The sequence below is a fragment of the Pholcus phalangioides genome, unplaced genomic scaffold, assembly GCF_987345545.1.
Source record: "Pholcus phalangioides strain wild (caught in Gottingen) unplaced genomic scaffold, Ppha-v1.0 ptg000013l_1, whole genome shotgun sequence".
Taxonomy (NCBI): Eukaryota; Metazoa; Arthropoda; class Arachnida; order Araneae; family Pholcidae; genus Pholcus; species Pholcus phalangioides.
This window is the reverse complement of record NW_028301606.1, coordinates 19,327,552-19,615,909: the sequence shown is the minus strand read 5'-3', so window position 1 is coordinate 19,615,909 and position 288,358 is coordinate 19,327,552. Positions and strand designations below refer to the sequence as shown.

The 288,358-nt window shown below is 36.4% G+C and overlaps 3 protein-coding genes and 1 non-coding gene across 7 annotated transcripts; 1 reads left to right on the top strand and 3 right to left on the bottom strand.

Annotated features, from left to right (window-relative positions):
* Positions 1-32,033: 32,033 nt before the first annotated feature.
* On the bottom strand, positions 32,034-48,374 carry LOC149078737 (uncharacterized). 2 transcript variants are annotated; one of them, XM_089240839.1, is made up of 2 exons: positions 43,301-43,581; positions 32,034-35,115 (listed from the first exon to the last, which is right to left on the bottom strand). In XM_089240839.1, the coding sequence occupies exons 1-2, from the start codon at positions 43,346-43,348 to the stop codon at positions 34,072-34,074; spliced, it is 1,092 nt and encodes a 363-aa protein (XP_089096965.1). In that variant the 5' UTR covers positions 43,349-43,581; the 3' UTR covers positions 32,034-34,071. The 2 variants fall into 2 exon arrangements, with proteins under 2 accessions (XP_089096965.1, XP_089096964.1); XM_089240838.1 differs by lacking the exon at positions 43,301-43,581 and adding an exon at positions 48,107-48,374 and having other exon boundaries at positions 32,035-35,115.
* A 30,777-nt stretch (positions 48,375-79,151) lies between these two features.
* On the top strand, positions 79,152-164,684 carry LOC149078735 (3-hydroxyanthranilate 3,4-dioxygenase-like). 3 transcript variants are annotated; one of them, XM_089240836.1, is made up of 10 exons: positions 79,152-79,254; positions 85,249-85,373; positions 116,671-116,752; positions 127,140-127,223; positions 133,439-133,545; positions 144,887-145,020; positions 148,295-148,446; positions 156,237-156,305; positions 158,437-158,519; positions 164,534-164,684. In XM_089240836.1, exons 3-10 carry the CDS (start codon positions 116,735-116,737, stop codon positions 164,601-164,603), a joined length of 717 nt encoding a protein of 238 aa, XP_089096962.1. In that variant the 5' UTR covers positions 79,152-79,254; positions 85,249-85,373; positions 116,671-116,734; the 3' UTR covers positions 164,604-164,684. The 3 variants fall into 3 exon arrangements, with proteins under 3 accessions (XP_089096962.1, XP_089096963.1, XP_089096961.1); XM_089240837.1 differs by lacking the exon at positions 85,249-85,373 and having other exon boundaries at positions 79,158-79,254; XM_089240835.1 differs by lacking the exons at positions 79,152-79,254; positions 85,249-85,373 and adding an exon at positions 93,998-94,326.
* Positions 126,695-126,766, bottom strand: TRNAA-AGC (transfer RNA alanine (anticodon AGC)). Its single transcript has one exon. It is a non-coding gene; the product is annotated as a tRNA-Ala (tRNA).
* A 12,484-nt stretch (positions 164,685-177,168) lies between the features above and the next one.
* LOC149078734 (melanopsin-like) lies at positions 177,169-267,336 on the bottom strand. The gene is made up of 4 exons (XM_089240456.1): positions 267,128-267,336; positions 202,263-202,594; positions 190,544-190,783; positions 177,169-177,345 (listed from the first exon to the last, which is right to left on the bottom strand). Exons 1-4 carry the CDS (start codon positions 267,273-267,275, stop codon positions 177,169-177,171), a joined length of 897 nt encoding a protein of 298 aa, XP_089096582.1. The 5' UTR covers positions 267,276-267,336.
* Positions 267,337-288,358: the final 21,022 nt, after the last annotated feature.

The window sequence follows — 288,358 nt, the reverse complement described above, 5'->3', positions numbered from 1 at the left end:
TATTTAAATATCGTACTTTGGTGTCTAACACTGCGTTCTAATTCTCGTTCCATCTGCAACGAAAGTGTTCTCAATACACAATGGGGGACGAGAGAAGTCCTGGAGACATTTAAAAAATTAATAACTAATCAACCAATTGACGTAAAAAGATGCGGTTTGCACTAAAATATTTATCATGGTCATGGCTTTCATCCAGCGGCTGAGCTCCTAGGTATATCTACTCATCTCTATATTTGTCGAGCCCCTGCAAGATTTTTCACTGTCCCATCTATAGTGAGTTCATAGCGTAAAAAATGTTGGAGTCGTCCCGGGACCCTGGGTTGTAGTACTGTCAAATTCACCATTGTGGGAACCATCATCATTTCCTCTCTAGAGGTTTTTTTGGTAAAATTACAAAAAAAAGTACAAATTTCACTCACAGGTGGCACTGGAAGACAAAAATCTCGGCATAACGCATAAAGTGTATCATAGACAGTGCGAAAATTAATGCATGTGACAATACAATTTGCGTTACGTAAAATTACCATATTTCCACATTAGCATACTTTCACCAGTTTGAAAGTAGCCCGAGCGACAAAGTGAGGGCACTCATATTGAAATGCAATAGTTTTATGTAATGGAAATCCACAAAAACATTAACTATGCACTGTTTATGTTGCATTTTATTTGTTGTGCCGAGTTTTTTAGTTTACAGTGCCACTTCTGAGTTAAATTTGAACTTTTTTTTTTAATTTATCAAAAAAAAACTCTATGATATGTATTTTGGTATAAATCGGACCTTTTATGTTAGTTGGTTGATTTACTACAAATTTTTAAAATGTGTCCAGGACTCTTCTCGCCCACTCTGTATTTTTCTAGTCCTTTTAGGGGATTTAGATTTCAACTTCTTGTAGTGCAAAGATGATTTTTGCGTAGCTTAAAATAGAGAAGCAAGTCTAGTTTCCTGGAATAAGTTCCAAATGGTAAGGGATTGATTGCATTTATTTGCAGCACGCTTGCCCTAATGCGTCATATACCCAAGAGCCCCTACTGGTCACATATACCCACAAATCCCTTATTTTAGACTCTCCCTTAATTTTTAATCTGTGTGCAATTCCCACAGTCGCGCGATCACTCCAAAAAATAAAATTAATCAGTAAATTTATCAAATTAATTCAAAAAAGGGGCCCACGGGGCTGGGCCATAGAAATGTATGCTAAAAAGAGCTCCTTAAGTCGAAAGTTTGAGAACTGATGGTTTAGTTAGATTATGGTGTTTCAATTAACGCTTACCATTCGTTTAGCAAATCTCGACGGAACCAAGAACTCTTTGCGACCAAGCCATAGCAACACCAGTTTTAGTAGAGTCTACTAAAGCTGGTGCTGGACATAGCCACTCTCTATGGCTTCCACAAGGGTGGAACTAACAGGGCCCCAATCCCAGGAGCCCGCGGGGGCACGGGACGATTCTTCTTATTATTTTTTAACACTAAATTGACTATTAAGGAGCCCATAAGAAGTCTGGCCGTGGGGGAAGGGGGGATACCAAAGATCCCAGCCTAGGGACGCTACTTCAGGATATGGAAGCCATGCCAGTCGTGATATTTTCATTATATCCTCTATGTGCTCTGAGACCATCCTGCGATTTTTCAGCCACGTAATTTAGGCCCCTCCCCTCCCGGTGTCTACGGGCCACCTTCTCAAAGAAACTGCAATATTTTATCATTTGACTTCATATGACCGATCTGTAAGCTTTATCCAGCTGCAACAACACCCGTCTCGAGCTATTTTAGCAATTCATTTATGAAAATCCCGTCATGCATCATACCTAAACACGCAAAATATAGAGAATCATTTAAATTTCTTCTGTTTTTCCCACTCTTTTATTTTAATAACGAAAAGAAGAGATTATGTAGGAAAATGTGTGCTTCTTAATTTAGTGCAATCGCGAAATTCTCCGTTAATTCGGTTCAAAATTAGTCCGAGACCAACCATCACCCCCTAATACTAGCACAATGATAAGTCAACGTTGTTAGTTACACACAATATACATCGCCGGAAAATAATGAGAGACAAACATTAAATAATATTTATATATACGTTAAAAAAAGAAACGAAGTCGCTCTGCTTTGTGTTTTGAATGGAGAATCACGGTGAAGGCAGTTCTTTCGCCACAAGAACACACGAAAAATTGCGTACGACATGAGCCAACAAACTCCATTCAGTCTCGTGGCACGAGCAACTTACACACGTGCGATGGATTTATTTCGTGTATGTGTTTTGGCAGTCTTGCCACATTTCGGAGATGAAACAACTAAAAAATAAACTTCAGAATGTAAAACAATAGTCTGTTTGTGCATCGTTTTTGATATGCATATGCACTATTACCTCTCTCCATATTTTCCATAAATAATCTAAGGAGTAAGACTCGAGAAAGGAATGGCTAGTAGCTATATATATGCATATATATTCTCATCTTGTGTATAGTAACAGATTCCGGACAGTGGCACTGACGGGAAAAGATAGGTGCGAAGGGTGCGACCGCAAAATTTTAGGATGTTAAAATAAATTGTTATTGAGTCAAAAGAAAAGCCATGGCTTGAAATTCTAATAATTCGTAACTGTGTGACGATGATTTTATCAAGGGCGTACCGAGAAGGGGGGGGGGACTTGGGGGTCTGGTTCCCCCCCCCCCAAATGTGAGAAAATGACAGGAAAAAGGGAAAAAGCTGGCCAAATCTATTGTTCTATCACTTTGGTGCTCACTATTGTTTTATCCCCCCCCGAACGAAATTTCTGGCTACGCCCCTGGATTTTATTGTCCACACAAGTGCCACTAAATTTAATTTCCCCTCATATCTTCCACTATTTACATTTGTTACGGTAAATGCGATAGATATCGGTTATTATCTATAACCGTCGGTCATTATATGCATATTCACCAATCGTATTGGTGAGTTTGACAAATTCTACTGCATTCATTACTTTTACTGGAAATTATGCATAATTTCCGATTGAAGTTGATGAGTATCAACCGCGCGCTTATCAGTTTCTCCAGTACGTGATGTATGCGCTACTCATATTTTGCCATAAAAATGAAATTAAGTGAAAATAAATGTTATGAGGATTAAAACCCGTTCAAATTATTATCGATCTGGTAATGATGCTTTTCTTCAAATTTATCAACATTTGTAAACATAATCACCATCACCGATCGAATCGATGATTCTAGACTGAGGTTTAAGCAAAAAATGTCCGGTAAATTTAAGCAATTCATATCATATTTATCAACTCGTACTCTGGGAGATTATACATAATCACTAGTAAATGTCATAAATTCACAAAATTTATTTAACTTACCAAAATGGTCGGTGATTATGTTTACTATAATATATTCATTCAAAATACATATTTAAAATTTTAATCATTTCAATGAAGAAATATAATCAATATAAAAAACTCAATTTAATTTCTTGTTATAATTTTCAATTAGAGTAACAGAAACTTCAGTCAGTTTCAAATAATTTCGTTCAATAATAACACAGTGAAACCTCACTACAACGGTACACGATATAACGATAAATCCCTCCACAATGATATTTTTCAAGTCTTGTTTGGACATGCCTCTAGTCACTAGTGGAAATGCCTATAGTCTAATGATTACACTAGAGCAGCCGTTCTCAACCGGTGCTCCGCGGTGCACTAAGGGCTCCGTGTGAACTCCCAGGGGCTCCGCGGCCACTCGAGGGAAACCCAGTAAATTTGAAAAAAATAATAATAATTACAAATATTTTTAAATAATAAAAATAAGTCAGTAACTTTGATGAATAAATAGAAAATAGGGGGCTCCGCCACAGAAATTATATACCAGAAAGGGCTCCGTGGGTCAAAATAAGTTGAGAACCGCTGCACTAGAGTGTAATTATTAGATTATAGGCATTTGCAAACAAGAGTTGTAAGAATATCTTTGTAGAGGGATTATCGTTACATCGAGGGGCAACAGTTTTATATTAGTCACTAATGTAAAATTGCTGTTGCTCGATATGACGATAATTCCTATACAACGATATTTTTTCTGGCCCACAGAGTATCGTTATATAGAGGTTTCACTGTATTAATAATTTAAAAAAAAAGAAAACGAGGAACTTATTCACTATAAACAGGGCCGCAACTAGGGGGAGCATTCGGGTCTCATGCCCCGGGCGCTGAACTATAGGGGGCGCAAATTTTATTCTCAAAACTCTTCTTCAACATTACAAGGGGGCGCCAAAATGAGCACTTGCCCTGGGTAACCAAACATCTAGTTGCGGCCCTGACTATAGTATCCTAATTAGAAAATGACGTATCAACCATCCACAATTAAGCTCAATAAATTCCAATTTTTAATTGACCCGAATACTGAAGTCTGAATGAATTCCACCATAAACACATATTTTTACTTGGAACTGTCCACATAACTTCCACTTTTAAGCACCATAACCAAACCTAACACAGAAGAAGCGACGCATTAATTAGTGTTATAACTAGAACACCAATTCAAATATTAAAAATAAACTTTCTCGAACGGAGCAATAATTTAATTAAGTCTCGTAATATTCACATCCGGGTTTATTCTCACCACTAATAAACGTATTAAGATTCATTTTCGCCTTCAATGAGCGTTAGTTGGAAATGAAGATTTAGTGAAGTAAAGAAGAAATAGGCGGGTCAAACCGCATGACCTAAAACAGTTCAGTCACCTCTTCTATTTTTCCTACTGAATACATACTAAAATATATTATTACTAGTACCTGCTAGTGTATGCGTAAAGCTCGTGTAAGCTCTTTTTCCAACCGAGACAGATAGATAAAATAAAATGAAAAAGAACTTTCCATCCCCCCCACATGCTGTTTCGTTTCAATTTGCATAACCTTATTTCAGATCGTATATCCATCTACTGTTGCAGCTGCTTCTGCATTCAAATTTATTTTTCGAAATTTTTCTTTCAATTGCTTCTTGGTCCGCTTTCCTAAGTCTCTTATAGCGGAGTGATATCGTACATATATATAAATAATAATAATAATAATAATAATAATTCTTGTACCCATTGGCCCTCTTCCTGAATAATCCCGTATTGAATAAGAGGTAAAAGAGAGTTCTTCTTTCACTGACGTAATTTACGGTGACATTAATGACCAGCTAACTCCGTTGCGTATATCCGTATGTGTATAAAATATACTCTGTACTATACGCGTAAATCATACTACGTATAAAAAAATATATTATATATATTCTTTTTTTATGGTAATTAATCCCATGAAGATTATGGAGTAATGCCTTTTATAAGTAACTTGTAATGAGTACGGATATTTTTTTTTAAATGAGATGTTTTTAATGATTTATTAAAATTAACTGACGATTTATTTAATTGAAAGTACTTGGAATAACGGTAGCTTTTATTATTATTATTATTTCAAAATATGTATGATAATTAGATCACGTTTGATCACTAATTATTTTATTAACGATTACGTAAAATATATCCTATGTATCTTTTTCTTATGGATGAAAACTCTATGTGGAAGTCTCTTGTCGAAGAAGTCTAGAAAAAACACAACCAATAAGCCTGCTGAAATGTAACCGATGCCTCTTGCTGGTTGCATTTTTCAAGTTTTATAAATGAACTTTTCTAAAACTTTTATAGTGTGATTCCGGCCTTATACAAAATATCGAAGCATTTTCCCAAGAGTGATTTTAGCGATAATGGCTAGAGGAGGTTTTTCAGCAACAACGTCGGAGAAATCTGTTTGGAGCAATAACGGTTTACAGACGAAGCTCAAGCAACAGCGACATCACCTACGAGCATCGGTTCTTCAGAGAAATATGAATATCTCAACGCAACAATATAAATCATCGAAGAATATACAGTGAAACCTCGTTACGACGATACCCGATATAACAACAAATCCACCTACAACGATATTTTTCCAAATCTTGTTTGGAAACTATACCATATAGACATAGAATAGTCCTATTATTCTTACTCTATGGTGTATACCAGAGGTCTTAAAAATTTTTCTAGTCGCGCACAGCCTGTACCCATCATCAAAAGAAGAACATCCTTATGGCAACTTTGGCAATACGTATGCATGAAATCAGGAGATTTTAATCCTGGAATACAATTTGTACAAAGTATTTAATTGGAAAGTTTGTCAAGTGGTCGCGAGCACAAAATTAGACACGCTGCATCGAGCACTCTCCTCGCTTCAGGAAGCACCATGGATCTCGCAAGTAACAGGTTGAAGATGTCTCGTCTATAATGTTAAACTGTTGCCTCTCGAAACATATAATGATAATCCCTCTTTAACGATATTTCTTCTTGGCATGCAAAGTATCTCTGTAACGAGGTTTTCCTGTATCTCAACACAAAAAAAGAGACAAAAAAACTGAACGAACGTATTTTCTTAATTAATTTCGTAATTAACTTCAATAACTAATTTTTAACATCTATGACATAAGATAACTATATTTTACTTTGTAAAAAAAAATAGTAAAATTTAAAAAAAAAGTAGTAATCAATTTTCAAAAAATACAAATTTTTGCAGAGTGGGCAGTGTATGTAATCCACTACAAACTGTAATAAACCATGCTCTATAACATTTTCCCGTGTTCCAAAAAATAATAATAATTTATATATTATTTTGGTGTTCGATAATAATCCTTTAGAAACAAACAAACAAAAAAAAAATTCTATTCGGATGATGCAATAAGGAGAATCCACCATTACACGCTTTGCATGAGTACGTACTTGTTGCTCATACATACCCTTCCATAGCCGCCAAGCTGGCTGGCCACGTAATAAGTTTGCGTGTCTATTTTTTTATCTTATTTCTTGAAAGATTTCGCAACGATTGCATTTGAGAGAGAGAGAGAGAGAGTCACCTGTTCAAGGACATACATATTGCGGAACCACACACAAAAAAGAAACGCTATTATTTGTTGTGTAGGGGGAGATAAAATTACGTCTAGTTTTTCGTGGAAATCGTCATTTCTCTTCTCACAGGGAACGTTCGGTTTTTTTTTTTCCTACAGGAATGGAGGAGAGTTTCGTTTCCACAGGCTACAGATTTCACATGAGGATTGAGATATAAAAAATAAAATAGTTGCCGCGAGACTTTTTTTGTATTTATTTACTTTTTGGCATAACTTCGATATGATCGAAGTGTTCAAAATTTTCAATGGGATGGATAGAATGGACCATGAACTTTTAGTACACCGCCAATCGACTGCTTTTACAAGGGGACGCCAGTATCGATTGGTAAGGGACAATGCGAGGATATGGTGTCGCTGGGGATTTTTCTCTAATAGGGTTGTCAATAAATGGAATAGCTTACCCCCGGAGGTAGTAAATTGTAACACAATTGACACGTTTAAAAAGAAGTATGATAAACATGTTGGGGTAAATCGAGAAGCTGTTCATACTTAGAATAAGACAACCATAAGTATTCTTTATGGGCATTATATAATATTTTATCATGTGTATATATTGTTTATAATGTTTCTAATGACATTTTTAATTGGGTTGATTTATTTTTGAAATATATGGCATCCATATTTGTTATGGGCATCTTTTTCTCAGCCACCTCGTTGGGCATTTTGCCTGTTGTGGTGTTGTATTTGTATTTGTATTTGTATTAGGGTTTATGGAGGCTATCCTTAGGTGCTGCTTGCTCTCCACACAATATTCGGTTACTTTTCGGTTAAACTTTTATTACAGCAATACCTCTGCTAACGGAAGCCTCAGTTTACGGATTTTTCAGCTTTTTTTCGGTGTTTTACTGCTTCGGCTAACGAACATTTTCGCTGATAAGGATGCGCATGGCTATAATGAAGCGGCCGCGTCGTGAGTTGAATTTTAGCGCCAAAAATTATACACCAAGAGCTACGGTCACCCGAGCCCGATTAACTTTGAATATTTTTTTCCACATGTATCTATCTCTCTCTCTGAAAGTTTTTGAACCATTTCATGCATAATGAAAGATTCAACTAATAGAAAATGCATTGATAAAAAAAAAGAGCCTTTGGCTTTAGTTCTCTAGTTCTTTCAGTACAAGGCTCTTAGCATGAAATTGAACAGTCTTGAAATTGTAGGAGCATATCTTTTCCATCTGCATGTATCAGACACAGAAATGAGCTACTGACCAAATCACAAATGGATGGGTACACCTACGAACTTGACTGTGTTGTGTCAACACCAGCTGTAACAGATAAAGCTAGTGTGTCGTGTACTTGGTGTAAAATAATAATTATTATTTCAATAATACAGTCGAATCCCGTTTTAACGAATACCGTTATAGCGAAAATCTCGTTTTAACGAACAGTTTTTTAATCCCCCAAATAAGTTTACATGGGAACGATGCTAGGTAACCTGGAATTCCTTTATAACGAAATTTCGTTTTAACGAAGTGATTCCTCCGGTCTCTTGGCGTTCGTTATAACAGGATTCGACTGTATCATCTTATTATAAATTATTATTTATCCAGTTCTGAAGCAGCTGATTTTAGATTTTAGCCTTCGGTGAGTTTTGTCTTTTTTATAGTGCTCCTTAATGTTTTGAAAAGCGTATCTTTAAATTTTGGACTTTTCCTTGAACGAATTAAACGATTTTCCATAGAAACCTACGGGAAATAGTGTTTCGGCTAAAGAACGTAATTCCGGAACGAATAATCTCTGTTTGCCGAGGTATCACTGTATTTATTCGTACACTGCTTTTCAATGGTTAAGCACGATACGAATTTACAATAGTGATTTTCATGATTTTTTATTGGGTGGAGCTTGAATGAGAGAGAGGGAAAGAGTGGCGAATCACTGCAGACATCGAGTGATGAGTCCACTGTTGATTAGCTACGTAAAAATTATGCGATTCGGGCGATGTTTAAAATATCTGATAGCGTCATGGGGTATGGTGGTTTGAAAATTGTTAAATTTGTTTCCAGAGTGCTTGTATTGGATCAGAGGTGGATTAGCTTTGTCAAGAATTTGAGAGTTGCCCTAAGGTTGTGATGTTGAAAGTAAATAATGCATCGCTAAATTTGCCAATAATTTTGCTATTGCTTATGCACAAAAGCAGGGGTGGCTGTTGGGTGCGATCAGTGCTGCCGCACAGGGAGCTACTATAGGAGGGGTGCGAAATTTCTCTGAGTTGAAAGAACAGAAAAAGATTTGTCGATCAGAAAATCGCGATCGGGGGCGCCGATAATAGGTCAGGTAGAGATTTTTTTTCTCTAGTTGCCACTGCAGAAAAGCAATTCCAAACATTTGCCAAACGCAATCAACAAGTGACAGTATCGTCTGTTGCATTCATGGCTACCATGGCAAAAGAAAAGTCGATATACGCCAGTACTGTGAGCAAAAATAAAAATTTACATGTATAATTGCTATGTCCCTTGGACCCCCTTCGCCAAAGTGTTTTTTGTGTGGCCAAGGGCCTAATTTGTACTTATTTTCAGAATAATTTGTATTTGTATTTGTATTTGTATAATAATGTTCATGTATATAAATATTCGGGGCCTGAGTATTTTCTCACATTTTTAGACCACCTGAGTATTTTGGTATGTTATTATATATGAATATTTTTCAAACTTTAAAATCTGATATGTAATTCATTTTGCTCGGATATTATGTTAATTATATATATACAGTGTATTTTTTCTATATAAAATCGGTACTACTGCATGAAACTGCAATCAAATTGTTCCCCGCTTAATCGGATATTGTTTGCCGGAATCCTTGATATCCGTTTAAGCGGGGCCGTGACTACATTCTCTCATCCAAACTGACGGTTCCCTAAAAGTCACTTCGAGAACCCCTATTTAAAAAACCGTCGAAGTGAGTGATTCATTTTTGAATGAAAGATTGTGATTGAAGCGATTGTTCTGTGAGGTATTTTTCTATCTGAAAGATTCTAAGATACCATCTCATTCTCAACGAATATCCAGAATTAAGAAAATATGGCTATTAATTCAGACTGAATCACGGTAAATTTCTATTTCTATTTTTCGATATCACTCAGGTTACCAGAAACTTTAAAAGAACCGGTTTTCGATACCGAATGGATAATTATTCCCAGACTTCTCTATTAATTATCAAAAGGGGCAAGACCGATAAATAACTTAATTCAATGATCTCACACGCTAGAAAAACACCAAAAAAAAAAAAGGTCATGGTGATAATGTTTTGTCTGACACAGGCAGCCATTTTCGAAGGACAACTTATTTAAGCATGTGCCGTTCTTTTTTATAATATACACATAAATAATACCACGATAACCGACGGAATAATAACATCGCATAACATATCAATAGCGCTCGCCGGATATACTTATCTCTCTTCTAGGGTCGAATGCCCTTATTGTCTTATCTAATGCCTCGGTATGACGCATATAATAAACAAGACAAGAATAATAATAATTATTTTTTTCTCTCTCTCTCTTTCAGACTATCTCCGTATCACTTGTGGATGCCATCACCATAGAGGACAAGACTGCTGAAGGGCGATAAGACATAAGAGAGTCAGAGAGAGAGAGAGAGATTATCTCTTCTCTCTTCTGGTACACGATTGAAAAATAAAAATGTGGCGTGAGATATTAAAAAAAGAGAAGCAAAAAAATGAAATTATCTCCCCACACGTGTATTGCCGAGATTATCTGTGTCATTTTTTTTCTCCTCCAGAGAAAAAAAAAATTAGATGATAACAATTATCGCCAATAATATCGCCATTTGTAGATAATCCGGTAATATCGTTCGATGTACAGTATGATGATTTGTGTTAGAATATAATTATAGGGTACCACACAATAAAGATTTTGAGGGATTGGTCATTTTTCGAAATCTAAATTGTGGAATTTGCAGACGCGTAAAATTTAGCGTTAAATTGGACTATATTAGATCTTGTCCCATGGCCCTACAAGTGTGGGACTGACCGGGCTTTAGCTCGGAAGCCTGGGATGATTTTTGTAATTTTTTCCACACAAAATATTCACTATAGAAGGACTTGGAATCTGGTCCGAGGTTCGAGTCCCAATTACTCTTTGGAGCCCCTTTCGCCCGTTTTACAGTACTTGTGTACTTATTCGAGGAGCAGTCATTCAGCATTCAAAAAATTCTACTTAATTTAAAAATGTACGAAAATGCTTGTGAAAACTTATATAAAAATAAATGTCCACTAAATATAATTGAGTTAAAATGCATATTTGATGAAATAAATGATTTCCAAATAAAAAAAAACTGGAAAATAATGAAAAAGAAAATTTCAGAATTAGCGTAAGAAGAAAATTCCAGAATAAATGAGAGAAGAAAATTTAAGAATTAATAGAAAAAGAAAATGTAAGAATTAATTAAAAGTAAGAATTAATGAAAGAAGAAAATTTCAGTATTTTAGTGAAAGAAGGGAACATCAGAAATAATGAAAGTAGAAAATGTCACAATTAGTAAAAAGAGTGTGTCAGAATTAAAGAAAATTAGGATAAAAAAATAAATTAATGAAAGAAGAAATTTAAGAATTAATAAAAGAAGAAAATGTAAAAATTTTAAGGAAAAATAAGAATTAAAGGAAAAAATAAAATAAGTGAAAGAAGAAAATTCCAGAATTAATGAGGGAAGAAAATTCCAGAATTAATGAGGGAAGAAAATTCCAGAATTAATGAAGGAAGAAAATTCCAGAATTAATGAAGGAAGAAAATTCCAGAATTAATTAAAGAAGAAAATTAAAGAATTAATTAAAGAAGAAAATGTATGAAGTAAGGGAAAATAAGAATTAATGAAGGTGGAAAATCCCACAATTAGGAAAAAGTATGTGTCAGAATTAGAGAAAATTAGGAGGGAAAAATGAATTAATGAAAGAAGAAAATTGCAGAATTAATAAAAGAAGAAAATGTATGAATTAAGGAAAAATAGAAATTAATGGAAGTAGAAAATGTCAGCATTTTAGTGAAAGAAGAAAATGCCGCAATTAGTAAAAAGAATGTGTCAGAATTGAAGAAAATCCGGAGTTGATGAAAATGTCTGGTCTCATGAGAAAATCTGGTAACAATTTTCGTGAATAAGTAAATACCGTATTTTAACTTGTATAAGGAACCCCTTTTGTCAGAGATTGGGTTCCAAAAATAGGAAGGGTTTCTTATATACAGGATAGTATTATACAGAACTGGAGAAATCGCAAAAAAATCTATGCGCCAAAACAATTTTTTAGGCGCAAAAAAATTTTTGGACCGAAGGAAAAAGGTTCAAAATAGTGCTTCTTTCGACTTTTTCAGAGCATAGTGACCCTCTTTCACGTTGGCAGATACGCTGTCTAAAGTCCAAACATTTTTTGCTGCTCTCTGCCTGCAATTTAGTAACTACACAAAGAAAATTTAGTCGCCAATACTTATTTTAGCAATTAAGTGGTCATGAGGAACCAGGTTCAAGCGCCACTGACAGCATGACGGTGGTGACCGGCTGAACACCGATTTTCTGTGGTTTTCAAACTTCAATGCTAGGTTGCCATGGCACTTGGGATTTTTCCAGCCCTGGTATTATACATATATATTTTCAACTTTCTTCCGAATTTCAAGCCCAAAAAAACACAGGGGGGCTCCTTATACACGTTAAAATACAGTATTTAAATTATAGGCAGGCTATCATTTTTAGTAAAGTAGGGATCCTCAAAAAACGTTACTTTGTCTAAAGAGGACAGTGATGCTCTTGGAACGTCAGTATATGGCATATGAACAATAAACTTCTTAGACCATAGTTTTCCAAACCTTTTGTTTCATCGCCCCCCTTCTTCAGATTCTTTTTTCTCTCATCGCCCCTAACTCAAGCGAACCCATAGGATTCTGTGTTATACTTAAAGCTTCTATCACCCCCCTGGACCATTTCATCGCCCATCATGGCAGGGGACGATATTGCCCGCTTTGGGCAGTGCCTTAACTAGGATTTTTGCCTCCACCACAACTTTAAAATTCGATAATTTTTGGTGTTCTTTGTTTCCACCTAAAACTAAAAACTGCCATCCCTAAATTTTGCCAAACGGGGCAATCCCCTTCCTGACTCCCTCTAGTTACGGAACTGCTTTGGGATACAATGTCTCAGACTTATTAACAAAAACACATGTACAGACAGGAACCCACTTAAGTCAAAATATTGATCTGTGTATCAGTCAGGATATCTAGCGATTGCTCCTTCACCATGCTGTGAGTTCATCATGAATCCATGGCCGGGACCTGAAGTAATTTTTTCACAGCCCCGATAATAAATTTATTGCGTAATAATTTGGATTTTAGCCGTGCCACCAGACTGGAGCCGAATCAAATTCTCCTATGTGGAAAAGGGGGATGATGGGGCGACACAGCATCACAGTTTCAATCGTTCTGAGTAGAGAATCGGGTCCGAACCACTAAATTCGAGACGTTCGCAAGTGCCACTGTCCTCATCACCTTGAAGAAAACGCAGCCAGGCAAAAAGAATAATCGCCAAAGATAATATTTCGCGCGTGTTTATTAATAATTCACTACAACCCCTGATGATGGAGTTACATCTCAAGGACAAGAACTACATCAAAGATGGTGGAGAAGAAACACACAAAAAAATTTGAACCGAAAGGGAGAGACACCAGAGAAACCAGTTTTCACTTTTTTTTTTGCACTGTATTTTTATGTATTATTTTTTCACGTGTAATTCTTTTCATATACAAGAGATTTCCTACCGGAAAAACAACAGTCACTAATGCTATTTTTCTTTTTCTCTACCATTATACACAGTATGTAATGTATTTTTCCTTACGTGTTGATCCAAGAAAAGAGAACGAGGAAGGTTATCTCCATGTTATGAATGTGTGTGTGTGTGTCTTTATTATTTAGTTTTAAGCCATTCACCTTGCACAACTTCCTTAAAAGAGCATTTTTTTTTCGTCCTCCATATAAGTGTCTAGATAGATAAATAGTGTATACCGTATAACGCTTAAAATTACCGAACGAAAATCGTAAAAAAGTGAAGATAATTACATTATCTTCTATTGCGGTCTAACGCCCAGTCATTATGAATATATTTTGCTTTTCCTCTTAAGAACCGTAACGATATATGCTATAAATATGCATATACTGTTATTATTGTATGTATGATGTGATAAATATGAATGTCAAGAAGAAATTACGGGTTTTTACTTTTTATGTAGATTTCGGTGATTGTGACCTCTAAATTAGATTTCTCTACTGATTGCGCTGTAAGAATTCCAGAAAATGTTGTTGTGTGTGTGCAGTTAATTGAAGTCCCAACGAGTCCGGGCCAGAATTTAACTTGGGCCTATCCCAATCGTTGGACATTTTAGTTCATTCTGAAATTTATTTTTTTGTAATTATTATTTGTTTATCTATACAAATACAAATACAAATACAAATACAAATACTATTTTACTTCGTTTTTTGAATCATCGTTTTACAATTAGACTCTCTTTCGAGAATTTAAAAAAAAAAACAAACACTTTAATGATTTAAGGCTTGCCATATTGCTAAAGTGAAGGCGAGTAGTTTCAACTTTATTTCGGCCTCCATGTAAGTGGGTAGGTTCCATAATCAGGGGTTTTCACGTTATTTCTAGTCGCGAACACTGCCAGTATCCGTCATCAAGAGAAGAACACCTTTGTGACAAATTAGACATGCGTATGACGGAAATCAATGTGATTTTAATCTTTTAATGCAATTTGGACAAGGTGTTTAATTAGGACGTTGATCATGTGCTCGTGAGCATGATATCGGGCACCAGCATTGAGCACTCCGGATGCTTCAAAGAGCACCATGGCGCTCGCAAGCAATGGATTGAAGATGCCTTTTCTAGTGTATATCTGGACTGGACAAATGCTGTATATATGCCCGACGTGGGCATATATAAATACAGTGAAACCTCCCTACAACGATACTTGATATAACGATAAATCCCTCTACAACAATATTTTTTCAAATCTTGTTTGGAATTGCTACAAGTTTGATGTTAAACTTCTATTGGAACAAGATACTTTTTACAACGATAAATCTCTGCCTAACGATATTTTCTAGAGATTTTAAAACCGTTACAACGATATTTTTTTAAATCTCGCTTAAAATCATTTTTCAATAATTTTTTAACTTTTCATTCTTCCGAGGGCATCTCATAACATCGGTATTTTGCACCGTATGATGACCAAAAGTGTTGTTGAAGATGTTGGTGAAGCTACTATCTATGTAAGATACATAAGTTTTGCACCGTAAACTACTTTTCAGGGTGAAACTGAATTTCATCAATCACAATTTTTCGCTGCGAATAAAATGCAGTACATTTTCAAGTGATTCTTAAAACGGTGATTCAGGAAAGCCGCCACGACAGCATAAATTTGGTAGGACGTGATGGTAATGTTGCCTCTCGATATAATGGAAATTCCTCTTCAACGATACAACGATATTTTTTCTTGCTTCACAGAGTGCATCGAGGTTTCACTGTATATTTTCATCTATTTTCACGGGCCCAAAATTTAGCAGCTTTCAAAACTGCAACTGAACTGTTCTGAAAAACGGGAAATTTTTATTCCAGGTAAATATTATACAAATACAAATACAAATACAAATACAACGCCACAACAGGCAAAATGCCCAACGAGGTGGCTGATAAAAAGATGCCCATAAAAATATGGTTGTCATATGTTTCAAAAATACAGCAACCCAATTAAAAATGCAATTAACACAAATTACAAACAATATATACACATGATAAAATATTATACAATGCCCATAAAGAATACTTATGGTTGTCTTATTCTAAGAATGGATAGCTTCTCGATTTACCCCAACATGTTTATCGTACTTCTTTTTAAACGTGTCAATTATGTTACAATTTACTACCTCCGGGGGTAAGATATTCCATTTATTAACAAACCTATTAGAGAAAAATTCCCTGCGACACCATAACCTTGCATTGTCCCTCACCAATCGATACTGGTGTCCCCTTGTAAAAGCAGTCGATTGGCGGTGTACTAAAAGTTCATGGTCCATCCTATCCATCCCATTGAAAATTTTGAACACTTCGATCATATCTCCTCGACACCTGCGTTCATCCAATGTAAACATATTCAAAAAATGAAGTCTTTCTTCATAACTCGAGCCCTGTGTGCCAATAAGGACACGCGTAGCTCTTCTCTGCACCCCTTCAACCAAGTCTATGTCCCTCTGTAGGTATGGTCTCCAAAACCTTACAGCATACTCCATTCCAGGACGAACTAAGCCTCGAAAAAGCGGAAGAATGACTTTAGGAGAACGCGAAGAGACCTTTCTGAAAATGAGACCAAGCATTCTATTCGCTTTTTTGACAACCGCTGAACAATGTTCAGAAAACTTAAGTCGCTCGTCAATGAGAATTCCCAAATCGGTGACTCTAGTTGCATCCGGGATAGTGACACCATTCAACTCGTAATAGAACCGTGGGTTGTTCGAACCAAAATGAGCGACCATGCACTTATCTACGCTAAACGTCATGCTCCATTCATTTGCCCATGCTGCAATCTTGTTTAAGTTGGTCTGGAGCAACTCCCTATCGCTTTCATTTCCGATTACCCCCATTAGCTTCACATCATCTGCGAATTTGCTAGTAATTCCATCGATACCCTGATCGAGTTTGTCGATAAAAAGTGAAAAAAGTATGGGGCCAAGGACACTTCCCTGAGGAACTCCACTTGTGACGTCTGTCCAACCAGAGAATTCCCCGTTCACCATAACTCGTTGCGACCTATCTCTTAACCACGATTCTATCCAATTCAGCAAGTTGCCCCCTATTCCAATCTCGTGTAAACGCTTCAAGAGTTTGCCATGTTGGACCCGATCGAATGCCTTCTGGAAATCAAGGTAAACAACGTCGACATTTTTGCTCTTACCCAAAGCCTTAGTCACGTAATCGTAGAAGCAAAGGAGGTTAGTTACACATGACTTCCCCTTCCTGAACCCATGCTGATTATCCGACAATACATTATTCTCGTCTATCCACTTCACAAACTGCCTTTTGATGATAATTTCCAAAATTTTCGAGAGGGAGCTCGTCAAACTCACTGGACGATAATTAGACACCACTTCTCTACTACCCTTCTTAAATATCGGAACAACGTTAGCCAGTTTCCAATCTCTCGGGACGATACCCTCAGCAACACTACTCCTATATATCTGTGCGACTGGCCCCAACAATTCATTAGCACCTTCCCTGAGAACCCTGGGATAGATATCATCTGGTCCTGGTGCTTTGCTTGCACATACATTTCTTAGAAGATTTAGGACCTCCACGTCTTCCACTTGAATATCGTTGAGCGTTTTATTACCCCATGCAACACCCGTATATCGAATATCATTATCTCCATTAAAAACCGACGCGAAAAGTCATTGAAAGCACTACACATGCCTACATTGCTCTCTACTTTTGAGCCTCCTATCGAGAGGGGGCCAACTGCCCCCTTACATCCATTATTGACGTATCGAAAAAATGATTTTGGGTCAGAGCCAATGTTATCTGCCAACCTAGATTCAACTTGCTTTTTACTATCCCTTATCGCTTTCTTCAACAGTCTTCTTTTATCAGTAAACAATGATAGGTCACCTCGTCCACTTTTATACTCTCTGAATGCTCTTTTCTTTTCAAGATAAAGGTTCCGCACGCTATCCGTGAACCATAGAGGGTGTGATGTACAAACACGCTTTTTTCGAACAAAGGGTATGACGTCGTGCAAAACAGAGGACAGCTCGTACTAAATTCTTCCCATTGACTTACCACCCCGTGCATGATTCCAACCGGTCTTTGAAAACTTCCGCTAACCTTCTTCGCAAAACATCAAAGTTAGTTCTCCGAAATCCTAATAATATTGAATATCAGATATTCCCGGAATAAGAGACGTCTTAGTTTGCATAAAAACGTAAAAATATATTTTTTGGCCATACAATATGTTTATATATATATAAACATATTATATGGCCCTATACACAGTGGCGGATTAAAGTCGGTCGAGGCCCCGGATGCAAAAGAAAATATTGAACCCCTTAGATTAGAAAATAATGTAAAGTTTGGGGTTTTCGGGGCCCTTTAGGAGTCGGGGCACTGTTCGTACGTCCGGTGTGCCCGCTGTTAAATCCGCCTCTGGCCCTATAACAAACAAAATGTCCGGGGAATGGGATGAAATTCTGCGATTAATACAAAAAATGTAGAAAATGTCACATTTCACTGCATCAAAATATCCATCACAAAAATATAGTGTCTCTGATGCCCCATCTATCAAATAAAAACTGAAATATCTGTCAGAATATTTTTAAGCAAAGTCAGTTGTTAGTGTTAAACCGGTACGCGGCATAAAACGGAACAGAATGTGCTATAATACGACATTTAATTTGTTTTTATGCGGCATAAATTTGATGCACCAAAATACCGGTTAATATGATTTTAATGTTCGTTGCACAAATCATGTTTTTCTAAACAATAAGAAATATAAACCGGTATGGAGCATAAAAATAAATATAAATAAATAAATATTAATATCACATGTTCATTTTCATATTTAGGTGCATAAAACCAACATTCATTTTATTTTCATAATTATAACAGATAGTTTTGATTTCATTCAATAGGTGACAGCAGAGGTCCTAGCTTAAATCGGTTTCTCATATTTATAATAGCAAAGTATAAAAACATGAAATAAGTCAGAAAGTTAAGAAATTTTCCTCCAATTTCTTTTCTTTTTTTTAAACTGATTCCCAAATTATAATCTCTCGTTTATGCAACCACGTATCAGGTCTGCAAACATTCGGGTCCATTAACGGGATTTTTAAAATATTCCTGTTGATTGGGTTTAACCATCGAGCGCTCTTGGGTGAGCGCTCATGATGCCATCATAATTTCCGAACTGACGATTCACTTTGAAAATTCCTGACCTAGCATTTTTAGTTTGTCATTGGCACAAGTTTGTGTCCATCATGTAATAGTTCTAATGTGCCGAAAATTTTCGGTCTGCAACGACCTGGGCCGTTTCAAGTGATCTGTGAATGTACCGCGGGTTGCTTTACGTGTTCTAGAACTTTGCCGTGGGTCACTCAAGTAATCTGTAGACAAGCCGCAGATCACTTAGCGATTTGGGAATGTGTAAACAAAAAACGGGTCATTTAAGTCATGTGGAAATGTGCCATGGGCCACTAGAGTGAACCAGAACTGTTCCTCGAGTGATGTGGAACTGCAAAAAGCGCCGTTCAAGTGCCACACGTCACTTAAGTGATCAGTAAATGCACCGCGGGCCACTTGAGTGACGTTCAACTGCACCACGGGCCGCTTAAGTGCTCTGAAACTGTATCAGTGATAACTCTGTATATCGCTGGTCATTCATGTGATCTGTTAATGTGCCGCTTAGTTCATTTTTACAAAATTAGGTTTGATGTCACGGGCCACTTCAGATGACTCCGAGGACCACATTTGGCCCGTGGGCCATAGTATATTGCCATACTCACCTTCACCAGATTGTTTTTCAATTCCGATTTTCGCTGTGTTGCGAAATGCTTCTTGCGGTTTTCTCCGCAGACCACCTATTGAAAAGTTATCATTAAGACTGACAGAACAATAGGGTTCTTTTTCGACATTTGTCACTCTTTATGGCCCTCAACGTTTTGTTACCAGATGCGATTAAAGGGGCACAGTGAAATGCGTATCCATTATTCGTATTTTCAAATATTTATAGCCATTCTATGACTTCCTTTTAAAATCTTACCCTCTCCTATATACAGTACTGTTTCACTAAAGCACATAACAATAATAATAGAAGGCGCTCTCATTTCGTGTTTCTTCCATAACATTACCGCACCCTCAGACCCTATTCATCATAATATTTTTTTTTTCCACTGCCTCCAACACCCCCGAAAATGTATTGAGGGGAAATTTACCAGTGAATAATATAGAATGGCTGCTTTTTGGTAAGGTTGTGACTCATCCCAAGAAGAAGACATAGGAGTCTAGCTAGGGTCGTAAAGAAGGGGGGGACCCTAGGAAAAAAAAGCCCACTCCACTCCCAGATATGCTTTCACCCCGTCTTTTCGTGAGCGACCTTCTTCTCCCCATTTCTTTTTCCCAAAAATCCTTCATTTGTATGTGTATGGGGCATGAGAGAGAGAGATTTTCAAACTGCCAAAACGTGCGTGGGGCAGGGAAAAAAAAAAAAACTAACTAAAAACGAGAGGGTCTCTTGATTTGTGCACATGCGTGTGATGCACCCTGTATGAGAAAGTTAGGGAGGGTGGTAAGAATTGTCGACGTTCAGCCATTCAAGACCTGACCTTTAACCTGCGTGAGTGTGTCGAAGTTCAAGATGTGTGTCTTCTGTACGGGGGGGAATAAAAATGAAAATTGCCAACCACTTATATACAAAACACGTTGTACTATAGCTATACTATGTACAGCAAAAAAAAATATATATATACATTTTTTTAAAGGGATTGTCAGTCAGTTGTTGACTGTATGTTGTACCACAAGAAATCATTGAATGAGATGCCCGGACACGAATGGAACCGAGTTCTGGGATCAGGGGGAAAAAAATATTAGCACGGGGGAATTCCTAAACTTTTTCCTTTCTTTGGGAATGAGATAATAAAATATCTTAATTATTAAAAGTCTTGAATAAAAGATACAAATATATGGATGTTACGGATTATATGGAACACGCCGTTTTTATTTCCTTCTTATTCCATTTAAAACAGTCATCTTCAACCCGTTGCTCGCGAAAACCTCTGGAGCATCCGGAGTGCTCGGTGCGCGTGTCCGATTACTTAAGCTCGCGAGTACTTAATTGTTGGTCAATGTTCCAATTTAACCGCCTTGTGTGCAAAGTGCATTCAAGTATTGAAATCATCCTAATTTCATGCATCAGTATGCTAAACTAGCTATAAAGGGTGCTGTTCTTTTGATGATGGGTACAAGCAGTGATCGCGACTAGGAAAAGGTTGAAGATCTGTGATTTAAAAAGACCGAAATCTGAAACATATTTTTTTTATGAAATTGGGATTCTTGTTTTTGCATCGATATTGTATGATATTTAAAAATAAGTATCCCGTCCAAGAAAAAAGCCAACATATTTACAAAAAAAGGATATTTATGTGTTCGTGTGAGTGTTGGGGGGTGGGGTGAAGCAGGGCCGTCATTTCAACTTTTTCCGGGGGGGGGGGCAAAGAGCATGTACTAAAGGTACGCATGTATATATATATATATATATACCATTTGTAGTGTATTTTCAGAAGCTAAATGACGGGCCTGGGCTGAAGGGAGTAATATGAAATCATCGGATAATATGCACTACGAAGGGAGGGTTTCAAAACGAAGATAACTGACTGGAATTTATCAAAAACAAGATTCAATGAGTTTATAAGGAAAACAAAAAATTCATAGTTTGTTTTTACAGTTGATGGTAGTGGTCGTGGTGTCATAATCTATTTACACGTATTGTCATAGTTCAAATTCACACACGAAACATTCCTTCTCTGCCCCCAGAACAGTCAACGTGCGCCCACAGAGAACAGGATACACGTTTTCTTCTACCTTCCTAAACATTCCGTCTTAAGGAGATATTTATTCTAGCCAAATTCAGATGATACTTGCATTACCTATTCCATATAATCCGACACACCATCTTTGAAATAATACCATCCCATCTAACCGTAATCGATAGCTAAAAAAATGAGCGCAACACAATAAAATGCGAGATAAAACTATGAACAAATTAAAAAATTGTGAACAAATTCCTGTTGCGTCGTTTCCAACTTTGTGGGTACTTGTCTTGAGCATTAAGAAGGAAATTTCGATTTCTGAATCAATTCTGTGTTTGCTCGAACCCGTGTCATAAATTAGCGTGGGTTCTGGAGCACCCACAGCACCCGTGGCTCCGACGCCACTGCTCAGTTCCAAATTATATTAGACGCTCTTATAATAATTGGTAAACACTTTTAGAAAACTGCTTGGTACTGGTTCGCAGACCCAATGCTTTAAATCACAATTTCCAAAAATCTTTAAATCAACTTTCTCTTCTACACTGGGAAAAAAACTTCGCATGGCCTTCCCCTCCCCCAATTTCTCGAGCGATCGAGTGTAAATCTACAGATGCTATAGCCCCGCAGAAAGCGGTGGAATAGATTACATATCGCCCAATCTGGGGAAGAGATAAACCGATTGAGAAACAAAGCGGGCGAGTAAATTGTAAATAAAACATTTGAAATCCAATAATTAAAAAATATCGACTTCTATATTTTTTGCTTCGAAAGTGTCAATAATAACATATTTATCTCAAAATACTCTGCTATTTTCAAAAATCATATTACACATGGGGGGGGGAGGGGAAATGGCATAATGGTAAACGAATCAATCCTCACTGCCCAGCAAATCAACGACCTCAAACAGCAGTATCAAAATATAAAAACCCGTAACTATTCATACAATTTTTACTTCAATTAAACGATATTGTGTGTGTGTGTAATCAAGTTTTAACGAACATTATGGTGAACGGCACCAGCCGAACCAAACAAACAAAAAAAAAAGCCGGTCGGCATCGAGGTTATCGAGTCATTTCTTATTCCTCCAACCAAACCCAATGACTTCTTCAACACGTGTACATAAAATAAAGCATCGAAAACGAAAGAAAAAAGAAAAGTGCCTAACAATTTCATTAAATCTCATTTCCACTAGATGGCAATGAGATATTCCGATGAATAAGAACGAGAAACCTTGGAGAAAAAACAAACACTGTATTTTTTTTAAATTCCCATTTCATATATATACGAGACTGAATTAATTCAATACACGTTAAAACATATTTCGGTTTAACGCAGGAAAACAAAAAACTAAAATTGGAACCGAAAAATTCCTTCCGGTTTCCTGTGGCGAGTGGATTAACAAATAAGTAGAAGTCGGGAGAAAAAAAGAGAAAGGGCCTTTTGAAATGAATGGATGGATACTCTATGAACAGGAAGGACGTAGGACTTTGAATTGAAGGGCTAAAGACAGCCCGAAAAAAAACGAATAGAAAAGAAAGAATAAGCCACAGCAATTATACAATTTATCAAAACGGAACAGAACAGGAAGGAAGAGGAAAGCAACACAGAGATATAGAGCCCAGCCATTTAATACGGCATAAAGTCGCTATAGAGAGAGAATTGGAGAAAAAAAACGAGTGGACGCTGGCGCGAAATCCACTGATGATAATAGTAATTGAAAGGGAGGAGGAGGAGGGGGAAAAAAAGAAAGGATTATAAGAAAGAAATGATGATGATGATGATAATAATAATACTGTGTACTTATAGTAGTGATATTATAAGTTTTGAGGCGCGACGAGTTTAGTTCTAGTTCCGAGTCGATTCTCCAGAGCGTGTCTTTTGTGGAATCAGTCGTGTCGTTTGTTGGATGAGAGAAAAAATATCACTGTGTGTGTGTGTGTTTATAATGTGTATTTCTTATACTGTGTGTTTCTTCCTATTTTGTTGTTGTTTGAGGCGATGATAATATGGCGGATCTTTTGAGACACAAGCGGAACTTATGGGCAGAAATTATACGTCGACACGGACGTATCTGGGTTTTGATTCCGGTAGAGAAGTATTTCTTTTTAGTATTCAGGCTCTCTCTCTCCCCCCCCTCCCACATCCTTCAGCAGGGCCTCTAGGCTGGGGATCTTTAGTGAGCCTCAAGTGAGATTTTTCAATCGCTTCTCTACAGTGAATTTATAGTGTAAAAAAACAAAAAGGGAGACCGTAATAATTATATATGTCCCCAGGCTGACAGCCCCATTGTTGTGAAGACTATGGTGGTGTTCATGTATCGTTGGAATCGGTGCTCGTAGAAACAGTATTCGATTTAGTACCCGAGAGGTATTGATCAACGCTACGTTAAATACCCACTCGAGTTGAATTCAATGATTGGCATGTATCAATGTTGGTTTGAGTTTCAGCAGTGTCGTGTAGTTGAAGGGTCGCGCTATAGGGACTCGTGACTCGGAGTAGGTCAGCGGTTCTTAACTGGTGCTCCGCGGTGCCCTTGGGGCTCCTTGTGCACTCTCCGGGCGCTCCAGGAAAATTAAAAAAAAATAATTATAAATATTATAAAATAGTAAAAATATGAATCTGTAACTTTGATGAATAATTAAAAAATTGGCCTACGGGGCTCCGCCATAGAATTTTTTACTTAAAAGGGGCTCCGCGAGTCAAAGAAGGTTGAGAACCGCTGGTGTAGGGTATTGCGCGATGGATTGTGGTAGGTTGACGCCTGTTTCAATGAGAGAGATGACAGATCTAATAAATGGTGGTCAGAGCATGATTTACGACGTTTTTCTTGCTACATAGTTTATTATTGGTCAAATTTCATGTCGGAACACGCAATGAAGACTGAGATAAAATATCTACCAAATAATAATATACAAGATATACAGAAAACTGGATGATGTGAAGATATTTATTATTTGAGATGTTGATTTTTTTTTAAGAAAGGAAAAAACTCATCTCTGCCTCTACCGGGAGTCGAACCAGGGTCCCCCGACTGCCGGACGAGCGCTCTGACCACACTGCAGAGATGTGTTTTCTCCACAAAATTTGAATGCAAATTCAGAATTTATGGGAGAAATAATTCCAGAATTAATAAGAGAAATAATTCCAGAATGAATGAAAATTCAGAATTGATGAAAATTCCGTAATCAAATAGTTGAACCTCAGATACCTTGTTTACCACATTACACTTGTGTGAGATTATATCTGTATTTTTTCACTTCTATTAAAGTGTGGGGTCCGGTATGACGGTACCTGTCACCCCAGGGGTCGTCATTTCAACTTTTTCCAGGGGGGCAAAGCACATGTACTCAATGTATGTATATATATATATATATACCATTTTTGGTGTATTTTCAAAAGCCAGGGGAGGGCAACGGTCTCCCCTGCCCCCCTAAATGATGGGCCTGCCTGTCACCCACCCTAACGGGCGGCTCAGCACATGATGTATTTAAAGCCAAAAACAAAGAAATAAGATTGAAAACATAGCAAGCGACTATGACATAAAGGTCCTTGGTTCCTTAGATGCTTGATGAAGGCATCTTGTAAAACTACAAATTACAAAAACACTGCTTAATTATAGTCTTGAATATATTCAACGACTATGTTAATAATTATCAAAAATAAAAAATAAATATATATATAATTTTTTTATTTTTGTGTTCTTGAATAAGATGTAATTATTATCGCGTTTTTAAACCGAGTGTAACGTTTCCGTTAACGTTTTAAAATTAATATGTATAAGTGTTACTCTCTCATCGCAACCCGGACCTTCACCTTGAAAAGGGCCTCCCCGAGTCCCCCCTCCCCCCCCCTAATTTTTTTTTCTCTCCTAAATACTTTCTAGGTTAATAGTCGTTTCTGGATTAACGCGTAATAAATAATTCAGGCTTTTCTCTTGTTAATCCAAAAAAGAAGTAGAAGAAGAAGCGGTAAATTTATTCGGATTATCTAATGATGGATAGATACTTGTTCGGCCTTGCAAACTGCCTTCCCTACCTTGGGCTAAACCTCCATTTATACAGGTTTCGATACGCATAGCGGCGATTAATTCTTTTGTTTTTCATGGCCACGTGGAGCGGCGTTTTTTTTTCTGTCTTTGCCGTGATCGAGACAGACAGTCCAATTATTACTATTACAAGTATGTATATTCTCGCTTTCGAGCTTGGGCGTTCCGAGCAATGTTATACTTGGTGTCATACAGGGTGGTGTTCACAATTTGAGAATGACAGATACCATTAGTCGTCTCGTCTCTCTTTATTTGTTTTTTATATTTCAGCCATCCACGTTGGAAAAGATGTATGAAAAAGATAAGAGAGTGAAAGAGATGAAGCTAACAGGTTATGCAAATTACCGGCTGAGAGGGAGAAGTGAGGAGGGAAAGAGACAGAATAATAATGATATATATAAAAAAAATAGAAAATTAGAACCTCGCTTTCCTTGCGGATTGAGGGCTCGGGGTTACTAAGTAAAAGAACAACCAAGGCGTGCTTGCATGCAGTCTTCTTGAATGCATTTATGAAAATTAAAAAAAATAATAATAATAGTAATAATAATAAAAGACACGCAAAAGGATTCCGCCAAGCTTGGCGAAATTTTGGAATTCTATATGCAAAAAAATAACTTAAACATTTTCGCGGTTTGATCTGTCTGGATTGTGATAGAGCGGCAGCGGCGTATTTACCGAGGTAGGGGGGGGCCTCGTGTGGCTGGATATAGCCCAGGGTAGCAAGTTCGGAGAGGCGGAAAATTTTGAGTAATGAGAGGGCAGGAAAAGTAGTAGAATGGTGGAAAAGGTGCGAAATGTCTTTTTTTTTTGCTCATCGGTGGTAAAACCATAAATCTGCCTCTGCTAGACAGCGAGGGACTAGGTCAATGAGTGACCAAATGAGTTGCCTATAGAATTTGCAAGTATGTAAGTGACCAAACGAGTGACCTACAGAGCAAAGGACCAGGGCAAAAGAGAGTTTATGACCAAAATAGTGTGCAAGCATGTGAGTGACCAAAAAAAAAACTGACCAGGCCCGTCATTCGGGGGGGGGGGGGCTGGGCTTTTGAAAATACACTAAAAATGGTATATATATTGAGTACATGTGCTTCGCCCCCCCCGGAAAAAGTTGAAATGACGGCCCTGACAATGACCAAAGTAGCGTGGGATCAGGTCTGTGTGTTAGAGATCGTAAGAGTGATCTAGAGCTAGCAGGATATCGAAAAACTCAGGGGAAATATTAAAATATTTCTTTGTTTTCTTTCTTTCAAACCAAGCACAAGTCTGGTCAATCGGCATGGGCATTTTACTACCGATTGAGTTGCGCCAGAAGCCTGTGTATGTGTACCTAACAGCCCGAGTGTGTGCAGTGTTGTGCGTGAATTTTTAGTGTTGTCATATGTATATGTATTACAAATTCTGAGTTTTTGTGATGTTTGAATATTTGTACTGTTATAGGCCTGTTGCTATCTGTTGGTGAGACTTTTTAACAGGGAGATCGGCTCGCATTCGCTCCTCGAAGAAGCCAAGCACAGAAAGAGTTTGCAGGGTTTCCAGCAATATCTCTGCTTGATCATTTTCCTGAGAAAAACTCGAAAATTTTCCTGAGCGCATGCCATATCAGCTTTGACCACGCACTTGTCCCCAAGGCTAATTGCCCTCCTGCTCTCCAGATTTTTTTCACCAACTTTTATGAAACATTTGCATATATTCCTGCCTTTTGCCAAATATTTGGAATTTTCTCTGACTTTCGAGGTGGCTCGGGAAACGGCACTAAAAATTCAAAAATGTATCAAATCAAAGAATGTAAAATGATGGTAACAGAAATATGAGCCGTAGACAGGATACGAAGCTTTTCAGAGAGAGAGCACCGAATTTGGCCTACCATAAGCACTTCTTTTCATTTTACCGATATTAGAAAAAGAAAAAAAAATCGATTTGCTAGTTCTGCAGTCCGTAGAAACCAATGGAAAGTTTTGAAGTATCAACATATTAAAGAGAAAGATGCAAATTACTACGGTAAAACAGTTTTTACTAATAAAAATCAAAGTTAAATGGAGCTCGTTTAACTAAAATATCGACTTTGCATATCTCAAAATTCATCCTACTCATTGTTCGATTTTTGAAAAATAACTCTGGGAACATTCTCAAAAATTGAAATGTTTAATTCACTAAAATATGGCTTTGAATGTTGGTGGTTGTCTGGCGTCGATTTTCTTTCTTACAATCGCCAAAAGAGAGATTTCACCTTGATATAGCCAGACCTCAAAACTGAAATTATTATTATTTTTCCTTCATCTTCCAAGCAACAGCAACAAGGAGGAAAAAGTTGTTTTGTGCTGCTGCTGGAGGCCCCCTTGTCGCCAGGCGGGGATCCAGCAAAAATCAGTAATTCCGCTCACTGAAAAAAAGAAAAGAAAACACAAGTTCTTGAAGAAAACAGGTCTCCCAAGGGGAAGGCAAAAAGAAAAATAAAGAAATGAAAGGAAAAAAAAAACACACAAGAAGAAGAAGAGAAGACTTTCTGGCAAAGAGAAGTCAGTGGTAAACGAGAAGAGCAACAGCAACAAGCGGCTCTTTTTCCTCTGGGATACGAACCAAGCCAGCAGAAGAAAACCTGCCTGTATCTTGAAGGTTGATTAAAACAGATGGACCGGAACAGAAAAAAACGAAAATGGATGAATATGCATTTTGACAAGAGAATTTTTTTTTATTTACTTTTCCCCCCCGTAATGGGCAAACGCCATATCCTATGACCGTCCCCAATTTTCACTTAATTTTTCTCGCAAACCCTGTCAACTAAATTTCCTCGGATATCTATCTTTACTAGTGGGGAGAAAAATTTCTCTTTCGAATAAATACTGAAATGGATACTTCTTAGAATAGAAAGTTAGAACCCCCCCCCCCCCCCCACGTTAAATAGTGGTAACAATCTGTGTGAAATTCGAAACAAAATCACTCATAACCGAATTTACAATCTTAGGATTACAATAGCTCATGTTAGGATTATGATAGCCCAAAGGTTACACATCTTAACCTCATTTTAGCCGCTATCCAAAATCAACTTCGCAACCCATGGGCTTATTTCGAATGCGAATTTGTGCTTATTAAATATTTCTCAGTAATGAAATATGTGTTTGGTTTTATAATATTTTTGAAACCGGTTAGTGACTTCTCAACATTTGGACTATAGGGACCTGGGCCATTGCCCTAAATCAAACAGGGGCATCGAATTATTGAAAACTAAGGAATTCTGGATTTTTTTCCCCCCATAAATTCTTATAAAAGAATTCCTAGAATAAAATTCTTGAAAATAATTTCTAGAATTATTCTAGAAATTCTTTGAAGATTGTAGTATTCTATTCTTTTATATTCTACAGAATTATTTCTCACATTAATAACCAATTTCCACTTTTTTAAAATTAATTCTGGCATTATTTTCATCAGTTCTTGTATTATTAACATTAATTGTCACATTATCTGCCACTTATTCTGGAATTTCTTTCATTAATTTCAAATTCTCGACAATCCTGAATTCTAATTAATTTTCGTTTGGGATGTTCATAATTTTGTGTAGATATTTTTCAGCATTCCTGTTCATTCTATAATAATGTTATGAATCCATTCTTGAATGCGGACTTCATTTCCAAAAATATATGGAATCTTGGGTCGAGAGAGCCCCCAAATAATATCTGGGTCTCTGCCCAAACCACCGATTTCGTTAAGATCTCCCTCCCCCAAGAAAACCAGTGGCGCAGCAACAAATAGATATTTATCCGGATTGTATACAGATTTGTAATGACCCATCTCAGAAGTCTCTGCGACCCAAGTTTGGGACGTGACCAGTGCTCGTCAATACGCGTCAAAATTCAACTTTATTCCTCGAAATTTCGTTGCGGAGTGCAAAACACTCCTTCTCAAATTTCAGGTAATTTTTTTTAACAGGCTTATTCCTTAAAAATACCCCTCTTTTTTTCACAAAACTACCCTTTAAATTTTTGGAGAGGAGCGAAATTACACTTCAAAATCATTTCTTGGTGTAACACTGGCCGCGAACCATCCACAGGTTAAGAACCCCCCCTTCCCTGTAATGGTCCATAGCATGCGAGGACGATTTTTAAACCTTGATTTTGATGATTGTAACGAGCTCAATCTATTATTGAGATAATGCATGTTGGAGGAGGCGATGAAAAATTGCAAGCGTGTGTGTACAAGCGATAGTTAATATACATAGCTAGCTTTTATAATGATAATAGTGGCAAAGAAAATAGAGAGAGAGAGACACTTGTCGGATCTCGCAGTACCTCTATCTAAATTCCTCTCTGTATGACGGCCAACAGCTGCAGAAGAATTTTCATCCACAGCTGGATTCACAGTCGTTACTTTGGCGTTCAGCACGTACAATTTCTCCTCCTTTTCGTTGTGATAATAATATTTGTTGCTCTACATTTTTATGTCTTTGATTGTAGAAGAGACGGTTCTTCTCTTCGTGGAAAAAAAATAGTTTAATATCGCTCTAGTTTTGGAATTTTCTGCTAAAAGTGTCTGCCATAAAAACGACCTCAAAAATCCATTAGTTCGAGTCGTAAGCACCGAAAATATCCATCAGCACCCATATGACCATTCTAAAACATTCCAATACAAATCTACATGATGTGAAACCTTGAATTAAGTGTTGAATTGATCAGTCATTGGCAAGAATGAAATATGACATAATAGAGCAAGTCCTCCTAAACCGGTGTTCCATTGTATCAAAAGCGATGGAATGTTTCATGTTGCGATAAAAGTACATATATTGGATTTATGTTTGGTTAGGTTCCGTGGAACAGTCCCGTAATCATCAAAGGCTCCACCTGCACCAACACCTTGGAAGTTTGTAATAGACCTACGAATGATTCAGTGAGAACAGTGGTGCAGGAAGGAAACAAGTTGAAGATGACAGTTGCATAAGATTTTCTATTCCACCCCCAACAAGAAATTTGTCTTCATCACAATTAAATTATGTCTTTCAATGCACTGTGCAGCCAAGGTGGTTCTACGCACAAATGATATCAGAAAGAAATTTAAAATAATTTTCTTTCGCGTTCTAGTCTATTTACTGTGATGTTTGGATGGTGAAAAAATGGTAAATTACCATCGTGTAAAATTATGGTTTTACCGTATTCCCCGCATTAGCCAGAATGGCGTAAAACTTGAAGGACACTAGCTTTCTGAATGAGGTTTAATAAGGGGAGCACACTATGCATTTAGAAAATTCAATGGATCTTTAGAATAAAGATAAAATAATTTTCTAGAATCTGTGACTCGAATTTTTCCAGGTATCCCAGAAAATGGAGTCTTTCCGGCATACTAGTTTCCTTCAATGTTTCACGGCAAGTAAATTATCACGGTAAGATTAACGTTTAACCCAGTGGTTCTCATTGTCACACGTGACTCCCTTGCCCAACTCGTGGTTAATTTGAGGCTCCCCGGAATAGTTTGGTAGACATTTTTGCCATATAAAACCACCATTTAGAAAAGCATAAATAGGCACACTAATAAATATCTCCAGCTTGCCGTGACGCACACTTTGAGAAACCTTGGCTTAACATGATAAATCTAAATAGAAAGTAAGAACATTTATAACTTGGAAAAATTTCCATTACTTCATATTTCCTTCTAAGATATTAATTCCGGAGTAAACTAATATATGCTAAACATACAATAATTGACACAATAAAATAATTCAAATTTTTTTCATCAATAAGTTATTTTTATTTTTTTCTTCACTAACGTATACTTTTTCGAACAAATTTTTTTTTTGCTCTGCACATTCTATAATAACACAGCCATTCAATAATGTCATTTACAGAGAAAAGGATATGACTTCATAGCAAAAATATATATATTATTAATATTATAATTATCATCATCAATTATAATATATATCTTCAGTGTTGTGCGACAGATAAAGAGATAAGATAATAGCGATTAAAACATAAAAACGGGAATGTAGAGATTTCTTATATTTTAGTATTTTTCCAACATTATACAGCAAAAAAAAAAAAACGTTTTGGTCCCGATTTTGCTTTATAACATTATCCGAAAGGCACGTATGGCAAAAAATTTGTAAATTTTAAATTCCATGTTGAAATTTATTTCAGAGAAAAAAAAATGGTTTTTTTTCCGTATGCCTGCCACCAACAACAAAAAAAAAATCCACACACACGCCCATAATCACAAGATAAACCGATTGATTTTCTTAATAAGGGGAAAAGAAAATGATAATAAATATGAAACCGATTACAGAATACTCGTCTTTTCTTCGACAACGAAACATTCCACCATTAACATTACAAACACTCTCATTCACACATAACACTTTCATAATCTTGGTAGCGAACAAGCATTCGAAATAAAATAAAAAAATTGGTGACATCCCGAAATAACTGAGATCAAAATTTTATTTCAATCATTGAGAATTTTTCATTAGATAATCCTTCTTCTTTTTTTTTTTATCACGACTCCATGACACAGCACCCTCCTTCGATATAATATATATATATAAGTATGTGATCTCTTTGTTCCTCGATTATCTTAATATGTATTTACATAAATTTACAAATGAAAGGAGGGGCAGAAAAAAAAATACACATCTTCTTCTCGATCACAGAAATTTCCATAATATTCAATCATGAGAATGCAAAAGCTGCCGAAAAGGGCAAGATGGCAGAGATAAAAGCGTTTTAATTCAAGAGAAAATTTTTTCATTTTATTAATAATATAATGTTTCCGAATAAATACATATATATTTTTTTCAGGTATGTCTTTATATTTCAATCATTTCGGGATGCAACTGTGCGTTAATTAATATCAAGTGGTATCCATTCCAAATAAAAAACAAAATGGCATCTTTCTCTTTTTAAAAAAAAAATCTTTTTCCATAATAAAACATAATATTTTTCCTCGCATAGAGAAACATTATTATAATTTTTCTTCCTTCGATGTTAACAAGAATGTATTGCAAAAAAAAAGAGAGGAAAAACATACACGAAAAAAAAAAACATTTATATAATATCTGTACATTTTTTCTGATAACATTGGGATTTTCTTATTCCTTTTTCACTTTTTCCTAAATAGAATTATATTCTTTTTCTCAAGGCACTTTTTTTTTCACTTAAATTTGTTTTTATTCCGAAAAAGAAACAAATATAAATCACATAATAAGGCCCTTTTCCACCATATCCAAAAGAAAAATCTCTTTTAAACACACAAACTTAAGCCTTTTTTTTTTTTTTCTGAAACACAGGAAAACATCAGCAATGCCTTTCACAAAACTCTCCATTACAGGGGAATAATAATAATAATTAAATGCAAAAATTCGTAACGACAAAAACTACAAAAATGAACAGAAATATTTAAATATAATATGAAATTAAAATCTAAGGGCAAAAAAAAAAAAAGTAAAAATAAATAAGTTAATATTTAAATACAAATGATATAATGTATAGCGAGCTGATTTTTTTTCTTCTTTTTATTCCCCATAAAATAAAACACGTCTCTAAATATAAAATTTTTCCCCACTTTCGTTTTTTTCCCCCGACATATAAATTTCAGCTCCTGCACATTTTGACTAACATAGAAAAGAAATGAATTCGTACGATATTATAAAATATATTACAAATGAAAATAATCTTCAGGGAGAAATATTTAAAAATAAAAAGGCACATCCAGACATACACATTGCTGTTAGAGTAGTAATAATAATAATAATCATAGTTAGCAGCTAATATCTAGAAAAACGAGGAAACCCCCCAATATTACAAAGTTAGAAAGATATATATCACCAAAAAAAAAGCAGATAAAAACATAACCAATAAATATAAACGGGACAGTAGTTAGTATGAAATAAATAATTATAATTAAACCAAATGGTTTCCAGAGAACAAAAAAAAGCAGTAAGAGACATGTAATATAATCACATTGAGATCATTTGCACAAAAACATACTTCAATTTTTCTCGCTGTAACATGAGCAGAGGGGAAATTTAGCGACTGACCTTAAGATAACTTTTTCAAAAAAAACCCCCAGAAATTAATTCGATTACAATCAATATCAAACGACATTTTACAAATACTTAGTATTCGAAATAAAGTCATTCAAGATTAACAAAAAACCATGAGTAAAATAACCACATGCAATGCATACATCGATATTATATATGCGAAACAAAAAGAAGCCCAAAAAAAAACATAGTAGTTATACAAAATACTCATAATAAGCAAGAGAAGATGGAGAAATGTCCAATAACAGGGATTATTATTAACTGGTTCGTAGTCATAATGAAAAAAAAAAAAAAACTAACTAAAGTTGAGCACAAACATGATTTCAAGCTATTTGATTGGACACGAAATAAGGTTTTAACAATTTTAGTTTCATCGATTAGCACAGCGTATACTTGTATTTGGCCTTTATAAACTGACGAAAAAGTACATAACGGACCCCGGGGTGACAAAAAGAGAAAAAAAAGGACTTGGTCTCGAAGGCGACTAAATTCAATTGTCCTGCTTCCCGAACAGACTGAATACCTGGAAAGGCACACCGAATGCATTATCCATCGAGGGCGAGCCGCTGACTGGGACTGGGGGAGTGAACAAATCCAGGTTGGGACTTCCGCAGAGACTGGCCGGGTCCAGATCCAGATCCGGGGGAGCGGAGGAGTTGGTGGTCACCGGTGACCCAAAGACAGAGGACAGGAGCCTCTCCTGGAAGATGCTCGGGGTGTCGTAGTAATCCGGGTTGAACTCGTGCGTCGTGTATTCCATGAAGCTCCTCTGCTGCTGGAGGTTCACGGGGCTCGTCGTGGGGCTGACCGGCTGGAACTCGGGCCCGGGGAAAGTGAAAGCCGTCGGGGAAGGGAACTGGAACAGGTCGTCCGTGGACTTCATGAGGGTCGGGCTGCCGCTGTGACTGGAAGGTGGCGACAGGTCTCCGGCCGATCCCAGGCTGGAGCTAGAGAGGGCTTTCGGCCTGCTGGAAGGAAGACTGCTGCTGCTGCTGTTGGTACTGCCGCTGCCGTTTGTCATGGCCGTCAGGGAAGTGAGCAAGGTCGCCTTTGTCTGGTCGCTGTTGTGGATGAAGTGGCAGCGCGGACCGTACGGGCACAGCCCCGTCGTGTGGAAGGAACGGCAGAGTTCTGTCTTGTACTTTGGGTGGCGGGCCAGGGTCCGCAGCTCCTTGACCCCGTGCGCGAACTGGCACTTGTCGCCGTACTTGCAGGTTCCGTTCTCCTCGTAGGGCCTGCACAGCTCGGTCTTGTAGCGGCTCGAGTTCGGCTGCTGGGACGAGGCGGGCCTCCTCTCGGACGAGGGCTCGCTCAGTGCCCTCTCCAGCTTCCTGCCGTCGTTGCCGTGGTGCCCGTGGTGTTGGTGACTGGCTTTGTGGGCGAATATTGCTTCGTGCGGTGGGCCGTCAGGTTTTGGAGGATGGGAACAACTGGTGGAGTTTCGTCGTTGCTGTTGACTCGTGCTGTTGATCACCGGCGACTTCCTGCCCTGCAGGGAATGTCCTTTGTGCGTTGTAGCTGGGTTCGTTGACGACTGCAAATACAAGACAAAAAAACCACAATCAAACAAACCGTGCGAAAACAATCAATTAATACAAATAATCAGTGAATAAGCACACACACAAAGAAAAACGAACAATTCTACTCGATAAACCCTTAAAACGGTGATTCTCAAAGTGTGTGTCGCAGCTGGTAGAAGCGTCGCGGTTACCTGCTGATATTAATATTAGTGTGTTCCTGTCCGGGCTTTCAGGGACAGGTTCAAGTATTTCGCGGCCCGTTAAAACATGGGTTTCCTGATTCCCTCAGTGTCCATGAACACCCTCGTGCACGCCATTACCATCCGAGAATGACAATCATCAAACTGGTATTTCATGGTCATAAAAAACCCATTCGATAATGCATTTGGACAATAGTGCCCACTGTGCAGAGAAAAAAATGCAAGTGTGCCTGCTCCATGGTCAGTTCTGGACATTTTTTAAGTGTAAGCGAATAATATTTTGGTTATAAAAAATCACCCCTCCCCTTTCAGCTGGCGCCTTCCGCGGTTGCGTAGTTCACAGGATTCAAGGTCCTGCCTTCGCCTGCCCCCAGGCACAAAGGTTGGGTTGGGGGCTGACAGGGCTGAATAATGGATTTTCTACACATTGCCGCAGCAACTAGATACTCTTTCAGCCGGACAAGCATGCATTATACCTCCGTCGTGTGATTTTGAATAATTTTAAAAGAAGGGATTAGCGTCTTTTGGTGCAGCACACGGGGTACCAGATCCACCTGCATGAACCCTTCTCTTGATTTGGGACAGTGTTTTCCAAAGTGGACAATATCGCCTTCTCGTGGGCGATGGAATGATCCGGGAGGGGGGGGGGGGGCAATAGAATCTACGGGGATCCTGTAGGAACATAAAGTTTGGGAAAAGGGTTCTGTCAAAACCCTAGGGCAGGAAGTTCGATTTCACAATTTTAAATGTCTTAGACAAAATTTTGAGCTATTGCCTATCTTAATTCTAAATCGAAGTCATAATGGGATCAAATCATTTTTATCCCCCCCCCCCCAGGTTTGCGGAACTTAAAGTTCAGTGGCCCAGTGCGGCTGTACCCTTCATACTAGCCACAGTCCGGCCATGCGAGCTATGGCACGCACCGTTCTTTGTTACATTGTTTACATTCTGGAAAGCCCCAGCTGACAAAAGTTTGAGAACCACAACCTTAATAAAACACAAGAAATCAACTAAAATCCCCCCATACATATACCATGAAAAAAAACCCCAGCATTAATGACCCAGAACACGGGCAAAGCGGATAAGAGTTCCACTTGTTCCAAGGGGGCATGAGACACAGAAAGTTATGAATATGCCCTTATGTGGAATTCTCATCCCAATTTGCCCCACTCCCCATCTTTCAGCAAGGTCACGAAAAATTCACTCCCCCCCCCCCTCTGAACCCACCCATCCTCAATACCGCCAGAATTCCTCTCGGGGATCCCCAAGACACCCCAAGAAAAAAAAAAAGAGAGAGAGAAAGAAAAACACCCCTCGGTTCAAGATCCCCGTAATTCGTAGTCCCCTCGGAAGGGGGAGAAATATCCTCCTTTTAAAAGGTCAACATGTTTGATGGTAGCATTGGTGGTGGTTGTTGTTGTGGGTATAATCATACAGGAACGGGCAAGAAGAGATGGTTCCATGCAGCAAGCAACAAGTGCATGACGCACGGAACTCGCTGATGCTTTTCCTCCCTCCCCATCATCCTCTCATTGAAGGCCATTTTCAGTTTTCTCCAAGGGCACCAGACCGTTATATCTATATTCCAGCAGGACTACTATTATCAAGATACTTGTATATTCAATGTATGTTGGTTAGAAAACTTCACGGAATTCCTGGATATCTACATCCCGTTGATTGTGTACAGCACGTGGTCATTTGGCATCAGCAAATAAATGGGTCCGCGGACATCGTTTCATTGGTAAAAGGGTACGCGGAACACAAAACATCGAGAACCCCTGTGCGCTAATCAATCTCGAGGGGGGGGGGGCCCTTCCCCCCCCCAGAATTGGGAGAAACACGAGCTCCGTGGGCAGGGCCGTAATTAAAGAAAAACAAAGAGATGTCCAAAATTATGTTGTTATAATTATTCAATCCCAAAAATTGGAGGGTTTCTTATAGGCCTACATGTAGTATCTTATAGCCTACATGTTGTAGCCTACAACATTACAGCTTTTAACAAATTACTTATAATGCCTCGAAACTCAACTATTTTAACGACCCTCTTACGATTTTCATCACATACTATATTTTGTTGTGTTTTCTGCGAAATATTTTGAATTTTCCCTGCTGGGAAACCTGTATACGTAAGATACTTATTTTGTCATGTCAGTTTGCAATTGCTTTCACAACTTGCAACACCGCACCGCAAAACACGCGAGAGATACTTGATGTAGAGCTGATTGTGATGTATCAGATAAAAGTGATGGGGGGGGTGGGTGGGGGGGAACGGTTATGGTGAATATAAAATTTATATATTTTGAATTTAAAATATATATATAAAAAAAACTTTTCTTGCCAAATTTTAAGCACAAAAAAATCAGGAGGTTCCTTATACACGTTAAAATACGGCAGGTCACGAGCACCGTTAATGCCAAGCATCAAGAATGACATTCATAGTGCCACTATGAAATGCCCAACCATACATACTCCTACTAAAGAACGTGAAATACACATCCATCTGAATATCACTAATACGACACAGCGCTGGGAAGTCTTTGGTACCTTCTGACAGACCTACGTGTATTGGGGTACGTGCGCACTGAAGAAAAGAATACCCACTTGTCTCATACCACAAATTTCAACGGCACAAAAAAAACAAAACTCGCCGAGTAGGAACTTTTATACATATCATATTTTATCACATAGTTATGCACCCCAAAGCCGATTATGCCGAAGTCTGCCAGTGCTATTGCAGAACAATCGGGAAGAATTTTAAGAAAAATGTAGAAAACACTATTATGGGAACTGCAGAACACATTTCCAGTCAGTCGAGGGCTCATTGCAGAACAATGCAAAACATTCTGCTTTGGGGGTTATGCATACCATAGCTAGAAATTTTCTATTAAGAGAAACGTCTGACCAATTGTGTTTTCACTGGATCACACACAAAGAAAGAAAAAGTTACTTTAAAGCCAAGCTGCCCATTTTCAAGTCAAAAACAAACTTGCTTAGTGACAAAAGAAAAGTCCACTGGGTTTGTAAAAATTTAGCAGAGCTCGATGCCCACAAATGCTTAATAAATAAATAGTCCTATTTGATGAGCTTGATTATATTCCTGATCTTCCCATCCCAGACAATGAATTATACCTTTTTTTATATAGTACCAGCTATAATACCCGGCGCTGCCGGGTTTTCTTCAGTTACTGGGAGTATTGAAAAAGTGACAAACCATTATGAAGGCATATAGCATGTCTGAAACGCATTGGTACAGAACCACGGTAACCAAAGTAAGCATTCCGAAAGTGATTGTTGAGGTCCAGGAACCATTGTTGCCCGACAGTTTTTCGTCCATTTCGGACATTTCTGCCCAACTCTGAAGAACTATTAAAGTAGACTATCGTTCAAGTCGGGTCCTGTTTGGTAAATATGTAAAATTTGGCGACGATAGATCTACAATTGTAGATTTGTATAGAGAACATACACACATACAATCAATTATACATATATATATAATAAATATATAAATAAATATAGATTAATTATTAGTTTTTTCTTTCGTGATACATTTTATAATGGGTGCCATATTTTGGTTACATTTGACATTCATATATTTTTATGTTTTTTTTAAGGCACCTCGTTGGCCATTCTGCCTGTTGTTGTGGCCTTTGTGTTTGTATGCGATTTTCAACACATACTGCATTTGCTTGTGTTTCCTGCGATTCGCATTTTCCCTGACAAAATTTTACATGTCCGTTATTTCCAGGTCGCTGGGAACCCTGTATAAGTAAGATACTTATTTTGTCAGTTTGGAATCGCTTGTCGGGGAAAGGGTGAGGGGAGCGGGTACGCGACCTTAATAATTGGGCACCTCCTAACTCCTAAACTACAGCATAGAGCAGAGAAGCCTAGCCGTTTGATATAGACCGTGGGCACGCGTATTTATTGAAAATACTAGGCTACACAGAGACGTCAAAGTTGATGCGACAAAAAAAAAAAAAAGAAGAAAAACTTGAATAATTAGGAACAACATTTCAGAACCATATCCATCGCACCACGAAACGCTTAAAGAAAAAGCAATTTACGTGAGTAAGAAAACCATCATCACATCACCGTTCATCCCTTCCCACCATTTTGGAGATACGACAAGGACCTTATTCATTTCTAGGACGTCGGCATCGAATCTAATCCTCCATCAGGAAATCGAAGCGGATCGATCCTCCGCATCCACGTGTCGGATTACTTAACCTACAAAAAGACCCGTAAAGATTTACACCTTTTGGAAGAGGAAGATTACACCTTCATTTATTTCTCCTCCGAGATCTGCACTCATTCCCCCCCCCCCCAACCTCCTAAAAATAAAAACAAGTGCCGTTCAGATAGAGGCCAAGGGATTTTCTGAAACACCCCCTCAGCTGACTCAATTTAAACACCATTCTCTCTGTACAGGTAACCCAGCAAAATCTGCTTGGCCATTTTCATGGACAAAACTCCCGAATTCAACTCCTCCCAAATGTTTGCCTAATTTCGCCCTTTCACAGAATATATCCCCCTTGACCTTTATCAAATATTTGCATATTTCCCCAGGTTTTTCAGGTAGCTGGGAGACTATAATAACTACGCACACAGTAAAGGTTCCGTTTAAAGACATGAAATTATTAAATTGTATTACAGTCAAATCCCGTTTTAACGAAAATCCCGTTTTAACGAACTTTTTTCTAATCCCCCAGATAAATTTACAGAAGAGCAATGCAAAAAATCTGGAATTCCTTTATAACGAAATTTCGTTATAGCGAAGTGATTTCACCGGTCTCTTGGAGTTCGTCATAACGGGATTCAAATGAATGATGGGGAGAGTGGCGGAAAAGTCCAATTAGCATTGTTTTTTCTTCAGCGAAAAAAAATTTGGCCTGCCCCTGAGAAAATTCAGTTGGGGCTTACAAAATAGTTGTGTGCGATCCATCTGGTTCTCTGACTTTAAGATCCAGTGGTTGACTCCCTTGACCAATTCATGGTGCAATTGCGGCTCCTCACAATAGTTTGGTAGATATTTTCGCCAGTGCCGTAACTAACCACTCCTGTGCAAGAATTTGCATTTAGGCCTCTTCTGGGGACTCCCTTCCAAGTAGGCCCTGTACGGGTGCAACTGTTGTATATACCTGCCTAGTTACGGTACTGATTTTCATTCATAAAATAACCACTTCGAAGAGTAATAGGTACACAAATCACAATATCAAGATTGGCGACATCCGCCAGGGGACAGCGACTGATCTAAACACGAACTTCCCACATTCGGAAAGAAAAGATCTCATTTTTTCTTGTGGATATGCGTCTGAAATGCGTTCAGCCTTGGCCGTCTATATACAGGGGCTTGCCCGGGGACTTATGAAGTGGGCAGGCTTCATATTAATGCGATTTGGTACTACTATGATTCATTGATATATTTCGAGCTTGGTAAGAACAAGAATTTAAGACTTCGGAAAATACGGTTCAGCCACCTTATATTTCGGATAAGGGAAGTAAAACAAGCGAATTTCTAGTATTTGGAGTTCCCGCTTATTCAGCCGTTACAGGGACATCTATTGGTTCAGCCATGGCTATCTGAATAACGCATGCGCACACCCGGGGCCCTAGAGTGCACGAAACAAACTGGTGCTGTGATTTAATATACAATTTCATTGAGAGGCAGACACTTCGAGCTATGTAAGGACCAAAGAAAATCATTTTTTCAGGGACCGTTTAGACGGCCGTGGGTTCAGGATCCTCTGTTTCGGATGAGAGAGATCTTCTACTCATGAAAAACTGCCCTGAGAAAAAACCACATACGTAAAAAATCTTGTCGGAACCGTTATGTGACCACTTAAAACCCGACGTTTTCCGGGACATATAAGTGGGGCCTATTTTGGACAATGGATTTTCAAGGCGCCCGAATTTCTTAGCTGCCTTTTGTATTTTAGAAACAGTCCACATGTCCCGTCCCCACTCTCCTTCCGTGCGCCTCTGTATAGACATTATAATTGTACAAGAATTTTTGCCCAGGGCCCGAATTAATGAGGAACCGGTCATGTCTACAAAACACAGAAGTCGTGGGTTTAGCCTCTTGTATTTCGGATTACGGAAGATTATACAAAATGTTTATACAGTTGATATTATCTTAAATTCCAGCCTCCTCCCCCCATAAAACACTGCATTGGGTAAACCGCACCATGTCTGAGAGAATCATGATGTGCCCCTTGACATCTAAAACCTCACTTTCCCGTGGACCTGCAACATAACCGAAAGGTTCAGCCTCGTAAATTTCAAGTCAGCGTTTAAATGAATATGATCACATTTCGCTGAGGGCCCAAGACTTCCCTGAGTAAACCGCATTTGTAAAAACCATATCTTAAACTATTAGATGAAAATCTGAAACTCGACTTTGCCCGTGGATTCAGCCTTCCTTATTTTAAAAGGTAAAGGATATTCTACACACAGCACAGTTTTAATATAGGCTTAATTTAAAATTGGATATGGTCAAACTTCTAAAGGGCCTTTTCACAGAAGACTACTAAGTACACGGCATGTGCAAACACCGGCCGTCTAAACCGTTAACGAGTTATGTAGAGAGCGCCAAATCTCTCTCAAAATTAACAATAATTCTTGTGGTCTACATCTCCCTTCATCTTCGGGATCACTAACGGCGTGATCACCATTACTGAACATCAGGGCCGTGGCTAGCCACTGTGCGTGCAAGAATTTGAATTTACACCCACCTTCCAATTGGGCCCTGTGCGGGTGCACCCGCCTATTTACGGCCCTGCTGAACATTATGGTTATTTCTATTTTTTGAACTTGAAAAACCCCAGAAAAAGTTCTCGATACACCCTTCACTGTGCATATTTCCACTTGACATCATTGTTTTTCTTACGTTATCACATAACAAAAAATTGGATACTTTATTGCATCTCGCAATCATTTGAAATCGCAATTGCTATCATTTTGGCAAAATCATCATTAAACTAATATAAATCACTACACACACATTACTCTTGATAATTCACTACACATTGAATTAGGGCCGTAACTAGGATTTTCGCCACCCCCACAACTTTAAAATTTCGATAACGGTGTTCTTTGTTCCCACATAAAATTGCAGATTCCTGAATTTTGTCGCCCTCTAGTTACGGCCTGCATTACACTAACTATTCACGAATAACACATAATTCTAGTTGTTTTAAAAACACTTCTCTAGTATTTCACTACTATACCAAAAAAATATTAATTAATGCCATTAATTTAATGCCATTATATAAAATCCAAAGGTGACTTCTACCGGGAACATGCAACACGGCCGAGGGTTCAGCCTTCAGTTCTATTTCGGATACGACTTCCAGTCCTCTGGTAAGTATAGAGAGAACTATCGATACGGGGGGTGTCTATCCGTCCAGACTTTGTCTAACGCAGTCCTGTGTTTTGTGAAAATTTTCCTTATTTCCGTGAAAAGGGTCATCAAATTTTCGAAAAACAAGTGTTTTCGTAGGAAGCGAAATAATCGCGTTAATTGATCACAAAAGAAATGCCAAACTTTCATTCATTTGTATTTCGGAAAATGCCCGTTCTCTAGATCCAGATTCTCGTGACGGTCTTCTAGGGAACCAGAACTTTGTGGAGGGTCCACGTTTCAGATCCGGAATTTTGAGAAAGGCTCCGGAAAACGGACGGATTCCCCCCCAACCCCAGCGATACCACCAAAATTTCAATGGCCTCCTCCCCAAAGCAGAATATGCCGTAATCTACGACGTTATGTCGCAGAACAATCAGTGCCACCGTAGAACAATCTGGAAGAATTTTAGGAAAAAATGTGTATAAACACACTATTACGGGGGATTTTTGCCGCAGAACATTTCCAGTCACAGCCGGGAGCTCGTTGCAGAACAGCGCAAAACATTCTGCTTTCGTGGGGGGGGGGGGGCGGCTCAAGACTGTAAAACCGTTATGTAATGTAAACACAACAACAACAAAAAACAACTGAAAACCTTACCTTAAAATTCCCATATTCGTATAAAGGCGATATCACTAAGGTAGCCATTTGAAAAACAAAAGTCCTCGCGAATATATGTTTATAAATTAAACTAATCAACTTTTTTTTTCGGTATGGCTTGTCCCGCGCGCACACACACACATACGCAACAAACACACTGTCGACAACAACACGCGGAACAACAAATATAAAAGAGAACGAGAGCGAACAACACTGGCGCCCGCTGTCGACGCTGGCTGAGAGCTCAGTGATCGTCGTTAGCCCACTGACCAACAACAACTTTTTCTTCTCGGATAAATAATAAAAAAAAGAGAGACAGCGGCTACGTCATCGGATTCGGGGGCGTGACCTAACAAATCCGAAGGTCCAATAACAGAAAAAGGGAAATGGTTGGTTGTGGAGCCCAGACCACGTGACACATAAACAGTTCTTCTTTTTCTCTCCATCCTTTCCCCTCTTCCTATTTTACTACTGCACCTACTTTACTACTACCCATTTTTTTTCACTGTTGCTATGAAGAAGCCATTTCTTTCTTTCTTTCTTTCTTGCCCAGTTATTTTCATTTTTTTTCTTTCCTGCTATTTTCTTTCTGTTTTTTTGCATACTAGCTATCTTATAACTTCTCTTTGTTTTTTTTTGGCTTACTACGACTACTACTGTGGCTACCCACGGTAGAGATTAGGGGAGTTTTTGTCTTGGTGTGGATCCCATTTCCTAACTCTGAGGTTCCCCCCCTCCCCTATTTTTTTTACAAAAATCTGCATGTATCGATTTCACGATGGCAAATTTGCAAATAATATTTTGCCAACATGCGATACTTCGCACGGCGAAAATACGTCCCGTATTTCCCGCGATAAATGATATATTATGATAATAATGCAACTATAAATGCGAGAATATAAATCTCCCACATTTGTTCTGGTGAACGTTTTTTTTTTTTTTTTTTCCCGTGGAATTCATTTTAATCCACTGCAATTTGAAGTAATGCTTCGTTTCCCGCCATTGTGATTTTTTTTCCGTAACTTCAACGATATTTGACTACTTTGTTCGGGGTTTGGCGTCATTTTTTGGCAATAATTGGTGATGCCCCGTATTTTTCCATATTTGAAGAATTCTAATCCCCCCCGCATTTCTCTCGAGGAAATATGGTCAGCTTGATGCTTTGGCTTTCTTGACATAACGATTTGCCTCCGTCGTTTCCTCATAAACTGAACGATTGAAAGACAAAATTTTTTGTCCCCCTTTCCCCCCCCCCGGGAAAAGTGACGTATTAACATTTTGGCATCTGTGCACAGATATAATAACACGAATGAGAAAATGAACGACCAGCCGGGAAAAGGTCTGAGAAAGCCAGTGTGTAACTGGGTTTCCGCGGTAAACTACACCTCGCAGTACCTCTCAGGCATCGCCAGGGATACCGAATAGAATACCAAGCAGTCACGGAAATTGAAACGCTTGCCACTTTCAATTCGAAATACCGTAGCAGCATCTGTAGAACATGAACACGCACAACTCTAAGTTCACGCCACGCATGGACTCGGAACACACGTCCCGGCATGCACTGATCCGTTAGCAAATAAACTGCCCAGGTGCACGTACGGTCAAGTAGTAGCAGCACCTCGTTAGGAGCAAGTAATGATTACCAAGTTTCGTTGAGATATTCGCTCAGGGGAAGAGAAAGGGCAAAAACTTTCCAAATGGGTTTTTGAGCACAGGGTGTCTGTATAAAAATTTTATTGCTTTCATTTTAATAACTATACAACCCCTTGCAACATGAATTACATATCTGAGGGCTATCAGGATACTTTTTCCTAATTGGTAGTATGATGCCTCAGCAAAATGATGCATAGTAATATGGCAAAATGCTAATCTCTTCCCCCCCCCCCATTTTTGCCGACGATCTTTATTGACCGGCCGGTATCCACAGTCACCCTCGAAAATTTCAACCAGACCACATTTTCATGAGCCCGTCCTCGCTCTTCAGGGACCCCCACCCCACCCTGTTCCCCGTGCGTTGGGACGGCGCCGGTTGTGTTTCATGAACGGCCCTTTTGTGCCAAGAAAATCAAAGCCCCGGACCCCCACAAAATAATATTCGGAGTGTGGCGATGGGTGAAAACCTTTCATCACTTTATTTTTTGTCATCCACGCTCTGGGACTCCCCTCCCCCTCCCGAAATCTGTCCAACGACACACCCTCCCCGGTCCAGACAACGGACAATTTTCTGATAATTCCTAAAACAAGGGGTTTCCCTAGAAAGCGGACGTTTCTTCAAGGGTTCCTTTAAACCACGAATTATTTCCCTGGAATATTGATATTTTTTAGGGGCCATTAAAATATTACGTAACCATATTTTTCAGCCATTTTGACCCCCTCCCCCTTGTCAGCAGCTTAGAATATTTCATATCTTCAAAAAGTGGTGGTTGATGACGTTAACAACCTTCAAAACCCCCTCCCCCCCCGTCATCAAACCCGAAACCCCCTCGATGCTACCGTAATACTTGAATGACCCCTCAGGATTCCAACGAGATTACCATTACTCCCACGTCGGGGGGGGGGGGGGCGGGTCCCGCAAGGTTAAACAGGCTAAATAAAGCAACGAATATCTCATTTCACCAACAATCACAGTTCCCAACAATGTGTGTTGTTTTGTACGCATTGTTGACAAACGGTTCCTGAATTTAGATTAACGGTCTATGAATACATTCCGCGATACAAATGAACTGTGGAAACAGGGAGGCACCCAGGCTCTGTCGCATGAAGCAACGTGTGTAAGCACTTCGGCCCCTAGGGCGGGGCGGGCGAAGTAATAACTCTGAGAAACCGCTTTTTCAAAATTCTTTTCCAACTCAAAAGCCAACCCGGATCCTATACCCGTAGCTTCTTGGTCCCAGTGCCGTCCTAGCACATGGGCCTCACCCGGGAGCCTCAAACAAAGAGGTTGACCCCACAAAAAATTAGATCTGGTAAAAAAAATTTCAGGAGTAAAGCGAGTGAATTTCATAGGTGCACACCCTCAGAAGAAAAAATAAAATAATTGGCCCGGGGGGGGGGGGTCCCTTGATACTTTTAAGATTCTACCGCGCCCCCCCCCCTGAAGTATGTATATGCCTACTTTTAGAAACTGATCGGGGGGGGGGGGCCCTTTAACTAACTCCGTGCACCTGCCTGCCAATCGCCATTTTCACTTTCACAGCATCAAATGAAATTATCACCAGGCAGCCCCAGGGCGTATGCATTACAGAAAACGGCCCTGCTCCAATTTATCCATCTCTTTCAAGTCTTTTTCTTTTCGAGACGCGAGCACCGCCAACATCAGAGGTAGGCGAGCACCCATACGGCAAGCAGTAACGTACCCCCCACCCACCCCGATTTCAAAATCAGCATAATGCTAATTCTCGAACAAATGCAACTGTTATGATAAGGGGATATTTAATTGCATTAGTGTCATTGCCAAGTACGAAAAAACCTGTTCGTTCCATGGGTGCTCTACGGAGCACCGCGGACACAATGCTTGAGTTATACAAACAATCAATATTAAGCACTTTTTTTTTTTCAATTATCGTTGGTAACGGTGACGTCTTGAAGAGCACCTCTCGACCACAAGAGAGCACTTTCCCATACGGCATGACGGGACAAGCACGACCGCGCATGTGCCGGTCGAGCTACGGTTTCTTTCGCTCTGGCGTCAATTAAATGGAATCCGACCACGTGTTTATTTTAACGGGTCTTTTAAAAAACGAACCTCGTCAACAACAACAATACAGGGGCCCCTTTAAATTGGAGACCCACTATGTTTCTAGGGAGCGTGTCCCCCTTAGAGTATTTCCTCCCCAGGGGAGTATTTTCTTTCATTTTCTATATATATTTATGGAACGCCCCCACCCTCGTCTTCTTATTCGGCAGCAATTTTTTCACTCGGTAATTTCAAAACGTCGTAGGCACCGGAACCTGAGGGGGCTAAGGGTATTATTAGAACTCCCCCCCCCCTTTTCCATAATGTAATGACCATACAATGCAACGCACCACCACTCCTCCCTCCTGCGTTGAGGGCTGCAGTCCCGTATATACAGGACGACTGTCAGTATTCAGCACCCCCCCCCCCCCCATCGATGTTGTCGATTCTGTCTGTTGCAGCACGGGGGCTCCATGAAATATGAAGGAATGGGACTACGATTACCTCCCAATCACTGTGTCACGGCAGCACTCCGTGGCGGAAGGGTGCCACGAACATTTCAAGTATGGTTGATTCGGGCTCCAAGACCGAGGGGGGGGGGGGGGTGAATCCACGAATGCCCAGGGGTCGAACGTGGAAGTGCTCGTCTCGAGAATTTCTTAAGGAATTTCGATTTCTGAATCAATTATGTGGCGTGAGGGCTCGGACCCATGTCGGAAACCACCGTGGATGCTCGAGAAGTCGCGAAAACCCCGGCTCCTACGCCACTGAAATATGTCAAAGACTGTTCGGTCTAATCTATTACATCCTCAGAATACTCTGGTAACAATATGTGCATCCGCCCTAAATCCAATCAACAGAATAGGTTCCCCCGACGCATTTAAATGTCCAGGGCTGCCCCTCAAGGTCAAAGTAGGGCGAACATCATCCGATTTTACGACGATGACACGTGCCGGGGTTTCGGAATACGTGCAACCTCCGTTAACACACGAAACAAACCTCATAACTTCCACGTGGGATTATCATATTATAATCCATACATTAATGGACAGAAATTACACATGAGCAGCTACGAATTACATAATAAATAATGATAATAAAAGAAAAGAAAACGACATATGTCGACTTACATTGGCCAAGATCACCATGACTTCTTTTAGACCGTATTTATCCACGTTTGTCCAATAAACAAGAAGAAATTGGGGGGGAGGGATGTCTATATATAAGAGAAGTCTTGTCGTCGCAACTGTCAAAGGATAGGGGTTGGACAGTACGACTACATAGCACTCACTGATTAGGAGCTGAAATTGTCTTCACACAACACAAACAACACTATACTCGAACGAGAGTCTGAGAGATACTGTTGCCGCTTCGCGAGAGAGTGGCTAAATAAATACTGACACACACGCGCGCAGCCGGCATCAAGAAATTTCTCCGCCTCCTTCTTTTTTTTTGTTTGGTTGGCGATCTTTTTCGACTTGGTCTTGGTTGCGCCATCTGTCGACGGGAAAACGTAACTATAACCTTGACCTTGACTGATGGAAGGAATAAAAATACTTTTTTTCTCTTGCTTATTTTTTGGCAGTTCCTCTATTATTTTGGGAGAAAAAGAAAATTGTTTTCCTTGAAAAGAAAATTCCGGGAGAATCGTCTTTTTTTTATTTAATTAAATTTTATTAGATTTTTTTTAATTTTCCGGGGGAATGTTCCGGCTAACGGTCGTTAGAGATATACTGCTTGCGTTATGGGGCAGCGGTTTTCCTTGTGGGGGGGGGGGCTCCGCGAGTGGAAAAAGGATGGGAACCGCTGCGTGACGGTAACTGTGATAAATCGGTTATTATGCATATTTACCAATCTCGTTGGTAAGTTTGATAAATCATTCACTTTCATCGGTGATTATGCATAGTAGGCTACTGAAGCGTCGTTGGATTACGCATAATAAATAAGTGTCGTTGATAAATTTGATAAATATGCAAAAAAAATTGCAAATTTGCAGTATGTATGATGAATGCAGTCGGACCCCGATACCGGAGATGCCTTTGCTATCCCCCCTTCGGGGAGGGGGGCAAATAGCTTACGTTGCTTCTTGCGACAGAGCCTGGGTGTCTCGCGGTTTCTCCACTTTCTCCAGTCGGACCCCGATACAATTATAACAAACTTTACGACTGCACCCCGATAAAATGATACAATACATGTATGAATTACACCATCTTGTTGTTACGGTTTATTATGTTTACCAATGAAGTGACGCCTAGTTATTATACAAAATCTCGATAAAAGTAGTAATTTGTTAGTCCTTATTAAATTTGCCGACGACGCTTGGATACTATGCATAATCGCCGGTAAAAGTGAATAATTTAGGGAAATTTATCAAAACTGCCAAAATGCGCGGTGATTATGCAAAATAACCGGATTTATCATATTTTCCGTAACATATATATCCAGTGGCGTCGGAGTCTGGGGGTGCTCAGGGCCGTCTTAAGCGCATCATGGGGACCCCGGGTTAATTTATTTTTCTGAGGCCCAACCTGGTGAATTCTCGAAAATTTCGATTTGATCTCATTTTTGTGAGGAGCATAGGCCGTGCCCGAGTCGGCCTATGTGCTAAGACGGCGCTGGAGTACTATGGGTGATAGAGCACCCGGTGTATTACAAGTTGGCATTCCAAAATCTCCGCAGCCTACGGCGTGGCTCCCCGCACCCTGTAGTAGGACACTCGGACAGTGTTTCTCAACCGCCTGGCCCTGACATCAGTCAGATACTACTAATAGAATAGGTCGGACCTTCCACTCCTCCGGGCCGTGGGTTTCGAAAGTTTTAGGACCACTGCCGTATGCTGGGACCTTTTCGGGTCCCTCAACAGAGAATTTACAAGATGAAAAAAAAATGATCATTCTGGTCCCTGGACTGGAGTCCTGTCAAGGACCTTCGGCGTGATGGAATTTTCGAAAACCTGATTTTGGATGGTTACATATGCTCTATATCAGTATCTTTCAACCGCTTGTCCGTGAGGATACCCTACTGGCACGCGAAACATTTTAACTAGTTCATACGGCCGATACATAATTTTAGATTTGTTTTTAAATATTGTTCCGGATAATATCTCCCTCAAGCACTAGAGATGGCAGAGCCGGTAGCAATTTCAAGGACAACACAAATTTATTTTACAGAACAGCTATGTACGTGCACGCAGTGGCATTGGGTTGCTGTGGGTGCTCGAGCACCCACGGTAATTTGTGACACGGGTTTGATCTGAGCAACCCCAGAACTTATTCAGAAATCGAAAAGCTCAAGACGAGCACCCACAGGTACAAACACTTCCGACCTCCCTGCGTACACGTATTTACAATTAGCGATTTAATAACATCCTAAATAGAAAACCCCTGACATACGTACGCAAGAGAGATTTCTCACTCAATTTTTCGACTATTCTCTGTGTATTTATGTTCTGGCGGTAGTTTTATATAGGGAAAAGAAAAACTTCCAGAATTTTCGTGATTCTCGACACGATTCTCGCGAGATCTTCGCACTTCTCTTGGCACGATGACATCGCGAAATCATCGGAGCTGTCGGTAAATTCGCCAAGATTGCCGTCAATTTGGCGAGATTTATAGAGAAATGCATTAATGACTAATTACAGGGGGAAAGATGACATAATAAATGATAAATAATGACTTATTTACATAATTTTCGTAACAATATTATACCACCTCTATAGTGGTTTTTATTTCTGTATTAGCCAATCAGAAGGTCCGCAGATTATTTTGCTCGTCCGCTATAATTATTTCTTTTATTTAATCATTGTCGGTCCTTAAAATATTTCCCCCATTTATTCGCTCTTTTTCAGCCGAATAAATTGAGCCGGAAGTGTGCGTGTGTACCTAAAAGTCTGAGAGTGTATCTGGTGTCATGTGTGAATTTTGGTGATACTATATGGTTTTTCAAAGTATGAGTGAAGTTTAGTGATTGAATATTTGTACTGTTGTTGGTCTGTTTCTCTGTCTGGTGAGACTATTTTTAACAGGGGACTCACTCGTTCTCAGAAAACCAAGTTCAGCCGACCACCACCACTGTGCCACCGGTGAGGTCCGTCACCATGAACACAGCGCCTCTTACATGCTTCGGAAATGCAACAAGCGGAGGTATTTCTAAAACACTAATTTTTTTTGGTGACAAAAAAAAAATTACACGAGAGGTCTGTCCAGCATCCACCTTAACAGCCACACGCTGTATCATCTCATTTGTTTCGGTTCCCTTGAAATTATTATTTTTAGAAAAAAACATTTGCTGATTGATGTACATATTGAGTCACGTGGGGGGGGGGGCCTAATATATAGATGGAGGTTACTTACCCAACCAGCTAATTTCTACAAGGAACGGAAATTTTCGATTCGGCCCGAAATCAGCCCAAAATTGGGAGAAAAAATAGTATTATTCCAAAAAAGTGGAGTCCTGAACCGCTTTTCTAAAATAATAAAATAAATATTCGGGTGTTACACACAAGGTTCCCAAAAAATTCAAATTTCTTACCTTACCCATGTTGCATAAAAATGTAATTTCCTTTCAGAAATTCGAAATAATTGCCATGAATATGTTTTTCCCTCTACTATGACTCAGAGAGCAAAGTTCCCCCTACAAAATCCAGGCTTTAAGTAAGAAACCTCCTTCCCCTTAAGAAGGCTTTTTTTTCCTTGTCCTGGTCGTTAGGGTGCACATTACCATGAACCCGGAAAGCTCACGTTCCCGTTATTACAAGGAACTACTACCCCCGATATTTTTTTTCCCATGGTCAATCCGTGTGACCCTCTCGCTCTCTCTCCCCCTCCTCACAGTAAAAACCGATGTTTAATCTCCTCCCTACTTGAAGAAAGCAAGGACATGACCCAAGGAATCGTGCACAGTTTCATCCGAACTGACGAAAAGCTTTTCCATAAACATATGAAGAAAAAAAAAAGGCGTTGAAACTTCCCCCACTGGCAAGTGAAATCCGCAATCGCCGAAACAAAATTAACATAGAGGTGTCTTCATGGCTATCATCGCGGGTATGAATTTAGCAGCGGTAGTTAATAATTGCCTGAACATAAAAGTAAAGGATGCAGTTTTTTATAATGAGGGATTAACGATAGCGTGGAGCAATAAATCGACCGTATTGGTGACATGGCCCGAATCGTTCGTCTGGGCTGTATTTCTTCGCTGTTTGCTTTAGAGGGTGGATTTGCTTTAATGTAGAGGTGGTGATTTTGATGCACCTACACATAACAGTCGTTACATCAGCACCACCGCATGGTCACAGCACGATATCAACGGCTTCTGCTGTTTGTCTGCAAAAAATAACGATTTAAAAAAATCCAAGAAAACCGCCTGGTCCAGCAAATCACTGCTGCCGAGCACGTATTCCACCGGAGCTTGACAAATCCTAGGCACCAGGTCTCCATGGCGAAGGGAATACCGGTATTGGCGCTAACAATTTTCTACACGCCAGGGGCTCTTAACCTCTTAACCTTTTTCAGCCGCGAATCCAAATTCAACGACTTAATTAGCTTCGCGACCGACCCATGAGATTGTTTTTCGAAATTAGTGCAACTAGTGACGCAATACGTGCATTTTTGATAGGACTGTAAGGGGCCGTTCAAGTATTACGTCATCATCGATGGGGGGGGGGGTCTCCGATTTGCTAACTTTTGATGACAAGGGGGGGGGGAGGTTTGGATAATGCTTACATCATCAACCACCCTTTATGAAAATATGAGTTGGATTCAGAGGGGCAGAGCTGATGACGAAATTTTGCTGACAAGGGGGGGGGGGGGTCAAAAATGGCTAAAAATTTGCTTACGTAATACTTGAACGGCCCCTAAGTAGATTTGTAAGACCCACCTAGGAAACCCCTGCGATTCAATTTGGGGTCATGACCTATAGCTCTAGAATCTCTGTTTTTTTTTTTCAAATCAAATCAGTTTTAATCATGCAAAGGAAAAGTTAATAAAACTATACATTGTTCTTGATTAACAGAAAATCACCAAGGTCCCCATAATCGGATGCAGGCTCTTAGAACGAGGTGTTGTTATTGTGAACGGGGGTGGGGGAACGGATTTTCAAACTCTCTACCCTATCACCTATGCTAATAATACAAATTTTTAGGTGAACGGCGGGGGAGGGGTGAATCCTCTTTTGCCCTTCCCGTGTATTCACCTGTGAAGGTCCCATATTGATTGTTACAATAAATAAATTCAAAAATAATACACTTCGTTATAAAATGTAAAATACGATTTTTTTCCAATTTTCGAGAGAAATTAAAAAAAAAAATGAATGGGGGGGGGGGGAAAGGAAGGAGAGTTGGCTGTAAGGGAATTTGTAAGATTCATGTCGGAAGCCCCTACGGATATGAGGATTGAGTCGGGACCCATAGCTCAAGAATTCATGTCTATAAAAAAAATTGTACGACCCTGTTTCTCACAATCACTAAAACGTGGTGTTTTGATTCATTTTTGTGAGTTTAAGGCTTCCATATTTACATGAAATGAATCCAATGCAGCATTTATGATTCGACATAGAAAAATAGATTCACGCTAGTACACCACATCCTCGAAGTAGGCGACCATTTGGTTGCATGTACCCGGTAACTAACCGAGGCCATGCTTTGTCATGTGATCAACTTTTTTTTTCCGAGTAAATGCGGTATAGGTGCCCATATAGCAGCGTTTCTCATCCTTTTTGAATCCATGGACCAGTAAAATGTCTAAAACAATTTGACGGACAGCTTGTGCCCTGTATTACGGGATATTCCGTAATTTTGGCTGTTCCGATTTTTTCATACAATTTGTCCCGTTTTTCAACGATGCTCATTTTAATTTTTAATACAGTATTTACTGAAGTCGTGAATACACAGTGTTTTCATAATATATAAATTATGTTATGATAATTATGGCAAAAAATATAAATAGTCGTCTCACATATTAGTCAGGTTCAACGTTTTTTCCCGCAATTTTTCAGCAATTTCAATGAAAGCTAGTGATTTTGCCTATTTCTGGAAAATATTTTGACGGCCATTGGGGCGATGTCCCGTATTTCAGTCTATTTAAGATGACAGTTTGCCTAATTTTCCACGATGAAATATGGTCATTAGATCATTTGAATATTTGTTTCCGTGAAAAACTTTTTTGTTTACTACAATTTGTAGCAGCTTTTTATTTCATTAACCCTTTCAGCAAATATCAGCAGTAATTAGCAAATTACATTTTAGGCAAAATTTAGTAATATCCCGTATTTAGGGATTCACAATTTCCCACATTTTCCTTGATGATTTATGGCGAACCTAAGTATGAAGGTATAATTTTCATTTGAACCCATATGTATATGATATGATATTAATAATTTTGAAAAGTGAACATTTCCACTTTCTTCCGAAGCGAACTTTCTAACGGTTTATGAATCTTAGGTATAAGCTCTATCAGATTATGCAACCGGGGTTATTCAAACGGAAATATTTTTGGTAATAATTACAAAGTAAAGTAGGTCGTTTCCATCAAAAGGAAACATATCCACCTTTCTCATATAATTCGGTATTTTTCATCTCTCAATAACGGACACCCTTGGGACCGAAAATTTTGTTCGCTGTCAAGAATGTCCTTTAATGGATAGTAAGATACATTGAGTCCATTGAGTCCCGTCGATGTAATTCAAATATTGTGTTCGTTAGTGGAGGTGTCCGCTAACGGGAGTGCCTGTTATGGGAGGTTCCAGTGAGGAATGATCGTGCTTCTTATGTTACTCGGGGCCATTCAAGCAATACGTAAGCAGATTTTCAGCCATTTTTGACCCCCTCCCCCACCCTTGTCAGCAAAAGTCAGCAAAAAGCTGACTCCCCCCTTTTCCCCTGTCAGCAAAATTTTGCGTCAGCAGCTTAGAATATTTAACATCTTCAAAAAGGGGTGGTTGATGACGTAAGCAACCATCAACCCCCCCCCCCCCCGTCATCAAAAGTCAGCAAATCCGAAACCCCCCCCCCCTCTCGATGCTGACGTAATACTGAATGACTAATACTTGAATGACCCCTCACGAAAAAGTGGTGAGGGTACCTTTCTTGGGATAAAACCTTCTGCGATCAACAGGTGGCGTGGAAATTTCCAATTTTTCAGACTTAAACCAGCTTCAATTTTTATCAAAAAGTAGCAGCATTTCCACTCATTTTCTTTCAAAACGGAACATTTCCAAAAAATTTAAATTCAGATGACTCTTTCTCCCTTGAATGTTTATAAAGAACCACAAAATTTAAATATTCTTATACCACTCCCGTATGCTACCTGTTTTCCACTTTTTTAAAGCAGTTCATTACGCGGGAAAAGGTTTCTTACCTCTACTTTAAATTTAGAAAAAGTGGAAGAATGTTCCCTTTTGAAAATAAGTTCTTCAATATGGACTAATATCAAAAAGACAACAGTTGAATAACTTTTAATCCAATAAAAATTAAATTATCAAGTTCGCCTGCGGACAAACTGTTCCATCTTCGCGGACCTTCGTGGACCACTTGCGGTCCGCTGACCATAAATAAACTCTGGTATACCATGCCAGGAAGATGAATGATGCACATATCACTGTTGGTCAGTAATCAGTAAAGAAACGTGACTTCAATGAAATTATATGATTGCAAGTATACATATATATCATTAATGGGGGGGGGGGGTGAAACCACATTGTTATCACAGTTCATAGAAACAAACAAATCCAAAAACCACCAAATGTTTCTATTCCTTTGAATCTGTAGCAAGAAGTTCGCACACGCTTTTTTTCCATGTATGGTTATTGCATACTTCTTTTCTTTGAGGATCAAAGTGGGGTACAGACACATTTTTTTTTCATGTATGGTTCTTTTCTTATGCTTCTTACTTAACAGACACCCTCGTCATGCACCCCTGCGATCCGTATCATACCATCCTGAGCCTTCAAGCAAGCATGCAACAGAGCCGGGGTGTTATAATGACTGTGCTTGCAAGGTGCTTTACCAGAAGAAGAGGATTACGCGGGGTTCATGGCCAAATCCCTTTGCTGAACCCCTCATCCCCTGAAAGAAAATGAAAAAAAAAGTCCTTTTTTTTGTATGCCAACCACCCAATACAATAATTTCTTTGTAATGTCATTCCTGGATGTAATTTTTTTACCATCATCTCGAATCCATCTTGAGTTTTTTTTTTAAAGGCTGAAGGCTATTATGTAAGAAAAATAGAGAAGAATGAGGAAAAAGATAGAAAAAGAGGAACAGGAACCATTTTGTAGGAATTTTTAAATTTTTATGAAAAAAAAAGATGTAATGGTCACGGTTATAAGTATTGCAAAAATGCAATATTTATAACAGTATAAACTGTGGTAGAAAATCAATGCAAAAAAATCGATTTTATTTTCAGCAACAATAAGAATTCAGAATGATAATGCCAATATTTTCTTCAACTAAGCTGCTGAAAATAATGACTTCCCTTACAAAAATCATATTTGCAATAACCACTCTAACAAAGTTAGTTCCTGCAAAAAGAGAGAGAATAATTTTTTTTACCCTAAAAAATTATTTTTCCAGCAATATTCCTAGAAAAAACTTAATTCACAATATTCGAAAGCATTAGTTTCATCTATCGCAGGTCTAGAAACAATAACATCTCCAACACAGTTCTGGAAACAATTCCATCTCTAACGCAGAAAAAAAAATTTTTTTTGCAAAGGTCGCAGAGACATTCCAGATAAGCAGAGATATAACTTCTTTAGCAAAAAAGTTTCTGGAAATAAAAATTCTGCAATAAAGTGGTGAACAATGAGACAGTGTTAAAACAATGAAACAGTGACTTTTCTGAGTGTGAAAGAATAAAACAATGACTTCTCTCCCTAACAAAAATCGAATCATTCTCCAAAAAATTTTGAGACAAACGTTATGGTTTCGTTGTTAACAAAGTTCGAAACAATGATTCTTAAATAAAGTTTTTTACGTAATTTCTAGAAATGATTATTATCCTAACGAAGTTCCCTAAAAAAATGATTCTTCACAAAAGTTCGACGCAATGACTTTTTCGAAAATATTTATGAAAATTATAATTTTTTTCAACAAAAGCTCGGAACAATGAGTTCTCCATCAATTTTTCTGAAATGATTGTCCACAAAAGTTCGAATAAATATGACTTCTTGTTGAAGAAGTAATTTGTATATTTTTTGTAGTTTCGAATAAATGACATCTTCAACAAGAAGTCATTTATTCGAACGTTTGTGGACAATCATTTTAGAAACATTGATGAAGAACACTTCTTTCAAAACAATGACTTCTTCAATAATGTTTCTAAAAATAGTTATATTCCTCAATAGTTCAAAACAATGACTTCTTCAACAATGCGTTCGAAACAATGACTTCGAAACAATGAGTTCGAAACAATGATTTCTTCAACAATGGGTTGAAAACAATTACTTCTTCAACAATGAGTTTGAAACAATTGCTTCTTCAACAATGGGTTTGAAACAATGATTTATTCAACAATGCGTTCGAAACAATGTTTCTGGAAATAGTTATACTCCTCAGTAGTTCAAAACAATGATTTCTTCGGCAATGTTTCTGAAGACAATGATTCTTCCACAAGAGTTCGAAACAATGACCTCTTCAACAATGTTTCTAGAAACAACGATACCCTACAAAAGTTCGAAACAATGACTTTCTTAAACAATGTTTCTGGAAATAGCGATACTCCACAAAAGTTCGAAACAATGACTCCTTCTACCATGTTTCTCTAAATAAAAATTTTCCACAAGAATTGAAAAAAAAAAAATCAACAAGTCTTTTGGAAATAACAATACTCCACCAGAGTTCGAAACAATTAGTTCTCCAACAATGTTACCGGAGACAATGATTCTCCTCAATAGTTCGAAACAATGACTTCTTCAATAATGTTTTTTGAAGAAATTATACTCTTCAATATATGGTTCGAAACAATGACTTCTTCAACAACGTTTTTTGAAGAAGTTATAATCCTCAATAATTCGAAACAATTACTTCTTCAAAAATTTTTTTGGAAGAAGTTATACTCTTCAACAGTTCAGAGCAATGACTTCTTCAACAATGCGTTTGAAACAATAACTTATTCAACAATGCGTTTGAAACAATAACTTATTCAACAATGTGTTCTCGAAACAATAACTTATTCAACAATGCGTTCTCGCAACAATTTTTTTCAGAAATGCGTTCGAAACAATGACTTCTTCAACAATGTCTTTCGAGGAATGCGTTCAAAACAATGACTTCTTCAACCATGTTTCTGGAGAACAAAGATTTTCCACAAAAATTCAAAAAAGAAAAAAAATCACTGATATTCAAGGAAATAACGATACTCCAGCAGAGGGAGAGTTCGAAACAATGGCTTCTCCAACAAACTCGCGACAAAAATACTTTGAATAGTTTCCTGTAACAAAGCTCTTGGATACAAAGTTTTTCCCACAAACATTACATTTGAAATTTGTTTATTTTTGCGTTAAAAAAAATGCAATTACAAAAATACACAGAAAATGACCAATACACACAAAGGGTAACAAGAACAATGAATTATCCAAAAATAGAGTTGGCAATAATAATATTCTTGACAAAAATACCTCAACACTACGAAACTTTGTAACACATAATTATATTTATACAATATGCATATAACTTTAACCAATTATGATGTCTTTTACTAATCTGGATTTAAGGTATAACTAATCACGAATTTAAGGTATTACAATTGATAATGTTTTCGCGGCCATCGTTTGATAAAAATTGTTTGTTCGGGTTTGAAGATCGTCGTTCGGTTGAGTTAGTTCCCAACGTTTCCCCAACACTAGTGGTTGGCATCATCAGGAGAATTAGTAAAGAACGATAAATTGAAAGATTAACTTTTGATCCACTTTTATCAATTCTCTGATGATGCCAACCACTGGGAAAACGTTGAGAACTAACTCAAACGGACTGCAAAGCCGAACAAACAATTTTCATCATAAGGTATTACACTTAAAGAAATCAGCGCAATACATGCAAAGTGTAATGTAGGAAATCTATGGATCTAGAAATATTATAAATTAATTGCATTTTATAGCACTTGTTTCGCCCCCCCCCCTTTACCCAAGTAGCAACAGTGGAATTAAATAATAAAGTGTCTTCTTATCATATTCGGAAAAATATTATAATAACCGACCCAATAATCAAACATTATCATCACCAGCAGTTCCTAGTAGTACATTTGACTTGTTATTATGATTTTTATTATCATTTGACGGACTTTGAACGTCTCATAAGAGATCATTCCACGATCCAACACCGCTTTTAGGAGGTTTAAGTTCATTAGCACGAATCCGGGCCCACGTTTTCCTACGGGTGATAAGCAAAAGACGAATGATAAATGGCCATAAAAATAAGAAAAATTCTTATCAATGGAAATTCTCGGAAGATTGGAGAGTGAGAGAGAGAGAGAGAGAGAGCAGTTATCTCCCTCTTTGGACAGGGCGATAACTTACATTGAAGATGGCGAATGAAATTGAGAAATGAAAGGATGGAGAAAAAACGATAACGGTGATGATTTCTATATACAATTCAAAGGCAAACCAGAAAATTTTAATGCTAAATATATGTATTTTTTTTTACTGATATCGTGTATGGATTCGTTATGTTAGCATGAAATTGGGATTACATTCGTAGGTAATTCATTGAAATGAAACCAGGAAAATTTTCGCTCTTCTTATCATTGAATATCACGAATTTTCGCCATTTATTTCGCACTTACGACCACTAGTATGACCAAATTACGTATGTAATATGTTTTATAAACTCAAAAGTTGACCGGAACATCGGGACGTCCAGTCAATCTGGGTGAACCAATTTGTACATTTTTGAACCAGTTTCTGCATCGAAATTTTACTGACTATATTCGGAGCATATTTTAAATTGATTTTTTTTTAATGACATTTAAACCAATTTCCGACTTACGAAACTCGAAATTTTGTTGACGGGGGGGGGGGGGAGAGGATCAAAAATGGCTGAAAATATACTTATGTGATACTTGAATGGCCCCTAAGGAAGTACGCAACTCAAGTCGAAAGCAATGGTATCAGCCAGATGCACATTGCAAAGGGGTATTCAACGATATCACTCCGACTTGAATATCTCTTCCCGTCTGGGCACCAGACCCGCTGCCCTGATTCGTAACAAATTGTTCTTCGCTATATCTCGAGCAGTCCGCAATTAATATTAACGACATTGGTATCGTGTGTTAGCTGTTCCAAAGACAAAGCCAATGATAATCACTAGAGCCCGATAATATGTAATTGCATAAGTGCATATGTAATTGCATAAGTGCATATGTAATTGCATAAGTGCATATGTAATTGCATAAGTGCATATGTAATTGCATAAGTGCATATGTAATTGCATAAGTGCATATGTAATTGCATAAGTGCATATGTAATTGCATATTTTAGCACTGTTTGTAGTTGCTGCAAGTAAATGCATTAAGTCACCGAAGTTTTAGAATAAATGCATATTTTTAGCATTTTTTTTCTATTAAGGGCCTTGTGTTAATTTGCAAAATTATTTTCACATTTTATTCTTCAAACTTAACGAAATGTTTTGGAAGAAAATACAATATTTCACCATATATATATATATATATAAATATATATATATTTCTCTTTTCTTCAGTCACTTTAATGTGCATATATATATATATATATATATATATATATATATATATATATATATATATATATATATATTCATTTTTTTGTGCATATTTTTCATTTTTAGATCATGTTTCCGCCTCTGTAGATAATTTTTTTTTAGGTTTTTTGAGCATACTTCCCTCTTAAGGAAAACTTGGGCATTTTTAAATGCATATTTTTTTTCCATTTTACGTATATTTTTTCAATATTCCCATGGGGCATATTGAAGTTTCAAAGCAAATTATTTATTTTATGCATATCTCGACATTTTAAACGCATATTTAAGCATTTTAAGTGCATATTTTCACAAATATTGATTTTTTTTTCATTTTTTCGGCAATTTCAATTTTTTTTGGAATATACATATTTTTGGGTATATTTTTAATTTTTAGCCCCCCCCCCCATACTTCAGGATTATTAGGTGTATTTGTTATTTTTTTCTCGTACATATTTTTGGATTCATGTTATAACAGATTTATCTTTATTTTTAGTGCATATATCATCTCATTTCAGTGTTTTTAGTACATAGTTTGCCACTTTTAAAGCGCGTATAATACGGGCTCTGATAATCAAAAATCATGTCAGCACCTACCACGCGATTCAAGCCACAAGAAAAGTACCATTCAAATTTGCGGCCGTGTATATATATGACACAGTCTACCCCAATTTTTCCCCCCCCCTATCATTTTAATTTCAAAATTCACCACTTTCAACGAGCAATGTGTTCGGGCGGCCATCTCTGGAATGGGGGAATGTAATAATGTGTAGCTAAAAGGAAAGAAGCTCAAACGACCCATGATATAGTTCGGGAACTGGGAAGTATAAGAAAAGCAAAAAAAAAAAAAAAGCAATAAAAATTTAACGGGGTATAGGAGGGGGGGGGGTGGAAGAGACACTGGAATGAATGTCGTCACATGATCATCTTGAAGAAGAAGGAATGGGGAAAAAGAAAAATATAAGAGAAAAAAAGCAAAAAAAAAAGTAGGTTCGGGAGAAGCGTGGGAAAGAAACTCGAGCAGATGTTCCCGCACCAAAGCAATAGAATGCACACACACACACACACACACGGTAGTAACAAGCAGGGGGATTCAAACAAGACTCACAGCAGTAGCAGCAGTTTGCCCAAGGCCCAAACATTGCCCGGGCCAGCTCATCACAAACAATGCCGGGGCCCCTCTTCTCCCCTACAGAAAGCAGCTCCAACCTTTTTTCCCCCCTCAACTATTTTTTTTTTGTCCATTTATGACTCATTCCATCACCTCTTTTCTTGCACAATTTTCTCTCCATTTTTTGCTATTTTTAATGCTTTCTTTTTTATTATTTACAGCCGCCAACCCATCATATCAGTCAGAAAAGCTACAGGTTGAAGAGTTTTCTCTCTTCTTCCCCCTTCCACTATTTTGTATTTAACGCCCTTTTTTTTTTTGCGTGTGTGTGTCCATGTTTACGTTATACGCATGTTTTTTTGTTTTTTTTTCCCATGTTATCTACGAATTCCCGATTTTTCTCGGTTTGGTTTCGAGATATTTTCTTGTAAATGGTAGAGTTTTTGACAATTATGAACAGTATAATGGCGTTGAGATGCCGGCGGAACCATCCTACGATCCGACCCGACCCGACAACAGTGTGGCCGGTTAATAGAAATGAAAAAAAAAAAAGACATAATTATTATTCTTTTTTGAATAATTGAATGGCTGCTCTTGAAAAATGAAATGTTTATAGGAATTTAAATAATATGAAGAATCAGCCAAAAATTGTTCGACTTACGAAGGCTTCCCCCCCCCCCCCAAATTTACTAGTATGGAAATAGCCTGGTATGGAAAATTCGTACGGGGACCCTCTGCGGGATATATATATTACTGCCAAAGCCTGAAGTTGGCCATTTCGTCGGGTAATTGCCCGAAATTCGGACTTTCACTGGGCTTTGGACGGCCATTATATATTGATTTCCATACATCCCTATATCGATTCCTGTGATTCGAGGTCATTGACACATTGACGTATTTTTTGTGTGTTAATTATGGGCATTTATAACTAGCCATAGCTAATCATAAATATTATGGCTAGCTATGCAACCCTAACGATCAAGGAATCTGAATATCGGTATCTTTGTGGTGAGTGTACAGGGATGTAAAAGCGTATGCAAAAGGGGGGAGGGGGACAGCCCCCAAGCCGAGATTATAGTGTTATTTTGCAGGAAAAAAACGTAATCCCCCCCCCTTCAGGAAAAAAAATTTGAACCCCCCCCCCCCCCACTTCCCTCCCGAGAAAATTTTGCTTACGCTTATGTGTATAAGGACCGGCAGAGTCCGGTGAAAGACAGAATTTTGGACATTTGCCGGATCAAGTGAAAAATTTGCCGGGCAGTTCGCGAAGTGGCCAACTATGGGCTTTGGCAGTAACATATAAAGTATATCATTAATGGAAACTGTATTCAGTTTCTGTTCTAAGTGAAGCGAGGCCCTCTCGTATTTTGGAGGTTTTTAATTACTGTATTATTTTCTACAGCCGTTCACGCAGGCAGGGCCGCAACTAGGTCAGCCGGGGACAAACACGCATTTTGGCACGCTCCCTTGTAATGTTGAAGGATTACAAGGTGAATTTGCGCCTGCTCTGGTCCGGTGCACTAGACCCACCTGCTCCCTCCAGTTGTAGCCCTGCATTCAGTTACCTCAACTGCATCGCCCGCTACGGCTACACCTTTCACACATGCCCATCACGGTCGCTCCACACACTGGGGCGCTCATCGAATGAGAAGAGTCCTGATTGAATCATCTGAAATTTCTTAAATAACACACACACACACAGGGTCCCTACTTGCCCCTCCCGATGAGCAGAGCAGAGCCTTCTTAAGTACATCATGGGCTCCTGGTCCAAGTGGTATTTTTCAGAAGCCCGACCTGACAAATTTTTGATTATTTCAATCAGTTCTCATTTTTGTGAGAGGCCCACTCCCTTCTTTCTTTTGAGGGTCCTGGGCCATGCTTGGGTGGACTCATGCGTTAAGGCGCACTCTCCTCCACCAGAGTCGTAACTGAGGGGGGGGGGGAGGGAGCAACTGTCCCGGGCGGCAAAATTTACGAGAGAACAAAGAATACAGTTATAAAATTATCGAATTTTGAAGTTGTAGGGGCGGCAAAAATCCTAGTTATGGCCATGTCCTACCAGAGCCGGGCTTGGGCACAAGGCAGCCTCAATGATAGACTCGAGTCATCTAATATATTTGCATATACAGTCGGTCCCACAAAATCGGAAGTCAACGTTTCAACGTTACTACACGTTATTCAGGGGCGTAGCCAGAAATTTCGTTCAGGGGAGGGGGGGATAGAACGATGATAAAACGATGGGACAAAAGTGATAGAACAATAGATTTGGTCATCTTTTTCCTTTTTTTCGATCATTTTCTCACATTTCGGGGGGGGGGGACCAGACCCCCCAAGTCCTCCCCCTTCGCTACGCCCTTGACATTATTCGATATAGCGGGGTAATCGATTATGTGGGGGGGGGAACTATTCAATTGCTACTTCACAACGTTAGTATAGTTTGTATATTGAAAACTGATGAAGCATCAATATTAATTATATTTGATTACAATACTATCGATTTTTACCTCTCATTAGGAAAGTTAGCGCCCTCTATCGGCCCAACAAAGAACAAAAATAAAATGATAAAATGTACGTATTGAAGACAACTTACAACAATTGTTGGAGGCGAGTAGGTACTCATACAATGAATTTACGGTATCTCAACTTAGTAATGTAATTTCCGTCAATTCCACAAATTCAATAAAAGCATTAGTGTATAGTTGTTGATGTGTATTAACAGTTGACATGTGAAGCGTAATATTTTATTAAGAGGGGAACAAGTTGAAATTATCATATAAAGCGGGAACTTTAATATTGTTTCTATGGGAAAAAATTTGGGTGCAAGGAATGAATCCCCGTTTATCTGTTACTCGATTAAGCGGGTTGACGGTGTATGAATTGACATCATTATCATCGTGCCCCCCACCCAACCTTTGAAGTCTATCCCCGCCCAGGGCCGCAACTAGATACTTTGTCATCCGGAGCATGAAGAAGCAGTTGAAAGGTAAATTTGGCACCCCTTCTACCCAGCGCCCGGGACAACAGAGACCCCCTTCCCCCCATGGAGCCGTTCAACGAGCTCTTTGGTGTAAGCAAGGGCGGCTCTAGGCCTGTGCGACCAGTGTGACCGTATTGGAAGCGGCGCCTAATCAGCTAATAATTAAGGAAAAAAATAAGAATTGCAGAAAATTTGAGAAAAAATGTATTGTCTCTACACGAATGAACACGTGCGCAAACATTCGAGTTTTGCTGGTGTGGCTAAACTCCGGAGGAGCGCCGAAAATAAGGCTCGAACCCGTCCTGGGAGTAGATAGAGTGGAAAGAAATAAGATTCATCATGGGCTCTGAGGCTAGAGTCCTGTAAGCCTTCCCCCATTCCCTACCTGTGGGGAGGGTTATGGCCTGGTGCCTTTATAGTGCAGAACATATATACTTGTACATATAGGCGTACGCAGAATTTTCTCGAAGTTGGGGGGGGGGGGTTCAGATTTTTTCCCTTCTGGGGGGGGTTTACGTTTTTGTCCTGCAAAATAACACTATAATCTTGGCTTGGGGGGGGGAGGGTTAAAACCACAGCCCCCTCCCCTTTGCATGCGCCAATGCATGTACAGCATAGTTTCCCAAATTTTTTGCTCCATCGCCCCTCCTTCAGAAATTATTTTTTCTCCCATCGCCTCCCGACTAAGCAAACCCCATACGATCCTACGTTAAATCCGTAGGTTCTATCGCCCCCTGGACCATTCCATCCCCCACCAGGGGGCTATATTGTCCACTTTAGGAAACACTCATGTACAGTATAACCACTAGAATAAGGGTCCTTATATCAAATCGCCTTAATGTGTGCGTGTGTGTACCGGTATATGCGTTTCTCTCTTTTTCATTTTTCCCTCCATATAACAACTTATTTAAATTAATTCAACACTTGTAGCGCCATCTGTGTGCCACCGCTGGACTTAGAAACACGGAAGTGATAGAAAGAAAAATCTAACAAAATCTACCGTTACCGTGGACTGTGTTACGAAGCACCGGCTTTCGCCGCATCTTCTCCATCTTTGGAACTCAAATGAGTTTTTAGAGTAATCAACATGGCTGTATACCCATTGTTAGTAAGCTAAATGGGCATAGTTCAACAAGTGGGAATGGGGGGGGGGGATAACTAACAAAATATAGTGGCGGGAATCATTAATTTTTAACTAATACAAATTGAATTTTTTGGCAATGTTGGAAGACGATTGTGAAAATAAAAGCATTTCGAAAATTGAAACGGCGATGAAATAAATTATACAGTCAGGGCCGCATTTGAGGGAAGAAGACAGCAGAGCGCTTGGGGGGGGGGAGCCAAATTTCTCCTTCGACTGGCCTACATTACACGCGGGCACTAAATTGCGTGCTTGCACCAGGTGACAAAGTATCAAGTAGCGGGCCCCGTATACAGCGATACTTCGGCTAACTTCGTTTTATTTCGTTATTTTAACGAATCATCCGCTTACGAGTTTTATAAAAGAACTTCTATAAAAATTTTACAGTGGAAATTTAAAATTTAGTCCCAAATATTTTAAGCATTGTCCCAAATGTTTAAAATATATATTTCCAAGCATTTTATGAATTATATACTAGTCCCGTATATTTTATGAACTACTCTATACGACTACTCTATACGGGGTGCATAAGTATTTTAATAGCGAACCGTTGATCCTATATAGAAACATACTTCTAATTACAAAAAATATCTAAACAACGTGTAGAACTCAGATATGGCATTCATGTTGCTCCTGATGCCAAAACAAAAAAATTCTGCATTTCTAAGTAGGCAATATTGGCTGAGATATTCGAACTGGAAAAAAACGGAGGTAATGTGGCAAAAACAGCATTATACAGGATCGTCCTATAAGTGCTAATGCGGCCTCGAACTCTGTATCGTCAATAGTCCGTCGTAGAGGTATGAATCGAGTTTAAAAAATTCTCACAAAAGGCGTTCAAAAATTACCCTGTACCTGTTTTGAGAGTGAATATACAGCGTGTAAATTTTTACACGGTCCCTCGGTCCTCTAACTTTTAATTAGAAACTTGTAGGCCTGTATCTCTTGAGGCCAACAGGAAAAATTCTATATTTCTAAGTGCAATGTTCGCTAAGATATTGGAATTAAAAAATTGGGGAAAAGTTATGAAAGAACAGCAAAAGCTAACGGACAACGTACCTTTCCCTCGTTTATGCTGTCATTTCCCAACTTTTATCCGTTTTTAAATTCAAATATCAACTTGAGCACACGGGGGACTGCACAAAAATTTTATTTTTTACTTTAATAATTATACAGCCCCTTGCAATATGAATGACATACTTGAGTACTATGCGTTATTTGAATACTTTTCCAATTGGAAGTATGCCTCTAAGATCAACGATTCGCCAGTAAAATCTCATGTGCCTTGTTACCTATGTGCACACAGTATATAATATTAACCAAATACTTTTTCATGAGAGAATTACATGAGTTATAATTTTCTTTCCCTGAATAATAAGTTCCAAATATATTTTTTGAGAATTTTGTAAGTCAAGTTTTTTTTTATTAATTATAATTCGTAGATTTTCAATCAATTTTGCATCATTGATTTGTGATGAATTATCTCTTAAACTTTAGCTGATTAAACACAAACAAAGAGCGATAATTCTGTGGTGTTTGGTCAGAACGTGATATCTCCAAAAAATGGCTCTTTGATCTAGTAGTAAGTCTTGCTAATTATAAATAATTAGAAGTGAGATAAATGCACAAATATATGCGTATGGATAAACAACATGCTGACGTATGACATTTCCATTTGCATTTGTATGTATGCCTCATTTCTGATTTTTAAGTGACAATGAAAATGCTTATATCACAAAAATGTGATTTTCGAGTTATGTTCTGACCAAACACCCCACAGAATTTAAAACCAAATATTCATCGCGCGGTCAAAACCACGGAGAAAAATAAATAAAATAATCAAAAAAACGCTTCGGACACAGAAACAAACGGAAGTCTGCATCGAAACGATAGCGAATCTCAGACACAAAATTTCACTTTTTTCTTCAAGAGGAAATGGTCGAAACTTTCTTTTGTGTGTGTGTGTATATGTGTGTGCGCGCGTGTCTTTATCCCAAGTCTCATCTCTCGACTCATAACCTTGCAGACACTTAATGCTGCTATCCACATATACAGTCTTTAAAAAAAAAATCATCAAAATATCTCGATAAAAATCAAGGAAATCCTTATTCAAAAGCAATAAAAGAGAATCTCCTTGACATTTCAGATCAAAAAACCTAATCAGATATTCTCACACCATAACATGTTCTTATTAGGAGATATTGTGCATAATTTACCGCCGATGAGAGAGAAAGTGAAAAGAATATATATTCATATCTCTGATATACTTCTGACCTATTCGTCAAGAAAAGCGTTTTTTTTCTTTTTGGCACGTCAGCCGAGAGAAACCGCACGAGATCGTTATTTTGGGACTTTTAGTCCTTATCTCTAACTTCAGTTCAAGAAGAAAATAAAAAGATAAAAGTGATATTTATATTTAATGATCGATAAAAACCAGATGCCCAAGAGCCATTTATTATCAATCGGTCATCGCTGATCAAATATTTGACAAGATGCGGGGGGAGAAGGCTCATTGATCCGTCTCTGATTGGCTGAGAAAGTTATTGAAAAGTAAATAAAAGATTAGACATGCGTTGAGGATGGTGGAAAAAAACATATTCGTGTGTTTATTTCTTGAGATATAGCCATTTTTTTTGCTTTTATTTTTGGTCGTAAATCCGGAAGAAGAAAAAAAAAAATTAAAATTCTGCAACTGATTGCAGATGTGTCTTGCGATTGCGATTGGAGGCCACTAATACGTTTCTTTGATATTTATTATATATTTCTTAGTTGATAACATCAACAACGTGGTCTGATAACACGGTTGCTTCTCGAGATGCAATAAATATCGCTGGGAGATTCTCACACTGATTGTTTGTAATAATCATTTAAATATCTCTATGATATTAATGGTAAGTGCCTGGCTGTGGATGTAATCGTAAATAGCGAACTGTTTATAGAGTTTTTTGAGGATGTTTACGCGCTCAAAAGTGTAGCTATATTTTCATACTGTGAGGATGGTTTTTTAGATTGAAGCCTGCTTGGAGTGATTTAGGAGTAGTTGAGGACACCATTTTGCAGAGGTGCCGACATGAAGGAAATATTGAAGGGGTAGGGCAGTGGTTCCCAAACTCTCAAGCTTAACCCTCTCACCAGCGTTGGCGAGATATATCGATTCATTAAAAGCTCTTTATTTTAGTAATGACAATGGAGGAGCGGTCAAAAATGGGCTAAATGGCACCTGCTGAAAATCGAAAGAAAGCCTACTTCATAAAAAAAAAGATATGAGGTATGGCATTTTACACGGGGTTCAGTGCATTGCTGCTACGCCGGACAAAAAGGGTTAAAGTTTTCCGTAAAAGACGTAGAAGGCTTGCGTACTTCTAAATTCAGGGTCGCAACTTGGAACAAAAATTTACTCTGTCCCCTAGGCCCAGTGTCTATTTTGAAGAGAAAAAAAGTCAACTCAGCATTTTTCTTGACCCAGCGCCCGGGGCACTAGACTTCCCCCCTTCCGACATCCCCTAGTTGTGGAACTGCCCAGATTTTTACAAGAGGTACGTGTTGAGTCTCATTTGAATTCATTCAAGGCGTACTTTCCCATTAACCAGCACCTCCGAACAACTCCTAGAGAGAGAGAGCACTCTCTCTCTCTCTCTCTAGGAGGTGCTGCCTTAACCCCATAAAAGTCACTTATGCTTCATAAAAACCATCAAAAAATTTATTATTTGTTTTATTTGGAAAATTTAATAGTTATTTTCTTAATGAGATATACAATTATTTATAATTTTATGACAACATTTAAGCTTTTATAGCTGTTTCACAGAAAAGCTAACATACAGGAATTCCGCGTTTAACTATTGGTTATTCGATGTACAGATTGTGTAAGATAACAACAAAAGCAAGCTGCTCTCAAATTTCTTAATCGACTTTGTAAATGCTGTTCACAATATGTGAAGCAATACGGCAAATCACGATTGTGACAAATAATGTATACATGAGCTCTCGATGCTATACGAGCCGACGATGTCTTCTGTATCCATGCAAGAATGCAAGGTTTCTGGAATATAGGCAAGAACGTGCATTTCTCGTTAAGTGTTATGAATGTGGTAGCAATGAGCGGCATGCTTTGAAAAAGTATAGTACCGTAAAACGAATACGCTAACGGCCAATGATACCGCAGCGTTTGATTAAAATGATGGCATAGTCTGAAGCCACACAGGTTTGTTATCTGTTGCACCTGGGCGGGGTAGGAAGCCTGCTTCTGTTGAAAACGAGGAGGATGTTGCGTTAGCAGTAGAGGAAGCAACAGTGGAAGACACACACGGGACGTGCAGCGTTGTTTCACGTCAAATGAACTTACCATTGAGTAAGGTGTACAAAATCGTTCGTAAAGTGCTGCTTTACTACCCATAAAAAATCAAACTTGTTCAACAACTTGAACCTAACGATCCAGCTGTAAGAGTATCTTTCGCTTTGGAATTCCTTACACGGATGGAGGTGGACGAATATTAGCCATGGAACATTTTTTGGACGGATGAGGCCAATTTTTACCTAAATGAGAATGTCAACACCCATAACTGCAGGATTTAGGCTAAACAAATCCCTCATGTTATCCACTCAGTTCCATTGTATTCTCCTAAAGTCACCGTTTGGTGTGGTTATGACGGCTAGTGTCATAATTGGACCATTTTTCTTTGAAGAGTAATCGACAGTTGGGCCCGTGACATCCACTGTGACTGCCGCTCGCTTAAAGTCGATCTCAAGACGTTTCGTGATACCCGAACTTCAGCATCGTGGCATTTTAGACAAAACGATTTTTATGCAGGACGGGGCTCCACCTCACATTGGTACATGTGTGAAACTGTTCATGGCCCCCCACATCCTGAAGCAGGGCCCCTAGGCTGGGATCTTTTGCGGGCCCTCCGACAAGACTTTCACGGGGACCCCTTTATGATGAATTTATAGCGTGAAAAAGCAAAAAAAGAATTGTGAAAATTGTCCCGGGCCCCGGGGCTGGAGCCTTGTCAGCTCACCCCTTGTGGGCACCATGAAACAGTTACTTCAGCACCATTTCACGAATGACCGGATTATAAGCCGACACACTCCATTTCTTGGTCACCCCCGTCCCCAGACTTCAACCCCTGTGACTTTTGGCTATGCGGTTGCCTCAAAGCCACTGTTTATGGTGATAATAAACAATTTGGTTGAATTGAAAAATGCGATACGCCGACATGTCCTCCTGATATGCTAAGAGCTACTGTTGAGTAATGCGATTAAACTCGTTTTAAGAAAATGGTGGACGCCACATTGAACATGCTTTGTAACACGTTTTAGAGATGATTAAAAGCATTTTAAATGTCAGCGATTAAAAACATGTCTTCATGTCTCATTTCGTTTAACAATTTAACAATATTGCGTACAGCACCATTCCGCACTGGTGGTGAGTTTTTGAACTTTTTTTGAAAGAAAATTGAATCTCATAACCTCCTGTAAATTATTAGCAAGTTTGATAACATTTTGTCCAGTAGTTTTCATTTTACGGCCATTTCAAAGTGGAACTTAATTATAAAGACCCTGTATACATAATTCCGGAAAAAAAAAATATATTTTATTCATTTATAAGAAAATTTTCATTATTTATAAATGTTAATTGATTCTGAAATCATTTCTATAATCGATTGTGAATTTTCAGATAATTCTAAAATTCTTTCTTTTATTGATCTTTCATCATTTGCACAATATTTTTATTTCGCTTTTTTACGCCATTTCTGTTTTTGATTAGGCTCTTTTCAAATCCCGAGAACCCCATTTCCTTCAAATATTATTATTTTTTTATTAAATCCAAAGCGCCTCATAAGTATTGGGGCTCTAAGAAGGCCCCCCCCCCCCCGAATGACAATGCAGGCAACACCATTATTTATTACCCCGAATTAACGTATTTTAGACTTCAGAATCTCTTGGTACGTCACGAATTAAACATGATCAGCAATATGTATTATTCCCACAGTTGATTTTATATGAACTCTTATATACATAATACCATGAAAAAAAAAAGAAAAAGAGCGATCTCGGCGGTTGCTCAGTGGTTGATCCTTTTATCACGGGCGGTTCAGCTGCGTCATTAAAAACAGATTCGCCTATAACGTCCATTTCCGTATGCGAGTCACGATCCAAATATTCGACGTGTAAAAAGAACTGGAGAAAAGAGAGCTCGCTCATTATTTTTATTATATTGGAATATATTGCTCGATAGAACAGTCATCACCATGAGAAAAAAAAAGGTTCAGTTGAGCACCGCGAGCAGGCAAAGAATGTGTCATTGCATGTGCCGGAACCGGATGTTTTCTCTTCTGGTGTTTAATCAGTTTCATTCCCCCTTCTGTTTTAGCAGGTGTCGCGTTGATATTTTTCAAACATTAAGTTTTATTTTTTATTCTTCTGTAATTATTTTTTTTCTCCTCTATCCGTCCATCAAGTTACAGCTTTAGCACGGCTGTGGCTGTGTTCCGACATATTTACGGAGCAGAATATTTTTGGTCGGTCACCATCATAGTCTAATCACATCACGAGAGAAGCTTCTCTTCATGTCGGGGAGGGAAAAACAAAATCGCAGGAAATCGTAAAAGACTACAAAGCAAACATCGAATTCGTTTTCTATTTAATTTCGTTGTTTTTTCTTTCCCATGATAAATTTTTGTTTAATTTTCGACGCATATATAGTGTGTAAACCCACCTCCCCCCCCACTCATTATTATTTTACATTTTCTTCCCAGAGTGAACGATACCACCCAGGGATATATATATAGTAAGGTCTGTGTTACATGCATGTAATAAGTAGAGATCGGATTATATGCACTAAAAAAGTGGCGAAATATGCTCTAAAAATACGGAAATATGCACAGTATGCACTTAAAATTCCAAAATATGCGCAATATGCACTTAAATGCCAAAATATTCACTTTAAAATGCCAAAATATGCACTTAAAATGCCAAAATATGCACAATATGCACTTAAATGCCAAAATATGCTCAATATGCACTTACATGCTAAAATATGCACAATATGCACTTAAATGCCAAAATATGCACAATATGCACTTAAATGCCAAAATATGCACAATATGCACTTAAATGCCAAAATATTCACTTTAAAATGCCAAAATATTCACTTTAAAATGCCAAAATATGCACTTAAATGCCAAAATATTTACTTTAAAATGCCAAAATATGCACAATATGCACTTAAATGCCAAAATATTTACTTTAAAATGCTAAAATATTCACTTTAAAATGCTAAAATATCCACTTTAAAATGCTAAAATATTCACTTTAAAATGCTAAAATATTCACTTTAAAATGCTAAAATGTTCACTTCAAAATGATAAAATATTCACTTTAAAATGATAAAATATTCACAATATGCACTTAAATGCCACAAATGCAAAATATTCACTTTAAAATGCTAAAATATTCACTTTAAAATGCTAAAATATTCACTTTAAAATGCTAAAATATTCACTTTAAAATGCTAAAATATTCACTTTAAAATGCTAAAATATGAATTTAAGAAAATCACAATCCAAAAAAAGGAGATATGCTTTTAAAATGAATATTTTATATTTCCTAGTGCATATGCATTTACAAAAAATATACGTGCATATGCAAAAAACGCCTACATATTTTTTATTGAGGCATTTTTAATTTCTAGTTTGTTGTAGAGCTGCTCAGTAACGAAATAACCAGTAACAAAAGAATTTCGACACTATTTCTAAAAAAATTGAACACTTTTGACATATTTCTAGAAATACCCTTAAAAATAGAACACTTGATATTTGGAAAATACGAACATCTCTATAAATTCACTAAATTCCACCTGCGGCAGAGAAAAATCGATGTTATAAAAATACAGTAAACCCCCCCCCCCCTTAACGGACACCTCTCAGATGCGGTCACCCTCCTTTTAAGGCCAAATAATATTTTCCACTTGTATATTAGAAGTATGAATTTTTTACGAACGAATTTTTTCCCCCTCAGGTGACTGCAAAAGAGAGGGTTTTACTGTATTGTTAGCAATATTTATTTGAAAAATTATAAAAAAGTGATTACACTTAAATAAACTTTCTAAAATATGCAGTTATTCTTTGATTTTATGCATTTATATATATGCGGGGCTCGACGAGAGTCGAGAGGGGTCTGGGGGTGCCCTCAAGGGAGGACACCCCCCTCCCCAAGACCACTCTCCCCCTTTCGTGGGCGGGGCTCGAAGAGAGCCGAAGATGGGGGGCTTTGGGTGCAGTGCAGTGCATCCCCCCCATCCTGCTCTGGAAGCTAAGACTGGTGGCCCCTGTGGCCGGAGGCGAATGTAAAGGGTCTACAGGTGACCACTGTAGCCAAGGGCGAATATAAAAAATACATGCATTATTGCTAAAATATGCATTAATGCTAAAAAAGGCCAAAATATGCATTAATGCTAAAAAAAAGCGAAAATGTGCATTTATACTAAAAAAAGGCCAAAATATGCAAATGCATATGCGCATATGCATTTGCATATAATCCGGGCTCTGGTAATAAGGGCTTTTCATGCGGCGCAACACCCTCTGCAGCAGAAAGCCTCCGTGCGAAGTTTTGACGTAACTCAAGTCGTCCATTTCACCTGTAGACATTGGATATAGCAGGACACGTATGCGAAATCTTCACTTTTGTTTGCAGTATATCCGGTGACTATAGGTGAAATGGACGGCTTCAGTGACGTCACGAGCTTCGCGCGGAGGCTTTCTGCTACAGAAGGTGTTGGCCGGGGTCACAGTCACGACCTCCTATATAACTCACGGCCCGGTGTGACTAGTTAGGGCCCCGGCGGTTGAGAAACACTGCTGTAGATCAGGGCTCTCCAAGCTGGTCTGGTGATCATTCCCGGCATGCCTCAGTTGTGCTAGCTTCATTCTGGTGCTTTGCAAAACCTTCTCTATACATTTAGTGCTGTCTGTCTTCCTGTCTTTCCTTCCATTCTTCCAAGCATTACCATTTTTTTCAGTGAGCCTTCTGCATGCCAAAATAAGATTCTGTTTAGTCACTTTTGCTTCTAGAGAATAGTCAGCTTTGACTTCTTCGATAACCGATTTATTTGTGCTTTTAGCTATCTATGAAATTCAGAGCATCCTTTTCCAGCACCAAAGTTCAAAGGAATCAATTACTTTTCTGTCTGCTTTCCGTAGTGTCCAGCTCTCACATCCATACATTATGACAGGGAATACCAATGCATTTATAATCCTAATTTTTGTTTTCATTGAGATATCTTTATCTTTCGTTATTATATTAAGCTTCTTCATATCTGTTTTTCCCAGAACTACTCTTTTTTAAATCTTCTGAGCATGTTCCCTCTTTTACAGATACTTGATCCTAGGAAATCAAATCTATCCGCATCAAAACTTTCGCCATCTAGTTGGATTTTTTGGATTTTGATTTTTTTTTTGGCGCAAGGACCATCTAGGTCAAGCTGCGCCATCGCCATCTAGTTGGAAACTGTGAATATCTACTGTAGAGAGAGTCATGATCTTTTTTTCCCCTTTTCTTTTATATTTAGATAGAGTCCAAGCATAATACTATTTCTGTAGGCAGTTAAAAAAAGCGTTGCTGTTCTTCTTGCATACTGTCACCACAAAAGCCACTAAAGTTTAGGGTGATTGCTGACATTTACGAAATTAGCCATTGAGCTGGCTGATGACCATTTACACTTAAGTGATTCATTGCTTGTTTCTGAACTTGAGGCACAGTTCAATCGGTAGTAAATTGCCTAGGGCGATAGACCGGAGTTGTGCTCAGTTTGAATGAATGAAGGCTTGTTTCTGAAATTACGCAGATGCGATGCGCCTCGAAGGAACGGGTTTTAATCGTTTGAAAGACGGCCATATGTCCTTCCAGAATTCTCCCTCCCAATTTTTCAGCGTTGTCCCTAGAGGGTGGGAAAGTCCATTGTAAGCATTTGGAGGGTACAGGGAAATATACTGTATATGGCGCGCGCGCGCGCGTGCGCACACACACACACAGTAATGCATTAGTTCTTTCTATTGTTTCCAGTGGAATTTTCTTTCGTTGTGATGTTTTTTTCTTAGTGATTGTTGCAAATGCAATTTCACACATTGAATTTTATAGTATTTTGTATGTCTGGGGGGGGGGCAGAGTGTAATTTTTTCAAAAAGTCTATGTTGTACGACTTTTATGCGACGTTTCGACCCGGCCTCTTCAAAAGCGTATAAATGAGGGTTCACTGAAACCAGCCTACAATTAATTACCATTAATTTCTTGGATTTAATCCATTTCTTGTCTTTTTTCATTCCTTTCCGAATGCACTTTTTATCCAAACACACATATTGAAGCTTCTGATAAAAGCCCTCACCTTACAATAAATGTCGATAGCTTGCGGATATACAGGAGGGTACTTTTTCGTATAAGTCCCTCTTTCAACTCTTTAATAACACTTTTTCGGTGGTTGAATGTCTCATGCTCACTGTGAAGAGATTCAAAAATTATTTCGAAGCCATCAACATTCTCAAAGAAATATTGTAAAAAGCACCACCTGCAGTGACACTAAAACAACGCCATAAACGAGAAATCTCTCACTTGAAATAGTGAAACAAGGAACTAAAATGTAGAGAAAGCCTGGTTTATAGAAAAAACACGTTTTGTGTGTTGATGTGTTCTGCTAAAATAAAGTGTTTCAGCAGTGGCATCACGCAGTAGCTCCGAGAACCACCTCCCCATCTAAGGGTAGGAGGAGATATTGGAATGAACCGGGGTGATGGTGGAAGATACAGTTGCAATATAAGATCCAATGGGTTGGGTTGAATTAGGCAGGTTTCCCTAACCAGGTAGAGAGCCGACAGAAAAATCAATTTTCCAGGGTGCCCACGATGCTGTTGAGATCGTCCTGCTCCGTATGTAGGGCCGCAACTTTGGAGGTGGTGGCGGGGGGGAGGAAATTACAGCCGGGTTTGATGCTCCTGACGTAGTAAATAATACGCAGGGCTATGGTTCCATAACAGTGTGTCATAAAAATTTCGGGTGCTGCCGAAGGGCCTCGGGATAAAACAGATTAGATATATTTGGTGTTCCAATCTCTTTTCCAATGGTCATACGTTAAACTTTTGAAAATCCTTAATGAAAATATTTACGAAGTACAAAGCATCAAGTTAGGTGAGATATCTCGTAATTGCCACAGTGAGAGGGTTGGTGTGAGATGGAAGAGATTTTCTTTCGACCGTTCACATACTAAAAATATTGCAGCCATTGTTTATGTAATAGTGGGTACTACTACTACTACTTTACTCCTTCTCCTACTTAACTCCTCTTTCTCCCCCAATGGTGTAAATTATTTGCACTTATATTACTGAAATGGAGCTTTCTAGAAAGCAAAAAATCCAACGATGTTAACTAAAAATGCACAAAACTGGACACCCGACAGCTGTTTTGGGGCTACTATAGCCCCTTCGTCAGTGGGAAAAATGAAATGAATAGACAAAATTATCACATTACTCGAATCACATCACGCGTCAAACTCGATCCGACCACGTGCTTTCAAATAAGTGAGTAACCTGTGCTATATTACACCGTCTACGCATTTCATTTCTTCCATTGACGAAGGGGTTATAGTAGCCCCGAAACCGCTGTCTGGTGTTAAATTTTGTAAATCTTTAGCTAACATCGTAGGAGGTTTTTGCTTTCTCCATTGTGTTAAAAAGGTAATTCTATTATATGAAGCTTTTTGGTGTATATATAGCACGGGGTTTTTTGCATAATGATAGGCCATCATTCTGAATTCACATAGTTGATTATCTTGGATCTTAAATCTATGCAAGTTGGTTGGGAATCACCTGCGTTCTGTTAGGAATAGGACATGGTCCCACGATCATTTATAAGGCCGTCCGTCCATCCGTCCTCCATATTTTGAAGTGGATGCGTCAAACGCCTGAATTTTCATGTTATGTGAGCATCGTGTGGAAAAAATGCTTGCTTCAGCATTAATGATCGTAACAAGCGAGATTTTACCTCAGATTCGATCTTAACGTGTACAGTTAAAGTTAAATGAACAAACAAAAAGACCACGTTTCTGATCAGTTTCAGATTTTAATCAAAGAGCGGATATTTGACGTTTCTGACCAATTACACATTTTATTTGCCAATTTTATCGCTAGTGCGATACTTATGGTAATGTGGCGTTTCATCCAAAAAATTAGGATAACTTCAGCTTTGGAAATTTATAAAATCAAACTTCTCTTCAGATCTAATGGTAACTCCAACTACTAAGAGCTTATCTTCCCTTACATTATATTCCAATCTTATTATATTGTATTACAGTCCATTATTTTTCCGTGGTGAAGGTGGAAAAAAAAAAAATCTCGGGGTCATGAACTGAGGACAATAAAAACTGATGTGTGTATATGTATATATATTTATAAATATTATTATTTTTTCTTCTTGAGGAAGCACCATGATGAAGCAATTTTTTTTCCCACCAGAAAAAAATACAGGAAAAAAGGCACAAAATTCTATCGTGTGACTTGTGCTCGAACGTGTCCAAGGCAAGGACAAAAAAAAAACTAACGGAAGTTATTACAGAGGCTACATCAGGGACCAAACACATCAACATTGATGTGTGTCCGAAGGAAAAAAGACGTGTGATGTGAAAATAAAGGGGGGCTTATTATTATTTTGGTCTTTTCAGTTTGGAGCGTCGAACCAGGAAAGCGTATCCTATGCACTATACGCTATATAGTACGTTGTGGCACTAATGCTAGTGTATGGGAAGCTCATTTCCTTTTTACATCTTTTCTTTTATCTTCCTCATTTCTTTTCCTTTCGTCTGTAACGAGGTGATTTCAACAAAAAAAATGATAATAATTTTTTCAGTTAGTGTACAAGGGGACAGGGGCTTCTGTTATTATTACTACTTCGGGAACCTAAAAGATGGCCTCTCTGTCTCACTCACGCCATCTTTCTCAATGATGGAGAACATTTCTGGGTGGAAAACGTCCGTTTTCAACCATCTTTATTTCCCGGTGTTTGTCTCTCTAGAGAGAGTCCACGTCCCTATTTATTATTAGTTTTTTTTTTTTTTCGAAGTTGAGTGCGATATTAACAGATTAATCGCTTCCCGCCATAAGGTCGTCGAACTTATGTTGGTTTGTTATCGTATTCTGAGCATGCGCCGGAAATAAGTCCTAATGAAGATGCCGTTGCTACTGTGCTGTAACTTTGTGACTTCACTTTTCTGGAACCGCAAGGGCATTTTCATCAGAGCCGCCCTTAGGAGTGTGCGGCAGGTGCGGTCGCACCGGGCCCCACTCTTTACGGGGCACCACGCTCACGGTAAATTGTTAAGACTTTCACAAATTCTGAAATTATTATTTAATTGTTTCTGAATTTTCACCATTTCTTGAATTTTTTTCTCTACCGTTAATTCTGAATTTTCATCAATTCTGAAATTTTTTTCTTCTGTAAATTCTGAACTTTCAGTTCTGGAATTATTTTTTTCGAAACTTTTGAATTTTTATTGGCACTGGAATTATTTGTTTTAATTGTTTTCGATTCATCAAGTCAAAAATTTTCATTAGTTTCGAGAATTTTTTATTTCATTAATTTAGAAATACCTTTAGTGCTGAATTTTAATCAATTTTTGTAATTTTTGCATTTACATGTGAGTGTTCAAAAAAAAACCAATTTTTTTTTCTGGGTACTTCTCAGGCTTTCTGTATATTCTGAAATAATGGATGCCTATTCCACGACCCCAACAAAACATATAAAATCGGGGTAAATGGAGGGGGAGGGAGGAAGTCCCAACATTTTTGGTGGTCCGAAATTGTTGAGATCACCTTGGCCCGCTGCGCAAGGGCCCCGCGTCTGGTAAGGGCAGCCCTAATTTTCGTGCAGAAATAGTAATGAAATCCTTCATTCTGATACCTTCAGTCTTAAATCCAATCAACGTCCCAGTTTGGATTTGAAGCATTTCACGTAAAATAAAAGATCCAGTTGATGGAAAATGCATTGAAAAAAAAAGGAAACGCGTTCTTTCAGTGCACCAATTTCAACCGCTCGAACACATTCTGGGAGCTTATCTTTTCTATCTGCATGTATCAGACACAGAAATGATCTGACCAAATCACAACTAAATGAGAATACTTACGAACTCAACTAGGTTGTGTTAGCACCAGCTTTCAGCACCACCTTCACAGTCTACTATGAAGGTGGAGTTGGTTGTGTGGATTGTCAGAGGCGGATTTATGATTGTGCAGCAAGTGGGCTACGAGAAACTTACCCCAGACGGTGGTTCCCCGGAGGGAAAATTTATTTTCTCAATGAAAAAAAGACTGCGGGCTATAGAATTTTTTGCCGCTCGTAACCCATTCTAGTCTAATTTTTCAGCCCACTAATTCCTGAAACTTGCCGATATAGTGTGTTTACTCCCGCCCTTTCCTTCTCAATATACCTTTGTCTATAATTCAATCCACTGGGTGCTCACATGTTTTCTCAGCCTTTTGGGTGCTCACGTTTTCTCATCCTTTTGAGTACTCACATGTTTTCTCAGCCTTTTGGGTGCTCACGTTTTCTCAGCCATTTGGGTGCTCACATGTTTTCTCAGCCTTTTGGGTGCTCACGTTTTCTCAGCCTTTTGGGTGCTCACGTTTTCTCAGCCTTTTGGGTGCTCACATTTTTTCTCAGCCTTTTGGGTGTTCACATGTTTACTTTCAAAGTCGCTCTTTTAGTCACCCACTGATCTGGTTCCGAGTCAATCTTCCGGCCACTTCCACACTTTTACACTTTCGGTCACTCAAATGCTCACGCACTCTTTTGGTTGCTCTCACTGACCTGATCCCTTCCAATATGTCACTCTTTTTGCCGATCCCGTGCTTGCAAACTCTGTAGGTCACCCTTCTGGTCTCTCACTGTGTCCTAGTTCCCTGATCTCTTAGCAGAATCGGATTTACGGTTTTGCCACGCTTTTCCCATTCTACACTAATTTCCTTGGCCACTCATTCCTGAACTTTGTCACCTCCTCCTCTGAAATTGTGGCTCTCAGCTATAGCTCACCCCCCCCCCCCCCGTAAATATGACACTGTACATAGTAAAAAGATCTTTAGTAGTACCTCATGTTCCTGTAAATTCTCATTCATCCGATTTTGAAGTTCATTTCAGCCATCGGTTAGTTTTTGCCTTTTCTATAACCGCTCTCCTTGGTGTTTAAAAAAAACTTATCTTCAAATTTCGGGCAGTACCTGGAACGAATTAAACGATTTTTCATACTAACCTATGGAAAATCACGTTCCAGCTAACGAACGTAATTCCGCAACGGATTATCTTCGTTAGCGGAGGTATCACTGTAAATAATAATAATATCCGCCATTTTGATCCCTTCTATCTTAAATCCCATCGACGTCCCGGTTTAGTGATTTCCACATCTTCCGGGTTATGATCTCATAATGTTCTTGAATTAACCAACATGAGCAGCCATTTTCTTTTTTGTTATTCCTACAACCGGCCATTTTGATGTGTATTACGTTTCGGAAAATTAAGGTAATTCTTTTGCACCATCCAGTCATGATCTGAACCAAAACTTGTGCCCAGTTGTTGTTGTCTTTGTTTCATTTAAGCTCTTGGAGTTGAAACGAATCCCTTTGTTCGGGAATATTAAGCAAGATGAAACGTTCTTTCAAGATATTAATCCTTAACGTTTCGTTTACTACGTCGACGCCCCTTAGACAGCTCAAAAAAACACTTACGTGATGAAATTTGTGTACAAAGAGTGACATTCACAAGAATCTCACGGTTAGTTGCAGAGTGATGTTTCTAAATTTGATATTCTTCTAAATCTGAACTTGAAATTTGTCTGAAATTAGAGGGTGGTTATCAGAATTACCGCTATAGCGCAATTGAAGTGAAAGCATTCAAGTGGAATGATTTACTCAAGAGGAAACTCTTTATGGAGTTACAGACATTATATTATTTATCCATTACGTTCTATGCAACACATGAAGGTAGTGTTGTAAAATGAGGAAATATAGACCATAAACGTTCAAATCGTGTTGATGGGAAATAGGAAAGAAAAGACGTCATTGGAATGAGAGAAAATGTTTTGATTCACGCTGAAAATGATGATTTTGTCATCATGCCGTCGTTGGCGATTTTTCCTACCAAAATTCTACAGGGAAAGCCTAATGTAGTGGGCGGATAGTGATATAAGAGGAAATTTTCCTTCAAATTTTCTCTCTATTTAGCTATCACATTACTCGAGGAATCGTCAACCTGTAGCTGGGATAAACTGGTGCTAATTGACATACAGTATCCGACTTCATATTCGCGGATCATTGGTCAACACTGCAATTAAAATTTAACATTGACAATTTTTTTTCAGCTTGAGAGCTTATTTGGGAGTTATTTTTTTGATGATGATCATACAGAGCAGCAGCAACTAGATGCTTGCTCAGCCGGGGCACGGAAGCATTTTGGCGCCGCCTTGTAATGTTGAAAGAGAGGGCAATTTGCGGCCTGGAATGAAAAGGCCCACGGTCCCTGATCCCACCCCCTATGATTCCAAGCTCTGTAAGCATAGACATTAATTTGTATTTTGTTTTTGCCCTTTTTTTAATACTATTTACAGCATAAAACACGTTTTATATTGATGATGGTTCTTTTCTAATAAGAGAAATTCATTTTGCCAGAGATTCCATCTCTCCGTCGATTTATATTATCTGTAACGATCTCAGTTTATGGTTGCTATGTTTCAAAAATCAAAATACAGGACACATACCGTACTTCTGAGTAGTGGCGTCGAATCCGGGGGTGCTGTGGGTGTTTGAGCATCCGGCGGAAATTTGTAGAACGATAATCCGAGCATCGCCGGAATTCATCCATAAATTCAATTTCGTTCATAAAACTTAAGAGGATCACCCACTGGTTGAAAACACTTCCGATGTCCCTGCTTACGGGTAGCTGCTAACCTGAACCCATAGTGTCCCACAATCTTCTGATGACTCGTTTTCAAAATGGGATAGCAAGAAAACGGTGACAGATACTAAAGTCATTCTTGGGGAATACAGATGATTAAAGTCAGGAATTCCAGATAAGTGTGTCATATTCATGTTACTTTACTCCATACTAATTCCGGTGATATATCGCCATACGGCAATTTCCAACCAATAAAGTTAGGTGGGATAAATCGACCGCCATCGATCAGTGGTCGCCCCAGAATTGGTAGGTAAAGAACTTGTTTCTGATGTTTTTTGTCTGGATTCAAACACAAGTACCCTGATGGCTGTAAAACCCAATTAGAAAGTTGTTGCTCTGAAAGTTGATGCCAAAAAAGGAAATAATAATAATAATTTCCACGGTTCTATGTTCACGGTGCAATATTCACAGAGATATCTGAATTCAGAAATCGGAGTAAAGTTGAGAAGGAAGTGTTGGCAGTTAGTTTTTGTTGTTCTTTCTCAACTTTCCTCCAATTTCTGAATTCAGAGATGCCTCTGCGAATATTGCATTTAGAAACGTGGAAATTTTTTTCTGAAATTTTATGGAATTATAAGAGACAGGACAACAACTTTATAATTGGGGTTTTGGTCACAGGGTGTCCATATAAAAAGTTTTCTCTTATTTTATGGCATCCATATTTATTTTATGAGCATCTCTCCTCAGCTACCTTCTTGGGCACTTTGCCTGTTGTGGCCTTGTATTTGTATTTATATTTATAACTATAAAACCCCTTGCAACATGAATGTCGTTATCTGAAATTCTTGACTTCATATTCCGCAAGAATGATTTCAATAATCTATACCATCCGATAAAAAATATATTTGTTTTCTAAATAAATGATGAATACAAACAGTGTGAAAGAGATTATTAAGCTCTTATTAATGATTTAAAATTGAAATTGCTACTGAAAATTAAAGTACTTTTGATGGACAATCGTCGATACTAGCATTACTGCACATGATGTACAAAAGGTACTAGTGTGCTATCCAAGGGCGTAGCCGGGGGGGGGGGGGGGGGGGACTTGGGGGTCTGGTCCCCCCCCCCCGAAATGTGAGAAAATGACCGAAAAAAGGGAAAAAGATGGCCAAATCTATTGTTCTGTCACTTTGGCCCCCCCCCCCCCCCGAACGAAATTTCTGGCTACGCCCCTGGTGCTATCTACACTAGGATTCAATATACATTTTTTTTTGTGTTTCATATTTTTATCATGCATACCCTCCAGGGGTTGGAATGCACACTTTGCAGATTTTATTATAATTTTTTTCTTAAAATCGGGAATTTTAGAACTCACACGATCAAAGTGAACGATAGCTGTCGCCATCTAGGTACAGTTCAAAAAAGTAGAGTTTCTGAAGTTTGGAAATAGATGGCAGCACCATTCAGGAGCGCTTAATTGAAATTAATATATTTTTTTCAGCGTCAAAAAGCACAAATTTGTTCCCACAAATCTTGAACATGAACACTTTCACGCACAATTCCTCTACATCTTTTTGCCGTGCCTTCCATTCAAGCGCCAGACCTGAAGTAGGAGAACCATAGGCGGAGATAGACTTGGAAATCTGGGGGGGGGGTACGATGATGATGTCAATTCAATACGTACATATATACATTAAATCAGTCGACTCCACCTTGGATGCTAGGGGGGTGGGGCGTATCTCCACCCATGAGGAGAACAGAGACAGAGGATTCCGATCCAAAAATGCGGTCGATGCTCGTTATAACGACCATGCGTTATTGCAACCGTTCCGTGATAAAGACCGTTATGACAGTTCCCGAATTTTTTCCTATTAATCCCATGATATTTTCAATCCAATATATTGACGCACGAAGACCATTCAACCCAATGCGTCAACGTCCGAACTCATTGATCAATCAAAGTGACCATTCAATGTCCGAACTCGGCTCTACTCCAACTCTTTTGTTTTTGCGTAAAGATGTACAAAATCCGTGTTTTTTGTTCGATAACATCGGGTTCTTTTCTTGCGAGTGGGATTTATTGAGTTAATAGAAGATGTTTGTAATATTTTCCAAATAATCGTTTTATCGTAACGAAATTTCTAGAGATAGAGTCGAAAGTATTCTATTTTTCCTTTCGTTACTAGTATTTTGTTAATGAGCAGCTACGGCTCACTCGTGTCGTCTTATTTGCGACTTCGGCTCACTAGAAATTAAAAATGCTTAAATAAAAAATATGTAGAAGTTATTCGCATATGCAGATTTCTTTTTGGTAAATGAATATGCACTAAGAAATACAAAATAATACATTTTAAAAACATATCTGCTGTTTTTTTTGGTATGGCGGTTCTTTTAACTCAAATTTTCTCATTTTCGGTACAGATTTGGGAAGTTTCATCTGAGGTTTTTAACACTAGAACGGCCGGAGCAGTCACTTTGACGGGTTTTGATTTTGAAGAAAAAGCTGTATAATTTCAACAGTACTTGGCGTACACGATCAGTTTTAGGTGACTTTTTCCATTATTTCTGTATTTCTCTTTGTGTACAAAAATTTTAAGATATTGAATGTTTTACCCGGGAAATATCGTCGTTTATACCTAGAACTGCTGTATTTGTATCATTTTGACTGCTGTATGTAAATTGTGTATGTTTCTCGTTGCGACGGGCGTTGGATGATTTTACTTTAGGGTTATCCCATATCATTTCGATGGCATACACAATACATACTCGCGAGTTATACATATATATGTTATACTCTTCATAAATTAATTTGTAGAATGAAATTTTAGTAAGTGCTCTAGAGCAATGTTTCTTAACCTTTTTTTTCTCGTGGCTCCCCTGTCTTACCCAGAGTTTTCAACTCTCATCTAGAAGCAAGACACTTTATACGTATTGAAATGATTTTTTTCAGTGAATTTATACTGAACGAAAATTTTGCAAAGAAAATTGGCCTCCAGACCACTAGTCTAAAATTTATTGATCTCCCCGCTGGTTCGAGTTCTATCAGGACCGTCTCAACATCATGGGGCCTCCACCTTAGGCAAAGTGATGCTGTAGTAGTCCCGTACTTTAGCTGGAAATAAACAGCCTACATATTTCCTACTTATTTTCAAAATTAATTGCACTATACAAGCTATCAAAAAGTGGGGTCACTTATGGGCATGAGGCCCCTGGACATTACCCCTTACAAGAGTGGGACTCACAGAGCTACAGCCTGGGGCCTAATATGTTTTTCATCATTTTTTTTGTTTTTCATACAATAAATTTCATATAGAGAAGGGGATCTAAAAAATTTAGCCGGGGACTTGAGAAAAACACCATCCTAGGGAACTTGTTGCAAAATGTAGGCGGTGAGGACTGGGACGGTCCATGCCCTCAAGAAGGCCCTGGTTTTATGGGTGGTTTTGTTGGATTCTCTCTCTCACTGTAAGTGTTAGTCACTAATATAAAATCTTTATTTCTTCACACCTTAATTTTTCTTCTCAGTTCTCCAAACCCCTTGTCATGACCCCTTTTTCCATTTTCTTCTGTGGCCCCCTTGAAGTATCCCAGTACCACAAGGGCTCCCGGTTGAGAACCACTGCTCTAGAGTATTTCTCCCCCCAATAGTGAAAATTCATGGTGGCATACGTTATCTACAGTATGCGCGAACGACTAAACGATTGTAAAAGACCTTGATGCACATGTAAAAAAGAAAGGCGTACATCATCAACCATTGTGATGTTGATGCAATGTTTATCTATACCTTTTTCCATGAAAAATATTGTCAGTTGTCCGCCATACTTTCCATATTAAAAGTTGGTTAGTCATTTTATGGACACCCTGTATGCGTAAGGAAAAAATTTATTCGAAATTGATAGATTAACCATGTGAGACAATGCTGCCTATTTTTATTTTAAAAATTTAGTATGATTGAATATAAGCCGAAAAGAAGCAGCAGTCGAGATGACTGTCGCTTCTAGTGTTCTATTTTGGCATTTTAAGTGCAAATTAGCACAGTTTTAGAGCATATTTAGCTAGCTTTTTTTAGTACATATAATAAGTGTGTGAACGTGGTTCTTTCTCAACAAATTATTCTTAAATAACTTTTGCCCAGATACCGTGTATCATATAATTATAATTATAACACATTAAAATTTTCTTTTTTTTAGTTGTAGCTAGTGTTAAAACGGAGCGTAATTTCTGCGCTCGACATATATTTTGCCTTCACACTAAAGCCCCATTGAAACACACTTTTGGTATCTCATAGATGGCAGCACCATAATATTAAGAAGTTACTGTAACTTTCTCATACGTGTACTTTAAAAATAATTCAATAGATGGCGCTTTAAATACTATTTTTTAAATGAAAAAGTTTTTAAACTTTGTAAATTTGAATTTAAATATTTCGTGTAGGAGACGCTCAGTTTTAAGTTTAAATCCCTGAATTTTTTTTGGTTCAAATGCGCTTTTTACGATAACATCGTGAATTTCCCCCCCCCCCCATAGTTCTATTTGACTTTAGTTTTTCAAAACGGCAAAAATTTTTAGCAAATTATCTGGAAATCTGGGGTTTTTGAACACGTTGTTTCGTTGATTTATTTTATTTTTGGCTGGAAATTTTACTAGTTTGGGAATTTTAATATTATTTTTTATTCAAGTGAATTTTTGTATTTTTTCAAAAAAAAAAAAAAAAAAAAAATTAAAAAAATACACAGTATTTTACTAAAACAAAAAAGAAGTATTTTTAGTTATTTACACCAGATTCTGAAATGTTTTGCGTTTGCAGTAAAATTTTGAAAATAGAATTTAGAACTTGGCACGAAGTTGCTATACATTTTGTTTTTATTTATATAAAATATTGAAACAAAATTGGGTCTGAATTTAATGAAGGAAAGAGACTTTATTTGCTAGTAATTTTTTGCGATTGAGAAAATTGGGATCAAAAACTGTCAAATACTGTGTCAAATAGTTTTTTTAAATGAATTATTTACTCACTGAGGAAAAAACTTTAGCATTTTATACTATGCATTAAAACACAAAACTTCAAGCACCTCCGTGAAATACCATTTAGTCACGGAATCTTGGAGCATCGTGATAAATGTTTATCAGAGATTTTGAGCTATTTTGATGTTCAATGTGTATTATAAGATTAATGATCCCGTATATTTTGAGTCACTATTCAAAACTCTTTTTCAGTAATTTCTTTGTTGTGAGCAGTGGCATTTTTAGAATATAGTGAAATCCTCTAGAGAGATCAATGTTTCTCAACCTTTCTAAATCAGACCAGTAAAATATCTCAAACAATTCGATGGACCACTTGTGTCCCGTATCACGGGACATTCAAGTGTTCTCAGTTGTTACATTTATCCAGTTTTTTCAATGAAGCTTATTAAAATTTGTAATCTATATATATAAAATTGATTTTCTGCATGTCTCTCTGTATGTGTGTGTGTTCTCTAGACAAATCTACAATTTTAGATCGATCGTCACCAAATTTTGCATATATACCAAATGGGACCCGACTTGAACGACAGGCTACTTTAAAATTTCGCCAGAGCAGGGCGAATGCCCCAAATGGGCAAGAAAACTGTCGGGCAACAATGGTTTTTGAGCCTCAACAATCACTTTCCGAACGTTTACTTTGGTTACCGTGGTTCCCTAGCAATGCGTTTCAGACGTGTATATGCATTTACAATGGTTTGTAACTTCTCTAATCCTGTTAGTATATATGTATAATAGTTCATGTCTTTATTATATAATGGTTTGCCCCATTTTCAATATTCTCAGTAATGAGGCTTTTTGAGTAGACGTCATAATCATCATCAGCATCGCTTTGAGGGTCAAGAAAAGGGTGATCCTCATGAAAATCAGTGTTAAAATTGCCGATTTTACTGTAGAAATGCGGAAATTTGGGGGGTTTTCTGTCACATCGATAATTTAAAAAATTGTATAGAATTCCCGATTTTAGAAATATTGAGTTCGCTTAGAGATATACGAAGCCCAGGAGATTAAATATGAAGTAATTTATACAAAAATTGCCACGTTTTTAAGACAAATAAATTACACTGGTCGAATGGTCGACGCGTTTCGGCTCTTCAATGGAGAGCCGTCATCAGGACCTCGTGGTCAGAACTCACACGAATGAAGAGTGATGTTTACGTCTGGTCGTCCGAAGAGTTCGCCTTTGTATTTGCTGCGTCCGAGTGGTCTTTGGATGCGAATTGGGGAGCCATCTGTTGTAAAGTGTTGAAAGTTTTTTCACGACTGAGGTTAATAAAGCCTGTCCAAGCTGACGAAATAGGTGGTGTGTTTCTTCCATCATTAACGAGGAAATTCTGGCATGTTCTGATGAAGTATCCCTCGAGAAAATTCAATTCCGAATTGTGTGTTGCTTTTTTAAAAACAAATGCTTTGTCAAAATCAAAATGATGTGAATGTTGCCAGCAGTGTTGGGCAATAGCCGAATTATCCGTCCGTCCCTTCTCAACATGCTTTCGGTGTTCGAGAACTCGAATATTTAGATTTCTTCTAGTTTGGCCAATATATCCATTTTCACAATTCTTGCATGGGATGAAGTAGATACCAGATTCTTTGGAGGGTGAGATAGGATCTTTCAGATGGGAAAAGGTGAGTATATTTGTTGGCTGGAATATTGTATGGAAGTCAAATTTCTTGAAGATAGAAGAGATCATGAAACTTGAAGAAACGAATGGAAGAACAACGGTATTAGAAAACTGTTTTGAGTCAGCTGCTCCCAGCTGACTCAAAACAGTTTTCTATCTATCCTATCTCACCCTCCAAAGAATCTGGTATCTACTTCATCCCATGCAAGAATTGTGAAAATGGATATATTGGCCAAACTAGAAGAAATCTAAATATTCGAGTTCTCGAACACCGAAAGCATGTTGAGAAGGGACGGACGGATAATTCGGCTATTGCCCAACACTGCTGGCAACATTCACATCATTTTGATTTTGACAAAGCATTTGTTTTTAAAAAAGCAACACACAATTCGGAATTGAATTTTCTCGAGGGATACTTCATCAGAACATGCCAGAATTTCCTCGTTAATGATGGAAGAAACACACCACCTATTTCGTCAGCTTGGACAGGCTTTATTAACCTCAGTCGTGAAAAAACTTTCAACACTTTACAACAGATGGCTCCCCAATTCGCATCCAAAGACCACTCGGACGCAGCAAATACAAAGGCGAACTCTTCGGACGACCAGACGTAAACATCACTCTTCATTCGTGTGAGTTCTGACCACGAGGTCCTGATGACGGCTCTCCATTGAAGAGCCGAAACGCGTCGACCATTCGACCAGTGTAATTTATTTGTCTTAAAAACGTGGCAATTTTTGTATAAATTAAAACCAGGCAAAGTTACTCATTTTTTTGTGATAAAATATGAAGTAATTTTCCGGGCCCATATATACTTTTGAGTTGGAATGGATATTCATGGAATAACATTGATTTCAACTTTTTATTTACATCTTCTCAAGCATGAAAATTAATGTCTCCGTATTGTCTTTTGATATTCAACTGCATAAATCGATATCGTTTAGGAAGTTTTCAAATTAATTATGGGCCGTAAAGTACATCGAAGAAATTCCACAGCTTTAACTAAGCATTTTTGGAAGCTGAAACAGGCAGATGGATAACATGAAGTTCAGGGGGGGGGGGGGAGGTCGAAATTCCTAACGCCCCTTAAAAAGGAGAAACAATTATTTTTTTCTACGTTTCTTTAAATTTAAAATTGTTTATTTCATGAGTCACGCAGGAAGTCGCCATATTGGTTAAAGTGGACAAAGTTTGTGAGTCCCTCAAAGAAAGAGGGAGATATCACGTGATCCAAAAAGCCTCATTGAAGAAAACCGAAGGTAGCGCCGGGTGTTATAGCTAATGATTACTAAAATCGTGAATTAAAATCGAATTATCAAGTCTGCCTGCGGTCCACCTCTGATGTGCAGACCATAAGTTCAGAAACGCTACTCTGTAGAAGTATTTGTCATTGGTCATACTGGGCAGCAAGAGGTTGGTTCTCTTGAAATAGGTCTTTCTCACATCTTTACCTTCAGATTCCTTGAACATATTATATAGTCGTGCGTATAGTTAGCTGTTGCCGTTCATTACCATATTCATCAAATTAGGGATGCTTTAACAATTTTGGAGGCCTAGAGGCCCAAACACACTTTAAGGATTCTTTTACAGCTTCTGTGAAAAATAATTTTTCGAGTTGCCTATGGAAAAATATGAGATACTTGGCCACAATGAAATAAAGAGGTCTTAATTTCAAAATTTTCTATTCCAAATGACGTTATTAAGATATAATTTTGGGACAGTTATGAACATCGTTCTACAGTGAATTAATCGTCGTTAGGCGCAGATTTCAGTCCTGTTGAGTACACCAGGAATCTTCAACCCATTGCTCCCTAAAGCAGCAAGAGAGAGAGCTCAATGCTCGTGTCCGAATTTGAGCTCGTGAGCGCTTGTACAACGTTCCAGTTAAACACCTTGTATTACAAGGCTAAACAATTGCCTACAAGGCATGCACTCGTATGTCAAACATGTCGTTTGGGTGCTCTTCTTTAAATGATGGGCACAGGCAGCGCTCACGACTAGAGGTCCAAGTGATGATATTCTACGTATTTTTCATATGCTCGATGCCACTATCGAGCATATGCAACCAATGAGATTATTGGTATCATTTGCACAAATGTTATCAATAATGTCATTAATTACATATTCTCGATAGTGGCATGCATTCGTGCTACTTAGTAGCATGTGTATCACAAACCTAAAAAAAAAGAGTACATGCAAATACTGATTTCATATACAAAGAACCGTTAGATTTTGCACCAGTCATTCCCACCTCACTTTCCTATTTACGTACCGCTAATCGAACAAATTAGAGTCACGGTCAGGGTCACATAAAACTTTTCCGAGGGCCAAATTCGGCCAGTGGATCACAGGTTGAACATACGTGGTTTAAAGTTCCATTTCGTCCTATGTTTATTCCATTACAATCGACCCTCGTTTTTACAAATCCGAATGGACTTAGGGGCCGTTCAAGTATTACGTAAGCAAATTTTTAGCCATTTTTGACCCCCCCCCCTCCCCCCTTGTCAGCAAAATTTCGTCATCAGCTCTGCCCCTTTAAATCCTAACTCATATTTTCATAAAGGGTGGTTGATGACGTAAGCATTATCCAAAACCCCCCTCCCCTCTTGTCATCAAAAGTCAGCAAATCGGAAACCCCCTCCGATGATGACGTAATACTTGAACGGCCCCTTAATAATTAGTTTGTAAAATCGAAAGTTCGTAAAAGGGGGAGACGATAAGAAAATGCTGAAAATGAGGAATGAGCTCGTCACTCGCGATTATTTGACTGTGTATTTCCGAAAAAATCACCTATTTTTGTTTGCATTATCGTAACAATTCGCGATGGTTTCAGTTACGAATGAATTTAGTTTCCTTTCTTTCCATTCACTGGCGGAAGTTTTATTCCCACAGTTGCACTTTCTGCGTGTAGTATCCAAAAAGTTAAGCCGTGTCTTTTTCTTGAATTCCGACGCCATCTATCTGATCTTTTGAAATCCCCCCAAGACTACGAGGAAAACAATTTCGCTTGCTGCTGCAAAAGGTTTACCATCGATTGGAATTTTTTACCCTCCTTTTCCTCAGCCAAGCAACAGGTGCCTTTTCGAGCTTATTAAATCTTACTATTCTGAAATATTTTCGAGATGGTAAAACGAAGCTGGTTTCACTTGCCGCAGAAAAGAGCAATTTACTTTTTGGAATCCCGCACGTTTTGACAATTTCTATCTTACTAAAAATTCGCACATAAACTTCTCTTAAAATCTTTTTGTTTTTCGTTTACTGTCAAGCATACTCTTTTCCGTTCTGTTGAAAACTGCGCTGCGAAGAGGAAGGTAGGCGAGCAACATATATCATACCATTTTTCAAATAAATGCGAAGCTTGGAAGGAAAACAGAGAAGATGTCAGTTTTAATAATGAAAGCATCACCATCCAGGCATTACTAAAAAACAAAAAGACTGAATCTCTTATAATGGAAAAAGCGTATAACACTATATGCATAATTCCTAACTACATACATTATTCATTTGTAATAATATGCTGACAATATGCTAATGTAATAATACGATAATGTTTTTCTTTAATGCAAAATGCTTATTGTAAGCTCCAGGGGCACCTAATTGCTTCTCGCGAGACGTCAGTGATGCTTTCGGCGGTGGGGGGGGGGGGGGGGGGGTGAGATGTGATTTTTTTTTTCATGCACCGGGGAGCCCCGGTATGACGAGTCATACTCGCCTTGTGCCGGAGTAAGTTACTCTTACCATTTTTCAAACCACCGATTTATCTAATCGTTATGCACATTATGCACAAAGGGTGAATTACGTTGTTTCTACACATATTCACTTCATGGTCAACCCACGCGAACTACTATCAAATGTGCATTTTCATATTGGGGGTTGACAAACTGGTGAACTCTTTAACCTCCCCTCCTGGAACCCCCGCCCCTCTGTATTTTTTTTAAGACACGTGGAACTTCTGAATTCCTTACTTTTACCGAAATTTGCTTTTGGTTACAAAAAAAATGGAGGCGACTGGGAGAATCAAATAACAAAAACAAAGCAGAAGAAAAACGAGTTCACAAAACAGTGAGTGAATAAAAATAAGTGTTCATAAAATAGTGCGGATTTTAACATTATCTTTATAGCATTTTGCTCGGGACAGGGAACAAGTTTGTAAAAAAGAGAGTGTCCGTGAATTGGAAGTTCGTAAAATCCAGCGTCGACTGCAATGGCATACCCAAAATTTTTCTAGGAATCCATCGATTATGTCACTTGCAAAGATTAGCTATCATTTTGAAGATACTTTGCAGTCTTTTTTTGGTAGTTCTGTCTTGTATACAGATTGCTAAGGATGAAACATGGAAGTGATGTTTCTTTCCACGTGGAACTTCACAAATAACAACAACAACATGAAAAAAAAAAAAAACAAGGTTTCTTTTTCTTAAGGTCAAGAGGTAGGTAGGGATCATTTATCACTAGCTCAAAAGTCAAGGCCGGATTGTGCTTCAAGAACATCGGAAACTGTGATACACAAAAATGAAAGATAAGAAAAAAAAAACCGTTCACTGAGAGGTCTATCTGGTTTCACAAGAATTCTGGCTATTCGTGCTTCACTTTTCTGATTTCAACGGCCAACACTGTCTAAACCAAGTTGTAATGCGTAAAACTTCAATTTATATATACATAAAACTTCAATTGTAGTGACTTCCAACGGGAAAATAAAAGTTGGCATCAAGTTTCCACGACCGGTCCCAATTACTGGATATAAAACTCCACGAAATTTCGCTCTGGAAAGCAAAATGCCTGTAAAATATGACGTTGACGAATGGTTGGCAAAAAATGCGAGATTTTTTGAACCTCCCATCTGCAATAAACTCATGTGAGTACTCATTTGTTATCATAACGTTGCTCTGGGAATTAACTGTTCTTGAATTACTATATAATCAACATTTTCTTTTAAGAGCATTCATACAAAACTGTAATCCGTCCGAACATAACTGATGGTACTGATGACTAATTCGAAAATAATTATTCTGAAAAAATGATTTTTAAAACCTTCTCGGAGAAATATAAATTACAGTGGATCCGGCTTACGTTTTCTCCAAACAACCGCCGTGAAAAACGTTCTAAGTGGGAAAGGGAAAATGCTTTAAACGGAAAAACTTGATAAGAATTACTTATTATATGGGACCACGACAATAAGTCGTACTAAGCAAGAAACGTTATAAGTGGGAGCGTTATAAGCGGATGAAGTTTGTTTTCTTCAGTTTGCCCAACTTCGAAAAGCGAATGTGGGCCGGTGTCCCATTTGGGAAGTCTCTCCACCATAGACTTAAGATATAAATAGACCGCGCACGCTATTCATAAAACTTGTCGAACGTGAAGAAAAGATGAGCAGTATTGTCGGGGAAAGAACAGGTTCTGCGCTATTACATTTGGCGCGTTTTCGCAGAAGCTAGGATGTTGCTGTAACGAAATTTGACTCAATTCGATCAAGTTGATGAAAACTTTCCTTCATTTTTTCAATGAATTTCACTCATTTTTATGTGAAATATTTAGGGAGTATCAGATTTGAAAAAATAAATTCTATAAAATAAACAAATATTGGAAAACGGAATTTATTTATTTTCCATTAAGTGATAATTCTTAATAATTTCTTAACACATGGGTTTTTAAATTTTAATTGAATATATAATATTTGAAGGAAGTGAATATAAACAGTATAAATTTCATGAAATAAATTTTTTTGGCACAGTTTTTAATAGCTTTCTAAATATCTATACACACACAGGAAACAAAATATTGTATACAACAAATATATAATGTTTATGTTACTGTAAATTTGATAAATCCGTAGTGCGCGTTATCTTCAGAAATTATGCATAATAGTTGGTAAATATATGCATAATTACCAATATTTTTAGTAAGTTTGATGAATTTCGTAGCATTTATCACTTTTTACGAATGAATCGAATAATTCTCAAAATGAAGTTAGTAAGTTTAATGAATATGGAAAAAATCCATGCTGAAATATCACTTTATTTCAACAACTTAGTTCTGTCCGTATGAGATGCGTGCACTACACATATTTCGCCATAAAAATTAAATTAATAATAAATGCGAAGATAGAGAGAGATTTTTTTTCATCGGCTTAGTTCATGTTGGCTTTTGCTGTATTTATCAGCATATGCAAACATAACCGTTACGAAGAGGGGTAAAAATACTATTATTTTTAGAGGTTGTTATGCATTTTTATGCAAAACTGCAATTGTCTAGAGGGGGGGGGGGAAGTTTTCCTCACATTCTATTTAAATAGAATATTTTTCATAAATTTATCCTTCTGAAAAGCATATTTTCTTCCAAGTTGAGCAAAACTCGAATGAACTCACTAGCTCGCCAAATCTCGCCAAATCTTGCGGAGACGTATATTTCAGTTAAAACTTCATAAAACTCACAATTTCAATCATTTATTGCCAAAAATTCTATTAAAACATTTAATAATGATTCATGCCATTTGAATTTTACCAAAACTTGGAACTTTAATTGAATTAAATCCAAAATGGAGTCGTTAGAAACTGAGATTACGTCAGAAATCCATTGCATCGTCAATTTAATATTCCAATTTTTAATTTATAAGAAGGGGAATAAGCAAAAAAGTATTCCTTTGTGAAAGGATAATGTTCCTCCTTTCCTAAACCGTTCAGAACATCCGAAAGCTGCACACGTGGTGACCATTCTAATGAAAAATAAGACAGCACTTGGAGATCGTCATACGAACAGCCATAAGGAAAGCATTGCCAGCGAGATTCCCTGACCAGCCTTTCGACCGGAATCACGTGACTCCGGATCTTTGCTTCACATTGTAACCCCTCGCGCGCACTCTATAGTATTATTACTCTGTGCTCTCCACAGAGAGCAGGCAGGCCTTCAACACGGTACTTACATAACATGAAAATTCAGGCATTTTCCAGCTTTTCCCAAGCTTTCCTGTTTCTCTTTCAGATGAACCTGTTATGTAGAGCGGTTATCATCTGAATTATTGCAAATATATACTGCTACTTTTTCTTATTTTATTGACACCATTCTTTTTGTTCTTTTTTCCTCTTTCTTAATCTTTTCTTTCTTCCTGTTCACTTTGTTTTCCCGGCTAGAGTTTTTTCCGGCAGGACCACGCCCTCTGGGATACTGAGCTAAACTCGCAAATGCGTAAGAGCCTGGTCTTGCTTAGTTTATTCAATTCAACTTCACTTCAAATTATGGAAGGCAGATTACAGCAGCAGCAGAAAACTAACAAGCACAGAGCTGGAAACATCAATACGTTAGGAGTCCTTACAGACTCTCCGAACACAGATTCCGGCCATTCTTTAGAAATTCCATAAAACAAAATGTACGAGGTGGTGCCTGTACGTCAAAGTAGAAGTAACTGCACTTCGTCGTAGTCTCATATAAAACTTCACGGATACTCTGTGTCCACACCTGAATGTTCGCAAATTATTTCTCTCATTTCAACAGTTCACGAAATTGTTCGCTTATTTGAAAAAAATAAATAAATTGTATAATATACAAAAGGTAGTTTATATATATTACACTGGAACACGTACTGCCACCTACAAAAAAAAAAAAATTAAATAAGATAAAAAATAAATAAAATTGAACACTGGCGAAGTTTACATAGGAACAATGAAAAAAAGTGCACGAAATTTCGTTGTAACGAAGTGATTTCTTCGGTGTCTTGGAGTTCGTTATAACGGGATTCGACTGCATTTCATCAAGTGTGATATACTTTAGATCGGTGCCGTATCTATAATAATATTATAATTAGGGCTGGTCCACTTAATTCGTTAACCGGTCAAGGTCGATTAACCGATCCGATTAATCGATCAATTGTTAATCGAAAAATATAAATTTTAGTTGAGTTAATTAACTCGATCAATTTGATTAAAAGTTTTATTAAAAGTTTGTGAATTAACTTGATTTTTTTTAAAAATGACAAATACAAATACAACGCCACAACAGGCAAATTGCCCAACGAGGTGGCTGACCTAAGAACATCATGGATCCTCGAGCCATTTTATGGAAGCCCTACCTACTACTACTGCACCCCGTCCACACCCCGTCCGCCCGCGGAACCCCCAACGAATCAGTACATGCGGGAATGTGCGCGTACGTGTAGTGAAACCTGACGTGAAGTTTTTTGTTTCTCTTGTTATGTGTAGTGCTGCCATCTGCCACCAGTTTTTCTAACTATGAGTGAAGTGTTATGATTGAATGATTTATCGTTGTAGGACTGTTGCTCTCTATGGCGAGACTTTTTAACGGGGAGATCGGCTCGCATTTGCGCCTTGAAGTTGGGAACCACAGAAAACCAACTTCAGCCGACCACCACTGTGGGGTTCGAACCCGGATCCTCGCATCGCGAGTCCGTCACTATACCCACTCGACCACCATAGCGGCAAAGATCCTAATGAAGAAATTAAAGGTTTGGCAATTAAGTTCAGAACATTAAATTGCTTGAAGCGGGCAGCCTTATTGCTCTTAACCTATTCCTATATGTTTTTATACGTCTACTGAATAAGTGAGTGAAATGAATAAAATATATTTTTATAGCATCTATAAATATTCGATTAAGTCACAAAAAATATTCGATTAAAATTCGATTAATCGATTAAATATTTTTGATTAGCCAGTTGAAAATTTTAATCGATTTTCCCAGCCTTAATTACAATATTTAGTATGGTCCTGTCATTTAATATTTGTAATTTCCCCTAAGGCAAAATCATCAAAGCTGAAAATTCCACCGTTCACACTATTTTTCATATCTTACTTTGATTTTAGAATCAGCCATAGCATCTATTCCTTCTCCGCGCGGACTCTATACCAGATAAACAACTTTGATTGAAAGTTTTAAGTTTTAATTACATTAGCCAGTAATTTTCAATGAATTACAAAATCTACTGTTCGAATTTGATTACCACTTAATTTAAGATTATTGAGATTTCTATCATTCTAAATTATTCGCATCGGAATGCCTCGTAAATTCCGCAACGAGTAATAAATGGACACGTGCTCATCCGCCCACCGCAGCTACAGAAACGCGTTTTCAGATTTAACAAATACTTCATGAGGGTAAGGCGACTGAATAAGCTATTTCTAAAGGCTATACATTAGGGTATACACTGCTTTACCCTAGAATGGTACCTGAAAAAAAATCTATGCTTAATAATACCTATACGAAACTGCATCTCTTACACGTATAAATTCCATTCCAGGACTAACAAAACGTTCATGATTGGCTCAGCTTTAACCAAATCACAAGTCGTAGTTTCAGACAAATGTGAATACTAACTAACTATCTATGGTACCGGTGTTGTAGTGAATGTGGACACGGACAGCGTCGCATACATATCTATCGTCTACGTCCTCATTCATTCGGATGCCCAGACTGATTGGTCTAACTTGGCCTGATTGAAACCTGATTGTGACGAATTTTAATAGACTTCACTGCACGAATCTATACATTTAATTCTCGTAACCGAGAGGAAGATTCATTCAGTGAGAGTGTTTGAATAATTTCGAAATGAGAGAAATTATCTGATGGCATTGGGGTGTAATATAAGCGCACACATTCTCCAACGCTTCCAATCAATACGTACGTGTTGAAAACATTTATCGCCTCTCTTTTAGTTAACACCAATAGCAGGAATGATAACTTGTTAGGAGATGAGTGTAATATTTAATTTATTTACTCGACTAATTAATCTTTCATTGATAACAATCTTCATCTCCGTTTCGTCCATGAAGCATAAAGTACAGAATAACCTGTAAATTAATTATAGAAATAAACGCAAAGTGTGAATCGCAGTGTTCCATTATGTATTACAGAATTGAACAACACGAAAGAATCTTCGGTTTTCCGGGAAACGTTTGATTATTAAAATGTTTGAATTTTTAATTTGTTTATATGTTTCACGTTCCAGTATAGAGATATACGATTTCATAGATAATAATTTTTGATTTTTCAAATAAATTTTTGATGTATTTAATTTCTGATTTTTAAAATTTTCAATTTTTGATATTTTTAATTTAGTTTTTTATAATTGATTTCATTTTTATGTGCTTTGCACCGTGGCTGTTTTTTACTCACAGAAACCGATTAATTGGTACAGAATTTACACCAGGGGTCTGCATTGCATGGCTCTTTGATCTGCATGTGGCCCTTTGATCTTTTTTGCCGTGCACCGCTGACCGTTTTAGAAATAGCTATTTTATATTGAAAGACGATTAAATATGAGAACAAATTTCTGCGATAATGTTCTCTGGTCATTGAGAGCGATGTTTAAAAATAATATATATAATAAGGATTAATAAGGTCTTAATAAGGATAGGAATCCGAAAAAGCTGTTCCGGGACGACTAGATTGCAGGATTTCATCTCTTTGGAGGATGGGGGGGGGGGGAGAAAAGAGTGTCATCGTCCAAAAGGCATGCGTTTTCAAAAAATGCTCTTAAATAAAATCTTAATTAAAAATGTAATTTCCTAATTACTTTTAGATGTTAATTTTCAACGTAATGAGAAACCATTTAACAATTAATAAAGAAAATTCAGCGAAATTTTCGAAATTGATGAAAATTTATATGTAATGAAATAAATAATCTCGGAAAAGATCGAAACCTTTTGGGAACCCTTTTAAGCCTCGTGGTGGATTCGGACACCATCTTATACTGCAGTTCAAAATTCCACTGTATTACTTGGTAGCTCGAGGGTTTTTAAAAAGTTCTTATTCGGCCTACTACGTCTGAAATGCTGAATGCCCTAAATCAGGGATACACAACTTCCGGCACGCGGATCAAATGAGGCTCGCCAAGGTGTTCCATTCGGATCGCGAAAGGAGATGCGGTAGAAAAGTAACAATGTTATCTGTACTTAATCTGGCCACATCTCGATAAAAATACGTAAAACCATGCATACGAGACATCACAACTTATCAGCAAAAACATAGACAAAGACAAGTAAAATTTGTTAATTATAGCCAAAAAAATTATCAAAGGCAAGTAAAAAATCTAAAAATTAAAACTAAACAAAAACTAAACTAAATTTTAACTAAAAATTCTGCCACCTGAGGCGAATAATATTTTGCCGCCATTAAGATACGACTATCTAAAAAGAGTTTTCTTTCTTCACCTCTATTATCTTGATGCAGTGGTGCCCAAAGTGTTAGCCACGACCTTCTTGGGGGGGGGGACATTGATGATTCCAAAATAAAAACGCTATGAGAGTAAATTTATCAAATCGATATAATAACTCTTCTCTGAAGAGGGAGTGTGGTCCCATAGAGTGAGAGCTCCTGCTTAACTTTCTTCGTACGGGTTTTGGAAAAATTTCTGCCGGTCAAAGGGTTAATTTAGCACGTATGTGTCATATAACGCATTAAAATTTTTCATAGAAATCAGTAAAAACAATTTGAAGAAAATTTTTATTCAATCAATTATAACAAATGTGTTTTTGCTCACATCTATAAAACAACAAGAAAATTAATAAATTCATATATTTATTCTGAATCCAAAAAAAGACAAAATTTATTTATTTAAAATCCAAGAACTGCTCTTCTCATTTCCTAGTTTTTAAAATCGCGATTCTCCGCATTATGTTGCTCACATATTGTTTCTTATGTTGCGTAGCGTAAATATAAGTTTTTCCTACGTTTTTATTTATACATTGCTGCGAAATTTTCTAGCCAATTGACATCCCCGAATTCATACGTTTGTGACCAGGGGTGCGTGCTGGAGAGGACATGGGAGGGGCCCGTGCCCTCTCCGAGGCGATCAAAAATTAAAGATATTTTCAAATTTTGTAGTAAAAAAGTTTAAATATCGAAAGAAAATACCTTTATACTATATGCTATATTTATCCATTTCTGTTAGTTCAAAATGCTTTTTGAAGGTTCAAAATTTCTCTGGGAGAGATTTCTTGTGCTTCTCAAATACAATGTGCCCCTATCAAGGTCGATCAAAAACAAATTTAATCCAAATTCATCCGGATTGAATTTGTTTTTTATTGGTGTAAGGGCCATCGAGGTTATGCTGTGCCAAGCAATGATCAAACGGTACAATGATTGGTGGTAGAATTTGCGTTACCCAAGATGCACCATACCTACCACATTACAATACCCTGCACCCTAGTTACGAGCATTACCGTACGCAGGATCGACCTTGAGAGGGGCACATTGGGTTTGAGAAGCACAAGAAATCTCTCCCAGAGAAATTTTGAACCTTCAAAAAGCATTTTGAATTAACAGAAATGGATAAATATGCACCTTCGAATTGTTGATGGCAGGCACACACAGCTGCAAATCCGTCGGAAAATATGGTATTTGTTTTTGGTGAAGGGAGTGTGGGGAAGTTTTGAGCACTCTATAAAACACCGCCCTGTAACGACTTTGCTATTCGACCACACATTCTGTGACCAAAAAAAGTGCTTCTTTAGGTGTGTCTTATATCACTTACATCATCTCTTAAAGTTTGCCCCATGAATTTAGAATCACCCTGCATTATATGTGACAAATATTAATGAAGTAGAACCCCTTCTGCCACCCACCAGATAAAACTATTACAATTATTCGATTAGTACCAACCACCGGATTTTGATAAACGTGCCGCATAAAAAAGCCATATTCTATAATATTAGTTAAAATATTACTTTTGCTCCAAAATTTTGAGCATCGTTGCCAATAATTCAAAATTATTTTGCGAGTTTTACTAATATTAATTTACCTTACACAAATAACAACTGTTAAGATTTCGAGACAAACTTGATAATATAACTAATATTATTACTTATAAAGTATTAGCTGATATAATATAATATTGATTATTTTTGACGTGACATATATTAAGCAAAATTCGGTTGATAATTTCAATCGAAGAATTGTAGCGGTTTTATCGTATAGGTAGCGGAAGGGGTTCCACTTCTGCAATGTTTTTCTCATATGTAATATAATACTATACTGCATAACTGATTTCCATATTTTCGGTTTATAATCGCTGACCAACCTTATGACTATCAAGGGTTTCGCAAAAAACTTTACCCTTCTATAGAGAGCAAATATAGGTATGCAGAAATGGGCAGCACAGTCAGAACATTCCGGAGCCAAACAGCACCCTACTAGAGATTCTTCTACTATGGTGTTGGCTGAAAGAGGCATTTGTGTCGGAAGATGAACAATTAATCCAAACTTATGCAGTGGGGGATTTAACTAATGAAAGAAAACTCAATTGGGAAAATGCTGATAAAGAGCGAAAAGATCCTTAACAAAAAAGTTGACACGTTTTTTTTTTCGGGAACGAGCTTCTCTAAAGACAGGTGGCACTTTTTATAAGTGCAAGAAAAGAGGTGTGCTGTAATGAATAAATTAAGCATTGAGTAGCAAAGATTTGTCAACACTGAAGGTATTGCATGTAAATGCACTATTCATCCACTCGCACTTTCCCTTCAAAATTATTTCGATGTGTAAAAATTTCCGAGATTGAAATTACCGTTATAATAAATCTGTCATAAAAAATGCTGTCCCTGCAATCATGCCACTCTAGGCTGCCACCGGCCGTAAAAGAAAGAGTTGCCAATTGTAGCCAAAAAATTGCCAATTATAGTCGATAAAAATTATCAAAAGTGTGTGAAGCTGCCAACTATCGCTAAGATTGCTGAAAAGTCACCAATGACGGGACACAGAGGGGAATTGCAAGCCGCAATGTATTTTAAATGCAATTGACCAAAATAAGTACGTTATACGTTATATAGTATATTTATATGACTACAATTAATTATGATAGATTCATAGTAAACAAAATATAATCCACAAATCATCAAAAATACTTAATTCTTTTGATTTCTGTCTATCTCTCGGAAAAGAATAAAATTTTAAACAAGCCTCATTGAAAATACGGGAGAAAACGGGAAATTTAAAAAAAAAGAGAGAATTATAAAATGAATCAAAACCTTAATTATAATTCTATTTCTATCAGGGGAGTGACAACGTTGAAAATGTGTGATTACTCATTTCAAATTACAAACGAAATCTTAAGCTTTCAATTGAAAAATGAAATTCGAACTGTGGGAATTGAGTATCAAAATAAATTTTTAAACTGGAAGAAATATTAACTATTATTTATCTTTCCTATATATTTTTTATTTTCTGTGTTTCGATAATATACGTAGTGCAGAAGCTCCACTAAATGTTTCGAAAATATTTTGAAAATATTTAAAAAACATTTTAAATTGGAAACATCGTGTGTCTCATTTAAGAACGAATTATTGATTGAGGTTGAAAAACATTCTTCTTCAAAGATCTTTAAACAAACTGTTCCTAGAGAAAGAAAGAGGAATGTTTTTAAATTTAAAAGTTGAAAGATTAATCCAGTGAAATATCTAAAAAAAGGGCGATGCTTTCTTTCTGTCTAGGTACTCGGAAAGTAAAATGAAATGAATACAAAATAAATGAAAAAAAAACCTCCATTTTCTTGGAAGAAAACCAATAAATCCTTAAAATCCGAATAAACTGCTCACGTTTGTAGAAGAGGAGAAAATAGAACTTAACCGTTGTTTCTCTTATAGAGAATACGTTTCAAATGAATGTTTTTTTCCTCTTTCTCCGATTTTCCGCTTTTCCGACTTTAGTGTAGTTCGAAACATGTTCAAAGATCCCCTAATTAGCTTTTCGTCTGCACAGAAATTGTCAGGATTTTCACGTGTTGCTGACATTTCTTATTTATTGCAATGCTTGATGGCATTGAGTTCGAAAGCTTTTTCATACCCCAAGGCTTTATCGAAGAGTTTTGAAATTGTGTAACAGACCTTATTTTATAACGAGTTAGAGAGTTGTCCTCTTTTGGCTATATGACCATATTATGGCACAATATTCGAGAAAGTAGACTTGCGAAGAAGTTCGTGCACACGTATATGTCGTACTGTACAAATAATTGGTACACATAATTTTCCTTTACATTGGTACACACGAAAGCAAGCCTTATACGCATTCCGATTTAGACGTCTCCACACTACATACACGCATTTCTAGGAGCAGTGTTTTTCAATTTTCAATTCGCGAACCGGTGAAGTTAAAATGGCAATAATATTCCCAGTTGAGAAATCGGTTTCATCAATTCGAAGAAAATATTTTTTTTACATGAAAGCTCTTGATTTTTCCCCCCGAACGAGTGAGATTCCAAGATTAATTTACAAAACGAAAATTTCATTAATTTTAGCACTTATGATATAAATTTAATTTCTTTTAAATGACCTATTTTTCAGAAGATATAAAATTTAATTTTTTGTTTTTAATTTTAATGTTGTTTCTATGGAGATTGACAAGTCCAGAAGACGCACATTAATTTTTTTTTTTCATGAATTTTATGGTTGATATTTCTAAACTAAAGGATCAGAAGGAAAAGTAACAGAAAAAAAAAGCATGAAAATCAATTAAAAATATAAAAATATATAACTGAGTTCTTCAAGTTATTTGGATTTTGTTTTCTAATTAGAAGTAGGGTGAACGGTTCGCTAGCAAAATGCGACAAGGAGGAATCACCCTGTAATCTATTATTATGCATACGAGAAACAGCTTTGAGTTAGTGCTCCTGTTGCCATTAGTCGAATTACAAAGAACTATTCGTTACAGTTCTTCAAGTGAAAAACGTAGTTTGTTTTGAACCGGTGTATGACATGAAAATAAATACACTCATATCCATAAATTGAGGATAATGCCAGCTCCGGCAAATAAAGGTTCAGAAACAAAACAAACGTTATTTATTTTGGTGGTCGAGTGGTTATAGTGACGGACTCGCGATGCGAGGATCCGGGTTCGAACCCCACAGTGGTGGTCGGCTGAAGTTGGTTTTCTGTGGTTCCCAACTTCAAGGCGCAAATGCGAGCCGATCTCCCCGTTAAAAAGTCTCGCCACAGAGAGCAACAGTCCTACAACGATAAATCATTCAATCATAACACTTCACTCATAGTTAGAAAAACTGGTGGCAGATGGCAGCACTACACATAACAAGCATTACAGAGAAACAAAAAAAACTTCACGTCAGGTTTCACTACATGTACACGCACATTCCCGCATGTACCGATTCGTTGGGGGTTCCGCGGGGGGGGGGGCGGGGTGCATGTGTGGTGTAGCAGTAGTAGGTAGGGCCTCCAAAAAATGGCTCGGGGATCCATGTGTTCTTAAGTCAGCCACCTCGTTGGGCAATTTGCCTGTTGTGGCGTGGTATTTGTATTTGTATAAAGCCCATTTATTAAACAAAAGATAAAGAACAAAAACGATGGTGTGTGTATGTATGATACCATTCATAAAAACTACGATTTTTGCTCCCTGGAGCAATTGTAAAAAATATCTCCTTTACAAAAACTTACTATTACATGGTTGGTATGATGGTTAATACATTGTATGTCTCCCATGCGATGAAATACAGTCCGTACAACGCCTTGGCATGCTGAGTATCAAATTATGGATCTGATCTTGGGGAATATTACTCCACTCAGCAAGCAATGCTCTCCGAAGTTCCGCTACACATGTAGGAGGTGGTTGACGGGCTGCAACTCGTCGGCCAAGCATGTCCCACACATGCTCTATCGGATTCAAGTCAGGTGAGAATGCTGGCCATTCCATACGGGTTATATCCTCAGATTCAAGGCATTCGTTTACGATGTTTGCTCGGTGAGGGTTGGCATTGTCATCCATAAACACAAATTCTGCGCCCATGGCACCCCTAAACAAACGTACATGTTGTTCCAGAATGATGTCCCGATAAATTTGGGCTGTCATGGTTCCGGTTTGAACATGCAGATCTGTTCTGAAACCCAGTATAATTCCACCCCAAACGAGCAATGCTGCACCACCGTAACGGTGTCGTTCAATGACGTTGTCTTGGTGGTAACGGGTACCTGGCGTTCTCTATATGAAAGTCCGACGTGAATCAGACTGCAAGCTAAACCTGGACTCGTCGCAAAACATCACACAAGCCCACTGTGACGATTTCCACATTGCATGTTCTCTACTCCAGGCTAATCGCTGCCGACAGTGAGTTGCCGTGAGCGGAACACATCTGACAGACCTGCGAGCATATACACCAATATCTCCCAAACTTCTGTACACGGTTTGCTTTGAAACTGTGGTACCCGTGGCTGCAGATAGCTGACGAGACAGGTCGGATGCTGTGCTCCGTCTGCTTCTTTTGGCAGTTACTGCCAAATACCGGTCTTCATTCGGCGTTGTAACTCGGGGGCGACCTGTACTGTAACGTCTACTGACATTTCCGTTATCTTGGAATCGTTGCCAAAGCCTAGAGATGACACTTTGGGCAATTCCAAGTTCCTCGGATACTTCCATCTGAGTACGCCCACATTCCAGGCAGCCGATAATTCTACCAGGTAAAAAATCATCCACATGCGTCATAACCATTCGCTTATGGCACTGAGCGCCTTACAGAACTCTTGTGAACAATTTTACTTCTTTGCCATCATTCCTTACACTCTTACACTCTCGTCATTGTTACGTACTATCGGCATCATCTGGTGGCTTCCTGAAATTTGCATATCATTCTTGCAGATGTGTGTGGTAATTCTACAGGTGAAATTTTTACTTTGGATTTCGATTTCCGTGTGATTCTGAATTATCCTTAATTTATGGACATGAGTATAAATAGCATGATTAGCAGAATTTAATAATTACTATTTGGTGTATCGAATATGAAAAGATAACAACAGTGCTTCCATTATACAGCATCCTCTTTTATTATACGGCAAGAAAAAAAACTTTTGCGCTGGCGAACTTCGTATCACCTATCGAATAAAAAAGGAAACTCTATTTGTTATAAAATTCTTTAAGTAAAATAGGTAGTTGTTTTAAACCGGTTGGTTTAAAAGCACGGAAAAAAAATTACGATGTTTTGCTATATTCTGTTTTTTATACGTTATGAAACCAATAGATATGTTTTCTATGTTTTTCGTAAGATTTCAGCAATTACTGTTTGGTGCGCCGATATGAAAACTTGAAGCTAACGAGCAACCCCAACCCCATATGATGTGTATTTTGTAAATATATCACAGCAGTCCCTCCAGTGTAACAATAACACAGTATGCTTCATTGTTATACACGATGGGAGGAAAAGGCTATACGCTGATTTTATCTGGTGCTACCTGTCGAATAAAAATAAAACTGTTTCTTATAATTCTTCAAGTACAATAGATAGTTTGTTTTAAATCGGAGTAAAGCATAAAAACGAATTTGCAGTATTATAACATATATTATTTACTCTTTTGCTACACACCAGTACAAATTATATGGATCATGATACCGGTTGATATGTTTTTATGTTTCTCGCAGAACATGAGTAATAAGTATTCGGTGTGCCGAATGAATTCGGTGAAATGGTTCGCGACAGCAGAAAATTACCAGGACCGGCACAGGTCCGTGTACCAGCGGTTGAAGCACGCTGTCCTCGAATAATAAAAAAAAAAGACCTTATACGCATTTCTAGGAATACGCAAAATTTTCTTACTCCTTTCTAGGAGTAAGCAACCTTTCTATGCATTTCCACGAATGCGCATGACTTTCATGCATTTCTAGGAGTGTGTGTGTGTGAGCGAGTTTCCTACGCATTTAGGTACCGTACTTGAATCGTTGACACCAAGGGATCCTCAGGTGAATAATAATTGAAAAACACCAATGTTGAGCAATGGGGTTTTAAAGGGTAAATGGGATTGGTGATTCGGTGCCACGATTTATTTTGGGGGATAAAATTGAAGTGAACGTAAAAAATAGGTTTACAGAGAATAAAAATTTCTGAAATTCTTTCAATTTCTTATTTAAGTAGTCCACAAGTTCAAATTTCTTATAAACTGACCCAATGTAGAATCTTTTCCATTATACCGTATGTAATTAAAGTCCTAAAAAATAAATAAAAGAATGAATGAATTATGATAAAATGGTATAGTTTGTGCCAAAAGTACTGCCAAAGAGTGTGTTTGCTGTAAAAATTATACAATTTGTTACTTCGATCTTTAATGCGTAGTAATTGTCGGATGGCATGTTACAAGAAAGTGTTACACGAAAATATTAACGGATATACTGTTCCTTACTTTCATAGGTATACCTTGCATCTCAATTGTCGTGAGAAGTTCAACCCCCATGTCCTTGGAATGAGACACTTGTTTATCTCTATGTTAAGCTAACATGTTCCAAGGGCGCCACATTGATCGATAGGGCGAATATGAATATTAGTTTTCATTCAGGAGGTATAATGAGCGAATCTTGTTGGTCGCAAAGTCTTTGGTATCGTATAACTTATTATTCGTGACTTTTCCCTAGCGAGAAAATTAGTTCGAAAAATGATCGATAGAGAGCTAACGTACATTTACCTCGCAAAAATAGCATAGTTTATATGATAGCGAGATATTTATTACTGTCACATTTATCTCAAACAGTTATATGGATTTTTAGTGGAACGGGGGGAAACATTGTGGATCATTGTTTTGTAACAATTTTCCAACAATTTGAATCCAAAATACATATATGTGCATATTAGGTTTTAGATTTCAATGGAGAAATTGTGGACATTTATATATGTATATATTTTAGTAATTTTTTTCACAGCATAATTAGTTAACCAGGCTTATTTTAATCGTATGAAAGTCACTCCAATTGTTTTTAATCGATTTCCCGGGTTGAGGACATGAAGTTCAGTGGACCACCAAAATTTATTTTCCAGCTTCGTGACACCAATTTTAGCCACCGTCTCACCACAGAGAGTTCGATAGAATCTATAAAAGTACAAAATATTGAATCATTACTCTTCACTCACAAATTGAAATAAAGATGAGTGTACCAACTTCACTATACACACGCGCATAATGTGTTACGTACACTTCTTCCTAAAATTTTAAAAGCAGTAAATTGTTCCACAGTGACGATAGACTTGGGTTTCTACTCGATCTCGAAGAAAGTTCCCAGGTGAATTACCCCCTCCCCATGGGCGTATGCACCGCGGCATGGGAAAAAACATTGAAACATTTGTGTGAATGATATTCACAAAATGATATTTCCAGGAAGATATTTATGTCCTCTATGTAATTATAGTAAAGTTACGATACCACGAGTGCAGATTATAACGCGAATCGAGATTTGCAAGTGATTGCCAAATAGCTAATGTTAAATGTACGAAAAATAAGCGGAAAAATCGAGTTGAAAATTAGAGAGACGTCATTCACTATGACGTCAAAAATTTCTAAAAAATAAACCACAAGAAAAATTGCAGTTTTTAATTCTCTCTCTTCAAAAATTGAACATAATGATATCATAAAACATTCTTCTTGTAGAAATTTTTCTGAGGTACTTCACAAACAGGGAATGGACACAATGAATCAAATTTTTATTGTCTTTTCTACTTTTGGAATTTCCCTCTCTACATTTGTTACTGCCATAGCCCGAATTTAGCCATTTCACTACGTGGCCAACCCAGTTTATACGGCCAATGTCCGAAATTCGGGATTTCGCCAGCCCCACCAGAGATATCGATCCTTATACACCCCTATATTGATCCTTATGGTTTGGGGTGATCGGAATACATGAATTGCAATCTAAGGAAGTCAAAGAAATCCAAACAATTAGGAAATTCTCTTTTGCCTGTGAGCATTTACTGAAAAGAATTGAAACTGACGGAATCATCTACCTCAACCGACGCGACGTAATTCGGTTTATTTTGGCTATCACACCATAGTGATATCAAGTTTACAAGGATTAGTTTGTTGATGAATAGATCTCGAATGGAATCTTACCGTTCATGTATACCTACAAAAGTACAAAGCAATTATGTAATGCAAATGCAACCTAGGAAATTCGTCGAGAAAAGTTCTAGAGGTTTATTAGTGAGCAAATGAGAGACGGAAGTCTTATCGAAATGTGGCAACTCATTACATTGCCTTAATGATGTCACTAAATCGTGCAGAATTCGCGTTTCTAGTCTTGAAATACTTATTATCGTTACCCGGTACGAAACCATCGCAATAATCATCCTTCAATACGGTGGTTGTTGGGGGGTTACGGCATCAATTATAATGATCTGCTTCGAGAGTCACAACATTTTATTTTTTAAAATCATCAGCTGAAGATCGAACTCAATGACAAACATAAAACATGACATTAGTTTTTAGTCATGATAATTACGTTTCTTGGTACATACATATACACGGTGGACCAGACCTATCCTGCCAAACGAAAGGGAGGTGACAGACGAGCTCAAGTGGATCATGAAACACCCGCCAACCCTTTCCTATATCAAACCGTTTTCTGTTTATGGTGGATAACCGATTATAGAAAAAAAAAAGTGAAAAAACCTGGATTTTTTGTGAAGTTTCTGAGAGACCTAGAGTAAACTAATTTGATCATTTAGTTCCGGAGAAATTCAGTCGTATGTTTCAAAAATCTGCGTTTGTCGAAGTAATTTTAGTAGGTTTTGGCGACATTTCGATTTTTCCCTTCACTGATGTCTCAGCTCATGTACCTGGTCATTAAATACGGATATCCTGCAGATAGATGATATACAGTCGAATCCCTTTATAACGAACGCCAAGAGACAGGAGAAATCAATTCGTTAAAATTAAATTTCGTTATAAAAAAATTCCAGGGTACCTAGCATTGTTCCTATGCAAACTTATTTTGGAAATTAGAAAAGTGTTCGTTAAAACGAGATTTTCTCTACAACGGTATTCGTTAAAACGAGATTTTCTCTATAACGGTATTCGTTAAAACGAGATTTTTGCTATAACGGTATTCGTTAAAACGAGATTTTTGCTATAACGGTATTCGTTAAAACGAGATTTTCGCTATAACGGTATTCGTTAAAACAAGATTCGACTGTAGTATCACCTTATAGGATTTTTTTTGCGAAATCAAAATCAAAAAACCCGATATGGTTTATAGTAAGCTCTTTCGGAAGCTGATGAAATGGAGAAGCTTTTGGCAAATTTGACTGATTGTAGCTAGAAGAGTGTTTGCAGAATTGGTGATTAAAAAATTTGACAAAACAATACGATTTTCAATTTCGCCATTTTTCAGCTCTTGTAGCTTGCCATTAAAACCAGATATTTCGATTAAATTGGTGTCACCTAATAGAACCTTTTCTGCTTTTTTCAAACGAGTGCTTAGTGCTTATTTCGCTTCACAAATTCTGCTTTTTTCATAATATGACACATTTTGCCCCCCCCCCCCCCCATAATCGATTATCCACCATAACTCGAAAACCGTTTGGGATAGGACAGGGGTTAGTGGGGTATTTCATGATCAACTTGAGTTCGTCTATCACTCCCTTTCGTTTGGAAGACCCTGTATATGTCTATAATTATTATTATGAACGTTCCTAAAGTTTAGGGAATTCATTTTTACCTCTTCACAATAACGGACGAAATATTTCGTCCAAATTCCAGGGAAAGAAATTCACAATATCCAGTTCTCTGTGCATTCTTTCCTACCTCCTCATCATCATGAAGGTCTCTTGTAATCCCAAATTGAAGTTTTTTAACCTCCGTCCTTTCTGTACTCCTGTTGATGATTCCCCCCCCACATGTAATGCGTCTTTCTACTATATGCATGTAAGAGCGAAAGAGAACACTTAGGATGAGGGTAAAAAGAGAAATGTATACTTACTACTCTACTACTTAACCGTACACACACCTCGTACACATTTCTATATGGAATTTCTAACGAATTGGTACATGCCAGAACGTGAGTGTAGGTATTGCGAACCTAACGTGAAGTTTGTTTCTGTGTAAGTTATTTATGAAAAATTATTATGTAAGTTTGTTATGTGTAACTTCGCCATCTGCCATCCATTTTTCTAACCATGAGTTCCACCGTTTTAGGCCTGTTGCTCTCTGTGGCGAGACATATTAACAGAGAGATCGGCTCGTATTTGCGCTATACCTACTCTATTATCTACAATTGTATAGAGAGTATATAATAGTTTCATTTGTTGAATAAATAGGAGATGCGACGACCCAGCCTCCCAGGAGGTGAAGAGAGGAAGTTGTCTTGCACAACAGCTCTGGGCGTGAGCGGTCGTCAATCATAAATGTCTTATCTACTTCTCTGTTATGCAGTTTTCATTTTTTCTATATTTTTTTCTCTTTTTCTTCCATTTTTGTCCTTGTCTAACGTGCGGTTAGGTTAGAGCAAGGTTAAAAGATTTATAACCGATTCGTCCAATATAGATCATTCGAATTCGATGCCATCAGTTTGTACGTGAAGGGGTTAAATTTCCTCAACATGAAAACAAGTTAATGACTGAGAACAAGTGCAAAGTAGGGTGACCATATCTCTTCAAGAAAAATACGTGAATTGGGTTCGGTAATACTGCACTACTATTATTTACCGTGCATGCAACTCATAAACATTCCTCTAGGAAATTTATAATGAATGAGTTACATGCCGGAACGTGTTGTGCGTATGTGCGTAGCCATAACGTATTTATGTTTTTACAGTTATGCTAATTCCGTGTTTTAATTGTGTTACCACATGTCTTCCATATTCCGAAGTGAAAATGGCAAACGCTTGAATTTTTATGGTATTTAAGTCGGGTATTGAAGGTCTGCCCACTCGCTGCGGAGAGAATTTTTCAAATGGGGAGCGGCATGGCCCCCATGTAGCAGGGGGGGGGGATGACAGGGCTTTAGCCCTGGGGCCCGGGGCGATTATCATCATTTTTTTGCTTTTCACGCTATAAATTAGCTACAGAAGGGGCCCGTTAAAAGTCTGACCGAGTGGCCCACAAAAGATCCCAACCTAGGGGCCCCGCTACAGGATGTGGGGGCCATGGAGAGCGGCTCCCCCCTTGAAGTTGGAAAACCAACTTCAGCCATTCACCAATTGTGTTGCCAATGGGGTTTGAACCTGGATGAATCCAGCACGATGCTCATACAGCATCGAACTTTAATGCTGCAAAACACGGGAAATCCCCAATTGTTGCCAATAGTAAGTATATGTATATATAAATTTGGTAATCATCGCTAAAATCACTAGAAAAAACTGCCAAAGGCGGGAAGCGTTACTGCCAATTGCAATGGTTGAACGAATAAAATGTGGTAAGGGGAATTGTGCAATCTCTATATATTTGCTACTTATTCCTGTTACAATGTTTCCACTTTTGTTGCATCAATTTTTCTCGCAACGGTTGATCTCAGTTGATATATCGATTATCGTCCATTCGTATTCCAATGGGAGGGACGAGATAATCGATCTTATATCCTGTTCGGAATCGATTGAATCCCAAGTGAAAAAATTCATCAGATATCAAACTGAACACAGTGCACACCATCAGCCTGATGAATGTTATACCGATACTTGTTACGCTTTGGTTACTTTCTGATATACCTTGACGGGTATCGGAATTGATTTACTATAAATAGATTATCGATCTTTATAATGCCATACCATATTTGAAGTGGAATTGTTTCACCGAGCAGAAGCAGCAAATGAATGAATAGATTCATAGTTCCGATACAAGAAGGCATGGGAGAACCATCTATAAGTCTTAGGCATCAGGTACAATCAAACTTTGCTCAAAAACAGATGTTAATAAACGGCGTGAGGTTTAGAGGTGATGGACGTTATACCGAGGTCTCAAGCCGGTTTTACACTAATACACAAAATGATACGATAAGCGATACAACTTGCATCTCGACACGGACATTGGTTAAAAAACCTCATTGTACCCGGTCGGAATCCAGGTTTTTTAACCAACCCGTGTCGAGTTGCAGGTTGTATCATTCAACATATTGGTCCAGTGTGTAAACGGCTTGACAGTACATGTTAATCAGCAATCAGTGATTTACGGTGAGAAGAGGGCATATGAAAATGTTAAAGATTAGACCTATTCATATTTCATTTATGATAATTGGCGTAAACTTTTGTCATAGCACAGTATAGCACTGGATAAACCTATATAATGCCCGACATGCCAGTGGCGTGCAAAAAGTTTGATTTGCCATATATTTTTTTCGACCAGATGCCGGACGCACATATAAGCCCCGTTCACATGTGCAAGATTGGGGGGTCGCTTTTGTGAAAATTACCGGCATGGCAACTTTTTTCCCCTCATAGGGAAAAAAAGGTGGGAGAGCTCATTACACACAAAAAAGCCCATCTTTCTTGGGGTGGATTGGTGGTCGACACCGACCTTCTCTCCCATAATCCTTTGCGCCGCGAAAACTACTGCAAGCTCCTTCGTCAGCCATCTTGAATCAACCACTTCCGTTCAACCCACGTAACCAGTGATGACTTTCAGAAAGAAGAGGGTGATTACTGGCATAAACTAAACATCATGCGTGAATGGTGTGTAGCGAAAATCCTCGTTACCGGGAACTTCCCGGGATAATTTATTGCACATGTGAACGGGCTATACAGGGTAAATAGGTAACAGGGCGCATGACATTTTACTGGCGAACCGTAGATCGTAGAAGTATACTTCTAATTAAAAAAAGTTTCCAAATAACGTGTAGACCTCAGATACGTCAAAAAAAAACTTCTTAGTTTGCGGACTGATGCAAAGCTACTTACTTTCGTTACCTCAAACAAAGCAGGGTTGCATGGGAAAAAGTATCAAATAACTCGCATCGTTCTCCCCATGAAGACAGCTATCAAGTACAAGCTATTTGACTAAAAATGGATAGCTGAACCCAATAACCAGGGAGAACAATTGTACGTGCTCCGTGCAATTTTGCAAGTTTTCAAAATTGCAAGTGTCCAAAAGAGATAAAAATTCCGCAATTGATTCTAAAAATTGTAAATATATTTATGCTACATTTCTCTTCTACACAAAAATATTGGAAAAAATATCCATCATAACAACATAGGACACCTGCTGCCATCTGTCAAACAAAAAAACTATCTATTATAATATCACAAGTGAAGTTAGCTGTTGGTTTCAAACCGGTATGCACACCATGAAAACAAACAAAATATGATATGATACTATATATAATTTATTTTTATCCTGCATACTGGTACGAATGCACCGGTACTTTGGTTTCATGCACCAAAATACCGGTAAATATGTTTTTATAGTTCGGCGCTAGATTATTTTTCATAAACATGAAGAAACAAATACTAACCGGTATTTTGACTCATAAAATTTTCCCCGTTATGCAGAGTAAAAACTAAAAAAATATAGTTTCAGACTACATGTTGTTCACTTTCATGCTTTCATGCTACACACCGGTTTAAAACCAATAATTATTCTATTTTGAGAATTATTACAGCAAATAGTTTCGATTTTAGACAATAGCATAAAGCGATTTCACGTATTTATGATACCAATGTATAAAAATATGAAATATCATTAGTCAGAAGGTTAGGAAATTTTCACCAATTTTTGCAAATTATTTCTCCTATTTATTCTCAGCGGTCTACTATGAGAAAAAGTTGAACGACACTAAACTAAACCGTACAAGGCCCAAGCTTTTAGTGCCAATAGGTAATTCCATTCATTTGCTTTACACACTTCAACGCTATATTGCTTTCTAAACAATTTTTCTCTCAAGATGCCCCGGTTTTTATCAGTGAACTAGCGTTATGTCTCGCTTTCTCAGTCGCGTGATCCGTCCGGTTCAGTACCGTAAATGGACAATTCTATGTGTGAGTTGAATTGTAACTTGGTGACTTCTTTTCCGACGCCAACAGCGCGGAAAATTGTAAAAAGCGGTTTGACAAATTTTAGATTTTTTAATGGTGATCACATTTCTTTGGAAGTTTTGTATTTCTCTCTCTTTTCAAAATTTGATTTGAGTCATTTCAAAAATTGTATTATTTCTATTTTGTTTATGCAAGTAAATAAATTTGTGTATTTTTAAAATTTTTTAAGATAAGTAAATCTAGTAATAATCAATAATATTTTTCTGGGCCATGTAAAATATTGATTTCTGTAATCTATTATTTTAAGTTACACGCCCAACCGGGAAGATAAATTTTTGGAGATTTGTCCAGCCCTGAAACAGTAACTTTGTATGTAAGAAGTTTAATTGAACTGGACTTAACAGAAGCTAATAAATATTTTCCGGATTCTAACCCTATAGAGACGCTGCTATGTGGTGATTATATTTCAGTTTGATTCCCATGATTCCAATTGATAAAATTCACCTAAAATTTTCTTATTCATGATTGTCTTATAACTTTCTATAGGTATAAAGATGGTCAACTGAAATGCTTTTTTGTCGGCGGACCAAACTCACGTAAGGATTTTCACATGGAAGAAGGAGAGGAGGTGACTAAACATTTTTACTTTTTTGTACTACGGTATTAATTTGCTGCTTCTGTAATTTACTTCACGTGATGCAATTACCGGGTGATTATAAATTCATGGGACAGACTTTGAGGAGTGGTAGAGTTCAATAAGAGTTCAAGGTAGAGTTTTTTTGTTGTCAAATGATGTACGCCATTATTTGAAGACACAAGAGAGAACTCCTTGATTGCACTCATTATAGGCGTACTTAAATATTTATATATGTGATAAAGAGAGAGAGAGGCTGTTGAATAGTCTTTACTTGTTAACTAGGAGAGAAGACCCTTTAATTGCCTCATTATGAGGACTTGAAGGGATCGACTAGGAGTAGAGGCTTAATGTCCAATCCGCACCTTCTCGTGGTGCAGCCTGTAAGTAGTCAAGTTTAACACGTGGTGAGCGGACGCGGATGGGATTCCTCCAATCCGCACTGGCCAGCGTGGAGGATTACAGCCAAAAACCCTCTAAAAAAGAAATAGAAAAATTTAGAGGAGACCTTCATCTCTCTCTCTAGCAGTGGATTGAAAATGGTGGTTGTTGATGATGATGATGTGTGATAAAACCTGTGTAATTTATTTAAAGTAAAAACATTACCTGTAACAAAAAAAGCTTCATTTTACCTATTTTTTTTGTACAAACATCAATTATCAGTCACTGTTATTATCCTGTTTCTAATAGGTTCTATTCCTCATTATAACGCATAAAATAACCCATCTCCCCCCCCCCCCGTTTTTTTCGAAGAAGTAAACTTGAATTATACGTGTACACACAAAACGATGTGTTGCCACGAGAAAACATTTTGGTGCATTTTCATGGCCCGAGTGGCGCAGTGGTAAAGATGCTCGTCTTCCACTATGAAGGTTACCATCAAGGTCCATGGGTTCGAATCCGGGCATAGAACATTCGACGCAAGTTCTTTACCTACCGAGCCTAGGGCGACCACCGATAAATGGAGCCTTCATTTCCCACCCAACTCCACTGGTTGGAAATTGCCGTATGGCGATATATAACCGTAGTTGGTGTGCGGTAAAGAGGGTGCATTTTCATAGATCTGCCCTGGACGACATAGGTCCCTTGTATTCAGTCTATGTGTTATTTCTGTTTATATGTGATTGTATGTATTTTATTCATAGAAATAAAAGCCTTTTTCTCTCAAAGAAAAAAAAATAATAATTTTATTTTTGCTGAAATCGAGGAAGGAAATAATTTTATCAACTTATATATCATAAATTACATCACGCTAATCATTATAATAAATATAAATATGAATATTCATCCCATATAATGTATTTGTCATGTTAACGTTTTTTCGCAGAATTCATTTTAATCCACTGGGATTTGTAGTCGCACTTAATTCCTCGCTATAGGCAATATAAGCGAAAATATTCAACTAGGCTCAAATATGTCTTCGCCTTCCAACAGCTGTCGAGATTTCCCGTGATTGTATATTATATGTATATGTATAGAATCCCAATAGAACATACATAGAAAATGGACGACAAAAATGTTTACATATTTGGTCAGCCTTCTTGTATTGGTCATACGGGGTATAAATGTGTTTCAGATGATGTGGTGGGAGAACATTGAAATTTTAAGCATGGTCTGTTATAACAGTGAATCGCAAATTTTCGGTCCAAGAGAGATCATTTCCTCGCGGCTCTCTCACCTTGATGATGATTAACTCACTGCTATTTTGCCCAAGCCATCATTTACCAGTGGACTCTCTCACCCATCATTCGTTTATCAGTGGTTCTACTCGGCCATCATTTGCCATTGGTCTCACTTACCCATACTGCCTTACTTGGTCATGGTTTATAGCTAGGGTGGTATATATTCTAGAAACCTTGGTTTATAGTGCCTTACTCTATCATCGTTTACCGGTTGCCAACTTAGCCATCGTTTGCCAGTGGTCTTACTTCGTTACCATTTATCGGCTATCTGTCTTACAATCATTTATCAGTGGTCTTACTCTGTCACACTTCACCAACAACGTAAACAGCCATCATTTACAAGCTATAGTATACTATCCACTTTATTCGTCCATCGTTCACAAGCTTATTTACTTGGCTATCGTTTACACGCTGTCTTACGTTACATCCCAGTGAGGCTTTACTCAGCCAGTCATCGTTTGGCAACGGCCTCAATTACAGGGATCTCTCACTTATACAACGTCTCACTCAAACGTTTCTCTCAGTCATAAGACGATTTCCTGAACTCCCGGACAAAGATACAGGTAAATAATACCGTTCACGTGTATACGCCTCTCTCGCTTATACGTCTTTTTTCATTGCTCCCTTGCACCGACGTATAAGTGAGAGATTACTGTATCGTTACTGTACTCGTTTACGAGCCGTCGTCGTCACCGACGTCGATGGGAAGCACGACGCACACTTTGAGAGCCACTGTGTTATGTTTTATTCAAGTGTAAGTGTAACCAATTTTTTTCCTCTTTTAGTGATCGACGTTTTTCCTCCGGGATCAGAATTTCTTTTGATACCTATTTTTATTTATGATCATTTTTTATTTTTATTAATATATATATTTCTTTATTTTCACCTATATTTCACGTTGAAAAAAAAGAGATCTTTAAAGATCTTATTTTCCAAAAAATAATTATGTTTTTCATAATTTTTCATTGCATCCCGATGATTGTAGCAATGCTCTTACTTTATCAATTAAGGCATAAAAACCTGAAAATATTCTTAAAAAAAGACAAAAAAAAAAACAAAAAAAAAACTACGTATGTATATTTTTAGTTCTTTTATGCAAATTATAAAGTAAATACACACTAAGGACTCTGGAGAAATATACAAAATAATATTTATTCATATAGTCATGTTAAAAATGCATATATTCCATTAACTTTACATTAGTTTCACGCGGATTTTCTTTAATCCTAAAATTTTATCAGCTGTAAGCAAAATCATGACAAAACATTACACGTGAGAATTTTTTCATTTCCTTTTACCTCATTACGCCTAATTTTATATGTACGTATAGAAGCCGTACATATTCTCTCAAAGGACGTTGAAAAAAAAAATTAGTTTTTCTGATTATTCTAGAAAAAAAAAAAGACTACCAAATTCTGTCTTCAGCGTAGTTTTCAGAATTTAAAAAGCCATTTCTTGCAATCCTTTAATGAAATGCAATTTTTAATGATTTGCAATATGTAGATTTTGAAAAAAATTTAGTTTATTTTAGAATTTCAATATCATTTTTATGCCACATGTTTTTTCAGTTGTAAGAAAAAGTATCATTATTATTTATTTATTTATTATTATAAAATAATGTCTGAGGGCTATGCATGAGAACGCAATTGATGGTGACAGAAAAAATGTTTTACATTTTTCGAAAATTTAAAAGCTGGGTGAATCAACGACAGTGGAGGGGAGTAAGTTCCAGTTAGCTGTAGTATGCGGAAAGAAACTAAATTTAAAGCAGATAGGAAACAAAGATAAGATTTATCTTGTGTGGATATGTGTGCATCTTTGCATGTTTGGTATCATTCGATAGAGGAATAACTGGCTTTGTAGAATCATAATTATCATATTATTTTCCATTTATTATATTTTATTGTGACTGATGAACGTTTGCAGCTTATCACATGGGTAGTCCGGTATATTGTTGTAGAGAGCATGCTTTAGCCCGTTGAGTCAAAATGCACAGTATCATGATTATTGTAAAGAGCGTGTTCAAGTCCCCCTTGCGATAAAAAGCTCTGTATAATTAGGCCAGCAGTTGTTTGTTACAGCAACACGGTTGACATAAATTCCGATTTTCGGGCCGTGGTAGAAGAGAGAAAAAAACAATTTTACACAAATAAAATATAATTTTTTTAGGTAATACAGGTAATACAAGACAAGTATTAGTATAGACAAGACGTTATTTTATAAACATAAAAATCAATTCAATGATTAATTTCAAAGTCACAATTTTTTAACTAAACATCTACAAAAACCGGGATTCCATTTTATCTCCTTCGGGCTTGAGGGGTTTGTGGCGCTGCTTGTCTTGTGCAATTTTTATATTCTTATTATGTTTCTTATGCCACCCACTGGCTAGGCATTATATATTTTCTTCTGGTATTGCGGTTCAGTCTAGCTCGAACTGTCGGCCGACCATGTACTAAAAATCTCTCTCTTCTACTTCTTCTATTGAATAACTTAGAAAAGGAGTCGTGACTCAGTATGTTTCCAAAATAACGAGATATCCACTAGCACTCGCGTTTGACAGGTTTAAAAAGATGGTGAGTACTTAGAGGGGGGAAGGGGGAGTTAGAGAAAGAGAGAAGATTAAGTTCATGTTTTACTTCAGAAATAGACACAAAGGAGGACCAACTGTCATTTATAAAATGTTCGGATTTATTTTGTATTTATTCCAGCTTCTCGCTATTACTAGCAGTGTAGGAGTCCCAAATTCCGTAGGCATAGGTGAGAACAGGAAAAAATATAAGTTTGGTAACAGAGAAGTCTAACATCGCGAGTAGAATGCTTGAGGTTGCGGCAAAGAATGGAGAGTTTATTGAGACATTTATGGTAGATATAATCGATATGATTATTCCAGCGCAAGTCTGCTGAAATGATGACAATGAGGTATTTCTATTGAGAAAATTGGGATATATATATATATGTATATGGTGGAATCATTGATAGAATAAGAAAATTCGAGAGCTGAAAGTTCACGAAACACTCTCGTGAGAACCGTTTTAGCAATGTTTAGCGTGATTAACATGACTCTTATCTCAAATTGAAATGTTTGAATAATTACTTGGTTTTTACTTGGTTTTTATTCATTATATAAGGTGTATATTTTTTTAGGATAAATAACTCAGGGGTCAATTTTTTTTGTGCCCATGAAAAACTGAGTTTGCAACTATGAACTCCAAATTTAAAGTATTACACAAATTATAAAAATTTCCTCAACAATGATGTTATTCAAATTTTTCCACGCGCATGAGAAATGAACATCGTGGAAGCACTAGTCTGCTCACTCGAGGGTAATTTTAACTAAACTTTCTGTTTGGAAACTTTCAGCTACGTTAAAAGCTAATTGAAATTACCTTTTGACCCACTCGACGATATTGTGGAGAGGAATTTAAAAATTCTTGTAAAAAAGAGGTAGCTTCAGTTTTATAGAAATTTTATGGAAAAAATTGATACATTAGTTTTCAAGTTATGCAAACAAACTTTTCCCCGTTTTTCCCCCAGGACAAATCTGATTCAATGAGCATGCAGAAATATCTTCTATGTAACAAATTTTGTGTTTCGGAAAACTATCATGTACAGTGGTAGGGGATATTTTTTTTTTATGGATTGTTTCACTATTTTCGTTATTTGTATGATATGGGGATTACAGTACATTTTTTATGAGGATATAAACCAGAATATTACAGCTTTTAACATTTCTGCTGAAATTGTTCATATCAACAAAAGGATAAAGTTGTATTTTTTTTTCTTTTCTGTCACATCACCACCACTTCAAGTCGGAATGAATGTTTTCAGTCAGTAAAAATAAGGGATTGTTCTTTGCACTTTCTCGCCTTATACGCATATTTGCTAGAAAAAGTTTCCTTTTCATTTACTTAAAAAAAAGTCAAATTCACTATTTTTTTGTAAAGTTATAGAGGAAAAATAACTAAAACTTTTCTAAACTAATTCTGATTGTCGGAGGTAAAGGGCACCGCGTCACAAAAGAGAAATTTTACAAGAAAGCAGTTTATTTTTTTATTGCAGCTTTCTATTGAGCTTGCTTGTTTTATAAAGTGAATATCTCTGTTGAAATGGGACTCGATGTCCTATATCTATATGTAGTGTAACGAGAGTACTGCAAATTAATTAAGTTATTTCAATATTGACGAAAATGGACATAGTGCTATTTATCTCCGGCATGCAGAATTAGTTTATGAAATATTTTTTATAATTCACATCAATTGAAAACAATTGAGAAAAAAAAAATACAAATAAAAATCTTTACCATTTATAAATCCATCATCAGTGCAAACAAAGACTCTCTTCTGGGAGCGTAATCTACTCTAGCCTTCAAATGAGACACTGAAATAATTTTTATGCATATACGAATGGATCGGTTCAGAGAATTATTTCTTTTCAACCATTTAATTGCGCAAATATAGTTCGAGATGTACTTCTCTTCTCTGTCTGAGCAAGTGGAAAAATTTATTTTCTCCCCTCAGCAACTGTCGTTTATCTGTTTTCATTTTGTGGAAGATAGATGACACTCAAACTCAGAGGTTGTACAGAACCAACAGAATCGAAAAAGCGAGAAGGGATAAAAGAATATGAACAAACCAGCCAGAGAATAGGAAAATTAAAAAAAAAAGTTTATTCGCATCACTTTCGTTTGCATTAAGTTTCGTTGAAAAATCACCAACGGAAAAGGAAAATACAAGGAAAATACAAAACTCCTAATTCATTTCGACACGCTCTGGGTGCCGTCTTCAGAGGATAAAAAATATATTGCTTCCGTTGGTGATTTTTCCGAGTATTATTAGGCAAGGTTACATACTCTTCCATAATAAAGACATGAAGTTCAATGTAAGCTCCCTTAGCGGCCATACAGATGCGTAAATGGCACTCAATCTGTTGTCTAAGCAGTATTCTAGGTGTTATCAAATCTACTGCGGCAGAGATACGCTATTAATATGGATCAGCACGCACTGAAACTTATGTTGCGGCGTCCACATGCTACTACTTATGTTATTTGTAGGATAGTTTTTCCCGTTTTTATTTTTTCTCAGAAAGGAAAGAAATACCTTGCTAACAAACATGTCTTCGTAGGGCTCAATGGAACTCAACTTATCCATGGTCTATGAAAGAAGTATTACTTTTTAGATGTCTCAGGTTTTCGAATTCATAATACTCGTTACGTATCATTTGATCTGAGAGATAGTTAAGGTGTCTACAGAGGAGAGCAGACTAATCATCAGTCTCTGAAGAAACAACAGGTCTATTTCTAAGTGATGTCTCTGACATTTTTGTTAAAAAGCGGGACAGTGTGATTGATGATTATAGTGACGTCATTTGTTCAAATATCGCAGAAGAGTCGGCCTAGTATTTCAAAGAGCAAAACAATGAAAGGGTTGATAATCTCGCGATGTTTGTTATTCTAAGTTCACAGAAATGCCATAATTTAATTTGAAAACTATTCATAAAATACTCAATTCATTGGTAAATTTCTATCAGTTGATTCTACAGTCGCTATGGTGATAAAAAGTCTCGCCACGGAGAGCAACAGGCCTACAACGATACAGTTATTCCAACATTAATTGAAATTGATGACAGATGGCAGCACACTACGCATAACATGCATTATGAATAACAAACTTCCCGCCAGGTTCACTAAACGTACACGCGCATTTCAGCACGTACAAATTCATTAGAAGTTCCGCAGAGGAATATGGACGAGATGCATTTATGGTTTAATATAGTGGTAGTTGATTCTACAAAATACCTTAAAAGAAATCATAAGAGATTACATTAAAACATGTCTTGGAAACTTTTGTTCATATGAGTAGGAACTCGACTAATGGTTTGACAATTAACTTTTTAAAATTCTGAAATCCAGGTCGACTTAATGTTAGCCACGACAACAATAATTAATTAGCTGATTCCGGATGGATGGACAAACATAAAAAATGGCTCCCGCTGGGATTGAAAATTTTTAGATTTTAAAAAAAAGAAAATTGTTGAAGAACAAAATTTAAGAAGTGAGAAGTAAAAATTAATGTATTCAATAAAAAAAAATATATATATATATATATTCCGTATGAATCCCATAAAAATAAAAATTCTGCATGTATAATTATCATTTTCATTTATTATATTTTATTGTGACTGATGAACTTTTGCAGCTTATCACGTGGGTGGTCCGGTATATTATTGTAGAGTGCATGTCTTTACCCGTTCAGCCAAAACGCACAGTATAATGATTATTGTAAAGAGCGTGTTCAAGTCCCCTTGAACAAAAAGGCTCAGTATAATTGGGCCAGTAGTTGTTTGTTATAGCAACAAGGCTGACTTATAAATTTCGTTTTTTGGGCCGTGGTAGAAGAGAGGAAAAAAAAACAGTTTTACACAAATAAAATATAATTTTTTTTGGTAATACAGGTGATACTACATATTAGTATAGACAAGACGTTATTTTATAAACATAAAGAAATTCAAATTAATTCAATGATTAATTTCAAAGTTACAATTTTTTAACTAAACATCTACAAAAACCGGGATTCCATTTTATCTCCTTCGGGCTTGAGGGGTTTGTGGCGCTGCTTTGTCTTGTGCAATTTTTATATTCTTATTATGTTTCTTATGCCACCTACTGGCTAGGCATTATTTATTTTCTTGTATTGGAGTTCAGTCTAGCTCCAACTGTCAGCCGACCATGTACTAAAAATCTCTCTCTTCTACTTTTTCTATTAAATAACTTAGAAAAGGAGTGACTCAGTATGTTTTCAAAATAACGAGACATCCACCAGCACTCGCGTTTGACAGGTTAATCGAGAAAAAAGACGGCGAGTACTTAGAGGGGAAAAATAATATTAGGAAATAAAAATGTCTAATAAAACTAAAATGTAGCAACCCAATATAAAAGCATATACCCGAAAATAATTGATAATATATAATACTAGTTATAATATCCGTTGTTGCCCGGGTTTTCTTCAATGAAGCTTTCCGGATCACGTAATATCTCCCTCTTTCTTTGAGGGACATACAAACCGTGTCTATGGTAACCAATATTAGGACTTCCTGCGCGACTTCATGAAAGAAACAAATCTAGGTTTAAAGAAACGTAGAAATGAATGAATTAAAAGACAATACACAGAGACGTTAATTTTCATGATTGAGAGGATATAAATAAAATGTTGAAATCATTGTTATTGCATGAATATCCAACTCAAAAGTAGGTCCGGCTAATTACTTCATATTTTAACTCCTGGGCTTCGCATCTCTAAGCGAACTCAATATTTCAAAAATCGAGAATCAATTCAATTTTTATAATCATTGATGTGGCGGAAAACTTCACTAAATTTCCGCATTTCTACAGTAAAATCGGCAATTTTAACACTGATTTCTATGGGGAATCATTCTTTGCCTTGCCCTCAAAGTGATGCTGATGATGGTGTCTATTCAAAAAGCTCTTATTACTGGGTGAATTGAATAAAATGACAAACCATTATAAAGGCATAAACTATTATGCATATACTGACAGCACTGAAGAAATGACAAACCATTGTAAAGACATATACGCGTCTTAAACGTATTGCTAGGGAACCACAATAACCAAAGTAAACGTTCCGAAAGTGATCGTTGAGGCCCAAAAACGATTGTTGCCATACGGTTTTTTGCCCATTTGGGACATTTGTCCTGCTCTGACGAAATTTTAAAGTAGCCTATCGTTCAAGTCGGGTCCCATTTGGTATATATGCAAAATTTGGCGACGATCGATCTAAAATTGTAGATTTGTATTGAGAACATACACACAGACAGAAAATCAATTTTATATATATAGATATACTGCCCATGAAAAACATACCGGTTGCCTCATCTAAGTATGAATAGCTTCTCGATTTATACCAGTATGGCTATCGTACTTCTTTTGTAAATGTGTCAAATGTGTAAGAATTCATGATGGAGGTAAGCTATTTCTTTTATTGATAACCCTATTAAAGAAACTCCCTGTGACAAACGACGTGGAATTTCCCCTTACTAAACGATACTGGCGTCCCCATGTCGAAGCAGTCGAGTGACGGTGTATTAATAACTTATGGTCTATCCTACACATGACGTCGCTCTCCCTTGTTAATACGACAGATATTATACTCCCTTGTTAACACTCAGCCAGTTTTCCGTATAAAAATCTGGCTGAGTGAGGAGATGTCGAATGTTTCAGGAAAGAAAAATTCATCTCTGCCCTCACGAGGACTCGAACCCCGATATCTCGTTTGCTGGACGAGTGCTCTACCAACTAAGCTACGAAGACAGAGAGAATTCCCCCTCCTTGGAGCGTATGTATACACTGAATGGCTCCGTGCAATGAACGGTGGCAACATTCTGCTAATAGCTCGCAGATGACATCAGGGCCACCAGATGGCGGTATATGACGAAAAGCGTCACTCTCCCTTGTTAATACGACAGATAAGGAAAACTGGCTGCGTGAGGAAATATCGATGTTTCAGGAAAACATCGATAAATAACAGAAATATTTCTGTTTAGACTACAACAGAAATATATTTTATTATATTTTTTGAATTATAATCTATTTGATATTTGTATAGACCTTACCCATTTTAAAACATAGTCATAGTTTAACTTATTTCATCTGATTATTTTCTGAAATCGATGTTCATTTCCAGTTCTTTTACATGCTGAAGGGTGACATGAATCTCGTGGTCGTCGAACAAGGAAAGTTCAAAGACGTCATCATTAAAGAAGGTGAGGTAAGAATGATATTAAAGACATTGAAAAGAATGGAACGAAAATAGTCAATGCGTGTGCGAAAATTATGAAAATGCCGCAATAGATGTAGATTCATCTCAATCGGAAAAATGATCAGCACATTTGCTTAATTGTCGCTAATACACATTTTTTTTCTAAACTTGGAAAGGTAACAGATAAAGAACACCTTCCAGAGCTCTCTTATTAAATAGAAATTTAGTGGATATTTTTACATTCTTTGTTTGCATGATCCGTATCTAGAAATTTAGTTGGATTGTCAGGTAAGAAAAATTCAGTCAATGTAAAAAGTGATTTCTTCCCACTTTCAGATTGGCAGAAATCTTCAATACAAATTTAAATGGCCAGAAAAACTGGTATATTCAATTCAATTGCAATTTTTTTTTTGCAAAGCCATCCATGCATTACAACGTCATCTATTTTCGTTAGAGCTTTTTAAAAGAACAGGCTGACCCATGCGTGATCTTTTGAGCAGAAGTGTCACACCAATATCATTGCTACAGCCAATCGCTGTTCCTCTATCCTGCTTTCTTTTTAAAGATTTTTAATGAGACACTGCTTGGAGCGAAAACCTTATCAGCAAAAGCCTCATCAAAAACTGATGATAAGCCCACTCCCCTTCATAGGCACCTTAATTCACGTTACTAAAATGTCACCTATTCACGTTATTGCTACATCCTCCATTCACGTTATTGCTACGTCCTCCATTCACGTTATTGCTACATCCTCCATTCACGTTATTGCTACATCCTCCATTCACGTTATTGCAACATCATCTATTCACGTTATTGCAACGACATTCATTCACGTTATTGACCATATTATCTATTAGTGTTTATTGAAACATCACCTATTCCCGTTATTTTAATGTCATTTACGCATGTTATTTCTTTCATTCGACAGTGTCGAATCAGTATCAAAGTATGCATATAACCCTTTCAGACCCGCTACGTACAAACCTCTGTTTGTTTTTTCTCGCTTCAGATAACCTCAAGAAGTTAAGCCCTGACTTCAAGGATAATGTGTTTATTATCGTTGAAGTCAAGGCCGAACTCTTTGTTAAAAGGAATATCTATTGCTAGGGAAATCAATCCACTCTCGTTAATTAGTACTAGGTCTGGATAAAGTAATTTTCCGGACATCTAAGGAAATCTGTAGAGATGGTGGGGGCAATACGGCAACTCACCGATTTTAGTAGCTTCAAATAACTGCTTCACACGCACTAGTGGCAGTTATACTGAGACATACTGCACTTCTATACAGGCACACGTATCTGCGTACATATTTCTTGGCTTATTATACAGAACATTTTGAAGAAGTAATATGCACAATGTACATGTTGCGTATAATAATATTAAAAACGTGTTTAAATATAAAAGGCAGAAACACATTGGGGTAAAAAAAATTTCTTAAAATTTCGCATATACACTCGAAAGAAAATTATATTTATTCTCTTTTAGTTATACTGAGTCAAAAAAATAACCAAAAAATATTTTTTAAGCCGTAAGTCTCATAGTATTAATGAGTTTTATGAGTTTCATTACCAAAGTTTTGTTAAGGAAGATCCTTTTGATGATAATAGTAGTAGTTGGAGGAAATTTGTGATGCATAAAAGCTATTCGTGTCATGTAGAGCTTCTAATTTCGTTCTTTCGCTAATTGAAGAGACGTATGAAAGAAAAAGTACGTTGTTTTTGGGATATATACTGTGCTCGTAAACTCTACGTACATTCTTTCAAAAAAATGTTAATTAGATATTCAGCAGCAAGTTCTTCGCTTACGTAAGTGTTCAGTTTCCATATTAAAAGCTTCTTTTTCCACGAGTTTTTCGTCCTTCGTTTCATTACGTAAGTACGAATTTCAACCTGTCAGTTAAAGTTCCTGGTTCCAGTTTCGTGTATAAAAACGGAAACTGAAAATATTTATCGAAATACAGCGAAATCTGGATACAATGTACATTGTGGACCAAGAGGGAACAGAATGTAGGCGATAAGTCCTAGACACATTTAAAAAATTGATAAAAAACCAACCAGCTGACAGATTTTGAGTTTAGTTCTCAAATCTAAGTGTGGTAGTTTTTACACAACGCAAATCGTAATAAATATTAGTTATGCTTCTGTTTGTGTAGCATTTTCATGTCGAGTTTTTTCCCAATACACGCCACCCGAGAGCGAAATTTTAAACTATTTTTTGCTTTAATATGAAAAAAGCTATTCAATGATGCATGTTTCCGTGGTGTAGTAGTTATCCCGTGTGCCTCACACGCGCAGCGTCCCCGGTTCGATCACTGGCGGAAATGTAATGTTTAATTCCCCAAATCCAATTATTCATGGATTTCCCCAAAAAAAGGGAAGACCAACTATTAGACTGCGAAAAAATCCTATAAGACACAATATGAATATCAAATATTTAGGAATAATGTTTGATAGAAACCTGACATGGTTCAAACATGTGAATTATCTGATTACGAAAACACAGAAATGTTTGCGTTTGCAAAATTTTAAAAGAATGGCTGGCTCCACATGGGGCATTAATCCAAGTATTAGAAATAGGCTTTATAAAGTTGTCGCCGTCCGCATTATAGCATTATTTCATGATTCAATGATCCCAAACAACAACTAAGAACAAAATTAGACTCTCTTCAAAGAAAATTCCTGCTATTCATCACTGGAGCCTATTCCACAATACCAAACAGTGCGTTATACACGTATTAACTAATAATCCTCCACTACATATACAGTCAAACCTCGTTAATGAGTCACTCTTGGGAGAGCAAAAATATGACTTAGAAAGCGGAGTGACTCGTTAAACGGAGTATGCCATAGCTGTGCCAATTCCTGCCCGAGGACAATTGGGACTTCCCAAAAGTGATCCGGTAAGCGGAGTGACGTGTTAACCAGGTGACGTACTAACGAGGTTTGACTGTACTTTTGGACAACGAAATACAGGAAGCAAATTTAAGACTCGAGATTAAAATAAACAATAGAACATATCTTCCTACAGATGTAGAGCATAAACATCCACCATGGACGCATCACCCGGTGAAAGATATTTTGCCGGCACAGGTCTTGACCACATCAACCAGAATCAACAAATCGAATTATTTTCACTGATGACTTCAAGACCATGAATGGCGTAGGAGCAGCCTACATAAGTGTCTACTTGGCTTAAGTAACGGACAAATGGAACTGTCGATTGCTCAATAACAACACTGCATTCCAAGCAGAGTTATACGCAGTCTGGATGGCTATCACTTATGCAAAACATTTTGAAGAAAAGTCAACTATAAAGCCAGACAGCATGTCCTGTATACAGGCAATACGAGGTGTAGAATCCCCTCATAGCCTAGTGCATGACATTAGATAAATACTAATAGACAACAGTAACAGGAAGATTACAATACGTTGGGTGAAAGCTCATGTAGGTATTGAGGGGAATGAAATTTCGGATAAATTCGCAAAAGAGGCTACAAAACATCAACATGAAAACCACCTAATGAAATTACCGGCATCCTACATTAAAAATCCGCTTTCGAAAGAAGTATCAGAGAAATGGCAACACCATTGGCAAACATGCACAACTGGAAGAAAGGTCTTCGACGTTATACCAAAAGTGGGTAAAATGAAAGAAGTCATGCCGAGAGAAATGGTAATGTTCCTCACAGAGCACGGTCCATTCGGTGAATACATGCAAAGGCTCATAATCAGCCAGACCAGTACGTGTAGATGCGGCCATCCGGGAAGCGTGATACACTATGTGACACTGTGAGTGCACAAAGGGATAACATTTGGAAGCGCCACCGAACGGACGAGAGATCTTATGAAAACGGAAAATTATTTTACAAAGGTCTGCAACGAAGAAGCTACAACAAGTCTTGAGGTATCTGATAAATAATAAAGAAACTATTTTGATAATAACCGAGAGCAATGAACAATCCACTAGTGATTCGGAAGTAGAATCTGAAACAGATGCAGATTCAATATAGAGGGGCGCACTTACACTCCTATACCATAACTAATACACACTGTATAATTTATGATTGGGAATCAAGGACGTTGTGTATGCGTGAGCTATTTTCGAAAGTAAAGAATTAGTATCCTCACAGACCTTATCATGATGGCGACACACTCAGCGACCCTGTAGTAAACAACCGGAAGAATAAACAAATGCTTTTGTATATACACTTTCATAGTAGTATGATAATGATTTTGTAACCGAATATTTATGTGAGCTCATAATGGCATTTGTTCCCAATATGTATTACCTTCATAGTAATGTTTATGTACATTCCCGATAGTATAAAAAAGGAAATTTTGTAATGTAAATAATATAGTGATTAAAATTCAAATGTGACTGTGCAGCACTCAACGAAGGCTCTGTTTGATTATTCCCGTCGCAGTGGAGGCTCTGTGTGTGTATATTGCATATTCCGTAAAAGGAAAGGGAAACAAAACTGTTCAGCACTGTAGACGGAGCCTTTGTTTCTTCGTTTCCCGTCACAGTCGAGGCACTGTATATATGTAATTTGTATACATTGTGTACTAGACCATTCTCAAATCTCTCCCACTTCAACATGCCAGCTTCTTCTTCTTACTTGCCCACAAGTCTTTTCCACACTTCTTTTGAAATCCCAGGCTGCGGCCTCCGGCTCTTACGTGCCACTTGGCGCACATGCAATTTTTCTCCCTAGTCATTTGGTTCAGCTGTCCATTTCAATCAAATATCTTGTACGTTGCATCGAGTTGATGACTGTCTTCATGGGGAGAACGACGCGAGTGATTCGATACTTGCGAGCACGGGGCAAGGGGAGCCACCACTGTAAATCTTTGCTAACTTTTCCGACACAACTATGTCTCTTTTGAGGTAACGGAAGTGAGGTGCTTTGCATCAGTCCGGGGTTATGAGCGGTTCTATGTATCTATCTATTCAATGATACGAACTAATGATAAGAGTGCAAACCGTCCATTCTTGTCAATTGGTTGATTTTTTTTTATCAATTTTGAAAATGTGTCCAGGACTTTCCGTCCACCCTGTATGGCGTTACAGAGAGATTAACGTTATAGCGAGAGGCAGCATCATCTCATCACACATGAAATTTGATATGTTTTTGGCATCTCTTCTAAATTGGTTTTGTAATTACTCCATAGTCAACGTTCAAATATAGCGTTTTTCTGTATCTGCTTAGCAAATAGGTTGGTTTACCTAATATTAGGGCGTTGCATTCGGTAAAAAAATCAGGTTTTCTCCATGACGTCACAGTTTCTGAGATACACAACTCTCACATCAATACAAAAATACAATATTGGTTAATATTAACTTGTTTTAAATAAATTTCAAAAAAAAAGCCTCTCAGACTTTATTATTGTTCTCCTGTTAATGTTTCTGCAAGAGCACTCAAATTAATACTATATTTCAAAATTTTTAGGTGCATTTTATTTAGAAAAATGAGATGAGACTTCTTTTCGTCTTGCGAAGTGCATATCATCAATCTCCCTGATTAAAACCCAACAGTAATACCCTATCATTGAAGGGTTCTAATTTCTCTGATAACGATGCTCCATAATGAAGATGCTTTGGTAAAAGTGTGTTCACGTTGTTGGTCGCTAAAAGCATCTAAAACTTTCGGCAGAAATCAGAGTAGAGTGAATTTTTAGTGAAAACTTAGATCTCAATGTTCTAGTTGTTGTCTAAAAAATCGCTCATTATGGAAACATAGCTATCGTTCTTTCTATTGCCAAGAAAGACGTAAATAATCATTTTGAAAGAGGACGAAGCAGCTAATTAATGATTTCCAATGTTCTTGGAATTGAAATTTGGATCTTCCAACAGTTTTCGATTCCCCGCAAAAGCAGTTGCATTTTCTTCTTTTCCTGAATCCATCTTCACATCAGCCATCTGTTGAGAACTGTTTCGTATGTATAATAAGGGCTATTTACAGTTTTTAAAATTATTACCAGTGCGAGTATTTATTTTCTTTTGTCATTTTCAATATTCCAGTCACTCAATCAACCAATGGTAAAGGACCAATTCACAAATATCGATTGCCTCACCACAAAAACATAGTTTAAAGCAAAAAAATAGCTGTATTCAGTCGTTTTTAGTTCGTAAACCATTGGGAAATGTCTGCTAACGAAGAACGAAAACCGTGTTACATAGTGGAATTGCTCTATTATTCATGTGAATTCTATTCGAATTCGTAGGTTTTCTTGCTGCCTGGGAGGATTCCGCATTCTCCGCAACGATTGCCTCATACTACAGGATTGGTCATCGAAAGAGAAAGAAAACCGCACGAAATGGATTGCTTGAGGTGAGTTGGGATAGGATATGATACGTTTCTATGAATCATGTAGGATATAAATTGTTTTTGGACAAAATAATAAATAAAAATCAAGATTAGTGTCACAAATACTTGTCGAAACAAAAGGTTATTCAAGAAGTTGCTAAGAATTTTCGATGAAAAATGAAAACGGGGTACACAGAAAAGGAAGCTTTTCAATTTTTTTCTGTGTTATTATAAAAGCGTCCTTAAATTTTGTGCACAAAGAATATCAAGTTGAAAGCAATAGATTCTTATTTGATACAGACAGTTAAATTGCGGAGCTAATGTTACTGAAGACGTCTATTTTTTTGTTAGTGTGGCTTTTATCAGTTATCAATTTTGATTAGATCTGAAATTACGTCTTGCATCAATTCTGTATAAGTTTCGATTAATTTCTTCTTCCAATTATTATTATGAAACTACTCTCAATTCTTCTGTAATTATTTATTTCTGTGATTCTGAAATTATTTCCTTCTCGATACATCTTGAAGTTATTGAAGTGTGAAAGAAATATCTTTCAATAATTAGGCAATTATTTTTCTAATAATTATGCAATTATTTTTCTAATAATTATGCAATTATTTTTTCAATAGTTATGAAATAGTTTTCATCACTAATTTCTAAAAATATTGATTCATGAGTTAATTTTTCCACTTATTCAAAAAATATTCGTTTCAAAAATTTTCAAGTTATTTTTTTCAGTAATTGTAAAATGATTTCTTTCAATAATTCGGAAATTCTGTACCTCAGAACCATTATATCATATGCCTATTTGAGTGATTTCGCAGTATGAAGAGAAAACAATAATTATTATTGTCTTCTCTTCATACTGCAAAATCACTCAAATGGACATACGATAGAATGATTCTGAGGTACAGAAAATTGAAATATTATTCCTCACTAATAATTTTTCCTATCAATTACAAAATAATGAAAACAATATTATATTATTAACAGTTATATATATATTAGTTTTATGGGCATTGTATAATATGTTATCTTGTGTCTATACAGGTTGAGTTTTAGTTTTTATAATTTTATTTTTAATTTGAGGATTTCTGTATTTTACAAGTATATAACATCCATATTTATTATGGGCATCTTTTCTCAGTCACCTCGCCGGGCATTTTGTCTGTTGTGGCTCTGTATTTGTGTGTGTATATATATACGGGATGACTATAAAAAAACTATCCCGACATATGGGCCCCTAACTATCATACCATTCACAGAAACTGAATGAAATTTTGGCATAAGGTATTTTGAGGTATGCGCTCAAGAATGATATGGAAAACAACAGTGTCACTCTAACAGTTACGGTTACAGTGAGAAAATTTCGAAAATATCAAATAGCAACACCAAGTTTTTTGTATTGGAATGCGATCTCCATACTGAAAAACACTAAATAGCGTTGGAATGGCACCTGTAGCACGAAAATCCCCGGAGCTAGGCAAGGAAAAAGTAAAAAGGACTTTGCCGTGCACCAGAGCATTAATGTTCGTTTCATTCGTCACACCGTTTCTTCGGCTGAGATCCCAGCCTGATTAGTCCTCCACAAGGTCATGTGGAAACACAATAAAATGCTTTATTTTATGCTGCTTCTCTGTCCTTATTGGTTGTCCTCACTTTTAGCCTATCTAACGCCGGTGATTTTCATGCTACAGGTGCCATTCCAACGCTATTTAGTGTTTTTCAGTATGGAGATCGCATTCCAATACAAAAAACTTGGTGTTGCCATTTGATATTTTCGAAATTTTCTCACTGTAACCGTAACTGTTAGAGTGACACTGTTGTTTTCCATGTTATTGTTGAGCGCATACATCAAAATACCTTATGCCAAAATTTCATTCAGTTTCTGTGAATGGTACGTCGTATGATAGTTAGGGGCCCATATGTCGGGATAGTTTTTTTATAATCACCCTGCATATTCAATATACAACATATTACAATGTTGTTGTTACTCGTACATTTTTCAAGAACTCTTTTAAAATTTTATATTTTTATAATGGTTTCCGGGGAATATGGTTGATTAAGCATGTCGTAAGACTCATATACAATCGCAAAGAAATTATATTTTCAGTTTTTACTATTGAAGATCTCGTACAAATTCATCATAACGAACACGCCTTTTTTTCTCACGGATGTGTGAAATTCGTATAACGAACTTATAAGAAATGGATTTCAGATTTCTGGGATAACATGATTATCAAGGATCTGCGATGCAATTATAGCAACAATCCATTTGCCGTGGAATAGCCCGAACCAATGGTGCTTCTTCATACTGCCAGTTACGAATACTTAATCAGTTTCCCACGTGATGGAATTATTTTCAATGGAAACAGCGGTAAATTCTAAAAGGCAAATTCCTTTTCTCTTGAAGAGTAAAATATTCATCCGGTTACAAGCAGAGATAAATAAAGACTTCAAACAGCACAAAGGAGCATAGAGCGATGGATGCTGGGCATTGCAAGAAAAAGGTCCGGCATAAAATTGAATTGAACACATTGCTAGAAGACAGCATAATAGATCAATATAATATTCTGGATTATCGGTGGCTCCGGAATGTGTAAAACGACGGGGAGGGGGGGGGGGAAGTCGTTCAAACAATATGCACCAATGAGATCAGAAAGATTACGGAATGATAGAAAAAAATTGAAGCATTTAAGAATAGAATCACATCTATAGCAGTATGTTAAAACTGGAAATAATAGCAATGGATGTCCAAGTTTTTTTCCAACAAACTCGGTCTAAAAATTCAATAACTTTCTTTCTGAATTCGAATCAGACCAAAATCTGATGACATTTTAATATTCTTCAAGGGTTTCGTTCATACATTCTTTCTCTTTTGTCGAAATTCGCTCTAAGAAAATATTAAAAACGCACTAGCGCCAAACTTTAAGAGGACAAGAAGATAATGTAATGGGGCATAATCCCCGAAATATAAACATGAATAATTCCCAGATCCACAATACTCAGTCGGGAATGAAATAATCTACCAAAAGAAATGACATTCCAAAAAGATATTTATGAGACCTCAGGAATGTATATATGAGCTTCTTGTATATTTACGACATGTGGGAGATATCCCATAGGCTGCAAAAAATAAAATAGGAATGGAAACTACGTCCATGATAACAGCATATACGTACAACAAAAGATATTAAGATATGAACCCTTCGGAAAATTTCGCAAATGCAGCGTGTATTTCCTGAACCCCTATCAGTTCATCCCCGAATGGATCAGGAAGAAAATATAACTAACGTAGAAAATATATGCATTTACTTTGAATTTCAAAAATTCAAGAAGATTTTTAAAATACACAGAAATTTGAAAAGAAAACGAAAAAGACCAAAATGTTGTTTTTTTTCTTTAATTTTCTCCAGGTTCGGAAGAACAAATCGAATTTTGACGATTTTCCGCTAGACGGAGGAAAAAAAAAATCGCGGGAACGTAAATCCGTAGATATCGCCATTTCTTTTCGGTAGAGGAAGGATTACGTTTACTGTGACAAAGAGAATTTCTTTTCCAACGGCATGGCGTGAAATTTCACGTTCCTCACTTCTATTATAACGACTTGTGCTTGCTATTGGATGTCCTTAGAGATTCGAAGATACAGTCGAAAAAATTCCTTGACATCACTATTGTTGAGAAGATAAAGCTATTTCCCCCCAATGCGTGACGTGTGTGTGACATGCAAGAAATTTTTGACTCGAACAGAACTAACACATTTTCACAGTAAATGTTATATTTTTAGTTGATTCAATAGAAATATCCGTCACAAAACAATTTTTTCAATGCCTAACTCAGCTGAAAATAGGTGCCGCATATAAGGGTTAATTTGCTCCAGCTTCAGGGTCTCTGTAAGAAAATATAATCCTGTTCATAATCTCCTGAAAAATAATTGATGTCCAACATGATTGGAGTCATTTTTCTTTTTATACGAGCTAGTACTATTTCTGAATTATTTTGGAATTATTTCTCCCATCAATTTTGGAATTATTTCTCTCATCAATTTTGGAATTATTTCTCTCATCAATTCCTTAATTATTTCTCTCAACAGTTCTTAGTTTTCATCACTTCTGGAGTTATTTCTCTCAACAATTCCCGAACTATTTCTCTCAACAATTCCCGAACTATTTCTCTCAACAATTTTGAAATTATTTCTCTCAACAATTCTGGAGTTATTTTTCTCAACAATTTTGGAATTATTTCTCTCAACATTCTTCAATTATTTCTTTCATTAATTCTGAATTTTCATTGGTGCTGGAATTATTTCTTTGAATTGTTTCCAATACATCAATTCTAAAATTTTCATTTATTTCGTGAAAATTGTTTCCTGTTTTTAACATAAAATTATCTTCAGTGCTAAATTTTCATCAATTTCGGTGTAAATTGTGTGCTTGACATTTTTTCTAAGGATATTTCTCAGCATTCCTGTGTATCCTGAAATAATGTACGCTGATCCCCTCCTCTCCACAAAATATATGAAATCGGGACGAAGAGGGTCCCAAACGTTATTGGTGCTCCGAAACTTTTGATTCGTACCTGGCAATGCGTTTGGTAAGAGCGACCCTGTTCTCACGTTTCAATTTGTGAAAAAATTTAACTGTCGAAATGACTCTGTCTCTAACTCAGCTTTACACGTGCGGGCTTACTTCGCACAAGATTCAAGGTTTCTGTAAGGAAATTCATAAAAGATTCACGATCTGCTGCAAAATTATTGATGTCCAACGACGAATGGTATGCGACAGTTTCTTTTATTTGGGAGAACGTACCATTTCCGATGCTTTCTGGGCACTCATGAAACCATATCAAAGTGATCCTTTTTTTTTTTGCTTTAGACCACAAGCATCAATAACGAAAATAATTGTTTCAAAAATAATTAAATATTTCTCTCAGGAAATAAGTAACTTACTTTTATTTTCTGAGTACTGCAAGTGACCCCGAATTCTTTAAAAACGAGATTTTCGCGTTCATTAGCTGATGAAAAAACAATCTGACCAAGTTATTTGAATGTTTCCATGGAGTTGAACTAATCATTAAATTTGGTATCGAAATATTTAGCGTTCACTCTTTTTATGTTCCGATTTCTGGGGAAATTTTATTAATAGAATAACGTTATCACTGAACAGTTAGTTAATAACCTCTTGTTGAAAATAAAATCAAAATCCCATAATAAATTAATCGAAATAAAATAAATTTAAAAAAATGGAAATAATAAATAAATCGAAGTAATAAATCATAATAAAAGAACTGAAATAATAACGCATAAAAGAATTGCAATAGATAAATGGAAATAATAATTCATGGAAAAAGAATCGAAATAATAATTCATGGGAAAAAGAATCGAAATAATAATTCATGGAAAAAGAATCGAAATAATAATTCATGGGAAAAAGAATCGAAATAATAATTCATGGAAAAAGAATCGAAATAATAAAGAAATCGTAATAATAAATCGAAATTATGAATGAATGCAAATAATAACTCATAATAACTCATAAAAAAGAATCGATAGTAACTCAGAAAATAAAAGAATTGGAAAAGATTTATCTAAATAATAACTCAGGAAAAAGTATATAACTAATGTCTCACAAAATTAGAATCAAAATATTAAGTCATAAAAAAAAATCAAAATAGTTACTCGTAAACAGAATTGAAATGATAACTTTTAAAAAGGCTCGAAATAGCCAAACGTCACAATCATATATTTCTCATACTGAAATACAGTAAAAGCATACCGAATTATCAGAAAAGATAATTTATTCCCCCCACTTAAACTTTCTATAAACATCGTTATACATATCTCTCTTATTAGATTTCGTAACTTCTATTATTTCCTCTACGACATACTTTCCCTGTCACATGATTTTCTCATCCCTTAATTTTAAAACATTGACGTTAAACATCTGAAATTGCATCCAGTAATACAGTCACACTAGAGATATGTTTTATTGTGTTTCCTGGACGGGTCAAATAACTTTGATCGGAAAAGAAGAGATAGCTTTAGGCTGAAGGGATAGAAACAAGAGGAAAAGCAATTACGTACGATTCTGCGACAGTAGTACATGAAACATGAGACTCGTAAGCGAATAAATACAACATTTTCATTTCCCCTAGGAGATTTTGACTTCGGTAATATTTTGGGGTTCTTTTTATTGCTCATAGAGTAAAGAGATGGAAAAAAGGGAATAAGATTGGAATGAAAAGTCAATATAAGCGTATATTTTTTCCTATAATCCATTGTATTACTTGTGAGCATGTCACAAATTCCACGCTATAACATAATTTTATCTTTTCAAGTGTTTTTAGTAAAATAATTTTCAACTACTGAGAAAATTTCATTGAAAAAATTGATATCCGAGAAATACTTCTGTGTTGTCTATAACCTGGTAAAAATTTCGAGTGGTTTTTTTTAAGGGTGTTATATTAGAAAAGAAAAGTATTTTTAAATAAAAAGTGGTTAATTTTCGATTATTATTTTGTTCAATAATTGGCGGTTCGGGCTGATTCCCACAGACCAGTGATTCCCAACGTGGGTGATGGAATGTTCCAGGAGGCGGTAGAAGCTACGAGTAGCTTCATAGGATTTCTAAAGGTTAGATTGCGTTGGGAGGCGATGGGAGAAAAAAAAATTTCTTAAGAAGGGGGCGATGGGGGACAAAAAAGGTTCGGAAACTATGCCATATTGACAATAATAATGATTATGAATTGTTTATAACCTCAATGCAAACACACTATAACGGATATAACGACACATTTTCCGTCGCTTTTGCGTTTATAATGTACAGCGTATTCCCAAGAAATTCTCAAAATTATCGCTCATCACATTTAAGAAATGTTTGTGTGTTGTTTCATTGATACATACCATTAAAAAAAAGATTTATTTCATATTTTATGGTTCGATTTGTTCACCGACATGAACCGTATAATATAGGACATTTCTATATTTTCCGGTATTTTTTGGCCTTTACAATAATTCCTCTCACATGTTTTCCGTGAAATTATATTTTAATTTACTGCCGACTTGCTGTAGCACGCACGGAATTTCTCGCCCACGGTTATTTCAATCAGGTTTATAAACAGTACAGTATTTGACGATATCACCGACAGAAAATTCGCAATATTTTTGACGGGAACCGCAATGTTACGTAAATAAAATCGCAATTCCCCATACTTTTGTCGATCAAATACGGTCTCCCCAATAATAATGAAATAACAATTTCATGCGTAGTATGTGATTGCATCCCGTTGTATTTTCCATCTAGAAAAGGTATTAAAAATATCGATCTCGGTTGTAACGACAACTAGTCTCTAACGACGAAAGTTTGCGGAATCTTTGATTTCGTTATAGCCGAGTTTGACTGTATGTTATTTTTTGGAATAAATAAAGTATAAATAGTTCTTCAAATATTGTGCATATCTCTTTCCATTCAATCAAAGACGAGAAAATTGTTTTGATTATAAAATGTGAAATTTCACCACTTTAGTGCACTTTAGTACAGATTAGTATTACATTATCAGAGTAAAATACATGAGTGATTATTACGTTATATGGGTCGTTACAACTCTTCAGTAATTAACTTTAATGTAAGGAGATAATAATTTCGATAAAAAAGATTCATTTAATTTGGAAGTGTGCCCGTGTTATCACCAATATCACCCAAGCGTGATCGTGACAAGTAGGGAAATTTTAATTTATGTTCCTGCATGTACCACTTAGTTAGAAGTTCCCAAGAAAAATGTTCACCAGATGCATGTGCAGTCAAGTGATAGCACAGAAATTACGATAATTTTCATTTTTAAAGTTTGCATGCATTATGATGAATTTTTTATATTACATTTACTAATTAAATTCAAAATTTATCGTTTTTGGGGTGGGTTGGCCGTGATGAGGGGGAAATAGGCATATATTATGTGTAATAGTTTTGAAAATATAAAGCATAGTTTCCCAACCTTTTTTGTCCCATCGCCCCCTCCTTCGGAAATTTTTTTCTCCCATCCCAACGCAATCTAACCCATAGGATCCTATGTTATACCCGTAGCTTCTAAATTTACACCATTATTCTTCAAATGTTTTGATGTATCATCGCGTCTAATAAAGATAATTATAGCTAATAACGAGATTTTTTTTCTAAGTAGAAAATCCTGAGGAACGAATAAATTTTATTGAAAAACGAAAACATTATTGCAATTGACAGTCTCCATTAATCACACGTGAGGAGGAAAAATGAATTTATTCTCAGGAAGAATTTTTTACTGTGGTGTTTTTTGTAAAACGAAGGAAAAGTGAATTTCTAAAGTTTTGAGACGTTTTTTTTTATTCGTAGATATTATTACTATGGTTCTCATAGAGCCTAGGATGAATCCTCCCAAATTTCATTTTATTCACAGGGTTTCAACAAATAAATGACACGATTTTAAAAAACTATACTATTTACAAAACTATTACACGTAATATAATCTCGGATGCATAAAAATAAAGAAAATATTCGCTGTTTTTTTCAACATTGCTAATAGATGGCTGTACTTCAAAGTGATTGAAATCGACTGAAAAATTCTTTTTTTCTCCAGTTACTGCACGCTGCGCAGAAATAGCAAAAAAAACCCCTTGCATATACACAAAACCTTTTTCCCTCTAATTGCTACTATTTTTAATTTCAGACACAGAGTTCTACGGAAGTGCCGCCATCTATTGAGCTGCGTTAAAAATAACTTTGAATGATTTTCTTTAGTTTTATGTGTCACAAATTTATATTATGTGTAATAGTTTTCAAAGTTTCAAAATCGTGTCATTCATTTGTGCAAACCCGGTATTTTTCTCCTTTGCACACTAAATTTACAATAGAAGATGCCCGTGAAAAACCTGTCCTGTATGCAAGACATAATAATTATTCAGTTATTCTGTGTTATTATCTAATGTTGACTAGATTAGGCTTTTAAATTGCCTACATTTGTTTACACGCAATAAATTAGATACGTAGCAAATTCTGAGAAGTTCCGAATTTTTTTTTTTTTTGACTTCTCTTCACTTTGAATATACTGATCAAAATGGAATATAGAATAAAATCTGACTGATATATGGTAAAAGTAATTTCTGAAACTTATTTTGGTATATGAACCGTATAAAGGATATATTCAACTAGCATCAATGGAGGAGATTCATCAGAGGAGAAATTAAAGAAAAAATATTCATAAACATTAGCAGAAATGTAAGCTACATGTTTTAAAAATAAACTTCAAAATACGCTCACACTTTGCGGTGTTACTAGCGTACATCATCACAACCGCCAGCGGGGTTCCGGATTCGAACCCCGTTGGCGGTAGAGCGATCGGTGGCCGGCTGGAGTTGGTTTTCTGCGGGTTTTCATCTTCGAATAGCGATGCGCGAGCTGGTTTCTCATTCAAGTTTTCCCCGCGGAGAGCAGACAGGCCTTCAACTTACATATGAAAATTCAGGCATTTCACATTTTCAGTTCAAAATACGGAAGTAAGTTGGCAGCACCAAAGAAACACGAAAGAAGCATAACTTTCATTGCTATGTTAGATCACTCGAGTAAGCCCGAGGCACATTCACAGATCCATTTGGTGACATATTATCCCCCGCGAAGCATTTACAGATCCCTTGAATGACCCGCGGCACAGTTCCAGAATACTTAAGCGGTCCGCGACACAAAGAAATCTCTTGAGTGACATGTGGCACAGTTTTAGAGCACTCAAGTGGCCCGTAGTGCAATTCTACATCACTAAAGTCACCCACGGTACATTCCCAGATTACTTAAGTGATCCGAGGCATAATTACGGATAGCTTGAGTGACGCGCGGCACAATTCCAGCGTACTTAAGCGGCCCGTGACACATTTCCACACCACTTGAAAGATCCAAGGATCACTAACATGGCTCTATAGAGGACTTATCAATAGGGTGAATGTTAGTTCAGGTGTCCACAAACTAAAGAAAGGTTTTTCTTGTTTTTGGCACACCGTGAAAGATGCCATTAATAATGTATCATATTATTATAAAGGTTGGTTGATGGCATAAGAATCATTCGATCGACTCCCTTTCCCTGTCATCAAAAGTCAGAAAACCCGAAACCCCCTTCCTTCCCTCCTTTCGATGCTGACGTAATACTTGAATGACCCCTTTTCTCAAAATGACAGAGCAAAGCAATATTCATTTTTTTTCAGTTGTCTGTTGTGAAACGTAAATGGTACTCAGACTCATACGTTGCAAATACAGTGGTACCTATCTAAGGCAGAGATTATTACACTATAAAAGTTAGATAAAATGTCTTTTACAAAGCTTGAAACAAAAACACAACCACTAAGCTTATTGGATACATACACTCGAATGTAACCGATACCAATATTGTGATTGCATTTTTTAAGTTATGTAAAAGAACTTTAATAAAAATTTTGTAATGTAATTCCGGCCTAAGACGGACATAGTTATGAAATGGAATGAAAAATAGTTCTCTCTCTCTCTCGTTCATTCATTAATGCTTTATAAAACTACTACACCGACTCTGGCCATATCGCTATATTGCAATTTACTGCCATTAGTGAGATGGGTTGGAAGTGAAGGCGCTGTCTATCGGTGGTTGCCTCGAGTTCGTTAGGGAAAATATCTTATCTATATCCTCCCTTGGATTCGAACCCGGGACCCTGACAACAACCTTCACGATGGTAGACGAGTATCTTACCACCATGACACTCAGGCACCTTTACAAAACTGACATTCTAAAATGTTATTTCTGTCACTTGACGTTCTGTCTCGCTGGTTTCACTGCATAACTCAATCAAAAAGTAGCGATCGGTGGCAGGTAGGCACTCTGCCACTATTCTACAATGTAGATTGGAAAATTGAGAAGTAAAAAAAAAATAAAAAACAAAACAAAACTAGGACGTGTTTGCGTACGCCGCCTATACGTCATTTTAAGAACTTCATGTGAAAAAAAAAGAGAAAAAAATTCTAGATCATCACAGGATGATTGAGCAGAGCAGGCTACTACGATGATCATCTGTGGATGATGGGAGCATTCAGAGGGTTAAAGCTAACCCATAAATAACGATGCCTTTATTACGGTAATTTCACTCGATAACATAATTCATATTCATATCAAAAACCATAAAATACGCCAGTTCCTTCATATAAAAATAAAATCTGAAAATGAAAAAAAAAATGCATTTCATCATTTAATACATCGATATGAAACTATATATCATGGACAAAAATTCGTATATTATCGCTACAATATTTGCATTTTGTTATACTGACCAACTGCTAAATTCACTTTGCTATTATATATAAAAACACATAATCATTTTTCATAGATATTACATAAAAGACAGCACAGAAATTCTCTACGAAAGATGGTTCCACTGCGATAGCCTGGATACTCAGCTTCCACCAATCATCAGGGAGTTTTTCTCATCGGAGCAGCATAAAACTGGCAAACCATTACCAGGTAGGTATATTACGATGAGAATTACACATCGCATAAGCTGCTATTACATTGCAGCACGTATGTACTTTTATTGAAGTTTACAGTAGTATTACGTAAATGTATTTTTATATTGCAGCACTTAAGTTTATTTACTGGAAGAATCGATTTATCGCACTGTCAGTTGAATTTGTTTTCCCCAGTGTGCGGTATATTAAAGTGGTTAAAAATAACATGTAATACTACAACATATACATCTATATATGTTGTGCAGTGGAACCTCGTTTATGCGACTTTCAAGAGGCCGAGTCAAAACACGATATAACACGTAAAATGCGACACAAACAGTGCATAGTTGATGTTTATTATGATTTGCGTTAATAAAACTACCACATTTCAATTTCAGCACCCGTTCTAGCTCGGGCTACATCTAAATGGGTAAAACAGATGCTCGTACTGAAACAGGTAGAGAGATGATCATATCGAAATGGTTGCTTTATTTAATGCAAATCGTAATAAACAATTATTATACACAGTATTTGTCGCATTTTATGTGTTATTTCGTTTTTCGTGATACAGCGCCATCTGTGAATGATATATATTGTACTTTTTAATTCAAAACAAAAAAAAAAACATCTCAACTCTTCGATACATATTTTGGTGCACACACAAATTGCACTCTTTTTTTTATTGTTATTGAATGATTTTTTCTGAAATGTGTCCAAAACTTTCCGTCCATTCTGCATTACCATAAGGTATAATTTAAAGAAACTGCAAGAAATAACAAATAATCAACTTGCATAGTTAGTTCTGCAAGAAATACATATTTTATATGTAGTGCAAAGAAATGGAATCTATCATGGATTTATAATTTCGCCTCATTTAAATACATTTTCGCAAACGAAACTAATATTGACAAATTTTTTTTCAAGGGAAGTTAAAATATATAATCAGCGAGATCTCTGTAATTCTTTCTAAGAATCTTGTCATTTTTTCTCATATTTTCAAATCTCAATTATGCAAATAATTTGTGACAAACAAGTCTGACTTTTCTTTATCGTTAAGTGGAGAAACTAACGAATAATTTCCTTATATTATAACAATTTGACTTTTTCCAATTACGGTGGAACCTCGTTTGTACGACATTCAAGACGCCGAGTCAAAATGTCATACAAATATGTTATAGTTATTTTTTTAAAACTGACACTTTTAAAAACTAACACGAATTCTCTCCCCCACAGACACAAAATATTATAAAATTCAATATGTTTTATCGCATCTCGAAGAAAAAATATCATTTAAATCATACTTGAACGGGGGGGGGGGGGAAATCGCATTTCAAATCACTTGAAGAAATGAAATTTAGCGGCACATTTGAGACACGACATTGGGTGAAAAAATTTCAACATAATCTTCTCGATTTGGGGAAAATTTATTTTTCCAAATACTCCCATTTATTTTTTTTTGACAGTAGATGATCCAGCTTCCAGGTGCGAATGTGAGCTGGGGATATTTTCAAGTGTTTTGCACGTTCAACTTTCGTTATTAATGTAAAATTCCTCCAAAATTTCCATTTTTTTAGAGAAAGTGTTTTCCTTGACATTACGACACGCCAATTTCGACACAGCCAGCAAGCAAAGCACCACAACGAAAGTAAAAAAGAAAATTATAAAGGAAATGATAGAAAAATAACTTACTGTGTATATGTGTACCGTGTATCTTATCAGCAGACCTGTACCCTCCAAATGCTTACAGTATGTGTGCGTGCGCGTGTGTGGACTCTTTTACCCTCTGAAGATAACGCTGAAAACATTAGGAGAAAATAAAAATTCTGAAACATCATATGGCTAATACTACTACTAAACCACACATGCACCTTGCCCACATTCTTCTGCGGAACTTCTTAGGAATTGGTACATGTTGGTTGTGCGTGTATGTGTTGTGAACCTATGTAACACCACCTATAGAAGACGGCCTCCGCACGAAGCTTGTGATGCCATTTAAGAAGGTCATTTCACCTACAGTCATAGGATGCACTTCAAAGAAAGGTGAAGATATCGCATACGTCTGCTTGCTATATTCGATGGGAATAGGTGAAATGACCATGTTCAGTGACGTCACGAACTTTGTGTGGAGGCCTTCTTCCATAAGTGGTGTTGATCTATGTGGATTTAGTTTCTGTGTAATGCTTGTTGTGTATAACGCTGACCTGCCATTAATTTTCCTAACTATGAGTGAAGTGCAATGATTGAATAATTGTATCGTTGTAGGCCTGTTGATCTCTGCGGCGAGAATTTTTAACGGGAAGATCGGCACGCATTCGTACGTCGCAGTCGATCACAGAAAACCAAATACAGCCGACCACCGTTGTGAAAGAACACATGGCTATCTTTCAAACAAATTGAAACGTTGCTTTGGGGCTCGCCGCATCCACGTCTTCTCAGAAACAAGCAATAAACAAATCACTTGAGTGCTCAATTTAAATGACCATCAGTCAGCCCACTCACCATTTTTATATACGTCAGCAATCGCCTTCGAATTTAAAGCTTTTGGTGTGACAATATACAGGAAGAATGTATTATTTAAGTTATCCTAGCAAACGCGTTTTCACTGCATAAAAAAGTTGTGTATATTTGATGAACATAAATGACGGTTTTTTCAATAATAGTAGAAGTGAAAACGTCAAACAATTGCGATTTTACGTCGAATAAATGAATTATTTTAACATTAAAATGTATAGAAACCAATTGCGACCGAAGCGAAGAGCCGTGTAAACGTAAAAGTCGCATAACTGAGCGACGTATAAACGAGGTTCACTGTGTTAGAAAAACAAAACAAAGAAATTCATAAGAAACCCTGAATAGATGAGATATACAATATATAGTTACATGTACAGTATATATATATTATTTATGACCCTAAAATGTTTCTTCAAGTCTAGTTGTGTATTTTATTCTTACTGTACCGAACGTAACATTTTGGATTCGTACAAAATTGAAAATATTTATTTTATACGGGGAATATATTCATCGGAATATATTCTACGAACGATACGAAATAGGAATATTCGGCGAATAATATCGTCAAAAGCTTTTCATCTAAGTTTTTTTCTTCTTTATCTTATTTCAAAGAATATTTTTCGCAGAAATTTGAGGGAAACATTTTATTATTCTCTTTCTGTAACTAAAAAAAAAAAAGATAAAATTTGAAAAAAGAATTTCGTAAATGTGGTTTCTTGAGAAAAGAGGAATAATTTCTTTTTCGTTTTTTTACCATTCGTTTGCACTATGTAACTTAGGCACGATCTTAGAAGAAAAGCCCGTGAAGCAAGATTTCCATAAGAGTTTAGATCCTCCTTTCTCTTTGAACAAATGGCTGATCGAAAACCGAAAAGAACTCCACCGTAAAGGCAAGAAACCGCTATTTTGCGAAAGTGAATTTGTTTCTAGAGTAAGTTTGTGTATTTGTTGTCGTTTTTAATTTCATATTAAAAAAAATTCAGTATAATGCTCGGTAATTAGGGTTAGCCGCTGTGGTGATCAAGTGTTCATAATGACGGGATCACATCGCGAGGACTCGGGTGCATATTTCACTAATGCAACGCGATTACACGATTTTTTCGTAATTTTTCCCACACAGCCAATCACATTGTTTGGCACCTCTACGGTAATTTGCGCAACTTTACGATATATTCATTTTCGTATTTGACCGCGGAACAGCGGTGCAAACAAGATAGATATTTCCACCGCTGTTCCGAAAGACGTTTTAAAAATGCAATCACGCTATTTTCAATGCAATATGAACGATTTCATTTTTTAAACCACGAAATTTATACACTGAAACATTCAAACAGTTAAAGACGGATCACGGTTTCAAATTTCTGATAATATAATAGAAAAATCTTTGCAAATTTTGATAAAACATTTCTCCAATCTATCAATGCATTTTCCTCTATCAAATACAAATACAACGCCACAACAGGCAAATTGCCCAACGAGGTGGCTGACTTAAGAACATCATGGATCCCCGACCCCTACCTACTACTGCTACACCCCGCCCACACCCCTCCCACCCCGCGGAACCCCCGACGAATCGGTACATGCGGGAATGTGCGTGTGCGTGTAGTGAAACCTGACGTGAAGTTTTTTTTTGTTTCTCTGTAATGTTTGTTATGTGTAGTGCTGCCATCTGCCACCAGTTTTTCTAACTATGAGTGAAGTGTTATGATTGAATGATTTATTGTTGTAGGACTGTTGCTCTCTGTCTGTGGCGAGACTTTTTAATGGGGAGATCGGCTCGCATTTGCGCCTTGAAGTTGGGAACCACAGAAAACCAATTTCAGCCGACCACCACTGTGGGGTTCGAACCCGGATCCTCGCATCGCGAGTCCGTCACTATAACCACTCGACCACCACAGCAAATCGACTAAAAATAAACGGATAAATTATGGAATGAAAAATATATCGTGCATGTCAATAATCGTGAACAGCTAAAAAATATTTAAACATCTATTTAATTATCAGAACCTCAAAGAGATACTGAAACGAATTGCATTTTTTAGAGCATTATTATTGGTCTTAATAATTTTTTATACATGTTTTTGTTATAATATTTAATTGATTTATTATATACTAAAATTTTAAGAGTCGGTAAAATTTATTAAAATATGTTGTATCAGTGATCAAAAATGAAAAGATTTATAAATCACTTTTTCGGACGAGTAGTGGAAAAACAAAAAAGAAAATGGATAACTCTCTCTCTCTCTCTCTGCAACGAGCTGGATTCGAGCGCAGGCTCACGGTCTGATTACACTAACACCTACACGAATTCAGTTGTCCGATCAGGGGTCTACGACTATTTAGGAATCATTCAAGTGTTACGTCAGCATCGAGGGGGAGGGGGTTTCGGATTTGCTGACTTTTGATGACAAGGGGGGAGGGGGTTTGAAGGTTGCTTACGTCATCAACCACCCTTTTTGAAGATATCAAATATTCTAAGCTGATGACGAAATTTTGCTGACAAGGGGGGAAGGGGGTCAAAAATGGCTAAAAATCTGCTTACGTAATACTTGAATGGCCTCTTACTACAAAAAACACATGATTTTAGTGAAGTGTAAAAATTTGGCCCCATTCTCGAAATGTATTACTATCTTCATTACTCGCTGCCGTTAACCGCGGAATTTTCATTTTTCTGTTACGCGAATTGCAATAAACAATGATTTTGTATGGCATACAGCGTCTTAATCGAAGTTATAATTTTAATAACGAAGCCTCGTGACTGAAAGCGCAACTGGTTGTACGATATTACGATAGTGGGAGTTACCTCATCCCAAGAAGCAACGTGATTGGCTGGCTGAATAGGGCTTATCACTGAAAACAATCGTGTCATCGTGGAATAGTGGTGAATTTGCGGAATATGCGACCCGGGCTCGAAGTGTCGCCTCAGAGATCAACAGCCCACAACGGTACAAATACTCCCCCCCCCCCATCATTACACTTCACTCACAGTTAGAAAAATTGATGGCAGCACCAAAACAAGCATTACACAGAAACAAACTTTATGTTTGGTTCACAACACTTTCACGCACACTTTCCAGCATGGCCCAGGTCATTTTCGACCATCTGATAACATCTCTTAATTGAGGCAGAGTGGTTAGGAGGTAATTAGGGTTATGCATTAGGGTATTGCCCTTAGATATTTGATAATTTTTCATCGATATTTTAAGCACACTGAGTCGATTTGAGAAACTGAGACATTGCACTACTACCACTGAACCATACATGCATCTCGCCCACAATTTTCTGCGGAACTTCTAACGAATTGGGAATGTGTCCGTGTTCGGAACCTAATGTGAAGTTTGTTTATGTGTAATGTGACCGGAGTTGTGCTGCCATCTAGTTTTCAAACTGTGAGTGAAGTGTAATGATTGAATAACTGTACCGTTGTGTACAATTATTCAATCTCACCACAGAGGCCTGAAGCTTGCTGTGATGAGACTTTTAACGGGGAAAATCGGCTCTCATACGTGCCTTGCGGTTGAAACCGCAGAAAAGCAACTTCAACAAACCACCACTGTGGTGAAGGTGGGATTCGAACCCAGATCCTCGTGATGCGCGTCTGTCACTATGACCACTCGACCACCACAGCAATAACTGAGACAGTCGTTCTTTCTTTCAAATCGAGCACAACTCCGGTTTATCGCCATAGACAATTAACTTTGACCTTTTAAGACTGGACACATCCCGCTTCTCATTTCAGAGAGGTATCGTAGCGTTCCCGAAATGGGTGTTAACTTCTCTCAATCTTGGCCGCCAGTCTGATTGCTGTACTCCCTTGATGGTACATACGTCAAAAAATACATAAGCATATTACTACTGAATGAGTTGTGCCGGTAGTGTGAATGTGTGCACTTAAAAGTCAAAGTGCGTACATAGTGTTCTGTCTGCTGCTTTTTCCCTGCTGCCATCTATATTTCAGAAGTGAATTGATTGAAGTATAATGATTCAATATTTGGACCGTATGTAGGCCTGTTGCTGTCTGTGGCGAGAGTTTTAACTGGGAGATTGGCTCGCATTTGCGATTCGAAGTTGGGAATCACAGAAAATCAACTTCAGCCCGGCCACCACTATGGCGATTGTCTGTAGAATTGATTAAAAGTGGCTTGTTTTTACCACTTCGCTTATCATAAGTGCACAAAATGATATTGTTTTAGTGTCACGATTTTGCTTGTGTGAGTGGCGGCTCGTGGTCGGATATTTTGCGAAGTGGAGGGGGGGGGGCGGCACACGCAGATTTCAAAAAATATACCGCCATCTATCGGTGATGATATGTAGTCAAGTACATGCATGGCCATAACAGGGCACACATGGTTTTGCCGCCCCAACCAACTTAAAATTCGACAATTTTATATAATGATGTTCTTTGTTTCCCCCTAAAACTTGCCATTTCCCTAAATTTTTCCTCCCAGGGCAATCGTCTTCTCTGCCTTCCCCAGTTCCGGCAGTGAGTAGATGTACTATTTGCAATTAGTAAAGTATTGCACTGTATTGAAAACATTATCTGTATTACCTTGCAATACAAAAATAATGCTCAATCAACGCAACATTTAAGGGCGGTTCAAGTATTACGTCAGCAATTTTTCAGCCATTTTTGACCCCCCTCCCCCCGGCAGCAAAATCTCGTCATGTCTGCCCCCCCACCTCCTATCACATATTGGTGTGGGATCAGAGACTGTACGCGGGGGGCGGGACATGGGGGATCCTGCCTCCCCCCAAACGATCAAAACATAATTTTTTAATGCAAATTTTTTTTAAAAATCAAAATTGTGAAAGAAAATACCTTTATATGTGTTACGATAATCAATTTCTGTTAATTTCAATGCTATTCGGAGGCTAAGAACTCAAAATTTCTTTCGAAGAAATTTATTGTGACTCACCCTGTAAGCCATGTAATGACAAATCCTTGGCCCGTGGACTAAATGTGGCCTACCCCCTCAAACCTAATTTTATAAAAATGAACTAAGCGTCACATTTACAGATCACTTAGATGACCCGCGGCACAGTTCTAGAACACCTAAATGATCCGTGGCACATTTATAAATCCCCTGAGTGACAGTTGGCGCAGCTTTAGAGCACTTAAGCGACTCCCAGTGCGGCTCTACATCACTCAAGTTACCCACGGCATATTCCCAGATTTCTTAAGTGATCCGTGGTATAATTGCGGATCACTTGAATGATGGCGTGGCACAGTTCGAGAGTACATAAGCGGCCCAAACCCATTTCTAGATCACTTGAAGGATCCACGAAACATTTAGAGATCACTGAAGTGGCTCTCTAGGAGACTTATCAATAGGGAGATTGTTTGTTCAGGTGCCCACAAACCACAGTTCAGGATACCATTAAGAATACTTCATATTTTTATAAAGGATGGTTGATGACGTAAGCATCATCCAAACCTCCCTCCCCTCAAGTCATAAAAACTCGCAAATCGGAACATCCCCCCCCCCCATCGACACTGACGTAATACTTGAATGACCCCTTACGTAAAAAAGTTTGAGCCATGAGTTTAAGCCAGTGATTCCCAACGTGGGCGTTAACGCCCCCTTGGGGGCGATGGAAAGTTCCGGGGGGAGGCGGTAGAAGCTACGGGAATAACATAGAAGCCTATGGGTTACATTACATTGGGAGGGGGCGATGGGACAAAAAAGGTTGGGAAGCTATGGTTGAAGCGATGTCTTTTAAAAAAAACGTTGCCATCGGCAATGCAGCGAAAATTTGGGCCCGTTTTCCGGAACCAACACGAGATAAAAAGTTATGAAACCATAAATGCATGTTGTTATAGAATATATATATTTATATATATATATTTTTATATTCAAATACAAGGTGAGCAAAAATTCCGTAAAAACTTTAAAAATGAATAAAAACCGGCAAAATAACAGAAATAAAAAATATTTTGCAGGGTTAGCATCGCTAAGTCACGGGAATTTTTTTTAAGACAGGAAAAAAAAGCCAAAAAAAAAACATCGATAGGCGGCGCTGGTACGAGTGATTTCGGTGGAAATATGCAAATGACGGTTATAAGAACCTGCGCTCCTAATAGCCACCTCACAACCAGTTCGCCGTTGTAAACTTTGTATGTGCACCTGCTGCACTCTGCCGTTGCTTGATTTGTGACTCGCCTGCAATGTATTATGGAACACATACTGCTGTAATAAACGATTTGGAGGCATTCTGTTACTTATTTGCGTATCTATTTTTTTTACTTCAGCAACTACCTATCAGTCAACTACCTGTACGTCAGTGGTACCTATCGGCTGTTTTTTGAGTTATTTTTTGCCCCATCTTAAAAAAATTCTTGTGACCTAGTGATGCTAATCCTGTAAACCGTTGTCATTTCGGCTACTTTTCCGGTTTTTATGAGTTTTTAAATTTTCTACGGACTTTTTGTCCAATCTGTATATTCTAACTTAGAAAATACAACAGATTTGAAAGGTAGTAGATTTGAAAGAAAGTCTCATACACATACATAACCGCTGCTGAACCTTGACCATATGACTAATATATTTTACAGGACTTTTTGTTTTCTCAATGATTCCAGAAATTTTTCTTTTATAATTTATTAAATTCATTGAAAAAGTAAATTCAATGGTATTAAATTGGTATCAAATCCATTTAAAGAATTTACGCAATATATATAAGTTAAGAAATACGTGTTAAATCCAAGAAATAGTTGATAAGTAATGATATTTCTTGATATTAATAGTAGCAATTAATAATAATCAAAATAGTAATAATAGTCTCACACAATCTCAGATCGACTCTTCAGCAATTTTAACAAATTTGTCATAAATTGATTTTTTATATATTATAATCTACTTTTCATTAAAAATTGCGATTTCCAGTATTTTCTTCGATTAGATATGGTCACCCTAAGTATGAAGATGTAATTTATATTGAACCCATAAAAATATTACTATTATCAATGAAAACATTTTTCATTTAATTAGAATTGAAATAATCAAGTCTTCCTGCGAACCACTTGAGCCATCGTCACGGACCACTTCTGGTTCGCGGACCGTAGGTTGAGAAACACTGTTGTACTTGATGAATAGGGATACGTAAATTTTGTATTTACGAAATAAATGCGAAATTTGCCAGTTTTAACGAATAAATGCTGAAATTTTATTTTTACTATTTTTTAGCGAAATCTAGGTAATTTACACTTTTTCAAGTGAAAAAGTCGTAATTTTGGTCAGTACTTGTGAGTGTGCTTGCGTCACTTCTTTCCCCTCTGACATTGTGTTAGGTGTAAATGCAGTCGAGTTCGGTTATAAGGTTACAACATAGCCCCTAGGTGATTTTTCCAGGGTTTTTTGCATGTTATATCCGGATTATTTTCTTGGTTAAGAAAATAATCCATCATTTTTTGGGTTTGTTATATCCACAGTGTATGCTTTAAGCAGGGTGTGTTATAACAGAGGTAAAAATATATGGGCCAAGGTAAAAATATATAAACATATAGTTAATGGGCCAAATTTTAAGAATTCCACATTCGTATGTTATATCTACGGCTTATGTTATATCCGGGTTATATTATATCCGGGTTATATTATAAGTGTACTTGACTGTATATGCAACTTTGTGGAATTTCGGGAAAGGATGCTATAAAAGCATTTGAGAAATAAGGTTAAATAAGGTTAAATTATTTTAAGGTTAAAATAGAGATATATTATTATACAATTTGATTTCAACTAAGTACTTGAACACTTTCCAGTACTACGGCCGGTCTTTTTTTTTAAATGCGAAAGTTTTATTTCAGCTATGTTTTATGTATTCGAGTGTGTGTGTGTGTGTTTTTTTTTGTGAATGAATGTGAAATTTGTCATTTGAAATTCGTTACTGCGAATAAATGCGAAATCAATGCTGATTAAAAACAATTTTTTTTGGTGAAATTTTCGTATCTATATTCATGAGCTATATTGAGTTTTTCGTTTTTACAACGCCATCTGTGAGTAAAATTTTGAACTAATTTTTTGATTCATTGAGAAGAAAACAAAATAAATCAAGGCCGATAAGTATTTTTGTGCAAAAACTGCACTTTTAATGTCAACTTTTTGATTTAATTTTCAAAATGTGTCCGGGATTTTCTCCTAAACCCTGTATAATTATGAATGGAAATTTATAGCGCTTATTAATTTTTCCGTTTCATCCAAGGAATATAATACGAGTTGAATATCGAACGATTCTCCGGACACTCGAAACTACACGCTTCTTCTTTTTAAAGTCAAGTTCAAGTCATTTGTTCGGTTGAATTGAGAAATTGAATAAACGTGCACTAATTTCAAGCAACATTGCGTATAGATTTCTCCTAGAAAATACTCAGTATTCGCCTGAATGGCTTTTGCACATCTAATACGGTATTTGACTTTGTGCTGTGCCAACATAACACCAAGAATCCAGATCACTCGAGTATCTCTAGATTCCTAGTAATTAATTAGCGATCTTATAAGTGATTTTGCCTCAGGGAACAACAGCATTATTTGTCAACGCGATAAGTCTACGGGGACACTATTGTTTGACAAGGCTACGCACTACCTCTTTTCTCACATTGTTTATGAATGACGGAAATGCTTTAATGGTATTATTATACTAGTTGTACGCTAATTAACGTCCGGCACATCGCCTTCATTCTTAATGATCTCTAGGATCTAGTGTAACATCTTCTCTTCGTTGTTCTAGGTATATATTCTTAGTAACGGAGATCACTGCGAAGACTCCGATAAGCCGGAAACATTCCTGTGGCAAATGGTAAGTGAATTTTTTGGTTGGATTTCTATTCTAGTATGGATTTGTTTATGCTATTTGTTAATTTATGTTCCCGTTGTGACGTGAATGAATACCATACATTTTTTTCCTTTTGTACTTGTTGAGCGTTTTTGCAAATTTCTGTGAAATTAGTTCTTCTTTCAACGGGAATTCTTGTTTGTTTTGCGTAAATAAAAAGATGCAGCACTAGGGATTTATAGGTTTGTTTTTTTTCTCCATTTACGTGCATCGTTCTGTCATTTTAAGTGATTAGATATTCATCTCAAAACCTCACTCTTGGTACGTAAAATTGCAGGGAGATACTCGCTATTAATTTCTTTGCTGTTGATATATCAACGATCATATCACATTTCCACTTCGGCGTTATCCAATCCTTATTGGAATGGCATTACGTATTCTAAAACAATCAGATTCAATCTCTAAACACTAAAAATTCTTTCTAGAGTCGTGGATTATAAAGATAAGTTATTTGAAGGTAATATGGCCATGTAATCTTCAGCGATTTTTCTGAAATCGATTCAGGGAATTTCGAAAAGAAAAAAAATTATGGTGGAAAATACTTTAGGCTTTTACAATATGTGAGCTATACGGAGTGATTCAAAACTCAATGTACTAACTTTTAGGGGAGGTAGAAAACACAAACCCAAAACAGAATCACATAGGAATGTGTCACAATTTATTATTATCATTATTTGTGTGTGCGTAACTGTGGATGGTAAGAACTTTGAGCACTTGTTGTGAAACTTAACGCGTACACGTGCTGCCCTCGAGTAAAGTATCGCTAAATAAAGAGTTTTCCACCCATTGTTGGCTTGTCATTTCTGCATCTTCGTTTATCCTCCAGCTGATCAGGGTGGGGCTTCCGGTCATAAATTCCTATGGGATTCTGTTTTGTTTTTGTGTTTTCTATCTCCCCTAAAAGTTTGTGAGTTGAGTTTTTAATCACCCTTCCAAAAAATTACCCGTTAAGCGGAGTGACGTGTTAACCGGATGACGCACTAACAAGATCATCCGCACGTCACTCCGCTTAACGGGTCACTTTTTGGAAGTCCCAGTTGTCCTCAGGCAGGAATTAGCACAACTATGGATTGCTCCGTTTAACGAGTCACACCGCTTACAAAGTCACATTTTTGCTCTCCCAAGAGTGGCTCATTAACGAGGTTTGACTGTATACTGTAATATATATATATATATATATATATAATATATAATATATATATATATATTTATATTATATATATATATATGTATATATACTGTGGATATATGTAGACACATAATAAATCAGGTATGCACAGGGCCGCCCGTATCAGGGACCGGTGCGGAAAATAATCTTGAGGCTCCTTTTAGTCCTGATTTAATATATTTTTTTGAGGATGTAGAATCAGCGTACGAAGATTCATGCAATATTGCAGAATATACATTAATGCCGAAAAATATCTATTAGCATATGAAAATTCATAATTAATAAAAGAAAAAATTCTGAATTAATGAAATAAATAAATTCTAGAGAATGGATGAGAAAAAAAATCCCAGAATTGTCAGAAATTGAAAATAATTAAAAAAAATTCCAAAATTGAGGAAAATTTTGAATTAATGCAAGATAGAAATTTTTAAATCAATGAAAATTGGGAATTAATGAGAGGAAAAAGTCAAAGAATTGATGAAAATCGGGGTGCGGGCCTCCTTAAACAGTAAGGTCCGGTGCGACTGCACCTGTCGCACATTCCTAAGGGCTACTCTAGGATTAAGTATCATTAATAATATCTTTCATTACAGTATGTATTATTAATCTCGATTCCAAAACAATTATTGGATAAAACATCGATATTAACACTCAGCCATCAAATTATAAGTGATTTTGGGAGGACATTTGGATATCTTGTTCCCGGGAACAAATTTTACATCCATTGTTATCCTGACTTTTCTTTAGGATAATACTAATCTATCTTTATCACAATCATCTGGAAATGTATATCAAAATTGCATTATATCTTGAGTGTTTTCGTAAATGTTTAACAAATATGTCTAAAGATTGAAATGCTTATAAAAACATTTACATACGTGTTATTATTGTTATTATAACGCTATTATTTTCCTTGACATATCGTAGGAAGGTTCAGTAACAGTAGAAGCGGGAAATCAAACCTACGATCTTCTGAGTAATCAGTGTATTTTGTTCGAAGAAGGAGAAAGGTAATATAACTTGGGTTATTATAAAAATGAACCCATAATTCCTGTATATTCAATACTTTCTTTTCAATATTAAATACAAATGAAAATTCAATTTCCACTGTAACAGGTGAAATGCCCGATGATGTGGCTATAGTAAAAAAACACCCATAAAAATATTTATGCCATATATACCTCAAGAACAGCATCCTCCTCCCTCTTAACCAGATCATGGCACGCCGCTCTTTCTCAATGAAGAGGTTTTAACAGGTGGTCGAAGATGACTGGGCGAAGCTGGAAAGCTGTGCATTTATGTGCCGTGAACCTAATTCTCTTCCGCTGTGGTGGTGATAGTGACGGACTCGCATCGCGAAAAACCAGGTTCGAACCCCACCGTCACCACAGTGCTGGTTGGCTGAAGTTGGTTTTCTGTGGTTCCTAACTTCGATCTCCCCGTTAAACTGTTGATCTCCCCTGAGAGCAACAAGCCTGCAACTACACAATTACTCAATCATTATACTTCACTCACAGTTGAAAAAACTGCTGGCAGATAGCGGCACTACACATAAGAATTACACAAAATAAACTTCACGTCAGGTTCACAACTCGTACACGCACATTCCAACATGTACCAATTCGTTAGAAATTTCGCAAAAGAATGTGGACGAGGTGCATGTGTACGATCTAGTAGCAGAACGCCATTCCAAAATAGAAGCAATTTTCACGAAAAACTCAGAACTATGAAAAAGGTTCATTGAAAAAAAGAAGTATATAATGTTTCCTAATGGAGAGAAACCTTTCATGGCCAACGTTTTATGTCAGATGTATTATTTGTTCAGAAAAAACTGGTCTGGTTCAAAATGGAACGAAGAATGACAGAAAAACAGAAAGAAATTCGATATGAAGTGACCGTGGAACGTTATACAGAGCACCAAGCTCTAAAGAAAGAGCTCGGCGCTCTCCTTCATCTTGGAGCAACACAGTATTACTACATTGGCATAAAATGATAATATTTGAAGGGAAAAAAAAGAAGAAAATAAAATAACATTTTGTTGTGGAAAATTGCCTCATCCCCTAGTTTGTCACATATTTGATGTCATCGTTCATGAGACTGTCTTAAACATTGTCTTGAAAGATGAAAGAACTAATGAATGATTAACTATATACAAAAAAAAGTACGTATATATATATATGTGATTATGTACTCTAGTACACACATATTTTCTCTCGAATGGGGATATTTTTAGCACAAGAAAAAAAGAAGAAAATTTACTTTAAATTTTTGTCGATGGAGGGTGCTGCACGAAAGCGAATCGCTGAAAATATGCTAATCAGTGTCCTATAAAGTGCAGGGCGTACGATTAAGAGATCATTATTGAATTTTCCTGTTACTGGCACTCACATAAGGTTTTAATTATGATGTTGACCATTGTTGGATAAAATACTCCACTATTATTTATACTATTGGCGAAGTTGTTTTACATCAGCTAACAAATCACCGGCTGAAGCTTTACGAGCGTTTCGAACACAGAAGAGGTTGCAGAAAGTCTCGGGCTCAATCACCTTTGATTTACTTTTGTGCAGCACCTTGCATTGACAAAGATGTGGACTAAATTTTTGTTTTATTCCCCAAAAACAAAAACTCTTTTGTGAGAACACAAAACGATTTTTAATTAATTATCAACCTATTGTGATGGAAATTAATTGGTTGTGATATTCACGTTTTTATATCAATTCCTAACGCTATATGGATGCAATAATATGTTATGGTAAATGCGATAAATCGGTGATTAAGAGCATCGATTATTATGCATAATCACCATTTCGTATAGATAAAATATTGTATTATTCATCGGTCCCGTTGCCGTGTGATAAGAGTTTATTATTTAGATGACCGTTCTTTTTTGTGAGCTGGAGTCTGAACCGTACATAATGAATTCTGATTTAACGAATTTTTCCGAATGGCTCCAAAATAACTCCTGTTTGATAAATTGATAAAACGAACTCCTATTTAACAAGCACCCCGATCGTACCTCGAAATAACGAACTCACATTTAACACTTTCAGCGGCAATAACTCGTCAAACTTGATCTGCTTTATTTCAGCCAACCCGAAATATTTCGTCTTCGAAAAGGCATTTTTACCGTAAAACACGTTTTACATCCCCCCACTTCAGCCTGAGGCCGAGCTAGCTTTTGTTGAAGGTTAGATAAAATAAATACTGGGTTCCTGGTCACGTAAATTTCCAGGGAAATGAACTCGCAGACCAGATAGCCAAAGAGGCAGCGAACATGAAGCTATCTGGACCTGATCCTTTCTATCCTGTTTCGATGTCAACCATCAAAGGAGATGTCAAACAATGGATAGAAGGCAAACACATGCGGCAATGGAACTCAAGGCAGGACTGCAGACAGGCCAAGCTGGCCTTGGGAACTCATCCGAATATTGCCAAAAAACCTATCTCATTGAACAGGAAACAAATTCGACAGGTTATACAGATTATCACTGGTCATGCTAACCTAGCGAAACACCTACACAACTGTGGCTATGCAGATTCACCTATTTGTCCTGCGTGTGGAGAAGAAGACGAAACTCCACTCCACTATGTGGGACGATGTCCCGCCTTCTCTATCACGAGAAGGAACTACTTCGGTGATCATCAGGTGACACTAAGTGATGTAAATGCTCCCAGCATTTACAACCTGGAAAATTTTCTCAATTACACTAAACACCTAAATTCATGGTGAGTTTCGATTCTGCTCTAACTTGAACTCTCATGCATTACTATTTAATAACTTCATGTTGAGTTCTCAGCCATATCTCTCTGAGACCTCCTCTGCTCCTTTTCTAAAAGGGCACCGCAGACAGGAGCAGCCTCAAATTTTCTGATATGGCTTTACCGGTTGCAGTTTTCCATAATCTCCCACATACAGAAATTCAATATAATGTGGTAACAGATACCATAACTTTCATCCCCGGAGCAGCCACCAAACTCTGGGAATTTCCACAGAATAATGTTTCTCTTCATTTTCACAAGACTCGCAACTCATGTTAAACCACTTGGTGTTAGAGCAATGGGCAAAATTTGCCTAGGCTTTTCCCTTATGGGACGTTAAATGATGATGATGATAGATAAAATAAAAAACGTGAAAAAATATACTGTGTTTTTCCCCTTCTTCCAGCACAGTAAAGAAATATACACTCACTATAAATGATATAGAAAAAAAAAATTTCCAGAAAATTGTGAAAACCACACACACGTCATGACATTTTTATATCGTAGTGAGGGAAATAAAAGAGGTGGGCGGAGTAAAGTTTTTGTTTGGGGGGGGGGAGAGCAGTTATCAGCTCGCAATCGGAAAAAAGAGAATAATTCTTCTTGAAAATATGTGATAATTCACGAAGGTTTCACATTTTCAAATGTAGCAGTTATAATGCGGATCAGGAAAATTTTAAAAACCGCTTAAGGGAGTGACAAAGTCCTTGATTTAAAGAAGTTTTTGTGTGTATGCAATCAGACCCCAATGTAACATAAATTAATATTTACCGAACTCTACAGTCGGACCTCTATATAACGAACTCCTATACAAATTTTACGATCGTACCACGATATACTGAACTCTCCGTTAACAAATTACATGTTCGTACCCCGATATTGTGTTTACCTACTTAACAAATTCTTCGATTTAATGAATTTTTGCAACTTTCCATTAAACCGATTCGCACAACAGAGACAGGGTTAAAAGGAAAAAAAAATCATTAAATCCATTGAATATCAAGATCCGACGACATATTACTGGCACTCATTTGAGAACTTTTTTTTTCATATTTATCGAATTTCACCAATTGCGATAGAGCATTACGCATACACCGGTAAAAGTGATAAATTTCAAGCATTTATCAAATTTCACCAGGTACGCTTGGGTATTTATTATGTTTAATCACAGGTAAAAGCGATATTTGTTCTTTTATCATTTATCAAGCTGTCTAACGACGCTTGGCTATTATGCATAATCACCTGTAAAAGTGATAAATCTATCAAAATTTCCAACACGATTGCCGGTTATGCGTAATAACCCATATATCTCATTCACCGTAACATATACACGTAATGATGGTTTGCCGTCTAGTTTATCTATATTACTGAACTTTGCACGGATCGCATGATCCCTTGGAGTCTAATATGTGATTGTGTTCGTATTGTTTGCATTTTATTTTTGAGTTGAATGAAATTCAGATAAAATTTCAAACATACGGTCATACGTCTTGGAATTTCCTAGGAAAGAACTGGTATCGAGTTAAAAAAAAGAAATTATTCACGCAGAGAAACAAATTTTTGACGATAATAGTCGAAGCATATTAAACATGGGTTTTCTAATAGTTCACAAATGAATTTGTATTAAACCTTATAATGGTAGATAACTATCTCAGATTAAATATTAATTACCAGTGGCGATGAAAAAGAAATTAGCAAAGAAGACGCTCTTGGAAAAATAAATTAAAATGCTTAAAAGAAAAGGCAGTAAAAATACTTTACATTTCAATTAAAAATTCGATTTCCGTCACACGGCAGAATTCTCAGCTTTCTATTAAATTAATTTCAATTCTGTTTTAAAGCTTCAGGAAGCATCTGCTTTGATTAGTCTTTCCATTAAATTTAAATTAGAATGCGTCACATATTAATTAAACACCCACGGCGTGGAAATTAAATAAAATAAATTTATCATTAGATAACTCGAGAAAGATGAATTATTTACTTAAGAGACACACACACACAATACACAGTACTTACTCATTTGTATATACAATTTTGTGTAAGGTAAGAAAAACATTTGAAATATTTCTTAATATCAGACACGAAACATACAAAAAAACAGAAAAAATAATACTTTAATTAAAAACTTTTCTCCACAATTACTCATGGTCTAATTTCAGATTCGTGTGATACGAGAATTCGTATAATAAATACGGTGTCTCTGAAAAGATAATAAAATGTTACTTACCATGGGTCTTTTTTTTTTATCTCCAAGATGGTAAATCGGTTGTTTTCCAGGGTCTTGATTTCTTAGCATTCCTGTTAAAGTCGGTTTTCCGAGAAAATGCTTCTAGCAAACGAAGAATTTTCTTCTCCATTTGTTAGGTATTTACTATGTTTTGACACGGTAAGAAAAAATTTTTTTTTTGGTAAGGGACCAATCTCTCAAGTATTACGTAAGAAGATTTTCAGCCATTTTTGACCCCCTCCCCTCCCTTGTCAGCAAAATTCTGCAAAACACTGACCCCCCCCCCCCCCCCCGTCAGCAAAATTTCGTCAGCAGCTTAGAGTAATTCACATTTTCAAAAGGGGTGGTTGATGACGTATAAACAACCTTCAAAACCCCCCCCCCCCGTCATCAAAAGTCAGCAAATCCGAAACCCCCCTCGATGCTGACGTAATACTTGAATGACCCCTAACTTAAAACTCTGTTTAATAATTTTGGCCTTTTTGTCAAGAAGATTAATTTTCATTCGATTGCGCGGAGCTGATAAATGCTCCTCCCAACACAAAATAATAACAATAACGAGGAGGAAGAAAAACTCCTCTTAAGTCAGCCACCTCGTTGGGCAGTTTGCCTGTTGTGGCGTTGTATTTGTATTTGTATTATGCTATTTATGCTGTACGCAATGATCCTGTACTACCTCGAAGGGAAAGGAACAACATCGTCTCTCTCCCCTGCTGTTATCAGACTTTGAACAAAAGCTGACTCTGACCACTGACAGTTGATTAGCAGGACGGGTGGGGGGGGAAGAGAACATGAAGTAAACTTTCAACGGTATGTGTGTTTAGGGTTGCCGTTATAAGAGAGAGTTTTAAGAACCCGAGATATATCTCCGCATTGCCGCTGTTATTGTTAAATATAATTTTAAGTAGGCTAATAATATTTTTTCCCCATTTCCCCTTTGATTTTAGAATCAACCATAGAATTTGCATTCCTTTATCTTCATGAATCACTCCCTATGCAGCATCACTTATATCGGAGACTGTTTATATTTTTCAGTTGGAAATTGAAAAATGACACTGATGGCGTTACTCTGAGCGTTGTGATGAATCCGCAGCCGAAAAGTTAGACGAAAAATTAGAACTTGCCAAAAGAATTTTCTTTCTCATGTAGTTTTTCTTCTTTGATGAATAAAACTATTTTCTTTGTTTCCTGAGTCATTCTTTTTTTTAAATCGATCGTGCTCAGCGCTGCATCATTTTCTCCCTCGCGAATGAAGCTTTTAATTAATTTTTTAATGAGTTGAAGTAAATCGCGGATATCAAAGGAAATGATTCAATACTAGAAAGATTGAGATGTGAATTGGGAATTTCTCAATCTTCATCTGGTGTTGGAGCAAAAATAATTAGTTGCGCATAAAAACTAAAAAAAATGTAAAAATCCCTCGGATAACGATAATCCTTAAAAGTATGTCTTACCGAGGAAATTTTATTCTCCAAAGAATATCAAGAATCTGATATTTTCTTTTATAAGAATATTTTTTTAATTCTTTTTACTTGCAAAAACAAATAAGTATCTGTCTCCACTGATTTGTTGTGGAACAATATTTCTTAGATTATCCCATTAGTCTATTTATGCTCCGAAACTCTCAGTTTCCTAGAAGTAAGGTAGTTAGTAAGGTAATACTCTCTTTATTCTCTGGTAAATTAGTACCACATTTAATGGATTTGTTGCTTTTAACAGTAATACATAAATTATTTTTTTTACGAACGGAGTTTGGATTCATCCTAAATCCTGTTTAGATAATAGCTGCTGTACACCGGACCTTATAAGGCTTTATAATACATGAATTTTTTTGTTTGTTTTGGATCATTGTGACAAAAATTGACAAAAAAAAAAAAAAGGGTTTTGGAAGGGTAATTAAAAGCTGTTTTATTGCTCATAAAGCCATGGATTTTCATTTCCATGATGTGCGCCATCAACGTCGCATTTAAAACGGCAATTATTAGGATGATGCAGAAGTGTTTTGCAGTATTTTAGTTTAATTTTTTGATTTAATCATCATTATTATTACTTTTTGGCGAGATCGTACAGATGGCAAAATACACTACATTGTGAAGATGTCAAGCTCGCTTGATGATCATCGGATTTCTCTACATGGCAGGTCTTAGTTCTTCAGATTCCATAGTTTTAGACTTATCGGACCTTGATTGGTTGTCGGTTTTTTTCAATAATAATGTGATCAACACGTTTTCCCAAGAGAGATCTTTTTGATCTGTCCAGGGAATTTGTCAGTGTGTTAGTAGACAGATATTCATGCCCGAATCCGGTTTCGAACGCAGACCTGCACAGTCAGAAGCCAGCTCCCTAACTGGACTACCAGGTTTTTCTTGTACCCCAAAGCAAAATTTTTTGAACCATCTTGTTAGGTGTCGTGCTATATTCGACCTAGATAAATCCAGTCGTGATCTCGGACACAATATCCTTCTTAATTCTTTACTCGGACAAATCTTTTCTTGAAAGATCTTTTTATGAGTAGAACAATCTTTTCTTGAGATTTTTAGCGAATGGACATTTCTTTCTTGTTTTAAATTAATTCACAGCCTCCATATCAAAAGTAGAATTTTGTTAATCTTAATTTAATTTTTAATATGAGAATGTGATTGAAGACTCCATCTGCAAGACTGCTATCAGCAGACACCCCGGAGGCACCACGCGACACACTGTTTTAAATTAGTCTCAATTGGTATGTAATGCTATTCTGAAAATATTTCGCAGCACATGTATCCGGCCTATATCGTAGCAACCTAAATTGCAGTGACACACTATTTGGAAATTCTTGTGATAGATGCTTATTGGCTGTAATTAGCTGGATGTCCCCGTTTTATTGAATGAATTGTTTAAATGAATTACAATAGGTCTCTTCAAAACTTGAACTTCTGACTTGAAATTACAGTCGAGTTCGAGTATAACATACCTCGTTGGTGGTTCGAGAAGTGCATGTTATAACCGACGTGTTATAAGCGAGGTCTTGAAATTAGCTTAGGCAGCAGTTAAATGCTTGAATAAAATACATTATTAAGATTGTCGCGGTCAAATTAAGCTTATGCAGTACGTAATTGAAATGTAATATAGTACGCAAGCTTGCATATATATATATATATAAATTTAAAATCTGTTAACATCTTACGCATCGTACTTGAAATTTGTAGAAATTGACGAAATTGAACATTTTTTCTAACGTTTTGATGTTACTTAAAATTTTACGATCGTCACGCTATAGTTTATGTTTATTTCATTATCAAATAAAGTAAAAAAATATGAAACATCATGGCCATGTTTACTGGCCACGCAATGTGTTTGAAAAATGGGAATTGACCAAATTTTTGCAAGCTTCATTGTTCAGCTCTTCACCGAGCAGCTCACACCGTTTTGTGAGAACAAAATGACTCAGAACTCACCATGAGGAGGTGGCGGCTCGTCAAGTTCCATCCACACCCAACACAGCCAATCGTCCAAATTAAGGGTATGTGTATGTAATTCATACATTATATTTAAAACAAGTTACCGAAATTGGCTAGGATTCAGTGATTTACAGTTTCTTCTACTGTTTATTTTTCAAGTGAACACGTTTAAAGTCTGACTTTTGAGAAAAATCAGCCATGGCTGATTTTAATATTAGCGTAGATCTCTGAGGTAGCTATCTCTAGCTTCATGTCCACCTACTTTACTTGAGGTCTGAGCAACAAGCTAGGCATATCTTTTGACTGCTTGTGACCGAGCTAGAACTGCACGTCGGGAGAGCACTATGGTGGATCGTATCTACTGCATTTCAACGAACTTCCTTTTCATCATATTTTGTAGCATATAGATGGTGCAACCACATAGCAAAAATCTTTTTTTTACGCCCATTAGATAGCATCTTAATGGGTGTGAAAATCTTGTTGTGCATAAGTCTTGGAGTATAAGTCTGTAGATTGCTTGAATCAAGGAGTAGACAGAAAGATGCTGACACTATTCAGAGAATTTGTCAATTCGAGATACTGGTCCTCTGTGACATTCTAGATTGGTAACTGCGGCCAATAGAGTGCTAAGGCTGCGCATGAGTTAGCCCAATCCTTCTGGAGAACCTGAAGTTCCCTCCATCTTTAAATCATTCATGCCTGCGTGGTTCCACATAAAAAAGAAAAAGTATTTTAGTGACGCGCTAAACAATGTTTTTCTAGCAATTCAAACATTGTAGTATTTATTTGACGACTTCAAGTTGTTAGTCCTGCAATTGAACGCAATGCGTTCTTTGCACACCCTAAAAATTTACTGTTAACTATGACCGTTGATGACAGAGAATATAAAAAAAGAGCTTGGAGATATAGGAGAATTTTAAAAATAAGGTAATCCACCACGATATTAAAAATAAGATCTCACCACCGGGGTTGTATCAGTCCGGGGTTGTGAGTGGTTCTATCTATCTAAAGTTTTACAAAACTTGGAAAAAAAGCAACCAATAACCAATGTAACTGATACGCTTATTGGTTGTTTTACAAGTTTTGTAAAATATCTTTTATCAAACGTTTATAGTTTAGTCCCAGTCTTAGACACATTTTGTGTTAACGAAGATGAACTTTGAAGCTATGCCTGATTTCTCCCAAAAGTCGCATTTTGAACTTGTCAATTTTGGTAACCAGTTTTGAAACTATGTAAATTGACATACATACTCCTACTTTGGATGGTTGATTGGTTTGGGTGTGGGTGGAACTCGACACAGACGCAGCCACCTCCTCGTGATGAATTTTGGATCACTTTGTTCTCACAAAATAGGCGAGGAGCTGCACTATGAACTTGTAAACATTTGGTCAACTCCTGTTCTTTGAACACGTTCTGTGACCAGTGAAGATTGAAATATTAATGATATTTCACATTATTTTACTTTATTTAATCATGAAACAAACATAACAAAATAATATTAAAAAATTTAAGACAAATGTTAAATTTCTATAAATTTAAAGTACGATGCTTGAACAAGAAATGTCAACTGATTTTTAAACTTTTTTAGGGCGTTTTTCCTTCTTATTAGAGGAGACAATTTTTTCGCTTTATAGCGATTTGGGGGGGGGGGGTTCTCTCTCTGTAGAATATAAAACAGCAATAATCACAGCAATAATCAAGCTGATTTCCTTGAGTTAAAAATAAACATTGCTAACAATATGGTCTTGACTGGTATCGACGACAAAAGAAAATACATTAATTTCAAAGTCAATTTTCTAACTAATCACAATTCAAATATCAGCAAAAAGGTTTTAAAAAATATTGTAATTTCCCAAATTTCTTGCATCAAACATATCTGTAATAATGCCAACTATTTTCAAAATGCATTAAACAATCTAAAAAAAAACCTTAATATGCAACAAGTTTCCTCCTTTTACCTTGGACTTACTTCCTCCTCGCACCAATAACTTTAACTATTCACTTTAAATTTTACCCTCATAACTAGGACTAGCACATGGTATGTACTTGCACTTTCTGCATCTATCTTATATATTTTATATATTTTTATACTAACTGCAACTCCACAACTTGACAAAAACATGTTTGTCTTTTTTTTTCTTCTGGTTTTTGAATTCAATGGTACTACAGCAGAACGTCGGGGGATCGAGCATCTATTTAGTTAGGCTATGAAGGCCAGGAAATTATCTCCGAAACGTTCTGTGTTAAGCCAATGTCATGGTGTTCCCCCCTGATGAGAGCTCTAGACATTGGCTATGACTTTTTTCATTTTTGAATTCTTCGATTTATTTCTTTTTGAAAATTTCTTTTTGAAATTTTCATTGTTCGTACTTTTTTGCTTTCCAGTTCAAATAATTAATTTGTTCTCTGTTTTCATATAAAAAATTGATATTATATATATATATTATGTATTATAAGTGTTTGTGTAATTGCATTTCCCCCCAACCCCCTTCCTATTTTTTTTCTCATATAATTTTTTGTTTTCACCCTCAAAAATTACTACATAGTAAATTTTTATTTTACATCGTATGGTAATTGTAATGTCATTGAATTAACTTCATTGTAACAACCAGTGTGGGACCTTGGTGTCTCCTTGGTGGTTTTCATTAATCAAATGTATTGTTATAATTCACCCAATATAATAATAAATTAATAAATATTGAAGAATTCGGTACATGAGCGCGAGTATGCAATTAATTATTGCAATTTTATTATTCTTGATGCATTTCATGCACTGCAAATTCATTTCCACTGCAAATAATTGCATCATAAAAATATTGAAAATATAATTTTTTATTCTGTCCCCACATATACAATATTTTTTTCAAACGATCGATACAATATAACGACCTCCCAATATAACGGCCACTTTTCGTGGAACGAGGAGGGGGGCAGTCGTTATAGCGAACCTAAATCGAATGAGCATTTGAAGATAAATTGTGCTCAAAATTATTTGAATTTGGTTTTCGAAATAATCTTGAAGACAATTATTGAAAAGTTTTATTCTTGGATGATAACATAACCAATTTAATTCTGAATAAATTAAGCGTTGAATTTTATAATGTTTATTATTTCGGAAATGAAGGAAGTGACTTAAACACAACAATTCAATGAAATGCTAACCATTTATTGTCTTTATCTAGCTAGAACAATATATTACATCGATAATTTTACATCTATTTCTTCAACAAGAAATCACCACAGTTACATACACACACACATACACATACGTATTACACACTTCAAATATATATCCCACAATTTATTCAAACTAGATAAGTCACTGAAATAATTTTATTAGAATGTATATATACACACACATATACAGCCGAGTATACTTATAACATACGGTTTTTGTAACCTCCGATTTTTGGCCTATCCACTTCCATATATTTTACCTCTCTTATTAGGTATCCTACTTAAAACATACACTGCGGATATAACATATCAAAAACACTCTCGTAGCTTAGAAAATAATAGCGTATATAACATACTGTAAACAAAAACCTGGCAAAATGATGCCAAAAATTGACTTGTAACGTGTATTGTATGCAGGTGATATCTTGATGCTTTTTTTTACAGAAAGTCGGGGGAATTTTTATAGAAACAAAAGATTTTTATTCTTGAAATAATTAAATTTACTGTAAATACTGTACTTCAACGTGTATAAGGGACCTTCCCTGATTTTCGGGCTCAAAATTTGGAAGAAAGTTGAAAAAAATTCATCTGTAATACTGTCTATGTATAAGAAGCCTCTACTATTTTTGAGACCCAATTTTTGGCCAAAAAAAGGAGGTATTCTTATACACGTTGAAATACGGTAATTGCATTAGTACCCTAATGGTCTGCAGATAAAAAGCACCACCTGTTAATAACAAATATGTCTATTCGAATTATCTATTAAAATCATGTCTTATATTTTAAATTATTTGAATGTTTACTTTTTTCCGTATCTATCACATGATAGATGGCAGTGATAAAAGATTATTGTGATGCGTGAAAGTGGAAATCCGCACTGTTTTAAAAGTATTCAATCGGTACCTATTCAAAGACTATCAAAAGCATGTTGATTGACGACGAGCAAAATTTATGAATATTAGTTGCTTTTTTGTTATTTATTGTATAAATTGACAACTTTTTGATTGAACATCATTAGCATAAACTCAAATAATACCCGTGAAATCAATTACATCTAGAAATAAATGTATTCATAATCTATAAATCCTTTATGTACTTCAATAAATTTCCAAAATTCCTCAGTAGATATGAACCAAAAACAATATTCAGACCATATTAAATGACCATAAATTACCATACCATATTAAATTTAATTATGTGTTGCAAAAGCTTATTTTATCCGGGACATTCTTAGTAATGCACTTTATCCATACACACAACCGCTACACATGTTAATTTCAAGACCTCGCTTATAACATACACGAAGCGGTTGTAACTTCTCGAATCACCTAGGGGGTATGTTATAAGCGAACTCGACTGTATATGCCTTCTGAAAGATGTAATCTCACAACATTTAACATACTTGTGATAAAATTTTATTCGTAAAATACGGAAAGATAAGCTCGTTAAAGCACCATTAAGAAATTATATATGCATGATACACAATTTTGACATAATAGTGGTCACAAATGATGTTCGGTATAGATAGCTAGCTCTAGACTCCATGTAATCTAATTTATATACAGCTACAAGGAAAAAGAAAAATAGTCACCTCTATTTATATAATATCTATTCAAACAGTCCTGAGACGAAACCGTTAAATGAACTTTAGTGATACCCCGACGTAAGTCACCCTACATTTACGTCATCTTGGCCTGAAAATGATTTTTTTTTTCAATATAAGACACATTTTGATCCAAGTTCGTATGATTTTCACGTCGCTTTCTTAGAAAGTGAATGCGTCTAGTCTCTTTACAATTAGGGGGGGGGGGGCGTTTAAAATTGACATACGTCGGGGGTATCGTTGTAGTTCGATCATAATTTCATGATAATTCATTATGAATTTGACTAAAGGCCGAAACACACTGCACTGACGTGACGTGATTATCACGCCACTTCAGCGTAGTGTGTTTCGGTCTTCATTTTGAGATATAAGAATCTGATTTTCACAAGAACATGCTTTAGCTTCTTAACTAACAGGGTAATACAGTATCTATAAATCTGTCTGAAATCAGGAGAAAATCTAAAATTTAAATCGGATAGAGTTATCAAGACTATATATACAGGGAACCCTATAAGTGATAAAGCGGCCTTTATCTCATCAACCGCGACATTCATTAAAGTTATGATTCCAATTTAAAAAATACTTAAAAGGCGTTCAAGAATTGCGCTGTACCAGTTATGAAAGTGAAAATACAGTGTGTCACAGAATAAAAAAAAAAATTAAATTATTATATGGTCCGTTTGTTCTATAATTTCCAATCTGCATATCCTGCATATCCTGAGGACAACAGCAAAAATTTCCATGTTTTTAAGTGCAATATTCGCTAAGATATTTGAATTCGCAAATCGGCGAAAAGTTATGTAAGAACAGCAAAAAGTAACGGACCACGTACCTCATTTTGCACTTAAAAACTTGGATTGTTTTTTTTGTTTTGGCATCAGGAGAGACCACGCAACAACCTTCTCATTGGAAGTCTCAAACATAAAATTTTTTATTTTGTTACACATTGTATTTTCATTCCGAAAACTGGTACAGGATAGCTTTTGAGCATTTTTCAAAATTGAAATCATCATGAGATAAAAAGGCGCATTAGCACCGTGTATAATATATTTCTATTATAAGTAGCTAATAAATGTCTTTCTTCGTCATTTGAACTACATGCGTCTTCTCATAATATTGATATGAACATATATATTTATACACACGTAGGAAAAATCATGCATCTGATATAATTGAAGATATTTTTAAATGCTTCTAAACGACTGTTAAATTTTAAAATCACATTCCTTCCGAATAAAGGATGACTCCAGACACATAAGAAAAACTTTAAGGAGTGATGATTGGTGAACTCAGTCAAGAAAACACCTTTCCTACTAACGAATGCGTGTCTCCAATTGAATTTAATTGTTTCAACTAAAACGACTTATGGTTTTGGCTGTTTTTACTACGATTCAATTGTGCAGGGGTATTTAATCCTTTGGCTATACAAATAGTCCGAAATATGCTCCTTTCTCTACAGGGTCTCCGTGAACTCATGCTCCAAACTTCAAGGGAAGGTAAAATACACATGAAGAAGCTTTTTTTTTTTTAGCAATATGGGGTTGGAAGTGAAAAGCGTTGGCGGAAAAACTCTGATGAGGATCTTATTGCAAAACTTTTAGTCGCTGTTGCAACTGTTTGTGAAACACCTGGTATCAGCTGCCAGTCCTGTATCGATGTTGGTGGTTGCACATTTGAGCACTTACTGCAATTATTGATGTAAATAAAAAGTTTTTTTGTTCATTTTCTCAGCATTTCGTTGTTTTTTCCGCCAACACTTTTCATTTCCGACCCCACATTGCTATACGAAAAAATATTTATTTAAGTATATAATATTTATAAATTATATAAAAATATATTATAATTATAATCTATATATATAAAATTGATTTTCTGTGTGTGTGTCTGTGTGTGTATGTTCTCAATACAAATCTACAATTTTAGATCGATCGTCGCCAAATTTTGCATATATACCAAATGGGACCCGACTTGAACGATAGGCTACTTTAAAATTTCGTCAGAGCACGGCAAGTGCCCCAAATGGGCAAAAAACTGTCCGGTAACAATGGCTTTTGGGCCTCAACAATCACTTTCCGAACGTTTACTTTGGTTACCGTGGTTCCCTAGCAATGCGTTTCAGACGTGTATATGCCTTTACAACGGTTTGTCACTTCTTTAATCCTGTTAGTATATGCCTTTATAATGGTTTGCCACATTTTCAATATACTCTCAGTAATGAGGCTTTTTGAATAGACGTCATAATCCTCATAAAAATCAGTGCTAAAATTGTCGATTTTACTGTAGAAATGCGGAAATTAGTGGGATTTTCCGCCCCATCAATAATTTTAAAAATTGTATTGAATTCTCGATTTTTGAAATATTCAGTTCGCTTAGAGATATACGAAGCCCAGGAGATTAAATATGAAGTAATTGGCCAAACCTATACTTTTGAGTTGGATATTCGAACAATATCATTGATTTCATTTATATCTTCTCAAGTATGAAAATTAATGTCTCCATATTGTCTCTTTTGATATTTATTTGCATAAATTCATGTGGGTTAGGATATTTTAAAATTAGTTATGAGCCCGTGAAAAGTGCATCGAAAAAATTCCACAGCTTTAACTAAGGATTTTTGGAAGCTGGAACACACAGATGGATAACTTGAAGTTCAGGGGGGGGGGGGAATCGAAATACCTAGCGCCCCTTAAAAAAAGAAATATATACATTCATTTCTACGTTTCTGTGTAAATCTAGATTTGTTTATTTCATGAATCGCGCAGGTCGCCATATTGGTTAACTTGGACACGGTTTGTATGTCCCTCAAGAAAAGGAGAGGGAGATATCACGTGATCGGGAAAAAACCCCTCATTGAAGAAAACCCGGGCAGCGCCGGGTATTATAGCTAGTATATTATATATTATAATTATATTAAAATATATATAAATATTTCTTTAAGTATATTTTACCATCCCTTAAAGCTTGCCCATGAGTTTAAGGACACCCTGTATACAAGCGAGAGAAAATTATCCTCTCTCTCTCAGTTGTTTCTGTATGAAAGATTGATGGCAATGAAACTGAGATGTTGCATACTTTGAATAAAATCTAAAGAAAAAAAAATATGGAGTTATAAAGATAAAATATACTTGTCAGAGAATATAGGGGATGGAATAGAACGAATGAAATAATGATAATTAAAGAAATCAAAGAAATAATAATAATTAAAAAAAATCAAAGATATAATAATAATTAAAAAATCAAAGATATAATAATAATTAAGAAATGATATACAATAATATTATTTATAATATAATAAATAATAAGAAATGAAATAAAAATCGAAAAATTAAGAAAAAATAAAAACAAACTAGAATATATATTTGTACGCCATCTATACGTCATTTTAAGAAAATTTAATTTAATGATTCAGATATTTCCAAATCACCAGGAATGACTGAATATGCCACATGGACTATCCTCCAAAAGCGGTGGAAGCAATTAACGGTAACTATGCACACACTGCTTTTATTCGGTATCTATGCAGTTTCTGTATTTTTGCCAATGAGAAATAATCATATTCCTCATTGTTCTCCAATTTGCGAAGAGGACTAATTTAACAAAAACTGACATCGGGGTTTGCCGTTTCAGCATGATCAAGCACTTGCTCACTCCTGCGGATCATATTTGATTTTGTGAGAAGAAAATCTGTAGCAAATCTTCCCCATCTATCATATCTGATGCGTTAAAGAAGAGTAAAGGCCTTTAGCATTAACTAGAGATTATAAATAAATTAATAAATTGCCGCACATCTTGATCTTGCTCAATGTAACTTCTTTTGACATTATCTCAAGTAAGATACATGATGCGGGTAAAGACAAGCGGTTTTATGCCAATCCATAGCCAACGATTATTGGAAGAGATGTTTGGGAATATGAACTTTCCGGACGTAAAACTGTATCAGAGAGGACGGACACGCATTTCATGTGTAATGCTGCGGACGTGAATGTTCTGGAAGCCCAAATACTGTATCAAGTGTGTTCTGCGACAAGACATGTGCCAGATTATTTACGGACAGATCATTTAGCTTCTTTTGTAAGTTGCACGCAAGGCGGTCTCCCCGGTGAAGAGTCTCGTCACAGTGAGCAATAGACCTGCAACGATACAAATATTCAATCATTGCCCATCGCTCATAGTTCGACAAATAGATGGCAGCACTATAAAAAGCATTACACAGAAACAAACTCCATCTTACGTTCACAACACTTTTCAACGCACTTTCCAACAGGTACTCATCGTTAGAAATTCCATAGAGGAGCATGGACGAGGTACACGTGAGGACGCCATGAGAGGCCCGCTTCGCACAGACACCAGTGCAACCGCTACAAGGTTCTAAGATCTGGCACGCATTTTGACGAAAAACAGTCCCGGTATATGGCTTCCAGAGCATTGTACATGAAATACATGTCTGCCTTTTCATAATCTATGAAACCACCCATAACTTCTGTGGCCCACGGTAGAAACCATCACTTCAAGTGTTTAATCGTAGAGCCATCTAGTGGTTCACCGTTTACGCAATGACCCCCGCGTTTGTGTGGCGAAAATTGTATAAAATTATTCAGATGTGTTCGCGTTCCATCACTCGTCAGAGTTTTGTCTATGAGTTCTGAATCTTCCTGTACATTCACAGGTATTTTACTCTTCCATGCGAAATTTGGCTCGGATTCGAGTGTTCCAACAACCAATCGACCGCTAGGCGGCAGTCGAGTGGTTTGGGAGCTCTCCTCTCACTGTGCAGGTCTGAGTTGGAATCCCGGTTCGGGCATGGATGTTGTCTACTAATATTAACAAATTCCCTGGACGGACCATGCTGATTCTTTGGGAATGCGTGGGGATCACGTTAATATACAAGTATATAATAAAAAAAGAAATATCTGAGCTATATCAATTTTTGTGACGGATTATTACAGTATATTGGGCATACTTGATGCATTATCAGACACTATTAGGAAAAATTCGTAACATTTTTTGTCATATTCACTTATCACAAGATACTATCACACGTATTTTTCAGCTTCTTTTCAATCAACGACTACTTTTAAAGCAATTTCAACAAGATACTGCTCTAAACGAGATAAAATCTTTCCGCTAATTCTAATCTATATGAAACCATACAATAGTAATTATTCTTAATAATACCACATCGGATTCCATAAATTCGCAGGAAGTATTTGAAATTTTTTTTAGCAAGAATATCTAAGATATATATTTTTTAAAGTAGGTAAAAGCAAAACAATTCTAATTCATGAGGTTTTACTTTCCTCAAATCACAATACACAATCATGAATTAACATGCACACACACACACACACACACACACATATTTAAACGTTACTCTTTTTTTAAATGTTCATTTTTTCTGTGACCAGCTCAAGAAATGACGTATACGATATTGTGTTTAATAATTTTTAGCTCAAACTGCACTCCCCATGTTGTTTTGTTGCCTTTGTAGTGGTTGAACATTCTTGCTGTTAACCAGTATCATAGCATTGCTGTAAACGGTCTTGCCAAGTGTCTCCAAAGTATATTCGGCACTCGTCTCGGATTCTTGCTTTCGACTTGGAAAATGGCTCAAAAATGCTTCTCGCATCTGTCAAAATACCATTCAAGAAAGTAAGGTGATGAATGACATAATAAGAAAACTAATTATTAAATAAAATTCTTCTGTACAATCAACAAAAAAAAACCTGTTTTTGCTCTGACTTTTAATTTTTTTCTGTCATTTTTTCAGAATTTTTCATTGTATTTATATGGCTACGACTAGAAATGACAGAAAAGTACAGAAAATCGTACGCAATTTTTTAATTCAAAAATTTTTGATTCACTTATTACATTTGCATTTTAAAGTATTATTATTTTCAAAAGCTCTTATTTGAGTTTTTTTGAGCATCGAATATAAATAATCTAGTTTTTAGATCGATTATATCTAACTGAACTAGGTTATGTACCTATGTAAGTAGATTTAAGATTATGTATCTAGATATCATTATATATTGCTGTTGCATGAAACCACAGCGTTTGTGTAGATTTAGTTAAAAACTTACTTTTCGTTGGCGCCCTCTGAGGGCAAAAATATACGATGGCACGGAAAGTCAATTTCGAGAAGGAGCGGATGCCCGCGTGTGACACGGGAGGGTCAGACAAGTGGTTAAACTGTAAATATATATCCACCGTGAAACTCAGGAAATAAGCGATTATGTGCTGTTTGATTTACCAAACCTTTCTCGTTTATGCCCTCTTTGCACAGGGTCTTAATGTAGATACTTTTAAAATTCTTAAAAATTGAAGGAATGTTGTGGTATATTTAAACGCGGGCTACAAAAAGTCTTTCTCACAAAGGGGAATTTTTTTGGACATAAAAAAAGGAATCATTTAAAATTTTTGTCGATAGAGGGTACTGTAAATCAGTCCGCCAGGACTGGCTTCGAAACTTTCTTGAATCTCTTCTGGGTCCGAAATGTTAGTAAAGCTGCAGGCGGTGATTCTCATGTGTCTGAGGGAAAACATTCTTACTAATAGTGCTTCATCCATTGATCTCAACATCAAAATGAAAATCTCATGAAAGCACCAGCAACAGGAGAGAGAAAGGAGCTGTTAATAGTACAACCTTCATTTATAGGACTCTAATTTTCATGTTTCCAGTTGTTTGCTTTCGCCCTCTGTCAACAAAAATTAGAACTGATTTCTTCGTGTACAAATAAAACTCTTCCTTCTTTAAGGTACAGCGGAACAAATTCAAATAATTAAAATGCTTGCTGGTGTTTTTTTTAAATATATTTGGAAAAATCTTCTCAAACAGTACGAAATCCAAACAAGCATGAAACCAGATGATGCGGATAATACACACTTAAGGACATAACATTTTAAGTTGTTTGAAATAATTTTAAATGTTTATATTTTTGATATATATGGTTAAAAATATTTATTAAGTTATTGGGATAGTCAATATGGTTCTTCCTCACCCAGCATCCGTTAATTTGTAATATTTTATTTAATAAGAATTTGAGCTCCAGAGAACCAATCCAAGCATATTTGAGCTCTTCATCATTTTTTTTTAAATGGATTGACTTTGTCATAGATCAAGTCACCTTCACTGCTGTAGTTTGGAAGAAATTTTCCCTTTAAAACGAGCACAACTGTTTATTACCATTATGTGTCATTTCACAAATTTTAAGCGGTGAGTTGTCCTAAAAGTGTGTGTGTTGCGCATCTAGCAGTGCGTGCTTGCTTGCGAAAACTCAGTGCCACCATTATTTATATTTCAATTTGTGAGTGAAATGTATGATATCGGTAACCCCTGGCAATAATAATGATGCTAATGGTATCTCGTTCCTTGGCAGGACTTTCGATCACAACCAAAAGTTTTATATATATATATATATATATATAATTTGAAGGTCTATATATTTTATACAGTGTTCTGCTAACAGCCTCAGATGAACCATTAATATTGCTTTAAATTAAAACACTTAACTGTACAGTCAAACCTCGTTAATGAGTCACTCTTGGGAGAGCAAAAATATGACTTATTAAGCGGAGTGACTCGTTAAACGGAGTAAGCCATAGCTGTGCCAATTCATGCCTGAGGACAATTGGGACTTCCAAAAAATGACCAGGTAAGCGGAGTGACGTGTTAACCGGGTGACGCACTAACGAGGTTTGACTGTATTTATACGGATATCTGTGCTTGAAAACAAAATTTGTTGCTCTGTCTCTCCGGAGGAAAACAAAATAAATTTCCTGTTTTTAAGTGTAATATTCGCAGACATATTTGAATTCCAAAAATAGAAAAAAATTCGAGAAAAAAACAGCATAAATGAGGGGGGGAAGCATTTTCCGTAGATTATTCTGCCCCCCCCCCCCCGAATTGTTTTTCATTCTCTGATTTCAAATATCTCTACAAATATTGGACTTTAAAAATGTAGAATTTATTTTGTTGTCATCAGGAGAGACAGGGAAACAACTTTCTAATTGGGTTTTTCAGCTCAGGCTGTCCGTTTTTCAAATAACTATACAGCCTTTTGCAACATAAAGGACGTGTCTGAGTTCCACGCGTTGTTCGGATACTTTTTCTAACTGGAAGTCTTCCTCCAGAGATAACGGTTCGCCAGTAAATTGCATTGTCAGCTGTTGGCTATGCACCCTGTATATTTGGTTAGTGATGGTTACTCTTGTAAAAATTATTGGGATAATGAAACAAACTAGGCTTTCACGGACATCATGTAATGTAGAATTGATATTTTTCGGGGGTTTTTTGGCCCCGAAATTTAGTGAATTTAGAATCTGTAGATACTTGAAAATATTCGTCACCCGCGAACGAAACGCCGAAAGGTGAAAACTTTCTGTCATGTCAGCCGGAAAACCCCGGAAACAATAAATATTACTTTATTCGCGATAGTCAAAATACAGTTCTTATCGAACATCATTTAATTTGCAATACAGAAATCTCGATACAACGATACTCTGCGGACCAAGAAAGAATATCGTTGTGGAGGGATTATCGTTATATATCGAGAGGCAGCAGTTCAGTATTAGTACAGACATTTCCGAACAAGACACGAAAGAATATCATTGCAGAGAGAATCATCGTTACATCGAGTATCGTTGTAGCGATACGTTATTTCATATGAATTCAAGCTCCACCAATCAATATTATTCAACCAATTTTTTTATACAACTCCTTCAATCATGGCAAGTCAAGGTTTTCAAAGAAATAATTTTTTTTCTCCGGATATAGATGTCAGTTTTCAAAGACGAAGATTAACGTAATGAAGACAACGCATCCGTCAGTATAATGGATTCAGATTGACATTAAGAGATACTATTGAATGAGCTAATCTTCATTTTTACGGCTTTTAATGAGAAAATAAGTTAACAACGTTATATTAATAACTAAAGCCCGGACTATAGGTAAATTCATACGTGCAGATGCATCTGCATTTATTTTTTTTTGGCATTAATGCATATAAATGCTTAAAACCAAAGAATTTTCAGAAAAAAAAATGCAAATTTTTTAATTTTAGTATTTAAAGCTCAATCATCGTTCTTTTATAATTTTCAAATGAATATTGCTCATAATATTTTCATAACATCGGCTTTTTGGCGCAGGTGAGATTTAGTAAATTAATGGACATGTTTGGTGATATTTTTCTAATATCAACTGCTTATTTGTTATAACGCTATTTTTAGAGATAGCGTCAAAAATGCTCAATGTTTTAAAAGTATAGTTAAGCTATTTTTAGAGAAATAGAAGCGAAATTATTTTTTTACTGGTGAATGAATATGCATTAAAACATACGTGATTAGCCTATGGCTTTCGGACCAGATGTGACCCTCGGAATCATCTGATGTGGCCCGTGAATTCTAACTTAATTTTGTAAACCTCAACTAAGTGGTACACTTACAGATCACTATTAAGTAACCCACGGTGCAGTTCTAAATAATTTAAGTGGCCCACGGAACAATTATAGGTCTCTCGAATGGTCTGCGACACCGTTCCAGAGCGCTTAAATGGCTCTATCCCACATACTGCAGCAAGGACCCCTACGCTGGGATCTTTGGTGTGCCATGATACAGTGAATTTATAATGTGAAAAAACAAAGAATCTTCCCGGGCTCAGGGCTGGAGTAGTGTCAGCCGCACCCTTGTAGAGACCATGGCCCACTGCACATTTCCAGATCACTTAAGTGCCACACGGCAAGTTTCCAAACCAATGAAGTGGCTCACACTCTCTACAAGGTTGAGCACTCTTGCACAAGAGATAGAAAATACATGTTTTATAAAACATATCTGCTTTTTCTTTGCATGGCGATTTTTTTAACGAACATTTTCTCCTTTTTAGGTAAACATTTTGGAATTTTTTAACTTTTTTTTCTAACTTCTTTAGTGAAATATTTTGTTTTTTTAAGAGCACATTTTGGCATTTTAAGTGCATATTTTGGCATTTCAAATGCATATTTTGGTATTTCAAGTGCATATTTTGGCATTCTAAGTGCATATTTTAGCATTCTTTAAGTGCATATTTTGGTATTTTAAGTGCATATTTTGGCATTCTAAGTGCATATTTTAGCATTCTTTAAGTGCATATTTCTTTTTTTTAAAAACATATTTTGACATTTTTAAATGCAGTTTGCATGATTTTAGAGCATATTTCGCCACTTTTTTTAGTGTATATAATCCGGGCGATTTTGGACTGATTGCTTTGTTCATGACGGTACAAAATGGGACACGCTTTAGAGAGAGAGAGAGAGAGAGAGATGCGGCCTCTCTCTCTCTCTCTCACACACACACACCATTTTTTCTTCCAATGGTTCAAAGAAAATTTCATTCCATGCTTATTACTTTTTCCATATTTTCGATGCTGTTTCTCCAATTTAGAATTGTATTCGAAGATGATGTCACTCTACGCTATCCATGCAAAGGTTTTTAACAGCGAAGATATATTTTTGGAAGAGAGAAAATTTCACCAGCTAGGGAGTGGGTTCGAATCCCCGCAGGCCCGTCATTTAGGGAGGGCGAGGGGGGATGCGTTGCCCCCCCCCGGCTTTTGAAAATACACTAAAAAGGGGATATATATATATATACACTCATTGCCATAAAAATTTGCGCACCCAGAAGAAGTCGTTAAAATGAAACGAAATTTTACACATGTAAGTACTACGTTGATATAAGTAAGTGATTAGAAAATCCAAGAAAAAGGATCATTTATTGCAGAAAAAAGTACAGATGAACAGAAGTTTTAGTACTCTGTTGGACCCCCTCTAGCGCGAATGCACGATACGATACGAGCGGGCATTGAGGCATACAAGTTCCGTATGATGTCCTGAGACATCTCGTTCCACAGTTGCTGTAAATGCGCCTCTAGTTCGACCAACCTCGTAGGGTGTCCAACTTGCCATCCCAAATGATCCCAGATATGCTCGATTGGTGACAAATCTGGGAACAGAGCAGGCCAGGGAAGGGTGGTAATGTGGCGGAGGCAGTCTTGTGACATCCTTGCTGTGTGTGACCTAGCATTGTCTTGTTGAAAAATGGCTCCTGGGAGCCCTGCCATGAGTGGCAACACATGTGGCTGAAGGATGTTATGGACGTACCGTCATTGTGCCGTGCATCGTAAGCAATGGCACCCCATACCATGACACCAGCTGTGGGCCACTGTAAAGCGAAGGCAGAATTGAAGCGTTCACCACGGGGCCTCCACACACGAACACGATTGTCATCACTGCTCAAGTTGAATCTCGATTCGTCGCTGAAGACGACCTGGCTTACCTGTTTTATACTCCAAGGAGAACGAAGTTCAACGCCCTCTAGTGGCATTACGCAATTCGCAATCACGCTGCATTTCTAATCATTTGCATATCTGCCCGACATGCACCTTCAGGCCAACTTTCGTTTCGATCCCACAATTATTTCTTGGTGCGCAAATTTTTATGGCAATGAGTGTACAAATATATATATATACATTGAGTACGTGTGTTTTGCCCCCCTCCCTCCGGAAAAAGTTGAAATGACGGCCTGAATCCCCGCCGGGGCAGTTGAATTTTCCGTCTTTCCAAAATATATCTCCGCATCAGAAAGCTGTTAAAAAACTTTCTATAGAATTGTATTCCATATCATGCATAAAATAGATATTTCTTTTCAAAATAACTGATTGAAAATATAGCGGCAGCATCTTTTCCATTCCTATTCCCGATTACGTTCCGTTATTTCAGATTTTTCTATATATTCGTGGATCAGGCGACCTAAATATTTAAAACTGCCTACCATGTTGGTATTTTTTGCATTCATCTCCGGGGGGCTTCCCCATCCATATAGCCAAGATTAATAATTCAAGATTTCATTCTGGCATCGTTTAAAAATTCAACTTCTTCTTTGAAGCGGGAATGGAACAAATGTGACTAAAAATACTTTTGGTTCATGAGTAAAAAGTTGTTTCAGAATCCAAGTCATTGAAAAAAATAGTTATTTGAACATCGATATTTGGAATTGAATAACGAAATACATCTGTAATCAACAGTTCGTCGTAGAGGTATGGCTTCAATTTGAAAAATGCTCAAAATGTGTCCAAGTTTATACCAGTTTTGAGAGTAAAACTACTGTCACAAAGTAAAAATTAAAATTTTTATACGGTCCCCTTTCCCTCTAACTCCCAACTAGAAAGTTGTTGCCTTGTATTTTCTGAGTCCAACAGAAGAGAATTCTTACGTTTTTAACTGCGATATTCGTAGAGATATATCTGAGGTCATAAATCGGAGAAAAGTTGGGAAAGGTCAGTGTTAAAATGAGGGAAAGGAGCTTTATGTGTGCGTTCGTTTTTGCTGTTGTTCCCCAATTTTTCTCCGATTGTTGAATTAAAATATCTCCGTGAATATTGCAGTTAAAAATATGTTATTCTTTTTATTTCTGTTCTCAGAAAAGACAGCACATTAACTTTCTAATTGGAAATTAGAGGATAAAGGGACCGTAAGAAAATTTAGGTTTTTTTTTATTTCGTGATACTGTATTTTCACTCTCAAAACCGGTACAAGGTAAATTTTCAACGCCTTTAATCATTTTTTTAAATTGAAACTATCTATACATGTACGACGGACGGTTGATGAGATAAAGGCCGTATCATTAATTACCAGTACGCCCTATATATATATATGCAGTTAAATATTTCATTAAAAAAATCGTAAATGATCAATGATTATAATTTTTTAAGAATGATGAATGAATAGAATTTCTCATATTAAAACATGTTTATATCAAGATTTTGGCAAGAATCACTAATATATTTGCCGTATAGTGTTGCGCATGTTCAGTACATCCGGCTTCCATTTGAAAAGTCTCCCAGAAATCAGGCTCTGACCTTCCACACGATACGTGCATATCATGGAAATTCAGGCATCTACCATTTTCACTAAGCAATATGGAAAATGGATGGCAGCACCACTATAACATACATGCATAATTCTGACAAAATAAATACGTTAGGGCCGTATACAAACACATATCACGTCACATCATGTAACCACTTCATTAGAAATTCGTCAGGGGAATGTTTACGAGCTGCATATACAGTTAAGTAACAGTACCTTCGTCCTGGGGCCCTAATTATGGCAGACATTGGTTGAGAAGGTACTTTACTAAATTGGGCAATGAAGAGAGGGCATCTTTTTATTATGGGCAAAATCTTTTTTTCAGCGACCTCGTTGGGCATTTTGTCTGTTGCGGCCTTTGTATTTGGATTTGTGTTAGAGGGAGTATGAATGACAGAAACCCCCGAAATTTGCGTCGTCTTTAAATTTCAACACGAAGCTGATGTTAAATTACTGTATTGCAACAATAAAATGGGCCAATATAATTTATGTACATTAAAATGAAGGCCGTATTATCACTTCTCTTAACATATCAATATTTCAATGCATTTGAATGTGGTTTGCTGAAAAAAGTATTTTTACCGAGGGAGATTTTGGCTGTGAGAAAAAAAAATCAGCTGAAACTTTGGTCGATAGAGGACACTTTGCACACAAACGTAACGTAGAATTACTGAAAGTCAATTTATTTATTAAAATCTAAAAAAGACTGCTTATGTTACGCTGGTTGATGATGTTCTGACAATATTTATTTGCACCTATGCAAATGTCTACCAGTATAACCCAGAGCAGAGAAAAAAAGTTCAAGATATATGAAAAACTGGCTGTTTATCTAATGCTGGCCCATTAATACCCACACCCTCTCACATGCCGGACAAGTACGCTACTACCGATACAGAAGCACATAAAATATCTCTTCTTTGGAGCGTATGTAGGGTATTGTATACTCACACTGAGTTGGCCTCTGGCTACGTCATGCAACGTCACGATGGGCGATTCCATTTATCTTCTTTTAATAAAAAGGTCGCAAGAAAAAAGAGCAGGTTTGTATTTTCCGTTGGCGTCTTTTGCGCTATTTTAGTGAGCTTTTTCCCTTCCCCCCCCCCAACGTTTCCCCTCCTTGGAAAATGAACCCTCCCTTCGTGCGGCTAAGTATGGGCGTACAATAGTTGTATGTTGCGACCAGCGAAATTAATTATTTCAAGTGTTAAAGGACACTGCTCAAAGAGGAAACAACATTTGCTTCACAGAACAGAGCCGTACGTACCACCACAGTGATATACTTGCATTGCTCCTCACATCGCAATTCCAATGGAACGTACAAGCGGCAGCCATTTAATTATTTTTTGATCATTTCTGTCGCACCACGGTCATTTTCTGCACACGAGGGCTAATTAGACCGGGACCTACAATTTATTGCCGATTCCGAACGACAGGCTTGTTTTTTATACTCGTCGAGGGGTTGGTGCGCTAACCCCTCGATGGGGGACTCCCTGCGGTAGCAATTTTTGCTGCGGTCAAATCGCCGTTTTTTGTTGTACCCCTGTGTCAGGAAAGTTTTCTGACAAGGACGAACTGGGTATCGAACTCGCGACACCTCTAAACATCCTTTGGTACTTTAGGCGAGCATCTTATCGACCGGGCTACCGCGCCCGGCAGCCATTTAATGAACAATTCATAACTTTCGAGTTTCTTACTCGTAAGAGACTTATTTATTGAAAATTCTCGCTACTCCCGCGAACGTAGCGGGGTGTTACATGAAGACTTTCAACCATACCAGAGCAAGAAAACCTGGAAGCTATGAATTGTTCATTCCAATGGGGCAGTTTCTGAGGAGTAGATTTAGTAAAGATCGACTAGACTAGGGTGGATGTTTACCTTTCAGGTCACGTCTAGTCCCAAGTGTGGCATAATAGCCCATCAGCGGAGGGTGAAAATGCCATTAGCTGCAAAATCTCCGGCATTCATCCGGACTCTTGACAAGCAACATGCTTCATTTAGCGGCCTTCTCGATCTGTTCAAGGTGTAATTTCAGTGCTGGTGGACACGCAACACAATATCCGCTGTGATATTCCGCAAACTAACGCAGTTTTTCTACCGGATAAATGGGATTTTTATATGTGAAGTTCCGTCTATAGACGAAAATCTAAACTATTATTAATAATAAACATTTTCCTTTACGAGAATGATATTTTTTTTTCTCGAACCGCAGTCAAACGCACTAGTTAGTCAATTTAGTTGCCGCTGTGGAAGTCGAGTGGCCAGAGTGACGGACTCGCATCGCAAAAACGCGGGTTTGAACCCCTATAGTCACCACAGTAGTGGTCGGATAAAGTTGGTTTTATGCGGTTTCCAACTTTGAGGTATGAATGCAAGCCGATATCGCCGTTAAAAAAGTGTTGCCACAGCGAGAAAAAGCCCTACAACGCTACAAATCTTCAATCATTACACTTCACTCACAATTTGAAATACAGGGTGCTACCAAAATATTCACCCGATTTGCAATGTGCATATTACGAAAAATATTGAACATATACGCATAAGATTAATTTTATATTACATGGCCAATCATAAAGTTTCTTTACAAACCAAATTAAAGGTGCTCAATATGTCCGTCTTGGGATGCACAGCATATGTCTATAAGGTAGTCAAATTCGTCTCACAAAACTTTTGCGAGCATGTTTGCATCCACTGCGAGTGGATTTCTGTGGACTACGTGCGAAACTCTGCCGGATCACTCCACATTTACATCAACAAGCGGGAACGGCCAGGGGATTTCCCTTTACACAGACAATCCGTGTCTCGGAATTGTTTATACCATCGCCTAATGCTCTGAGCGGTAGGAAGTTCAACACCAAAATATTGTCGACGAAAAGCGCCTGATGAACAGTTGTTACGGACTCACAGTTCGCGAACACAAAACGATTTCTGTTGTGCAGTCGCCATGTTGACAAACACTGAAGTGACGATCCGCTACCTGTCCGCAACTGAGTGAAACTCGAGATTTCCCTTTTTCTACCAATACATTATTCGATCAAAACGGATTAAAAGCTGAATAGTTATGATTTTTTTAAATCGGATGATTATTTTTTTAAACACCCTGTGTAGATGGCAGCACTCATTCACGCACAACACTATATACGCACTCAGATTGTTAGGTACAGGCACTCACACTTTCGGCACAACTCAATCGGCAGTAAATTGCCCATACCGATTGATCTGAGATGTGCTCTGTTTAAAAAAATGAAGTTAGTTCAATTCTTAGCGATTTATATATAACTTATGAAGTTATTGGGACACCCGGTACATGTATGTGCATAAGCTTGTGGTCCATTAGTTGTCAATGTTTCTCTCGTTTTTCATGTGAACATACTTATTCCCACACGCGAAAAAGATTGGGAAACAGAAAAATAATGGATGATATTTTCTGACGAATGCGAGAGCTATTACCCTCCATCATAGTCTCAAATATCCGTCTAACATGAAGTGGACTATATATTAATGCAGTTAATATTATTCATTCATAAATTATTAATTATATGTTAATTCATAACAGTTAATATCAATTTGCCAAACCTATCTCATAATAAATGGCATTTCATGAAGAATCTAGCTTTTTCGAAGTTTACTAAAGGACTTTCTCTTCGATAGCTTATAAACTCAGTATCTCTCTTCACACATTCAAAGCATATGAATATGTTTTATTTCACACATATTCCTCAGAGTTTATATTTTTATTTCCTCGCGATGGTTCGTAACCCATGAAATTCCCATCACTTCATGAAGTCCTCCACAAAATTTCACAATTTTCTGATGACTGGTTTCACCTGTCAGGCTACTTTAAAACAGGGTCTTTTAATTATGAACGACCTGTCCCTATATGAGTGAATAAAGTTCCTACGCGTATTTCTAGGATAAAGTAAAATTCCTACGCTTTTTCTAGGGGGTCTCGATCGATTTCTCCTCACAATGGAAGAATTTTCAACGTGTTCCCGCAACACGTCAATTGCCCTGTCTAATAATGATTTTCATCATTATGATAAAAATAATGATTTTCATCATTAACGGTAGTGGGGAGGATTTGAAAAATTTTCGAATATATTATTTCAAACATGGCGCTTTATCTCATACATATTATTACCAGCAATCAATGCGCAATTTTGTTAAGAAATCGGGATAGCGATCAAACTTTGTTGATATGAATCAGGAAAAAAGAAAAGTTTTATTAGCGTCCTCTGCTGTTGACTTGAAACATTAATTTCTCTTATATTACAGGAATATAATTATCTCTTTTGTTAAAGAATTTTATGCTACAACTCACTATATCAATAAAAATTATCACAGTTGAACTGAGTCATAGTGAAATTTAATGTATTCAAATATCAGTTGATAAATTTTTTGTTTATTTCATTGTGGCGGACAAAATTTTTTCCCTTTCCAATAAGTTTAAGTTTCGATTTTGTGCGTGCCAAAATATATTAGTTTCGTTTTCAGCGCCACCTATTTTCGACATTAAATACTACTTCCTCATTTTACACGTGCTGTAAAATAATTTTGATTCCATTTTTTTTTTTTTACTTTCTACCTTTCTTTCACCCGGGAAAGCAATTTCTCAAAATTTAACAGAGAATACTTGATTATTTTGATAAGTTGTGCCCGTTTATAAAATAATCGGATAAAGTGGAATATCGGTTAATACGATGTTCCGTCCCCCTTCCTGAGCTTGAACCATTGGAATAATGTTAAATTTAGACGATGCCCATTGTGCGATTATTTCATAGTGTTTATTCATCATGTTTTGAATTCAGGAACCAGGACAAATCTATTGCCTAAAAAATTTGTATTGGGCTATGATTATTTTCTTCGGAGGCGGGAGGGGGGTGGCCACTTTCTTCGTGTAGCTCAAAATCCATCATTACTAAGGGGGCTTCATGCCAATGTTGGCATGTTCAGGGCCCGTTTCTAACCTGAAGAGGCCATTACGACAAGAGTCAAAGATGTTTGGTTGGCCAGTGAATATATGTTGTTTGAATTTTGGGGCCACAAAGTTATAGGGGCCCTGGGCAAATGCACCACCTGTCCATGCGGAAATCAGGCCCTGGGGATGTCTTCATTCTATAATGAGAAAAAAGAGGGATGAACGACGTCTCGCTTGCTGTACGCGGAAGGATAACCTGTCAAACAAAAATTTATATGAAGGGTTTACCTGCCATGTTAAGAAATCAGGGGGTGAGGGCAAACGACCACCTGTCATCCTGAAATTGAGATGAGAGCACAATGGACTTAATTTTCCTGAAAAAACGATTCAGAATGCGGGAAATCGTCCTACATCATTTCTAGGAGTATAAGCACATTCCTTACACATTCCTGGTGGGCGGGGGGGGGGGGGGGAATAAATGAGTCTTAAATCACTTGAGTGATCTGTAATTGCACCGCAGGTCACTTAGGTGATCTGTGAATATGCCGTGGGATACATAAGTTATTTGAAACTGCACCACGGGTCAATTAAATCACCTGTAAATGTGCCGCGGGTCTTGAGTGATCTGTAACTACCCATAGATGTTCCGCGGGTCACTTAAATGATCTGATATTGTGCCGCAGGCCACTTACAATGATGTGGATCTGTACTGCGGCCACTTAAGTGTTCTGGAACTGTGCCACAAGTCACTTAAGCAATTTGTAAATGTGTCGCGGGTTGCTTGAGTGATCTAGAACTGTGTCGAGGGTCACTAAAGGCATCAGTGAGTATGATGTGAGTCACATGAGTGACTTTAAATATCCCGCTTAGTTCGTTTTTACGAAATTAAGCTTGAGATCGTGAGTTACCTCACATGATTCCGAAGGCCACATTTGACTCGAAGACCATAGGTTGAGCATGCATGGTTTATACGCCTGAAAAAAATGCGTATTTAATATTTATTTTTTTTTTACCTGAGTGTTCAAGAAGAAATATATGATAGGGTTGCAGATGACACTGGCCTTTGCGAAAATGGCTGGTGCCGCAGATGACGCTGGTCCGACAAGTTCCGGGTAACCTAAAGCGGATATCAAAGAGACGACGGCGTAAGGAGTCCAAGCTGTCATGGTGCAGACCACCATCACCCAAGCCATGATAGTGACTTTAGCTTCAGCTTTAGCGGTAGAACACTTTCCTATTCTTCTACTTGGTGCCTTGAAAAGAATTGAAAAAAAAAAAACGTGTTTCAATCCAAAAATCGATGAAAATCGTCGTTGAATCAGGACTGTTGCGTTTCTCAGCAAAATTGTTATTTTTTTCACGAGTAGTGCTTTCTAGTATTCGGAAAAGATTGTTCAGCAAGAAGACGTCCCTTTTTACTATGTATTTCAGCTCTGTTAAGAGGTATTGACCCTCAGCTTGGCAAATATAACATGGGTTTCCTCGGAGTGAGCAATTATTTTCCCCAAAAAGACAAAAAAATTCACGTTAAATTTTACCCCGGGAGGTACCATTAACATCTCGAGAGCAGCAATTTATTCCCGGGGTATATAATGATTATTTTACATCCATTAATTTAATGAAAACATTTATATGCAAAAGACATACATGCATATAAAAATATTTATGCTAGCCATTCTCATTAACAGGTATTCGGAAGGGCTGGTTCAGCTCTAATAAATAAAGCGAAATCCCTCTTTTTTGTAGACACAGGATTAACAAAATGTATCTGTAAAAAAAAATACTGCATTTTTCAACGTGGTGAAAAATTCGAATATATAATTTCTTAAAAAAAACATCATTACCATCCCCCGAAAGAAAAAATGGCATTGAATTAATTGTGCGTGGCTTTGAATTAACAGAAAGAGATAAAAATTATACAGGGTTGTTCAGACGTCTAGACCTGTTCTGAAAAAGAAATTTTTTTAAAAACCTAGAGACACACAACCCCGGCAAACTGGTAGTGTTTTGGATGAAGTGATGTGTGGCCGTCTAAAAGTGTTTCTTAAGTCGACGTCGAAACTAAGTGCCACTTTCCCATATCGCTTAAGTTATTCACAACGTATTCCCATATCACTGCAGTGACTCACAGATTCTTTATAAGCCACTGTAGTGAAAAGAGAAGCTTTGTTCCAGATCATTAAGTTGCTTGTGGCACATTTTCACTTCAATTAAGTGGCCCGCAGCGAAATCTCAGCTCACTTGAGTGACCCGCGGTGCAGTTCCACATGGGTTAAATGGTCCTCCGCACAATCTCAGATCACTTTAGTGACCTGGGGTGCTATTCCAGATCACTTAAATGGTCTGCGGCTCAATCTCACTTCAATTAAGTGGTCCGCGGCATACATACGGACGTCCAGACTACGTAAATGGCTCCCGGCACATTTACAGATCACTTAAGTGATCAGTGGAACATTTACAGATTAATTAAGTGGCCCACAGTCCATTGTAGGTCACTCAAGTAACCTGAGACACATTTGCAGATCACTTAAGTGACCTGGAGAGCTGCTCCATATCACTTAAATGGCCTGTGGCACACTCAAACTTCAATTAGTGGTCCGCAGAACATATCCAAATCACTTAAATAGACTGCGGCACATATCCCGATTACTTAAGTGGCCTGTGCCACATATCAAGATTATTTAAGGTGCCCGCGGCACATATCCAGTTCAATGTAGTGGCCCACGACACTTTTTCAAACCAATGAAGTGGCCCGTACTCCCCAAAATTTGAACACCTTTGCTTTAAGCCGTTTGTCTCTGTCTTTAACAGCTTTTTAATTTTTTTCTTTCACAAAAGAGGTTCAGACTTCTTTACGCACCCTGTATTTAGAAGCCATATAAGCAAGCGGATTTATCACGAGAAATTCATGAGAAAATTATACGGGATGAGAAATATTCTAACAAAGAACGTTCGTACAGGGAATGAATGATGAAAACAGTATCCTGACTGTATCTGAGGGTGACTGTTAAGCTTTTCGAAATGCATACCTTAAATAGGGTTTTTTCCTGTAAATTATCATTGAGATAAACCAATATTCTCAAATATTTCAGCTGTTCATCATAAAATTGAAAACGTATAAGTATACGGATTTTACAGTTTTGAGAGCATAATACGGATAAGACTTACGACTTTTATAAAGCATTTCGAAATAATAATATGATCAGAAATGGTAAAAGCAGCAAGTGCCAAATGTTTCATTACAGCGAAAAACAAGTTTCAAAGAATCATAGACCAACGTGTTAAGTGACATCTACTAACACGTTTTTCAATTACTCCGAATAGAGTGAGTTGCACACTTACATCGTTTCCTAGGGTGACAACCTACGTTCTGACGCAATAAATGAATAAATGAATCATTTTATTTACTGCGTTTACCGTTTCGGATCTTCAGTTATTCATGAAGAGTTTTCTTAAGAATCACGGTACCAAAATAAAAACACAAATTATGCGAATATAAATTCCTATTTTTAACTTCCTAATTCCCGTCTCAATGCACGCAATTTTAAGACATCTGAAGGAATTCGCATTCAAAAATCATTCTCATTCAGTTTTCGTTTTCTATGTCATGCTTGAGAAATTTTCAGCTCACTTAAAATGCTTGAATTATTGCGTTGACTTTATTTATTCTGCCCTGCCTCGGAGGGAATGCAGAAAATATAAATGTTATCGGAGTAAGCCAAATCAAAACAATACACGCACCAAATAAACATAATTACGTATAGAACAAACGCCCTAAATACAAACATCCTTTGAAGTTTGTATTAGATTTATTTAACTAAACTGACTTGTTTCACCTAAAGTAGTCAGTTTTACAAGTGCGTTAAAACAAATAACTGACTTGATTAACGTTCCTTTTGATTCAATAAATTCTAGTTAGTACACACACTTACACGCAGGAGGTTTAGGAGGCAAAGAAAGCACGTATAAGTTATATACGACGATTTAAAACGGTTAGTTGTATGTTAGTTATCGATTGTATAAGGCTTATCCGGATGAAGAAAGGAAGCCTCTGACTAAGTCAGTACGGATTCTTCGATCGTGCTGTGAGCAGAAACTAAAAATTGCAACGTCAAACATATTTGAAAGGTTTACAAAAAAAAAATCCATACCTAAAGAAAGTTTTTCTGACAAGGACGAACCGGGTATCGAACTCACCACACCTCTAAACATCCTTTAGGCGAGTATCTTATCGACCTGGGCTACCGCGCCCCATGTAAGCATGTGAGCTGTTACTCCCAGCTTACTATGGGGCCCCCAGAACATTAATGCGCCTGTGAAACCACAATGCTTGCCATGACGGCCATACATAAAACCTTCACAGGAAGGAAGCTCGCTGAAATCCAGCCCAGGGTAGAAATGGATCCAGGGTGATGTGAGGTTCAATGGATTGTGCCGTATTTTACGCAAATCTATTTTTCAAATATAATTTGGCTCTTGGGATCACCCACTTTCTGGCTCAGTGCCTGGCCTAGGGTTCTAGAGATCTATCTTATTTATAAAATTTTTGTTCATTATAAATTTAGATTCGATTTAATTCTATTAGTTGAAAGGGTCTGGTTCTTGAATGAGGGTGGGGGGAGGTTGGATAAGACAGGGGAGCCGAGCCATGAGAAGAAAATACTGACCAAAGAGGGCCATGGGCTGAAAAATATTGAGAAACACTGCTCTATATAGAAAATGTCAAATTTAAAATATTTTTGTAAAAAATATGCTGTCTGAAAATTTTTTTGTTGATTTAAATTGCTCTTAGAACATTGGTAATTCGTAATTGGTAATTTTCTAGGAAAGAGATTCCTTGTGCCCCCTCCCAGTCCTAAGACTCATAAGGCTTTTCTAAAGGTCGATCATGCTTACGCCCTGCAACGAGATAACTGATAACTTGAAAAATGCTCAAATTGAATATGTTTGTTATTAACCTTCTGATACTTAATCATCATTTTAAAATCCCATGGTTATAACAGGTGTATGTATAAAGTTATTAAACGTTGAATTAAAAATTAGTACGATAATGTAACACCGTAGACTGGGGTGTGCTAAGGTTCCGACTATGTGCCATTCACGAATTATAGGACGCAAGCGCTTCCTGGGAGCGTATGGATGAACAATCGAAATTTTAAGAATTTTCATGCCGATTCAGAAGCATCAGGTGACTCACCGACAGTATGTATTGCATCATCTGCTGTCAGCTGTTGTCTAGAGAATTTTTTAGGTTATATTGTGATTCACACGAAATTTTTCCAGTGTGTGCAAACCTCCTCTGGTGCAGGTAGTGTGTGTGTTTCGTGGAAACTAGGTAAGTTAATATTTCGATGTAGAAGTTACTTACGATAAGAAATGCCTATCTGAATTGTAAAAATACTGCATTTTGGCAGAAATATGACGCATAAACAAAAAAATGGGGATTCAGGTGGTGACTGTGTCACTTGTTTTTTTTCCCACTAGTTCATTATTTTTTATTGTCCCTGCAATAACTCGCATGGGGGCATATGTTGCGTGGGCGGCCACAAAGATGTGTAAATGTGTGTAGGCGATAATTGTACATATCATCAGTTAATAAAGCATCCAGGGGATTTTGGGTGTCGGGTCTTGGGGGTGCGGCTGAGGGGCCTCCTTGGCCGCTGCTCGGGTTTGTGGGCCCCTCTCGGGGCAGGGGCAGCCTGGGCGGGGGAGCTGCTGCCGCCGTCTCCTTGGAAGGAGGAAAACTCTGAAGACCAGGCTTGGTGCTTGCAGCTAGGGCCTTAGACAGAGGGTCGGGGTGTCGGGAGGGGGGCGCCTTCCGGTTACATCCCAGCCCGGCACCCCTGATTCTCACCAGCACGACCCAAACAACACGGGCAAAAGGCTTATATCTCGGGAGGGACAGAGCCTGGGTCGCGTCTGGTCTGACGGAGCAATAATTCGCAAGTACGTGTGGAAACTGGGTGGTCGACCCTCCCCTAATTACTAAAATGAAACACTTGAAGAGGCTCTTCGTGCGATAAGAAACAAACAGATGCTCATAAATTTTGATCATATTAGAAAAGGCGTATGTAACGGCCATGAAAAAAGTTGGCAATTTTACTCATGGCCTCACCCAGCTGACGAAATTCGGTATCCGAGGTGCCGAATTATATTGATGATAGTGTGTTATTTTTTAAGAAGAGCCTTATATTTTCGAATTTAAAGTCTTTATTTTTGTTAATGTTTCAGGGAATTAAAATTTTCAAAAAAAGTAAAAACAAATGTTTTCTTTACTTAAAAATGCCAATAAATTGTTTTTCTAGGTTTCAACGACCATTTTATTTAAAATTTCGAAATTGACCTAATTTTGGACAGAAATAATTTTTTCAAAGGGTTCCTGGTAAAGTCAACAACCGGAATTCAATAAAAATGGCTGTGACAATGTGCCACAACTTCTTTTCGGGGATTTATAGGCGAGAAATGATGACACATAATCGCCACCCTCCAGAGGACGACAGTGTCACGCGAAAAAAATTCTCTATCCTCTCTCTCTCTCTTTCCTTGTCATCATAATTCTTTTGAAAACCAGAAATCGAAAGCTGAGATGCGAGGCTACCTTTAATAAAATTCCCAGCAACCTTGGCAAAGCATAAGGGAATATAACAAGGAAAAACCTCAAAAAGTGGCACACTCACTCCAGTTTACGGTACTGTTATTTAAAGATGTACACAAACATAAAAAAATGTAAGCTCAGGTTTTGGAATAATTTTAATAATAATAAGAGAAGTGATGTCTTAGGGATATTGATAACAGCATCAGCAGCAGCTGTGAATTCTGATCAGCGAGCGATTCACTAAACTTTATACAGCTTTTGTATCGCAGGAAACTAGAATAAAGAATAAGTTGAATTTTTAGTCCTCATTTCTCCTGAACAGCTGACGAAATTTCTGCTTACTCAACACACAGCCGGAAGGCAAGTTTACGTTTATAGAATGCAATCCCTGTCAAAAAAATACATATTACGCATAAACCACTTTAAATTTTCATACATTTCTGAAAATTTAAATGTATAAAGTTTGAGCGTTTCTTCTTCAATTAAAATATAACAGAAATCGGTTACTATAACTGGAAATAAAATATTTCTCAACAAAAAATGATTCTGTCATGAAGTTGAGCAGAAAATTTGTGGTTATCAAAACCGTGGTTATAATTTCCATGATGTAACTATTGTTTTCCATTTTTTGGAAATGTTTTACGTGTTTGAGTATCCCTCCTAAATAGTATTTATCCCCTTTTTTTGCACCAATTCAACATGAGCCCATGAATTTACTACCAGAATTCCATTCTTCCGAAATAATACAAGATACCATAGTTTTTCCATTCGCACAACCTGCATATGGAACTCATTACCCGGTGAGATTGTGATGAAGCCAACAGTTCGAATCAGCCATAAAAACCATGACCTGTCTCCACATCTTCAATGATATGCTTTTTGTTGTGTCCGGAAAATTCACTGACAACAATTCATTCACCGCCATGCAATTCGCCGGTAGGGAAATTCAACGACATCAGTTCGGCAGGAGTGAATTAACGAGTGAGTGAATGTGTGTGTGTGTGTGTGTGTGTGCGCGCGCGCGCGTGTGCGTGCGTGCGTGTGTGTGAATGAGCGAAACCGACCTGTCACTATAGCTAGCTCACTCGCCCATCAGGTCATTCAGTCAATCACTAAGTATGTAGTTAATTCTATCACTCACTCACTGAATCGCTCCCTTTGTCACTCACTTACTCCTTAGGTAATTCATAGGTCACTCACTCACTTCATAGGTCACTCACTTACTTACTCCATAGGACACTCACTTACTCCTTAGGACACTCACTTACTCCTTAGGACACTTTCTTACTCCTTAGGTCACTCACTTACTCCTTGGGTAATTCATTATATTACGTACTCACTTCATAAGTCACTCACTTACTCACCAGGTCAATGACTACTAATGTCGCTCACTATGTTACTCGATCGCTCTCTCAGTAGGCTGATCACTCACTTGATCTCTTTATCGCTCATTTACTCCCTAGGTCACTCACTTGCTCACTAGGTCATTTACTTTGACATTCACTCACTGGGTCAATCATTATATCAACTCATCAAACTAGGTCAATCAACTAGGTCACCCATTCTATAATCATCCCATTAGGTTGCTCACTCTGTCACTCACACACTCATTAACTAGGCGCTCACTCTGTCACTCACACACTCTTTAACTAGGCGCTCACTTTGTCACTCACACACTCATTAACTAGGCCGCTCACTCTGTCACACGCACTTAATCACCAGGTCGTTCGTTCACTAACTCACTAGGCCTTTCATTCTGTCACGTGCACACTCACTAGATCACTCAGTCTACCACAGGCTCGCTCACCATGACACTCACTCACTAGGTCGCCCACTCACTTATTGGGTCACTTAATCTATCTCTAGGTCGTTCACTCACTAGTTTGCTGGTTCACCAACACTAACCACTCTGTCACTCATGCACTTACCACTAAGTACATCGTTTACTGACTCACTCACTCGGTCATTCCTCGTTCACTTACTGGCTCACTGACTCGTGTTGAACTGTTATCGGTAAATTTTCCATCAATGAATTGTTGGTCAATGTATCTTCCTAGCTGTAAATTGCATGGCAGTGAATTGTTGTCGGTGAATTTTCCGTTTAATTAGTTTTTTTTTTAAAAGAGTTTTTCTCTACCGCTTTCATCATTTCTAAACCAGCTACTGTTATGTCGTTGTGGTTTTAACTATATGTCTAGAAATCAGTTAAAAATTTCAACAAATTAATCAAAAAATTCATCGATTAATCAAATTTTAATCGAATATTTTCAAATGCTATTCATTCATAACAAACGTAATGTTGGTAGCTATATAATATTAATTGATGCTTTAAAAAATATATGCTGTTAATTTCACGCATCTATCCATTGAATGGATGTAAATAGATATAGAAATAGATTAAGAAGTAAAGCCCACCCGCTTGAAGCTATTTTAATATCGTCCGCCTTTGCCAGAAACATGAATATGGAAATTTCTAGAACTTGGAAAACAACTTTCTGAATGTTTACTTTACCCATGTTACTCTATGGAAGTTGTCCTCCTAAAATGTGTTTCAATAGAGGAATACACATTCACGTTTCTGGAAATACTGATAGCAAAATAAGTGATCCAACCTGCTGATAAACCCGAAAGCGGAAATTTGCACATTCATGTCTCTGCGGGGAATTAAGTAATCACCCTGTACATCGATGGCTAGTTTCCAATACTTGTATAATGCAATAGACGTCGTTTATTAAATACAATACGCGTTTAAGAAAATGCAGTTCAAATCTTTAGAATATTTTTGGGAAGGAAAAAAAAGACAGAAATTATAATATTATTGTAATATGTAGTAATATGTTTGTAGTAATATGTTTGTAGTAATATGTTTGTAGTAATATGTTTAGATTCTGATTTTGAGAAAGCAGGGACTTTAATCAACCAAATTCGCATATTCTTTTGTCAGAAAGTCTTGAATATTTCAATTCAAATACGTTTTCATTAAACTCCCTCTCTCTGAAATATGCGTAGGGACTTTTTGATTCTGTAATAACACTTCAATTTCCCAAGAGAAAATGACTTAAAACAAACGTAAGCATTTAAAGTTGTAATTAATATTAGAATTCATCGTTTCGATGAAATTTCGAATGATTTTATTGAACGTTAACTTTAATTAGCATTAAAATGACATTTAATGCAAATTCAATTTAATTAATAATAATAATTCACCTCCCGTTCCATAGAACCTGCATGAATAGTGGATTATGATAGCATCTTCTATATGTTGTAATGTTAATAAACTACACATTTTTAATAGTAAATGCCACTTTTAATATTAATCAACTTAAACTATTTTCGTCACCATTTTGACTATCACTTTGAATGTCCATAGTGACATCTTGAAATTTTCATGAAAGATTTCAATTACTTCCAAGTAGTGATTGACGAAATTGGCTTTATTGTATCGGGATCAAAAAATCATTGGAGAGCATTAAGCTTACGCACTGCACGCAGAGATACCATCATATGTCACACTTGAAAAACGAAATTTATTTTAATTCTTGGGAATCCAACTTCAAATATTATACATTGCGTATAAGTTAAGAGAGAAAAGTGTCATATCGATTAAAAACACCCAATGACAACAGTATATCAATTAAGAAATTAAGTCGATTTCCGGGGAAAGGGGGGGGGGGGTTAGGAAAACAATATAAATCGAATTTCATCGTAATTATTTATAAGAATAAAAAATTTACGGAATGCGGGAATGCGACAGACGTAATTAATAAGTCCAAGAAGAAGATATCAAAGGCATCGTTCTTCTGTTCTTCGTTAATGTATTTTTCCTCTGAAGTCAAGATAATAATAATAATTAAAAAACCTGGACTTATTCAGTTTTTATATTAGTTCCTCATTTCCAAATGTTCACTTACGAGATCTTCGAAATAATAGGAGAAATAATGAGAGGAAACGCGCAATGAAAAATAAAGCATCCAATCTTAATAACTACTGATGAAAGAAACCACTTTTGCCATCGTTACAAATATAATGAAGGCACTTGGTAAAGGAGAAGATTTAGTTATGAAAAAAAAAATTGATATTTCTTTTCCTGTCTTCGTACCAGAAAGAAAACTGAGATACATCCGAAATGAGATGAAATAATTGGGAACGTTTTCTCCATATACGTTAAAATGTAAGGCATGCCAAATATATACAGGGTGTATCTAACTAAACCGATGGTCAAAATTGAAACGGATAATAGAATTCGGCAAATTAAACAACTTTCACCATTCAATGTAGGGTCAGAAAGCAAGCGGGGTGAGCCGAGAGAGGGCGTGGTGAAAATGGAGAACACAGTGAAGACAAATAATAAAGCATAGAGAATCTTTATTATCGAAAACTCTGCAAAACAAACGTCCAAATAAGTGACCAGTGCAGGCGTCACATCGGCGACGGATAGCAGCTGAATGACGGGATGTGCAAAAGGCCACGTTTCATTCACTCTAGAAAAAGTGCCCTCTCGCTGCTCGCTGCTTGCTTTCCGACCCCACATTGTATGATGAAAGTTGCTTGTTTAGGTGAGTTTTACCACCCCTTACAGTTCCAACCATCAATTTATATGGGTCCGAACTGTGATACAGGTGTTCCGTATATAAAGCATCAGTATAAAGACACACGTAATATATTTTAAAACTGCAGTTCATATCATTCAATTTTTCTTCTCTATGTTATATTTCCTATATGTTTCAGAAAGGAAAATCATACGGTTTATTTGAAAATTTAAGTAAAATATCAGAAATTAGATAGTGGAAAATAAAGGAAGTTGTACTCTCTTATATACCAACAATAGTTTCAATTCACTACTAATGTAATTGGTGGAGCGATAATGAAAGGGGATATGAGCTGCTAAAATCCAATCTATGGCACCCCGATATATGAGTGAAGGTTCAAGGAAATCGTACTGCAACATAATACAATTTGATCAGCAGAACAAAAGGAAACGTGTGTTTTTTTAATGTGTTAGTTAAAATTGTAATTGGTAAGAAATATGAAAATAAAAATGTTTATACGGCCTCCAATAAAAAAAAAAGCAATATGAACCATTAAAATTTATTTGTTTTATTAACCCTCTATTTACTCCCATAAAACCACATTGAAATTTATTTGTTTTACAAATACGGATGTAAAATGGTGCTATTAGCATATTGTTTATCTAAAATGTATCAGCACGAGATCTTAATTAGACGGAATTTTTTAATTATCTGACATGGTTAATTAAAGATAAAATATACAATTTGCCTTGATTTTAATGCTATCTATAAACAGATAAAATCTTGCGAATTTAAATAGTTTTTTTACCTTGAATTTTATTTACAATGCCCTGAATTTAGTGCAATTTGATAAATCTCTGAAAACAAATAAAATTTCAGCGAATCTAAAAAAAAATTAAAATGACAAGTAATTTACCCTTTCTAGATAAAAAAAAAGGTATTGTAACTATAGTTATATTATTATTGTACATGTAGCTGTATTATGTACTGAAATGACACTAAAAGGTGTACTTTTCGAGACTCCACGCCCCAGATAATACACGGGTGCTTTCACTGTCACTGAATTTTCAAACCAGAAATTGGTTCCAACTCAGATAAAATTTCATCAATTTTCTGTTCTATCAGGTAACTATATGTCTTAAAAAAAAGGGATTTTTTTAGACTTCGTATTCGTAAATTTACGGGACACTGAGGGCAGTCTTAATGCATGGGTTCGCCCGGGCACGGTCCCGACGAATCCACAATAATAAGATTTCGCACTATGATTTGTGAGAAGGTGGTGCCCCGGCATATTGTATTCCCTGGATTCCCATGGAGAGACACCCTGTTTAAGAGAAAATAACCAAATTTTTTCAATATTCTCCTTCAATAACTTATGGAGCTGAAACGTGGGATACAACGGAAAAAGAAGAGGAAATCCTAAAGTCAACTGAATATGCTATAGAGCGTTAATGCCTTTTTTGAACATCAAAAATACAAAAACATTTTGAAAATTCCAAAAAAAAAAAATGAATGCTTGGATCTGAACGCGTTGAAAGTGTTTCGATATTAAACAACAACTTGAAAATAATAAATAAGCACGTATATCAGATATGAAATGGAACTTACTTTTCTCACTATGGATACTATCCTGGCGTAGCACCATCCCATGATTGTGATGGGCAATATGTAGCCTAATATGAATATGTATATGATATAGGACGCGTGGAAGAAATCCGAAGTCTGCCACATGACTGAGCATGCAATGCCCGGCTGCTCGATAACGTATTTGTTCCAACCGAAAAGAGGCGGAAGGGCCTGCCCAAGGGAATACGTCCAAATTAGTACCAAAACGACTGCGGTGAAGGTCGGTGTTAGAGCGCATCTTCCGCTGCACGGCCTGGAGATCACTATGTATCTCTCGATGGCTATTGCTGTCAGTGTGCCGATAGAAGTCATGCCTGCAACAGAAATTATACAAAGATGAGATTTTTTTTTCAACAGGAAATAGAAAATTAAAATTTTCTATTCTTTCAATATATACTGAGAAGCCAAGAAAACTGGCATTGGAAATATTAAGAAATTACATTATTGAAAATTATATTACATTATATTTTCATTGTAGCATTTCTTATGCACCTCATTGGATGCAATCTTCAATGCGCGTAGACGTAGCGTTTGCCACTCCACGGTCGTATGGGTATCGGCATGCACTCGCATCACGACGAACCAAGTTCGAGCCCCGGCTGAAGTTTGTTTTCTGTAGTTTTCTGACTTTAAAGCGAGAAAGAGAGCCGGTCTCCCATTCAGAATGGACAGAATGGTCACTCCACAGAAAGCAACCAGGCTGACAATAGTAAAAATAAAAGTACTCACAATAGAAAAAGGCAAAATAATTTAATAATTTCTCGTGTTCTTTCGAATTCCAAAGGCAGATGGCAGCACTTTTTACCCTTTCCGATCATGGTGCCAGTAACTTTTGGGATGCCTTTCTCATTGAACAATTTTTCTTTCGATCACAGGGTGTAAAGTCTTGACTTGAAGGATTGTGTAAATTTTGAGTTAAAAATTTGGTGCATATATGAACTTTGAGAGCTTTCATCCGAGGACAGCACATAAAGTTGACTCTTTCAGGGTTTTTTTTTGAATTTCAGATGAAAGTGCCTCCGGAAAAAGTGTGATTCATCACATAAAATTTGGCAATAAAATTCTGGAAAAGATTGTATGTGAAGATGAGTATATACCCTGCATCATCATCATGGATTTTTTTCTCTTTCAAACCAAGCACAACTGCAATCTATCGTCATGGGCAATTTACTACCGAGTGAGTTGTGCCAGATGTGTGAGTACCTAACAGTCTGAGCGCGTACACAGTATTGTGTCCGATTTCTCAGTGTGATACTATCTATATTTCAGAAGTGTAATGATTTAATATTTGTGTCATTGTTTACCAGTTACTTTCTGCGGTGAGACTTTTCAATGGGAAAATCAACTCTCATTCACGCTTCAAAGTTGGAAACCACAGAAAACCAACTTCAGCAGACCAGCACTGTTGTCACTGTGTGGCTCGAATCCGGGTCATCAGGATGTGAGTTCATCACTATGACCACTCGACCGCAGCAGCGGATCATCGTCATGGCTTAGAATATTTGAACGAAGTAAATTATTTCTTCACAAAAGATAAAAATTCGAAAAAAAAATAAAAAATTGTCGAAATTCATGTTTTTAATGAACCTTTTGAGTATCAAAAATGCAAAAACATTTCGAAAATTCCAAAAACAACAAAAATGTTCTTGTCTGGAAGGTTAAGCAAATAACAAGAATTTCTCATTAATAAATTTCATATCAGGTCCACAACACATACGCGCCACATTCCGATATGAGCCAGTCCATTAGAAGTTCGCCAAAGTAATATGTACGAGGTGCATGTGCGGTGTAGTAATAACTTATTGATAGCATTTCACAGAGATAGACTTGAAGAGATTAGAGTTTTTCACTTGCGACTATTTCAAGGACGCTGAGAAATGGATCTCCCTCAGAACAACACGAGCTGGTGCGTGTGATGTCCGGATAAAGTACGTTAAAATCACATTCAATACAAACTTCAACGCATTCGTAACCTGTGGAAATTACTCAAATAACTTCTTTGATGAATAGGTTATATGCCAATTCATATTCTACATTCATATCGCGACGATTTGGCGTCTTCTAACAGAATAATCCTCCGCACACCTGTGAAGAGTTGCCTAATCATGGTTACATATGAGGTCATGGCCTAGCCTCTTAAGTAACCTAAATTCGGCCCTATCCATTGGGTTTGGGAATCATGCAAGGAGTCTCAGGAAAGGAACTCGACATTAAAACTATACAGTAGGAGTCTTCAACGTTTTGCATCTGAGGACTACATCAATAGATTCGAGAGGTTGCGTGGACTACATTTAATGGGAGCGATGAATCACTGGGATTTGGCCCCAACCTCCTTTCTTTTGATGACAATGAAATGAAAAAATTATAGTTGTACAAAAAATGTATGAACTTATTTTGCAAACAAGAAAATATATAGCCCATGTAAAAATAAATTAGAATTATATCAATAATTAATTGATAAACACTAATTACTTTGTAATTGTTTATTAATTTACCTAATTTAGAGCTTGCACTCTTCACGAGTTTTGTCCACTAAGGCCCAGGTTTTTTAGCTTGTGTTTGAAAAAAAACTTTAATCTCGGAATATTAATTTAATCAACAAATTTATTCCACGGATTGACCTCTCGACCACTATTGATAAAAAATTTGCTGATGTAATTCAGAAAATTAGAAAACTTTCTCTTATTGATTTTCTGTAAGTAAATTTTCTGTAACTCTCTTATTGCTGCAAAGTGGAAACTGCACTCAGTAGGTTTCTCTGATGTATCTCTCAGTATTAGATAGTGCTGTCGATAATTCTTGTCAATATTGGATATTTCTGTACATATACCAATTATTCGCACAAATAAAAGAAATGTCCAAAAAATCAATAAGAATTACTATCATAGTTTCAGATAGTGGAATGCTGATTTCATTTTTCACTAATCAGTGTCTTGGCCAGCCAACGTTGGCCCTTGGGCCACGGGTTAAAGAGTCCTTATATACAGCAGATGTGAAATATCCAGGAAAAAGACGTATTTTTACATTTTTTTGTCCGATGTTTCTAACTGGATTGCAAAAGCATCAGACGGAGAAAAAATAGAAAAAGTGCGAGTATATAACCAATCGTATATGTATATTGTGTACTTTTATTTGATTTATATGTACTTCACTTTAATGTGATGCCGGCCTTAGTTTTATCATTTATTGTATTGTATTGCTATTATTATTCTTTCATAAGTATTAGTTTTTCTTGATAATTGCTTATTTTTAGTTGCTGCATTTTTTAGATTATGATTGCTCTTATTTAGATACACGTATTTGACATCCATATTTTTTGTGAGCATTTTTTTTTCCCGTCACCTCGTTGGGCAATTTTACTTTTGTAGTCTTTGCATATTTATTTGTGCTTAGAACCACAACATACATGTTTCAAGAGCAACTATTCCCCCCCCCCCAAAAAAAAAAAGCTACATATTAAATTGAAAAGAAGAATCAATCAACCTATACCAGACAAATAGCTATGAGCCTATATAAAGACGTTCTCTTTTCTATTTATTTTATACTCCTCAATGATGAATGAATTCTCGTAACATGTACTTTTGGTCAAGAGCTGGGAATAAATATCCAAGGACATGTGGTAGGTATACGAAAGACGAAAAACTATAGATAGAATAAAAGTCATGTACCATTAATAAAAATCGAAAGCCTGAAAACTTGGAAAAAGCATAGAACACTTGGCTTTTAGTTGTAACCGAAGGTAAGAGTGTGTGTGTTCCGGCCTCTACTTTTTCATTCAACTTTATTTTTCGACTAAAATAAAAAATACTTGAAGAAAAGAACACGGGGAAATTGAAAAATTTTTCAGCGAATATATTTGAACTCGTGACGCCTCAGGAGTTGAGATCCTGAAAACAAAACTTTCCCAACTTTAAAACTGCAGAAACGTGTTCACAATTACGTATATATGTTACGGTAAAACCCCGAAGAGTGGCAAATTATAGGTTTCACTGGTAAGACCTATGTTTTACCGAGGTGAGTTTGTAAAAGCCCGAAATACGCTAATTAACGTTTTCTTTTCGTTCTTTTACCAAGTCAAAGCCCGTTTTTAATGAATCAATTAACCATCATGACTTATTTAGTTCCTGCCACTTATTAATTAATTAAAAATTGAAAATGAATTAATTCCACCATGAACTTTTTGTTCCTGATGTTAATTCAGCAGTTATTTATGATCGTTAATTAATGATTGATTAATTAATTTACTCCGAACATTAAAAGCCTATTTTCAATGAATCAACTAACTATCATGAAAGAAAAGTTCTCGACGCTTAACTGTAACATTAATAAATAGCTTCAATTAATTAATAATTTGCTAATCCCCGACATTTATTAATAGATAATTACAAGGAAAGAAGATTTTTATTTTGTCATGCCGACTTGCTGATCCGCCACCACTAATTACTGATTCATTGCAATTGGTGAATAATTATAATTTTTTGACTTTTTAAAAATCCGAAATGAAAACGTTAAGAAGCTTATTCCAGACTTTTACCAACTCGCCTTGCTAACAACAGTCTTACCAGTAATAGGTTTTACCAGTCTTTGTTGCGGTAAGAGCCCGAAGACGAAAAACAATAAGAAATGTTCTAATAAACATAATTTTGGCAAAAGAGAAGATTGAAAGGACATATAGCCTACACGTTGCGGTAAGAGCCCGCGTATATATGTCCTTTCAATCTTCTCTTTTACCAAAATTATGTTTATTAGAACATTTTTTATTGTTTTTTAAGCGAAAATTGCGTTTCCCGCGAGGTGGAAACAACCATTACTTTCATAAATGGTTAAAACGAAAAAAGAATGAATTTCTGAGTAGATAATAGTAAAAAAAAGCCGAATATTCGAAGTAAAATTTACTTCGGCATATTCACAGTTGCCAGAATTCTATGCAATAAATATATCAAATCCCATTAAGTGTGTGTGTGATTACTCTTTTCTAAAATAAATACTTGTAATAGATTAATCCGCTGTTTTTTTCGTCCAGACATTCTAGCGTATAGTAATTTAATTACCTTTTAAATACCAAATGTACCAAAAAAATGAATTTTTCAGTTTTAACATTTCAGATAATAAAAAGTTAATTTCCTCTGTCCTTGAATATTGGTAATTGTAATGACAATGCTATTAAGGAATGAGCTTCGTGGTAATGAGATGAGAATGTTAATTTATTTTCTTTTATATTAAATAAATTTCAGATCCATTTCAAGTTGATTTATTTTTTCAATCCACTATTGAATAACACTAGAAAGTAATAAACAATTTTTTTTTCAAAAAGCTAAAACCCCCAATATCTTAATTGAAACAAGTATGAGAAATCGCATAATTCTTTTGCCTCATTTCTAAATTGCTTATGGCAGTGTTTTGACTCCGATCCAAAACTAATATCAGTTGCGCAGTAAAAACGGAATCGTTATTCACGCAATTTCAAATGAAATCTAATAATACATATTTTTTTATAGAATGATGATTTATATTTTATGGTAATATTAATAGTAATTGGGAATGAAAATATCAGAAAAACTCCGAAATAATGAGCGCGATAAGTAATAAAATTTATACAATTTCCAATAGAAAATTTTTTATTTTTTCTACTAAGTGTTATAATATTTTATGAGAAGCGTGGCGATTATGGAATACAGTTTTTATATTTTGATTATTACAGATAGACATCAGTACTTTTGTAAAATTGATATTCCTGCCGTTGCATTGACAAATATACGGTAGTTGAAATTAAGTATCGTGTCCAGAAAAAATTTATTTATTAAAAAAATTATAGACTGCTTTTTCTGCAGCCCAAGATATCAGGGAAACAAATATTTTCTGGACATTATGCTGAAGTGAACTCGGAAAGAAATGCCATCTTGTCCCTGCTCCGCCGGTACCTCAGCATGATATTCGATTCACCTCACCATAATATCCAGAAAATAAATATTTCCTTGATATCTTGGGCTGAGAAAAAGCCATCCATCTCTCTCTACCGTCCCACTTGGGAGCCATTTCCTGAAGTTAAGAGAGGCTGCTAATGTCTCTACTTCAGCGCCTCACGCCACAGCGCGTGAAAGTGGATGGCAATAAAAATCAAAAAATCCATAGTTTTTTTTTAAATTTTTGTTGGCAGTGATTGTGTTATACTATTTTTACAGAATTCACAGATGCAATATTGCTTCTCTGTCTACAACCGTCAAGTTATATCCACAGGAAAACGGGACACGAATTGCTTCCGGAGCTCTCTTCCTCTATCTTCCTAAACTTTTCGTCTTGAAGATACATTCTGAGAGAGAGAGAGAGATGCAACTCAGATAATACTTATATTGTCTTATATAACTGGACACATACACACCACCTTTTAGGAGAAAAAACGTTCCATTTAACTGGAAAGAATCACTAGCTATACAATGAACGCATCACAACAAAATGCGGCTCTTTGTGTAGTTTCAAATTATTCGACACTTTCACATAGTCAGTAAACACTTTAAACTTGTTTAAAAGTTCAACAAGTTTAAAACTTGTCTAAGCAAATTTCTTTGTAAGTGGAAAAACAAATTGTCTTCTACAGCAGCCATGGTGATGATGACAACGGATCAGGATTGACTATTGATTGTACAGCATCGAGGGGAAGGCGCATTTTGTATTAGTTTATCGATGTTCCACTTGGCAACTATACTTGAAGACAGAGAAAAGTAGGTATTCCATTTTACCCGAAAATTCTGTTGTCCTCACTTCCTATACAAACACAAAGGTCACAACAGGCGAAATGCCCAACGAGATGACTGTAAAAAAGGTACCCATAAAAATATGGGTGTCAAATGTAAAACTACAGTTGATCTAGCTTATACTGTTCCCACTTGAAACGTTTTCTTGCTTAGTAGACTTATTTTCGTGGTCCTTGTATATTCTTACTCATCGAGATTTCCGGTTTAAATCGTTTTCCCTCTTACAACATTTTTCATGACGATTTTTTGAAACATGGAAGCAACAATTAAAGTTCCCTTATTTTCACTCTGCTGTTTGATTGCTTTAGATTACGAAGCATTTAATTATTATTATAATTGATTTTTGAAAGATTGACGCTAATTGGAATGATGTTAAAAATGCTTAAATATAGTCAATAGCTTAATACTTATTGCACATACTCACTATATTTATTTGTTTTGTATGAAAGCATTGGATTAAATCCCTTTTCTTAATCCTTTAGGGTTTTGGTTTTTTTTTTTAATTTTTCCTGATCGGCATTATGACTGCCACAGTGGAAATCACTAAACCTTCTAGAAACTGTCACCTAATTTCTAAGAGTATACTTTTTCCGATTACGTGAGCTTATAAATGCTTCCTCCCCCAACACAAAATAATAATAATAAAAAACAAGGAAGAGAGAGAGAAAAAAAACTATTGTTATGCTGTACGCATAATCGTATGTTATCTCGAAAGGGAAAAGAAAAACATCCTCTCTTTCCTTCTGTTGTCACACTGTAAACAAAATCTGATTCTGCCTGCTGGCAGTAGATTTACGGGACGGGAGGGTGGGGGAGAAAAACATTATCAGGCAATGCTCTCTGTACAAAACTAGCTGTGCTTGAGATAGCCGAAATGAGGTTTCAAGAAGACGAGATATCTCGGGATTGTCACTGTAAGGGTTATTGGCTCTTGGTTCATCAGTCTCACAAATATGTGCATCCCATATTTTTGAAGATTTATGTAGTTTGCTGTGAAAAAGTGAAGGACATAAAATCCATAGTTTCAGACTTGTTTGCTCATGCTTTATTGGATTTTTTTCTTAATTTTCAGGCCAAATGAAATTTTCGAATGCAGCGTTCTACAATCACTGGTCTTGGGAAATTTCCTGCAGAACATTTCTCCCCATTCGTAAAGCCATTATACATGTTTGAGGAGCTGCATTATTCCAGGGTGAAAGAATGTTTTTGCAATTTCTATTCCTGTGAGAAAAAAAATTGTTCAGCCGCGTCAGAGTAATGAAAATTAAACAGAGAAATCGAATGAGAGTTAATGCGTTTTTTTACATCACAAACACACAACGCCAAAATCATATTACATAACTTTTTTTTTTTTGAATTACAGTGAATGTCAAACTACTAAAAAGTTCTAATTCAGTACACCAAAAATAATTGATGAAATTCTGTAGAAAAGGCGTAAAAACCTTCTGGAATCAAGGGGATGACGTAGAAATTCCTAACGTTTCAGACTTGACCAGCTCAAATCTTAATCAAAAAGTAACATTTCTATTAATTCTTTTTTCAAAACGGAACATTTCCAAAATTCAAATGTGAATAACTCTCTTGAATGTTGATCAAGAAACATGGTACATGAATATTCTTCCTGCATCGTAGTACCTGTTGAGCTATTTTCACTTTCATAAAGCAAACGTGTTCAAGAGGCATACATTTTTTACTTCTACTGTAAATTTAGCAAAAGTGGAAATGTCCTGTTTCGAAAAATGAGCTCCTCATTCATTTCATCAAGCCACGGACGCAAGTTTCAAGAGTCACCAAGTACTTCTCGGTGAAATATCGACTTTTTTTCTCCTTTCATATAACTTGTCTTAGAAATCCTTGTGGATGAAACCCTTCAACTGAGTTTTTTCTCTCTTTTTGACAATTGATTAAAAGTAAGAAACGGAAAAGAATTTATAAGAAAAAAATCATGCACTGCCATCTCTTCTACACTTCGAAGATTGATATGAGAAAACTGAGAGCAAAAGAAAAATACATAGAAAAAGATTTCATTCATTTATACAGAACCGAAATTGAAATTTCTCAATATAATAAGAAAAGACGGGTAGTATACCTATAACGCTATCAGAGATTTTGAAAATCCTGACGCTATGTTTGTACTTTCTACCATTCGGTACCAATTCGAGAAATTTGATCCTGTTTTGGAAATCGATGTCCAAAAAACCTAAGTTAATTTCAAGAGCGGAGATCTCGATATTTTGCCAGGAGAGCCGAATACTATATTCTATATTTGATACGGGAATAGAAAATTTTGAACTATAAAAAATTTCTCTTTCAGAAACAAAAAATTATGAAGGTTCACATTTTAATGTTATTTTTGAAACGGCTCTTCAATATAATTACCTGTGGTTAGGTTTTCCCCTATTTGAGAATGTTTACTAAATTTACAGAGGTTTCACTTGGGTTTTTTGTCATCAGAGCATGTGATGTTATCAATGCATGATACCATGGTCGATATTATCATAACAAATGATATTTTTTTGACCGCCGAACAGGGGCTTCAAATGACCGCAGCGAATTTATTAACACTTATTTCACTTTCTTCGATATTTCAAAATTAAGACTGAAGATACTTCAATATCGCTTGAAGTAAATTAAATTATATTTTTATAAAATGTTGCGAAAAATCAAATGACAATTTTTATGAAACGATGTTGGTTCAATATTTGGTCACATGTGTAAGCTGAATAGATTTGCTCCTAATACTGTTTCTCATATACGTGTGATTTCATAATACACCTTGTCGTACTTCATTGGCAAACCGTTGATCCTAGGGCCATACGTCCAATAGAAAATCTATCCAAATAACGTGTAGAATTCAGATACGTCATTGATATTGCAAGGGGTTGTAGAGTTATTGAAATATTAAAATTAACTTTTTATACGGATACCCTGTCCTCAAAAATCTAATTGGAAAGTGGTCGCCCTGTCTTTCCTGATGCCAACTAAAGAAATTCCACGTTTCTAAGGGTAATATTCATTGAGATATTCGCATTCGAAAAACGGGAAAAATTTGGGGAAAACCAACTTTAAATGTGGGTAAAATGGTTTATCCGCATTTTTTAATGCTGTTTTTTCCCACCTTCCCTCCGTTTTTGAATATCTTACATTGCACACTTAGAAACGTGTAATTTTTTTGTTATCAGTAGAGACAGGGCCACAAACTTTCTAATGGAGTTTTTGGGGAGAGGTTGTCAGTATAAGAATTTAACATTTTTATTTTAATAACTATACATTCCCTTGCAACATGAATGGCGTATCCGAATTCTACACGTTACTTGGATACTTTTCCTACTTGGCAGTATGACTCTAGAATCAACGGTTCCCCAATAAATGCGTTAGCGTTATCTATCTTCTATATATATAAAATTGATTTTGTGTGTGTGTGTGTCTGTGTGTGTGTGTATGTTCTCTATACAAATCTACAATTTTAGATAGATCGTCGCCAAATTTTGCATATATACCAAATGGGACCCGACTTGAACGATAGGCTACTTTAAAATTTCGTCAGCCCAGGGCAAATGCCCCAAATGGGCTATGTATAACAGTTTATGCCTTTATAATGGTTTGCGATATTTTCAATATACTCTCAGTAATGAGACTTTTTGAATAGACGTCATAATCATCATCAGCATCGCTTTGAGAGTCAGGAAAAGGGCGATCCTCATAGAAATCAGTGCTAAAATTGTCAATTTTACTGTAGATATGCGGAAATTAGTGGGATTTTCCGCCCCATCAATAATTTTAAAAATTGTATTGAATTCTCGATTTTTGAAATATTTAGTTCGCTTAGAGATATACGAAGCCCAGGAGATTAAATATGAAGTAATTAGCCAAACCTATACTTTTGAGTTGGATATTCGAGCAATATCATTGATTTCATTTATATCTTCTCAAGTATGAAAATTAATGTCTCCATATTGTCTCTTTTGATATTTATTTGCATAAATTCATGTGGGTTAGGATATTTTAAAATTAGTTATTAGCCCGTGAAAAGTGCATCGAAGAAATTCCACAGCTTTAACTAAGGATTTTTGGAAGCTGGAACAGACAGATGGATAACTTGAAGTTCAGGGGGGGGGGGATCGAAATACCTAGCGCCCCTTAAAAAAAGAAATATATACATTCATTTCTACGTTTCTGTGTAAATCTAGATTTGTTTATTTCATGAATCGCGCAGGTCGCCATATTGGTTAACTTGGACACGGTTTGTATGTCCCTCAAGAAAAAGAGAGGGAGATATCACGTGATCCAAAAAAGCCTCATTGAAGAAAACCCGGGCAGCGCCGGGTATTATAGCTAGTATATATATATATCCTGTATATCTCTCACCTATATGTGTTATTAAGCATTTTCCGGTAACTATTACGAGCAGTTTATGTGAAAGTCATTTATTAGAAGTTATAAAATGTAGACTAGAAATCGATATGATTCCCAAGATTTTCCTGATCTTGATTGACTTTTTGGAAAAAGAAACACGATGAAAAATGAATATCTTGCAAGAAGCTGCAACCATGTTTCTTGCTTTCAGACGTCAAATAATGTTTGCCAATGACGAGTTCTACGTATTTTATTATCTCTTCTTTACATTTGCAGGTGAATGGTACGGCATAGCATTCTCGACCTCATTTGGTGTCATTATCATTGCTATCATTTCTATAATTCACCATCTCTTTCTATCAAGATGTTCACGCCGCCCTTATCCTGTATTGCAGTAAGAGACAATGTTAATGCAAAATGTATCACTGTTTCTAGGCTTACTCTCGAATTAAATCACAACGCATCCTGTTTAAGGATTCAAGATGCTGTTAAAATGGAAATTCACGACATATAATATTTCAAAAGTCACCCGTAAAAACAGAAGATTCTCAACTTACAGAGACGCCGTGACTTTTATTTCAAAAATTTCAACGGATGTGGAGTTTATGGCAGAAAAAAACATCCAGACTCACAAAAATAACAGTTTTCTGGAAAAATATTCTTGACTATTCGGACATATGTGGTGAGTTTGTGCAACGTACATCCATGAACTGACGCGCAAATTATGTCAACGTTTCCAGCTGCTCAAATGTCAAGACAGAATAGAAACGAACCCTAGATATAGATTTTTTTTCCCCCCAAGTCAAGAAAGAGAACTCGGTAAGGGTTTTTCCTTCACAGACTTGACATAACAATTTTCTTTCGAAAAACTGCCCCCAGATATTCCCCATCTCCATGCCTCTATCACTATTCGAGCATATACACCACATATATACTATACGAGCATATATACTACCTCTTTACTATGAAATATATATCTTTTTTCCAAAAAAAAACACATCAAGGATCATCCAGTTTCTAGTACATACTTTCTTAGTAGTAAAGATAAAATTTGTGCATTGTCTCAGGGAAAAAAATGGATTATAACAAGGGTACGTGGATTGTTTTTTTCTTTAATATATACGCTGTGTAGGAGGAGTTGGAGCCTTGAACAATCATCTTAGCACATGTTTCAATTTTCTCTCCAGTTCTGCTGTATATAGAGGAAAAACATTTCTAAAAAAAACACAATATCGGTAAATGACAGCAAAAAAAAAAATCCCGAAGAAATCATATTAGTTGAGAAAGAGAACAAGAGAGCTCTAGAACTATCTACATCTAGAGCTCGTATTTCAAGATATCTTCATGAGCTATCTATATATGTCTATTTCTTCATCCTTTAACATATACCCGAGGCAGAGAAATATTTCATTTTTCCATCTTTATACGGTATATGGAATTGTTTTTCCTTCGCGACAAAATAACAACGGAAATATTTGTCACAAAATTTTGGCAAATAACGACGCGATAAAAATCAAGTGAGCTGACTTCCGAACGGAATACTTTAGACATTGAACCAAGTTCAAAACAAAATTATAACTCGATATCTGACTGGTATCTTACCGCATGCTATGAGAATGCCATAAGCATACAGGAGTTTCCAACTGGTGTTCCCAGGAACCCTGGGGTTCCGCTTGATCAAACACTAGGAGGGAACCCTTTAAAATCCCGGAATCCGGAGGAAAGCCTTCAAAGATGAAAACTTTCTTGTTACTAATATACTCGATAAAGTGATTTTTTTATTTTGAATTTTAACGAGATGGTGTCGTTTAAATAAAAATATCAGATCACTCTTTGGATGACTGAAAACAACTTACAGAAACAGGGAAAAATTACATTTTTTGCATCGAATTTTCTAACCAGAAGCTCCAGAAGTTCATGTGTCATTTTTCGTTTCATCAAGAAGTTACAATTTGTAAGAACCGATGTTTTTTATCCGCTAGATGTCAGGATTCTTGAATCACAGAATTTACGTGTACTTTACGGGACACCTTGGGCCATCTCACCACATGTGTCCCCCCCCACACACATGGCACGTGGGATCTCATTTGCATAGGGGCTTCCACGACAAGATCTGGCACAATGATTCATGACAATAAATATGTAAATTAAGAGGTGGTGCCTCGGGCCTCTTGAGTGATCCGTAAATATGCTGTTGGTCGCTTAGGTGATCTGGAACTGTCCCGCTGGTCACTTAAATGATCTGAAAATGTAAAGAAGTCCACTCGAATGATCTGAAGTTGTGCCGTGAATGATCTGCAAACGCTCCATGGGCTGCTTGAGTGTTCTGAACTGTACCACGGTGATCTGTAAATATCCTGCTGGGTTTTTGAAGTGATCTGTATATGTGCCGTGGGTCATTCAATCGATTTATAAATATGGCACAGGTAACTCAAGTGGTCTCTAAATGTGCTGCGGTCACTCAAGTGATCAGTAAATACCTCTTAGGTGATTTGAAAGTATGCCGTGGATCTAATCAAGCACTTCGTAATTGTGTGGGTCACTTAAGTGATCTACGAAAGTGCCGTAAGTTACTTGAGTGATCTGTAAATGTGCCGTGGGTCACTCAAGTGATCTGTAAATGCGCCAGTTACTTGATTTTTACAAAAATAGGTTTGAGGTCACGGGACACATCAGATGACTGCAAGGGCCACTTTTGTGGGCTCATAGGCATGTATAGCCTATATCTTCAAAACACGTCGCATGAGAAACGCATATGAAAAGGGGGTGATCACATTTTTAAAACTGCGTGCCCAGTGTTCTTCAACCTTTTTCGATTTGTGAAATTGAGTGAAAAAATTTTACGGACCGGCATAAGCGAGAAAAATAATTTGCGAACCTTTGACTTATCTATATTTCAAATTTCACTATTTTAATCCGAGAAACAGCGTTCAGTTAAGCCCATTGCTGCCGCCTATTGAATGAAAACAAAACTATCTATAATAATTTTAAACCGGCATGCAGCATGAAAATGGACAACGTGTGGTATTTCACCACATGCTGTTTCTTTTTATGCTGCACACATAAATTTTATGCACTAGTATATCGGTTATTAAGTTCTATGCTCGTAGCGGAATCGATTAGTGGTGGTTACAAAAGTGATTTTATTACAAACATGAAAATATAGCAACCGTTATTTTGGCTCAGGAGATTTACACTGATACGCAGCGTAAAAATCATAATATACAGGGTGTCCTGTAAGTGCTAGTGCGGATTTTATATCATCAACCGTCCGTCACAGAGCTATGATTCTAATTTAAAGAAACGCTCTACAGGCGTTCAAAAATTAAAATGTAAAGTTTTAAGAGTGGAAATACATACACACACACAGTATGCAATAAAATAAAATAAAAATCTAAATTTTTATACGTTCCCCCTGTGCTCTCTAACTTTGAATTGTTGCCCTGTCTCTTCTGATGCCAACAGAAAAAAAAAAAAAGGTTCAGCAAAAAACCAAGTTTCTTGGTTTTTTCCCATGCTGCAGTCCTGTTTAAGTTGGTCTGCATCAACTCCCTATCGCTTTGATTCGCGACTACCCCCATTAGCTTCACGCAATCTGCGAACTTGCTAACAATCCCATCGATACCCTGATCGAGTTTACCGACAAAAAGTGAAAAAAGAGGAACTTCCTTGAGGAACTCCACTTGTGACGTCTGTCCAACCAGAGAATGGTTCACCCCGTTCACCATAACTCGTTGAGACCTATCTCTTAACCACGATTCTATCCAATACAGAAATATCCAAATGTGGAAAAACTGTTTAACCCGCGCATAATAAATATATACATATACATATAAATAAAACTTAAAAACCAAATATCCAATATTGCATTTAAAAGTATAGAATGTTTTGTAAATTACTTCTCAGAATAGGATTCACATTTTACTAATTGCAAATTTTATCACAGAGAGTCTACCTGAAAAGTTAATTTTCTAGTTTTTTTTACGTATATTACCCCTCGAGTAATTTACGCCATTTCAAGTAACCACGTGTTATTTGTTAAAAAAACTCGTAATTTGATAGCATGTTTCTCTAGTCCACAGTTGCAGAGACATCCAATTCGCGAACAATTTTGTACAGCCTGTAGGGTATATTAACATGGTCTTGTGAGTGTTCTACTTAAACATCGTCGAAATTTAATATCGATTATGAATGAGTACGTACTTAGCTTTCGAAGATACATTATTTTATTTAGAGATGTTTACCAAGCCCTATAAATAAGAAAGTTGAGATTTTGTTTTATATTCAATTAGCTAATGGATGCTGATGCACCCTCTACTAGCGTAAAAAAAATAAAAAAATAAAATAATTTTTTTCATCTCAAAAGGTTTATTGTTTTCACGTAAGTAGTTGTTAAATTACATTATACATAGTTTTTTTAAATTTTGGAGGCAAAAAAAAAAAGTTTAAAAAACTTGAGTGTTCTTTTCATGTGGTTGAATACTGTTAATAAATTAGCTGAACGAATAATTTCGGTTTCCATTAATGTCTCAGTTTTCTCAGAGATTTTCGTTTTATTCAAAGTCAACGCTTGAACGAAAAAAAACATCGATTTAAAACACGGCTTACGAACCATTTCAAGTTTATGGCATCGTTCTGATTTTCAAGAATCCCAAGTTTTTTCGAGTTCACCTAAACTTGCATGGCACACATTAGCTGGGAGAATCACAATCTTATTTTATGTTTTCTAGTCGTCGATCCTATTCCTTTTTTATGAATAAAAACAAATAAAGAATGAATGAATATATGTATAAAAATAAATTAATAAATTACGATTCGATTGAAAAACATCATTTTCTAGAATGTGGGATCCCAGTCGAAATGAAAACGTCGTGTAATGGAAGTTATGCGTCATCGTAAGAATGAAATATTTTAATTTATTGAGAATAACGTGGATCAACCTTTTCCAAAGCGTGCCGCAATCAAGATTATTTTATTTTTGATGCATGTCCACCTTAGAAATTTCGATACGAATTTCAGACAATACGTCCCGTTTTTACGGGACACGAACGTTATCCTCGTTCCAGCAAAATATTGTTCGGCTGTCTTCGGTCTTCTTATTTTCGGGAAAATTTTCAGTTTGCTGCTCTTTTCGGTTATAATTTTTTTTTTAATTTTTGACTCATAAATTCGACTTTCGCAATGCCGATTGTGTATCTACATTCAGTGAAAATGCATCTGAACTCCACCATGCTAGGAACAGACACAGGAACCTGAGTGCACAGGATGCTTGGCACACCCCCCCCCCAATACACATTTAAGATTTCGTAGTCACTCCCCCCCCCCTTCCCCCCACCAGGAATTCATGGATACACAATATAATTCAATAAGACAGTGCATGCCTCCCATGCGAACGATCGATCCTGAATGTTGTATACATGAGACGTCCAGCAATTACGCCCAAAGATAAAAAACCGAACAGAAATGCATTGAATTGAAAGTTATCACATAATTATTATTTTAATAGTGTCTATATTATAATAAGCATAGGTTTGGCAGTCCACATGACTATCATTAATAAGAAAAGGATTAGAGTGAGATAGATGGCTTTTTCTCAGGCCGAGATATCAAGGAAACAGTTATTTTCCGGATGTTTTTGCTGAGGTGAACTCGGAAAGAAAAGTCATGACGTCTCCGCCGGTATGCAAGAGGGCCTGGGTTCGAGTCCCAGCGGAGACGGGATGACTTTTATTTCCGAGTCCACCTCAGCAAAAATATCCGGAAAATAACTGTTTCCTTGAAGAAGAGGATTGTTTAAAAGTTGGGATAATTTCTTTGATTCAAAAGTGTTCGCTTGTCACTCCATGGCGTGTCACTTGTGGCATGCGTGCCGTAGATGAATAAATGTGAATTTAAGTATATGCGACATCGAATAAATGTAAAAGTCGTATAAACGAATGGTCGTATAAATACGATTCCATCACAATATAGCCTGTTTCTCAGCATCTTAGGGTGCACGACACTCCGTTTGTTTACCCATCAATACAAAAGTTCCATTTGGATGTTATTAAGGCAAAATAAATCAAGGACGTTTGGTGGCTCGACTTTTATTCTTTCTTTTGAGAAAAAGCCCCTCTCAGGCCTATTTTGCCTATTTTAACTGAACCTTTTTTTCCCATTGTTTGTCTCTTCTATTGCTTCAAGTCTTCGTTTTCCGATTCTGCATATTTTGTCTGGTAGTCAAGTCATCACTGTGTATTGAAATGGAAACAGATCCGTAAATCTTCATCTTCAAGAAAATAAACGTTGAATAAATGGGTTTAAAAAAAATTTAGAACGACAAGAAGGCAATTCACATCGTCTTAAAATAAGACAACGCACCTTTGCCTATTTCTTCAACGTTACGTAAACTTTTCTAGTCTCATTTAAATAACCAGGACTTTCGTGTTATCCAAAGAGCACTGTAAATATATTTTCGTAAATTTTGCGATATATCCAAATAAATACAAACACATAGGCCACAACAGGCAAATTGTCCAACGAGGTGGCTGAAAAAAGATGCCTTTAAGAAATGTGGATGCCAAATATAACCAAAGTACAGCAGTTCAACATAAAAAATCTTAAATCACGAAACAATAAACTAATAATCAATACTATGTAATACACTGCTCATTAAAAGGATTATGGTTCCCTTATCTAAGTAGTATGTACCTCTTGCTAGCACATTCCGTTACTGAGTAAGTTACTTAGCTGAAGATGTAAGGCAGGACAAGCATGCACACTAATGTATCTAGAAAGGAGGACGGATTCATTGTCCTCCAATGTGAGTGGCAAAACCAGTTTATTTATTCGAAGTAACGTCTAATCGTTAAAAAAAATATCAGAATATGGATCAGAGATCAGCTATAGCGATAATACTGACGTCACACTTTGCTTGAAGTTGGAGGAAAAATCAGCCTAGGGTTTCAAGGAGCTCTTAATACAAATCACTTGCCAGTAACCGTTGGAGGACCCACCCATCAACACTCTACATGGAATGCAATTCCGGTTTATACCTGATTCACCTTAGTAACGTAATCCAATTAAGTTGACCTGATTAGCTCAATATCCGATAATACTCGTGAATCGAAGGAGGAAGCGGAGAACTAATGAAAATAACTAATTAATATAGAAGATGTTTAGTTCATTCCCTGACGAGAGAAGAACAAAGCGATTAACATTGCATCGTTATTTTTTTTGTATTTGAGCAAATCTAATTAGAATGTTGTTCGTTCGATTTATCCACTGACGTTCCACATTTAAGACAAAAACTTGAGATCGAAGCCTATATTAAATATAAAATAAGATGTGATATAATTATGTTTACGTTGAATATTGCACAATAAATGTTCGATGAAATGATATTGCATAGAATAAGTTCATACAGCAAGCGTACTGGTAAGTTGCGAAACACATAGTGGATTTTCATTTCAGGTATATAATAACGAAGATATAAATATAACACACGCACACAACATATATCCATTAATAGCAATATCGGTTTTCGAAGATATTGGAAATTGTAGCAACATTTAATATTACAGATATTGTCAAGGGTCTTGCTCTCTCCCACAATAATAACGTTCAGAAGAGCAATGACGAAGTTACTTCTCTAACCCCAATAAAGTCTCTCTGCAAAATTAACTCGCCCACTATTCGTCACAAATACAACATAATTGCACACGTGGATATGCAATACGTCATTCAATGGGTACAATATTCAGAATGTTCATTCACCATGTAATCATCTCTCAAATAACAATCTCAATTTAAATCGTTCCCAAAATGAGTTGAAACGCATAAATATTTGCTTTACCTTAACATAATATAAATGAAGGGGGAAAAAATCCAGTTATATTTTCTCGCAGCAGCAATTTTTACTAAAATATAAAATCGAGATGTTTTCCGATTCAATTCTCATTTCATATTGAATTTTTTTTCATTATTATTCTATGTTTACGTAAAGTAAACGTGAATTCGCGCATCAAATTTTTACGTGAAATTTTTCAATTTCTAAATTGAAACAAAATTTTACAAAAAACTTTACAGAATTAACGTAAACAAATCTTAAATTTTCGAGTATGTTGATATAGCAATAATAAAAATAATATTTATTTGCATATTGGCCATTAGCCCGTTACAAAGATTGGCAACACCACACACATGATTACACAAAAAAAGAAAATACATCATAATTCCAGAAATCATTATAATCATATTTGTTAAAAAGGATAAAATGAAACGAAAAGAAGGGGATGAGATTATAGTTTACATATCAACTTCAAATAAGAGTAAACAGACATTGTGTTGAATAAACAAATTGGAAGATAACAAGGACGTATTCCTCTATCTCTGTTTGAGCTTTTAACCCATTATCTATCATTATCCCTTTTTTTTGCGACGCTTGTTTTTATATTTCTTGCACCTTCACTCGTATGTCGGGGTGCCGTAGATGAGACTTTAACAGCTCATACCCCCCCCCCCTCCATCATCTCTCTGCACATTAAACGCAGTAGTGCATTGAAACCATGGTTGGAATAAAAGAATAGGGATGATGACAATTTAAGAGTCATCTCACAATATCTATAACAAGGCGAAAAATTTAGAAATGTGGCTGGAAGTACATCATATTGCCCTATTTGCTACCGTTGTTGGTTGTACCGAGAACTCTGATGATGGAATATTTCGTTTTAAAGATGAAGTTATTGAAATGGTGAATTTACGTGAATAAAGAAGTGGAACTTTTAATCTCAATTATTATACCTAAATTTAATACAAACATTAATATTTTCTTAATGAATAATAACAAATTAATCAATATAATCGATATTTTTAATAAGAGTTTTCCTTTAATTTTTCATCCATATTATCGCAAAATGTTTTTGATTTTTTTTGAAAAAGTTAAATAATGGAATTTTGGCATATAATTTCTTAACTTGAAACTTTAATGTACAGCACATGTACTAGCACATACAATCATAAACATAATTCGAGATATTTCCCAGTAATTACGTTTCCCTGGCTCCAAGAGATGGCGCTCCAATAATATTAAACTTTCAAGATGGTCTCAAATAATATGATGTACTTGCTGCCCGGTATTGGCCAGGTTTTTTCTATACACTGAGTCCATTGAAGAAGTGACAAACCAATGTAAAGGAGTAAATATGTCTGAAAGGCATTGCTTGGGAATCACGGTAACTAAAAGTCATTGATTTTGGCTACCATGACCACACACAAAAAACCATTGTTGCCCGACAGATTTTTGCTCATTTGGAGCATTTTGTCTAGCTCTGACGAATTTTTAAAGTAGCCTATCGTTCAAGTCGGGTCCTGTTCAGTACAAGCGCAAAAGTTGGCGAAGATCAGCCTAAAAGAATAAGAGAATATAGGGATGGTGACAATTTAACAGTCATCTCACAATATCTATAACAAGGCGAAAACTTTTAGAAATGTGGCCAAATTGTATATTTGTATAGAGGGCACACACAAGCAGAAAATCAATTTTATATACAAAGATTCCCTGAACCGTTCACTTGATGTCTTGAAACAAACCGTATAAACAGTAAGTTACAGTTATTGTCATTACACACAGGGCCGCAACTAGGGGAGAGCAGGCGGGTCTTGTGCCCCAGGCACTGGACCAGAGGGGTCGCAAATTGTATTCTCAAACGTCTCCAACATTACAAAGGGGCCCCAAAATGCGCACTTGCCCCGGGTGACTAAACATCTAGTTGCGGTTACACAATAGTTATTAGTAATGTAATAAAATATCCGTTATACGTCTGTTGCTTTCTGTGATGAGACTTTCCAGGAGCATTGACTCGAAGATGGGAAGCACAGCAAACCAACGTCCGCTGACCACATATGCTACCTCCGAGAATCGATCCAGTTCCTCACGAATCTATTGCGATTCCCACGCGAACGCACAGAGGCCGAGCCTTGGCGGTAGGGGTAAATATTCAAGTCTCACCCTACTATATATGATTGTTTGAATTTAAATCTTTAGTCAGTTTTGTTTAAAATCATCACACAAAAGCTAACCCAAAATTATTCTCAATAACCCAAGGACTAGTGAAATGTCTGAATTAATTCGACAGAGCACTTGCGTCCCGTATTACGGGACATTCTTCTATTTTTTGGTTGTCCCGACATTTTTATGCGTTTGTTCCGTTTTCTTTTAACGATGCTTATTTGTAATATTCGATAAAATCGTGAATAAACAACATTTTCACAACTTATAAACTATATTATAATAATTATGGCTTTATATAGGCTAAATATAAATACTCATCTCACATATTTTCAGGTTCGTTATTTCCGCAATTTCAAGAACGATTGGTGATTTTGCCAACTTATGGCGACGTTTTTTTTGGTGATAATTGGCGATGTCCCGTATTTTATCATATTTAAGTTCGTAGAATTTCCCGTTTTTTTCTCAATAAAATATGGAATATGAAATAATATTCTCAATAAAATGTGTAGTCAATAGAACTATTCTTTTGGTTTTTTTTTTTTTTGCTTGAAATACAGTGATGTCTACAGTGATTTATAGCACCCTCTATCTGACGCCCTTCGACAATTGTAGCAGTATTTTTCAAATTTGTTCTTAATTGAATTTATTGTCTACAGTTAAGTTACATCCCTCATTTTCCACGATGAGGTTTGGTGAATCCCAATTATGCAAGCACCTATAATTTTTATTTGAACCTCCTCTTATGAATGTTACGTTACTATTATCAACTACAGCAAATTGAAACGAATTTCATTGGTGACCATTCAGTCGGGTCACACATGTTTCTCATGTATTGGTGTTCTTCATAATTTGTAGTGGCGTTAATAGTTTCGTACTGAATTTACATTTCTGAACATTTTAATATAATTTTTTGTGAACGAATTTCATTGGATGGCCATTCAGTCGGGTCGCATACATGTTTTTCATGAGTGGTTATTCTTTATAATTGGTAATGGTGTTAATAGTTTTGTGCTGAGTTTACATTTTTGAACATTTTTCATAATATTTGTGAACGAATTTCATTTGGTGACCATTCAGTCGGGTCGCATACATGTTTCTCATGTGTTGGCGTTCTTTTTATTGGTAGTGGTGTTAATAGTTTTGTACTGAATTTACATTTTGAGAACATTTTAATATAGTTTTTGTGAACGGATTTGATTTGGTGACCATTCAGTCAGGTCACGCATAAATTTCTCGTGTTAATATTCTTCATAATTGGTAGTGGCGTTAATAGTTTTGTACAGACTATGGATAAGTCAAATAAGACACCTATAGGGACCCCAGATTTTGATTCAAACATGGACAAAAAAGAAACCCTTGTGGGAACTTCAAATCAACCAGACTGCACAGATCACCCATTCCATACGGACACAAACACGACAAGTCCAATACTAGATCTTGAGAGAAGCGAGCACAATGAACCGGATAAAAAGAAAAAAGAACAGAGAGATAATCGAATCAACAAGAAAACCTCCAAAATTCACAAAGTCTTTAAAAATTTGGCCAGGTCTTTCAATGAAACCTTCAATATTAGTTCCCGTTTTGCAACATCGGAAAACTCAGATGTCTCAATCTCGTCGTCAAACTCATCGATTGGCTCCCTCTCATCTTCGTCGTCAACGTCAGACGTAGTCTACAAACTGAATTCCTGCTACCCACAAACATCAATTTCGAATAAAGCAGAGCAGATAAAACGGAAACATAAAATTGGTATTTTCAACATACAGAAAACATCTTCATTTGTGCATAATGAACAACCAGAAAAGCAAGACTCGCTCAAGTTCAGCATAGAAGATTCAGAATGTCAGAGGAGAGTCTTTCGAGCAACTGATGCCTATAATGGACCGATTACATTTACAAGTCAAGTAGCAGTGAAAATCCCATTGACAGAAAAGACACAAAACATAGATCTTGAAACAATGGAAACGAAAACTGAACCCTCAATGGTATTGAATAATAACACTCCACATGACCTACAGATTTTCTCTGTAGAAGAAAGGACGAGTAATTCCGGGGAACAGGGCAGTGAATCAAAGACAATCCTCTCTGTTGATGATCTCAATTACAATGATTCCCAAAGTCAGTTGGGTCTGTCAAACACACCACTTTCTTGCGGGCGCAAACTGCTTGGTAAACTAAATACTGACATATCTTGTGACCCTGAATCTCACTCGAAAGGAACTTCTCTCTCATTAAATACATCGACGGTCCAACAACCAAATCACTTTAGTTCGAAAATGATGGACTCATCAATTGAATCATGGGATGAAGGCAGTTATTTGGATTCTCTACCAGAGGGAAGTGATTGCACCGGGAACGACAAGGAACTTCAGACAACGCTTGACTATTTAGACTTCAAGAAAGAGAAACTTGATAAAAGCCACTTTTTCTTACAAGAAAAGTCAGCAGAAGTACAGAATCTCTCTTCGCATAAAAATTCCAAAAGTTATAATAGTGTAAAAAAAAATAAAAGGTCTGGTAAACAAAACGTCAAGTCTCAAGTTAAGAAAAGAAGTGAGGAGCACAATACTGACAATATGAACATTTCCCAAGAAACAGAAAGTTTCAAAACCTCCAAGAAAAAAAAAGAGAACCTTGAGATAAGGGTCAAAAAACAAACTCAATGTGAAGACAAAATTTGCTATCGGAACAAGAATACAAAAAACACTTCTCGTCGGTTAGAAACACCCAAATCAGCTGAAAAACCTGTCAGACGAAGTTCATCAAGACTTAAGGAAAAAGACAAGAACCTTGCCATATCTAGGGGTCAAGGAGGTTCTGAGGATCTCCTCAAGCCCAGTTTGATAACAGAAATGCAATCCAGTGATAATTTGAGTACAAATAATTCTGTAACCTTACCTTCTCAACAAGCTTCATCTCAAGTCATACCCAAACTCAACGGTCATCAAGTATATGCACAAAAAACGATGGGTGCCAATACTTCAATCTCAACTGATTTTTCAGCACATAAAACACTCCAACCAAATGTACAAGTACTCCTGGAAGAGCTTCGGAAAATTTTGAACTCCTATACAAGTGATAATGGCAGAGGAAATGTAGGGTTCTACATTCCCGCTAAACAACGCAAAAGAAGCAATAAAATAATTGATGCAATCAATATCTGGGCAGACAACATCCTCAAATCTACTAGGGACAACTTCTGCCAAACAGAAATATCTTCTCCTCAGGAACTAACACTCACTTCGACTACACAACATTCTTTTACTCAGTCGCATCAAGACCGTCTCTCAGCTCCACCACAGATCGAAACAATTCTCCAACAGCAGATTAGCAAAATGGGTGAGATGCGCAACAGAGCACCACAACAACCTCCGAAACCACAAAGAGATGTCGCTAAAAAAACTCACAGAGAGGCTGGAGTCAACACCAACATTCCAGAAGTATCGCATGATCTGCGACAATCAGAGAAGGTTATATTTTCTCCATCTGCAACCACATCAATTAACACTGCAACTAGTATTAAAGCTGTCAACACCTGCATCTCTGGAGTTAAAACTCGCACAAGACTTGAACAGTGGTTAAGCAACAATTACAACCCCCCTGCAGCGTCACTGGAAAAAACCAACTCTATGATAGATTCTATTGTGGAATGGATTGAAGAGACTGTAAAACAAGAACTCAGTGGTTTGACACAAACAGACTCCCCATCACTACAAGGACAACGCCTTGAAAAACAACATGGAACTGCGAGAAAATCGGCAGAGAAGAATTTGCCCGTTGTGACTAATTCTGAAAAAATCACACAGATATCAATTCCCATATCTTCCCCTCTTCAACAAAAGGACTCTATAATATCAAATCATGTAGATGAATTAAATGACAGTTCATCTTCCTATATCATAGTTGACGAGCTCTCTTCCAATACAGAAAATCCTTTCCAAGAAGTCAGCTACAGGAAGAAGCAGCAGAGGAAAAACAAGAATCGGCAAATCTATTCAGTGCTGTTATACAAGAACAGATTGGCTCAATCACATCGAACTAACAGTAACAACCAAATTATTATCAAAAAATTTGAGAAAAAAATTCACAACATCAGACACATTAGAAATGGTACGGCAGTTGATTGTTACACTAAAGAAGACTGTAAAAACATCCAAAGATTTATACTCAACAACAGAAGCCTCCGGCAGTACATATATGTTGTGTGCCCAGGGGCCGATGCTTTTAAACAGCACCGACTTCAACCGCAAACATATGAAGGGGTTAAAACTTCAAATAACAAGAACTTTGGACGTACTTTCAATAATAAAAAAACAGCAATGTATCAGAAAAATTCAAACCTCTTGGGTGATATTGTCTATGAATCCGAGGAACAGAGCTGTAAGGGAGAGGCCTCTTCGACATTCAGATTTGGATCCGGCTTGGTTTTCTACAATCGTTGCCATCTTAAGAATCATAGTGAAATTCGAAGCAGCCATACTACATATGCAGGAATCTCTTGTGCTAATCAGAAAAATCTAACCACAAGAGCTTGTAATACCGTGTATAAGGATGCTGATAACAATGAATCTAAACTGACATTCAACGCTATTGACCAAAAGGAGATTAAACAAGTAATGAATGACTTAGAAGAACAGTTAAAATATAGCAATCTGCAGGAGTTCATTGCTAGTATAGATGAACATAAAGGTCAAATTACTTTGATATGTACAGACTCGTCGGCTGCAAAGGTCATAAGTTCGGCAGTCGCGAACAATTTCAAGTTGAAGTTACACTTGAAAAATTGATAACAAGACAACATATCGTTTTCCTACTCATACAAGTCAAGTATAAAAGATAACTATTTTAATATTTCATTTTTGATATATAATGCCTCAAGATAACCTTAAGGATGCAATAGCCAACTCCCGGATAACATGTCAAAATAACAGACGGGAAAAGCACCCAAGATTAAGTCGAAAAGAGCAAATTCAATGTTATTCAACGACACCATCTTCAATGGGCAATCTCAAAATACTACAAATAAATGTAGATCGAACTAGAGCGGCAATAAACTTGCTCATAGAGACAGCAATCAAGGACAAGATTGACATAATTGCTTTACAGGAGCCAGGAATACCAGGGAAGCCACTGCTTGGATTTCCGAAAAGATGGAAAAGATGGATGTCCAGAGATGGAAAGGCGGCAATCCTGGTACTCAATCCAGACATTCACCCTATGACATATCATACGAGCAACAACATCACATCGATTAGAATCTCACAGCCTCAACATGATCTAATATTAGCTAGTGCGTACTCTTCACCGAAAGATTGTGTTGAGAATGTTCTCAAAGAAATGGACCAACTATTGAAACTGACCACACAAGCGAACCTATTGTTGTGCGGCGACCTCAATAGTCATCACCCGCTTTGGGGAGACCATAGAACAGATACTAGAGGAAATAAGCTCATTGATTATTCTAATAGGAACAATTTATATTTCCTCAACCATAGTAATTCTCCTCCCACCTTCGAGACGGATTATGGAAAAGGATGGCCGGATGAGACTATTACGAACTCGCATGCAACACTTTTGAATACATCTTGGAAAGTGGACGAGAAAGTGACGCTCAGCGGACATAAATACATTTATATACAAACAAATGCGACTATTTGCCAAAAGCCACAACGACGATATAAAATAACAGTGAGGAAGCTAAAGGTTTTCAACTTGAAAACAAGAAGCGTAATTAAAACAATACAATACAATTTAAGGAAATGTCAAGACAAGACAACCCTCCAACGAATATGCCAGGAACTAATGGCATATATTACTAACATGTGTGAGCAGACATTTCCAAAAGTAAAACCTTCACCAATTCAAAACCTCGCATGGTGGAATGATGAACTAACGTTAGAAAGGAAACGTCTGCGAGCACTAAAGAGGAGGTGTGAAAGAGAAAAGGATTCGGACAATCAAATAAGGTTAAAGCAATTATATCGAAAAGAAATTGCATTATACAAAAAGAAAGTCAACAGTGCAAAAAAAGAAGGCTGGATGAAGTTTTGTGAAAAAGCGACGGAGCCTTTTGGGAAAGCATACAAGACCGTCACAAATACAAGCTCATTTCTTCCCCAAACATTCCTCGTAAATCCTGATCATCCAACAACATCTTTGCAAGCTGCCCAAAACATTTTAGAAGAAATTTTCCCCCAAAATAATGGGGGAAACGAAACTACTGTATGGCAGTCAAGAAATACACAGAATACTGATACTAGAAACGATCCACCTTTCTCAATTCAAGAAATTAATAGATCAATTGATAAACTAAATGTGAAAAAAGCTCCCGGTCCTGATGGAATAACAAACGCATTGATTAAAAGTATACATGCTTTCCACAAATTCTTTTTCCTGACTCTATTCAATAAATGCCTCAGCTTCAATATTTTCCCTACAGCATTCAAGAAAGGGCAACTGATACTATTTCTAAAACCAGGAAAAGATCCGAACAATATCAACTCATACCGTCCAATAGTTCTTCTAAATACAGTGGGCAAAATTCTCGAAAAGTTGCTGACACAAAGGATCAACTACTACATCGAGAAAACGAAGTGGATCAGCGATAAACAACATGGATTTAGAAGAGGATTCTCGACTGAGACAGCACTCTCAAAGATTCATGACAGCATACAATCATTTAAGAGCCAAAAACAAGATGTTGCCCTAATATCAGTAGATATTAAGGGAGCCTTCAATAACATTTCACATAAAACAATAGTAAAACAACTTCTCAACATCTCAATGCCGGAAAATGTGAGAAGAACAATGATTGATGCAATCAGAGAAAGACATATATCCCTTTTTACAGATGAGGGCGAGGCCACTATAGTTCAAACGAAAGGGTGCCCTCAAGGTTCCTGTAGTGGGCCGATGCTGTGGAACCTTGTCATAAATGACTTACTCACAAAAAACTGGCCTGAAAATATAAAAATTCAAGTGTATGCGGATGATATTGCTATGGTAATTGGTGATTCTACAATCCGCAAGATCACTGAGCACGCAAAAGCAGCAATGGTATTATTGGATACTTGGCTCACGAAAAATAATTTAGAGATCGAATTCTCCAAATCAAATTACTTGTGGTTTTCTCACAAAAAGGGAAGACCAACCATTAGACTGCGAAACAATCCAATAAGACACAATATGAACATCAGATATTTAGGAATAATGTTTGATAGAAACCTGACATGGTTCAAACATGTGAATTATCTGATCACGAAAACACAGAAATGCTTACAAAATTTTAAAAGAATGGCTGGTCCTGCATGGGGCATTAATACAAGAATTAGAAATACGCTTTATAAAGTTGTCGCCATCCGCATTATTGCATATGGTGCCATCGCATGGTTCGGTGATCCGAAACAACAGTTAAGAACAAAAGTAGACTCTCTTCAAAGAAAATTCCTGCTATTCATCACTGGAGCCTTTTCCACAACACCAAACAGTGCTTTACAAGTATTAACTAACAATCCCCCACTACATGTACTTTTGGACAACGAAGTACAGAAAGCAAATTTAAGGCTAAAGCGTGAGATTAAAATAAACAATGTAACATATCTTCCTACAGATGTAGAGCATAAACATCCACCATGGACGTATCACCCGGTGAAAGATATTTTGCCAACACAGGTATTGACCACAGATGCAGAAGAATCAACAAATCGAATTATTTTCACAGATGGTTCAAAGACCGTGGACGGTGTAGGGGCCGCCTACGTCAGTATATACATGGGTGAAGTAACGGACAAATGGAACTGCCGATTGCTCAATAACAACAATGTATTCCAAGCAGAGTTATACGCAATCTGGATTGCGGTCAATTATGCAAAACATTTTGCAGAGAAATCAACTATAAACACAGACAGCATGTCATGTATACAGGCAATACGAGACGTAGAATCCCCTCATAGCCTAGTGCATGACATTAGAAAAATACTAATAGACAACAGTAACAGGAAGATTACAATACGTTGGGTGAAAGCTCATGTAGGTATTGAGGGGAATGAAATTTCGGATAAATTCGCAAAAGAGGCTACAAAACATCAACATGAAAACCACCTAATGAAATTACCGGCATCCTACATTAAAAATCTGCTCTCGAAAGAAGCGTCAGAGAAATGGCAACACCATTGGCAAATATGCACAACTGGAAGAAAGGTCTTCGACGTAATACCAAAAGTGGGTAAAATGAAAGAAGTCATGCCGAGAGAAATAGTAATGTTCCTCACAGAACACGGTCCATTCGGTGAATACATGCAAAGGTTCAAAATCAGCCAGACCAGCACGTGTAGATGCGGCCATCCGGGAAGCGTGATACACTATGTGACACAGTGTGAGTACACAAAGGGATACCATTTGGAGGCGCCGCCGAGCGGAAGAGAGATCTTGTGGAAACGGAAAATTATTTTGCAAAGATCTGCAACGAGAAAACTACAACAAGTCTTGGGCTATTTGATGAATAATAAAGAAACTATTTTGATAATAACTGAAAGCAGGGAACAATCTACTAATGATTCGGAAGTAGAATCTGAAACAGATGCAGATTCAACATAGAGGGACGCACTTATATACGCTGCTAAACTATAATATTTTAGTAATGCACCCTGTGTAAATTATGAATGTTTTTGTATATACAATTTCATAGTATGATGGTGGTTTAGTAATTGAATATTTGTATGAGCTCATTATGGCATTTTTTCCAATATATGTGTCGTGCATGGTAATGTTTATGTGTATCAACAATTATATAAAAATGGAAATTTATATTATGTAAATAGTGTATATTATATAAATATATTATGTAAATATATGTATGGGAAATTCAAATGTGATCGCTGCCACCCAGCACTGTGAACGGGGGCTGTGTTTGATTGTTCCCGCCGCACTTTTATAGTATGATAGTAATTTTGTAACCTTGAATATATATTTGTATGAGCTCAGGGTGATATTTGTACCCAATACTACCTTCATAGTAATGTTTTTGTGCATTCCCAATAGTATAAAAAAGGGAAATTTTTGTAAAGTAAATAATGTATGCATGTAATTCAAATGTGAATGCCCAGCACTGTCAACGGAGGCTCTGTTTGATTGTTCCCGTCGCAGTGCGGGTTATGTGTGTATTCTGTGTGTGTATATATTGCATGTTCTGTAAGGGGAAGAGCGAGCAGAACACACTGTTCAGCGCTGTGGACGGAGGCTTTGTTTCTTCGTTTCCCGTCACAGTCGAGGCGCTGTATATATGTAATTTGTATGCATTGTGTATTTAGACCATTCTCAAATCTCTCCCACTTCAACATGCCAGCTTCTTTTTCTTCTTTCTTGTCCACAAGTCTTTTCCACCCTTCTTTTGAAATCCCAGGCTGCGGTCTCCGGCCCTTATGTGCCACTGGGCGCACGTGCAATTTTTCTCCCTAGTCATTGGATTCAGTCACCCATTTTAGTCAAATGGCTTGTACGTTGCATCGAGTTGATGGCTGTCTTCATGGGGAGAACGACGCGAGTAATTCGAAACTTGCGAGCACGGGGCAAGGGGAGCCACCACTATAAATCTTTGCTAACTTTTCCGACACAACTCTGCCTCTTTTGAGGTAACGGAAGTAAGGTGCTTTGCATCAGTCCGGGGCTGTGAGCGGTTCTATCTATCTATCTATCTACAGCAAATTGAGTAATTTTTCATTCAAGTCTGCCTGCGGACAATAGGTTGAGAAACGCTGCACTAGAGCGATTCTTTGAGATAAGCTACATCTGGCACAAATACGCTTACAGCTCTATGTTTTCTCGTCATATTGAGTTTTGTTTTTCGTTTGCAATATATGAAGTCACGAAGCCGGAAAAATATCTCCACATATTTCCCTTTCAGTAATACGTGTAAGAGGAAAACTGCTAGTAGATCGATGCTTTCATATGATATGTGTTCCAGGAAATATGAATATGCAGTTTCCTGGGAGAAAAATAAATTTCAAAATATATCCGTATATCAGTTCAATACTTGATTGAATCCGTTATCACAAATATACGTTTTAGCTTCAGAATGTTTTCGACAGAAACGTAATTTGTTTCCTTGAAGTTGATGGTTTCCAGTTGGTTCAGAAAAAGTGATAAAAATCTGTACATTGAAATCTGCATGTGAAAAATATTATGCTTTGAGAATTTTACATAACTATTGCTATAATATGGATTATTATGCAGGTATGTGTGGATAGCTTTATTAACTTCCTTACTTGCTCATGCATATGAATGTTTTCTTTTTTTTTGTCATGTTTCCAATTGGATAGGCATCACTAAATGTAAATATTTATACTGTAGAATTTACTAAGCAGAGCGCACAAACAACGAACCAGAAAAAATATATATTTATTTTTGTACAAAATTGAGCTATGAAGTAAGAAATTTCAGCAAATTGAAATTTTTGCAATTTTCGAGAACTTTATGTATAAATACAAGGTGTCTCATAAATAGATTAAATGTTCATAAAAATCAGAATTGGTATATTTGAATGCGGTCTGCGAAAATAGTATTCTGGAAAACAAAGGGGATTTTTTTTGTTCTTGATAAAGAAATAAAATTACTTCAAATTTTTCCGATAGGAAGCGCTGCACTGGAGAAAATCACAAAACTCTCGACTTGAATATTTCTTCAATCTCTTCTGTGTCTGAAACGTTCGTGAAGCTTCAGCCGGCGTTTCATGACTGAAGTAAAACAACTTCGCCAATCATTTTATAGAACTCTGATTTGTGCATTTTTCCTGCGATTTGCTTTCGTGCAGTGCTCTCTATCGACAAAATTTTTAAACTATTTTTTGCTATTACAAAAAAATCCCCTTCGAGAGGAAAAAATTTTACACAAACTTCATTTACATATACCAATCCTTTCAATTTTCATGAGTTTTTAAACTAATCACGAGTTCAAACTAATCATAATTGTAAGATACCTTGTAAATCAGTGGTTCCCAACCAGTGCTCCACGGAGCCTTTGGGGCTCCGCGGCTGCTCGAGGGAAATAAAATGAATTAGTAAATTTTATAATGAATAAAAAACGAGGCCCCTATGGGGCTCCGGCATAGAAATTATATATTAAAACGGGCTACGGGAGTCAAAAAAAGTTTGAGAACCGCTGCTGTAGTTGATATATGTTCAACCCATGGCCCACTGGCCAAATGTGGTGTCCCCCAGAGACTTTGTATGTGGAATGCGACATCAGCCCAAATTTTGTAAGAATTATCTAAATGCAATTCCCCAGATTACTCAAGAGACCCGTAGCAAATTCTCGGATAACATATGTGACCCATGCCATATTTTCAGATCCTTTGGGTGACCTGCGACATCGTTCCAGATACTCAAGGGGCCCCTCGCACATTCAGAAGTCGCTCAAGTGATCCGCGGTACATTTACAGATCACTTAAGTAATCTGCAACTCAATTTCAGGTAACCTTAATAGCATGCAACACATTCCAGAGCACTTAAATTACCTACGCTGCTGTTCGAAGATCACTCAAGTGGCCCACGTCACGTGTTCAAATCAATAAAGTGGCCCACGTCACGTGTTCAAATCAATAAAGTGGCCCGCACTGTCCTAAAGGTAGAGCACCCCTGCTATAGATAAAGGGAAGACTTTTCGACTGAAATATTCGAATTCTGTAATCAGAAAAGAAGTATATGTATATATATAGATAGATTTCGATCAGTTGTTACAAGATTATCCTCAGCAGTTTTACAAAGCGAATTTATTGCTTGTATTTTAGAAATTTCCGAAAAAAAAGTTTATTTTAGCAACACGCTATACGTTTGCAAGTTGTATTTCTATGAATACAACATTTACTTTGTAATACTACATTTACTTCAGATGCCACTATTCCAGATTCTCTTTCAAGTCTTTATTTGAGCGTAAAGTGAACTCCTTCAACCGGTGAATTTAAAATGTCTTTCGTCCCACGCGTACTCACATTCGACTTTTAAAGATTCCGAAACCAATATCGAAAGAATTGTAACTTTAACTTTCGCTCAAGTAGCTCAGCTGTCCTCGAGAAACGTCGACAACGCCTTTCAATTACCATTGGTAAATTTTAACGCACGTACATTTGAAATATACGTAATTTACATTAAAAAATACAGGGTGGGCAAAAGGTTCATAGGAACTTTAAAAATTTTAAAAATTCATAAAAATCAGAAGAATAACCGAATTGAAAACGGTTTGCATGGTTAGCATCACTACGTCACGGGAATGTTTTTAAGACGGAAAAACACTCGAAAAACAGCCGATAGGTGACACTGGCGTACACAAGTCAAAGTAGAGATACGAAAAAAAATAATAATAATAACGAACAGAATGCCTCTACATCGTTTATTACAGCACTATGTGTTCCACACGATCACTACCACAGGGAATAACACATTGCAGGCGAGTTAAAAATACAGCAACGGCAGAGTGCAGCAGGTCCGGATGTATACATGTCATCTCTCGGCGGATCGCATCTTTCAGTTCCGACAGATTGGATGGACCGAATCTATACACCCGGGATTTCAAATATCCTCATAACCAGAAGTCTGCCGGTGTCGAATCTGGAGACTGAGGAAGAAGCCATGGGAACCTACAACGCCAGCTAATGCTTTTGTCTTCCCCGAACGTCTGTATCAGGAATGCCTTGACCGGAGTATCAGTGTGACTAGTTGCTCCATCTTGCATAAACGTGACGGTAGAAAGCGCATATCTTTCACGCAAACATGGCACGACCTTCTCGCTCAGAAGCGTTAAATAACGTTTCGCATTCACCGTAGCCGTTTTCCACCCATTTACTGGACACGACGTTTTTAAGCAGAAGGGTCCAACGATGAACGAACCTTTGAACCCACACCACACTGTCACTTTTGGAGATGAAATGGTTTCTGCGCGTACTCGCGTGGATTAGACGTCGCTCAGATGCAACAGTCATGGGTATTAACGTCACCATGTAGCGAAAAATAAGCTTCATCTGACCACAAGATGTTAAACACCCAGGTGGGATTCTGTTCGATTTTGAAGAAATCCCACCTCGCAAATGTTTTCCTCTGTACGGTATCCGCTAGTAAAAAGTTCACGGCATGATTGCAATGTGTATGGGTACAGATCAATAATCCAATGAAGAATATTGCGTATCGAGGATGGTGGTTAGCCCAAGCGTCTGGTAACTTCACGAGCACTGCTGGTCCCTGCAGCTGATTCGGACGCGAACGCTTCCATTTCGGCTGCAACACGGGGCGAACGTGCCTTCCTTTAAACGTGGTCGTCCGGCTCTTGCACGATCCTCCAGCATTCCAGTTTCCTCGAACTGCTGAACGAGCTTTATAAGGACTGTCGTTGTTGAAGGCCCTTTCCTAGTCCTCACGTTCTTCTGAACTCGGAATTTACGCAAGGCAATGGTCGCTGGTTCTTGGTTCACGTAAAACAACTTCACCAACAAAGCTTTATCCGTCGCACTCAGCATCCTTGTTCACATACACGGTTTACAACAGTGAACTGATTGTTGTTGTGATTAGAAGCGCAAGTTCTTATAACCGTCTCATTTGCGTATTTCCACCGAAGTCACTCGTATTAGTGCTATCTATCGGCTGTTTTTTTTGGTTATTTTTTTTCTGTCAAAAGCATTCCCGTGCCCTAGCGATGCTGGCCCTGCAAACCGTTTTTATTTCGGTTTTTTCCGGCTTTTATTCATTTTCAAAGTTTCTACGGACTTTTTGCCCACCCTGTATATCAGCGATAATAGATAACTTACATTGGAAATTTTCGGTAACTGTTTATTCATCATAGTATGAAACGAATGATCGATTAAAAAGATTTTGTTCCAGTTAATGTACTGTTAACGTAACATTATTTGCAAAAAATTGGTTATATTTTAAAAGAATATATCTCATTTTATACTTAGGACAATGATGAAGAAAAATTTGCCGTTAACAACTTTATGAATAAATTTTGTGATGAATCAGAATGGGTGAATTTTTACGTACAAGTTAACCTTTTCCGCGGCATAGAAATCTCTAATCTGTCTCTAAAATGTCAAATTTTTTTTATGAGGCGGGCTTTCTTCAGATTTCCAGCAGGTGCAAAGTAAGTGGGATAGGAAAATGTGTTCCATTGAGAGCAATTTTAGTTCCGCGAAATATATTTTATACTCATTAACATAAAAGGCTTTGAATAAAGCGAGATAACTCGTCAATGACAGTTAGAGGGTTGAACAAATGTTGCAAGAAATTCAAATGAACTTCAACAGGTTCTTTCATACATTACTGTTCTTTTTTTTACAAAATCAAAATTGGCTAGATGTCAATAAAGTTGTCTCTCACTGTAGTAAGAAATTCTCCGCTGCTCTAATTGATCTTGGTAGAGCAGCATCCGGCAGCAAAATGCCTAGATTTCCACAGAATATTTAAAAAAAACACAACCTCTTTGTTTGTTTGAGGTTAACCTTCTTTTGAGGTATATAACGATGTCTTTTCTTTTGTAATGCAATCTAAATCGTGGAATAATTTCACTTTTTGTATTGTTTTTATCTGACTCTCTCTCTCATCGATCTTTCAATATATCTCTAAAACATATATCTTTTATTTTAGTTTTTCATTGAACATGGTTTTCGCGGATTTCGTATTTTCTGTAGCTTTCGAATTGAAAATTTTCGATTCGTAAATTTACCAAAAAATATTCCATGTACTTAGGGATCATTCAAGTATTACGTCAGCATCGATGGAGGTTCGGATTTGCTGACTTTTGACGACAAGGAGGGTTTACATAACGCTTAAGTCAACATCCACTCTTTTTAAAAAATATTAGATATTCTTAATGGCATCTTACTGAGTGTACCAAAAACAAGAGACTTTTGCTAGTTTGTGGGCTCCTGAACTAGCATTCTTCCATATCTCTACAGAATCACTTTAGTGATCCATAAATAACCCGCTGATCATTCAAGCGATCTGCAAATGTGTCCAGGCCACTCAAGTGTTCTAGAAATGTGCAGCGAGCCGCCTAATGTCTTCTGGAACTGTGCCGCGCGTCACTCAAATGATCTGTAATTACGACGTTAATCACTTAATAATCTGGGAATGTCCCGCGGGTAACTTAAGCGGCGTGGAACTGCACTGTGGGCCGCTTAAGTGCTCCAAAACTGTGCCACATTCCACATAAGGGATCTCTAAATGTGACACAGACCACTTGAGTGTTCTGGAACTGTGCCACATTCCACATAAGGGATCTCTAAATGTGACACAGACCACTTGAGTGTTCTGGAACTGTGCCACATTCCACATAAGGGATCTCTAAATGTGACACAGACCACTTGAGTGTTCTGGAACTGTGGCACATTCCACATAAGGGATCTCTCTAAATGTGCCACAGACCGCTTAAGTGTTCTAGAACTGTGCCGTGAGTCACTCAAGTGATCTGTTAATGTGCCGCTTAGTTTATTTTCACAAAATTAGGTTTGAGATAGCGGGCCACATCAGCTAACCCCGAGGGTCATAAGTTTAGCATTTGTGGCTTAGAGGGTGGGTCGCAATGAATTTCTCAAAGAAATATTTTGTGTTCTCAGTTTTCAAATAGCACTGAAATTGATATTAACATATAAAGGTATTTTCATCCGAAATTTCAATTTGTTTGCAAATATTTTTTGCATTAAAAGAATTATATAATCGGGGGAGGTGGGGGGAAAGCATAGCGGGGCTCATGCCCCCCCCCACAGCGTACGTATCTGATCCCCCCGGAGCTGTGAATTTTAATTGGGATTTTGTTCATCGTCTATATTTTCTTGTTTATCTCATAATCTTCATGAGGATGTCCAATAATTAATGACAAAAAAAATTTCGAATTGCATTTACAACATCGTCACACAAAGAAGTGAGAGTCATTATCACTCGATCCATTGAAAATTTTGCCTTTCACTCTCATTGATTAATGAGCATGCGCTCTGTTTATTTCCGTCACGTAAAAAAAAAAAAATTCCTATAACTCCTAGAGTTTTTATTTGAATATTTATCTCTTTAAAGAATATTTTTTCCGATGGAATTATTGATACTATGTTTCATTCATGTGTTTTTCAATTATTATGCCGAAAACTCATATATATTTCTTCTGATGGATTTTCGATTTATTTTAATGATGGTCTTTGCACTCTTTTTTAACTTCGGTCAAAGGTAGAAGAAGAGTATTTATTCTACATTTTTCTTCCGAGATTTAATGAATACATATTTCCTTAGTTTCCCCCAAAGTGAATTTTCTATAATCACTCTTTATTAAAAAAAATCATAGACTGCGGTGGGGGGGGGGGATATTTGAAATTGGTTTTTTTTTACTTTTTCCCATAGAAATAAATGTAAGATGGAATTACGAAAATGACGATTGGACTACTTGAAGGAATTTTTCGGTTTGGAATTCCCGTTATGATTGCGATTGCTGCAGTAGTCTCGGGTTTTTTCCAAATGATTTGAAAATTTGAAATATATATATTTTAGTATTTTTTTCCTATTAAGGAGCATTAGAGAAAATCTTTTGCAATAGCAGCCAGTGAGAAACAAAAAATTTAATTTAGTCAAAGAATACTGACAGGGCCGTAGCGTGATTTTTCGGGGCCACTAGACAAAACTTTTCTTAGAGCCCCCTTGAAAGGGTCACGCTCAGAAAAAAGAGGTGTGTTTATCTCTCCCCTTCCTCTTCTCATTTTCTCCATGACATGGGAAAAATAAGTTTGTATATATGCATACGTTTGTATTTGTTACAAATTCACGTATTGGCCAAGAGTTTTGACCGATTGCAGAAATTATTCGGATTTCGGTGTGTTTCAGGTTCATGCTATTCTCAATGATAGATTGAGCTCTTCCATAGCTAATACTGTACCAACTGTCGATGCTATTTCTGATATCTTCACGTGGCCTCAATAATTTCGTATTAATTGCATAAATATTTTCTGCAATGATACACGTCCACGATGGGGCTCATTTTCGACAGTTTGACGTCTTGCTAAGAAATTTTATGTAAATCATCAACTTGAGAGAGTTTTGGAGATAATTTCTTCCACGAAATGTGCATTGTGCCTTCTAAAAATTTCAGACAATTTTACGCCTTATTTAGCTACAAAATTCATAGTAATGAATTTACATGCTGTGCAACAGGTGTATGTACTTGCTAGCTTGCGTTACTGAGTAAGATACTTAGCTGAAGATGTGCATTGTGCAATTCATTTTTTAAACACCTAACGTGTGATACATGTCTATACATAACAGCTTGGATTAGCTCCAAGTGACGAGCGAAAAAAAAAAGAAATTTGAGAGGGAAAATTATGAAAATAATTATATAAACATATAGTTTTTCCTGCCAAATTTTTTGGAGGGGAAAAAATGATTTCTTAACTGTGGTTTGATGGGTTGCCATAACTAACGTGGCCATAATTACCACGAAAAAATAAGTCAACAATGATCCCGAATCATGTCTTCTGTTATCGGACTTTGGCCAGGTATCACAGACCACTTCGCAAACTGGCCAGCCCCGTCGTGAAATTTCGGGTTTTGGCAGTAACATATATACTCTTTTTTGTATATACGCATACTCAGATGGGAAATATATATATATATATACTGTATATACAGAGGATCAGAATAATGGGGAGAGTTTAATGGAGTAATAATCCCCTCCTCACCGAATCGGGAACGCGTATAAAATATACGCGGTTTTATCCCTTTCAGGGATTATTTCACACAAGAACCTGTCGAAAAATTTCTGAGAAATATGCAAAATAAATGTACGATTTTTGGGTCCTCCATTCGGTGTGGCGGGGCCCAGGGCGGCATCCCGGCTGCCACAGCCTGGTTATGTGCCTGAATAGACAAATATTTTAACTCGGAAAAATTTCTTAACAATTAATTCCATACAATCTTGCGTCTGCAATTTTAATAATATTTGAGTCATAAGATAACGTATTCAATAAAATTTTGAAATTTCCCTGTCATGTGTATGGGAGAGGTTTTTCTAAAAATACTGTATTTTTATTACTTTTTAATGAATCTGAGACACAAACACTTCTATTCATTTTGCTCTTTTTTGCTGATCCACGATCTGTGTCGATTCCTTGTCTTCAGTGAAAGCCTCTTGAAGTCCTCTATATCAAACAGTTTTGTTTTCCTGGTTGTGACTGCAATCACAACGAATTGTTTCTATGTGACACTAGTCGAATTCCGAAAAAGAAACACCATGTAATCACCTTTAGCCGATAGGCATTCCTTAATAGCAAATTTCTTTAGGTGTGTTTCATATTTGCACAGCCAAAGAGTTGGCAATGAATAATTTTCTTGACGTCGAAGATTTAACTCTCTCTCTCTCTCTCTCTCTCTGTAATGTGTAATCTTTAGTTCTTTGTGTTAGAATATTAAATTGTATAGCGCTGCAGCTATCTGGTATGCTGGTCATCAAAATTCCAACAGGAAATATGGGATCCGGAAAATTCTCCTCCGACATTTCGTCCCCGGGATGTTTTGCCCCTTGCACTTTTCAATCCCGACGTGTCGCCATTAACATTTTGCCCCGGACAGGACCAAGTGAGTGGGTGAGTGATCGTTTGAGTGAGTGAGTGATCGTTTGAGTGAGTAAGTGACCAAGTGAGTGTGTGAGTGATCGTTTGAGTAAGTGACCAAGTGAGTGTGTGAGTGATCGTTTGAGTAAGTGACCAAGTGAGTGTGTGAGTGATCGTTTTAGTAAGTGACCAAGTGAGTGTGTGAGTGATCGTTTGAGTGAGTAAGTGGCAGACTGAGTGAGTGACCGTATGGGGGATCAAGTGAGTGACAGTATGAGGGAACAAGTGATTGGGTGAGTGACCATATAACTGACCAGGTGAGTGATTGGGTGAGTGACCATATAACTGACCAGGTGAGTGATTGGGTGAGAGACCATATAACTGACCAGGTGAGTGATTGGGTGAGTGACCATATAACTGACCAGGTGAGTGACCGCATAACTGACCAATTGAGTGGATGAGTGACTTAATCACTCATACGATCACTCACTGAACCACTTGATCAGTCATATGGTATACTCATTCACTCACTTGGCCCCGTTCGGGAGAAACGTACAGGCAAAATTTGTGGAATAAAATGTCTGGAACGAAATGTCAGGGTTGTAACATTCGGGCAAAATGTGCCTGTGATGAAACGTGCTAGGGAAGAAATGTCGAGGGCCAAGTTTCCGTGAACCAGTTCCAACTATCAATCAAACTCGCACCGGTACTTTCTCATACGAAGGACGATCTTTGACCATTTTTTACTCAACTGCAGTAACCTGCTATCTAGCGATTGGCCGGGACTGGGTTCTATGTTTTATTATGCTAGCCAGTGTATACCCGTTTATTTTCGCTTCGATGCATTTACCTATTTTGACCAGATTTTTTTTAACAGTTTATTTCGTATATTTCAGACTCGTTTTTACGACACGTTTTAGACGGCAAGTAAAATCTATACGTGAGCTGCAATAATGGCAGTAAATCACGCAAAAAGCACTCAGAAAAAACTTTTACAACGGGAAGTTAGGTCAAAAAGTCGCATCCGCACTTGGATCAAATAACAATTCGGCCAGAAAGATCGGAAATAGTGCATGTGAAAACTATCATAAATTAAGCCTCGGAAAAAAATAAGTCCCAAGAAAGGGGCTTTTTTTGTTCAATATTTAGGGCAATAAGAAGTGGCCTTTGTGTTTCGCGTGTCGAGATGGTCCATCACCGTAAGTGTTCAATACTAAGAAAAATCAAATTTCCCCGTCTATCTGTACCATTCCAACTTTTACGTCTTACCATTTCTTCACTATTAGTTCCACTATAAATCGATCGATAGCGTGATTCGATTTACGATTGATCCACGTGACTAAGAACTTCAGTAAGGACACGAAGTGGAAAGAATCTGAAATCTCGTTATCATCGATAACTTCAGGCACTTTCTCAGTAAACATTTCACTCCTGGATTCCAGAAATGGATTTCCTTCCATTGATTCTAATTGTATTAATCAATTTTATTGGTTACAGCTATACGGAGATCTTAATGAAATCGTTCATCATTTCATTATATAGTCTCTGACGTAATATACATTATCTGCAGTAGTTACGACTCATTTTCTATCTCCTACCACTCGAGTTGACCCTTTAAATGGCTTTTTTGTCAAATTCTCCTGATCCGCGTTGTAGCTGTCACATTTGAAAAATTGTGAAACCTTTACAAATTCCCACCTATTCTCAAGAATATTATTTTTTCGAGTGCGAGCTGATATAACTGCTTTTCCCTCGCAACAAAAAAATTTCTCTCCACCCATCGCTTTTATTTCCCTCACTATGATACGAAAACATCTGCCATGACAAGTGTTGCTTTCTAGGTAGAGAAATACATTTTTCTAGAAAAAAATCTTTTTGTATTATGTATACTGAGCGTATATTTCTTTACAGTGCTGATAGAAAGGGGCAAAACCACACACAGTCTATTTTTCTCACTCCTTACCTTATCCGACTTTGAACAAGAGCTGACTCCGCCCACTGGAAGTTTATTGATTGGAGGAGGGGGATGGGGAAAACATGATTTACTGTGGAATCAACGTCAAGGCATTTTTAAAAGCCGAGATATTTCGGGGCGGCTGAAATAAAGCAGATCAAGTTTGACGAGATATTTTCGGATTAACGCTGAAAGGGTTAATCCGAACAAACAAATACGGGCGACTATGATGAATTACGAATACGGAACTTTGCCATCCATGTATCGCTTGAAGATGTAAGAAAAATGATGTGTGATTTGTATTTATTTTATCTATTGAAGGCTTGATATTAGGTTCTGCGTTGAATTTAAGAGCTACCGATGTTCATAATTCTGTCTCGCATTTAGAAACTACTCAGCTAATTTTCGGTATTCTGTGAGGGTTTAAATTTCTAAACGTGCTCTATTGGCTGCTGGGATCAAGATGACTACACTAAACCATACATACGACACACAAACGGTCCTCTTTGAGTTTGGATGGATACCAGCTGCGTAATTACAATGCTTACTTTCGTAGTTGCATCAGAACAATTAGTACGTAGTGATTGGTTGCTACATGTAAAGATAGCAAGATGCCAGAGGGCGGAGCTTTCGTCGAAACTGCGTTCTGCCAAATAACTCGCTAACTTTGGTACTGCGAAACTGAAAAATCTTGAGTGTAAATGAAACTATTTTTTTTAAATATTTACGGTAATAAATTCTTCACTTTTAATGCGTAAGAAAATTCTGAATTTCAGATTAAATACAGTGTTGCCTGTTTTCTGGAGGTTTTTTGTTGTTGTTTTTTTGCTGAGAGATTGAAAGAGAAATATTATATTTAAAAGAAAAAGTTTATATAAAGAGTAATTATCAATGAGTGGTGGAATTTCGAAAAAAAGCCTTTCTTAGTGAGTTTTTGCAACAGGAAATGCAATATAATATATAATCTATATAACCTTTGAACCCCCTTATGACCCCCTTAGGTGTTGAATTAAAAAAAAATCCTACTTAGCGAGTCTTTACGTCATGAAATAAAACTACTGATGATATTTCATATTTAAAACTCGGCTCGACGATGATGAATCAGTGAATCAATCAGTCAGGAACATGCCATTTTATGTATATATATAGATGTGCACGCACGGCCCTAATGTTTTTGTAATGCCAAATAATTCTATAATGTCTGAGTATCTGTACCTGCATCTTCAGTGTTTGAAAACTCCGTCTTCAAAATTATTAGTGAGACTAAGAGAGGGTGTTCTAAATCCTTGAAACCTGGGTTTTTTTCAAATAACTCAGGCTTTTTTCTGAAAAACTCGTATTTTTTTTTTTGGGGGGGGGGGAGGGTAAAGGGCACCGGGGCAGCTAGATCGCATAGACACGGAAAATGTTTTCGGATTGATGATAATAAATCTGTGAGTGTAGACGTGGCTCCTCTTTTGATTGTCTGACCCTACCTAATAGTTTTTTTTTTTATTTAAGACGTCATGAGTCTCTGCGAAAGCAACACGTGCCTCTTCTTATCTATTGTTTCCAAACATTCAATAATTACTGGTCACTCTAACCAATGTATGGCTGATGCGTCTGTTGTACAAAACGGCTTCTCTTAGCCCGAAAAAAAATATGCGAGTTCCTTCTTTCTCTCTCGAAATCGGAGTATTGCTCCAAATGTCGTCGAGTACGTCATTGTTGTACCTGGAGTATAAAATACAGAAGTACATTTGGAATTACCCGTGAGTCATCACACTTTAATACTAGTATGTAGTGAGATAAACTAAAAGAATCCAAAATTTAATTTTCTCACAAGATGTACGATACTGTTATAGACGTTGTTAGTATATTGCTACGATGAAAAGCAATTTGAAGATGGAAGTGATCCAAAAATATAATGTATCCCTGGTAGAAGAACGAAATCAAGACAGAGAGAGCACAATTAGAGTGAGCAGACTTCAGAAAGGGCTTTTATAAAGAAATACGCGGCAGAGCGAATATTGTTTTTATTGAGAAACACAAGAAAATCAGAATGGAGGGGGCGAAATTCAGAACATATAGGAAAGATCCACTACATTTCTAAAAAGCATTTATCAGGATCTGCGTAACAATGAAATATTTTGTTAAATCTGCAAAGCAGGTCAAAATTATTCTCAATTATTTCAAGTGAAGAGACGATATTGGGAACAACATAATTCGGCATGCAAATGAGAATATTGTGTAAATTTGTGTTTAATTACTCGTCTAAGAGCGACCTTGTCAATTTAAATTCTTAGAAGTTCGATCGGAGTTACCATTCTGAGGTCAAAAAGTTCTTAAGCCAGGAATTTTTGCACTCTGGGAGCTGCGATAAATCAATCTTGGAAGTTCGAGCTAGAAAATAATCCAAAATATATTCAGCTATTTCAGGGAGTATTTATATTGAAGTCCATTTGGGATAGCAATCTGATGAAATGCTTAGGAACTTTTCGCACTGTGCAATCAGTGATGCGCTGCAATAACCAAGTGTCAGAAAAAGTATTGGGAAGGAAGGTGGTGATATATCACCCTTTTTGGAGGGAAACGGACCGGAGAAGGGGCGTTAGAAATTACAGAAACAACATGAGATCTTTTGAATAGGATTAGGTGTGTAAAGTTATTTTTTTGAAGGGAGGGGACGAGACAAACAAGTTTGAAAAACTGGTCTAAACAAACGTCTTAAACCTATTGCTCGCAAGAAGATATTCTTTACTGTTCGAAGATAATTCGATAACAGCAGGGCTGTCTTAAGAGCATTATGGGCCCCCGGGCCAAATGATTTTTCTGAGGCCCTACCAGGCAAATTTTCGAAAATCTCAACCAGATAACATTTTTGTGAGCCCCCCCCCTTTTCTCTTGATGCCCCCGGGACGTGCCCGGGTGGGCCCCATGCCTTAAGACGGCACTGTGTAGCAGAAGACAATGAAGAAGGGGGGGGGGAGAGACTATTTCTCAAATTACTGTATTCTTAAATGATATTATAAATAACCACATTACTTTACCTTTTACTTGCATAGTTATTGAAAACAACTTTTGCGTAAACGTAATTTTCTCTATTTTACTGCTTTATTTTTTTCATTAATTTAATTTCGCTTTATTTATTTGATCTCAAAATTCTGTAAGGTCCGTATTATCCGAGGTTTTGGGTTTCAAATTTATATCTGATCCACATTGGCATGAGTAATTGGGGGGTCGTACTGTATATTTCTCTTTTTAAAATACAAATCTAAATAAAAAAACAAACAAATTGTTCTTTAGACATGAAGTTTTTTGTTAATAAAATTATTATCATTCTGAATAAATAACAAACATATGTGTGAGCATTTTTCCCCTTCAAATAACAAGAAAAAAAAAACAAATCCACACATCATTTCAAATAACAAGAAAATCTCCAAATTATTTATTGCAAACAATTCAAAACATTTTTGTATTGCTCACGATGAAAGGACATAATCAAACAAAAACGTTATATTGTATTTCGTGAAAGTAGATCTAACAATATCGACCGTTTTTTGGTATAAATAGCATGATAAATTTCGTATTTTTACAGATAACTAGCTATAATAACCAGCGCTGCCTCGGTTTTCTTCAATTACTGGGAGGATCGGAGAGTGACAAACCATTATAAAGCGATAAACATAACTGGGATTACTGGCTTATGCATAACACTGGTAGAATTGAAGTTGTGGCAAACCAATGCAAAGATATTCGTGTCTGAAATGTTATTGTTAGGGAACCACGGTAACCAAAGTAAACGTTTCAAAAGTCATTATTGAGGCTCAGAAACCATTGCCCGACTGTTTTTCTGCTCATCTCGGGAATTTGTCCTGTCCTGACGAATTTTCAAAGTAGCTTATCATTCAATATGGGTCTCGTTTCGTGCATATGCAAAATTTGCCGACGATCGGTCTAAAATTGTAGATTTGCATAGAGAACATACAGACTGATAAACAGAAAATCAATTTTATATGCATAGGTTCAGTTAGAAAATCTGTACTCTACAAATCAAATACAATTAACTGGGGGTGACTTTGCCCAGTTTTGAAAAAAAAAATTCTGGAGGAGTAAAACTTATTTGGTTGATTATTTGTTGTGCTGCTGTCGATAACACATTTGCTCTACATGTAAATGTGACAATTTGAGGTTTCGGGGTGTTTCCTGAAAGGGATATCAGCAATAAGTCGGTTTTTTGACGAGAATCAATATCAAGAAAAATTTGGCGAACTCAAACTTTCATTTGTGAAGCCTTTTTTGATAACCAGGCGAGTCCCATCAGTTATTGTTATTATTAGTAGATGTAATTAAAATTGTGAAGCAATTGGGGAATTTTGATTTTGCATCTTACGGAACATTTTTATTTTACTGGGAAATTTCAACCCCCAGAGGTTCAGTAGGAAATTCGGGGTCACTGCTCACTTTTTGTCTCATTGTCATTTTGTCTCAGAGTACCATCTTAAAAGGTATAAATTTATGAAATCTTATAACGTAAATATGAATTGAAGCTATTCAACAGCTTGAAAAAAAAACAGAAATTTATTTTAAACACGAGATTCACTGTTATAAGAGCCAATGTACACAGAAAATACACACTTTATTTGATTTGTTCCAGGTCAGACTCATGAAATTTCTGTGAAAATCATTAAACCTGTAACTTTTAGTGCCTTAATGTTTTAATTTTGATTCTTTAACTCTTTCAATATTAGATTTAACGTATTTTTAAAGATACATAATACGTGTTTGTAAGAGCTTTGAATAATGTTAAGTTGTTTTTTGTGTACATTAACTAATATTGCAGTGAAGCCATCGGCCGAGTTGATCATTCCTTTTATTCCTCCTTCATTCTGAAGACGTGACTTTGGGACCTTTTCCTCGTTAGTATTAGTTTCACTATTGCATGAAAATCAGTAGACGAACCATTGCGGGCATCTTCTACAATACTAGATTGCTTTTTTCATTATTGATTGCCTGGAGCTCTCAGCGACTATCAATCAAGAGCAAAATCCTATTCGAATAAAAAACGGGGACATCGTTCCAGTATTCGGGAACGACCGGTTCGAATCTCCACCGAAAGGAATGTGAAATCCAGAGCCTTTGACTTTCTTCCCAGATAAAACTATTCCACTCACTCAATCTCATGATCTAGTTTTATATTGATTATCTCGACGTTTATGTGTTTTTCCCATTTCCTCTCCAAACCTTGTATTTATATAACCAGATGGTAGAAATACTCTACAATATATACGGAGCGTAATAATTGATACGGAAAGGGAGAATTTGTTCATATTGGGGAGCCGTCATAGTGGAATTCTTTTTTTTCATTCCGATGATCACAATCTGGCGCGAACCGGATCATAGATTCTTAGAAATACGACACACACTAAGAGAATTTATTGACTAAACATGAAGCAGGCACAGTCTGATATAATTTTCTGCTTGATGGTGCTACATAAATGTGTGAGTATCTTCACAAATGATGAAATTTGGTTTTATAATTTGCAAATTTAGTTATTGTATCGATTTAAGAATATTATGATTTAGGTAACCGAAGGGAGGGGTATAAGAAAGATACGAATATCGAAAATCCATTCTTCGATATCAATTCAGATATATTTAATTATTCAATATAATTAACTAATTTATATTCCTCTTGTAGCCATATCATGCCATCAATTCAACCCTCGACAACTGGGACAATCATGCATATATATTTCTCTCCCTCACCAACAGGTGGCAGGAACATTTTCCTTGAGGTACACAGGATGCATTACTACCAGCTCACACGCAGCTTTTTATTGGTGAACCGTTGATCATAGAGGATTTACTCCTATTTCTAATTAAAAAGGTTCCCAAATAACGTGTAGTGCTCAGACATGTCATTCATGTTGCAAGGAGTTGATTGTTAATTTTTTATACGAACACTCTGTGCTCAAAACTCAATTAGAAAGTTGGTGCCCAGTCTATTTGGACGCCCACAAAGAAATTTCCACGTTCCTAAGTGTATACTAATTTTCCAAACAATATTCGCAAAGATATTTTAATTCAAAAATATCGTAGGAAAGGTGGGAAAGATTAGCATTAAATGCGGGTAAACCATTTTACCCTCATTTAATGCTGTTTAAAAACTTCCAATTAAAAAAAGTTAGAAAATGTATTCAAGTAACTTATAAGGTGCTTTGTATCAGTCCGGCGTTGTGAGCGGTTCTATCTATCTATCAATAAAACTCAGAGAAGGGAGGAAAGGGGGGTCCCAAAGTAACATCTTCAAAAAGTTGTGAAAAAATTACCATTGGTTTTACTCATTTAAATATTCACAGGAATATAACAAAAGTCAGGAGGAATTATTATGGGACAATAAAAAAAAAATTAAATATTAATATTTTGAACTTCAAGAAGCCGAGAAGGACTTTTATAATACCGCAACCCTAGAAAGACGTCATTCAAACAACACAGAAGAAAAGAACGAAAAGTAGAGAAGAAGAAAAAATGAAAGAGCTATATAAAGAGTGTGTGAAGAAAGTGGAAGAGAAATTTTTATGAGAAGCGTGAGAGGCAACGTGTAGCTACCTGTTATAATTTTTAATAATTTTTGAGCTTCAGTTTTATTTTGTTTCATGTGTTTCTGTGTGGGATGAATGTACTTGAAGTTTTTTTCATAATTAGAGGACAGCCGAGCAATATTTCGCAGGATCAGAGGAAATGCTCGTGTCATGTAAAAACGGCACGTTTGGTCGCATTGTAAAAATTCCTAGAGTGGCACGTGCATCGAAAATAATCTTGATTGTGGTACAGCTTTGGAAAGGTTGACCATCCCCTGATTTTTGGCATCCTTGCTCAATCTCAACCTTTCCAGTTTTAATAAATTTCACTGATCTGCATTTTTATTTCTACAGTTGAAATAACTAAATTCTTTGTAAAATGGCACATATTTTCTCGAGAATTCCTTTTTTTTTTTATTTTGTGCAGATGATAGTGCTTTCTCCCCCCTCAAGTCTGAGAACAGTAAATTCTAGAAAAACAAATACTTTTTTTTATTAATTTTTTATTTTTGATACTGTTGCATATCCTGTATACTATCCTAAAGGGAGGGGGGGGGGGAGAGGAAAGTATAAGCAAATATCGTCTCGCCCCTTTTGATATGAAAACTTGAACAAAATCTGACTCCACCCAGTGGCAGTTGATCTAACAGTTTTTTTTTGGGGGGATAGAAAACACACATTTTACAGAGAGAAGCGGCATTTGCAAAATTCTCAACACTCGCCGTTATCGAAATAACAGGGTTTTGAGGAGACGAGATGTCTCGTGATTGCCGAAATACAAAACATCATGTTAGGTGAGATATGTTATAAATGCTGCTGAGAAGATTAAGGTATACATCAGTACCCTACAGAGTGGTTATACACCGATTGGGGAAAATCGAGCTTTATTTTACCACGTTAGTCCACCAAATTGTTTATCTACCATCGAGAGAGCTTTTCTTTGAGATCATAGACAGGCGAGTTAACCTACGTAGGCATCGCTTCCAAATAAGAATACCAATGGCTAGAAGGGATTGCTTTTTCCACGGATATAGATGCCGTGTGGCAAGAATATGGAACAGTCTTCCATCAGAACTTGTATGTGCCTCCTACGCAAGATTTGCTTCCACTATTGGGGATTTCGACCTGGCTCCGTATGCGAAGTGCTTCCCGTACTGACTATTATTTTTTTTTTCTTCCAGTATAAGTGCATTTCATGCCTTCTGGGGTTATTGTAAATAAATAAATAATAAATTGTTAATTTCATTTGCGAAATCCTTCTACGTCTTCTTTGCAGCGTGTGTTTCAATTCTTTGATCTTATTTTATTTTATTCGTTTTATTCTGAACCAAAAACGATAATACCATGGAGTAAAGTTATCTCACTCGATCCAGATAATAACAATAAAACTTCCATTCGAAAAACTTTTTAAATTCTTAAGTGTTAATTTTTTTGAGATTTTCACAAGCATATAAATATAATAATCTATATAGTTTTTTTTTATTAGGAACACTTTTACTGAAATTTGTATGATGAAGAAAAACATTTTCTAAGAAAAAAAAACCTACGCAAAACAAAAATAGAATTAATAGAAATTAGTAATTACCCACAAAAAAATATAACACATATAGACCTTATTACTGTTTGAAAAAAATAACTTATCTCTAAAAATATTTTACATATTAATGGCAAATTTCTTTTGTGTTTCTGATTTTATTTTAATAACTGAAGTTTTTCATAATAAATACTGTATATAAACAAAATATGGTAAATAAATTTTTATTTTTGTTTTTACCCATGCGTACTTTCCTCAGAAACTGTTTTCATATGCATGAAGACTTTCTGTTTTTTTCAAGTGAAACCATGGCATCACAGTTAGGAAGTTTTAATCAAATTTTTTCTGCTCTGGTAAAATTTGTATAAATTTCTTCTTCGGTAAAAAAAATTGTTTCACTTCAACTATATCTTTTTGTTTTTCTCGGTGGGAGCGGAAAGAGAAAATAATATTTGAAAATTGTCATAAATCGTTTTTTCTATAAAAGCTTCAAGGTGAAATTTTTGTTAAAGAAAAGGAATTTCTCTGTCTGTTTCTCTCACGCACAATGCTTTCCTGACATTCTCATGCAGATCAGCCATACGTTATTGATGCGTAATCTTTTCACGTGGGCACTTAAAAGAGGTTATTATACGTGTTTATAACAAGGTAAAGAGATGTTTCTCAACGGGATGTTTACAGCCAAATTTATATCAGTATTAAACCTTTGATGCTTATCGTAGTTTGAAAGGAATTTTATCTCCAACGAAGAGTGTATATGACAGCCCTTTATTTCTTTATAACATCAGAAGAATAGTTAGTATAGTCTTCACTTCACGCAATACTTTTACTCTTCAAGATGGAGACTTTGCAGGCATAAATAAATTTTTTTCAAAGGACTTGTACTCAAAAAAAAAAAATTAAAATTCTTATGGTTTCTTCAGTGAAACATTTTTTTCCTATAAAAAAAGAAAATTTTCATTGGTTTTCATGTAGTGATTTTTTTTTTCAGAGAAAGCGTCTAAATTTGATATTTTTCGGGAAGCGAAAATAGCAAAATTATTGCTGTGAAATTGTTTTTCCTTGAACTGTAAAGAATGGTCAGTGGTACATACCAGTGATGACCATGAACGTTTAACATGAATTTTTTTTATTCATTTTACTTTTCCTGTGAGGATCAGCATATTATGAACACATTTTGGGTAATGGGTAAACTGCGTACTTATTTCAATGTTCAAACTCTTATCTCAATAGATCCTCATATCTCTTTATATTCTCCGTAAAAAGTAAAGTCATCTTAGAAGCTCTCGGCAGATTGACAGAAAAATTAGAGATAAAACGCCAATAAAGATGCCTTGGTAGAACTCACCAGCTTTTGCCTTCATTTTTCTGCTTGACTGAAAATGCTTCGATCGCATCTACTCCGCTAAAAAGAACTATTAGCAAAGCACCATTATTTCTGATAATATTGTGTTAATTTATTTATCACTATCAATAGAATACGAGTTCATACTGCAATTTTGCCGTTTTTTGTGGATGGACGGGACATTGCAAAAGTCAATCTATTGGATGTCGACTCATATATAGAAAGATTTCTCCTTTTCCAATCTCTAGGAATGAATTTGCAGATTTAATGCTTGCCTTCACAGTCGTAGTCGAGCTAATCACGCCCAATAGCGGTAATTGAAATTCGAAAAAAGAAATATTTGAGAAGTTAACATCTTCTAAATGTTTTGAAGGATGTGAATTAAAAGAATAATTAGGTCTTGTAGCCCCCCCCCCCCACCCGGTCCAACAAGACATTTGCCCACTCTACCAAATGAGTATTTATAATCTTCAAAAAAAACATCCATGAATTTGAAACTGGCCTATATAGTCTATTTAAGAGACTTTTCTCTCACCGGGGTACAACTTAACTACGTATACGAGAGAAGGTGCTAATAAAGAATACAGCTACTACAAGTAGTTGAACTTCGAGCGGTAAAGGCTCCTATGTCTCGCTAAGAGACACGGTGCAAATGTAGTTTGGTATCGGTTATAATCCCTAGGCCCCAGTCTCTAATAAGCTCTCGCGGATATCAAACGACTTGATGAGACCTCAGATGAAAGAACAATACATTAATAATGCTGTTACGCTGTTGGAGGCGCGACGTCATTCGGTTGGCTAGCTCACAAGTTGAATACAGCGATTGTTAATTATTTACATTTTTTATTTACAATTTATACAACCATTATAACTTCAACGGCAGGAGCGTGTGGCAGACGTACGGAGAAGCCGAATGCAAAACGAACAATAATGATAGTCGGCTTTGACTACATAAAAATACACACGTTGCCACACTGACATAAATAATAATAATAATAATAATAAAAAAGAATGATAATAAACAGTTGAAAAAGGGTCGCTACAATGCCTTGGGCTTAAAGTTCTTTGTTCAGCGTAAATTCAGTCAACGCTGAACATAGACCAAAAAATATCTCCTTCCATGGAATCATAAAAGTTCGAAATTACGGAAACGCCATGAATCATTTCACTCTGGTAAATTGCAGGGGGGAAATATAATATATTGTAAATAAGTTATACATGATGCATAGGTAACAGGGTGTCCAGCATTTTACTGGTGAACCGTTGGTCCTAGAGGCATTCTTCCAGTTAGAAAAATAGTCCAAATAATATGCACTCAGATATGTCATTCATGTTGCAAAGGGTTGCATACTTATTAAAATAAAAAAATTAATTCTTTATACCGTCTCCGTGTGCCCAAAAACCCAACTAGAAAGTTGTTGCCCTGTCTCTTCAACTCAAAAGATTCCATGTTTCTAAGTGAATATTGATTCATTGAGATATTCGAATTCGAAAAACGGAGGAAGGTTAAGGAAAAAAAACAGCTCTAGAAACGGACAAACCCTTTTACCCCGAATTTAATGCTGCTTTTAAAAAAATTTCCTCCGTTTTTCAAATTGGAATATCTCAATGAATATTGCCCTTAGAAACATGGAATTTTTTTTGTTTGTTAGCATCAGAAGAGACAAGGCATTAGCTTTTTAATTGCGTTTCGGGTCGCACGGGATCTGTATAAAAAGTTATTATTTTTTTATTTTTATAACTATACCATCCCTTGCAACATGAATGGCGTAGCTGAGTACTACACGTTATTTGGACTCTTTTTCTAACTGGAAGTGTACCACTAGAACCAACGGTTTGCTAGTAAAATGCTATATTCCCTGCTACCCATGCACCCAGTACATAAATTCCATTATCGAAAAAGTCTTTCGCTGCCAATGCGAATTTTAGTACGTCGTTATGCAACCCTAAAAAGAAAATCGAAAACAAATTTATGCTGCAATGAGTGACAAAACTTATCAGCTTTCATGAAACATATCGGGAGATGGGAAAAAAATAAGAAGTTGTGATAGCCAGTATATATATATATAAGAGCAATTTATTTCCTTGGTTCTTTGTTTTGTTTCTTCTGTATCTGTGTTTTTTTTTTCCTTTTGAATAATTTGAATACAAAATATTCTTGTTTTCTCCATGTCATTCCTACGTTTATACAGAAACGTCTTCGGTCTTTTCCGAATGCTACAGTAGATATGCAATTTTTGAAAGGAAAGGATCCAATTTATTTCTTCTCCTTGCAAGATAGGTTACTGCACATGATGCCCTCGGGGGTTTCTCACTGTAATTATGTCTTTCTTGTACTTGATATTTTCTCCTCTTTCACCTTAAAACAAAATTTAAGAAGAAAAACCATACAAGGAACTTGGAAGCATTTCCACAAACAAAAACATGATCGAAATACAAAAATCTCATTCCTCTCTTCGATGACTTCGGGAATAGATTTGTGCGGTCGACGATTTTTTTCTGAATAGGAAGCATGTGGTTTTTCTTTTCCTTTAGGGATTTAGATACAGCTTTTTAATTTTGTGACAAGGATTTGCTTTTAGCCTCGTGGAAAGTTGTCTTTGTCGTTTCAATTTAGAGTCCAGGTTGGTTGATGCACCCATGGATGTCAAATAAAAAAAAACATATATCTCTCATAATATTCCTTTTTGCGCTTTTGTTTTCGATCGAAAACCATTGCGAAATAAACTTGTAATTCTAAGTTCACATTTCTTCTGTTTCTATCTTTCTTTCTCTTCAAACACATATCATATCATATCTTATATTTATGTCCAAATACGTATGATTAAAAGTGAGTCAAGAAGATCAAACTGCCAAATAAAAACAACCATGCTTTCTTTTAAAACACTTTGTGTTTGGTCGAATGGAAAATGGATTAAAGTTTATGAAGAGAGACGTTAAAGGAAAAAGGTTTTCTGGATATTAATGTGTGTTGATACGAACTTTGGGAAGGAAAGTTTACAGTTTCGATCGGGAATTGAATCCTGGTCTTCATGCTGTTCATGCAATCCGAACAAGTGCACTAACAAATATACCACAGAGACCACACTATTTCTCTCCCTATGACGCGAACAGTAGCGTGATGCTCTGAGTAGAGGCACAGTAGCCTCCCTTAACCTTTCCAGTGGCATATTTTACCTTCCATATCTTGCCTCAATAATGGCTCTTATTTTAGCAGTGAAAAACTTTTCAGTGTTTTTATAAACCTCTATCTTTAAACTGCTGAAAATTGGAAGAAAACCAACTTAATTAATTAAAAAGGATATGACATTTTACAGGTGGTTCAGTGCAGGAGTTTTAAGTGTAAAGTTTCGAGCGGACCACTTTGATAGTTTTAAGGCTGTTCCACGGAACCCTTGATGGTATGGCTGTTCTACTTAATTCAAACAAGTGCTTAAATGTTCATCTACAAATAATTATAATAATAAAATTGCTACTACTGCAGTCCAAAAGGGCAAAGTGAAAGAAAGAATGGTTAGACACCACCTCAAATAAAACGTAAAGAAATGCCATAAATCATTGTGGATATTATCGTGGAAGCTCCTATACAATGAGGTCCCCGCATGCCCCTCAAAAGTAGGGGGGGGGGATTCTGACAGGGCTCCAGCCAGGAAGTCCAAGATGATTATCTCTCATCATTTTTTATTTTTACCACCACAAATACATGATAGATGGGCCCATTAACAGCCTGACCTGGGAGCCCGCTAAAAATCCCAGTTTAGGATTCCGACTGCAGGTTGTGGAGGCAATGGGGCCCCTTGTTGTGCCCCGATGGGACACATGTGTTTAAATGGCCCTTGGAATCCCGTCAAGTACACGTAAATTCTACAATACCAGAATCCTCACTTCTAGTGGATAAAAAATTTCCAAAAGACGAATCAAAAGGTTCCAAGGATGGGTGTTTCAGGAAATTCATTAATTTATGTGAAATAACAAACAAAAATATTTCATATACAGTCGAATTCCGTTAAAACGAACTCCAACAGACCGGGGGAAAACTTCGTTAAAATAATCAAATAATTCATTAATCATTCAAATAATCACTTCGTTATAACGAAATTTCGTTGTAAAGGTATTCCAGGTTTTTGCATAGCTCCTATATAAAATTAAAAGGGGGATTATAAAAAGTGTTCGTTAAAACGATATTTTCGCTATACCGGTATTCGTTAAAACGGGATTCGGCTGTATACATATCTACAATAAAAAATCTGGAATAAAAATTGTAATCATAATCATCATCGTCCACAGTTTAATCAGTCCGTAGTGAACATCCTAGTCGTCGGTGAATATCTTCTGAATGTGAAATAAGGCATACATCGTCAATGGTTTATGTGAGCATCAGGACCCTTCCCAAGGATATAAATAACACTATAAATTCATTATAGATATTCACCAAATATCTCAGTCCAGGGAGCCTGGCTCTAGGTTGCGCGGAAAGCTCCGAGATTCTCGTGGAGAAAGTAAAAACCTTACTCCTGCATTAAAAGTGCCTTCTAACTTTTTTTCCAAATAGTGGCCGCTTTCTCTTTTACTTAACCTTCACAGACCTGTTGTTTCTCTGCGCTCAGAATTTTGATACCTCGATATCTGTGCGATATGATGAAATAAAATGCTATCTTATCCAATGTTAGGAATTTTTCTCTGTTCAGAAAAAAAAACTGTTGACTAAAACATTCCCAGAATCTAAAGTCCATACTTTGCCAACTTATTCACCATGAAAAAATGATGGCTTTCTTTGTCACTTTTGTGCATAGCCTATACGTATAAAATTATAATTCCATCAGTAAAAATGTGGCTTCTACAAAATATTGAAAATAAGATAAGGGGTCATTCAAGTATTACGTCAGCATCGACGGAAGGTTACGATTTGCTGACTTTTGATGAGGGTGGGGGGGGGGGGGGAATCGAAGGATGCTTACGTCACAACCATCCTTTATGAAAATATTAAATATTCCTTTAATGGCATCTTTATTTTCCATCTTTTCGAATACCAAAAACGAGAAAAACCTGTCCCTCTAGTTTGTGAACACCTGAACTAACATTCCTATAGATAAGTTCTCTAGTACAGTGTTTCTCAATTATCAGGCCGCGGCCCCGTACCGGGTTCTGACATCAATCAAACTGGGGCACGACAGATGGGTCCCAGCACCCTAAGAATTGATTCAGAAATTAAAATTTTCCCTACACGAAACTCAAGACGAGTATCCACAAGGTCGAAACACTACCCTTGCAACACGAATGACATATCTGAGTTCTACACGTTATTTGGGTTTTTGAGCACAGGGTGTCCGTATAAAAAGTTAATATTTTTGCAGTGGAATCTCGATAACTCAACGCGTGGATAACTCGACTATCCGAATAATTCGACATCTATTACTCAATTGGTTTGCACTAATTTCAATGTAAGGGAAACTCTCTAACTTGACACATGTTTGGCTTAGCTCCGCTCAAGTCGACTACAATTTGTCCCTTTACCACGACTGGTTTTTACAATTACTCGTGTGATACCCGGAACTCAGTTTTACAATTTCTTGAAAAAAGAATGAAAGAGTTGAAGCCTGGTTATAGACACTGAATGTGTCATTTGGTTTTCATCGTGAGTATCGATGGCTGTGAATGCAATGGCTCCACGCAAACTTCATATTTTAAAAATCAAAAGTTAAAATTTTGAAAAAACTGGAATCTGGTAAAACTCAGAGTGAACTCGCCAACGAATATGGAATTTCACGGAACACTATTTCAACATTTGCTAAAAATAAGGAAAAGAAAAAAAATTGTGAGCATTTGAATCATCTTATGAACTAAGCAGAAAAGACATAAGAAAATCAGATTTAAGCGATGTAGATGGAGCAACTCTTCTGTGGTTCAAATCCACTCGATCTCACTCAATCCCATTATATAGCATCCAAGTTTCTCGGATTTTCCGGGAAGCTCCCGAATTTCCACTCCAATATCCCGGACTCCCGAATAATTCTTTATGTCCCGAATTTTGCCGTGATTGTAAAAAATCCCTACATTTAGGAAAAAAATTATTCTCAAGGAATTTACCTGAAGAAAAAAAAATGCTGCTTCTCATAAGCATTGTGTAAATTGTCGCAATTTCGTCAAATCACAAAAAAATTATCTCATTTTTGGGGAAAAACACAAAATTCGCCTATCTGCAAGCGTCAATTCGGCCTTTCGAAATCCAAAATTGGCATGAGCACATGTATCTGCTTTATTCATGTCCCGTTTCGGGCCTGGTGGAGATTTTTTGGTTTGCGACATTTGGAGATCTTTGAGAGGTAATTTAACCCAAGGACTTTAACGTACTGGTTGGCCATGATTAGCGAGGGCTTGCACGGTGTCAAGGTTTTTACAACTGGAAAATATCCTAAAATTTCCCTTTTACTAATGAAAAATCCCTAAAATGTTTTAAAAGATCCCCTTTACATTTATTTTTATACGGAATTTGGATCCGTGCGGAAACCTACCGAATTCTCATTCTCCAAAGTTGGCAGCTGTGCCATTATCAAGACCAATGATTCAAGAGAATGCAAAAGATTTCGCAAAAAATATCAATCAAGGTGATTTCACTGCGAGCAGTGGATGGTTGAACTGCTACCGTCATGTTGGTTTTTGTTCAGAGTCTTTGGAAAAAGATAATTTCTTCGAAGATTCCTCTCAGATTTCATGTGGAAAAAACATAAATAGTACTACGGTTGATTCTATCGAGGATGAATTTGTGAACATTGACTCCGATCATGTGTGACTTTTCTGTAACTCTCTATTCAGGACTTTTAGAAGACAGTGATATTCTAGAATCAATCAACAGAAGTTATAAGCATGAAGTGCTTCATGTTTCGAAGAAATACAATCACACAGAAAGTTCAGATGATGAAGAAGTATCTGCACCATCTTTTTTCCCATTATACATTAAAAGATGTAGATTTGATACGTCGCTTTCTACGCACTCAGAAAAAAGCCGAACAATCACGGAATAAACTGAATAGTGTAGAAGAATTTCTCTTCGGAAAGAAAAACAAATAGGCTACGCTTGAGTATTTTTCATGGGGTACATTTTTTTATATCTTATTGTATTATAAAGCAACCCCGAATTAAAATTAATGGTACTCAGCACTTTATTCAATGTAATTGTTTAAATGTACATAATTACGTACACAAAAACGATCGGACAAAAATTTAGAGTGAAAACCCGCTAACTTGGCATCCGCTTAAGTCGACATGTTTGTCGATATTTTTGGGAGTATCGAGTTATCGAGAGTCTACTGTATTTCAATAACTATACAACCCCTTACAACATGAATAAAATATCTCTACGTTGGAAGGTATGGAAGTATGCCTATAGGATCAATGGTTCGCTAGTAAAATGCCATACGTCCCATACCCATATGCACCCTGTATTACTTTTATGTGTATATTATTTCTAGAGAAAGAGAAAATACCCTGAAAGCAACTTTCATCGTAGTTAATTATCATTATATAATCATTTCGGATAATTAACCTTCGAACAAATCGCTCTTAAAGTATTTGAGGAGGAAACCGCAGAAATTCTCGTTTCTCGTCAACAATATATTTCAGTAATTACACACGGGTATGTGGAAAGAAAAAATGTTAATTATAGTTTTGATTAACATTTGCATGTTCATGAACAACAATGACCAACAAAAATTTATTATAAATGATTTGCATATTCATTTTTATATGCGCTCATCCTGGAATATTGGAAAGAAAGAATCGGGGCCAAATAATGAATTTTTAAATATTTGGAAAGTGATAAAAAAAATTTATATACTGAAAATTAAAATTATTTATTATTTTGTGGGAAAATTATACTCGCACGGGTTCTCTGATAAGTAATTAAAAATATTAGCAATATATCATTTATAGATAATTTTATGGAAATGTAACTACAATCTAAATATGTACAATGAGACCTCGTTGCAACGTTACTCGATACAATTATAATCCCTCTGCAACGATAATTATTCATGGTCTACAAAGTATTGTTGTATCGAGGTTGCACTGTAAAATTATTAATTTAAAAAAAATGCAAATAAGGAAAAGCTTTAGTATCAGTTATTTGTCTTGCAATAGGAAAAAAACTAAGATGGATTCAAATATTTAAATATTCATTTTATTATCTAATTACTTAAACTTTGAATATTTACTTGATAGCTTTTATTGAGCGATGAAAACATCAAATTATAATTCAAAATATAAAATATCGGTGGAAATAAGTTTTTTATTTTATTGTATCTAATCTTATCTCAGTGACGAATTTCCTCTAATTCATATTGACACGAGGATTATCACAATAAATAAATATAACTGTATGCAATAAATTCAGCCACGTAATGTGTTTGTATTAGTGAATACTTTGATATCAGAGCAGGACAAATCTCTAAAAATTCACACTCCCGACTAAAAATGAGGAGCTTATTTTCAAAAGGGAAAATTTTTCATTTTAATTTTTGTTTTTACGAAATTTATTTTTCAATGGGTTCTGGATCTTCAGGATTATTTGATCTCTATCGGATTATGCAATAGGGTTTATTCAAATGGAAACATATTTGGTAAAAATTACGATGTAACGTTAGTCAGTTTCCGCCAAAAGGAAACATACCCACCTCTTTCATTCACTTCAGTATTTTTTGGTAGAACCTCTCGATAACAGTAACCAATGGGACCTAAAATTTTGTCCTCTAAGGACGACTGTCAGTTAATGAATAGTAAAATACATTGAGAACACAGGGCCGTCTTAAGAGCATCATGTGCCCCGGGCCAAGTGGTTTTTTTGAGGCTTTACCAGGGGTAAATTCTAGAAAATTTCAAGCAAATCCCATTTTTGTGAGGCCCCTCTTCTCTTGAGGCCCCAGGGCCGTGCCCGGGTGGGCCCATGCGTTAAGACGGCACTGAGTTACAGTCCCGTCGACGTATTTCAAAAGTGTCCGTTAGTGGAGGTTCCGCTGTAGAATGATACCTTTCGGGCTAGTTAAAAACCTTTCGGATTCAACAAGTGGAGTAGAAAATTTCCAATTTTTCAGACCTGATCAGCTCAAATTTTAATCAAAGAAAGGTAACATTTCCACTATTTTTTTTCCAAAATGGAACATTACCAAAATTCGAATGTAGATGACTCGAGTGTCGATCAAAAAACATGATATTTAAATTTTCGTCAACCATTCCTGTATGATACCCGTTGGGTTATTTTCTACGTTTCTAAAGCAAACCCGAATTCCGGGAAATACGTTTTATACTTCTACTGTAAATTGAGGAAAAGTAGAAATGTTTATTTTTGAAAATAAGCTCTCTGAAATGCATGGCCTATGATCTTCTATACATATGACCGAATTAATATTTTATACGCTAGCATCCGGCATGTGGCTGCAAAAAATTCATGCCGGGAAATAGATTTGTTCCATCCAAATAAAACTTGAAAAACGCAACCATTAAGCGTATTGGTTGCATTCGAGCAAATGTCACCAATAGGCTAATTTGTTGTTTTATTCAAGTTCTGTGTGTGTAAAAGGTCTTCTATCAAACTTTTATATTGTAAGTTTAGAGAGATATACTATACATAGATACCCGGCTTTAGAGAGAGAAGAAATAAAAATATTTCTTACTGAGATTTAATATTCTTAGCATGCATATTACCTTATGTGATGAAAGTATAAGGAAGTTAAAAAAAATAAAATAAAATACAGCGAAACCTCGATATAACGATTTTTTTCGATTAAAATTAACTCACTGCCTATTAATTAAAACAAATCTTGTTAATCATTAAGAATGCGTAGTTCCATATCACCTAACTATTTTTTTCACTTAATCTCTCAAATTTAATTCAGCATTGGTAGGTAGATGAACTGCAAATTAACAAAAAAATCGAAAGCGGGAAAAATGCTTTAAACGGGAAATGTGTCAATGAGAATTGCTCAGGGTTGAGACCATGAAAATAAGTCGTACTGAGCGGGAAAACGTTATAAGCAGAATGGACTGTATGAGACGAGTTTAAAAATATATCCTTATTTGAAATATCTATCCTCCGATATTTTCGATATTTTTTTGAAGAATGTCGTTGTAGCGGTTTTCGGTTTCTCCTCAATAAACATCGTTATATAGAGCTGTTTATCGAAGTAAAGGATATCGTTGTAAAGAGAGCAGTTTAACATTTGGCAATAGGTGATTCCATAAAAGATTAGAAAAAAATATCATTGTACAGGGATTTATCGTATGTCCCTTATATAATATATATTTTATGGTAAATGTGATGAATCGGTTATTATACATAAATAGCCGGTTATTATGCATACTTAAAAATCATCTTGGTAAATTTGATAAATCTATCACTTTTACCAGTGAATATGCATAATACACCTAAGCATAGCTGGTAAATTTGATAAATTCTTGAAATTTATCACCTTTATCTGTGATTATGCATAATACCCTAGTGTAATTGGTGAATTTGATAAATATGAAAAAAAAGTCCAAATGAGTCTAGTATGTGTAACGAAAATAGTCGGACCCCAATATAAGGATAACAAATTTTACGACCGTAAGCCGATATAATGATACAATACATTAAGAAATAATCATGTATAGTATTTCATATAGTACGTGTATCACGTTTTCCAATGACGCGACGCTTGGGTATTATGCATAATACAAATACAAATACAAATACAAATACAACGCCACAACAGGCAAATTGCCCAACGAGGTGGCTGAATTAAGAACATCATGGATCCCCGAGCCCCTACCTACTACTGCTAAACCACACATGCACCCCCCCCCCCCGCGGAACCCCCCAACGAATCGGTACATGCGGGAATGTGCGTGTACGTGTAGTGTAACCTGACGTAAAGTTTGTTTCTGTGTAATGCTTGTTACGTGTAGTGCTGTCATCTGCCCCCAGTTTTACTAACTATGAGTGAAGTGTTATGATTGAATGATTTATCGTTGTAGGACTGTTGCTCTCTGTGGCGAGACTTTTTAACGGGGAGATCGGCTCGCATTTGCGCCTTGAAGTTGGGAACCACAGAAAACCAACTTCAGCCGACCACTAAAAAATAAAGCTGTAAAAGTGATCATCGGTAAAAGTGATAATTATATTGGGCACGGTAGCCCAGGTCGATAAGATACTCGCCTAAAGTAGCAGAGGTGTCGTGAGTTCGATACCCGGTTCGTCCTTGTCAGAAAACTTTCCTGACACAGGGGTACAACAGAAACAGTGACATGACCGCAGAAAAAATTGCTACCGCAGGGAGTACCCCATCCAGGGGTTAGCGCACAAAGGTCTCGACGAGAATAAAAAACAAGCCTGCCGTTCGGAATCGGCAGTAAATTATAGGTCCCAGTGTTATTGGCCCTCGTGTGCAGAAAATGCCCGTGGTGCGACAAAAATGATCAAATGATAATTATTCTAATATTTATTAAATTTACCAACGACGCTTGGGACTGCATAATCGCAAATGTAAAAGTGAAATTCATCAAACTTGACAAAATTCTCGGCGATTGTGCATAATAATTATTATGTATAATATACGGATTTATCACATTTTCCGTAACATATACGCAATTATACATGCTCTATTTCATTGTAGTTCATTATTTGCTTTCATAATTCTTTAATAAACAATCTTTATATGAATATGTAATTTATGAGAAAGAAAAAGAAGTATCGAAGTACATACATACACGTAAAAGTGGGAACTCATGGGAGCCATCTCAATTGACCTACTTTTTGATTTGAATTGATTCTATGTACAAGATTCATTAAAAGATTGGTTATTTGTGCAGATGAAGATTAAAAGAAAGATAATTTATCACTGACCCTGGATGAATTTTCTTCCTTGTAATCTTCATTTTCACAAATAACCAGTCTTTCAATGAATCTTGTATTAACAAGTGGAGAGGACATTTCTAAAGGATTCTATGTACTTTCTAGAGTGTGGAAAAAAAGTACTACATAACTCCCTATACCATAAGCACGGTAAATGATGATTAGGATTTTTTTTTTGCTTCACTATAGAATATCATAAAATATCTAGGACTAATAATTGTCTGATATGACTCATAATCTACAAATAAAATTATGATTTATAATGTATAAAAAAATCTAATTTTCTGAAATATTCTGTTAATCGCTTTTTTCTAATCTCCCTTTACTGGATTCACTGTTCCATTGCCACTTATTGGGGGTAGTGATTATTGGAGTGATAAAAAACTTAGATAAAAACCTATAATACCACTACGGAAGAAAATTATAAGGGTGATTTCCAATGGCTGTCAAACTCCTTCCATCTCTTTGTTCCAAAAGTATAGAAATCCTACCAATTAGATACTTTTATTTTTATAAATCCCCGTTGTTTCTCTTTAAACGTTAATACTCCTTAGAATTAATATCCACTCGATTTTCCGCTAGGCGTTTTATGCCACATATACTCATTACTAATTATTCACAAGAAATATTTAAAAAAATACATTCCTCTTACCTAATACCAAAGTTTTATGACTCTCTTCCCATTGATATTAAGAGAGAATGCTACCTCTCTATAAACCTACAAAAAATACCCCAAAAGGTATCTTATGATATTGATATCTCCGAGCAATTTTAATTTCTTTTATATTTTTTCCTCTCACAAATTAAAGTCATTGGTTTTTCCCCTTCCGATTTATCAGCATCTTAAATATTTTGCCTTTTTTACGGCAGTAGCTCAATTACTGAAATCAAACTTATTGTCTCGAATTTCGATATTTACAATGCACTGCATTTACCATGCATTCCCACAATGGTATAATCACTATTTTTATTTCCTTCCCTTTTCACCCATCTATTACTTAATATCTGACTAATTATCAAGCCTCCCCTCATTTATATTTGTATGTTTATATACAGGTAACAGGGCGTATGGCATTTTACTGGTGAAACTTGATTCTAGAGGCATACATACAAATGGAAAAAGTACCCAAATAACGTATAGTACTCAGTCATTCGTTTGCATATGTCATATTCAATGTAGTATATGTCATATTCGATGTAGTATATGTCATTCCTATGTTGTAAGGGGTTGTATACTTATTAAAATAAAAATGTTAACTTTTTACACGGACCACCTGTACACAAAAACCCAATTGGAAAGATGTTCCCCGAAAGTTGACTTTCCTAAATGCGAGCAAAACTGTTTACCCATATTTAACCCTTTTTTTCAACTTTCTTATATTTTTGAATTCGAATATCGCACTTAGAAACGTGAATTTTTTTGTTTGCATCAGGACAAGCAGGGCAACACCTTTGTAACTGAGTTCTTGAGCACAGGGTCTCCGTATAAAATGTTAAAATTTTTATTTTGTAACTCTACAACCCCTTGCAACAAAAATGTCATATCTGAGTACTAAAAGTTATTTGGATACTTTTTCGAACTAGAAGTATACCTCTAGGATCAACGGTTCATACGATACGCATTGTTACCTACGCACCTTGTATAAGTATGCATATATATATATAGATATTTTTTCCCTTCACATTATAGCTTTTTTTTGTTAAAAAGTCATCATCCAGTACGTGACAATCATGTTCAAATTTGATGAGCAGTTCTGTTAATTTTTGTGTACGTTTGTATATTTCTTTAATTAAATAAATAAATGAAATAAAATAAATCTCATCGAGTTTTCTCGACTAAGCACAACTGAATACCGAAACAAAGATTCTTATAATTCTCATGCATCAAAAAAACTTTCAATCTTACCTGACGTCATCATCAGGAAAGCGTACATGTGGCAAAATTGCTCCCCGAAAACCCACTTGTGGTTAATAGCCGACACGAAACTCATCGGGCAGCCAACGATGGAAATAACTAAATCATTCGCGCTCAGATTAATCAGTATAGCGTTCATCGGCGTCCTGAGCTTCTTTGTTTTCCCAATTATTACGATGACAATGATATTTGTCGTGAAACCGATAAGAAATATGAAGAACAAGAAGACAGCAGCAACTATATAACCTGTCTCGGATAAAGTATTTTCAAGTTCAGGAGTAAGAGACGAGTTATTGTCATTCGCATTTCTTATGATACCTTCACTTGTAATCAAACCGCTTATCTTCATGTTGCTGGAGTTATTGCTGCTGGTGATTTCGTCTTGGTCAGGGAAGTGGATCGAGGACATTTTAAAGGAGAAAGAAAATCCAAATCCTACATCTCACTATTATTTGAAAATACTTCGGAATACACGCGAAATTGCAAGTGAGTTCTGTTTTTCCTAAAAACTCAGTTTTCAGTATATAATGAAGGGTGAGACCACATTGTCATCCTTATTATGCGAAGCTATTTATTTTTTCTTAAGTACCTCGAAAGTTCCAATTTTTAGTTTCACGTATGACAATCATTTAACACTGTGAAAAAAATCTGGAACGCCGCTTCCGATGTTCCACAGTCTCTGATACTATTTTCTATGACAGACACTGCTAATTCTCATGCTTACAGTGAAAAAAGTCATTCAAAGGGAACTCGAATGCTCTAATTACATACGGATTATGTTTTTTTCCAAGCTGTTTGATGGGATTTACCAAATATAACTTTTGTTTATGCGCGTGAAAAATGATCTTGATGAAGAAACTTTAGATAGAACCTCTCAACTCGATGACTGAACATCTTTTGCACGATGACACCAGTTACCTCGTAAAGATATATAGAGATCCGAAACACACACACGTGCTAAGGATCACGCAAGACGTTTGCGCACCAATACCATGACGATCCTCCTACTCTTTCTCTCTGGAATCGATAATTTAGGCTTTTTTTTGTTCATTCTCGTAAATGTTATCGAGACGAGTTTATCATACATGTGATATAAAAACTATGAATCTTTGGTCTTGAACACGCTCAACCGATTATTTATTTGATTCCTAACTAAAATGTTTTTGTTTTATTTCTTTTATTATTCTTTCGGGGAAAATAAGTCTAAAAAACATGTCAGAAAAAAATTAAAATAAACATAAATATCATGTCACTTCATTTTTTCTCACTCATTTATATATAACTTTTTTTAATAAAATACAAAATGTTCACACAAGAAATACATATTTTTTTTATAGTTTCTAGAAATATTCGTGATCTAGATATTCGTGAAAATATTTTTTTTCGATATTCATGAATTTTAATAAGCCCTCGGAAAGTTTTATTTATTCATTTAAAATACAAAGCTACAGGTTTAAAACCCAATTACAGCTTGCAGTAAAAATTAAAATTAGCACAGAATAGAAAAAACGACATGATAAAGTACACAAAAGAGAAATAAAAGTAACAAAAATTACGCAAAATACAAAAATTACGCAAAATACAAAAATTCTATACAAAGATATGTGCAACGCAATCACAGCAAAAATCTTCTAAAGTCGGTAACAGACGAATGAAAAATATCCGGATGTTGAGGAAAGCTCATTATAAAATTCGGAAAATCTGTTTACAGCACAGTAATTACCAATATTAGTATTGAATGATTTGACGGCAAATAAGCAATTAGATCTTGTATTGTGGCACTTTATATTGAAACAGATTTCCTTATGCAATCAATTTGGTTAGTCAACAGTTTCTTGAAAAAAATAACGAGCAAGTACTCTCTGCGTTTTTGTAAGCTAATGATATTGAAACTGTTTCGTAGGTAAGTAGCAGAGAGAATATTGTTATAAGGACCATGTTTTTTTAAATATAAATACCTTAGAAAATTGTTTTGAATAATTTCAAGACTCATAATATTGCATGCGTGAAATGGGTTCCAGATAATTGAAGCATATTCCAGTTTAGATCTTATAAGCGTGTTAAAAAAGAATATTAACGTATTACTATTCTTGAAATCTCTCGACATTCTTTTAAGTTAAACAGAATGATTAATACTTTTAATGAAAAATGTCATACATCTCTCATAATAACAAATACATAATAGAAATCTTGTATTTCTGAAAGGGGAAAAAAACAAGTTAGGAATTATTTATATAAGAGCTATTTTGCTCCACAGTATTCAAAAGCATATCTTATTTGTTTATCTTTATATATATATATACAGGGTGATTATAAAAAAACTATTCCGACATATGGGCCCCTAACTATCATACCATTCACAGAAACTGAATGAAATTTTGGCATAAGGTATTTTGATGTATGCGCTCAAGAATGATATGGAAAAAAACAGTGTCACTCTAACAGTTACGGTTACAGTGAGAAAATTTCGAAAATATCAAATGGCAACACCAAGTTTTTTGTATTGGAATGTGATCTCCATTGTGAAAAACCCTAAATAGCGTTCGAACGGCAACTGTAGCATGAAAATCACCGGCGGTAGATAGGCTAAAAGTGAGGACAACCAATAAGGACAGAGAAGCAGCATAAAATAAAGCATTTTATTGTGTTTCACAAATTTTCCACATGACCTTGTGGAAGACTAATCAGGCTGGGATCTCAGCCGAAGAAACGGTGTGACGAATGAAACGAACATTAATGCTCTGGTGTAAAGTCCTTTTTACTTTTTCCTTGCCTAGCTCCGGGGATTTTCGTGCTACAGGTGCCATTCCAACGCTATTTAGTGTTTTTCAGTATGGAGATCGCATTCCAATACAAAAAACTTGGTGTGTTGCCATTTGATATTTTCGAAATTTTCTCACTGTAACCGTAACTGTTAGAGTGACACTGTTGTTTTCCATATTATTCTTGAGCACATACCTCAAAATACCTTATTGCAAAATTTCATTCAGTTTCTGTGAATGGTATGATAGTTAGGGGGCCCATATGTCGGGATAGTTTTTTTTATAATCACCCCGTATATATATATATATGAGAATAATAATGTTATTAATAATTATGAGTTATATATATTTTATCTGAACATCAGAAAAATAATTCCTCCTTTACTTGAGAGAAGGAGAAAAATTCCTTTGATAGATTTACTGTATTTCAAAAATACTATTTGAAAAAATAACTAGATATTGTTTTAAATATATATGCATTACTTTATTTTAGTTACTAAAACTCGAGCGCCGGTAATCTCGCAGAAGAAATAGCTCATCCACAAACTGGGAATTACGGACGATGATTACTTGCCGAAATGTGTCAGCTTTAAATATTTATGCTAAATATGTAGGCTCAAAGTACGTTGTCGAATGCGATTTGTTATTACACTAGGGTAACAAATTTTGACAACGTTTGTCCGTGCGAAAAAAACTAGCTATATGTTATGTGATTCGGTATGCTGAACACGAACGTGACCATAACAAAGCGGGATTGGCTGCGGTTTTCTATGAAATTGCATTGATACATGTATAGCTGAATCAAATCCTTACAACTAATGTCTAAAACAAAAAAAATGCGGTTGCTAGTAAAAGCCATGTCTAGGCTTCTCAGCAATTTTTATCCCGCTGATATTGTTTCGTATTTTCTGTATTTATGTATAAAATTGAATTGAATTATAATATATATATATATATATATATATATATATATATATATATATATATATATAAAAGGATAATGCCCTGAGAAAGATAATATAACTATACAGGAAAAACAAAATAAAGCACACAAACAATAATAGAAGCATGGTAAAAACTTCACTAATATATGGAGGCACAACATTAATATACATTAAAACACAACACAAAAGAATAGAAACACAGCAAAAAATACATAGAAACAACAAATGTACAATTACGGCACTACAGCAGTAGTAGGGAAAGTCCCTAAGCCACATTTTACTAGCAAACCGTTGATCCTAGAGGCATACTTTCAGTTAGAAAAAGTGTCCAATTCACGTGTAGACCTCAGATAAGCCATTCATATTCAAAGGAATTACTGTTTAGTTATTGAAATAAAATTAATAAAAAAAACTTTTTATTTGGTCATTCTGTCATAAAAAAATTAGAATGTTTTTGCCACCCCCCCCCCCCCCCCGTCTCTCTTGAGATTAAAAAAAAATTCACGTTTCTAAGCGCAGTATTTGCTGAGATATTAGAATTTAAAAAAGGAGAAACGTTGTAACAAAAATAGCATATTACTATGAACTGTGCAGGAATGGTACAATTTTCTCCGTCTTGGGTTGCAACTGTAGTTTGACAGTTAAGCATGGCCTTAATGTCAATTTAAAGTGAGATATAGATGGCTTTTTTCCCAGCCCCGAGATATCAAGGAAACAGTTATTTTCCGGATATTATGCTGAGGTGAACTCGGAAAGAAAAGTCATCACGTCTCCGCCGGGACTCAAACCCAGGCCCTCTTGCATACCGGGCAAGCATGCTACCATCTGCACCACTGGAGACTAATATCCGGAAAATAACTGTTTCCTTGATATCTCGGGCTGAGAAAAAAACCATCTATCACTCTGCTTTTTCGATTATATAATAAGAGAGAGTAATTATCTTGGTTATATATTCACATGCGTTGGTAAAAACAGCATAAATTCGGGTAAAATGCATTTTACCCCTGAAATAAATAGACTCTCAGACAAATAGAACAAAACAAACTAAAACACACACTACGCAGCAATTACGGACCTGTTCGATTGATCCTAGAGATTAATAAATTTCTATAATTATACATAAATCAACAAGAACCCTCTGTAATTCATTTCAGATTATTCGGAAATTAGTTCAATTAGTGCTTATTTAAATGTTCGATGAATATTTCAAAATTAGATATGGAATATGCAGGTATAAAAATTTATTTGTTATTACGGCGTATAGTTTTTTTTATCAAATCTATTACAAATGATTGGTTCCAGGTAATTTATCCTTTTTTTTTGAACGAGAGGTATTTATTTGTTTTTTGGCGTTGAATAAAAGAAGTTGTATCTATTTGAGGTTCTACCGTTGTTGTTTAAGAGAAATAAATTGTGATTTTAACTATGAAAATTATTTTATACCCATAGATTTCGCCTTAGATCAAGTAATAACGTTTCTGACTTTGATAGATTTATGTTATTATATGTTATCAATTTACATTTTATACGATTGTATGTAAGTATTCATTCAATTCATACAAGATTTTTCTTGATAGAAAAAATATATTATCATGGTAAGCACATCCCCATAATATTATAGCATAATTTATTCCCTTGATTGGATCCACGCACAGGGAAAACTGTTTTAATGAGTTTAAATTTTGTTTTCTCATTGGTTGAGAGTAATTTATTTTTTGTTGCCACAGGTTAATCTGTGTAAGATCATATTCAACTTTAGTAATCAACAATAATAGTGCATTTCACATTGTTGGTCTTGTCTTCTACAGCTCCTATCAAACTTAATTTTAAACTGATATTTCATCATAGTTTTCATTAAAACGATTTGCATTTCTCCATGCCGGAAAATTTGATTCAGATATTTTAACCTGTGGTGTATATATAGCATGTTTCTCTATTTTCTCCTTCTTTCAATGAAACGCATTTTTCTCTCCCAAAAATTTGGCGAAAATTCACCAATAGTGGAAGATTAGCGATCATATCGAGAGAAGAGGAAAAGAGAGATTATTCTATAGTCTGTTTCAGGTTAACTTTGCAGTGAAGAGAAAGGTAGAAAGTGTATTCCTTCGCCGCAAAATATAAGATGAACCTTTATACAGAATATTTCGATTTTTTTCTATGATTTTGAAAAAAATACTGAAAAAACACCGTTTTGAACCGATGTTTACTTGTTTAAAATTTTTAAATTATAAAAAATATTGGTTACCATTATCAAAAATCCATAGCAACGGCAACGACACTCTGGCGCGATATCCTAGAAAATTTCCCCGCCAATATCACTGTCGTTTTTTTTCCGTTACATAATTGTATACTGTATATATATATATATTTTTTTTTTTCTTTTTCTTTTTCTTTTTTTTTTTCGTTATTTGGTTTAATTTTCCATAATGATACAATTTTTCATTGTTTTACATGCAGTTATAGGCTTACATAAAAACGAATATTCAATCAGTTTTATTTACTCCCAAAAATAGGCTCAGTGAGTTCAGATATTCACTCATAGATTACAAGAAGTGTTTTTCTTCCACGAGAGCACCGATATTGTTATGAGAGGCCCTCTATGGGTACAGAAGTTTTGGTTTTATGTCCTCCTTTTTTTAATTATTTATTTTTTGCCATGTTTATGGGATAGTTTTAGTTTCCAATCACGGACAGTGTTGGCAGAGTCGCGACTTCCACTCACACGAACAGACACCATCTTCCACCCACCTGTTTCTCTTGATGCCTCTTGCCTTTAGTGTCTCTTCAGATAAAATAAATGAGGGGGGGGGGTCCACAGTGGTTTGGGCTTTCATATTTTATATGACAGTTGTGTCTTTATTTTCACCAGAGATAGCCACGCTAAAGTTCTCTGCTCTTCCATTCCTGAATACTATATTTTTGGTTTTTGAATACTCGCTGTAAACAAAACTCGATAAGAATCATCCGTAATAACCACGAGCAGCACATCAACCGTAACAAAAGACTAAAGCTGTCGTGAAAACAAGTGGCATCGACGTATACCGTTCGGGGAAGGGGGAGGTCGAGCAACGAAAATTTCGGCAAGAAAAGTGAGTAGAAAAATTCTAAACTTTTCCGTATCATTATTATTACTTGGTGCTATACCTGCATTTACACGTGAAAACAGAGTTAATCTGCTTCTTCTCAATTTTATTTAATATTAATTTTTTCCATTTAAATTCAAGAAAAAATTAAAAATCCCCAAGTTTTTGAGAGCCATGGTTAATATACAGTATTTTAAAATTATACGTTGCTTTCATAATATTGTTTGGATTTTTTTTTTGCAAATAAATTTCAGCTGAGGAAGGGAAATATTGCAGAAACATATGACTGTTTTTTGAAATTTTTAGTGTTACTTACGGCATATCAATGAAGAGTAAATGACACGCTGATAGAAGATAATTATTTTTTCTAAATTTTAAAACACTCTCTAATCAAAAAACAAAACAAATGATTTCAAAAACTTCACTTTAATTTCTGAAAGTATCGGCAATGGTTTTCTTTTTAATTCTATAATTATTACTAATTTAACTGTGCAATTACGTTACACGTAAAAAATATTTTTCTCAGTGAGATTGGCGAGAATCGGCCATACCTTACTAAAGCCGCGCATCGATACATTGGTCAAGAGGCTTTCGTTCCCATAGCAACGAATGATGCGGTTCCCTCGTAGCTTCCCCTTCACGGCAAAGTTAACCTAAACGGACTATAGTTCGATTTTTTTTCAAATATATTCTTGGTTTCAGAACAGGTTTTTTCGAGACGGTTTGCTAAATAAAAATGGGGAGAGGAGGATATACATGAGTTGATATTCGTCATTACAGTAGCCCGTTCTCCTCCCCACCTTGAAATCTAACTTTGTACCATTTTTACTTGTTTTTATTGTTACTACCTGTGTATTTGTATTTCTATTCTTCCTGCATTATAGTGGTATCAATTTTAACAGAGAGTTTTCGCAAGAAATGAAATAATTCATTAGGAGTGATGAAATGTAAATTTACAAACAAAGTAATTTATAAAAAGAAATGAATATACGTATATGTGTATATTTACATAATTATTTACATTGGTTCTACTGTACTGTGTCGCATATGTATCAAATACTTTCACATATGTTAACTATGCAAACATCATTATCCTTCTACAGTTAAGAAACACAGCATGAAATATAGGCACAGATACGAAAAAAAAATTCAATCATTTATGCTATGTACATCATATAATATGCTATTATATCATATAAATGCAAAATATTATATCCATATGTCACGGTGAAATTGATAATCCGGTAATTAGTTGTAATCGCCAGTTATTATTAATTTTTGATAATAACTGGCTGCAAATAATTAAACACAATTTTTTTGTATTCTATCACCATGCGTAAATTAGACGCGGAATGAGATATATAACAAAAAAAAATTAGAAATTGATTCTCAAGCATTATCTTATAGAAAAAAAAAAACTACGGCATTACGTATAATATAATGGGCAGATAATAATATATGATGTCAAATAAATTGCTAGCGAACCATACAATGCCGAATAACCGTAAGCGTTTTCTTGTACCCGGTCCATGAGCCCGAACCCACTCAATATTTGCCACGATCTCGATAATACCTATAAAAATATTGGGTTTAGGCCCCCCCTCCCCCCAAAAATATTTTTGAACCCTACCCACAATGTTTCCAATAACTCTCAATGGTATATTATCTACTTTTTGTATGTGTTGTGGCCACGGGCATCAAAATAGCAGCGTGGAGAAAAACTTGAAAAGTTCCTTTTGTTTTCAGATGGTTATTGTCCATCAGTAAGACTAGCCTAGAGAAAACAAGCAAAAGAGAAAAAACACTCATCCATTTTTTTCCCATTGGTTCCTAAATGTAAAACCGAGATGAAATTTTTAGAATGCCATCTAGTTTTTGCTCACTTGGCATAACTTCTCTTGCTGTTTTTTGTTGAGACTTCATCCCTGAATGCTATAAACAGGATGTATAGTAAAAGTTAGTAAATAAGACCAATAGCTCACGTAACGCGAGTTGTGTCTTAGGGGCCATTCAAGTATTGCATCAGCAGATTTATATCCATTTCTGATAGCAAAAGTCAACAAAACATTGACCACCTCTACCCCCCTTGTCAGCAAAATTTCGTCAACAGCTTAGAATATTTCATATCTTCAAAAAAGGGTGGTTAAGTAACTTTCAATCCCCCCCCCCCAGTTATCATCAAAAGTCAGCAAATCCCTCCCCCCCCCCCCCGATGCTGAAGTAATACTTGAATGACTCCCTTAGATGCAGCTATCTTCATTCGACAGCTAAGGCATGTAGAAAGAGGATCCATCGTTTCCAATCTTCTAACAAAACTCAGGCTGACTCATCCGCCACCTTTGAATGCTATTGTGATGACAGTATTATTCCTATAGGTGCCTTAGGAAGGTAAACAACGATTTTCTTTAGAAATGATACTGATGTCACTTATTCGATCAAATATGGCGGATGAGTCAGCTTGGAGTTTTAAGGAACTTAAGTTACAATTATATAGGTATATTGAAATAACTATGCACTACAAGAACAATTACAGTACCACTAAGAGTTGAATTTGTAAGTTGGTACTCCAATCTCGAAATATGCTATAAAACATCGTTTCTCAAACTGATCCCAGGAGAGGGGCAGGGTTCTATGAACACAGTGATGACACATTCATTGCTGAAAAGTTGTAATTTATTAATTCAATTTTTATTATTTGCAAATTGAAAAAAAATATATATTTTTGAATTTTTATTGGGGGGGGGGAAGAGATGTTACATTCTTTCCCTACAGGAGGTCAGCAACATCAAAAAGGTCGTAAAGCACTGCTTTGGAATGTCAATTCAATATGAAACGACACTCCCTGAATCAATTAACAGTAATCGTGAACCGTTATCCTGCAATTATGATGTTTTCACACATGCAACGACACTGGTCACGTCAGAAAGCAGCCAAAATGATTCATGTTTATTCTGCGAGTATTTGTAATCGTCTTATATGGAAAAAGGCCACTGTATTGAATAAGCTATGCACAATGTACAGTAGGACCCGTTTATATTGAGACGACGTTTAGCGAGAGTTGATATTTTAACGAGGAAATGTTTTTTGTTCGGTATGATTTCCGTCGCATGGGGATTGTGTTGCTCTGAGCAGGCATGCTTTTATTTGTATCTTTTATTTAACGACGAAGTAAAGGATGAACTTGGAAGTAAAATAATACTAATAATAATAAAATAAGAGCGAGAAGAATCGCATAAATGTTTAATTTTTTTTATTAATCTCACAAAATACGGAGATAACACATTTCACCAGGGAAGAAAGTCAATCAAACAAATGGTTCAACAAGAGCCCATGATACTCGAACAGAATTGACAATGGAAACTTCGAGATCATTTTTAATGCCGAAATAGCGGTGGCTTTGAGACCCGTACCTTCAAAGCATTTAAATTTTCAGAGTTATGCTTGTTTCGTGTAATACTGATGCTGTTATCTGTCTTCAAAATTTTTCAGTGAAAATGGCAAATGCTTGAATTTTCACGTTCTTTATAAGTATCCTGTTCCAACTTAGGCTACTACTAAACCGCACATACACCTCGTCTAAATTACTTCTGCGGTTCTCCAACTCTGAAGCTTGAATGGAGCTGAATTTGAAAATTATCTCCACGCAAAGCAAGCAGATCTTCAGCACAATACTTTCGTGACATGAAAATTCAGACATTTGTCATTTTCACTTCACAGTGAGGAAGACAGATGGCAGGACAAAACAAACATAACCCTGTTACCATAAATATGTGAGAAAAGGCAACATATACACTCTCATAATACGTTCCCGCATGTAAAAATTGGTTAGAAATTCCCCAGAGGAATGTTTATGAGGTGTATGTATGGTTAAGTAGTAGTAGTAGCCATTAGTATGATATTGATAATGATTTTGGGGATAGAAAGTTTGGTATAATTTCGGCTTCAAAACGTGCTAGGATGAAAAAAACAAAAGACGAAATTTTAACTATAAATGAAATTTTTCCCAAGTTCCGATACCATGTACAGTGCTGTATATACAAAAACATGAATTATACATAGTATGTCATACAATCAGTTTTTAAAAAGTCACTACCTATTAACTAGATCCTTCGATCGCCTAGTTATGAGAACTTCAAGGAATCGACTATATAGAAGTGGATATTTTAGGTCAAATTTGAACCTCCTCGTAGTACAGCTCTTAACCCTTACAGTGGCAATACCGAGATATTTCGTCTTCTTAAAACCCTCTCATATCGGCAATCCCGAGAGATATCTTGTCTTCTTAAAACCCTCTCATATCGACAATCCTGAGATATCTCGTCCTTGTATAACGGTTGGTGTAGTCAGCTATTGTTCAACGTCTGATAAGAGAACGGGAGGAGAAAGGATGGTTTCTCCTTTCCCCGCGAGGTTGTATACGATTGTGCGCTTACAGTATGAATAACAAAGAAAACTATCATTTTTCCTTCCTTGTTTTAGTATTATGATTATTTTTTGTTGGAGGAAAGTATTGATCAGCTCACGCAATCAGGAAAAAAATATTCTTCTTGAAAATATTTGTCAATTTCTACAAGGTTTAGGGATTTTTACTACTTCACCAACCACCAACTCCGGCCATATCGCTATATTGCAATTTACTGCCATTAGTGAGATGGGTTGGAAGTGAAGGCGCTATCTATCGGTGGTCGCCTCGAGTTCATTAGGGAAAATATCTTATCTATATCCACCCTTGGGTTCGAACCCGGGACCCTGACTGCAACCTTCACGATGGTAGACGAGAGTGATTTTTACTGTAACAGCTATAAAATGCGTATCAAGAAAATTTTAGAAACCGCTCAAAGGGTTAAGGGGGGCTGGTTGGTGCACGATTTGTACTTTTCATCCTTTCCTGTGGGAAAAGTTCCCTCTCTTCTCTGAAGGAACATTAAAAAAAAATTTTAATGTTTTTTAATGTCTAAAAGGAATAGAACATTTAATGTTTTATTCATTTTAGATACTTGATTTTTTTTTTCAAATTCTATTAATATTTTTGTACAATTTAACGAAAGCTTTTAGAATTTTAACTGCCGATTTTTTTATTTTTTTTTTTGAATTTTAACTTCAAAAACATGCAACTTTTTCAAAAATCACCAAAATTCATCCATATGTTCTGAAAAATCATTTTAATGATAAATCCTCAAACTCGTCTCAATCCTCAATGTCTCAAACTCGGTGTTGAGAGACACACACAAAATTCCAGGGCATTTGAATCAGTGATGTTTGAAAAATTTTCCTTATCCGACGAAAAAAGAAAAACATATAGTTTGAGATGAAAGCATTTTAATGGAAAACATTAGCATATGTAATGCCTGTCAGCAGTTTGTATTAAAATATTTTCAAAATATTTGTGGTGCAGGTAAAAAGAAATCTCAAACACAGTTACACGATGAAAATATTGCAGTATTTAAAAAATGAAAAATGTGTTTTTTTGGCAAAATTCTGTGTATACCAACCTCTTCGAATTACCATGTGGAGCACAGAAAGAGCTGACGTATTTCCACCATCGAGGGTTGAATTACCCTTGAGCTCGAGGATTATTGAAAAAAAAAAAGTTTTAATCGCATAAAATGCATAAAGCAGTGTATGTGTGTATATTACGTACTTGATATACAAGGTGTATAGAGATCAGGGCACATGGCATTTTGCTGGCGAACCGTTGATCCTAGAGGTATATATCCAATTCGAAAAAGTGTTCAAATAACATGGTACTCAGATATGTCCCTCATGTTTCAAGGGGTTGTATAGTTATAAAAAACTTTCATACAGTCCCAGTGCACCCCAAAACCCAATTAGAAGATTGTTTCTCTGTCTATTTTGATGCCAAGAAAAAAATCCATGTTACCAAGTGCAATATTCACAGAGATATTCGAATTCTAAAAATGGAGGAAATTTAGGAAAGAACGGCGTCAAATGCGGAAAATCAGTTTTACCCGCATTTAACGCTGTTTCTTTCCAAATTTTTTCCATTTTTCGAATTCGAATATCTCAGTGAATATTGCACTTAGAAACATGGGATTGTTTTTGGTTGACATCAATAGAGACAGGGCAAAAAGCTTTTTACTTGGAAGTTAGAGGACGGGGAGACCGTATAAAATGCTAATTTTTTTTATTTTAATAACTCTACAACTCCTTTGAACATAAATAACATTTCTGAGACGTTATTTGGAAAGTTTTTCTAATTGGAAGTATACCTCTAGGATCAACGGTTCTCAAGTAAAATGCCATTCTACCTGTTTGCTATGCAATCTGTATATCCTAGTATAGTATAATATCCTTTTCAGATCGTCGATTCGAAAAGTGATGATAATACAGTAAGTACTTCATAAGAAGAGAAATAAATATGATTTCATTTATTCATAAGGAATTATATTTTATCTTTTTAACAGACATATTTTATATGCTGAATGTATTAGATATTCAATAAGGAGATAATTAATTTTATTTATCTCCTTTTTTTTCTTTAACAAACAATCTAAAGATGTATTGTGTAAGCAATTTATGACAAAGTAAAAGAAATATATATAAATGAAAACAGAAGTACTTACATACACGTAAGAGATTTCATGGATCTACTTGATTTGAGTTAGTTCAATGTAATTCCTAGAGTAAAAAAAGTATTCCTAGAGTAAAAAAGCACGGTATAATCAACAAATTTTAATCACTTAATTCCTCCAAAGTGAACTTATTCAAAAAGCTCACTTGAACTCAAGAATTAAGTGATTTAATTTTTTCTGAATACATATTAAAATTATTTATTCAATTTTTTTATCTACTTTGTTTTATTTTAAATGATAATTCCAATTTTCATCATTTCTTTTTTCAAGTCTGAATAAAATACAGGTGACTCGATATTTTGATAAATACCTCTTTTATTATTCATTAGAGAGTGAAAATCAACTCAAGTTTCAAATTAAATTATGTTATTGAGACAAAATATTTCACATAATCTCATTTCATTACGTGTGAAAAACTGCTCGTGTTTCAAAATGCAATAATCGCCATCAAAAAGTGTAATTCCTTTTTTTTTTCTTACTGAAAAATTGTTTTTTACTCCTTAATGATTCATCGCTACCGTGGTGGTAATGGTACAGCTAATCGTTTTTCCAGGAATAGTAAATATTTTATTTGCAACTTTCAAAGAATAAGAGAGCTTTTGCAGTTTGCTTCAAACATCTTACGCATCTATTCATTTAAATATATAGAGGAGTATAAATTGAAACAAACAAAAAATTTAATGGCAAGTCACATATTTCCATTGGCTTCATTGAGTGATACTACTCTGGAGAATTGTTCGCTACATCGTGACAATGTTTTGCATTTTCACAAATTAAACAAAATTATTAGTGATAAATTTCTGAATTTAATTTTCTCATTGTATCTTTCAGTTTATTGGATAAAAAAATGCGATTTATCTAGACTGTATCTTTTTCATTAAGCACTCTTTCCCTCCTTTATAATCAATTGCTAAAAGTGTATCTCATTTCTCTCTGTCTCTCCATTAATAACTCTCCTTGAAACTACTTTGAATATTGTTCTTCTTTCAAGATTCAAAAAGAATTTTTTAATAGAAATTTATGATTTTTATATTAATTCAAAAATATTCTTCCTTTCTTTTCACTACCAGTGCATTATGATCTCACAAATTCGTGCAACATTGAAAGAACAAAAGAAAAAATCGAAAAATTTTCAATGCAATTCATTGTTTATTATGAATAAATTTAATCAGCTTGAAAAAAAAATGAAAAAGGAAACAAAAAATTGTTTTGTTAAAGACTATTTTTCAGGAGAAAACTAAAAGTGTTATAATGAAATCCCTTTTTCGATTCTGAAAGTCTTCCGGAAATGATGCTTGAAAAAATTTGGAACAGTTCTCAAGTTATTTTATGAAATTTTGAAATTGAAAAAGCTTGGAAAATTTGTGAAATTATTGATGATAAGAACTGTCGAACTTCCAGTCAAACAGTTGTTGCACTGCCTCTCCTAAGGCAAACAAAAAAAATTCCAAGTTTCTAAGTATAATATTCGTTAAGACATTTGAATTCAAAAATCAGAGAAAAGTTTGGAACGGACAGCATAAATGAGGAAAACGAGCGTTGTTCTGTTCTTTCATAACTTTTTTCCGATTTTTGTATTCAAATACCTTGGCGAATATCGCTCCTAGAAACATGGAATTTTTTCTGTTGGCCTTAGGAAATACAGAGCAACAACTTTCTCATTGGAAGTTAAAGAAACACCGTATAAAAATTTAGATTTTTTTTTCTTTTGTCACACTGTATTTTCACGTTCAATACTGGTACAGAGTAATTCTTGAGCACCTTTTGGGCATTTTCTTAAATTGAAAAAAAAATTGTCCTCTATGACGTACGGTTGATGAGATAAAGGCCGAATTAACACTTACAGAACACTCTGTATGAAGTATGTTCGACAAAATTTTATAAATGAGTCATTTCCTTCACCTTCTTACTGATATCAGAGTGCAAAAAAAAGACCATCATAAAACAGCTGATGTCCTCGTTATCGTTAATTTAAACAAAAGTTGCAAAATTTCTTGATTTGCATAATTTCTTACAAGTTAATGGTAACAAAAAAAAAAAATATTTTTCCCCTTCATCAGCGCTTTTTAATACGGTATGGGGGGACAAAAATTTGATTCTGAATATAGAGATTTTGTAAAGTGACAAGAAAAGTTCTTTTTTCCCGAAATATTTTCACTTTTCTTTCGCACATCGTTATTTCAATTATGTAGACTGAGAAAATACTTTCGACACTATTTGTATTCACAGAACAGATTAATTTTTCAATAATGATGTAGGAAATCAACTAGATCAGATGGAAGGGAGGGGAAACCTTAGTTGCTTCAAAATATAGAAATATATAATTGGAAAAGTATAGCATTCATATTTTCTAACTTATATAGATAATGTATCCCAAAATCAGAGGAAGGCATCTTCGGTTTTTGAGATTTCTAGTATCTTAAGTTAAACAGCTTATTATTTTGTATTTTATTAATATGCGTGAAGCAGTTAACACGAATATTACCATTTCTTCGGTTTACGGAAATTTCACCCTCGGCGTTTCACCCGCAGTGACCGTGTGAGTGATTAAATGAGTGGGGGAGTGACTGTATGAGTAACCAAGTGAGTGGGTCTTTCTTACGGTCACTAACTTGATCACTAATACTGTGACCTACGGTCACTAACTTGATCACTAATACCGTGAATCATACGGTCACTAACTTGATCACTAATACTGTGGATCATACGGTCACTAACTTGATCACTAATACTGTGAATCATACGGTCACTCACTTGATCATTCATATGGTCATTCAATACAATTACTTTCACATTCAATACAATAATTCGCATTCAATTTCTCATACGGTCACTCGCTCATACAGTCACTCACACACTTACTTGTTCACTCATAAAGTCACTGGCTTACACCCACTTGGTCACTCATAGTCACATACCTACTCTCTTGACTGTTCATACGGTTACTCAACCACTCATATGGTCATTTCAACCACTCATATGGTCATTCACTCATCCATACAGTCACTCACACAGTTAGTCGCTTACTCACTTGTTCACTCATACGGTCAGGGTTAGGTGAAATTACCAGGCAAAATGTCAGGGGCAAAATTTCCGGGGCCGAAATGTACCAGAGGCGAAATGTCGGAGGAGAAATTTCCGTATGCCCATTTCTTCAATTCATCGCTAGGAAAATTCACCTACTAACAATTCACCGAAAACAGTTCGACGCGAGTCAGTGAGCCAGTAAGTGGGCGAGGGATGACCGAGTAGGTGAGTCAACTACAACAGTCAACACTCACCAACTACTGTAATTGATACAGTAGTTGATGAGTGAGTGACAGAGTGATCGGTGTTAGAGAGTGAGCGAATGACAGAGTGAGCGACCAGGTGATTGAGTGTGTAACAGAGTGAGCACCATAGTGAGTTGATGATAGAATGAGTGACCTGGTGAATTAATGAGTGACCAACTGAGTAAGTGGATGACCTAGGAAATAAGTGAGTGACTTACTGAGTGAGTGACCTAGGGAATAAATGAGTGGCCTGGAGGAGATCAAGTGAATGACCGGCCTAGTGAGAGAGTTATCGAGTGACATTGTGAGTGAGTGACTTGGTGGCATATACGTAAAAAAAGATTCGAATATAATCAGAATAAATTATTTATTTTCCTCCCAAATCCAGAGAGCTAACCGAATAGAAAATTTTCACATTTTCTAGTTTTGCCATGACAATGAATGATTAATAAAACTTTCAAAATATAAAATACTTTAAAAGTATGGATTCGCATCAAATGCAATTTATCACCATAATTAGAAAATTGAATATCAATTACTTACTTAAGTGTAGGAGTGGTAGAACTTTTAAGTATCAGCGTAAGTGTAACGAAATCTTGTTATACTCACAATTATGGAACTGAAATTGCTGTTTGTTCTCCGAGATAGTTCTTTGATCGGTGCGAATTCAAAACCATCTATCCTTTTAATAATCTTGTGTTAGCTTCCGAGACAGGAAATGCCTCTAGGTTGGAACATATCTTTAAATGCTTCAGATGATGCTGAAGTTGGTTTTGAGATTCCGGTTCGCCTGAAACGGGTTCAATTAAACTTTTAATTTGTGTTAGGTAACGAAGTCCGATATTCGGATCCCTAAATAGGCAAGTAATTGGAGACTCTTCTATGAGAATCCTTCCCTCTGTTTGAAATCTATGTTACTTTGTGAATCTAATTTGATGTCTTGTAGCATGTCTGCGGAAGATATTACGCCACGCCATGAGTAGAAATACAGAGCCACATTTAATTGAAATATACTATGTGAAAATTCCCGTCTTTTCAGAGAATTCCATTAAAAAAAATAAATGGATTCGCACAGTCTTTCAAACATGCATAGTTCTTGAATTTGACTTAGAAAATATAAAAGAAAGAATGGAAAATAATAAAGACCAACAAGAATATGGATTATACAGTCGACGCTACATTTTGTGAACTAAAATGGACTTGAATTATTGTTATTGTTTGTAAAACCAAGAGTTCGTGAATGAGAAAGACGTTGGAAGAAATGGGGTACTTCTCGGGACCAAATGACTAGTTCATGAAAACGTCATACGGTTCGTCTAATCGAGCAGCAACTATCCTAACCTCATCGTTTTGTGCTACTATAAATGACAACTTATTCTCATGCTATCTTCAATCACTGCAACGATTGACGTGCCGTTGAAACTGTTGAGTAATTAAAATACAGCAAAAATATATTCAAAAATTTCATGCATTTGAGCATATTTCGTCAAACGTATCGGGTTGAAGAAATTCGGTATATACAATTGTGTATCACAATCGTTTTGCTCCTACGCCGTAAATTTGAAAAACTTTTCGTTGGAAGTATACATGAGAGAATTTCACACTTTTACGGAAAAACTGTAAGAAACTGGATTTTGTCAAAAATTTCTTGTAACATGACCAAGAGACAAAGCTTTATTTTCAACTGCTACTACGACGCACATGCTACTCGTGAAACACTCTGCTGAAGATCTTTGTTTCTATTTGTCAGTATATAATGGAAATATAATCCAAAAGAAAATAAAAGGAAAATTGGCAAGCTGAATGCAACGCTACAGCGTGAGCGAATAACAGCTCAGTATTATTCGCTTTATATGCACGGCTCTATTGTATTACTTCTTCTTTCTGTGCTTGAATGTACTCGTAGTTCGAATCAATTAAAAATTTTGTTGTCTCTGGTTTCAGAAGACACTAACAACATATTAGTGTTTGTTTTTAGTTAAATTTCTTAGTTTGTTGTAAAAATTCTCATTTAAGTCTTAAACGAGTCTGTTATCTTGAATACAATATTAGAAACATTTTTGAAGATTCAAAGCGAAAATTTTGTAATACTTCAAAAAAAAAAATCAAATTACCACAATTTCGGGTAATTATGCCACTATGAGTTCGTTCGATTTATTGGAAGTTCTATTTAATTTCAAAGTGGAGAAAATTCCTTTTCAAAAATTAATATTTATTATAATAACAGTGCTATTTACGAATATGCATATATGCACTATTCGTTAAACATGTCAAACTATTTAGATGAAATGACTGATCATGATAAATAACGATGAATAAATTCACAGAGATAAATTATTTTAATGCTATCAGATTCAATTATTAAATGAGAATATTTAGAAATAAACTAGACGTACATACTATATACAGTAAAACCCCTCTTAACAAACACCCTTCAGATGCGGTCACTGCTCCTTTGCGGCCAAATAATAATTTTCCTCTTGTATAGTAAAAGTAAACATTTCAAATCCCCGATTGACGGTCACCCCTCTACTACGGTCGAAATTTTTGTCCCGTTGTTATCAGCAAGAGAGAGGTTTTACTGTATTGAAAACAGACGCATACATGATATTCGCATAAATGAAACGAATTATAAATAAAGTGGTTGCAAATTATTTTCTGTCAAAACGTTCAAAGTTCAGTGACTTTTTACTCCACTCCCTTCTTTGTCCTTTCATGAGAAAGTCATTCACTTTTTGCCAGCAAGCATATAAATCAGCGTCAACATTGTCCACCGCTCTCCATGAAAACCAGGGTATAAAAAAGTCATAATTTTTTTGATTTAAATCAGATTTTTTTAAATTTAAATCAGATTTTTTTTAATTTGAATCTGATTTTTGATTAAAATTAACTGACTGCTTATTGATCAAAACAAATCTCGTTAATCATTAAGAATGCATATTTTCATACCACCTTCTTTTTTTCTTCCAATCGATCAAATTTAATTAAGCATTAATAAATAAACTACAAACGAACTATAAGCAAACAATACGAACACCAAAAATCTGTGTTTATGTTACATGAAAGGTCGTTGAGCCCCCAGTTAAGTTCATGGATTAGCATTTTTCTTGTAGAGAAAAATGCTTTTATTCATGAGTTCCCCCCCCCCCATTAAAGTGAATGAGTGGTGATAACTCAGTATCCCACATATGGTGCAGGCATCTCAATTCACTCGATGTAAAACCAAAGGGCCATTCAACATCAACTAAATAAAACAAATTCTATTGGCATGATCGTTTCTTGCACAATGAATGGATCTGTTTCCGGTCTTGCATGATGTTGCTTAATAGTTTATACATTTTCATTCTTTCACAGATTTAATAAGGTTTGGTAAAAAACGAGCAAATTAAAAATTTTAATACGAAAAGTAAAGTCGAAAGCCAAATGATATCTATGTTGGCACAACATTTATTATTATTTTGAATCAACAATTAAGGCAAGGCTTCATACAGAAAATCATTCCTCTGTTTTTCAATATTGAAAAAAATAGTGCCACATTACGATGCATTGAATATAATACAGTTTAGCTAAGTTTTTAGCTCCCTGTATTTTTCTGCAATTTTTTCCATGCACAAAATCTAGAAATAGAGCAGCTTTCTATCTGCACTGTATCTAGGGATTAAGTTCAATTTTATATTTACCCCAAAAAAATATGTGATTTAAATCAATGATTTTTTTAAAATCAAGTGATTTAAATCGTGATTTTTATCATGATTTAAATCAAGCTGATTTATATCGGTGGCGTACCCTGCATGAAACATTGCACTGCACCAATGGACCAAGTCGCATAGTTCGATAGAGGAGGGGTGAAAAATAAGAATCGTCTTCGTCCATTTCATCATCTTCCTCGTGCAGCGAATTAACAATGTCCCCATAAGACATGCCATCGCAAATCAGTATTATATCATGAATGTTTAGGAATGTAAATCAAAAATTGCCTATAGATGAGTCAAATGTATTCTTCAACGGTGGAATCGTCCGATTCCCACAAATGATCCATGATACATTTCGATCACCAAGCAATCCGCACACTTTAGCACAACTGACAATCATTTGTGGGGACATATCATTATTCTAGGAGCAAGAAAGTAGAATTATGGCGCTTAGAATGCTAAATTTTAATGATGCACGATATTTTTTTAATTTTTCTTATTCCAAAAAACTTCGAACTAAACAAAGAAAACCCCAAGTTGAGGGAAATTTTCAACACTGAAATACGAAAAAGTTCTGTTCCCGAGTGAAAGCTTCGAAAAGGAAAGAGTCCCACGGTGTCGTCCTCAAAAAATTAAGAAAAATTTTTGGTACATTCATCTCTCACCCAGAAACGCATAAAAGTGAAAAAATTAGCGACGGAGTGCAATTATTAAATCTGCAAAAAATTATTAAAAATGACAACAGAAGGATACTTATCACCTCTCGCGCTTCTTAGCATCATAAATAAATGCTTTTTACTCTCTCCTCTGCACATAGCTTCTCTCTTCTAGGGGAAAAAAACTAGTTACTCTCTTTCTTTCTCTCCACCGTATCAT

Excerpts from the sequence above, each read along its gene's own strand:
- LOC149078734 (XM_089240456.1), bottom strand. The coding sequence starts at position 267,275 with ATGAACGCTATACTGATTAATCTGAGCGCGAATGATTTAGTTATTTCC. Across the intron at positions 202,595-267,127 it reads TTTCCTGATGATGACGTCAG|GCATGACTTCTATCGGCACA; the intron begins GTAAGATTGAAA and ends TTTCTGTTGCAG. Across the intron at positions 190,784-202,262 it reads TAGTATCCATAGTGAGAAAA|GCACCAAGTAGAAGAATAGG; the intron begins GTAAGTTCCATT and ends ATTCTTTTCAAG.
- LOC149078737 (XM_089240839.1), bottom strand. The coding sequence starts at position 43,348 with ATGGCTACCTTAGTGATATCGCCTTTATACGAATATGGGAATTTTAAG. Across the intron at positions 35,116-43,300 it reads ACGAATATGGGAATTTTAAG|TCGTCAACGAACCCAGCTAC; the intron begins GTAAGGTTTTCA and ends TTGTATTTGCAG.
- LOC149078735 (XM_089240835.1), top strand. The coding sequence starts at position 94,247 with ATGCCTGTAAAATATGACGTTGACGAATGGTTGGCAAAAAATGCGAGA. Across the intron at positions 94,327-116,670 it reads CCCATCTGCAATAAACTCAT|GTATAAAGATGGTCAACTGA; the intron begins GTGAGTACTCAT and ends AACTTTCTATAG. Across the intron at positions 145,021-148,294 it reads AACTGGCAAACCATTACCAG|GCACGATCTTAGAAGAAAAG; the intron begins GTAGGTATATTA and ends TATGTAACTTAG.